Below are 288,358 nucleotides of genomic sequence, written 5' to 3' on the forward strand. Positions count from 1 at the left end.
GTATTAGCAAATCAAAGTAAGCGAAGCAGAGAAAATGATTTAGTAATAGGTTACTAAATTTTTTTTCTTTTTTTAAAAAAAGGATTTATTTATTTATTTGAAAGAGCTACAGAGAGATGTAGAGTCAGAGAGAGAGGTCTTTCATCCTCTGGTTCACTCCCCAGATGGCCGCAATGGCCAGAGCTGCGCCGATCCGAAGCCAGGAGCCAGGAGCTTCCTCCAGGTCTCCCACGTGGGTGCAGGGCCCAAGGACTTGGGCCATCTTCTACTGCTTTCCCAGGCCATAGCAGAGAGCTGGATCGGAAGTGGAGCAGCTGGGACTCGAACTGGGGCCTATGTGGGATGCCGACGCTTCAGGCCAGGGCTTTAACCCTCTGTGCCACAGCGCCGGCCCTGGTAACTATATTTTCAAATTCAGTGTGAGAAATTTTATTAATTTTAAGTGAGAAGTACAACTACCAAGCTAAATGAAATACTTGTCACCTGGTTTGCACATTTTCTCTCCTGTAAAAACAGTTGTTTCCAGGGAAGTAAAATTGGTTGATAGAAGTGCAATTAGGACATAGTTAGGGGGTGATATTAATGGCTGCTATCATTAAATTATGGTGCCAGATGTCCCTTGAGATACTCTAAGGCTGTATTTGCCAACCAACTAGGATGCCCATTTCAGCCTGTTGAGGCACCGCTATCCCTGGGAGGTGCTGAAGCTACACAATTGGCGTGTGTCCTTGGACTTCATGCAGACCACCTGCTGAACCTTATCCTTCAGCTATATTTCAATATAGTTGGTGAGATTAGAGGCTTCTCTTAGATTGAACTGCCTTCCAAACATGTCTTCTTGATGAGTATTACATATTTTATATGAAAATCTGAAAACTCAGTTTCTGCAGGGATTAAAAATGAGTAATACATCCATATGGTTTCCAAATATTCTTGTAAGTACATAAAAAGATCCAATAATTGACTAAGATGAACTTGACTTCAGTTTGATAAGAATAACTAAAGATGATGAATCTATTGGATTAAACAAATATGGCTTCAGAAGCACGGGTGCTAGTGTCAGAATATAGAATGCACAATCTGTGATAGTCTTTATGATATTGTGTGTACGTTTAAGATACTATCAAACTCTTTTAATCACTACCCTTATGTTAGAAGCTTTGTTTCTCTTAGCTAATGAAATGTCACTTCAACAAAACCAAGAATTAAAAAAAAGTCCACATGCTTAGGAAGCAGAAAATAGCAAAATGTGGGAAAAAAGTCATCTTTGCAAGGAAAGGTTGGCAGAAACATATGGATCCCAAGTGAAATTAAAACAAGGTTTCTGTACAGACTAGATACTGTGGCAGATAACGGTGCCACAGGCCAAACAGAAGGTTCCCGAGGCCCCAGGCTGCTTTCTTATTCTGCTCGGCTGAAGACTTGATCCAACATTATATTGGTGATAACACTTGTTATGCATCCACTGGATCCTCAGATGCTAAATCATCCTGTAATAGACTTCCTCCAGAAAACCTAAAGGCCAGCCATATTTCATCATTTCTTAAGTTCCAGTCATTCTGAAACAACCATCTGTACATGTCTTGAAGCATATTTTTATTTGGGTTATTATTTGGTAATGTACAGGCAATCAAGTCTTGAATCCTGTAATGTAACTTTTTTTTTAATCCAGAGGAAATTTTTATGTGATCATTTTTTTAAAAGTCCCATTTTACTTTGATGAAATATATGTAAGTCTTCACCCAAATATCATAGGAGTCTCCAGGAACATGTTTATAAGTAGATGTTTGACTGTATTATCTTATTAACTTTTTTTAATTAAGCCACTTTCTCTTGTGCTTAGAGTCAGAGACTGTGTATAAGCATTCCATGGAGAAAGTTCAGCCCTCCTTGGGCTTTCTGTCTAAAGCACCCTCTTTTATTCTTGTTTAATACTGACATATTACCCATCAACTTGTGTCTATCAGATGCTTTTTTCACTCTTCATATTCAAGGCAGGAAGAGAGGGAGTTAGGTGCCATAAAAGTAGCTTTGAAATTTCAGTAGTTGATAATTGCTCCTTGTAACTACTGAACCCACATGGTAAAAAATATCTGACCCTAAGCTATCTGCAGCATATGCCTGGCATTCTTCCATTCGATATTTATTCTTCAGGATTAAGGCAAATATGCAAATCCTGTTGTTCAGCTTAGAGATGGAAAGGTAACAGGAGAGGCCATACATTAACCATGCCATACATATATTAGTGTGAGTGTCATTTTTATCAGATTGTTTTCTCTTATGAGCAAAGCTTGAAGATCTTGCCTGTTGTGAGCAAGAGATGCAGGACTGAGTATTTTAACGGGAGTGGGCCAGAGGATAGTGGAGAGGAGCTTGGTAGAACTAGCAAGTGGGATGGGTAGTGAATAGAGTTGGGCATTCTTGTTGCTCAAGGGTAGACTCTTCTAATCAAGTTCCCGGAGGGGAAGAGGTGGAGAACATCCAAATGGAATAAATTAATGGAAGGGTGATCATGAAGGATGGGTTAGGCATAGATCAGGAGGGAGCAGATTCTAAAAGCAGAGAGCTTTGTGGAGAAGATTGCCTGAGAGAAAGCGTACCTTTGGATGGAGGGATGTGACTGCCAGCCTGGGGAGACCCAGAAGATATGGGCCAAAGAGGACTTTGTGGAAAGAAAACTGCATGTGACATCCATGAAAAGACTGCCTTTGACCCCCTGCCCTGCAGTGTCCTGGTTAAGTCTTGTGTGAGTGATTTGATTCTTTGCACCCAGAAGAGGTAGCACAATTTTCAGAAAGTTATTTTGGGAATCAGATGCCATTGTTTACATAAAAGATCCAAAGACAGAGCCCCAGAGAGAGGAAAGTGTGAAACGATGCCAATCTGAAGAGAATGCAGAAATCCAAGGCACAGGTACAGGGAAATGAGGGTCATATTTCTTTACCTGAGGCAGGTGCTAAGGCTGGTACCTGGGAGGTGGTTCATCTGCTTAACTGTGCTGGCAGGCAGATGTTTTAGAGCTATCTGTGCATCAGTCTGCTATCAGTGAATCAGCACAGTTAATAGAGGATGGGCCAGAAAGGGAAAGAAAAAGTAACCAAAAACTAGCCCGAACTATTTCCTGGATCATTAGGATCACAAACACTAAACATAGACCATCCACCTCATATACTGTGATTGAAGTAGCTCGTACCTTTTAGTGAGAACGTGATTGCAGATGTTTGATTTCCTCAGAAATTTTATGTGTAGACATACATTTTTGGTCTCCATTGTTAAATTTCTTATTATGCCACAACAAGAAGACTTTAAAACACTATGTTTGCCTTGCTTCCCTATGGAACTAGCTTTCAGCTTAAATCCCAGTATACAGTAATGTATGAAGAATGTCAATGCACTTTATCTCCTACAAGTTACTCTTGTAAGAAAAATCACTGGTTAAAAGGGATGATACATGTCTTAAGTCGGCATCAGGGAAAAGAGAAATTGTGTGTTTGATCTCGTGAGTTTGGTATTGTGTTGCGATACCATCTAACACAAGTGCAGTTTAAAATTCTATGTGAAGTCCCTCTCTTTTGATTGTCAATTCAGGGTGGAAAACCATTTTGATAGAAGTGTCAAGGAAATGATGAGCGGTGAAGATATCAACTTGGTGAGCTTATTTTTTTTGACTGCCACAGGATTCTTCTTGTACTGTATCGTGTATGAACAAAAAAGGCATTAATTCAAAGGCCAGAAATTCAATGCGTTTTAAACTAATCACCTCAAAGTGCATTGAATTTATCTGCAATATCCTTTACATATTGATGTTTGTGCCTACTTGGCTCCCTTGGTTTATATTCAATAATTGTGCCACAGAAGGGAAATCATTAATGCATGCCTTTTAAATGCAAATTTGTCAAGGTCAGAATTTTAAAAACAGAAGCTTGTTGATGGAACTATGCACTGCATTTTATTTCTCACTTGTAGTTTGTTAGATTATCAATCAAAATGTTGACTATAATTTTTTTATGAATTATAAAAGCCATTTTTCAGCTTTTCTTTGTCTAATGGAGCTTCATGGAGAGTGGAGATGAAAATACCATCAGTATACACAGACATTGCTCCCTGTAGAACTAGATGTCCCAAAGAACTTGCATGTGGGGCCAGTGCTGTGGAGCAGTGGGTTGATGCCCTGGCCTGAAGCACCAGCATCCCATATGGGTGCCAGTTCAAGACCTGACTGCTCCACTTCCTGTCCGGCTCTCTGCTGTGGCCTGGGAAAGCAGTGGAAGATGGCCTAACTCCTTGGGCCCCTGCACCCACGTGGGAGACTGGGAGGAGGCTCCTGGCTCCTGGCCTCGGATTGGCACAGCTCTGGCCGTTGCAGCCATCTGAGGAGTGAACCATCGGATGGAAGACCTCTCTCTCTCTCTCTCTCTCTCTCTCTCTCTCTCTGCCTCTCCTCTCTCTGTGTGACTCTGACTTTCAAATAAATAAATCTTTAAAAAAAAAAAAAAAAAAAGAACTTGCCTGTAAGGATGTCTGCCAAGGGGGTCTTGCTACGCTACTGACTCTCTTTGTAAGACAGAGGCTCCGCTTCTGTGGAGTCACCTTTGAGGTACCTTCCCAGCCCACTACCTCTAGGTGATGTTCTCTCAATGACGAGGGTGACTCCTTGTCTGCCATATGGCAGTTACGTGATCACATCTCTACAGCCCAGGCTGGACACTGATCCAAAACAACAATTCTTTCCTGGAAGATGGAAATTGAGCCGGTGACTTTGAGTTTGGATTCTAGTCCCATGAGTAAGTGCCTTTAGGGCTTTCTCCCTAGTTTCCATGAGACCCTTTGTAGCTTAATAACATTGCTTCCTCTTGTCTTTACCTAGTTCGCATCGCTGTCTATTACTAGCACTAAATATCTTTAGCAGCACATAAGGGTAACTCTGTGTGTTGAGTTGAAAACTTTGGGTCCTATTTATTGTCGAGATCTCTGGGCACTGTCCCGACAGTGAGAGATCCTGGGTGCTGTTTCCTCTCAGCCGTCCCGCCCACAGTCTCACGCACACCCACCCGGCTCCGCTTTAGTCCAGGCATAGCTTTACCTCCAGACTTCACGCATTTCCCTGCAGCATAGGCAGCTCCCTGCCTTCCCACTCTTAAATGTGTCATTCTTCTGATTTTACTTTCAAATACAGTTTTGAATCAGTCTGGGCTTTTATATTTCCTTGGACACAGTATAAAAAGCAATATAATTTATACCAACTTTTATCTACTCAAAATAGTTTTAAATGCTCTCTGTGCCTTCTTGTCATTCCCTCTAATTTGTCTTGCTACAGCAACCTGACTATCCTTCTAAAAAAGATCACTCTAGTCAAACCCCTCTGATGTTTAAAATCTGCTATTGGAGACAAAAAAATGTTCATATGTGTATTTTTTTAATCTAATGCAGAATATAGCAAACTTGTTTGAAAGGAGAAAAAGAGAAGGAAAGAGAGAGATATCCTGTCTACTAGTTCACTCTCTAACTGCTTGCAATGATGGGGCTGGGGAGCTCAGTCCCAGTCTTCCACGTGGATGGCAATGACTCTACAGTTGGGCCATCGCTGCTGCCTCCCAGGGTTCACTTTAACAGGAAACTGGAGACAGAACTCGGAATTGGACCCAAGTATTCCTAAATGGGATGCAGGCTTCTTAACTGCTGGGCCATACGCCTGTTCCTGGAAAACTTTTTCATTAAAGGCCAAAGTCAATATTTAGACTTGTAAGCCATAGAGTCTCTGCCTCAACCATTCATCTCACTGTTATAGCACAAAGAAGCAGCCACTGGTAAGACAGAAACAAATGGCCATGGCTCTGCCCAGTGCAGCTTTATTTTGAAGAATATGTTGTAGAAGGGATTGACTTAAAGCTTCACCAACTCTGACAGCTTTACTTTCTGCTCTCGCCCTTCACATACTCAGGGCTGCATTGGAATAACTTTCTTACTGTGTACACATTCACAACTCTATTATGCGCTATTCCCTTGAACAGGGGCTGAGGTGGGTTTTTGGGAGACTGTTGTCTCTCCAAGCATATTTTACGTAAGAGATGCCAAGAGATCCATCTTAAGGTCATGCATTGTCATATTGCTTGTTAAGAGCATGATAAGGACATACTGGAGAAAGCATAATAAAATTATTAAAGCAACACTCCTCGGACTATGATAAAGGCAATACTGTGAACCAGCTGACAGGCTGAAAAATAGTTAAAGTGTTTGTCTTTCTGAAAACCTCGTGCCCTTCCATCCGTCCCAAGGTGATGCCATCCCTTCATCGCCCCAACCCACAGACACAAGCCCGTTATTCTTTTTGTTCCCATCAAGTTTTCCTCTACTCACTTGTGTTCATTTAAAATATTACACATGATTCAAGATGCAGATTGAATTCTCCATCCTCCATAAACTCTAATCTCTCCAACTGCGAGTAATCTGTCCTTCTTTGACATTCTTTTTGTGCTCTATCCCTTTATTTTAATCTTGGTGGTATGGTTATTCGTTTCTGTATCATAGTCAATAACTAGGATATCCATCTATACGATCTGTCTTAATAGATCTTAGAGATCCATGCTTTGAAGAAAGTAGGCATTAAATGATTATTTGATTAATAAACTTAAAATTTGCAAAAATTGCCTCCTCTAAATTAAAGTTTCCTTTGATTTAAGAAAGTATACAGGTGCTATTGTGGAATCACAACTGTTGCCTGTGACTCTGGCGTCTTGTATGAGTGCTGGTTCAAGTCCTGGCTGCTCTACATCTGATTCAGCTCCTTGTTAATGTTCCTGGGAGAGCAACGGAACACGGCCCAAGTGCTTGGGTCCCTGCCATCCATGTAGGAAAATTGGATTGAGTTCCAGGCTCCTGGCTTCATCCTGGCCCAATCCTGGCCATTGTGGCCATTTGGGGAATGAACCAGAAGATGGAAAATCTGTCTCTCCTTGTATCTGTAACTGTGCTTTTCAAATAAATGAATAAATCTTTCTTTTAAAAAAAAGTTTTACAGAGTTAATAAGTGTCAACTCTGTCTAAAGAGCAGTGAAAAGCAAACCCCTGATTCACCAATCATTAAAAATACCCTCAGGCACTCGGGGTTCCATATTATTGAACTTTATTGTTCAGCAGTATTGTTGAACAGCATTGTTGGTATTTTTGCCAGCCAAATTTGCTGCATATGAAACCCATTGGCCATTTGGGGATTGAAAACTTCCCTACTGCTCTTTGCAAAGAACTTCCCAAGAAAACTGGGATAGATAATCTATGTGCCATATGTGCTGTTAAAATAAAGTTGGATATGCACTAATCAAGTGGTTTCCATGAGAAACACAAGGCCTCCAAAATATAAAAAATCTTTTTAATTGTAGTACTTATGGTAGTCACTCCAAAGAGCAAAATTACATTTCAAACTTTTTTTGTCTTGAAAAAGGAGTTAAATATCCAAAACTTAAATATCTTGGAGCAGAAACACTGTGACTGTTAAAAATGTTATATAAACAAGTTGGGAAAAAAGCAAAAAAAAAAAGTTTTATCTCTTTCATATCGCCTACAAAGTCTTTAAGTTGACGCTTAGGCTCAGGGATTTTTTTTTCCTTTTTGAATATGGTGGAGACATGGTGATAGTGCCCTGCTTCTGCTCTGCAGGCGGGGAACCTTCAGTTTTCCTCAATGAAGGTATTGGCTAAGGTCATCTTCTTTTAGGTACCATTCCAGGGTAACCCAGCATTTTTTTATTTGTTTGCTTTTTTTGAGAAAGGTGATGGATGAGGAGGAATTACAATTGAGTACTGTTAATTTTTAATGCGCATAGAACCAAAAGCCAGGAAATTGAAAACTCAAAATGTGTTTATCAAAAAGACAATGTACAAAGTAGAATTTTAAAATTATAAGTTATTATCCAAATTTCTTTCTATTATTTCCTAAATTTTATATTGTTATAGTATATCAATATAACATCAATATTACTATCATATTTTAATTCTTTGGAGTTATTCTGTATTATAACCTCTGAGAAGTAGGTTAATATGCAATCTATTTATGTATTAGAGAGACAGATAGATAGATACATTGATAGAGAGAGCAAACAAGTGAGCTCACACTGATTGGTTCATTCCCTAAATGCTTGCAACAGTCAGAGCTATGTCAGGGGCTGGGAAGTCCATCTGGATCTCTCACATGGATGGCAGGAATCCAAGTACTTGAGCCACCACCTGCTGCTTCCCGGGGAGTGCATTGTCAGGAAGCTGGAATTGGGCAGCAGAATTGTAACTTGAACCCAGGCTCTCTGATATGGGATGCCACTGTCCCAAATGGCATCTTAACCACTAGGCCAAGTGTCTGCCCCTGAAATTTTTACTTAATTTTAGAGTAGCAGTAGGAATGTTTGCTATTTTAATCATTCCTAGGTGTAATTTGTTTTGTCTCTTTTCTGAGATATTAGTTTCTATCTACAATCAATCTCATTCTTTTAATTATTTTTTTAATTTGAAATCTATGTCTATATTCTGAAGTTAGGTAACCAAAAAGATTTTTTAATTTGTTTTGTAAAGTTCTCAAGGAAATATATTGAATTTCCTTCTCTTCTACCCCCTCCTCCTTTTTGAATTTAATTTTGCTTTTTCTTCCAGGATATGTGAGTTTAACAAGGAAAGGAATTTAAAATGCAAGCAATAGGCAATTTACAAACTTTTGTAATTTGTTACCTCTTTTCTTTCACTTTTGATTTTTATTTATATACAAATGCCAACATAAAGAACCAACTTCATGTACGTGGTGTTCATAGGACCTCCCTGTAGGAGACTAGGCATGGTCCACTTTCAACCTTCGCTCGCATTCAGACAGATGTGCTAGAGGGAAGTTGGAGCAGTGATGGACGGCTTCCTCAATGGTGTCTACCATCTCTGTCATCTTCTCTATTTTCTTTGATATCTTCCATGTAACCTAACCCAACCCCCTCTCACTTCTCCGCAGGGATCCTGATGCTCAACAAAATGAATCACATTGTGTCAAAGATGCATCAATGAGGGACTGACAATGTGTATAGCAGGTAAAGCCGCTGCCTGCAATGCCAGCATCCCATACAGGCACCAGTTCCTATGCCAGCTACTCCACTTCCAACCCAGGTCCCTGCTAACGGCCTAGGAAAGTAGTGGAAGATGGTCCATGTGCTTGGGCCTCTGCTATCCATGTGGGAGACTTGGAAGAAGCTCCTGGCTCTGTTACAGCCATTTGGGGAATAAACCAGTGGATGGAAGTTATCTCTGCCTCTCCTTCTCTGTAACTCTGAATTTCAAATAAATAAACAAATCTTAAAAAATGCATCAGGGATCTATGAGAAGAATGACAGTAATATACATTAGGATGTCAAGGAGACACTGATGTGAACTGAAGCCATTAAGTAAAGCTTCAAGAAGATTTTTTAAAAAGATTTATTTTATTTACTTGAAAGGCAGAGTGACAGAGAGAGAGCAAGAGCTCTTTCATCTGCTGGTTCACTCTCTAAATGGCCACACAGTCAGGACTGGGCCAGGTTGAGCCAGGAGCCAGGAGCTCTGTATAGTCTCTCACATGGGTGTCAGAGGCCCAGGTACTGGGGCCATCTTCCACTGCTTTTTCAGGTGCATCAGCATGGAGCTGGATTAGAAGGGGGGCAGCCTACACTCAAATCAATGCTCCAATATGGGATGCTCCATTGCAGACAGCAGCTTAACCCACTGCCCCACAGTGCTGGCCTCTCATTAAGGATTTTGACCTTACTATAACCTTCAGCTAGAATCTGAATACTCAAAAATATTCCAGCCTTGTGTGATAACACAACTCAGCAAATGTTTATTAAAGTCTGTATTGATGTGTTCACAGTAAATCACAGTTCAGGTAGATTCCTGTGTGTATAGGACATATACGTTTTCTCTATTGGTTTTTAGTGAGTTGCATATTTTGATATTTAAATATGTATGTGCTAATATTCTGCTAAATATATTCACCTATTGTTACATGTAATCTATATTTGTTTATATATCAATATAAATATTCTAAGAGGTTAATATTAATATAAAAATACTGATATAAATTAAACAAAAACTGCTTTGGCTGAAATTTGGGCTGTTAAAGGTGAAATAAACCGACCAGCAGTGATGGTGAGTTGAACATGTTTTATAAAGGGGAAAATATATGAAATATGTCCCTATGGTGAATGCTATTTTAACTACACTGAACAGACCTTGAAGCATGAATAGTATTTATGTTAAAAAATTTTGTTTTAGGATAAATTTAGACTTAAAAGTTTACAAATAAGCTACCCTGTACCCATTAGCACGTGACATAACCATGGCACATTTGTCAAAACTAAGAAATTAACACTGGCACAGAACTGTTAATCCTTAGTGTCAGTGTCAGCTAGCACACATACTACTAATGAAACTGCTTTATTACGGCTTCAGTGATCTTGGATTTCCTGGCTTCCAGAGCTATGAGTAGCAAATTTCTCCACTTAGGAGGCACACACTTTATGATATGATGCTGCGGCCGCCCCAGTGGACACGGACACTCCCTAAACTGAGCAATCTCTGGTCACCACTACTGCCCCATCCAGCTTGAGTTCTGCCATAACCACCACTGTTCACGCTGACCCTGGTGCCGGGCGCCCTCTCCCATCCTCCTCCTCTGGCTTGATCCCCACAGACTGCATCCTGATCCCTCCATGTGGAAGCCATTCACCTCTCAGGCTTCCATACTGTGCACCAGACCTGCACACTCGGTGCAGTTCCCTGGGGCGATGACCCCTGCGCTGGCTGATACTCCCAGGACAGAGTCCTCCCTGTTCTGAGAGCTTCCTCACCCTGCTTGGGTTCCCATGCCCCACACTGGGCTGCCTTTCCTGCTCAGAATTCCTCTTCAGTGCCTGGGCTCTTATACCCTGCTCTCTGCTGGTCCACCCCTGCTCCCTCCCCTCATGCTCTGAGATTCTGAGATTGCTTGCTGTCTTTCAGTATAGCTTCTTTCTTCCCTGTTGATGCTCTGGACTCTGTGTTGGGATGACCCCCTGAAGGGGGAAGTTCGTGCTTGGGCTCCAAGTTCTCCAAAGCCCCCACTTCTAAAACCTCAATGTCCCCCTCACCCTCCTTAGGTAACCTCCCCACCTAGCTCATTCTTGGATTCCACATGCTGGGCCATTGCCTTCCCCGGTGGACACCTTGCTCAGCCCTCTCAGACTTTGATACCCCATGCCAGACTGCCCCTCCCTGAACCAGAGGGACACTCTCCTCACTGTTTGGTTTCTGACACCTGCTGTGGACCGTTACAGCTCCTCTCCATCCTGACACTCATTTGCTAGTCCTACCTAATGGCTTTTGACCTGGATTTTCCTGGAAGGGAATGGAAAGAAAGAGAATGAGAAGAAAGCATTTGACACCTGGAACAAGATGGCAGGGAAATGGGGGTACAAAATGAGGTAAGATCCAAAGGTACAATAATGTATATGGAAGAAACAATGACTACCATGGTTACTCTGGAGCACATGGTACATGAGGGGACCACAGTAGTGCTCTTTACCCTTATTTTAAGTCAATCATAATATGAAAAATTAAATGAAAAAGCCTAGAAGCAAACCCTCTAAGTTTTACATTGCATGCCATTCTGGACAGCGTGGCAAAATCTCTTGCCAGATCAGTCTGTTTCTCCTGGGATGAGAATCATCTTTCTCCAGCCATATCCAACCATCAACACTACCTGTGCCTTAGTCCCTTGATAGTCTTCGTGGTTATCAGGTCGACTGTCACATTAACACAGTGCTGTATTCAGGTTCCCCTTACTTCCATTCACTTAATAACAATGGCCCCAGAGTTCAGGTGTAGTGATGTAAATGAGGTGCCAGTCCATGAAACACTGAAGGATTGATTAAGACTGGTACTGTGCGGCAACAATGCAAGGCGTTTAGAAGAGAAACAGGGCCGGCGCCATGGCTCACTAGGCTAATCCTCCGCCTTGCGGCGCCGGAACACTGGGTTCTAGTCCCGGTCGGTGCACCGGATTCTGTCCCGGTTGCCCCTCTTCCAGGCCAGCTCTCTGCTGTGGCCAGGGAGTGCAGTGGAGGATGGCCCAAGTGCTTGGGCCCTGCACCCCATGGGAGACCAGGAGAAGCACCTGGTTCCTGCCATTGGATCAGCGCAGTGCGCCGGCCACAGCGGCCATTGGAGGGTGAACCAACAGCAAAAGGAAGACCTTTCTCTCTGTCTCTCTCTCACTGTCCACTCTGCCTGTCAAAAATAAAATAAAATAAAAATTTAAAAAAAAGAAGAGAAACAGGAAATATATGGGATTTGCTACTATTTGTGATTTCAGCCAGCTTCCACTGGGGTGCTTGGAACATATCTGACATGAATGAGAAGGGGCTACTATGGACTTAGGAGAGGGGGAGAGAGAGAACCGTGTGATGGTGCTACTGTGGAGGGCCTTGCATTGTCAGGACACGATCTGCCACTGGCAGTAATTTTGTAGGTGTTGACTACTGTAAACTTTTTTTTTTTTTTGCCATCTTTTAACATTACTTTATTTTTTTTATTTTTTTTTTATCTTTTATTTAATGAATATAAATTTCCAAAGTACGACTCATGTGTTACAATGGCTTCCCCCCCAATACCGTCCCTCCCACCCACAACCCTCCCCTTTCCCACTCCCTCTCCCCTTCCATTCACATCAAGATTCATTTTCGATTATCTTAATATACAGAAGATCAGCTTGACTACTGTAAACTTTACACCTCAGAAAATGAATCACACTGAAGGGTATAGGAGGGGTGGGAAGACAGAACACTTAAGAGTAATTCCATTAAATAGTGAGAAACAGACATAGACCAGGACTACCATATAGGGCATGAGAGAATGGAGCAAATACATGACAGCATTCTGGCATGGCAGGCCAAACCTGACCTGTTTGGGAAGACCTGGGTTTGTGTGCTTTCACCAAAGTGCCTTTCAGGACTTCCAGCTTCCCGTGGATGTTGTGGCTGCGGACTGCTCTCAGCTGAGTCGATGCTCACACCTATCCCAAAGGAAGCTGCCGTGCCAGAGGTTATGTTCCCTGTCAAGAAGTTTTCAAAATTAATAAATTAATTTTACTTGAGAGAGAGAGAGAGATAGAGACAGAGAGATCTCCCATCTGCTGGTTAACTCCCCAAATACTCACAACAGTTGAGGCTGGGCCAGGCTGAAGTCAGGAGACTAGAACTCAATCTGGATCCCCCACGTGGGTGCCTGGGACCCAAATACTTGAACCTGCTGCCTCCCAGGGTGCACACAAGCAGGAAGCTGGAATCCAGAGCAGAGCCAGGACTGAACCCAGGCGCTCTGAAATGGGATGTGGATATTCCAAGCACTGCCAAACACCTACGTCATGATGTTTTTACCATGACAGTCATGTTGGGACTCTCTGTAGCTTTCAATTTTAATCAAGAATAGGAGATGGAATGCAATTTTGTTGGAGAAACTTTGGCCTGAAATTTCATAAAGTCCTAGGTTCTTTGTCTCATTATGTTCAGGAAAAGTATGAAAGGCCCCTGCAGCTCCAGAGATACCCCAGGGCTACAGAGGTCGCCTTTGCCACTGTGTCATGGTTCAACTTTGCTTGGACCATTCCTGCTTCTCTCACGTTTAATGTGCACCTCAGTGTACCTCCTGCAAGCAAATCTGATTCCCAATCTGTCTTGAGAAACTAGACTTAAAACACATCTGGCTCCAGAGTCAGACCCTGGGAATCATTCTCTGACACTGGCTAACACCCTTGGTTGTCACGCGTGGAGATATTAATTTAGAAGTAGTTGCGCTTTCCCAAAACATTTTATTCACTCTCAGGAACTAGTTCAGACATTGGAGAAATCTAGCTGTTTAATGACTCTACCCGATAAAGGTTGAAGTCAGCTTTGTCACCTATACATAGTGAAGATTGATTTTCCTCCTCTGAATCACCGTAGATATCATATAATGAATCACTTCCTATGTGATGTGAATATGAATCACTTCCAGAGTCATTGTGGATGCTCTACATAGAGGTCTACTAGCAAATCCTATAGAGCAGTGGATAATTTTTATACGTTATTTTCCTATGCTTACTGTTAATTACCTTTTTGTTTGTTAGGGCAAGGAATATAGAAATAAACTAGTTAGTAAGAGAATGGAATGGCAGATGGCTTGAAAGCAAGGAGTCTAATGTTAGTGCTTAGAACACTGCTAGATACACAGTAGGTATCAAGAAATACTAGTTAAATAAAAACTGATAAATAAAATTTTATGTGAATCTCACAGTGTCTCTTCAGGTAGAAAAAATAGCCAGTGATAGTCAAGTGCTGGCCTTAAATTATCAGGTGTCAACCTCAAGCTGGTCTAACTGCATTAAACTGAATTTAAAATATTTTGGGGTTCATTGGCCTTGTTGTGTAATGTTGACCATTGTAACCTTGACTTAGAAGTTGGGTTTGATACACAGAATACGTTTCAAACTGAGACCATAGATCTGGAAGCAAATGCAGTCTAAAGCTTCTCTCCTGGAAGTCAGCTTTCCAGGACAGGTGTTGTGGAGCAACAGGTTAAGCCACCACTCTGCTTACACCTGGGAAGGAGTGCCTGGTTTGAGTTCCAGCTCCACTTCTGATTCATCCTAGGAGGCAGCAGGTGATGGCTTAAGTGCTTGGGCACCTGCCACTCACAAAGCAGACCTGGATGGGGCCCTGGGCTCCTGGCTTCAGCCTGGCCCATTCTCACTGTAGTGGGCATTTGGGGAAGTGAACCATCAGGTGGAAGATCTCTCTCTCTCTCTCTCTCTCTGTCTCTCTGTGTGTGTGTCTCTGTGTTTCTGTGTCTCTCTGTCTCTCTCTCCACCCCCTACCCCATTGTTTTGCCCTCTAAGAAGATGAAAAAAAAAAAAAAGCTCTCCTCCCACTGTTGACTTAAAATCTAAAGCTAAACAGTCCAGGCATGATTATCATGGTACAAAAGTCACTTTGAAACTTTAGCTGGCAAGTATCCAGCAGATAAAGGGCAGATTTCTCTCACTGATCCAGAGGGGAAGTAGTTGCTGTTGCTACCACTCCTTCTACATGGCTTGGAGAGATTTGAAAGTCTGCTCTTGCTTCCACCTTCCTGGCTTGGGAAACTGGCAAACACCAGTCTTCATAACCAGGAACCAGTCCAGGCACTGTTGCAGTTTTAGCACTGAAAGTCTTACAACCCTGGATATCCTGCAGGCTGGGAAAATTTGGGACAGTTGATTGCCCCAGTAATTAATGACCTTCCCATGTATTTTCACTAGATGAAAGTGATTCAGTTAATTGTCATTCTGTGCTAGGTGAGATTATTTCTTCCTTGGCTGTTGATGTTGTATGAACAAGTGAATTATATGTAAAAAAGCTCCAAAAGTGGGCTGAATTCATTATCCCCAAACAAGCAAGAAAACAAACAAAACAGTGCTAATATGCTTTCATATGCCTGTCACCTCAGTTGGCCTTATTGAAAGACTGATTGAAAGAAGAACTGAAAATTCTATGAAGGCACAGGGAATTTTAGTAAAGATAAGTCTTAACTTCAAGTTATTTTGCTGTAGTTTGAGCCTAGGACAAGAACTCTTAGGCTAGTTTGTGGGGTCCCAGAAGGGGAACAGACACTACGTCAGGAAGCCAGGGACAAAAGAAACCAATAAATGTGAGTTTGTAACACTTCATCAAGAGGACAGAGTCCAATGTTAGTGTCTCAAACTTCTTTATTTCTGTCCCCTTCTAATTTGAATCCAACCTTTCCATGCAGATTTTATCCAGTAATAGACTGTTGGGTGGGATTGTTAAAAATGTGCAGTGTCTTTGGTTCTGTCGAAGACTAACTTTGAAAATGTAAACCAGTGGCAGCCAGAGCAAATAATACACACTTTGGAAAGAAACTTGAATAAGTTGTTGATGCAAATTTTCTGAAAGTGTCAGCCTGTTTCAGTTCTGCTAAGGGAAATCAAAGAGATGAATGTATTTGCAGTTGGACCCAAATGTGAAAGGAGAAGTAACATGCTCAGGCCACAGAGGAATCAGGATGGCAGGACCCTAGGGAAATTTGAGGCCAAGGAAGATGGAATTAAGGTGCTTACAGTAGAGCTACCCCTCCCTTTGACTTTTATGCTAGTGCTCATTTCTCTGAAACAATGGAAATTTATTTTTATTTCCAACAAAAATGAAAATCAGCTTCCAGCCAGCCAGCCCCAAGGTCTATTTGTACCTTCCCCACCTCTTAAGAAGTGGTGGATCTGGGGGGAATGGTGGTGGTGGAATTTCCATCTGCAAGAGGCCAATTGTTAAAGAGTCAGAAGCGATCGAAGGCATTCTCCATTCAATCTTTGAGATTTTTTAATGCACAGATTTTCAAACTAGAGGTCTGTTGGTACTTACTGAAGTTTTCATTCATTAACTTTGTTTAGCTGTTAGAGGGATGATCACCCAGGATACCATTTTGTTTTGCTTTAACACCAAAATAATCTCTAACTGCTCTTCCTGCTGTCACTCTTGTTACCTCCAAATTCATCGTCTCACAGCAACTAGAATGATCTCTGAAATGATCATATCAACTCATCCGCCACCCTTCCCCTGGACTCCTATCATTCTCAGTAGAAAATAGTTCATAAAGCCCCACACAATCTGGCTCCTGCCTGTGTTTCTTCATCGGTGTAACCTTAGAGTTGCAGCCATACTACTTTTCTTTCTCTTTCTTGAATATGCTAAGCAAATGCAGTTTCCTCTCTTAGCTCATGAAGTGATTGGGTCCTTTTTGTTGGCCATCTAGTAAGTCATTCTTTCTCGTATCACCATATTTTACATTTCATGTTTTATTTATTTGAGAAAAAGGAGGAGAAGGAGGGAAGGAATAGGGAAAGGAAGACAGAAGAGGGCAGAGAAGGGGAAGACGAAGGGGCGGGGAGGGAAAGTGGAAGGTAAAGAGGAAGAGGAAGAGGAGGGAGACAACTCGCATTGGCTGGTTCATTCCCCAAGTTCCTCAAAGGAGCTGGGATCCCAATTCAGGCCTCTCATACAGTGGCAGGGACTCAAGGACTTGAGCGATCACCTGTTGCCCCAGGATGTGCAGGCTGCTGGAACCTGGCGCTGTCAGGCCTTACCCAGGCACTTTGATATAGGATGGAGGCGTCCCAACCTGTATCTTAACCACCAAGCCAAAATGGGCCCCACATCACCATGTTTTTAAGTCTCTGCAAACCAACTTGCGATATAGACACATTTCTCTCGTTTATGGATTTTAAATCGCTTGCCCACCCTCACTTCCTCACCAACAGACTGCGAGCTCTAGGGAACCGGGCTTTATCATTATGTTCTAGTCATTAATGGTAACTCCTGGAACAGCGCCCAGCACGTCGTAGGCTCTCAGTAAAGCTTGTTAACGTGAATAGTGTCTTGATAAAAGCTGACAGATCTGACCAGTACGACCAGAAGGAAGCTAAAAGGCAATATACGAGCGCTCTAGGTGCTTTTTATGGTAAAGCATTGATTTTGTTAAAATGAAAAGGAGGGCGTGGCCCCTCCTACGACCCGGCGGCAGTTGCTACAGCAGTGGGCTTAATTCTAAAAGTCATTTTTGGTAAAGGGAGGCTGGCAGTCACAGGTGGGGTAGTGGGGTAGTGGGGCGGAAGAGGGTTGGGATGGTGCGCCCCAGCTCCTGCGCAGGTGTGGCGAGCGCAGCCCACTCGTCCCGAGGTGGGATTCTTGCTGACCCGGCCCTGGGCTGAGGGACAGCGGGACGGAGTACTCCGAGGCTCAGCAAGCCCCTCTGAAGTCCGCCCTCCGCCTCTCGCTCTCTCCTCCCACTTTTTCTCGGCCAGGAGACGTGGAGCCCCTTAGTAGGTTTCTTTAAAAGGAAGGAAGAAAGAAAAAAAAGAAGTGCGCTTCTTGAAGTCAGCGGGTGCGTCCGTGGCAGCACCGGCGCCGGGAATCGCCAGGCTCCGGCAAGCGGAGTTCGCGGGGCGCCACTGCCGGCGGAGGCCGGGCCTGCAGCCTCGGCGGGTGGGTGTCGTTTCCCGCGGACGCTTGTTTGCCTCCACTCCCTCTCCCCCTTTCCGGCTGGCGTTCGCGGTCTCGAACCGTTGCGTGCGCCGCTCGCCCGCCCCCGGCGCCAGCGGACCGTCCCAGCCTCGCCCCGGCGCTCGAGCCGCACGCCCCGGGCCCGCTCCGCCTCCTGCCCTCGGCGGGACCGCCCCGCCCCGCCGCGCCGCGCTGCTCCGCTCCGGGGTCCGGCGCACAACAAAGTTTCTGCGCGCGGAGCGGACTCGGGCGGCGGGGCAGGGATCCCTGGAGGAGGCGTCGCCGTGTCCAGGGCCGCGCTCAGCCGGGGGACTTCGGCCTGTGGGAACCTCGGTGCGGGGGACAGTTCGTGTGCGCCCTTGGCCGTGGGCCTTGGTGGTCCGCTCGCGCGCCCGCTGCGATCTGTCTGGAGTTGGGGCGACAGCTGCGGCGCGCGTGGAGCCTCCCTTTGTCCTCTTGGACCTCCCTCCCCCGCGCTCGCCCGCCCTAGCTGCGCGGCTGGGTCTCTGGGTCCTGCGACCCCGCCGGCTCCCGCCACCCTCGCGTGCCGGCTAAGCCGAGCCCAGGGGACTGCGAGCGGGAGGCAGTCGCAGGCCCCCGGCCGCAGGATGGTGGCGGGGCGGTCCCCGGCCCGCAGTCCCGGGAGCTGGCTGCTGCCCGGGCTGTGGCTGCTGGCGCTAGGTGGGCCCGGGGCGCTGCTGCACGCCCAGGAGCAGCCCTCCTGCAGAACAGCCTTTGATCTCTACTTCGTCTTGGACAAGTGAGTGCCGGAGCGGGGCCGGGGGCTGCGGGAGCGGGCGGCGCGGGATCAGCTGGGCTGGGGAGGCTGCGGGGTGCGCGCGCGCCCGCGCAGGGGTGCTGGATGCCCTGTTGCTCTCCCCTTCCCAAGGGCGTCCGTTCTCGGATCTGGGTGGGCTGGGGGGCAATAAAGGGCCCGGCTACTTGGTCTTCCTTGGAGGGATCCAGACGGGCTCTTTCTCGGCCCCTCCGTCCTCTCTCACGCTGGCTAAAGTTTGCCTGCTTTTCCCCCTGATGTCAGCGCCTTCAGCAAAGCCAGGAAAAGCCCTGGGCTACCGAATCCAGCGCGGTTTGCATTTCCTGCGGAGAGAGGAGGTTTTTGTGTTTATTTTGAAGAGCCCGGGCGGGCTGACTTCCCTTGAAGAGCCCAGGGCCCCCCAGCTTTGGGATCGAGAAGGAGGAACTGGTTTGAAATGTCTGCTGTCTTTGCAGCCCCTTGTTTGTTTTTTTCTGATCAGTTCAGTTTTGTTTTTCAGGTCTGGGAGTGTGGCAAACAACTGGATTGAAATTTACGATTTCGTGCAGAAACTTACAGAAAGATTTGTAAGGTATTTTACCCACTTTTTAGTTTTCTAGGCTGCGGGGAGGAAGTGGAACGAAGTGTAGGGTTTCCCTTTTCTGAAACCTTTGGCAGGAAAACCCTTTCCTGAAATGGTGATTTTTAAGTGCCTCAAGGTTGTCATCGCATCCATGCTGGCATTAGGACGGCCCCTAAGTCCTTGCGGGTTTGTTTCATCTGCATCCCAGAAACTTGGCTCAGACTGTGCGGAAGCATCTTCAAATGCTATTACAAATGGCTTTTCCTTTCTGAATTTTCATCTGTTTCAAATTTCAGTTATGCCTTCTCATAATTTATCACATTAAAAAAAATAAACGTCGCGCTAATAGTACCCCTGATCCATTTTCCATTCCATGCAATTCTTGGTGTTGTGGAGGTCCTCATCTGAGAAAACAGTGTTGGGAAACTTCAAATGAGCATGTGCTAATGGCCCACTACCAGAAAGGCACTTGTGCCTGTGTTTAAAGAAAGGAGTTGTGTTTACACAATGTGTGGGTGTGTGGCTGGTTTAAAATGTAACTGTTCTATATATGCAATAAGTGTCACTACCAAAGAATGGATTTCTCTCCTATAAAAAACATTGCTGCTATGAAATCCAGCTTACTCTCTTATTTAGTGGCAACCAGGAATTAGTGGCGTTTTCTACTTAAAAATAACCCCAAGATACCACGCTTCTGAGGCTTTTAGTTGACTCCCTTTTTTAAAAAGAAAAAAAAAAATGCATCGAGTCAGTGTAAGTTTATCAAGATAATGGGAAGGACATGAATAGGAAGTGTATCATTAAATATTGCTTCTTTCAGTCTTGCTAGCCCAAATGTTTTCTGTAAAACAGGCTTGGATGATCAAAACATTTTGAAAGTCATGTTGCAAGTAACTTCAAACAATCTGTAGAGGCCTAGGCAATCCTTGCTTTCAGTTATTGGCAGCAGTAAAGTTATCCCCATAAAAATGTATGCCTGTCCATGTTCAATCATCAGGCCCCCTGCTTAAGAAGCCAAGTGTAACACTCATTTCTGGACAGGGCCTGAGATAAAACTGTCCAGGAAAGCGAAATAAACAAGACCTTATATCTTTAAACATCAAAGGCAGAAGAGACAGTTGCTTACAGGTTTTCTGATTTCATACTGGAGTGTGCAGGGTCATGTCCATTTTAACCAAAAACAATGGGTCATTTCACTGCAACAGCTTTAGGAAGCAAGGTTTTTAATCAAGTTGGAATTCTATAATACCTAGTTTGCTCACTCATTGCTCAGTTACTAACAACACATTTCAGGAAAAGAAGAAGGGGGCGGCTGCCGAAGAGAGTGACGTAAGCCTTTGAGTTAGCTCTGATCTTGAGTTTATCACTTAGTTTCCCGACTTCAGTTTTGAATCTTATTAATAGCTGCATGGAGCGCCCCAGAAACGAGAACCCTCCCGTGTCTAAAGCCTGAAAAGTACAGCTTCCTGGGCGTTGGTTGCTGATTGGGAATGTGAAGTCTGAGACATGGAATGCTGAAAATACCTAGCAAAAAGTGACTTGTTAGTGCCTTTCACATTTTCCCTCATCCGTTTAAAGTATGCTTAGCTAACGATAACTTTCGTAGGAACTCATGTTGTTGTGCTTGTGGTCATTACATCAGATGGGCTGCCCTCCAGCCCTAAGTACCAGTGCAGCTGCTGCTGCTCACGATGGAGCCTGGCCTCCTTCCAGGAGATGGAATAGCTTACCAGGGAAAGAGCAGAGCATAGTGCATTGACTTAGAATTTATGTTTCTAGTTAGTCTTATTTCTAAATGCAAGTCCCTTAGTTGCAGAGGAGTGTGATTGCTGGAAAGCATTGCCTAAATCCAGAGTGACTTAGGCAGTAATGTTAAGCAGAGTTTGTGCATCAACTCAGGGACTTCATTTGAGAGGAGCCTGGACCATTCAGAGAGACCAATTTTAAATGAGACTTCCTAGCTTTGCATCTGTATTGTATCAATATTTCTTTTTAAAATGTTTTAACTGCCTCTTTTCTTATTTTGCAGCCCTGAAATGAGATTATCTTTCATTGTGTTTTCTTCTCAAGCAACCATTATTTTGCCATTAACTGGAGACAGGTTAGTGCATTATCATTTCAGTGCAGGCTTTTAGTAGAGATGAATCTTCAAGGAATGATTGATACTTCCGTGTGGTGATTCAGGCCTCTCAGTGGAGTCAAGCGAATGCTCAGACTATTTGGTTCTCCACGCTAATAGAAGGGAAGGGAGGAATGAGTAATACAAAATAGCAGATTATCTCCAAATCAATAGCATTTGTATTGGCTTGGAATGAATAGTGAAACCCAGATCCCTGCCTTAGTGGTGTGTTCACTAAGTCCCAGTGTTCCCCGCTCTGTTACTGCAAGGAGTTCTACATTTTTCTTGTTTAGATGTGATACACTAATCAGCCAGGAATTGGAAGAACACTGGGGAGGGCAAACTTGTGGATCTGTTTAGGTAACTTACTGGATTCAGCAGACAGCCTGGGTTTCTAAGTTTTCTCTGAGGTCCACTGATGCTATTTAAATACAGTCATGCTGATAAAGGAACTTGAAATACCTGTCTCCTTAGTGCTTTAAAAAGGTACAGCCTTTGAAAAGCCAGTGTCATGGTATTTCATTTAATCATTTCTGTGCCTGTTATTTGAACACAGTGTGGCAAATTAGAAGTCACTGACATGTTTTGAAGAACCACTACTTTGCATGGGGTCAGTTTTGCTTCTTAGACTATGAAATCCATAGTGGGAGGCGAGCTTTCCTTCATTCTTCTATTTCCTGTAACACAAACTATGTAAGGTATCTTGTGCCCAATAAATTCGTGTTGAATACATAAGAGGAAGAATGAATGCGTGAATATTTTGAAATCAAATATCTCCAAGATGTAATTTTAGCGTGTAATTTTAGGCTAGTGTTTTGGATGACGTGTGGATATTTGAAAAGTTGTGTGACTAGCTTTCTTTTTTGTAAGTTAATTTTCTCTTAAGAAGGTCAAAGAAGTATACTATTTAAAGGAGATCAAGGAAAGAACTTGTTGTAACTTATTGATTTTAAAAATTATAATTTCTTTGTGCTTAAAGTTTTCCTTTTTCTGGACAATAAATATCTCTGCAGTTTGTGAATCTGGCCTTGGATCTCTCTCTTGTTGATATTTCCCCAATATTTTCGCTCCTTCCTTTCTTGTGTATACATGGGTGTCATCAGGGCCAGAGTAACACAACATGTACAGCAGCTTTCTGTAGTTCTTGCTTTGGTAAAATTTGTTTTCTTAATTGTCCAGCTTAAATTTCCATAAAAAAACTGGCTTTGGACCCAAGCCATCCCCTATGGCCCCCCAAAAGAACAATTTTAATGCTTGTGGTGTGCATATATACAGAAGAGCTCTTAGCATAGCGGTAGAAGATGTGCAAGACTGTTAGTAATTGGCAGATGCATACGTTGTGCCAGGGTCTCTGCTTAGCACTTGCATATAGGTCCTCCGGCACTTTGAAGGTGAAGCGTAGTGTTTGGTAGAACAGACTGGTACTGCTTCCACAGGCACGGAGCGAGTTTGAATCTTTAAGTTAAAGATTCTTCCTTTAGCAGTTGTTGAGTGTCATAGGAGGGAGACTGCAAGGGGTTGGAGGAGAAAGGTTTCTCTTTGACAGGCCGAGTAATGTTGCAGTGAAGTCACTGGAGCCAGTCTACTGACGAGCTAAATGGTCAAGGGCAAATTGCTGAACTTCTTGATGTCTCAATTGTTCCCTGTGTAATGACAATGATGATGATGATGGCGATGACAGTAATACATAAATTATAAGGGTATTGAAATAAGAATCGAAGTTGATGAATGTGAGTATATAGGACAGTGTTTGGGATGTGTATAAATATCATCCTCATCCTCATCTGGAGCTAGGGAATATGTAGTATTTTAATGATCATGGAAGAATTATGCTCATATAAAGGGAATGTTGCCCTAGTTGGAATGATTTATAATACTCCAGGAGGAATTTTAATAAAGTTCCTTGCAACTTATTCCAAAATGAAGCTGGCTTCTCTACCTCTTTCAAAATAGAAATACTTTTGGTTTTAATGAATTTCAATACTGTGGTATGTTGAATTAGTTTGGGGTTGCAGGCAATACACTGAGAAAGCTTGATGAGTGTTCTGGTTTTGCCACTTACTGATTTGGAACCTGGGGCAGATTATCAAATCAGTGTGTCAATTTTTATGTCTATAAAATGCAGACATAAAATCTGCCACATTTCATTGGAGAGCTGTGACGATCAGAGCAAGAGAATGCATAGAAAGGTACTTTGCATATCAGAAAATCTCCAAGAAAGGATATTATTTTCTTCTATTTTATTGCCCTTTTTTATTTAAGTAAACTATAACTTCACAAATTTCTTTGGTCCTCCATATTTGAACATGGAATTGCTTTTCTTCCAGTACACTTTTTTTTTTAAAAAAAGATTTATTTATTTATTTGAAAGGCAGAGTTACAGAGAGGCAGAGAGGCGGGGGTGGGGAGGAGATAGAGAGAGAGAGGGAGAGAGAGAAAGAGAGAGATGTCTTCCATCCACTGGTTCACTCCCCAGGTGGTCACAACGGCTGGAGCTGTACCAGTCCAAAGCTAGGAGTTTCTTCCAGGTCTCCCACGCAGTTGCAAGGGCCAAGGACTTGGGCCATCTTCTACTGCTTTCCCAGGCCATAGCAGAGAGCTGGATCGCAAGTGGAGCAGTCAGGACTCGAACTAGCACCCATATGGGATGCCGGCACTGCAGGCGGCGGCTTTCCCTGCTACACCACAGTGCTGGCACCAATTACACATGTTTTTAAAATTTTATTTAAGATATACAAGTTTCATGTATTTCATACATACACATTTGGGAATACAGAGATACTTCTCACCCTAGCCGCCCCCCACCCCCCGGCCCATGCTCCAGCCCTTCTTCCTCCTCCCTCTCCTATTCCCACTCTTAATTTTTACAAAGATCAATTTTCAGTTTACTTTATACTCAAAAGGTTTACCCTACACTAAGAGTTCAACAAATAGTATGAAGAAAAAAACACTGTTCCTCAACAGTAGAGACAAGGGCTGTAAACAATCATCACATCTTAGAATGTCCATTTGGGGCCGGCGCCGCGGCTCAATAGGCTAATCCTCCGCCTGTGGCGCTGGCACCCCAGGTTCTAGTCCCGGTCCGGGTGCTGGATTCTGTCCTGGTTGCCCCCCTTCCAGTCCAGCTCTCTGCTGTGGCCCCGGGAGTGCAGTGGAGGATGGCCCAAGTGCTTGGGTCCTGAACCCGCACCTGGCTCCTGGCTTCAGATCAGCATGGTGCGCTGGCTGCAGTGTGCTAGCCGCGGCGGCCATTGGAGGGTGAACCAACGGCAAAGGAAGACCTTTCTCTCTGTCTCTCTCTCTCTCACTGTCCACTCTGCCTGTCAAAAAAAAAAAAAAAAAAAGAATGTCTATTTGTAGTAACAGTTTGCATATTTAGATGGAAGACCACTGAGCACATGTTCCCACACCTTTTGCAGATCTTTGTTTCAAAGCTAGAAACAGGAATTTTACATAGCTGCTTTCCTGATAGCATGTGTCACACTCACATGTAGATCTGGGTGCGTGAGACAAGCCAAAGTTAAGCAAAAAGAAAAAAGCAAATGTCAAGTACAGCAGGTTTCACAATTTTGGCTCCGTTACTCATAGTGCTTTAGTACCTTGGTAAATATGAGAAGTCGTGCTTTCGTGTTTCTCTGAGTGTTGCTAAAGATTTTCAGCAGCGATGAGGCAAGACTGGCAGGCAGTAATTACTTATGACCGAACTGTGTCTTGTTATGATTTCAGCATGGTGCCTGGCAGTACGGAACTGCATGAACAGAGTAAGCATGCAAGAAACTATCAGTTATACAATCTATGTTCTCATCATTTAAAAACTTCTGATCAATAGCTCAATTTAACATACTCCGTTTCTTTTTCTTAGCCTCATGATTTTTATCTTCCAAATGTCTGTTCATTCATTCACCTACCTACCTACTTGGTTATCTCCTTAAGATAGGCTGTGAGCTGTGAGCCTTAGGGATTATGCAAAGGTGAATAATCTACTGCGTGAGTGAGCAGGGGGTGTGCCCATCCACACGGGCATTCCAGGGTTGCATTATAGGGTCAAGGAAGAGGAAACCGCCTGGTGTTGATTAAGTAAGGAAATATCCAGCCTCTGGATGTCACAAAATTTGGAATAAGTGCTAATTTGAAAAGATACTTTTAGTTATTCTGTTACATAATTGGGAGTAGTGAGTTATGGTCAATTCTGTTGGATAGTGTCTTAATGTTGTTTGTAGGGATGTAGTTGAAAACATTTACTGAGCAATTACTATGTGCTAGGCAGTGTGTAAAGTACTTTTCACGCATTGTTTCAGTTAATCCTTCTAAGCATTTCATGTAAGAGAACATGTTATTATCTCTCTACAGATGAGGAAACTGGAGCTGAGAAAGGCCATGTAGCTTGTCCAAGCACCCACAATTAACAAGTGTCAAGCAGTGCATTAACCAGAATCATATTTTAAAGCAGATCTTGCCACTCTCATACTTAGAACAGCATTGGCTTAGAATAAAAAGCAAGTGCATCCTGGTGCCCTCAGAGCTCTGCTTGATTTCCTCCACCCAGTCCTCTCCTTCAACATCATCCAGCCCGACCCACCTTCTTCCCATTCCTGGGACAGGTCACGTGTCTGTCCCCATTAGTGCCTTCACTCTTCCCCTGCCCTGGCTCTTCCCTGGCTGGCCTTGCATGTGTCACCTCTCTGAGGAGCCTTGCCTGGCCAATACCTCTAAAGGAACCCCTCCTTTCCTCCCCAGTAATCTCTTAGAATGTTCTGTTTGACTGTCACGTTTTGAAATTAAAATTGTAAATTAAATAACTTATTTTTATTTCCATGACCTTAATGTAAACATAAAAGCAAGGAGATCTTATTTGTCTTGTCATTCATTTTTTTCCAGCACCTCAAATAGAATCTGGTGCACAGTAGATGCTAGTAAATGTTTGTTAAATGAATAATTGAGTTGGTCTGACTGTACAACCTGAGTTACTAACTGCTAGCATAGAATGTCTCTTAAAAATCATGCCAATGATATATGATGGCTTATATTTGCTATTTTTCTCATCCATATTCTCATAAGTTATTTATAAGTATTTCCAACTTCCTTTTCAATACTCTTGCCCCTAAATTGAAAAAAAACATATGATTGTTTGACACGAGCACAATAATCAATTACTTATGAAAAAATACTCCTTAAGCAAACTTGTAAGAAATTATAGAGAAGCCATTTAATTAAGTTTAGACAATATATACATTTCTAATATTTGAAAGAGTTTCCTCTAACTCCTTAAGAGGTGAATTAAAATTTATTTAGGAAAATAGGCTTTTGTCTACAATTGGTAACTTATATACATCCATTTTGGAGGGAAATTTGGCAGTATCTAGAAGGTTCCTAATAGCAATTGTACTTTTTAGGATTATGTCCCACTGAAATACTGGCATTAACATGCAAATATAAGTATATGTGCAAAATTAACTACTTCATTGTTTATAATAGTGAAAAACTGTATTCAGTCTGAATGCTCATCCATTGATGATACTATAATTAAATTATCATAGATACATAAAATAGGATACTATGGAGTTATCAAAAATTGGAAAATTCATATGTATTGACATAATATATACAAGATATATTAAATCAATCAAACAAGTTACAGAACATTGTTAGTATGACTTTGTTTTTGTAAAAACAAAGCAAAATCCTTAACTGTATATATGTGAGGGGTGTGTGTGTGTGTGTGCATGCATGCATGTGCGTGTGAGTGTGTGATCACAAATGCACAGAAAGTCTGGAAGCTAAGCAACAACTGATAGAAATAAACACTGTCTTAGGTGTGAGATTGAAGGTGTGAGAACCTCACAGTTCTAGGTTGCTTGGTTTTATTTCAATAAGAATTTATTTGTTAAAATTTTACGGATGCTGAAATTAAAAAGAAAAAAGTTACTGATTTCTTCTGTGGCCACAGATAGCTAACTTGGAATCAGGATGGAATTCAGGGATTAGAAAGAAAAAGCATTCCAGAATAGAGTGAATCCAACTGTTCCCTTGGAGGATCCTGATTGGCTCCCTGTGAACGATGGAAAGACCAGGATTGGACCTTGCATCAAGTAGATGCAGGAGTTGCATACCAGCTGAGTAATCTTGGACAAGTTACTTAACCCCTGGCTCCACAATTCTAGGCCTCTTAAAAGGAGCTAACTGTTCCTACCATATGACAATGTTAACACAATTAGATGCATATAACGCACGCAAGACCTTCGAGTTTGATGCATGCAGGGTACATAACAAATGTTATAGCTATGTTCATTTTTCTTTCTTTTCCTCTGTCACCTATTTGCAACTGCATACCTTTAATATTTCTCTGAATTTTTCCAGTTCTTCCTTCTTTTTCTTTCTTTGTTGTCTTATTGAGTGGGTGGGAAGGAGGCTGAGGCTCAAGTGGAACTTGGAGGTTGTCAGTGTACCCATTGCAGTCATTGTGCTTGGATGTTAACAGCTCGTGGTGTGCATGTGCTGGGATGCTGATTTGTGCTTAAGGAGTCAAGGGTCTATGCTCACAGTGACCCAGCCCAGCAATTGAAGCTAGGATTCACACCCAAGTCTGTGTTGAGTGTGAGCACCTAACCAGTGCACGGTACTGACTCACACTTCCTGAGTTCCCCTTCTGCAGCCCTCACATTACTCAGAATTCTGTCATAATTCAAAAGCGTAGTCATCCGTTTATATTTCCTCTATTCTTTCAGACTGGTTAGGTGGTAAGAGGAAGTGCCCTAAGTTGAGTTGGTAAAAGCAAGCAAGAAAAAAAAAAGCAATTTTATTAGGGAATAAGGTACTCTTATTTAGAAAAGTCTGTTTCGGCCACAATGCATGCTAACCCTAGGGGTTCTGATTATGGCAGTACCTCAGATTCCAGTGATGGAAATGTTAATAATTCCTTCCAGTCAAGTCCTCCATCTGATTTTGAGTATGCCCTGGAAGATTCTGTATACTGTTACTTATGCCTGCAAGACACCTGGTGCACAGCAGTGGTAAAATGCTGGGGTTGATTTCTCCTGGCTCAACAAGGCAGTGAGCAGGAAAATGGAGTAAAAATATGCAAAATGCATCAGGCATGAACTTCAGGTGTGAGTTGAATACCACAATTTGGTATGTGCAGACGAAACTGGAGAAAATTTTCCACAAAACTCAGATTGTGCAGGTTACTTTGTGAGTAGCTATTTTTGGATCTTGGACTGACACCTTGTATTTATTGATCTGAATTATGGACCCCAAAGACCTATGTGAGTGTTAGTTGTGGAGTGACATGTGAGCTGAACAATAGTGGGTTGTTATGTAAAGTAAAGTATAACAAAAACCTGTTAGTTCTCAAGATGATAGAATATATATATATTATGATATACATATATAAGATTTATTTATTTATTTGAAAGAGTTACAGAGAGACAGAGGCAGAGAGGGAGGGAGGGAGGGAGAGAGAGAGAGAAAGAGAAAGAGATATGTCTTGTATCCACTGGTTCACTCCCCCATACTGCCCCAATGATCAGACCTGGGCAGACCAAAGCCAGGAGCCAGGAGCTTCCTCTGGGTCTCCCACCTGGGTGCAGGTGCCCAAGCACCTGGACCATCTTCTGCTGCTTTCCCAGGCACATTAGCAGGGAGCTGGAACAGAAGTGGAGCAGCCGGGACTCGAAACCAGCACCCGGGCAGAGGCTTTGCCTGCTGCACTACAGTGCTGGCCCCTAGAATATATTTTATATACATACATACACACATACATTTAAGAATCTGGGCCAGGTGTTTACTGACTTCAGTTAATAGAATGCAGCAGATGTGAAGATGAAATCGTGCCAGTTCCAATTCCAAGCCTGCCACTGAGTAACACATGCCAGTTTCCTCTGAAGGGCTCTTAATGAGGAAACCAACTACCATATAAAAACCTGGACTACCTTGGAACAACCATTCTAGGAGGACTTCCAGCCTAGCTCTGTGGGGAGACTCTGTGGAGAGGAATCAAGACCCTGGCCAGTGGTTCTAGCCGAGCTCTCAGGCTACAGCCAGCACCAGCCCCAGTACCAACTTGCCAGCTATGTGAATGAGGACATTGAAGGTCTTCTAGCCTTTTCAGCATCCCACCTGGCCACATGGGAAGCCCAAGAACCACTCATTGAATGCACAGTACCGTGAGAAGCAATCCTTCTTATTTATAACTGTTAACTTTGGGGTAACTTTTAATGCAGCAATAGGGAATCAAAACATATTGTATCTCTCTCTGTCTCTCCCCCTCTCTCTAGCTCTGACTTTCAAATAAATAAATCTTATAAAACAACAACAAACAAATGATAGACATTGTGGCTAGGATGGACGCAGAAAGACCTCGAGGAGATTGGTAGTGAAAATTGGAAAGGCAGCAGCGCGTCAGTGGTTACTGCAGACAGAAGCACAGAGGCCAATTCTGTAATCGTGGAAAGTTTGGTGAGAATGTGGGAAATACAGAATGTATGCAATCAACTTATGGGAATAGCTAAGGAGACTTCGAGACAGACCTCTGAAGGTGCAAGTTGGCTTCCTTATTTCCCGTAGTGACACACAAAAGAAGTGATACAAGCCAAAGAAGGATCTTTTTAGTTTTAAATCAGGCTGTAGAGGAAGTATAGAGAGGCAGGAAGTGATAGATTTGAAATTAAAACTTTCACTTGTAGTCTCCCTTGGCAGAGCATTCTTCCAGTTTAAGAACTAGTCATGGGTGTGGTGGTGTGGCACAGTGGGTTAAGCTGCCACCTGCGATGCCAGCATCCCATGTCAGAGCTGGGGTTTGAGTCCTAGCTGCTCTGCTTCTGATCCAGCCCCCTGCTGATGTGCCTGGGAGAACAGTGGAAGCATGGTCCTACTTCATGGGCTCCTGCCACCCATGTAGGAAACCCAAATAAGAGTTCCTGGCTCCTGGCTTCAACCTGGCTCAGCCCTGGCTATCAGAGCCATTTAGGGAGTAAACCAGTGGATGGAAGAGCTCTCTGTCTCTCTCTCTCTCTGCCCCTTCTCTCTCATGTCACTTTGCCTTTCAAATAAATAAAATAAATACATCTTTAAAAAAATGGTTTTACATCAGTCAGGTCTAAATTGTTACCTGTAAAATGTGGCAACACTGGGCAATTAAGGGTGCAGCTGAAAGAGACTTGTAGGACCTCAGAAAGGGTTGAGAGTATGACTTATTGATCCTCTCTCCTCTAGACAAAGAGACTTATAAGAATCTTAAAGGTGCGCCTCTGGCAAACAGCAGAACTTCTAAGCATCCTTTGGGTTTGGGTTTCATCGCACTTACTGCCTAAAGTGGAAAGAAACCTCTTGAAGAAATTTTGTGCATGTGGCTTTTGTCTGATAGACGAATCACAATTTGATATTCAGCCATCTCACAAGAATTTTAAAGGACTTTCATCAGCTTGGGTTAAAGAAACAGCTATTTCAAAATGTAAGAGACTTCTGGACCCCATCTTCCTATGGGCAGGAAGGTGTTACAAATGTGAACTATTTCTTATGAAAAAGGAAAGATGACTAAGAAAGTAGAACTAAAGTGTAGAGGGTAGAGTTAGGGGCCATAAAGCTATTTCTTTTTTGTTAGGCAGAGTTACAGAGAGAGAAGGAGAGATGCAGAGAGAGAGAGAGAGAGATAATGATATTTCTGGGAGATGGGACTTAGCCCTAATCAAAGAACTGGGACTAAATGTGATGATGGCCTATCTTGACAACTCCCTCTCCCTCTTCCCTTTCTCCCTCTCCTCCTCCTCCCTTCTCCAGAGGACTGTAGAATTTGGTCCTCTGATTCTCAGCTTCTTAAAAAACCAGAGGTTAAACATATCATTTCATTTGTTTAAATCTTACTTCTTTGCAAAAAGTATTTGAGACTGAATACAAAAGAATAATTATTAAATTTTGGAAATTTAAGATCTTAGAAAAGAGGATGAAGCAGTGGGATAATCATAGGGACTTGAAAGAATTTTTCTTAATGAGTCAGAAGTTTTACCATGGGCTTCCCTTATTTGCATAGTTCTGAGTAGCTGAAAGGAGGAAATGTGTAGCAACAGTTAGTTACTCAGGGGTGATAAAGAAACTTCTGCTATGAGACCTCATAGGGGCTGTCCTGCTCAGGATAGCAACATCCTTGACAACAGGTTCATAACAAATACTGAAACAGTTTCAATAATACCATTGCTGGTAGCTGAAGACTTAACCTTAAAGGCAAAGTCAGTGAAGCTGACCTTTAAGATGATGTTGGATTTGAGTTTATCTGTATAACAAATCTTTTTATCTTTCTAAAATCGCTCACCCGCCCCCTACCCTGCTTTCCTTTAGAGTTTGGTTTAACATCACAGGGTGGGTGGATGAGTTCTGTGCTACATAATTTTGCTTTTCTTTAGTTAATTGTTTGCTTTTCTTTATTCATTGAGAACCTTAGAACATTTTAAAAATATTTATTTATTTACTTATTTTAAAAATATTTATTTATTTGAAAGGCAGAGTTACAGAGAGGCAGAATCAGAGAGAGAGAGAGAGAGAGAGAGAGAGAGGTCTTTCATCTGGTGGTTCACTCCCCAAATGGCTGCAACAGCCAGAACTGAGCCAATCCAAAGCCAGGAACCTGGAGCTTCTTCCAGGTCTCCTGTATGCATGCAAGGGCCCAAGACTTGGGCCATCTCCTACTGCTTTCCCAGGCCATAGCAGAGAGCTGGATTGGAAGTGGAGCAGCTGGGACTCAAACCTGCACCCATATGGGATGCCAGCACTGCACACAGCTGCTTTACCCGCTACACTACAGCACCGGCTCCCTTAAAACTTTTTTTTTTAAGATTTATTTATTTATTTGAAAGTCACAGTTATATATGGAGAGGGAGAGAAAGAAAGAGAGCTCTTCCATCTGCTGGTTCAATCCCCAAATGGCTGCAGTGTCCAGTGCTGAGCCAGGCGGAAGCCAGGAGCTAAGAGCTTCATCTGGCTCTCCCATATGGGTGTTAGGGGCTTGGGTACTTAGACCATCTTTTGCTTCTTTTCCCAGGCCATCAGTAGGAAGCTAGATTGGAAGTGGAACAGCTGGGACACGACTATACACTCATATAGGATGCCAGCATGGCAGGTGGTGTCTTTACCTGCTATGTCACAACACTGACCCAAAGAACTTAGGATTTATTTTGAGTTCCTTGGCATCCTTTGGAAGCCCAAGATCTGCCCTCCCTTATTGTGGCTTCTGTTTTCTCTAAAGTGACGTCCTGTTGGTTAATAACAGGTCTACCCATTGGGCAGTTACCCTGGAAGAAGTGTAAGACCAAGACTTGTGTGTTGATATCATTGATTGTGGCCAAGGTGTTATGGGCTAAATTAGACAAAATTTAATATTTCAGATTCTTGATGTTTACCTAGAGGAGAGTTCTGAGCACCAGCTCACATAAGGCATGTGGCGTGATAAGGTTTAGAATTTATTTAGAGGGTAGGAAGAATACACAGGAATGTGAGGGCTTTATTAAGGGAGAGTGGGCCAAGAAGGGTAAAGCGGGAACTCCATACCCTTAGACGGAGAGCACAGGTAAGAGTTCATGGGAGCAAGAGCAGGGAAGGCAAGAGAGGCCTAGTGTTCTCCTCTTACTTCCAAAGGATAGTGGTGACATAATCTGATTCACAGGTGGGTAGATACAGGTGAGCGTACATGGGGGTAAGGGGGGGTGTGTGGCTTCCAGCTCATGACCCTAATCTAACTCCTTGACCAGTCCCATGTCAAAGGGGCTCTTGCGATTGTGCAGTGGCAGAAGTAGTCATGGGAGTCAGTGTAGCCTGGCCTGTTATGGGGGCAGGTGTGGGTACAGACAGAATACCACAAAGTGCTCTGTCTCTTCTACCGAATAGGCCAGCAGAGGCTCACCTTTCCAAAAGACTGCAAATCCTACACATGCCTTCAGGTTTGAGTCTTGTGGGGTCATTTGATTCTTAGAAGTAATGGTGAGGGCTGTCACTGTGGTGTAGTGGATAAACATGCCACCTGCAGTGCCGGCATCCCACATGAGCACTGGTTTGAGTCCCGGCTACTCCACTTCCACTCAGCTCTCTGCTATGGCCTGGGGAAGTAGTAGAAGATGGTCCAAGTCCTTGGGCCCTTGTACCCACATGGGAGACCTGGAAGAAACTCCAGGCTCCTGGCTTTGGATCAGCTCAGCTCTGGCTGTTGCATTTGGGGAGTGAACCAGCGGATGGGAGACCTCTCTCTTTCTCTCTCTGCCTCTGTCTCTGTAACTCCATCTTTCGAAAGAAAGAAAGAAAGAAAGAAAGGAAGGAAGGAAGGGAGGGAGGGAGGGAGGGAGAGAAAGAGAGAGAGAAAGAAAGAGAGAGAGAGAGAGAGAGAAAGAAAGAAAGAAAGAAATCAATCTTAAAAAAAGAGTAATGGTGAGCTGATCTGAACTGAGTGAAGAAGGATATTTTTACCAAGCAAAATCTGTTTGTGTAAACTCGCATTTCAGTTGTCTTTCTCATTTCCCTTTTGGCAGCCAGCATTACTGCTTGAGGACACGCTGCCACTCATCTCTGGGAAGCCCCAAATATTTGGTTTGTATCTGCATTCAGACAGAATCAGTTTCAAATTGTTTCTGTAGATACTAAACATAAATATTTGGATAAAACAAGTTATAAATCATGTAATTTACTCCATCATCTGGGGAATTATGAATATTTTCTTTGATGCATTTAAAAAATTATTGAACACTTACTTTGCAAAAAGTATTGTAGAATAAATAATAAGTGAAGTATAAGGGGAGACATCATAAACAAAAGACATGGTAATAGCCTTTTGTAACCTTCCAGATTAGTTGAGAGGTGAAAATATGAATGAAAATAATCAAACTTGTTAAGCATTTTTAAAGGAGAATGTTTTAAAGAAACAAAACTTTTCATCGTAGTAGAAGTTGAATATAAGTATGAATAGAAAACTTGGGGCATCTTAGGAGAGAGTGTAATGAAGTTAGGGAAAAGTATAGAATACTTAGATATTAAACCAAGTATGCAGTGAGACAACCGATGTGTGTTGGTAGAAAGGACTGGACCAGGAAGAAGGAAGGTTAGGTTCATACCTTGAAAGTTGTCTGTTTTCTAGAACTTTCCGGAGATGGAGAGCTTACATGATAATAATTTTCACAAATATGTGTGCATCTCTGATGAGTGGCTCAGTTGTTTCCAGTATTTGAGCACTGTATTTCAGTGACAACTTTTTTTTTTTTTTTTTTTTTTTTTTTTTTACTATTTTTGGCATGTGTTATAATGGCATCTGATGTATACATGCACATACTTATAAATTTTGAGTTTAACACCAGTAGTAAACTCCTTGTTGTTGAGATAATGCTTTTTAGAATTCATCTCCTTCTTCTCTCACCTTTGGATGCTCTCCATGTTTTATTTAAAAGCTTGTCGTTCTGTTTACCATTTCAAGAACTTTAAAAAGACACTTTTTCTTGCTGCTTCTGTTGAAAAACTAAAATTCTGGAACGAGTGTCTTAAGAAGGAGTCTTCTGATCTGTTTTGAATATTTTTTGCAACAATATTTGATTTATCTCTTAATATTTTTGTAGTTTTATTTATTTTTAAAGGGGTTTGCAATCTAAAAAAATTTCTAAACATATTAGGTCTTTCCTTATCCATACACAGTGAAGAGCTCTTGGTAGTATATTTAGACATAATCCATTGGGACAATTAATTAGTCATGATGAAAAGGATTATTCTATGGTTTTGCATCTTTTTCATTCATATTGCCTCTTCCATGAGTTTAGTACCCACTTGTCCATTTATCCATCCTTCTGTTCTTTCGTTTACCCATTAAATATGCGTTAAGGATCTACCTTATTTAAGAGAAGGTGCTGGTGTCTGGACGGGGGAGAAGGGCCACAAAACTGAATAAATTGTGAGACTGAGGACTCTGAGAGGCTAGAGTGGAAAAAGGTTGCTCTCTGTAAGTGAGCGTTAAGTAATGTGCTTTAGGAAGTCACAGATAATAAAGAAAATTTTTCTACTTTTAAAGAGGTGGGAGAGTGTTTTGAGAATAATTTTGCAATGAAGCTGAGCTACTCAATCCTTGTAGTTTTGTGCTATTCCTTAGAATTTAGTAAAAAAAAATGAAGATATTTGTTCTTAGTTCAGAATGCCTAGAATATACTTAGATTTTTTCCAGACATTTTTAGTACTTTTGTTTGTAGTTAATCTTGTAGACATTATTAAGTACATATTAAAATGACAAGAAGTATTGTGGAGCCATCTGCCCACAAATCCACTCCTTTACTCTGGTTCTTACTAAGGAAAATGTGCTTGTGTTTCTGCGGGGTCTTTCGAGAGGTGTTTATTGTGATGTTTGCTCACTTTTCTTTCATTGAATATTGTACATTATTTTCAGGGGCAAAATCACCAAAGGCTTGGAGGATTTAAAGAGTGTTAGTCCTGTAGGAGAGACGTATATCCATGAAGGACTGAAACTAGTAAGTTCTTTTTCATTTCTAAGTGTGGGAGAGAACTGTTTCCTCTGTAGTGAAATGCAGTTCCCTAGCAAAGTGTAAAAGCCCATCACCTAGTTTTCTGTAGGCAAGTTTTTTTTTTTTTAAAGATGCTTTTCATTGTGCTAAAGATGAGACTAGTGCAAAACAAGTTACTGTGGTGATTCGAATTTGGATGGCGTTTTCATTTTTAAGGAATTTTCAATTTTTTTTCAGTGGTTATGTTCAGATGAGGCCCAAAATCTATTATCATTAAAACACAATAGTAACTACTTTATCATGTGACTAAATGCATATTTCAGATAAAATAGCCAACACAAAATACCCTGTTTCAAAATCTAGTCAGTAGTATTTTGATTTTGTCCGACTTAAAAATTCAGCTTGATGGAACATGCTGGTTAAAAGTTAAAATTAAATTGTGAGTTGGATAATTATTCTTCATTTTCAGGCGAATGAACAAATTCAGAAAGCAGGAGGCTTAAAAACCTCCAGTATCATAATTGCTCTGACAGATGGTAAGTTGGACGGTCTGGTGCCATCATATGCAGAGAAGGAGGTGAGTATTGAACTGAAACTGTTCTCTCCACCCCACTGTACATGGATATGTGTCTCTGCATACATAGCTGGATATTTGAATAATTCGCTTCCGCTTTTTCTCAACAGGCAAAAATATCCAGATCCCTTGGGGCTAGTGTGTATTGTGTGGGTGTCCTTGACTTTGAACAAGCTCAGGTGAGCTACAACAGATAGGAACGCTTTAATTTAAATCACACACTTGTCTTTTCAGGATAGTTTCACCTGTTCACAATAATCACTTGTTAAAGGTTTTCTATAAAATGATATCAGTTTTTCTATAAAGTGGCCGTTTAATGAGCTCTACCTTACTAATATGAGAATTTTGATAGGCTTCGTGACCAAAAGTAAAACTGCATTTCTTGAACACTCTATTTGTTTTGAGGAATTAAAGTACACATTTGGATTCATTTGGATGAATTTGGATTGTTATGAATACTCCTTTAATCCAACAAACAAAATTATTATGTCAATTTAATTTAGAGTTTTTACTTTGATTTAATACCTGACTTGTAGGTGTAGAGGATTTGAGAAGTCCATTTAAGAGAAATCTTTAATAATTTTCTTTTGGAGAATTGAGTTTTCATGAAGTTTTGAGAGTTCTGCTTTTTTTTTTTTTCACTCGCAAAATCACCTTATGTCTAAATTTTTGCTTGAGCCTGGGTTTGCCTCCTGAGTCTTGTGCCATTAGCAGCTATCAGAACTCTGTATTGTCCTGAAATTGCAGCTTGGGGCCCCATAAAGGGGTTTCACTGATCTCAGTGATTCATTTAAAGTAACACTGGCATCACCGCCCTCTCTCATTTCCTGACCTTGACCCCAGATCACACTGGCAAATGTATGCTGTGGAGTGATGTGTCAGATGGACCAAACTGAAACACAGTGGCTACGTTTGGGAAGTTTTATGTCTCTGCTGCATCCTAATTAAATTTTCTTCCTTTTTCCAAAGCTTGAAAAAATTGCTGATTCCAAGGAACAAGTTTTCCCTGTCAAAGGTGGATTTCAAGCCCTTAAAGGAATAATTAATTCTGTGAGTATATCCCAGGGGGACAGGAAAGGTGGATCATTTTATACATATTTTAACCATAAAAAGTAATCTTTATATGCAGCACAAATGGTCAGTTTCTAGAATAAAGAGATTAAGAAAGAAAGTGATTGGGTATCGCAAATGCAGCGTAATTTTGAAGATCTGGATTTTACTTGTAAATGATTTGGTGCTAATTCTTGCCTCTTGGGCTGTATTGAGCCTGAGTTTGTGATTTCATATTCATAACATTCTCAAACACTTCCTCCTTTGGAGCACAGAGTTAACTGTCTGGATACCTTGAAAGTGTTATAAACTTTTTAGAAGAAATGTACAATAAAAGCTGGGATTGAATACATGTTCCCTCCCTCCTCCAAAGATGGTTGTTCTGAGCTGCCGGGTGGGCAGCTTGAGCCAGTGGCTGAGTTTTCCACTGCCATTGTTGTTCTTTACATTGAAATGATAAATCGTTTCACTGGGGCCCATAACATTTCTGTTTGGAATTCAGTTGAGCTGTCTCTGGTGATCATTAGAATCTGGGCTCCCTGGAGCAGGAGATGGGGAAGGAGAGTGATGAAATGCAAAGCAAAACTCCTGGGCTTTCACAGCTGAGGTTTATGTTTCGTTTCACTGCCTTTTGCTAGAAGCACTATGAACAGTTGCTATTAAGTATTTATGATATTTTTGTAAACATCATCCTAAAATGGAGGTGAATAATGTGTATTCTCCAAGCCAAAGCATTTCCTTTCATCTTTAGGTGTTTATTAAAGGGGGAAAAATCTCAGTTTCTTCTAACATTTGGTTCTGGCATTTAAAATTTCCCTTTAAAGATTATGTCTTGCAGAAACAGAGTGAGATTTATTGAATTTGTTTTTAGTAGCATGTAGGTCTCTTAAAAAATAATGGAGCTTTTCAGAGAAGACATAATTTTGTTCCATTACATGTCAGTACTTCTAGTGGACAAACCAAATATAAATGCAGAATGGAAGAGAGATGCAAATATTCTAGGAGTTCATGTATATTATAGTGTTCAGTTTTTAGGAAGAAATTACAGTGTGAAAAATGATAGTTTTATAGTTGGGTTCAGGAAAATTGTTCTATAACTGTGATTTAAGTTTTGAAACACAGGACAAAGAATGGGTAATGCAAAAGTGTGGATAATTTGAACTACTAAGTAAACAAGTCAGCAGACTTTTTTTTTTTTTTAAGATTTTATTTATTTATTTGAAAGGTAGAGTTACAGACAGTGAGAGGGAGAGACAGAGAGAAAGGTCTTCCTTCTGTTGGTTCACTCCCCAAATGGCTGCAATGGCTGGAGCTATGCTGATCCGAAGCCAGGAGCCAGGAGCTTCTTCCTGGTTTCCTTTGCTGGTGCAGGGGCCCAAGCACCCGGGTCATCCTCCACTGCTTTCCCAGGCCACTGCAGAGAGCTGGACTGGAAGAGGAGCAGCCAGGACTAGAACCGGTGCCCAAATGGGATAAAGGTGCTGCAGGTGGAGGATTAACCTTGCCTTTCCTGAAAGATGTTATGTAAATACATCTTATCTCATTGTTTGTCAGCATATTAATTTCCTTGAAGTTAATCTTTGAGAAAAATGGATAACATGGATTTCTTTGTTACCCCTCTTTGCCCCCACAGTGCAGTGACTTGTCCCCTTTATGTTTAAGATATCCTGTGTTCTTAAAATGTTGTTTGTCTACAATCAGTTTCTTAATCAGCAGAGGTCAGGGTTTCATTTTGGAGACTCTTTGTTGTGGTTGGAAAAAAGAAGCAGCACTGTAGTAGTTCTGTCTTTTTTATTACTTAAAAATCAAGTGACTGGGTTCAGCATTGTGACATAGGATAAGCTGGCACAGTGCCAGTTCAAGTCTTGCTCGGCTTCTGATCCAGCTCCCTGCTGTGCTTGGAAAGGCAGCAGAGGATGGCCCAAGTACTTGGACTCTGTCACCCACGTGGCAGACTCTGACGGAGCTCCTAGCTCCTGGCTTCAGCCTGGCCTAGCTCCAGCCCTTTTAGTCATTTGGGAACTGAACTAACTGATGGAAGATCTCTTTCACTCTCCTCTCGCTCCCTGTCTCTGTAACTCTGCCTTTCAAATAAATAAATACTTAATAAATAAATAAATGGTTTTCTAAATCAAGTAAATTTTTTTTTTTTTGACAGGCAGAGTTAGACAGTGAGAGAGACACAGAGAGAAATGTCTTCCTTTTCCGTTGGTTCACCCCCAAATGGCTGCTATGGCCGGTGCTGATCCAAAGCCAGGAGCCAGGTGCTTCCTCCTGGTCTCCCATGCGGGTGCAGGGCCCAAGCACTTGGGCCATCCTCCACTGCCTTCCCGGGCCACAGCAGATAGCTGGACTGGAAGAGGAGCAACCAAGACAGAATCCGGCACCCCAACCGGGACTAGAACCCGGGGTGCCGGCACTGCAGGCAGAAGATTAGCCTAGTGAGCTGCAGCACCGGCCTAAATCAAGTAAATTTTTTACATAGTATTAAATTGTTAGCATGCAGGATATTCATAACAAAGACTTTTTTCAGTCACTTGATTTTTAAAAAAGATTTATTTATGTATTTGAAATTCAGAGAGAGAGCGAGAGCGAGAGAGAGAGAGAGAGAAGAGATCTTCCATCTGTTGGTTCACTCCTCAAATGGTTGAAATATCTGAGATTGGGCCAGGCATAAGCCAGGAGCCTGGAACTCCATCTTGGTGTCCCATGTTGGTGCATGGACCCAGGAACCTGGGCTATCTTCTACTGCTTTCCCGGCACAATAGCAGGGAGCTGTATTGGAAATGGAGCAGCTGGGACTTGAACCAGCACCCATATGGCACCACAGGCGGGTAACCCTGCACCACAGCGCCAGCCCCTAGAAAATCATTTAAGCATTCTGTTTTAACTTTGGGGAAAAGATATTGTTTCAACATTTTTAGATTTTTATCCAGGCAAACATGATAAGTAACACTTTTTGGAATGTTGGTGTAATTTCCAATCTTCACAGCACATATGGAGGTTTATAATTCATTATTATCTCAAGGAGATACTTGTGAAGAAACATTTTCTCTTTTTCTCCCTTCTTTCCTCAATTAACTTATTCTTTCATTCACTTAACACAACACTCAAATATGACAAATTCTGTCTTCAAAAGGTTCTTAAAAGGATTGCTGATTCCAGGTTTGGAGTCTGTAAGGTTTGCTGTGGGGACTTGAAGGAATTTTTGTGAGTCACCTTCTGGGATAAAAAAGGACTTTGTGACAGAATTGGTGGTGAATGCCATGTGACTGGAGTGGAGGTTGGCCTGGCCAGAGGATAGGTTTGGTTTTATAAAGTTATAGCAGACTTTTCATTGTAGGATTTGAACTGAGCTCTGCCTCTAGGAGTAGGTTTAAACAGAAGCAAGAATACAGAACTTCAAGAACAACCTGGACCGAGTGGCTGAGTCACAGGAAGAAATGTGGTTGGGCTAGGATTATGGAGAGTGGAGGAGGTAAATTGACACATAGTTGGATTCCAGATTATAGAGACCTTTACATACTTGGATAGGGGATTGACACTTAGTTCATAAACAATCGGCTAATCACAGAAGGTTGATTTAGAGTATGGGATTTCTCTGGTAGCATGAATGTTTAGGAGGAGTGTTCTCTTAACTTACAGGAGGATGTGGAAGTTGGGGAGGTATACGTATCTGGCAGTTGTCTTGTGAGATATACTAAAGGGAAACCTTGTATAATTGGAGACAGTATGAGTTTGGGAGTAGGAAGACCTGCGTGTGAGTTTCAGCTGCTGTTGCCTAGGCACGAGACCTGCCTTATGTCCTGTAAAGTGGTTTCTCTCAAGGTTAAAATTAAACTAAATGGGATGATGATTTTCATTTTACTGAGCTGTGTTTTGAATTAAATGAGGTTAATTATTACCAGTGATCTAAGTCAAGAGCAGGCCTTGAAGAGGTTTGGTGGGAAACTAGGAGTGGTGGGCAGCTGTGAGTGGCAGAGCTAGGATGGGCTCTCGGATGTGTCTCCAGGGCAGTCCACAGAAGAGGTGGCCAGCAAGCCACCCGATCAAAGTCTTAGTTATACAAGGACATGGCACTGAGATGTTAGAAGATCAGATTCAGCAGGGAGTTCAACAAGGACTTCTGGGTGGTGTTGCTACCCGAAGGCGAGCATTTGGGGTTTCCTAGTTCCAGACTCTCAGGCCATGAAATCAGGATCCAGGCAACAACTGGGAGACAACACTGAGTGTTCCCATGACAAAAGCAAAGTAGAATTTCAGGACCCCACATTCAGAAGAGAGCCATGATGCTTGCAGTGGGGAGGGTGGGGAACTTCCAGGACTAAGGAGGGATTCAGAGTAGAAAGCCAGTTGTTAAAGAGGGAACAGCAGTCCTTATTTCAGCACTGGGACTCTGAGTCTTTCAGAATAAAACTAGGTCAAGGGCCATGAGGAGAGCATCTGATAAACTCTCTGCCCTATCAGAATTAGGTCAGAAGCAGGAAGGGGCTGAACCTCTAGGTATAAACTCCTGGTTTCTTGCTGAGCTCCGAGGGATATGGCAAACGCTGGCTGGCACATACTAGGTGTTGTTATTATCATGATGGAAGGGAGACCGGAAATGGAAAGGTAAATTTGGTGAGCACTACAGAACCAAGAGAGCCTCAGAGCTCACCATAGATAGGATTAACGGGACGGGAGGGCGGTGTGTCAAATGGAACTTGGCTGTTCTGACTGGTATGAAGAAGCGGGCGTCGACAGTGTGTTGATGCAGAAGGGGAGAGTGTTAACTGTTCCAGGTGGAGGAGGGCAGAGAGAGAGAAGCTGAGCTTGCCAAAAGAAAATCCCAGTGGGGGATGTCCCTTAGGGAGCTGCAAGTCTGGTGACAGCAACACACTTAGAAAACTGCAGAACTGAGTCATTGTTTCTCCTCTTACTCCTCCTCCCCTCCCACTGCCCACAAACCCAAGCATATACTTCTGTTTTTCACTTCAAATTATCTTTAAAACCATGGACTGTTAAAAAAAACTTTTTGTGTTGGTTTCTTGGAAGGTGATTATGGGACTTATTTTTGAAAATAAATTTTATTTGAACTATTAAAGACCAGACTGACATAAGAGTGTCTTATGTTATGGGTTCTTAGTGTTTCATAATACAGTGTTGAGGATGAAAGCATTACAAATAAAACAAAACCACAGATTGGCGAATGATATGGAAAGAATAAACATCAAACTATTCTGTTTGAATAGAACAGAATAGTTCTTATTTCCAAAAAAGGGGGAGCATGTGATGTATTACTATTTGGAATTATTTCCACATTTTTTAAAAACAAAAATGTCTCAGAAAGTATTAAGCTGAAACAGACGAATCAGTTGTGAAGCTTGTTTTATAAATAATTCTGGTCTAAAAGAATTGGGAATGTTATATCCTAAGTGATGGCAGTTCATGCCTGAGCTTCTAAGTCCCTAATAGGAAATACAGGAGTGTAAATGGGAGGAGAATGGCTACCTATACACGTAGGATATTTAAATAAAACTGGAGTGGATGACTTTGAAAGAGAAAAATGCAATATACTTTTCAAAAAGTAACTTCATCCATGCTGCTGGAAATACAAGCTTCATTTGACGTTGGGAGCTAAATTGTTTTTCTCAGTAGTGTCTGTTGTTGTTTTGTTTGAAAAGTATCTCAGAGGGATGTCTAAAACTATATTATTGTGGAGTAAGAAGATGGTACAAACACACCTTTTCTCTAGGTAAATCATTTTCATGGGAGAATTGGGTACCTAATAAACTTTCTGATAAGACCTTAGCTTAAGTGGTTTCAGCAGGCTGTGCTGTGAATGTTGACTGTGTAGTTGTGGAAGCCTCTGTTTGTAAAATCATGGTTTGATGAAAAATCTGATGTCTGAGCAACAATAAAAATACATTCGGGATTCCTGTTATAGAGTGCTGGCTATAATGTGAGGATCACTATTAATTAGAAGAGTTGGGGCTTCTTTTTATCTAAAGGTATTTAATACTGAATACAGATGAGATGCCTCATTAGAACATTCTTCCCGTTAATAGTATGAAGTAGTATGAAGCTTTTTTTTTTTTTTTTTGACAGGCAGAGTTAGAGACAGAGAAAGGTATTCCTTCTGTTGGTTCACCCCCCCAAATGGCTGCTACGGCCGGCGCGCTGTGCCGATCTGAAGCCAGCAGCCAGGTGCTTCCTCCTCGTCTCCTTTGCGGGTGCAGGGCCCAAGCACTTTCCAGGCCACACACAAAAAAAAAAAAAAAAAAAAAGAGCTGGACTGGAAGAGGAGCAACCAGGACAGAATCCGGCACCCCAACTGGGACTAGAACCCGGTGTGCCGGTGTGCCGGCTCCACAGGTGGAGGATTAGCCTAGTGAACCGAGGGGCCGGCCCCAAAGTATGAGGCTTGTGACTGTATTCTGCCAACGCCTGTTTTCAATCTAATGTATGATATGTGTTGGGAAGTAATCATTGCTTAATTTGTCAATGGATACATAAAATTCTTGCAAGTTTTTGAAAATATATTTTATATTTCTATAATATAGTATATGTGAATAATAAAAACATTTCTGAATTCTTATAACTTTGATTTTTAAAAAAAGATTTATTTATTTATTTGAAAGTCAGAGTTACATAGAGAGAGAGATCTTCTATCCCCTGGTTGACTCCCCAGATGGCCACAAGTGGCCAAGAGCTTCATCTAAATCTCCCATGTGGGTAGAAGGGGCCTAAACACTTGGGCCATCTTCTCTGCTGCTTTCCCCAGGCTATTAGCAGGGAGTGGGATTGGGAGTGGAGCAGCTTGGGACATGAACTGGCGCCCATGTGGGTGGCTGGCATTACAGGCTGTGGCTTTACCCAGCATGTCACAACACTGACCCTATAACTTTGATTTTACTGCCTTACTGTGTACCTCTGTGTTAAACTTCTTGATCACATGTGACAATAATGCAGTTAATACTAGTTTAAGGGAGAGAAACAAAAGAAGTGTTATTGGCCTACATAAGCAAGCCCACTAAAAAAAAGTTCATGCCATTGTCTTTCTGCATCAGTGTATGTGGTCCCAGGTAAAGGCTCTGATTCCATTATTCATTTCTGTGTGTTATGCTGTATGTTGTGCTGTTTGTCATTCTTGTACCAGTTATCATGTCAGTGTTACTTAAACTAGTCTAGTAATATGCCCACCCATGACAAGGGATTAGGGGCCAGGCAGAGAAGGAGAACAAGGTAACCTCACTAGGGCCAGGTGGAGTGGAGAACAGTTTCCCCAGTAGGAACCGGGTGCTGTTCATAGAACTGTGAAGGTGAAGTACAGGCAGGTGAGCTTTCGTTTTAAATCACAATCCATTTTTGACATTTTTCTATGTTGTGGTAAAAAAAAGACCTGGTAATATGATTCATTATAAAAACTACAGTTGTGAAGTACAGAGTAATTTAAGTGTCATTTGGCCTCTTTTTTGTTTTGTGTATTGTGGGCATATTTTCACCAAAATTGGAGTTAGAGCAGTGTTTTTGCTTTGTTTTGAGATAGGAAGAGTAAAAGGCAATGATTGTGACTTACACTCTTCCTGAGCTTTCTTTTTCTAAGAGTTTGCTTAGGAATTTGTCACGTGTACCTTTATGACCTTCTGCTTGCAGAAGAGAGAATCCATATTGAGAAATAGGTCACAGTGGTGCCTGCTATTGAGCAACTGATAATATTTTGAAGTTCCAAACATTTTTAAAGAATGAATTCAACTAAAACATGTGATTACATATGACCATTATTTTTAATTAAAGTATGACTTATTTGAGAAAAATATATTTAGGATGTTTGGTAGACAGCAAATAAAATTTTCATATCTGAATATTGAAAAGAAACAAGAGTAGGAGAAATGTCTTTGTGATTGTTTTGGCTATTCATTCCACACACAAGAGGGTTAATTACTAAGGCTTCATTTTATTGGGAACTTTAGAACTAATGCTCTTCGGGGATTTTTCCTTATAAGAATCAAAGTTAGGAATCTATGTATGTGTAGTGCTTAAAGCAGCTCTTTGAGTCAGAAAAAAATGCTTTCTTTTTTAGAATTTGTTCTTTTACTGATGTTTTTTGGCATGCTGGAAATCATGGCAGCTAGCAGCCTCTCTGTGCTGAGGACCACCTGGGGTGTTTGTGAATTATCTGCAGTGAGTGGTGGTGGGCGATATTATACACCCAAAATTGTGTGAGAAAGTTATTGCTAGGATGAATACTTAGAATTCTTTAATAGAGTTAGAGCAGTGTTGCAGAAGTTTGGGTAGCATATGTGAATTTAAATGTAATGAAATATGACCATTTTAAGGGAAAATAGCCCTATTATTTAGAATTGTCCTTAAAAAATCACAGAAAAAAAACCATTTGGTAGAATTTAATATCCCTTTTCTACATATCCTATTTAAAATCAGCTTATCTAATATAATGTATATCTTATATTTGTTCCTTTTCATATTGTTCATATTGTTTTTATTGTTTATTTTATTTTTTGCTTCAGGTCCAAAGTTTTCTGAGTTCCATTGATTACCCAAATTTAGATTTATCTGAACAAATATTCTTTCATTGCGTGTGACTGAAAATGTGATCATGTTAAGTCAGATAACTCCTTGTTACGCTCTGTAGTTTTTCTTTACGTGCTTAATGGTTCATGAAGTGTCACACACCCCATTGTGCTTTTCTTAATTGAGAAAGTATTACATTTATTTTCAACTAAAAGCAGTAAACATTAACTGAGCAATTATTGTTTGATAACATTGTACTGTATACTTTTTATATTAGATTGAGTTTTGAATATGTAGTATTACTATTCATTAAAAATGTTATTTTTGGTCTTGAATGGTCAGTTATTTTGCAAATATAGTCTCCTTCCCAGTACCATTTAGAAACTAAAAAAATATGGATATTTAAATCTGTCTTGGCTTATGTTAGCTGTAAGAAGTGCCCTTTTTGTTTTTCAAATTAGATGTTTGATCTTCAGAGCCTAATTTCTAGATACTTCCAAATTCAACATAAACCTCAAAAACACCACAGGTCCTAAATTATGACTTTATTTCCCAGTCATAATTATTTCTATGCTAGATTTTTATATTGGGTACATCTTAATTATAACTCTCCACTAAGTCATTCCATGTTCCCTTGAATGCCAGAAGTAGAAGGCTGTAACTATAATCATTGTGGCATTTTTCAGGCCATAATATGCCTGTAGCTCTGTCTTGCATGTCCCTTAATTTGCTATGGTAACACGTGTCCATTATGTAAACGTGTCAGTGACTTGCAGGTTCTCAAAATATGGTTCCATATGTTTCTTAAAATCTCTGAGAAAGGAGAAATCAAGTGAAGACGCTCAAAAAACTCAGACCTTCTGTATTCTCTCTGGTTATTTCTGCCTTGGATAGTTCCTTGACAGTCCTGTCCCTTTATCTGGTGAATATGAAGTAATTATAAGGACGTGGATGTGAGCCTGTAAGTGAGTGAGGTAGGAACCCTCCTTGTAACCAGTGTGATCTGGGGACACCTGTGCCTCTGACCTCCTGATGGTTCTCTACCTCCCACAATCCTTGGCAGGCCCGGATGCTGAGTGCGGGTGTGCTGCTTGTTATCTAGTATGGAGATCTGGCCTGTGGTGCAATCCTGCAGCCTGACCACATTGCACTAGACGTAGATGGAATGCTAATTAATTTGGAACACGCCTGGGTACCCAGGGTGAAACACCGCTCTGCTGCTTCATTCAAGTCGGGCTGCAGAGAACGGACGGCAGGGAGATCTGCTTTCATCTCCCGCCAAGCGTCTGCAGTCCTAGGAGGCCAGTAGGCAGCGAAGGCACAGCTGACTCAGGCCGCATCCGGGACTAAGAGCTGCTGACGTAAACAACCTTATCTTTTTTTTCCCCGACCCTTCTCTTTTGCCAGACGGAGAAGTTTCATGCAATCAGTGTTTGCAGAGTTCCCTGAGCTATGCAGAGAGTCTTCTGATGATGTGAACCGCACAAACAATGCATCAGAATTCCATACAACTAGTTAGAAGCAGCAGAAAATAAGTACTTATACTTTGTATGGTATGGATGTCATTATTCCATTAGTGGTTTAATTCCAAACAGCTCAGAAAAGGGGAAATCCTCGGATTTTTACTTCCTTATATTAATATAAGACAGTCCTTTTACTATACAATTTAAAGGAGATATTCAAGAAAAATATATCTTAAATAAGAGAATGCTTCAAGAAAGGACAGGATTTTTGTTAGAAATATTAAATATAAAAAAGGCTTTTTACTATGTATTTCACAATTTGGTACAAAATGCCAGAATGTAGAATTATATAAAATACGAGAACTTAAAATTTCATGTTAACCTCCCTTCTCAGTTTTCATCAGTTTATGAAAATAAGCAGTGGTATTGTGTTTACTCTGAGTTCTCTGCGGGACTTTCCTCCTGGAAGTTCACACCACTGTCTTTTCTTCCAGTCTGTGCCCTGTGAAAGCAGCTGTAGGTTAAAAGGCTCCTAGAGACCCTGTGGCTCACTAATGTGAGTATAAAGGGACAGAAGCTAAGATGAAGAACAGTAGAGAAATAGACTTGAGGAGGACACACAGGCAGACCTGATTTTCTGATGTTGGGGTCCCATCTTAGAAACGTTTTCCTTCCTCTGCATTGCTTGTTTTGCAAGTGACACACTGCCTGAATTTCCATGCATAGGGATTTTCATGGCTTAATAAGCATCATCTTGAGGTTACAGTACTATCTCGGTTGTCTGAAAGGTCACAGACTCACATCCACATGTCACAGGTTGAGTATCCATTATTGCTAGTGCCTGGAACCAGAGTGATTTGGATTCTTTTAAGATTTTAGAATATTTGCATATTCATAATGAGATAACTGGGCATCTGACTCGAGTCTATATTTGAAATTCGTTTATGTCTCATATATACACCGTAGGTCCATGATCTGATGGTAATTTTGTATAATCTCATATCTCTGTCTGCCTCTCAAATTTAAAACAATATCTGAGAGGCAGAAAGAGAGAGAGAGAGAGAGAAAGAGAGAGAAAGCTCCCATCTGCTGGTTCGCTCCTCAGATGCCTTCTGTGACTGACACTGGGCCAGGCTCAAGCCAGGAGCTAGTCCAAGTCTTGCATCTGGGTGACAAGAACTTAATTACTTGAGCCGTCACCTGGTCCCTCTGAGGATCTGCATTAGCAGGAAGTAGAATTGTGAGCTGGGGCTAAAATACAAACCCAGGTATTTGAATCCCTGTGGTGTGCAGATGTCTCAGCTGGCTTCTTAGCTGCTGGGCCATCCAGCTGCTCCTGTGTGATGTCACACGTGAAACAAAGTTTCACAGTATGGAATTTTCCACTTGCAGTATCATGCCAGCATTCAAAAAGTTTTGGATTTTTAAAATTTAGATTTGTGATGTCTGAATTAGGGATGCTCAGCCAGCAATATGCATGAGTTCATGAAATAATAATAGGTACACTGACATGGGATATTTGGGAGGTAAGACAAACCTAGATAGTGATTGTATTCAGAAAAAGAGCCTCTGTGTCCAGCAATCTGGGTGAGACAGTTGAGGGGGAGAGATTCAAAGATTAATCTGTATAAAAAATTTGCCCAAATTTGGCTCCCTTTTCTGAAAAATAGGAGGAGGGAGGGAGAGACAGGGGGATGCGAGGGTAGGAGAGAGGAGGAGAAGAGAGTAGAGATAGAGGAGAGATGGAGGAGAGAGAGAGCCAGGGAGAGAGAGAGAGAAGATCCAAAAACCTAGGTATCCCATGCCAAATGCCTTTGCTGTATTTAAGACTCAGGCTAGTTCTAGAATTTTAGAACCATGAAACCTAAGTGTTGTTGGCACAGTTAATTTAATAAAACAAGTGTTCTAAGGTCAAATAAAAAATGTAATTTTTTGTAAACACATTTTGTTTGTAGTTTTCTAGGTACTTGCTGTGTCCCTAAACCAGAGAGAGCTAGGGCTTCTGGGAGCTTGGTGTTGCAGTGTGGCCTCTGTTGTCTTCACGGTTCTGGATGATGCTGAGAAGTGGGAAGGGCAGTATTTTACCTGAAAAAAATAAATGTGAGGTGGAGGGCAGTAATTAAGTGAGACACCCAAGAAACAAGAAGAAGGGGCCCTAAGGATCTGGATTATCTGCTAAGTTACTAATTTACAGGATGGTTTAAAATTTTAATTTATCCAAAGCCAGTGGTGCTGGAAATTTTACAACAAACGTAAAAACCACAAAGATTAAAAATGAACGTTTAGTGACATACTTGTGAAGATAAGAGAGAATCCAGATTTTAGATTGTTTGGGTAGTACTAAAGGAGTTCAGTAAAAACAGGCTGATAAATTTTGCTGGTTGTTAATAGGTTTCATAATGGTGAGTCAGTCCATTACAAACCTGGGTTCCCTGGTAGGAAGAACAGGTGTTGGCCTCAACCAAACCTGAGAACATCTGGCTTACTATTTCTTGAAAGCTAATTTTTCTTGGGAATTTAAAGAATCTCTTGGTTTAGATTCCTCATGCATAAAATACTGATAAAAGTAATAACTGTTCATAAGACTTGTGAGAATTAACTGAAGAAATTCAGATAAAGTGCTTGGTACAGTTCCTGGAATAAGTACACAACAAATGATAATTGCGTTAGAAATTCTTTTGAGTTTTTGACTGTTGATATTAGTACTTTATTTACAAAGTTTGACTCTTTGTCATCCATATTAATGTTTGGGGATCTAAAGGTAGGGATTATATAATAATGCACATATTATTTTTCATTTGTAAGTACTCATCTTTCATACTAGTATTAATTTTTGAGTGAATAGATACTTCAGTGGTATGCTTTTTTCATGTGAGCATCAAGTTTCTTGTCTATTTTGTATTTTTATGTGTATGTGTGTGTTTATGTCCCAATATTTCAAATGATAAGATTTTGAACTTAGTATATATGGCTTAAAGTCCCAATTTTATTAATAGCATTTGATTTATCTGCAAATTTGGTTCAGGGTGCTCTCTCTGGTGTCACCTAGGGCTGATCTTTGTTCAAAAAGACTTTGTTTCTGTTGGGATATATTGAAGACACATGGAAACACCTAATTGTTGAAACTTGCTTGCCAGTTCCTCTGTTGTACAGATGATGGAAGTATAGAGAATGAGAGAGAGAATGTCTCAGTTATCATAGATGGAACATCTGATCCAATGCCCAGCCAATTAGTAACAGTATTTAATTTGGTATGAATGAACCAGAGGGTTTAGTAGAAGACTTGTCTTTCTTGTCCATTGTTTGGTGATGATATTTTAATATGTAATAGTCACATTTTGATATCTTTAATATTTTAACTTATACAGCTACTTCATGAAGCTAGATTGTGAACTATTTTTAATGGAATTGAGTTTTAAAAATTGATGGTGTAAGCTATTTCTTCAAACATCAAATTAATTTGATTTGCTAGTTGTTGCTTTATGTAGAATAGTAGATAATATATGGGAAAGCAAAATTTAGACAAATACTTATTTCTCTTTAAATGTTTATTTTCATCTAATTGAAAGGCATAGAGAGAAAGGGAGGGAAGCAGGGAGAGAGGGAGAAAGTGGGAGGGAGAGAGAGCGAGCGAGCGAGTGGGTTAGCCATCCATCTTTCATCTGCTAGTTCACTCCCCAAATGCCCACAGTAGCTGGGGCTGGGCCAGGCTGAAGCTAGGAGCCTGGAACTCCATCTTCATCTCCAATGGCAGGATCCCAAGCACTTGAGCCATCATTAGGTGCCACCCAGGCACATTAGGAGGAAGCTGAATCAGAATTAGAGGAGCTGGGACTCAAATCAGGCTCTCCGATATGGGATGTGGGCTCCCAAGTAGCAGCTTCACCCGTTGCATCACAGTGCTCACCCCTGTTTTCTGAAAGTACATAAACTCTCCTCTTGCTCTTCTCTCTCATCCTTCTCTTATTGTTTTTTTCATTTATAAATGGTTTTTGTGAGCTTGTTTCAAATTACAGGTTTCTGGATTTCCAATAATAATAATGATAATAAAATTTATTCAAAGACTTGATGCTTTTTTCACATAAACACACTTTAAATGACTTCTCTTAGTCCTAATGATTGTTGGTTTGCTGGTTAGATAGGCATTTTTAATATTTTATTCATTTATGCATTTGATTTAATTTTCTAAGACTTTTTGAGTTGTACTGCATGTACGAAACAATATATCAGGTACTGAAAGGCTTGTCTGATATTATAGATCCTATTTCTGTCCTTATAGAGTTTCTCTTTTACTGGATGAGGTAAGTTATGCACTCTAATAAGGCCCAAAGAGATTTAAGGTGGTGAACTTCTGAGGGGAGCAGGTAATGTTGTGGACGGCGTCAGATGGGGATGCCAGTTTTCTGGCTCATGGTTTCCACTGCTTGCCTTTCAACAGATCTGTTACTGGAGGCACCTTTTCATTCAAGTATATAGTTTCTTTGAAAAGCTACTGTATTAAAATAAATGCAAATATTAAACTCATGTAAGTGTTGTACAGTTTACTGGAGAATGTAATGAAGTTTAGTTATTCCTAATGTCTGCTTGATGTAACTTGATGCATTTAGTCTCAGACTCTGTTACAACAGCGTTGTAAATGGCTTCATCACCCAGAGCCTTATGTTTAAAGTCCTTACTTTACGTCCTTACAGGGGACGGAGAGGGTCTGGCTTCAGAACTGCAGGCCATCCACAGTTCTTGAAGGTGTTTCTTTAGCAACTAGGAGAGCTCCATAGCCGAATTGCTCATTCATCCTGCTACTGAAGCGTTTGTTCCTTTAGAAGTGTTTTGATGGATTAGACCACGTGAGAGGAGAAAGGCAACATATGAATACTGTCTGAAGTTTTCCTGAGGTCTGATTAAGTTATGGTCAACACTGGCAGGCTAGAGAAAACAGTTTACGAATTTCACAGAAGTCATTCTGGGATATATTCCCTGACACGAGCTTAAGAGCAACCTTCTGATTTAACCTTATTGTGAGAGATTCTTAAAAACTAATTCATTTAATAAATGAAGCCATCTTTAAAACTCTTAATTTTCCCTGTTACTTGAAACATGTTACAGTATGCTAATAAAGGTGTGACTAAAATAATAAAGAGATTGTAAACTGGAAGGTGCAGTCAGCTTCTGTAGTAGTCTCTGTTTTTATATTTTATTTAAAAAATTATTTCAGGGAGAATTGTGCACTGAGTTAGTTCCCACTTTGGGAACCCCACATCCCAAAGTGCCCTGGATGGAATCCTGCCTGGGGTGTGGTCCTGTCTGGGGTGGGGTCCTGCCTGGGGTGGGGTCCTGTCTGGGTGGGGCCCTGCCTGGGGTGGGGCCCTGCCTGGGGTGGGATCCTGCCTGGGGTGGGGTCCTGTCTGGGTGGGGCCCTGCCTGGGGTGGGGTCCTGCCTGGGTGGGGTCCTGCCTGGAGTGGGGTCCTGCTTTCATTCCTAGCTCTCTGCTAATGCCTGGGGGAGACAGCAGATGATGGCCCAAGTGCTTGGACCCTGCCACCCATGTGGGAGGTCCAGCTGGAGTTCCAAGCTGCTGACTTTGGCCTGGCCCAGCCCCAGCTGTTGCATGCATTTAGGGGGTGAAAGTCTGGGTAGAAGGTTCCTGCCACCCTCTTTCTCATCCTTTTCCCCTCTTGTCACTGTGGTTTTCAAGTAAATAAATAAAAATCAATCTTTAAAAAAATTTCCTTCATAACTGGTAGTAGGCAAAATACATTTGGGGCTTTTGTGTTTTCCATTGGCCTTTTGTTTTCATGGCTCATCCTCACTTTTATCCCAGAGGGGCCAAAGCTACAGTTATCTTGTGGTTAGTTGGAACCTTTGTGGCTCCCTGTGTTCTTAAAAACTCTTCTTTCCTTTTTTGTTCAGAGTGTTCTCAGCTGAATTATGTCAAAAATACTTAAAGGTGTTAGTAAGGTGTTAGTGATTAGAGAGATAACCCCTTCAAGAGGCCACACTGAGCTTTTTCTTTTTTTAAAATTATTTTACTTATTTGAATGAGTTACAGAGAGAGAAGTAGAGAGAGAGAGAGAGAGAGAGAGAGAGAGAGAGAGAGACTGAGATGTCTTCCATCCACTGTTTCACTGGCCAAATGGCTGCAATGGCTGGTGCTGAGCTGATCTGAAGCCAGGAGCCAGGAGCTTTTGCCGGATCTCCCATGTGGATGCAGGAGCCCAAGGACTTGGGCTTTCCTCTGCTGCGTTCCCAGGTGCATTAGCAGGGAGCTAGATTTGAAGTGGAGCAGCTGGGACTCGAACCAGCACCTATATGGGATGCTGGCATTGCAGGCCAGGGCTTTAAACCACTGCGCCAGAGCACCAGCCCTGAGGGCACATTGAGCTTTAACAGTGCTGTTCATTTGCTGGAAATGGGGTGAGTGTGGTTACAGTCGATAAAGTCACAGACCAAGAGGCTCTGTTTATGCTCAAAAAGGTCTTTGAGTGCCTATGGAATGTCTTTGGTAATTTCTGAGTTTAGATAGGTTTCATGCATATTTTTCACCCGTGAAATCCTACTGGATTTGTTTTCTAATCCCTGAAGCCTCAATCACAAAGTGAAACTTTGGTTTCATGGGAAGTAATCTAAAAAAGTGCAAATGATGGCCCCTTGGCAGAGCTGCGTATTTTGCAACCAGCGGGTTCATGATTCGACACTGTTGATTTTAGATGCTAAGAATTCACATTTCCACTGTGAGTAGGGAGAGCATTTCTACTTCCTGTAAACAGTTCTTCTTCCTGTTCTAGTTAGGGGCAGGGGATACTAGAAACCACTGTACATCATCTGCATTCAGCTTCTGTCCAGAAAGGAACATTGTGCAGAGATCATCTGGAACTTGTCTGACTCTGATAATGTGGTGCAGAGCAGTTCCAAAAATAAAGGCAGGATTGTTGTGTCCGTCAGGAGCAGCTTATTTCGTCATTGTTATTTTTCAGTTGTAGCCTCGTGCCTTGTATGGTGGTTTCTGTTTCTTGGAACGAGCTAAGAAGAGCCGATCTATTCTTGGGCTCTGGGAATGCTTCACTGCAGAGTCTGTGTTTTCGAGAATAATGTTTGGCTCATACAAGGAGTCTGTGTTCTGGAAGTGCAATGTTGGATGCATGTGAGGGGGATTAGCACCCATGGGAACTGCGCCTGAGAATCGGAATAGAAAACGCCAGTGTCAGATGAAGAAACGCTTCTTTATTGAGACTGTATTCAACTACAGAAAACACAATAATGCAGCATTATTAAACGGGAGGCCTTCTTTGCTCTCTTTCTGCCTGATGGGGAGGCTCGACTTGGACTTTATGGTTATCAGGAAATTTTAGTTTCATCCATACCCCAGGCAGCACTCCCTTTGCTTGTGTTTCCTTGGATCTGCTCTAATAAATAAGGATCCCACAGGACATCCTTAGAATAACCAGAGAGGCAGTGTGGATGTTCCCGAGAGCCTGGTAGCTGTATATGTAATAGTTCATAGATTTTTCTTGCCATGTGTTGAAGAAAGGAGAGGACTTCGGGATTATTAGTTATCTTACACTTAACATGTTATAATTTAGTTGTTTAGATTGATCTTCTGTATTTTTTTCTTTTTTAGATACTGGCTCAGTCATGTACCGAAATCCTGGAATTGCGTCCCTCAAGTGTCTGTGTAGGGGGTGAGTGTTTAGAATTTAAAAATATCATGTAAGAAATTGTATTTTTCCATAGCTAAAATATATGATTTGAAACTCATGTTGGAAGAAGAGTAGCAAAATTAACTTTTTTGGCATCTTTTTTTGTGTAAGAATTTTTAAATAATTCCTTGAAATATTTCTATTTTAAATTCAAATTTTTAAGATGGGAGTGTTATTTTAAATAATTGAGCATATTGTGTGACAGGCTTTTAGAATCTTCTGTACCCTTAGTTCACATGTGAGACCTTTCCTGTGACAAATACAATAAGAAATCCTTTTATCTGATTAGATAGTCAAGTATCTCTAGACTGTGAGCGCCCTGCTTTAATGCCCTGGCCGAGGCACAGCATCGCCCACGTCAGGCACTGAAGGAAGTGACTCCCTGGTGCGTGGCAGGAAGGAAGCAGGTGGCCAAACAGCTGTGCTAGAGCAGACTCAGGAGTTGGCACCTCTCAGCCTTCTTTGCCCAGAGAGAGTAGACTTCTTTCTGGACCATTTATATCTTCCTCAATCTGACCGAGAGTTCACTGTAACATGGTTTTCTTTGTAGAAATACGGAGGGGTGAGGGTTGGGCCCAACAGTTAAGTTGCCATTTGGGATGCACGGATCCCATATCAGAGTGCCTGGGTTAGAGTCTTGGCTCTGCTCCTGATTCCAGATTCTTGCCAATGTGCACTCCTGGAGGCAGCATGTGGTGGCTCAAGGACTTGGGCCCTGCCATCCACATGGGAGATCCAGACTGAATTCCTGGCCTAACTCCAGCCATTGTAGGCGTTTGGGGAGTGAACCAAGAGATGGGAAATTTCTTTCTGTTTATCTGTGTTTCTGTCTCTGCCTTCAATTAGAATGAAAGTAAGTAAATAAAAAAATTTTAGATGGTAATTCATTGTAGTTGGGGAGGAAATGAAATATGTTGTATTGTTGACCACAGAGCTTCCTACTCTGCTGGACCTAGACCTGGCCTTACATTTCCTTATTTATTTATTTTTTTAAAAGATTTGTTTGTGGCCAGTGCCGCGGCTCACTAGGCTAATCCTCTGCCTTGCGGTGCCGGCACACCGGGTTCTAGTCCCAGTCGGGGCACCGGATTCTGTCCCGGTTGCCTCTCTTCCAGGCCAGCTCTCTGCTATGGCCCAGGAGTGCAGTGGAGGATGGCCCAAGTCCTTGGGCCCTGCACCCGCATGGGAGACCAGGAGAAGCACCTGGCTCCTGGCTTCGGATCAGCGCGGTGCGCCGGCCGCAACGCGCCGGATATGGTGGCCATTGGAGGGTGAACCAACAGCAAAAAGGAAGACCTTTCTCTCTGTCTCTCTCTCACTGTCCACTCTGCCTGTCCAAAAAAAAAAAAAAAAAAAAAAAAAATTTGTTTGTTTATTTGAAAGGCAGAGTTATAGAGGGAGGAGAGAGAGGGAAATCTTCTACCTGCTGGTTCATTCCTCAGATGACTGAATGGCCAGGGTTTGGCCAGGCCAAAACCAGGAGCCAAGAGCGTCTTCCAGGTCTCCCATGTGGCTGTCAGTGGCCCAAGGACTTTGACCATCTTTTACTGCTTTCCCAGGTCATTAGTAGGATCTGGATTAAAACTGGAGCAGCCCGGACATGAACCAGTACCCAAATGGGGATGCCCGCATTGCAGGCAGTGGCTTAATCAGCTATATCACAATGCTGGCCCCTGGAGCAGATCTTTTTTTTTTTTTTTAATGATTTATTTATTTATTTGAAAGGCAGAGTTACAGATGGGCAGAGGGTAGAGATAGAGATAGAGATAGAGGGAGAAAGTCTTCCATCTGTTGGTTCACTCCCCAAACAACTATAACGGCTGGAGCGAGGCCAATCGTTGCCGAGAACTTCTTCCAGGTCTCCAGTGCTGGTGCAGGGACTCAAGGACTTGGGCTGTCTTACACTGTTTTCCCAGGCCATAGCGAAGAACTGGATTGGAAGTGGAGCAGCTGGGACTGAACCGGTGCTCATGTGGAATGCGGTGCCGCAGGCAGTGGCTTTATCCACTATGCTACGGTGCCGGTCCTGAAGCTGGTCTTAAACTCTGCATTTTACAGACCTCTTAGTAATTAATCATTGATCTGTTTAACAGAAACAGTGTATCCAGACATCCCAGAGCATGGATGAACACATTTCTAAAGATAGTAAGGAAAGACAAATGGGAAAATAATATGAAAATGATAGTATTTATTGTTCCTATTATGTTCTGGCTTCATATTGGGCCCTTTGCATTTGTCATTTGTTTTAAATTAAAAAATTATTTTGGGGGCCAGGATTGTGGTATAGTGGCTATAACTGCTGCTTGCAATGCTGATATACCATGTGGGTGCTAGTTCATGTCCAGGGTGTTCTATTTCCAATCCAGCTCCCTGCCAATGGCCTGGGAAAAAAATACTTGGCCTCTGCTACCCCTGTGGGAGACCTGGCAGAGCCTAAGGCCCTAGCTTCAGCCTGGCCCAACACTGGCTGTTGTGGCCATCTGGGGAGTGACCCAGCGGATGAAGATCTATCTGCCTCTGTCTTTCCTTCTCTCTCTTTGAAGCTTTGTCTTTCAAATAAAATGAGTAATCCAAAAAACATAAAAGAGAGAGAAAGAAAAAGAGAAAAAAAACCCTTCCATTTGCTGGTTCACTGTCCAGATGCCCACAATAGCTGGATATGTGGAACTAGTGCAAAGCTTGGAGTTCATTCTGGGTCTGCCTCATGGATGTCAGGGACATGTGTGCTTGAAGCCATCATCTGCTGCCTCCTGGGATGCACATTAATAAGAGGGTAGAGATGGGAGTGGACCGGACTCCAGCCAGGCACTGCAGCTGCAATATCTGAGAGTGGAAAACAACAACGTGGTTTCTTTCCTGTTGATATTTTTCTAAGGAGAGAATTTGGGGACATTTGATGGGACTCTCTGGAAATTACTGTGAGCCTTCAGTTCTAATACCCTGAGTCCTGTTGGAAAACGCTTGGTCTAGAAAATAAAATAATGCATCTCTATGTGACAGTGGGGAGTCCCTTCACTGCATTTACGTAGATGTCTAAGAAAGGAAGCACAGTTGGAAATACAGAACTAGATCCTCCTGTTGTTAATGGATTGAACAGGATGAAGGAATTCATTTTGTGTACTGTGATTTATTCCTTTCAAGTTGTCTTTTTTCTATAAAGCAGTGACTAAAATGTCTCTTTTCTCTTTACTTCTAGAGGAATTTCAGATTGTTTTGAATGGGAGAGGATTCTCGTTGGGCAGTCGGAATGGCAGTGTGCTCTGTACCTACTCTGTGAATGAGACATATACAAAGAGTGAGTCCCAGTGATCTCAGTGTTTGCTTCAGTGCCTGCACAGTGTTTGGCACCAACTGCTTTTTTCTCCAGCTAAAACCAGCTGTGTTGTATTTTTTATTCAAAGAAGAAAGAAATGAAGTCTCAATAACATAACTATTTGTGGTTATTTTATAATTATTAAAATGGCAACATTTATTCATAAATATTGTTTTAAGTAAGCCTCATTATTCAGATAATATTTTGAGACTGAAAGGATAAAATGACTTGCTGTGGTGCCACCATTAACAGTAATATTAGGCAGAGCTCATATTGAAACTCAATTTTCCTGACTGTTTTTTATATATGGTACCATTGACTGATTTAACTACCTCTTTCTCCAGACTTTTTTCTTCCTACTCTTGCCTTGAAATCTAATTATCTTGAGTAGTTCCTACTGCTTGATCTCTTTCATCGTTGCTTTTAAAAAACTCAATTTCCCAGTAATTTGTGAGTCAGTTTCTTGAAGGACAGGGTTTTTTTTGCCTTACAGATTTTTTTTTTTTGTATCACCAATGACCACCCAGTACATTGTCTGTTGAAAATAATCGTATTTGGGCTGGCGCCGTGGCTCACTAGGCTAATCCTCTGCCTGCGGCGCCAGTACCCTGGGTTCTAGTCCTGGTTGGGGTACTGGATTCTGTCCTGGTTGCTCCTCTTTCAGTCCAGCTCTCTGCTGTGGCCCAGGAAGGCAGTGGAGGATGGCCCAAGTGCTTGGGCCCTGCACCCACGTGGGAGACAAGGAGGAAGCACCTGGCTCCTGGTTTCAGATCGGCAGCGTGCTGGCCATGGTGGTCATTTGAGGGGTGAACCACTGGAAGGAAGACCTTTCTCTCTGTCTCTCTCTCTCTCACTGTCCACTCTGTCTGTCAAAAAAAAAAAAAAAATTATATTTATAGAATTGGAGTTTATTTTCCCTGGTCTCAACTTTCAGAAAAGCTTAAATGAATCTAAGTTTTCCGAGTATTTTGGGTCTCTATAAAGTTCCTCATTAATGATTGTGTTGGTTTATAATTCTATAAATGCTAGTAGAGTTCTTTTATTGAAAAATTCAACTATGATTTTACTGATTATCTAATGGTGTGAAACAGTCTAATTAGCACAGCTCTGGCCACACAGAAACTGTTCAATATGTGTTTGTTCAATTAAAGTGATGAAGATCTCAGTATGGTCAGTGTCACAATTAGTTACTGTCTTTCCTATTAAGATCACCATTTCAATAAGGCAAAACAATAATATTTGTAACAAATGCTCTTCATAGTAGGTTTTACTGTTATGTAGGACAAAATAAATTTATTTTTATTTAGTATTTGTATTCTAAATGTTGATTTTTCAGAACTCTTTCTGGTTACATATTTGAGTTAAATATATGAATATTTTATGCTTAGCTACATAAGATTAAGCTTATTAAATCCTCAAATAGAGTCAGAGTTGTATTTTCATTTCTTACATTCTGGGATGATACATTTTATGATAGTACTTTTTTGAATATTTCTAGTCTTGTTCACTTTTCTCATAGGTTATTAAAATTCCAAGGACAATTTTAGTACTTTGCTGTATGAAATATACTTATTTATTGTAGACACAACTGTTTTATAAATTCATGAGCTAAGTTTGTTTTCCTTTAGAAATTCATCTTCCTTTCTCCATCTTTTCTAAATTCTACCTACAAAATAAACATATATGCAAATATATATATCCCATCACTTTTCTTCTCCTCCTTCTTCAGATTTTTTTGTGCTAAGATACCCAACATTCAACCCTTGAAATCTGACTGAGGGATGCTCTTCATAGTGCCAGTGAAACTATGTGAGTTACCTAAAACTCTTATTAACCCAGTGGCATTTTATCTTGCAGGTGTAAAGCCAGTAAGTGTGCAGCTCAATTCTATGCTTTGTCCTGCACCCGTCCTGACTAAAGCTGGAGAGTAAGTACCTCCCTGCTGTTCAGGTCAGCAGCCTTGAATCACCGATTGTGCCCCCCCCCCCCCCCCCCCCCCGTTTTCTCGGCTGCAGATCTCCTCGGCTGTCCTTTCCAAGTATGTCCAGAGTTCACTCTCGTGCTGCTGCCATCCTGAGCCCCGCTGCTGTCACTGCTCGCTGGGCCTGTCTGTCTTGCCCTTGGCAAGAGTCATTTTGGGAAAGCAGAGCAGCCCCTTTGCTCCGTTCAGAGTCCAAGTGCAGCCTCTGCGAGGGTCTGCAGGACGTGGCCCCGCCCTGCCTCCCAGACCTCCTCTGCTGTTTGTTCTCCGTTGACTCAGTCACTCTGGCCTCCTTGCATTCCTTTCCCTGGTCAGCAGCTTACTCGCACTTCAGCTCTTCTACCTCTGCTCTCTCCGCTTTGAATCCTCTTTCCTTCTTGGCTTGCTCCCTTGCCTTCTCTGTAAGCCCTTTTGTAGGTACTCTGTTTTTTTATTTACTTGAAAAGCAGAGTTATAGAAAGAGAGAGAGCGAGTGAGCCTGGAGTTTCTTCATGGTCTCCTACATAAATGCAGGGTTCCAAACACTTGGACCATCTTCTGCTACTTTCCCAGGTGCGTTAGCAGGGAGCTAGATTGGAAGCAGAGCAGCTGGGACTAGAACTGGCACCCATATAGGATGCCGACACCATAGGCAGAGGCCTAGCCTGCTGTGTCACAATGCTGGCCTCATGTTATTCTATCTAATCAAACAGTCTTCTCTCCATTTTGGGTCTGTAACTCCTGTTCCCTTTGCAGGTTTTAATTTTTCTCATCAGCACTTCCTTCTTTATTATTGTTTATCTCCTTTCTGCCAGGATGCATTTTGTCTATCTTATTTCTTGTGTCTCTAACACCTAACAATGCCTCAAGCTTAGTAGATTCAATGAATATTTTAGATGAAAGCAAGTTAATTTTTCTCAAATATTTTGGCTTATCAATTATTATAAAGAGATAATAGGGCCATTTAATTGCTGGAGGTGGGAGTCTATGTTGGGTAGGGGAAAATAGGTCAGAATTCTGTTTTGGGGGTAGGCATGCCATTTAAAAGAGCAGAATACATCATTGGATTTTAAATAATGGTGACTGGCTAAGGAAGGCAGCTTGCTTCTTTCCCAAGGTAGTTACAAAACTCGGTGTGCCTGTTCTGTTCCAGGCATTGAATTTGTTGCCTCTAGAATTTGCCTTTGGGCATAGTCTCCTTTTGCGTAGAACACCATAGAGATTGCTATAGTGTTTAAAATCTCAATAACAGAATAAATATTGGACATGAGAAGTAACCATTTGTTTGGCTTTTGACATTCATATTTTGCCTATGAGCAAACAGAGTGTTTCCGGATTGATATCTGCCAAACAGGGTTACTCTTTTGCGTTCTCTCCCCGACTTTGTCTTTTGGATCAAGCACATGCAGCCACCGACTGAAATCGGTTGAAGGTTTCCTTTGTGAATGGATTGGGTATTTGGGGACATCATTATTTGTTCTGCCTAGCTTGTTGCAGGCAGTTTGGGCCTTTCCTTTGCCTTGGATTTTCTTCAGATACTTTTGTAGGTAACAAGCTCTCTTATGAGATTGAATTAAAATCAATATAAGTGGAACAGTGTAGCCTCCTAAGGTGACTGATGCTTAATATGTTTGCCTAATTAGCTTTTGGCTAAGGATTCAAGCCCGTTAAGTAGCTAGTTAGTCTATGTTTCAAATAAACACATCTGGCCCAACAATGAAGGAAGGCTTTTCCTGTGTGAGGGTGACAGATGTGGTGATGGTTCCCCCTATTCTCTCACTTAAATAATTAACAAGGCGCTGGTGAAGTAACCCTACACAGACAGCCTCAAAGCCAGATGCGTGGTCTCAGAGCTGACTCCATGGGCATGTGCCTCATCTCATTAGCCTGCTCTGCCGTTCCGTTTCCATCATTACGTATATTCTGAATTCATTTTGCTTGAGGATTATTCTTTCAAACACTTAAGGCTTTTGGATTTTGGTTTAAAAGAGGGTTCACATGAAGATATTTACTTACTGGTGAGGACTAAGAAGGTAGGGAAGTAGCTAACACATGGGCATGCATTTAGAAATTGATGTTATGAAGTAAACAGATATATGTGGCAAATCCCATCCAGGGATGGCATTGTTGAGGATGGTAGGAAGTCTTTTAAGGAATTTCTTTGAGAAAATTCTGTTTAGGTAAATTCTTTATTTGAAGTTTAAGGCTTTCAGGCTCTGAGGAACAAATTCTTAGTATTTACACAGAAACAAATGAGTGGTAGTAGTGAGGTTGTTCTTTTCTACTTTCATTGGACACAATTTACTGTTAAAATGCCATATGACTAAACACATTGTGCTACCAAGAAAAATCTGTAGATTACTTAGGAGTTTATTTCTGCCAGTGGTTCGTTTGTACCAAAATGCCTCACTTACTCATGGGATGATCTCTTTAAAGTTCTGTGGGTGCTACCTCACGGTTTAATGTGCAGGTGTCACAAATCCTTACAATATAGGCTGATTCTCTGACTCCTGTTTTGTGAGACAGCAACAATAGCACAGCTGCTCTGTAATAGTTGAGATCTCAAACCTGTAATTTGGCAAGAAGAACGGAACGAATTGGGTAAATATACATAAACACATTGTGAAGAAAGAAAAACAGAACAGAATGAACCAGAGCCTTATCCTACAGCTTGTTTGATAGCGATGATTTAAGGAGGCATATGGTATAGCTAAATGTGCTTTCAAAAACATTGGCCACAGTCTTCTGGCAAATATGAAATAAATATCTAAATCAGATGAAAGTGATAGTATTAGTTCTCCTAGAAGGCAGTGTGGGAAGACACTGACAGAGTGTTTTGAGTCAGAACTCTGGGACATTCAGTGCACGTGGAGGATTTCAGACATCAGATGCAGAAGGATCATGGAGCTAAACAACACGGGCAGCGGTGGGGTTAGGGGCTGGCCTGCTGATGCAATCTCTTTATTTTCCTCAACACTGTGGCTTTTTCAGTGTGAAGCCTAATCTATTTTGGCTGGAATAGAATCAATTAATTCCATTTCTCTTTCTTGGTTGAGTAATTTCTGCCTTGATGACAGCCTGTCTTTCCCAAAGGACACCTACGGGTGTGCACGGATGTACGTCTATGCAGTCTGTAATTGGCATTTTGTTAGTTCCTTACTTATTGATTCTTCTGACTCGTGTCTTCTGCAGATGACATAACCACAGCTATATTATTTCTTTCGTTTCTTGTGAAAAATGAGAATTTTTAAAAATATAATGGCTATGAAGATGTTAGTTACGCTTTTATTTTGAATATGAATATAGGAATTTTGGTGAGTTGGGGAAAGGCTGAGAATCCTCTATGTTCTTCTACGTTTGTTTCAGTTAGATGCATATATTGAGTTGTCCTATAAAGAAATTATTTAATTCATGAATCTTTTAACCACTTTAAAGAAAGTATCCTTGACGAAACAGTAATTTATATATATACCATAACCAGAAATAGAATCTTTACAAAACTGTTCACTAATGTGAAATGCTATTTTTAACTTAACATCTTTATTGCGAGTAAAGTTTTAACAAATTCTGCAGAATATTTAATAGTAGCGCTTGATTTCAAAATATCTTAAGTCACCATGATTTTAATAACTTCTTGAGTAGTTGCCAATTTAATTTTCAGTATGTGCAAATTGGAGGTAAATTATTTATCCCTTTCAGCAAATGTCTTTTACAATTTTATTTAACTTCTTCATTCTTTTTAATGGATCATAAAATGGCAGCCTTTTATTGGATATACATAAAGTCTGAAGTAAATGAATACTTAGCAAATAGGTTACTGTGGATCGAAAAGTCAACCATGTTTCAAGGAGTTTGAAATTTCTCAGATCAGAGTAACTCTGACATATGGCTGCTCTCCTGTTTTGGAACAGTCATGCATCTTCAAACATTAAATTAAAGTATTGTGACTGTTAGTACTGATTGAATTTTACTACTCAATTATACATCACAATATAATTTAATACTTTCTCTTGTGGAATCAATTTAGTACACTTGTACTTAGCTCTATCACTACTAATTGAGTACCAGTGGATGTAAAAATGCACTTCAAAGAGCTTTTCTATATTTAAAGATTTCTTTTATTCATCTACTTTGAAAAAACATTCTAAAGTTGGAATAAAGAGTGGATTAAGATATTTTCAGGAAATATTGAACAGTGAAGAACTAACTTATAGAGTGGGAGATTAAAAGCATTGTCAGTTCTCAGCTCTGTCTTTTTGACCTCCGTACACCATCAGCGCTGGGGCCTTACTTTCTGTCTCAGAAAAAGGCCTTCCCTTGTATTCTGTGATTTTGTATTTTCACCTTGGCTGTTGTTTTTCCCGCAGGTATCACTTAAAGCTCTTCATCTTCTTGCAGTTCCTTAGTTATGAATTTTCACTGAGGTTGGATTCCTGATCCATAAACTCATCTTCTACAAAGGTTTCCTTTTCTAGTTGATGAGCTTCACATTTTTCCTTAGCTTAATCCTCTGTCCAAATGTCTTCTATACTAATGTCTGCTCAGTCACTAGGCTTTCCCACAGGCACCTTAAACTTGGAGGTCACAAATTAAATTGATGTTCTTCTGTTCAGGCTTGCTTCTTCTCCTGCATTTCCTGGGAACTGGGTGATATGTGAATGTAGTGAAAAAACAGGAGGAATGATACCAAGCTCATATCAATAAAAAGAAATTTAAATATGAGGCCATAAAATAAGTGTAAAAGAGTAAAGTAGAGAAAGTGTTTTTGCTTGCAGAGGGGTTCAATAATTGGACAAGCTGCATTTTTTTAAGATTGATTTATTTACATGAAAGAATTACAGAGAAAGAAGGAGAGACAGAGAGAGCCCGTCTGTCTGCTGATTCACTTTCCAAGTGGCCAAAATGGCTAGGGCTGAGCCAGGCTGAAGTCAGGAGCCAGGAGCTTGGAGCTTCACGGGGTCTCCCATGTGGGTAGTAGGGGCCCAAGCACTTGAACCAGCTTCCACTACTTTCCCAGATATGTTAGGGACTGGATTGGAAGTGGAGCAGCCAGGACTTGAACCAACACCCATATGAGATGCTGGTGTTGCAGGTGGCTGCTTTACCTGCTACAGCAGAATGCTGGCCCCAACAAGTTACCTTTTTTAAGATGAAGGTTTTTTTTTTTTTTTTTTTTTTGAAATGGAGATAATACTAGTGCCTACCTCCATGGGCTGTTGTGAGAATTAAATGAGAATATGAGATAATTTGTCTCCTAGTAAGAAATCAGTAAGTGCCTGTAATTATTAGTGTCATGGATAGTAATGTTTTGATTTTGCTGCTATCACTTTCAGGGAGGGCGAGTTTTGTTTAATTGAGTCCATATGTCAAAAGAACCATCCAGTGGCTTTCCATATCTGTGGAGACTTAGGTATATTTGACAGTAGCCACATTATATTAGACTGAAATCTGAGGATAACAGTTATTTTGGTTGGCTATAAGATCTTGTTAGCATGCATTTTTATTTCAGGAAGGAGTGAACTTTGTTTTAAAATTGTATCTTGTGTTTTTATTCCATTTTAGTGAGCGCTAGAAATTGTGAATATTTCTTGCATTATAGAACTGTTTGTTTCGAGTAAATTCAAAATACCAGATTATGAATGTCGGTCAGTATCTACTGATCTCTTAAAGTTGCATGTGATTACCTGTGACAGTCATATGTCATCAGGAATCAAAATAATATTATCCCCAAATGAAAATAGTCTGTGTCATATGATTCCTGGAACATCATAAAGTAGGGAAATTAGGAACTAGGGAAGATTATTTTTGGATTCAGTTATGCTTAGTCATTAAAACAAAACAAAACAAAACAAGTCCTGCAGAGTTAGCAGTTATGTTTAAATTTCTTTCTTAAGTAGGCCACTTGACATTCTGTGTTGGGATAGTGGCAGAATTTCAGTTAATTTCATGTAAACACCCCAAATTCTTGTTGTTTACTGAACCCAGCTAAACTTTTGTTAAACAACATGCCTTGAAGTGAATATTTTTCATGAAATATTTATAATAGGAGTATTTCTGGGTTTTGAAAAGAAGGTAGACTTGAACTTCCCCAGTATTATCTTTTCCTGGTCCCTATATTAATCCACAATAAAAGCCACATTGAGAAAAGAAGCACATTATGGCCTTTCACCATTTCATCACATGGTCTGATGGAAAGAGTTCAAAATTAGAATCATAGCTTTACTACTTTGGGCAAGGCAGTTAACATTTGTGGGCCTCCGCATCTGTAAGGTTGAAGAACCACTATTTCAAGGGCTGATGTGAAGATTAAATGACAAAATGATGATAAATTGCCTAGGACTGCATCTAGTACATCACAAGGACTAAATACTACTTCTCATCTCCCCTCTGTGGCCTCATTATTGAAAATTCATTGACTTGCGATTGCTTCTGTCTTATCTTGTTCATAACTAATAGCATTTAGCATTGAAAGGCATTGAGAAGAAATCTTCTAAATATAATAAAATTCTACTAATTTAGCATGAAGTTTCTGGCTTGGAGTTTAAAATATTTTATGATAATTGGAGCTTGATGCTTTAAGAGGCATACTATTGAATATAAACCATATTAAAAAAATGATGTCTACTACTCTCTGTTTTTATTGAATGGACAGCTTTGGTTTGTTGGCAAGCTGATAATTGTATGCACTAAACTTGGTGAACTATTTTAGAAAAGAGCTGTTTCCTTATATACTTTAAAACTCACTTATCATTTTTCCCTTTGATATCATGTTATAGCTTTTATTTTATTTTTCATTTTTTAAAAGACTTATTTTATTTATTGGAAAGAAAGAGTTACAGAAAAGATAGGGAAAGAGTGAGTGAGTGAGTGAGAGAGAGAGAGATCTTTCATCTGTTGGTTCACTCCCCAGATGGATGCAAAGGCCAGTGCTGGGCCAGACTAGAGCCAGAAGCCAGGATCTACTTTTTTTTTATTTTTATTTTTTGGACAGGCAGAGTGGAAAGTGAGAGAGAGAGAGAGAGACAGAGAGAAAGGTCTTCCTTTTGCCGCTGGTTCACCCTCCAGTGGCTACCACGGCCAGCGCGCTGCGCGGATCCGAAGCCAGGAGCCAGGATGTTCTTCTGGGTCTCCCACGTGGGTTCAGGGGCCCAAGAACTTGGGCCATCTTCTGCTGCTTTCCCGGGCCATAGCAGAGAGCTAGACAGGAAGTAGAGCAGCCAGGTCTCAAACCGGCGATTGGACCATCTTCTACTGCTTTCCCAGGCCATAGCAGAGAGCTGGATCTGAAGAGTAACAGCCGGGACTATAACTGGCGCCATTGGGGATGCTGGCATTTCAGGCCAGGGCTTTAACCTGCTGTGCCACAGCACCAGCCCCATGTTAGAGCTTTTAAAAACAAAAGACTTACCAATTCTGTTTTGATTCCAAATAATTAATTGCTCGAATCTGAATTAATGAAATTTTAATTATTGTAACTTGTTTACAGTATGTTTTAAAAATGATAGCTGTATTTTAACCATGATATTTCTTACCTAGGGACAAAAATGATCCTCTCTTTTTTCTATTGTTTATCAGGATATTTTATTATCTTGGGACTGTCGGCAACAATGCTTGTGCACACATCTCTTTTTCTTTCATTCATTTTCTCTTTCATTTGCAGTTTCCATATGTTTCATTCATCCTTGAATGATTCATTACTTCCAATTTATTTTGTTCTTAAACAATAATCTTGTGATAATAATATCTATAAACAGGGAAAAATAAGGTAAACAGGTCCAAGGATTTCCCCCCTTAACACTTTTTGTGGAACCTGAAACAATCTCACCATTTCTGTGAATTAAGGAATTTCTTAGTATTCCTATTAATGTAATGATTGTAAAGGGAACAGTTAGGTCACTTAGGGAGTTACCTTTAGCTAATGAGCAGGGAAAAGAAGTGAGGAACCCAAGAGCTGGGGTAGCTGATCAAAAGCTGTGACCTTTATGCAATATGTTTTCTGGCTGGTTTTGAATTATACAAGGAAATAAAAATCACCCACAGTCCTTTAGTTTGTTAATTATTGTTTCTTCATTTTCTTTCAGAACTCTTGATGTGTCAGTGAGCTTTAATGGAGGAAAATCTGTCATCTCAAGCTCATTAGTAATCACAGCCACAGAATGTGTAAGTAAAAAATTTGTGTAAAGTTAATTTTTGAAAATAATCCTATCCAGAAATCATCTATGGAGTCTTTGTGTTGTTCCATATCACAATAAAGAAGCTATAATCAATAACTTTTGAGACCATTACAAGGGAAAATTTATATGGAGTTTATTTAAAGTTGTATTTTGAATATGTGTTTCCTCTGTAATGTGTGTTGCAATTTTTTGGCTTTGTGGGTGTTGCAATTTTTGTAGGTTTTCTGGTCCCTGAGGATGTGGTTGGTTGAGGTTGCAACTTTCTGGTATGTTGTTTGTCAGTGGTTAGCTCACTGAAATTGCTTTCTTTCTTGTTCCTTAATCTTATTTTGCACCTCCGGCTATGTTTATCACTTCTTTCCTGCAGGCAAGGAGCAGACGTTTGCTCCTGTTCTACAGCCATGCACTGCCTCCTTGCATACAGCTGCTGGGTTAAAAGGCACAGCTGTAAATTAGAAGCTGGATGCTTTAAGGAAGTCCTCCTAGGTCTCACTAGTTGTCTGGAGAGCTCTTTCTGTGACTCCAGGTAGTTTAACAATAAGGTGATTTTTGGAAACAGTAACATTGGTTGTAGGAGATAAGGTAGAATGATGGGGCAAGTTATAATAGGAAATCAGGGACTTGAGAAGCCTGACGGAGTGAGCCCTGAACTACCCCCTCGCAGAGAGGGCAGATGGAGGAAAGCCTGCAGAGGGAGGCAGCCAGTGTGCTAGAAAGGTGGTAGTCAGGAGAGAATGAGAGAGAGCTGTGTAAGCTCTGATGAGAGCTTGATGTTTTCCTCTGAATGAAACTGGGACGCCCCAGGGGGTGACATTATTTGACTTAACCTTTTAAACGATGAGTCTAGCTGCCTTGTGACAATTGGTCTTACATATGGGGATGACAGTGGGAAGTTTGAGAAAAATTCTTGCTTTTCACTGGTCCAGGAGAAGGTGAGGGTAGTCCTGTCACTAGAGAAAAGAGCTGTGGAAACTGTGGGGTTCTTGTCGTCAAGCAAGAAAGAATGTAGGCAGGAGACAGAGAGTGAAGTAATAAGGTTTTACTGGGGATAGGGTATCCGTTAGAACAGAAGGGATAGATAGAAGGTGTCCAGTCACTTGGACTGGGTGAGAGCAAGGTTACATGGTTGTTTGGAGAGAATATACCTGGGCAGGCCAGGTGGGCTGCTCAGCAGAGAGCAGAGGGCTGAGTGCACAGTCTTTGGACTCCTAATTTTTTTCTAGAAAACTTTTATTTAATAAATATAAATTTCCAAAGTACAACTTTTGGATTATAGGTTTCTTCCCCCCATAACCACCCTCCCACCTGCATACCATCCCATTTCCTATTCCCTCTCCCATCCCATTCTTCATTAAGATTCATTTTTAATTATGTTTATATACAGAAGATCAACTCTATACTAAGTAAAGATTTCAACAGTTTGCACCCACACAGACACACAAGTATAAAGTACTGTTTGAAGACTAGTTTTACTGTTAATTCTAATAGTACAACACATTAAGGACAGAGGTCCTACATGAGGAGCAAGTGGACAGTGACTCCTGTTGTTGATTTAACAATTAACACTCTTATTTATGACGTCAGTAATCACCTGAGGCTCTTGTCATGAGCTGCCAAGGCTATGGAAGCCTCCAGAGTTCGCCAACTCCGATCTTATTTAGACAAGGCCATAGTCAAAGTGGAAGTTCTCTCCTCCCTTCAGAGCAAGGTACCTCCTTTGGTGGCCCGTTCTTTCCACTGGGATCTCACTCACAGAGATCTTTCATTTAGGTTTTTTTTTTTTTTTTTTTCCACAATGTCTTGGCTTTCCATGCCTGCGAAACTCTCATGGGCTTTTTTAGCCAGATCCAAATGCCTTAAGGGCTGATTCCAAGGCCAGAGTGCTGTTTAGGGCATTTGTCATTCTCTGTGGACTACTGATTTTTAAGGGAGTCTCTTTACCCTCCACCTCCTTCTCCTCCAGGACAAAGGATGGGGAGCCCTGGCAGAAGGGTTTGTTAGGTGAAAATATGAAAAATTCCTTTCCAGGTTTACCGCTGAGGTTGTCAGACAGGGGAAGCCTTGCTGGCATCAGCCAAGGCACTTCTCTCTAGGGTGCCCACCTTAGAGGAAAGATGTTTATCAGGCCAGGCAAAAGGGGCGGGGCTTCCTGGAAGGTTATCAGGGTCTGGGCAGGACTTTGAAATGCAGATGCTGGAGTGCCGTAGATGTCATTCTCCTTAGGCCCTTCTTACACACATAGGCTGATTTCTAACTTCCTGACTAACAGTCCCCTTGGGATGAGAGCAGTGGAGATGTGGAGAAATGATTGAATACATACGTATTTTAAATCAGAACCCAAAGGATGCCTAGACAGATTAGGTGTGGCATGTGAGGGAGAGAAAGAAACAGTAGCTTCAAGCTTTTTCACCTGAGCAACCTCCCTCCCTCCCTCCCTCTTCCTTCCTTCCTTCCTTCCTTCCTTCCTTCCTTCTTTGTTTCTCTTCCACTTTTCCTTTCTCACTTCTCTTCCTTTATACATTTCTGTCTTCTTTTTGTCCACTTCCTCATCTTCCTCCCATTTCTCTTCCTCCTTTTTCTCCTGCTTCTTATTTATTGTTAACTTGGAGAAATGATTAGCTAGTAAACATATATGAAAAGCTCCACTGTTTTGTTTCATTGGCTTGAGAAAATGCTCGAGTCTGACTGCATACATAATAGTGGGTTTCCAAAGGGCTTTGGGCCTGACTGTGATGGTACAACCTGCTGTTTTGGGAAGATTAGGTTACGGGTGCCATGTAAGAGAATTAGGACAGAGAAAGAAAAACAAGACACAGAAGAAAGCTTTTTGGTGGCAAATACTAGGATTTAGGCATAAAACTTTAGGTTCTGAATTGACTGAAGGTGTTAGAACCATTACTAGAATTTGTAGTAGAGACTGTGTTAATGAAGAAACATATGCCCCAATTCCCCCAATTTTAGAGGGAATGATTAATTCCAAAGTATGAATATTATGTTTTGGAAGCTGATGGGACCTTTGGAAATATCTATAGACAGAGTGAAATCTGGAGATGAAGAGAATTTTCACTGGAAAAGTACTGAGATAGAAGATAGAAGTTGGCAATACCAGATGAACAGTTGTAGGCACAGCCTCAAATCTCAGGGATCAGGACTAGAGATACAGATCTGTTTCACTTGTGCTGAGTTTGTAGCAGAGAGAAGGAAAATTTGGAGTTAATGGCATTTTTTTTTAAAAGATTTCTTTACATTGAAGTCAAAGTTACAGAAAGAGGGTGACACACACACACACAGAGAGAGAGACAGAGAGAGGGAGAGAGAGATTCCATCCATTGGTTTACTCCCCAGATGGCCAGAATGGCCAGGAATGGGCCAGGCTGAAGCCAGGAGTCAGGCGCTTCATCTGAGTTTCTCACGTGGGTGGCAGGGCTGAAACACTTGGGCCATCTTCTGCCGCGTTTTCCAGGCTGTTAGCAGGGAGCCGGATCAGAAGTGGAGCAGCCAGGACGTGAACCAGTGCCCGTATGAAATGCCGGGATTGTAGGTGGTAGTGTTTGCTGCTGAGCCACAACACCGGCTCCAGTTAATGGCATTTTTGACATAGAAGAAATATATAGAGTCAAAAAAAATTGTTCTGGCCAAAATTACACAGATGAGGAAGACCTCATTTAATTCATTTAATTCAAAACACCAGGAAAGCAAGAGTGAACGCTGCTGCAAAAGCGGCTGAGGATGTTTTCTTCAAAGCTTTACTTATTTCTACAAAAGGTAGAGTGACAGAGTGGGAGAGAGGACTTCTGTGTGCTGGCACAGCCTCCAAGTATTGGCATTAGCCAGGGTTAGGCTAGGTCAAAACCAGGAGCTGGGCATGCCACTTGCATCCCCCACCTGGATGGCAAGAAACCAAGTAATTGGGCCATTATTTCTTGCCTCCCATGTGCCTTAGCAGGAAGCAGGATCACAAGTGTGAAGTAGGTAGGATGTGCATCACACACTCTCTTATAGGAAATGGGTGTCCCACTCCTCTGTGTCACATCACCTGCCTCAGCGGTGGTGATGGGAATTGGAGATCACTTGTATATGCTGATTTGTCTTACCTAAAGGAAAAGCAGACTTTTCTCTCACCTTCCTGACAGGAGGTTGTGCTAAATAAAGCTTGGAGCAAGGGACCCAGTGAGGCTGGGCACCTCCCCAGCTGAGAGAGGGGTGCTGTCTTCTTTGATCCTATTTCAAAGGGTTTGTCCTCAGGCTCTTAATAATAACCTTTTCTAAGTAAAACTGACTTCAGAAATGCTTTTAAGGAAATTTAAATAAATTGCAAAAGCTAGAAAGATTTTGCAATTACAAGTTTTCTACTATAGCCTCTTTAGGACAGTGGAGATTAGTGACCCACAGTCCAGAATAAATCTCATTGGAATAAAGTTTAAAATTAAGTCAAACTGAAGGAAAAGGTCATCAGGTTATCTTGATCAATAGAATAGGAAAAGAAGTGAGAGAAGGAACAGCCCAAGATATGGTAAAACCAGGACGCTTACCAAAGACAAAGGAAGATGGAATTCCCACATGCCTCAGCCCAGGCTGGTGACTTGAAGACTTCTTTTCATGTGACTTTTCTTTTTTTTTTTAAATTATTTTTTGATGATTGATTTATTTGAAATGCATAGTTAGAGAGCGAGATAGGTAAAGAAAGGTCTCCCATCCACTAGTTCATTCCCCAGATGGGTACAATGGATGGGGCTGGGCCAGGCTGAAGCCAGGAGCCTGGAACTCCATCTGGGTCTCATGATGGGGAAGGGGCCCAAGTACCTGAGCCAACTTCCCCTGTTTCCTCAGGCGCATTAGTAGGCAGCTGCATTGGAAGTGGAGCAGCCAGCACTGCAGGGTGCGGATTAACCTGCTGGGCCACGGCGTTGACCTCCTCCCCATAACTTTTATTATTGCACTAATTATTCTGGCTAATAAGTTTTATGATTGGTCATAGTCATGGGGAATTTTTTCTCACGAGATTTAACTATTATTTTGTATTTAATCTCAAATATCTCTATCAGGTGGTAGTAATATTACTATTTTATAAACATGAAAAGGGAGACTTGAGTTGATCAGATACTTCTGCTGACTTGGGCATTAAATGTATTCAAAATACAAGAGGACTCTGGGTAATACTTGTATTAGGAAAACTATCTGAGCTTTGAGTCTAAGAGATATTTAGTCCTTCAGGCATGTTCAGATAAGGGACTGGGTGAAATATGGTTAGTGGTATTGCTCATTGCATAGATGATGCTTTGGACTTTCACGGACATTTGAAAGTCAAGCTAAATAAAGCACCATTATCCTAGTAATTGGCTAGTCCTTGTGAACATTGTGCAAATAAAGAAACCCTCTCTGTGCTCCAAGAGCATCCAGGACCACGTCACATTAAGGCACTTAGGACACTGACCTGCAACTTCCTGTTTACTTCTGGGTTTTTCTTACCAGCCTTGAGACATCCATGTGATGGCAGGGCCCTGCCTACCCTTTTTCATGCTCTTCTCCCAGTGCCTGGTTACATAGTACAGGTGCTTCAAAGTTATTTGCTTAATAAAGGTTGGTGTATATTTAATTTAAAAGTGGAGAAATGAAGATTTAGATTTAATAGACTTAAGGGACAGGCATTTTGGCAGTTGGTTAAGGCACTGCCTGGGACACCCATATGCCATGTTGGAGTGCCTGGGATTGAATCCTACCTCTTCTTCCAATCCCATTTCCTGGTATTGCACACACTGAGGGCCAGCAGATGCTGACTCATATAATCGAGTCCCTGCCATTGATGTGAGAGACCTGGATTGTGGGCATCTGGGGAATGACCCAGCAAATGAAGATAGCTGTCTGTCTCTGTATGTCTTATCTCTTTCTATTTCTCTCTCTCTCTCTCTCTCTCTCTCTGCATGCCTCTGTGTGTGTGTGTGTGTGTGTGTGTATCATTCTGCCTTTACTTAAATAAAAATAAGCATTTAAAAAGATTTAAGATGAGCATCTGAGATATTTGTATTTAGGCAGTCCCTTTTCTTCATATCTTCTCAAAATCTTTTACATGTATCTCAACTTAAAAAGTATAGTGAAAAGATATGCTTTTTTTTTGTCTTGGAACTTTTGCTCTTATTCTACCTTTTTGAAATAATAATACCAAGACCATGTTTTCTGAGCATGCATTCTATGCTGGACATTGTGCTAAGCTCTATTAGACAATTCATAGCTTCATTGGATACAGTCCGAGAAGAGGCTGCTACTGTTAGGTTTAGTTTCCAAATGAGAAAACTGAGGAACAGAGTCACTGCCAGTCTTTATGGGAGCACTTTAGAAGGTGCTTATTCTGTTGACGTTCCCAAGGCTTAAAGGGGTGCACGACTTGATGAGCAGAAAATTGGCTGATTTTAGTCCTTCTTGTTCCTGAGAGGGGAGTTACCTGGAGCCTGGGTGCTCTAAAAGTTAACTTACTTACGCAGTTTCACAGTCTAGTAAATGCTAGAATTGAACCCATCTGTCTCCCCACCTAGACTGAACACTTGCCCAATCTACCATCTTTAACTCAATCCTTAACTGATTTATGTAGGAGAGAGGTTAGAAAATTTTCCCTGTAAAGGCCAGATAGTAAATGTTTCAGGTTTTGTGTCTCTGTCACAATTACTGCAATATGCAATTGTAGTGCAGATGCTGGATTCATGAAAACCATGTATGTTGAAATTTGAATTTCATATAATTTTTTTTCAACGATGTAATAGTGTAACAACGATTCTTAACTCACAAGGACCTTACAAAATAGATGGGCCTTATTTGGCCTGTGTTAATTCCTGAAATAGCGTAATCCAAATCACTTTAGTAAATGAAATTAGCATTTATTCTGTGACTGTTTTTTTCTTTCTTACTCTAAATTCCCAGGAACAAAATTGTGGAAACCCATTTCCCCTTCTCTGTGGCTGCTTTGTCTATGAGATTGCTGTGATTATTTTCTAGGTAGATTACAACACATCATTCATGCAGTTGTGAAACTTCTGAACGATTCATCTCTTGTTGATAGTTATTTTACAAGTACAGTATGACCCTGATTCGTTGTTATACTTCTGTGATTCTCTTAGCTAGAAGTTCAGGTCTATTTTGCAGAGTGAAGCTCTTTTATTGTATAACTTGCTTTTAATGAAGGAAAGAAATTTATATGAAGATGAAATCCAAAACTTAACATGTCCAGGATGAATGGAAAATGTGTTTCTTCTACACTACCAAGCTCCAGGTTCTGGCATGTCCCCAGTAAACCATTGAAAGAATTTTGACTTCATAGCCTTGACCAACATCTGGGTCTTGAACCTAAGATTGGAGTCCTCATTTAACTTTCACCCCAAGTCTCATAGCTGTCTGAGAATACTGTTGTTCAGAACTGCCATTAGGAAGAATTGATGCAACAAATGGGCAGTTGAAAGGTCAGCTAACAAATGGCCATTCATCCAACAAATGGCCAGTTCTCTCTGTCATAAACTACAGCTTTTCAGAAATTTGAGTTTATTTTCTCCGGCTTCTGCAGGTGTCTGTCAGTCCCTTCAGACTCTGTGCTCTGTCTATAGTGGTCCTCAGATTTTTCTAAGAAAATGCTAATCTGGCCACCCCTGCAGCTTTGTTTTCTCATCCTTCTTTGAGGTCATCTCAGAACCCTACACTAGGTTAGTCCTTACTTTACATGTTTCTATTGTATTTCCCTTCCACATTCCTCATAGTTATACTTATTTGTCTGAGGTTTGTCTCACTAACTAAACTGTGAACTTTATGAATACTTGTTTAAAATTCTAACCCTAGTACCTGTTTAACTGCTTAGCAAGTAGTGGGTGCTCCTCAGATATGTTTTGGATGAATGAAAAGCTATATTTAGCTTCCAGTCATGTGTTTTTACTATTCCATTTAGTTCAAGCAGAATGACACCCAAATGTTGAATATTTATTAAGATTTTTTTGACTTGAGATCTGCTTAAAATGGGCTTGCATAAGTAGAAGTGAGAAGCTTTTAGTTGCCGTCCACAACACAGATCTATGTGTAATCATATCTACTTTCAACTTTTCTTTGTCTGACTCAGGTCATTAAATAGCCTATGTGTTTGACCTTTCCTTAATGTGTTTGTGAAGTTATATGAACAATGAAATTATTTCCCTTTCATGACTGAAATCTTGCATGCTCTGATAATGTCTCTGGCAGTCAAAACAAAGGAAATGGGAAAGCCTGAATTTTTATACAGCTAATTGAACCAGTGTCTGGGAACTTTGCAGCCAGGGGCTGTGTCTCATACAGATATATCAAGGTTTTGTTGCATTAAATTCTTTACTTCCTGTGACTTCCCCCTTTCTGTTGTGATTGGTTTAAGTATGAGAAAGATGAAGTCTGTCGATCTTTAGGAAGTAATGATTTTATTTTAGAATTTTTTAGGAAAGTCTTTGGAATCAGTTGAGATAATATTGTCATAATAAATGTATATTTGCATCTGGAGGTCCCTGGTATTTTTTCAGTTCTACTAACAGAGACATTTCTTTTAGAGAAGAATCAGGATTTCTAGTACGTATCAGGGCCAGCCCCCTACTTTATAATGTGTCAGCAAGATTATCTGAGTATCCTGTTTATGGCACATGCATATAAAGAACAAAGTAATTACTAAATTGTTGCAAACATATGACCTGTGGTTGTACATCCTTTTTCTGAACATAGAATGTGAATGAATTCTAAGAAAAAGGGGAACTAGAAGTTTATAGAAGTCTTTTGAAAGTGGCATAGCCTAGGCAAATGGTGAGCCACTTTCATGAGATCCTCATGTGTGGAAGATCTGGTAGGGAGTGCCGCTTTCATTTCATTCATGGGCAGTCTCAGACTGGGGTGTCTTACCTATGCCTTTCTATTTGAAGGTGAGAGTAAGAGTGTAGCCATTTGGCCACATTTCTCCCATGGGGTCCCACCATTTTCCATGTATTTCTGTGCCATAATTTTCTTGTTCTGTTCCTGTGTGCCTAGATTTTAGAGCTTAACCCCACGGAGAGTAGCAGGATTTCTTTATGAACATTTGAAATTCTGTGTGGAGAGGTGCACAGTCTTTCCCTGAGTAGCCCGATGCATGCTCTGCATTGTTTTCTTTAAGAACAGAATGCATAGATATTTTCCTGGAAACTTAGACGTTTATTATGAAGTTTCCTCTCTGTCTTTCTTTCATTCTCCCCATTTCTCTTTTTTCTTTCCTGAATTCTTTTCCTTTAAAAACAAAACATTCACACTGAGGAACCAACCCAGCAGGTAAGAGTTTGGGAGAGACACCTTGTTTCCATAGAAATTATCTTTACACTGAAATTTCAGAAAAATGCTCTTCTTTATATTGATGAAGTTTGCAGTCTTCTTTGTTTGGAGTTCATCCTCTCAGTAAATAGTTTTTAAATGCCAGGCATGTTCAGTGGTATGTAGGTTGGGTTTAGCCCCTGACTTCCTGCGGCTCTCAGAGAATTATGGCAGAAAAGATAAATAAATAACTAGAAACTCATATGGATTAATTGCATTGTGTTGCATACTAAAGGTTAACATGTAGAGATCTTTAAGATATCATCGGGAGAGGCCGTTTCTGGCTGTTACCAGAGACGGCTGCTTGGAGGTCCTTGTCTTTGTGCAAGAAAGAACTCGAATGTGAGACGGCGAGTAGTAGTAAGCGAGGTGGCAAGGTTTAATGAAGAGAAATACAGAAGAGAGCAGCCTGAAAGAGCTAAGTGCCCAGCCTGCTGTAGGTTGGTAATGAAGACAGTACCTCGACAGAGCAGATGGGCGTCTCAACAGAGGACTGACGGCCCCGTTTGCATTCAGACAGGAGTTTCTCTGGATATGGGTGTGGGTCCTCTGCTTCTCCTCCCTGCCCTCTCCTAGGGTAATGCTGGGCAGAGGGCTTTCTGGGAGTGGAGTCCCTGAAATTCCTCCTAGGACTTCATCAGCACAGTGATTGAACCTGCTAGTTCCCTTGGAGTAGGGTGGGGAAAATACCCCTAAGCTGCACCCCCAGGAGAGGGCTGGAACCCACCCAACAAGTTCATTGAACAAGAGCAACGTTGCTTTTACATTTTTCCTTATCCTTCTACACAGAAATTAATATTTTCTTAAAAATAAAAATTCACATTCTTGTACTGATTTTACACACACTGTGCCAACAAGAATGGTTGTTATTGGTTTGTCATCTACTGATTTTGTATATTTATTTGTTTTTACCATTTAAATATATAAGTAGTGTTACATCATTGAAAAGTCTATGTGGATTTGTCTAAAATCTACTTTTGGGGTCATGATATTTGGAATTGAAATAATCCTTACCCAGATGCAAAAAATAGGGTCCACAGGGCTGATGCTGTGGCAGAGTGGGTTAAGCTGCCTACGATGCTGACATTATATATGGTCACCAGTTTGAATCCTGGCTGCTCTCCTTCCGATCCAGCTTCCTGTTATTGTGCCTGGGAGAGCAGTGGAATGTTGGCCCAAGTCTTTGGGCCCCTGTACCCATTTGGGAGACCCAGATGAAGCTCCTGGTTCCTGGCTTTGGCCTGCTCAGTCCTGGCTGTTGGGGCCATTTGGGAGATGAGCCAACAAGAAAGAAGTTCTTTCCTTTTCTCTGCCTTTTAAATAAATAAATAAATAAATTTTTTAAAAGGATCTATTAACCCCAAATGGTGATTTTTTCCCTACATTCCTTTAGAGTGTATTTTAAATAGTCTGCAGCATTTTGGAAGATTTTGTGTTTATTGTTGCATTTTTTAAAAGATTTTTTTATTTATTTGAAAGTTAGAGTTACACAGAGAGAAAAGGAGAGGCAGAGAGAGAGAGAGAGAGAGGTCTCTATCCACTGATTCACTCCCTAATTGGCTGCAACGGCCAGAGCTGCGCTGATCTGAAGTCAACAGCCAGGAGCTTCTAACGGGTTTCATACATGGGTGCAGGGGCCTAAGGACTTGGGCCACCTTCTACTGCTTTGCCAGGCCATAGAAGAGAGCTGGATTGAAAGTAGAGCAGCAGGGACTCGAACTGGTGCCCATATGGGATGCCAGCACTGCAGGCGGAGGCTTTACCTGCTATGCCACGGCCTCGTATTGCATGTCTTAACATAAAATAAGTTAAACAGAATATAAAGTAATTTATTGAATTTAAAGGGCATAAAGAACAATAGCAGAAATCTGGTTTGGTATATTTTTGTTTTCTGTATTATTTTCTAGTGTTTCATTTAAAAAATATGCATGTGGTTACAGAGGCTGGGAAGGCTGGGTAGAAGTGAGGTAGGGTGAGGTTGGATAAAGGCCAACACGGTACAGTCAGAAGTAGCAGGTTCTGTGGATAGTACTGTGGGGTACGAGTTCATAATAATCTAATATATTCTGTATAAAGAACTGGAGAAGAGTTTATCAGTTCCTGGAGGAAGGGCTGGAAGGTGGTGATGACTGAGTTGTTCAGATTACACTGTATGCATGTGTTGAAATATTGCACTGTGCTATAAGGGTTTACAAGAATTACATGTTAAGCAAAGATTTTAAAAAAAAGAAGGCCCGTGGGATTTGACTCTGAGCATTGCTGACTGCTTTGTTTTTGTCTTTTGCCAACTTTAGTCTAATGGGATTGCAGCCCTCATCGCTGTTTTGGTGTTGTTGCTGCTCCTGGGCATTGGTTTGATGTGGTGGTTTTGGCCTCTCTGCTGCAAAGTGGTGAGTAAGAAGGATTGGCTATGCTACCTTTTTCTAAATAGTAGGATATCAAATAAGGCTCAAAATATGAATGAATCATGCCATGTTGTTCGACGATAGAAAAGCTTCAGTTAGCAAATTGGATTTTAAGCATTTTCATTACCATAATAAATTCTAAAAACATGCGTATCAATAAATGTTTATTTAAAAACTTCTGCAGAATGCTTCAAAGTCAAGTTTGTGGGGAGAAGAGGATAGGTAGGGAGATAGCCTAACAAGTGTTTCCATTCAAGCATAAGAGAAATTCAATCTAATTGAACATTTCTTTTGTATTCATTTTTTTAAAAGTGTTTGTTGAATCTTTTCTCTTTGAATGATCTACTATTTCAGGACCTCTTTTGTCTTTGAAAAACATTTTAGAAATTAGCCATGTGCAAATGTTAGTGTATCTGTTAAACAGTGCCTTTTGGAGGAACAGCAGGTGGTTTCTGTTTGTGTCATTTCTTGTGTTTTCATAAACCTTGTGAAGGAATATGACTCTGCATTGTGGCTGCTGTAACAAATTGTCACACACTTACTGGCTTACGTCTGCACAGGTTGGTTAGATCTCACCAGTTCTGTAAACAGAGCTTCCACCCCAGTCTCCCTGGACTTACCTAGGCTCCCAGGTGTCAGCAGGGATGCAGTCCTCTCTCAGTGCTCTAGGGCAGAATCCATCCGCTTCTGGTCATAGCTCCAAGGTACCGCCCGCATGCCCTGCCTGCCTCCTGGCCTCCTTTTGCTGTGTTCAGAGCCAGCAACAACGCATCCCTTTGACCATTCTTTCATAGTCGCAGCTCCCTCTCCCTCTGAACCCAGCTGGGAAAGGCCCTCCAGATTTAAGGAACTGAGTGGTCAGGTTGGATCCAGCTGGATGCTCACCACTCTCAGGGTCCTCAGCTCTACACCTACAAAGTCCCTCTTGCCCATAAGGTAACTTATTCACCGGAGGTCTCAGTTACGGACATCTCTGTAGGGGCATTATTCTGCCCACCACAGGATAAAAGGTTGAGTAATAAACTTCAACACATTTCAAGCGATCTCACTTTAGATTGTTCACATTTTAGAGAAAAGATTATCCCGAGGAAGCCCTCTTTCAGAGCATGCTTGTTGCTTACTTTGAGAGCATCCTTCAGGTATAGGCACATTGTTTAGAACTTTCTCTCGGCCGGCGCCGCGGCTCACTAGGCTAATCCTCCGCCTAGCGGCGCCGGCACACCGGGTTCTAGTCCCGGTTGGGGCGCTGGATTCTGTCCCGGTTGCCCCTCTTCCAGGCCAGCTCTCTGCTGTGGCCCGGGAGTGCAGTGGAGGATGGCCCAGGTGCTTGGGCCCTGCACCCCATGGGAGACCAGGAGAAGCACCTGGCTCCTGGCTCCTGCCATCGGATCAGCGCGGTGCGCCGGCCGCGGCAGCCATTGGAGGGTGAACCAACGGCAAAGGAAGACCTTTCTCTCTGTCTCTCTCTCTCTCACTGTCCACTCTGCCTGTAAAAAAAAAAAAAAAACAACAAAAAAACAACAACAACAAAAAAAACTTTCTCTCCTATAGATCACAGTGGGGTTTTCCATAATAGTACTAGACTCCCTCCTGCTCTTACTTTTGCTCACTGATTGCAGCTTCCTTGCAATTCAGGGAGTGCTTTGTATATCATCCTTGCATTTATTATTAATTGTACTTCAGTATGCTTTCATGAGGCAACTTTATAATCCTTTATCTCAGAGCAGTTGGCCCACGGAGGAGGCATAGAATTAACTCAGACAACAGTAGAGACAAGAAGCATCCTGTCTCTTTGCTGAACTAATCAGTTTCCTGCCATAGCAATTTATGCTCAGCCGGCTTCCTGTTGTAATCTTGATTATCCTAGATATGGCTATTTTAGGGCAGCTAGCGTTCTTGAGTCTCAAATTAAAAAGCAAAAAGGTGGCCTAATATGATTTGTGCTCCTTGGGTTTTTAATTTAAATTTTGCAGGCATGGATTTCCTTCCCCCATTACTTTACAATTTCATTTAAAATTGGCCAGAAGGTTGCAAAGTGTCAAAGTATGTGATTTTTTTTTTAAAAGATGCATGTAAAAACTGAAACATGATTCTTTGAGGGGGGGTGCTAGATGTCCTCAAACACAGGTTTTAAGGATTGTTTCTGATATTATAGAGCAGATTTAATCATCCGGTAGTGGGACTGGATCCTTTCCAGCCCTGGGATACAGAGTTATCTTTATGCAAGGAATAGAGGAGCCCATTTCATGTGCTATCATCATGTTAAATAGGCTTCCTGTCCCCAGAAACATCACGAAGGCTTATTCATTTGTAGAACATTTTAGTAGAGAAAACCATGTTTATCTTGCCCTTAGAAACATATAGAACAAAAAGTAGCTACTCCTGAGTGTGAACTTACATTTTACTTATGTGTAAATAAATCATAGACAATGTTTTCCAAAGTAGACTTAAAAGCAAGGAGAAGGTAGCGACAAAATTCTGTTTTTGGTCCTTGGCAAATAAAAACATCTTTGTCATCTAGCAGGTGTCAGTGGTGGGTTAGAAACTGGGGACGTGGAAATGCCTGTGATAGGACATTGTATGGAAATTCACATTTTAATATGCAGACACAGAAGTGTGGCTTAGAAAGTGTAAATGGAAGGTCATGAGCACCCTCACAGTAACATGTGTCGGGAACATTAAGAACATATGGAAGGATTGGCCAGCGTCTAGACGGGGTGTTTCAGAGAAACCTGACCAAGTGGATGACCCCAAAGTGAGTTGTGAGTGATGAATAAGATGTTGTCAGAGGAAGTGTGTGTGTGCAGCTATGAGTTATCCTGGCATGCTTTGGGAAGTGCTAGGCTGACACCCATTGTGAAAGATGGTTTAGGTTTCAGAAGAACCCCAAAAGGGAGGGTCTCCTCTGTCTTGTAGGAAGTCAGAACCCCTTCCAGGGACAATGAGAAACTAGTGGAGGGATATGGGCAGCATAACCAACTGGGAGAAGCTTTGCTTGTGCCAAAGTCTGCTCCTGCTGGGGAGTAATTGATCTTATATCCAGCTGAGCTCCTTCCACAACTGAAACGGAAAAGCAGTGACAGATGCCAGAGCCAGTGCACATAGTGCACATAGTGGAGTCTTCAGATGGAAGCAGAGTGACAAGAAGAGAACATTAGAGGCAGTGTGAGCAGAGAGAAGTGAGGCCGTGTGCTCCGTGGAAGTGCTTCTGAGAGCACGTTGAAGAGCAGCTGCCTGGTGTTCATTTCATTTGGATCCTGCTAGAGGATAGATGTGGGCAATGCTGAAATTAGGATGTGGCCAATCAAGTAATTCTTAACAGTAATAAGTTATTAAAGATCAGTTTGACTGTGTCTATCATTACTAGTAATACATCTTCTTAATGGAAAAATGAAACATTTATTTTAGCTTGGGTTGTACAAATTTCCTTTTGTTTGAATGTATTTTAAGTCCTAGTGGCAAATATTTAAATCTAACCTTCCAACCGAAACATGGAAACACAGCTTAAAATGTCTGTGCTGAGGCGTATTGGTATTGTATCAGCTGTCTACCTCTCTGGGCATCATATGCTCAGGACCTACTATCAAGACAAAGGGCCTGGAAGGAAGCCCTGAACAGAGTCCTCAGTATCTGCCACATATTCTTCATGCAGTCATTTCATGTTTTATGAAATAGTAAAGTAGGAAACATTGAATCATATGTTATGAAATGATAACACCATTGTTCTAATTGATGACTTGGTGATGACCGTGTTACTTCAGTGTAGACCATGGTTGTCAGTTCGTTTTCATTTTTTTTTTCCTGCCTCTCATAATGGGAAGGCTGTCAGAACAGTGGTTCTCAGGATTCCAGCAGTGGTGGTGCTCCTTGGGACGATGGGGATGGCAGAAGGAGACACCTGCAGAGATCAGTGCAGGGTGCCGTAGCCTCTCTGGTAGGCTGAAGGAAGATCCCTGAAGACATCCAGGTCTTACTTAGTCCCTGGAGCATGTGACTGTTGTCTCATACAGCCAAAGGCCTTTGCAGAGGTGATCAAATTCAGGATCTTGAGAAAAGGGGGTTATCTAGGATAATCTGGGGGGCCAGGAATGCAGTCAAAAGGCTATGAGAGGAAGTAGATTTGACTACAGAAGGTGAGAAGGCCATGTGAGCCTGGAGGCAGATTTGAGTGATGCAGTCACAAACCAGGGAATGCTGGCAATCAATAAAAACTGCAAAGACACCAAAGAACTTGAACACTTGACTAAATCCTGGGACTATGAAAATGTAACACATACCTGGTTAACTGGAACAGTTTGGTATCAGGAAGCAAGAAACATGGAAAGTGAGAAAAATGTCTGGGTTATTGTATATTAAATTTTTTTTACCTTTTTTGGTAAAATTCAGCTAAAATTATCATGAGCTGGCACCACGGCTCAATAGGCTAATCCTCCGCCTTGCGGCGCCGGCACACCGGGTTCTAGTCCCGGTCGGGGCGCTGGATTCTGTCCCGGTTGCCCCTCTTCCAGGCCAGCTCTCTGCTCTGGCCAGGGAGTGCAGTGGAGGATGGCCCAAGTCCTTGGGCCCTGCACCCCATGGGAGACCAGGAGGAAACACCTGGCTCCTGGCTTCGGATCAGCATGGTGCGCTGGCCACAGCGGCCATTGGAGGGTGAACCAACGGCAAAAGGAAGACCTTTCTCTCTGTCTCTCTCTCTCACTGTCCACTCTGCCTGTAAAAAAAAAAAAATTATCATGAAAGACTTACATCATTAATTATAATCTTTGTCCTTTTATAGATTAATAATTTCATTATGGCAGATACTGAGTATGTTTTACCCAAATTTTGTTTGTTGCAAACGTAAATACTTACTATTAAGTGCAGCTCCTTGACCTATTCCCAATTCCCAAAACTGAGAAACTTGGTGTCTTTTTCAGAGTACTGATACTCAAGTAGAATATCTTCTTGTGAGTTACAATAAACATTCTGTTAACTGTGTGTGAGAGAGTTTACAGATCAGTTATGGTTCTTTATTTGATTTTCATTGACTTCATTTAACATTTTATTGCCTTGGCAATGTTGTTCTGTAATAACTAAGATACAACTACATAAGAGTTTCATAATTTTAGTAAAACTAAAGTGAAAACAGTTTAATTACCTAGTTACAGCTACATATACTTCGTAGGCCTTTCTCATCTGAGGAGTGTGGATTTCTATGAAAAAAATGTGCATTTTTACTTGTAACTGAAATTTGTCATTTCTCTCATTTATGAATATAGGCCACTTTCTACAAAAGTATTAGCATTTCTAATACTTCATTATCACATTTACACCAAATCACATTTATAGTTGAGGTATTTTATTTTCATTGTAAGTTGAGATATTTAAAAATTATATTTTACATGTTTGATTCCTTAAACATCATGCTCGCTACGAGGCCTTGTACTATATTTCATTATTTAATGAATTATAAACAAGCACACTTTTTTCAAAATTTATTTTGTATTTTTTTGAGACACACACACACACACACACACACACACGGAGGGAGACAGAGAGCGAGCACAAGCACTCTTCTTTCCACTGCATTGCTCCCTAAGTTCCTGAAATGGCTAGGGTGAAGTGGAGAGGTGGAAACTGAATCCAGGTCTCCAGCATGACTGGCAGGAACACAGTTGCAGTGGCCACCATAGTCTGCTCGGCTGTGCACTAGCATGAAGCTGCAGTCTGGGGCCAGAGCCCGTCATTGAGCCCAGGTTCTCCATGTGGGACACAGGCATCTTAATTAGCTGGGCTAAATGTGCAACCGCAACACTCAGATTTGTATATAACTATACCTAAATACAGTGGCGATTCTTTAAATTATACTTGTTTTAATTTAACTTTCTCAGGAGAAGAGTTCAGAGGTTCACCAGGTTGCCAAAGAGGGGGTATAGAATAAAGTGATAGATGCTTTTCAAATGATACTGTTTTACAAATTCAAACCTTGTAGTTCATTTTAATGAATGCTTTCGATGATGATAGGAAATATCTTTTTTAGTGTTGATGAAAGTTTCTTCTGTGGGGCTGGGTTTTCCATGCAAAAGTAGAAATCTCTTAAACCATTGCTATTTGGAGAGCTTTATCTAGTCATCCTTGTAAAAAAAAAAAAAAAAGCTCCTGTGAAGGTGATTTTTTAGGCACTGTCATTAGTGAAATTATAGATGGTGTTGAGTTTGCTGTTCCCCAAAGGGAAAAGTTTGGGTGAAGCGTCTTAGCTTCTATTTAAAAAATTATATCCTGCTCATTGGATATCCTCACACATCCTCTAAAACAGCTTCTCTTTAACAGAGACTTAGTAACAGCTTCATTGCTTTATCTTTAGACTTAAAAAAGGGATAGAGTGAGATGTTAGCAAATTAGGGTCTTTCCATCACCATAGCTTAGAGGATATATTGAGTTTATGGCAAATTTGTTTTGCCCAATAGGATGGCAGAAATGATAGTCCTATAGTTGTATCATTTGGGATAACCATACACTCCGTAAAATTATACATGGAAGGTTAATGAGGTGGCAAACAAAGGCTTTCTGGAGTGTTGTCAATTAGAGAGTGTTATACAGCTGCAAATCAGTATCAGAATATGCTCGAAATGATAAATGTTCACTTTGCTCTGGTGTCCTTGGCTAAACTTCTCTATCCTCAAGAGAAGATTGCAAGTTCATTTTTCCTTAGTGCATTTAAGACATTACATAAAGATCTCATAAATCTTAATTTAGAAAACCATTTCCAAAAGTTATCTTTTTAAAGCTTAATTTGCTTATAAGTAAGCTGAGCTTTCATGATGAGGATATATCCGACTGACGCTCTATAGAGTCTTTTTCTTAGCCAGCAACAGCTGTGCTGTACTTTCTAAATAGTAATAATACTTATACATTGCACTTGTTTTTTATTGTTGAGGAGGGCTCCTGGTGTCTTTATTGAGTTACTTTGAGAGCTGCCTGATTTCTTTTTTGGAATGCACAATAAAACAGAAGTAATTTAAATTTTAATATGCCTTCCTTGCACCATTAATTAAAATGATTTATGTTTGGTTGCCTCCTTGAAATAGTGTGATGTTAGGTCTTATTGCTTCCATGGTGATGTTTTCCAACTGAACATCATTTATGAAGCAGGATATCAAATTCTTCCTGGTCTTCATTTATTTGCTTTGACAGAACACCTTTATTACTTAAATCCTGCAGAATACACTCTCACAGCGTTCCTCCGAGACCCCATTAGGCATTTTAAGCTACATTTTTGTCTGGATTTCTGGCCACTTATCTCTTTGTTCTAAGTAAGATTCTTTGAACACTGACGAGTTTTCCAAAGAGGAAAGGGGTAAGATGAGATAATCTGGACCCTATTTTGGTCTGGATGTTGAAAGCATTTCATTTTGTGTAATTCAGGAAAGGACTTCCCAAGTATGAATATGAGAGCTTTGTGTTTATGTACTTCAGAAGAAAGGCACGTTCTTGCTTTCAGATCTTATCAGAGAGAAAAGGGAGAATGAAAGGAAGACCCTTGTATATTTTAAACAAATTTCTGTAAACACTGAGAGTGTTTCTTGTATTGTCTGTGGGCTCTTAGGCACTGAGATGACATTGCTGATGAAATGGGCATTTATTCTGTCATTAGCAAGAGTCAATTCTGAAATACTACTTGATTTACAGTCATTGTACAGTATCTTTTTTTTTTTTTTATCCAAGGCAGTTCAATGTTGACAGTTCTTTTCAGTTTTTTCTGAATATCGGAACATATGATTGCATCAAGCTGGCTGCAGGCTCCGGTGCTGACATTTTCTAGTGCAAAGAATGCCCACATCACTCGAACATTTGAAAAGTGTTAATGAGCGGATCAAAAGGACTGTTGCCTGAAGCAGCTAACTTATTTTGTTTTTTTTTTTTTAAATAAGTCGGCTCTCCTCCAAACTGAAATCTTCATTCTAGCAGCTGAGTAGATGAGATGTATTCCTCCCTCGTGATGATAATAACAAATGAAAAAAACTGGAGAAGAATCAAACTCTGCATATGGTTCATAAAGTGGTGAAAGTGTTTTCCAGAATCTTCAATACAGAACTGAAGGATGCTAAGTGGAAAAAATCCTGGCAACTAGGCAATATTATGCCTTTTAAAATCTGCAAATTCTCATAAAATATGGTGCAGATGAATACATCCTCTTCTGAAATGTGTTCTTGCACTATTTAATATAAGAGTGCGATTCTCATGACTGTTATTTTTAATGTATTTGGACTAACAGTAAATTTTCTTTTTGTTCCTGAATGGGGTGTCAGTTGGACACAGATATTTGTCAGTTTTGACTTTTGGGTCAAATGGCGTCAGATTTTTTTTCTTTCCCTTTTGTTGCTTGTGAGGCCATGTTGTAGAGCATAGAGAGTGAGCATTTCGAATTTTAACAGGGTGCCCCTTTTATTTCCTGCTACAGAATTTCTGGTTAGGGAATATAGGGCATGTTGATTACTTCTACATCACTATAAAATGAAGATCAATTGTTTTACACAATTATCATACGTTTTAGAATCATAGCTGCCTAATTATCAGTCATCCGTATATCCTTCTGTCCATCCATGCATCTATCCATCCGACTATCCGAGTAAGTAGCAGTTTCTCAACAGAGCTTAGGCCTTTTCTTCTGCATGCTTTCCTTTTATAGTCCAAACCTTATTTTTAAAAGCTTTATTTTATGTATTTGACAGAGTTACACAGAGTGGTGGCCGGGGGAAGGGAAAGGGAGGTCTTCCATCTGCTTGTTCACTACCCAAATGGTTGCAATGGCCAGAGCCGAGCCAATCTGAATCCAGGAGCCAGGAGCTTCCTCAGGGTCTCCCACGTGGGTGCAGGGGCCCAAGGACTTGGGTTTTCTTCTACTGTTTTTCCAGGCCATTGCAGAGAGCTGGATCAGAGGTGGAGCAACTGGGACTTGAACCAGCGCCCATATGGGATGTGGGCATGCAGGCCGGGGCTTTAACCTGCTGCACCACAGCACTGGCCCCCAAACCTATTGTTAATAGTAATAAGAACATAGATGGGGTTGGTGCCATGGCTCACTTGGTTAATCCTCTGCCTGCGGCACCAGCATCCCATATGGGCGCCGGGTTCTTGTCCGGGTTGCTCCTCTTCCATTCTAGCTCTCTGCTGTGGCCCGGGAGGGCAGTGGAGGATGGCCCAAGTGCTTGGGCCTTGCACCCGCATGGGAGACCAGGAAGAAGCACCTGGCTCCTGGCTTTGGATCGGCACAGCTTTGGCTGTAGCGGCCATTTCGGGGGTGAACCAACGGAAGGAAGACCTTTCTCTCTGTCTCTCTCTCACTGTCTATCTGTCAAATGAAAAAAAAAAAAAAAAAAAGAAAAAAGAAAACATTCTAATGTTCCTTTCTGGAATGCAGTGAATACAAGTGCAAATAGACATAAGGTCATAATTATGGAAAGGCATAGAAGCAAAAGACCTGGTGGAAATATGGTGAAAAGTATTTTATAATTTTATTAGAATTTTTCTATTGGAAAGGACCTAAAATTAATTCAATTTATTTTCAAAATGAAGAAACGTTAGTGATCTTATGACTTCCCTTCTGCCATTGAGTTTATTGATTCTCCGTTGTTTGAGAGAGAAATCTGATGCCTGGGTTCATGGAAATTTGTCTCTATCATTTGTTTTTATATTTGTTCCTCAAAATTTCACTTATCAATTTGAAGATCTATGATCCTTTGTGAACCTTATCGTTCCTTTACTTTCACTTTAATTATATTTTTAGTATCTGATGTTTGCCGAGCACTTTATTAGTCACTGATGCCATTGATAAAGAAGGACAAATAATTATTGCCCTCTAGAAAACTGAACTTTCCAAGGATAATTTTAAAATTCCACAATAAACATATAAACCCCAGGTAATGAATCCCGAATGGTTCACCCAGGAAGAAATGTGTGTTTTTAGAAGTTTTACAGCTTTTAGATGAAGCTGTAGAAAGGTGATGGATGGAAGGGTGAATGGAGCCTAGCATGGACACAGTGTATTGGGGGAAGAGGAGAGGTACTCAGGCTGGTTGCAGTACATGTGGGTGCAGATAAATGCTTATCAATGTTAGTGCTGAACCGTGGAGGGACTGGTACACCACACTGAGCCTTTTCAACAATGAGAATATGAAAGCTGGCTCACGAAGCTGTACTGAGAAAGGGGCTTTCGTTTTCCAGCCTGTAGCTCATTTTAGGTAAAGGATCTCCGGTAAAGAGAAAAAATACAGTGATACCTCTTATGATCCTCTTGTGAGTTTGATAGCAGTGGCCATATGAGGATTTAAAATTGAAACTTAATTTTCCCATATCAATGCTAAGCTGGATACCATACAAGATAGAGTATTACATAAAAAGGAAGAGTTATGGAAGATGATTAGAAAAGAAGTTAGGGAAACTATTTATGTCTTCAGAAATTTATATACCAGTGCAACATGTACAGGTAATAAGCAGAGTAAATTTGAAACCCTCACAATGCAGTGAAAATGAGTTCATATATATTATGCTCAGACTTGGTAGAGCAGAGGGACCTTGATTTTAATCCTAGTCACAGAACTCCAGAGAGCACTGTGTGGGAATTTGCCAAACTGATAGTGGAGGCTATCAATTTGGAAGGTCCTTTGAATGAAATTCAATAATGCATTGATTTAAACTGTGGGCATTGTAACCATTAATTCATTTTGATCGGGAAATGATTTATTAAGTTTCTATTAGAGGAGTATTGACCTGGCTACGTAGGTTAGAATGAAGCATGAGGTAGAGATAAAGAAATGAGCTGAGTGTCTAACTTAACTGCGAGTGGAGCATGTAGCCACAGAGTCTATGGTAATTATATACTGCAAATCAATTTATCTATGTATCATCATTTGAAGTGCTTAGAATTGGGGTTGAATAGTGAAGCGGGTACATCTGTTTTGTCTGAGCACTGCTCATTTACTGAAAATAGCTCGAGCATACTTAAAATGCCATTTTCAGTTCTGGAAGGCACACTTTGAAATTATAACCAAGTGAATATCTTATACCAAAGAAACTGACCAAGATGACTAAATAACTCAGAACCATCCCATGAGTAATGGTTGATGTATTTAGCTTCCAAAGGGTAGACTCAAAAGTAGTTATATGGTAATTATCCTAGTATTAAAAATAGAAATTATTCTCTTCTGGAAGATAAATTGTGTATATGTGTGTCAGTGTGTGTGTTTGTGTGTGTATGCATGTGCGTGTGTGCATGTGTCTGTGTTTCCAGACTCTAGGATTAGGACTAAAGAGTGGAAGATACAGAGAAGGAAGCTTTGGCTTCATTTGAGGGAAAAATTTTCAAATGATGTGAGTCCCTTGCCAGTGGAATGAATTGCTTTGTGAGGTAGTGAATTTCCTTTATTGCAGCAATTCAAACACAGTTGGACTACAACGTGGTGAGAATATTTCAGAATATTGAAATTTGGGTTGTGTTTGCATTCTGAGAGATGAAAATTGTTGAACTAGATACTTTTATGTATCCTGAGTTTATGATTTTAAATAGTAACAGTGAGGATGGCAGGAAAAAAATCCTTTCTAAAGTTATCCTTTCTTGTTTTTTCCTCCCTCTCTCCCTTCCTCTTTTCCTTCTTCTCATTCTGTTTCCTTCCTTCATCCCCCTCTTCCCTCCCCTCTCTTCTCCCTTTGTTCCTGCCTCCTTTTACTCCTTTCCCACCTCCTTTTCCTGTCTTCCTAACTTCCTTCCTTCCTCTGCCTTTCTTCCTTGAATGTCTTGTTTGTTCCAGACACTCTACTAGGTGCAGGGCTTCAGTGAGGAACAAAGCAAATATAAAACTTGTTCTTGTGGAAATTATGGTTTTTGGAGCTATAGTAAATGTATCAACCTGACAAATGCTGAGGAAGAATAAAGACATATCTAAGCATAGAAAGAGAATCTTGCTTTGGGAAGATTGGAGAGGAAGGGAGGGAGAGGCAGAGATCTGTTGGGCATGGACATTATTTGGTAAAGTCTTTTAGCAGTGGTAAAGAAATTGTGAATTAGAAGAGTGATTTACTTAAAAAAAAATAAAAAGACTAGGGAAGATAAGATGGAAATTTTACTTTTAAGTGAAGACAGCTGGGTTGGTTTTGACCTTGTTGAGTGACACGGTGACAGATCTAGTTTTCATTCATTGATTTGAGCATTCAGGTGGATAATGATATGAGGTGTTTCCTTTTTTAAAATAAAGGAAGGGCTAGAGCCGTGGCTCACTTGGTTAATCTTCCACCTGTGGCGCCGGCATCCCATATGGCGCCGGGTTCTAGTCCCGGTTGCCCCTCTTCCACTCCAGCTCTCTGCTGTGGCCCAGGAGTGCAGTGGAGGATGGCCCAAGTGCTTGGGCCACTGCACCCACGTGGGAGACCAGGAGGAAGCACCTGGCTCCTGGCTTCAGATCAGCACAGCGCCAGCCATAGCGGCCATTTGGAGATAGAACCAATGGAAGAAAGGCCTTTCTGTCTCTTTCTCTCACTGTCTCACTCTGTCAAGTAAAAAAAAATTAAATAAAATAAAGGAAATATAACTATATTGGTAACCCTAGTTTATTATGTTTTACCACAGCACTATTTTAGATTTTAATCTTCCATTGGCATTCATTCTAAACTAACTATAAAAATTACAGATTTTTATTCTTCAATGTGACCTGAAAGTACTAGGATTTTATGTTAATTGATAAAGTTGAATTAAATCAAAGAGTTAATAGAAATGATGACATTTCTTGTAGCATTCAGATAGAGAATCAATCCATTTATATTACTGCTCAGTTGTATCTGTGGTGTTATAGTTACTGTGTATATTTTTTCCTGAAGTTTAGATTTAAACTAAAATTTGAATGATGAAAATGTTATATATACCTACAGGAAATTATTGGTCAGTTCTCTAAACATTAACAATATTATTGAAACTTAACATCCTTTCATTGTGAAAAATTTAAAACACTTACAAAAAGAAAGACTAACATAATGAATCCTCGTGTCTGATCATTTAGCTTCAATGATTCTGAACTGATTTTTAATTTTATTTCATCTATAACTCCTTTCAGTTCCTCTACCCCAAATTGTGTTATGAAAATATCAGTCATATAATTTTACTTGGAAATATTTGTGTAGACTTTTAACAGATTAGCTGCTTTTAATCCATTGTAAGAGTAATACACTAAACAGTCATAATAGTTCCTTGATGAGGTAGAAACTACTTCATTTTGAGTCATTATTGTTTAAACCTTTGAAGTAACATAATCAAAATATTTCACAATAGATAAATTGAAACAATTACATTTTCAAGTAGTTTTGCCTCTTAGCATAGAGACTTGGTTGCACACCTGAAGTATCCCAAGATGTTGGCACTTGGGAAAGACTTTCTATTATGATGGAGTGAAAGACTTATATCCTAGTATCAGGAAAGGCCATTTCAGATTGGGCCTTAGGTCCCTTTCCTCTCACATGAAGATTTAACCCATGTGCTATTTAATGAGAAATGAAAGGAGCATTGGCTAAAATTGACTTTTTACAAATAGCTTCAACCAACAATTGAATATCATTATACTTCTGTGGATAAGACCTGCTCAGCCAGGAGATTCTCCATCAGAACCTCAGCCGACGGCAGTCAGGTGTCAGACTGGCCGAGCCATGTGAAAGCTCCGTGTCACTGGATGTCCAGAAGCTTGGATTCTTCCCTCACGTGTCTGGCTTTTCAGCTGGGCCAGCAGAGGGCTAGCAAGTGTCTGTTACCGCACCAGCCTTCTGTGAGATTGTGCTGGGCTTCCTCACAGCGTGGGTTTCTGAGCAGACTTCTGCCAGGCATCAGGATCCCCCCAGCATGCGTGTTCCAGGAGTCTCGGGGGAAACTGAAGAGCTGCTTGTGACCTAGCCTCAGCAGGCAGTGATAGCGTTTCTACCTCGTTCTGTTGGTCAAAGCTGGTTACAGGCAAGTGCGTATCAAAGAAAGAAGCATACGTTTTTGCAAGGTGAAGTTTCATTGGGGGGCATTTTTGGAGCCTCCCTGGTATTTATCTAGTTGATTATTTTTATAAACCCTTATTTTCTTCTCCCTATGCCATGAAAGCCTTTACAATTGTTTTTTTTTTTTTTTGACAGGTTATCAAGGATCCTCCTCCACCACCACCGCCTGCACCAAAAGAGGTAAATGAGTGCCTAATAAACTAGAATGGGTATTTTCCCCATGCATACATACATGTCATCTGCACATTTGATCAATTCCATTTGTTGTCACAGAACTATTAACCATGGGTTGTGTGGGTCCCTAATTTGTAAAAATGAGTTATTTTTCGTCTTCTTGTGATTTCTTTCATGGGCTAGATCAATGGGGCCTTCGTACTTTGGTGAATATAAAATGACCCTTGGGATCACTACTGCATAGAGATTTCATATAATTTTATAGCTGTATAGCAGTAGTTCTTATGTCATTTATTTTATTTACAAAGACTTAGAAGGTCCAAGCTTTCAAAGTTATTACTTTTCTCAAAAATATTTTTGACTTTATGTAACTCTGTTAGCTGACGTTGTGTTATCAGCATGAAGTAAGGAATATACTGATTCTGTGTGTGTTCAAAGCTGTTGCACTCTTATCTTCTCAGGCAGTTGGGATTTTACAGTTCATACATACATCGATGCTAAAATGATTGTTAAAAAGCCATCCTAATTTTAATGTTTTGTCTTTGAAGTATAAGTGATGTGGAATAAACAAATAACGTTTATATTAAAAGAGCAATTTCTAGTCACTTATGGGTGATATAAGGGAGATCCCTGCCGGCACCGCGGCGCAATAGGCTAATCCTCCGCCTGCAGCGCTGGCACACCGGTCACGGTGCCGCGGCGCTGGCACACCGGGTTCTAGTCCTGGTCACAGTGCCGGATTCTGTCCCAGTTGACCCTCTTCCAGGCCAGCTCTCTGCTGTGGCCTGGGAAGGCAGTGGAGGATGGCCCAAGTCCTTGGGCCCTGCACCCCATGGGAGACCAGGAAAAGCACCTGGCTCCTGGCTTTGGATCAGCGCGGTGTGCCGGCCACAGTGCGCCGGCCTCAGCGGCCATTGGAGGGTGAACCAATGGTAAAGGAAGACCTTTCTCTCTGTCTCTCTCTGTCTTACTGTCCAATCTGCCTGTCAAAAATAAATAAATAAATAAATAAATAAATAATTTAAAAAAAAGGGAGATCCCTCTCCCTAAAACGGGGGGAAAGGAAAGACTGCTCTTATCTTGTGTATCTCCACTTGAAATTCATGTTTGTAAGCATAAAGACATCCCATGTCCTATGTCTCATTTCTATTTTTCTTCCATAACATTACAATGACATTTTTCAGAAAAATATTAAATGTGAGACAGATACAACTTTTATTTTAATAAACTAATTAAGTCCTTTTAAAAAATTGCACCTTTGTAGGAGGAACAGGAGCCTCTACCTACCAAGAAATGGCCAACAGTGGATGCCTCTTATTATGGTGGTCGAGGGGTTGGAGGAATTAAAAGAATGGAGGTTGGTATCTTAAAAAATAGAAGCTGCTGATCTGGATTGTGCATTTCTGGCACTGCTAAACTGAGGAAACTGTACTGCTCACAATTCAGTATCCTAATATCATTCATTTTTACTTAACACTGGGTCTTTTTTTTTAATGGAATCATCTTAGCCATTTCTGAACTGTTCAAAAGGACTGGTTTTATTTGTCAAAGCATTGCATTGATGAGATTTCTGAATTTTAAAGGATAAGACAAAACCAGGATTTTTCTCACTATTTTGGAAAAAATTACTACATAGAACATCACTTTTGAATAAGTCAGCTATTTAAACTTGCAACAGTGTTCTTCTATGAAGTGATCCAGAAGTTATGTACCATTTGAGGAGAAAATGTTAAAATGCTCAATAGCGTAGAAATGACCTTATCACAAATATAGAGGAATATATTTAAGGCTTTATAATAGCCTTTAGTTACCATTTATGAACTATCATAATTAATATTACATGTCATTTATAGAATGCATTGAACTTTCATAATGGCTCAAAGTGTGGATTAAATTTGAACTTTAATATTATATCTTAAAAGTCAAATGAAATGTTCTTGTCGCCATGAAATATTTTTCAAAGTGATGGATTAATTAGTAATAAGTAATTATCGCCAGTTCTGAGCACTTAACAGCAGTGTTGACAGACCAGTCTCCCATCCCTGGAGCAATTCAAACATTTTTCTCATTTATACATTGACTTTATTGTGAAACAGAGATCCTGGTGTGTCTCTTTGTTAGTTATCCTTTAATATTATTTTTTGGTAAAAAGATTTATTTTTATGTTTTGTCATCATTATATGTCTTCTATTGTCATAACTACTTGTCTCCTTGCTGCCAGAAAAAAGTCAAAAAGCTAATTAACAACCTACAAGTTGCAATTTTCTTTTTTTTATACGTTTCAGTAAAATTCAGACTCCCAAGGAGAGTGTCCCCTTTTCAGAATAAATTTCAGCATGCTGCAAAAAAAGGCCCAGGCGTCCTTAACATAGTTGTCATCACCAAAGTGTTTCCTCCAGGAATTTGACAGTGATTTTCACTCTGTCATGCTAGATCTTGACACAGTGTACATTTTTCTCCAAGAACTTACCACTCCGTTGCTGAAATACCTTCTGCGTAGGTGCTTCCTTGCCTGTGAACCGTGGGTAAAGGCGAATGCTAGAAGCTGTTGGTCCTTTGGAGAAGTATTGCACACGTCTTTGCATGTGGGTAGTTGGAAATCTCCTTGGTTCAAGAGAAGATGATTAGGCTGCTTATTGTGTGGAACACAAGCTGGGTTATTTTCCTCCCTCTTGCCTTTGTTGTGGATCCTAGACTTGGAAGAGTGAGAAAGGAAAGAATTGAATGTTTGTATGTGTATATTTAAAAAAAAAAAAAGCTTGTAAATAAAATTATAACATATAAATAGCCAAATGTGATCCATCACAACCTATTTTTAGTATATTTAGCCTCATTCCAAAATGTGTATGTTAAAAGACATATGTAAGAGGGAAAAGGTTTAATGGAACATACCAAAATTTGTTAATGGCTGGTGCCACGGCTCAATAGGCTAATTCTCCGCCTGTGGCGCTGGCACACCGGGTTCTAGTCCCGGTCGGGGAGCCGGATTCTGTCCCGGTTGCCCCCCTTCCAGGCCAGCTCTCTGCTGTGGCCCGGGAGTGCAGTGGAGGATGGCCCAAGTCCTTGGGCCCTGCACCCCATGGGAGACCAGGAGAAGCACCTGGCTCCTGGCTTCGGATCAGCGCGGTGCGCGGGCCGCAGTGGCCATTGGAGGGTGAACCAACAGCAAAAGGAAGACCTTTCTCTCTCTCTCTCTCTCTCTCTCTCTCTCTCTGTCCACTCTGCCTGTCAAAAAAAAAAAGTTGTTAATAAGTTTTACGGATGAAGTAACTTTCAATGTGTGATATGTATTTTCTTATTATTTTCTGATTTATTGGACATTGAGCATGTACTGCTTTATATGCAGAATAATAAACAATTTCATTTTGAAATTCACATATGTAAAACATCACATGACAAAAAGGTTAGGATATATTAGTAGGTGAGCCTTACTTTGAATCAACAGTGCTCTTGCTGAAGCCAGTAGGACTAATGCCCTGTTTTTGTTATTCTGATATTCCGGGATTCCCAACATTGAGGTCTCTTTCTAAAGAAAAGAATGTGTGTGAATCACTGAATGGAACGTTATTGGTTTATGCTCGCAAGAGCCAAGGGCATGAAGAATTGTTGACTCTTACTGTGTGAGACTATATCACCCACTTATCTGTTTCAGTTAAGGAAACTTTGTGAAAAGAATGTGGCTTACATTTTAGTAAACATGGGTCCGTTTTACCTTTGAATAATTTTGGCTATATCATGTGGAGTATTCTGTTAATGACATGGAACGACTGAGAATAAAGTGAGAGAAAAACGGAAAGCAAATGAGGACATTGCAAAGGAGAAACTCAATACATGGCAGTATACAATAAAATTGAACTGAGAATAAGCATTATTAACTTTCTTAAGTAGGAACTTAAAATTTGAAGAGGGAAAATAGAAAATAATCTGTTTTAAAAGCATAGCTATTTAAACCAGGAAAATACTTCCCATTTAAAAAATACCTTAGGGGCAGGTGTTAGTCACAGTGTTTACAATGCCACTTGGGACAGTTGTCTGCCTTATCAAAGTGCTGGGGTTCAAGTCCCAGATCCATTCCTGATTCCATTTTCTGCTAAGCTTAGCCCTAGGAAGCAGCAGGTGATGGCCCGAGACCTTGTGTCCCTGCCATCACAACTGACCCAGATGGAGTTCTTGGTTTCAGGCTTCAGATTGCCCCAATGTGGGCTTGTGGTAGGCATTTGCGTAGTGAACCAGGGGCTGGAAAATCTCTCTCTGCTTTCAAAATAAAATGAAGTAAAAATTAAAAGTATCTTAAACTGTAGAAAGTTAAAATTATAGAAATTATGATCACATCCAGATTACAGAAAATATCTTCATAAATAGGTCTGTTTGAATCCAATGTAAGGATTTCACTTAGGTTTTTAAAAAACTTACTTTTCATTTAAGTTAAATATTTAAATACTGAGGCAATGGGAATTTGCAGAAAGCTGAAATGGAGCTAATGTTAATAACAGCTGTTAGCACAGCTGATCCACAGTACCTAGAGTTTAACTGTGTTTCTGCCAGTTCTTCTTAAACATGTTTTTGTTTCTTTTCTCAAATCTGAAATTGCTCCTCTGTGATGTGACCTTCTAGTCCTCCAAACGTGCTCTGGAAATTATGGAGTTTCATTGTTGATAATGAAATCCAAGCAGATTTCAAATAATTTAGCTATCAAGTTTGAACTATATTTTTTATAGTGGAAAAGCTAGATATGTTAATAGGTTGCTTTAAGCAATCTATTCTTGTTACCCATTGATTCTTTCAATTATCTCAATGTGATCAAACTAAAAAATTAAAATTTGCCTTTACATGTGTATATGTATTGAATTGCTTCTAAGAGTTTTCGGGAATTTCTGCAAAGTATTTCCTAGTATAAGACTTTGAGATTGAGAATTGTTTGTGGTGGTGGTGATGATGGTGCAACAGTTTCTTTGTGAACACTAATGATTGTGTTTAATTACTCTCCTTTAGACACCAACAACTATATTTCCTAAGTATAGTCCCTTCATCGCAGAGGCCCTTGAAATGCCACACTGGGTCAGAACTGTAGTTCAACTAGCTTCATATTCTTTATCTGAGAACAATGCCGGTGAAACTTGAGGAAAATACGATTACCTTATACTGTGGTGTGAAGTGTACAGGATAGACTAGAGAGCTGTATATGTTAAAATGTGTCATTTTGTCATGGGGTGCCTGGGGTCAGGTTATTGTCTCTGATGCAGGAACAGATTTGAGGATAAGATGTAGGTAAAGATCAGCAGAGAAACAAGATGGATTTGTATGCAAAGTCCAAATACAGGCCAAAGAGGGAGTCCAGGCATATTCAAGAGCAAGCATTCAGTCAGTTTCGGAGTTACCCGCTATATGATTTGGAAGCATAGAGGGCGGTGTTTGGGGCAGGGTTTAATTGAATATTTATGGGGGGGAGGCAGAGGTTGGGGCAAGGTTTGAGTACCACCCACTTCCTTGCCCTTTCCTGGAAATGTTGAAATTGTCGTGGTGACTGGTGTATCAGGGGAATAGAAATATCAGCCATAGTAATTTTATTACAATCACATTGTAATGAGCTAAATGCCAATGTGGGGACAAAGTGGGCAGTCAGGTTGGTTATTTTGGCCAGCACAGCTTCCTGGAAGCTGTGGTTTCTGCTGTATGGAAAGGGGATTGGGGTGGTACAGGTGAGGCTGCAGCCCAGGCTGGGCAGTAGGGGGAGGTTGACAGTTGCAGCTCCTCTTTGCTAGCCACCACCTTGCCTACATCAATTTTTGAATGGCTCTAAATTTTATCTATTTCTATTTGTATCCTGAATTTCTTCTCTGAGTTGTGGGATTCATATGTGTACTTAATTGTGTTTGTCTTTTTATTTTTTTGTTGCTCTTTCCCATAAAATTGAGACTTTACCACTACAAGGGTATGTATCCTGATTTTACAGTTTTCAGTTCAATTTAGCTATATCTAAAGATGTTGGAAGTGTTAGTTTATCTAGTGAAGATACCATGATTTGAAGGAGAAGGTCATTTTTCTGGAAAGAAAGCCTGCTATCTAGTTCTAAAGGTTTAATGGTGTTTAAAACAATTTTAAGAACCTCATAAAGAACATTCTAGTACCATTGATCACACGGAAAGATACAGATACATTTTAATGACTCAACAGGGTCCACTTGAAATTGAAAGCCCATTCTAAAATTGTAGTAAAAAAAGGTAAAAACATCTAAGTAAGCCTTATCAAAAAGCTGTGAATAGTTCTTTCAATGAACAGTAATCATCTCTTTCCCTTCCCACTAATTCAGATCATTAAAATGCTTTAAAAAGTCTTTAAATTTTTTTTCCTTTGGAAATTACTGAACTGTGATGTGTTGGAGTGTGGTTTGAATAGGCCTTCGTATTTCTTTTTAGAGCTTCACTTGTCTTAGCTCTGTCCTCTTTGGTAGTGTCCTTGGATTTTACAGACTTCCCCTGTGCTACTGGGTATGCAAAGCCCTTATCTGGGGGCCACACACATAGTTGGGCCAGATTTAGACCTTAATTTCTGCTAATTGAAAAACACAAAAAGTAATAATTTGATCTTGTAGTTTCTTAATGTCAAGAGTTTTCTGAGAAGGAAATTCCCTAAAATTTGTGCAGTTCCCTGGTGTTCCTGGATTTTCTCTTTTCTAGTTTGTCTTCCTCAATGAAAAAATTCAGACATCAAATTGTCATACTCAAATGAGCATAGGAGCCAGTGATCAAAAACTGCTTCCCCAAGTAAACCTTTTAAAAGTAAATTCATATATAATTGTTTTGCTTCCAAAGGATAATGCTTAAACCCTACTTTTTACCTTAATCAAAATTTATAAGAAATTTGGAAGTAGCCACTTGTTTATAACTTACAAAATTCAAATTGACATGAAATTTATTAACCCATTTCAGATCACCTGTGTTCAAATTCCTACCAAAGCATTTCCTAGCTATGTGGCTTTGGGACAAAGTTTCCTTAGCTAAAATGAAAATACTTGGTATCTGTTTCATTGCAGTTTTGTATTGATTAGATCAGAGTGACACATAGTAATCACTAAATCAATACCAATTATCTGAGTGGGCATTGTGGTGAAGCAACTTAAACCCCTACTTGTGATGCCTGCATCCCACATCAGAACTTCATTTCAAGTCCCTGCTGCTCTACTTCTAATCCAGTTTCTTGCTCATGTATCTTGGAAGGTAGCCAATGGCAGCTCAAGTGCTTGGACCCCTGCCATTCATGTGTGAAATTCAGATGGAGTCCAGACCTCCTGGCTTCAGCCTGGCCAGCCCTGGCTGTTGGGGACATTTCAGGAATAAATGGAAAATCTCTCTCACTCCCTCTCTCTCTGTCACTCATATTTCAAGTAGATGAAAATAAATCAATAAATATTTTAAAAATGGCAATTATCATCTATTTTCCCCAAAGGCGTCAATACATATAATTATGGTTAATTAGCAGGGGAAAGTACCCAATATGAGATAATCAAATTACATGCTGTAATGCTTTTCTTATGTAAACCACAGATCACTACCTTATTTAAAAAAAAAAAAAGATTTATTTATTTGAAGGTGGAGTTACTAAGAGGCAGAGGCAGTGAGAGAGAGGTCTTCCACCTGCTGGTTCAGATAGCCGCAATGGCCGGAGCTGGGCCATTCCAAAGCCAGGAGCCAGATGCTTCTTCCAGGTCTCCCATGTGGGTGCAGGGGCCCAATTGCTTGGAACATCTGCTGCTGCTTTCCCATACACATTAGTAGGGAGCTGAATCAGAAAGGGAGCAGCAGAGAATCTAACCAGCACTCACATGGGATGTGGGCGTTGCAGGCGGCAGCTTAAGTCGCTGGGCCACAACAGCAGCCCCAGGCTCTTGACAGCAAATGCAGGAAGAATTGGTGAGAAACCTGTTAGATAGCAGAGGAAGAGGAATTAGCAGTTGATATGCCGCCTCATTTTCTTTGTACTCTGACGGGGTGAACCAGTGAGAGCTTGTTCCCGCAGGACCCTCTGACATTAGTGTTGCTGCTTTGTTTCCAGGTACGGTGGGGTGACAAGGGATCTACGGAGGAAGGTGCAAGGCTAGAGAAAGCCAAAAATGCCGTGGTGACAATTCCTGAAGAATCAGAGGAACCCGTGCGGCCTAGACCACCCCGACCCAAACCCACATACCAGCCCCCTCAGACCAAGTGGTACACGCCGATTAAGGTATTTCCTCAATTTGTGAGCTAAGCCTCTTTGAGAAACTGTAACTTTTAGTGTTCCCTTGCCTCAGCTTTTGGAAGGAGCATGAAGGTAGATGAAGTGGCAGATGTCCAGTTTTTTTAAGTTTTTATTTAATGAATGCAAATTTCATAGGTACAACTTCAGGAATACAGCAGTTCTTGCCCCCATACCCGCCTCCCACCCCCAGTCCCATCCCACTTACTCCCTCTCCCATCCCATTCTTCATTATGGTTCATTTTTAATTAACCTTGCATACAGAAGACCAACTTATAGTAAGTAAAGATTTTAATAGTTTGTACCTCCCCTCACACACAACATGTAAAGTATTGTTAGTGAACAAGTTTTGTGGTTAATTCTCATAGTACAACTCACTAAGGACAAAGGTTCTACATGAGGAGTAAGTGTACAATAATTCCTGTTGTTGATTTAACAATTGACACTCTTAGTTATGACATCAGTGATTACCCGAGGCTCTTGCCATGAGCTGCTAAGGCTATGGAAGCATTTTGTGACCACGAACTCTGTCAGTATTTAGACAAGGCCATAAGTAAAGTGGAAGTTCTCTCTTCCCTTCAGAGAAAGGTACATCCTTTATAGATGGCCCCTTCTTTCCACTGAGGTCTCACTCACAGAGATCCTTTATATAGGATTTTTTTTTTGCCACGGTGTCTTGGCTTTCGATGCCTGAAATCATGTCATAGGCTTTTCAGCCACATCCGAATGCCTAAGGGCTGATTCTGAGGTCAGAGTGTTACTTAAAGCGATTGTCTTTCTGTGAGTCTGCTGTGTGGCCCATGTCCGTTTTGTATGGCAACAACAGAATACTTTCTCAGTCATAAGAACCACCCAAGTTTTCATTGGTTAATTTATGATGGAAATGAAAACAGTTACATTTTACCTTCTTCCTTTTGCCACTTCATTTATTCAGCAAACAGAGGGTGACTATTTGGGAATTTACCCTCTTTCTTCCCTCTAGGGCCGTCTCGATGCACTCTGGGCTTTGTTGCGGCGACAGTACGACCGGGTTTCCTTGATGCGACCTCAAGAAGGAGATGAGGTTTGTACATTTCTCGAGCTGGGAAAGAGCTGACGGCTTGGGTCATGTAATGCAAGAAATGAAATAGTAGTCACAAATAATTTTAAAACCCTTATTATTCTTAAGTAAGGGATTATTATTGTCTAGGACACATTCTTAATCCGTAGGGTGCCTAAGCCATCATTATCTGGTTTTATAATGTATCTTCAAGGTACAGTTTCACTCAAGTCTAGTTTCCAGCGATTCATAAAGCGTACGACAATTTTGATCCATGCTTTGGTAAGCACACACATTGCTTTAGTCTTTGACTTTGGAGAAACTGCATTCTGAGGACTTACCTGGCTGGAGCTACAGACGGGCATTTATAGCTAGTTTTTCTCTAACATTTAATAGCCATGAGATCTAGGGACAATGCCTTAGAATCTCAGTGACTTTAGGCATAATTATGTTCCCTGCTTTTAACAGTGATATGATCTAATTTCTTGAATGCATAAAAGTATCTTTAAAAGCATAAAACATTCTAGAACCCTGTGATAGTGATGTCTGTCTGTCTGTCCATTCACTCACACAGGTGGATATGCATGTATTTTTCTCCTCACTGAGGAAGCCTGAATCATGTTTTTTTATTTTGGGAATTTGATGATATTACTCTAGTTTTATCACTTAATTAACATACTTCTATAATCATTTCCTACAAACAATTGTTTAAAATATTTTCTGATGCAATAATGGGTGGTGTTTGTTCAACAGCCTAATACTATTCACAGTATGGGATTGTCTGTCACTGGGTGTCAATGTGGTCGTTATTCTGCTTTTACAAACAAGTAAACTTCATGCACTTCCACTTCAGAAGACTTTAGATTCATTCAGGTCTGAGACATGAATTTTTGAGGATGAAATAGTTGATGAAGTTAGTGTTTATCTTACATTGCTAACCTAAGTTATATTTAGTATTATATAGTTTTAGCTTGATGTGTAAACCACAGAAAATCTCAAGCTTAACATTTTATTTCTGTGAATTGGGGATAATTTAAGAAATGTCTTAAGTTCAACTGTTTAGGAAATCTGATTTGAGATAATATTTCTGGAATTTGCAGTAGATCATTTGCCATTTGTTAGGACCATGGGGAGCGAGAACCACCTAATTTATATATAAAGAAGCCTGTTTTGTTTTCAGATCACTGTGGTTTTTTTTTTTTTTTTTAAGATTTATTAATCTACCTGAGAGTCAGAGTTACACAGAGAAAGGAGAGGCAGAGAGAGAGAGAGAGAGAGAGAGAGAGAGAGAGAGGTCTTCCATCTGATGGTTCACTCCCCAATTGGCTGCAATGGCTGGAGCCGTGCCGATCTAAAGCCAGAAGCCAGGAGCCTCCTCCAGGTCTCCCATGCAGGTGCAGGGGCCCAAGGACTTGGGCCATCTTCTGCTGCTTTCCCAGGCCATAGCCAAGAGCTGGATAGGAAGTAGAGCAGCTGGGACATGAACTGGTGCCCATATGGGCTGCTGGCACTGCAGGCCAGGGCATTAACCTGCTGTGCCACAGTGCCAGCCCCCACTGTGGTTCTTAATAGAAAGTTCTAATATAATGAAATTCATACATCTGCTTATTTTTTAAAGATTTATTTATTTATTTGAAAGAGTTACACGGAGAGAGAGGGAGAGGCAGAGAGAGAGGTCTCCATCCACTGGTTCAACTCCCAATTGGCTGCAATGACAGGAGCTGCACTGATCCAAAACCAGGAGCCAGGAGCTTCTTCTGGGTCTCCCTTGTGGGTTCAGGGGCCCAAGGTCTTGGGCCATCTTGTACTGCTTTCGAGGCCATAGCAGAGAACTGGATCGGAAGTGGAACAGCCAGGACTCAAATCAGTGCCCATTTGGGATGCTGGCATTGCAGACGATGGCTTTTCCCGCTACGCCACAGCACCACCCCCACGTCTCTGTTTAAATTCCTATTTTATGTGGTATTGTTTCTCAGACATGTGACAGCTCTTCCTCTTACAATGCTGCACTTTTACCTCATACGTTTTAAAATTAGTTTTCTCTCCCTGAGGTTAGACACTAACCAGTTTGTTCAGTAATTTTAACCTGATTAAGTGCAGGGTTTTGAGCTAATAATGAGGATATAGTAGGCAGCAAATGCAGTTATTGCTTTCTTGCTGATACCTTGTATCCTCCTTTATCATGATTCAAATTTAGCATTCAGTCTTTCAATCATTTCTACTAATTTTGATTCAATTCAGTAATTTTCAGATTATAAATATGCACAAATGATTGCATCAGGTAATATGGAGTGGTTGGAATAAACTAGTCTTTGTTCTTAGATCTAAAAATTGTTCGGGGGGCTAGAATTGTGGCATAGTAGGTTAAGCTTCCTTCTGCAATGCCAACATCCCTTATGGGCGCTGGTTCGTGTCCCGGCTGCTTCAGTTCTGATCCAGCTCCTGCTAATGGTCTGGGAAATCAGTGGAAGTTGTCCAAGTACTTAGGGCCCCTGCACCCACATGAAAGACCTGGAAGAAGCTCTGGATGTCTGGGTTTGGCCTGGCCCAATGGCTGTTGTGGCCATTTTGGGGAGTGAACCAGCAGATGGAAGATTTCTCTCTCCATCTCTCCTCCTCTCTCTGTAACTCTGCCTTTCAAATAAAACAATAAAAAATATTTAAAAAATAAAATTTGGGAAATAGCATGGCAAAATATTTATTCTGTGTTGTGATCTGAGCACTTGTGAGTGGACAGAGAAAGACTAACTCACTCTGAAGGAATTAAAGAAAGCTTCTTAAAAAACATAGTCCTTCTATTTTCAAAGAAATGGGTGGGATTTCAACATGTGGAAATTAGCAAAATGAGTGTTTGTATAGGTGAGGTATCATGAGCAAAGTCACTGAGACAGCCAGGTGCACATTAATTCAGGAACTTCTACAAAATCTGGGGGTTTGAGATTAAAACTACAAAGATCGTTTGAGAATAGAAGAGATCTTTGAGATTGGATTAATTGACATATTTGTTTTTTTTAAAGTGATGCTTTATCATCATTCATTCAACAGCAATTTATTGACTAACTTATACCAGGCAGATAAATTTACCATCCTGCTTAATTATAGTGCTAGATTATTCTACATATGCTCCAGTAACTTAATTTTCATTTGATTCAAGAATATGCTTCCATTTGCATTACCTTGACCAAGATTTCCTTTGTCATTTTTTTAAAAAGCAATTTATTCATATTTTTGTTGAAGATAATTCAAAGCCTTTTTGCTTCCCCTAACTCTTGAAGTCAGATGGTTTCAAAATCGGGAATTTCTCTGATTTTAGGAATTTGATAGAATCTTTATGCCCCATATTATGTAAAGCAGCATGCCTGTCACATTGTTCAGATATATTACTAAATTAGTCCTGTTCAAATTTTGCTTCCAAATGAATTTTGGTGAGAAACTTAGGACAAAACTTTACATTTCAACGATTTTGGATTTCAGATAAAAGGGAATAGATCTTTATTGTGTGAAGTTGACTAAAACTTCATTTTTTCCACTTTAAATTCATGCTACTTTTCTGTTTATTTTTGGCTCATTTTTACTTAAATGCAAGACTTGAAACTTATTAAACATTAATTGTTGGTTTATTGAATTGTTATTCTTTATCAAATATCTAATATAATTCTATATGTTCCTGATGAAGTGTGAGTTAATCTTTTTTTAAAAGATTTATTCATTATTTATTTTGAAAGTCAGAGAGAGAGGGAGAGACAGAAAGAAATCTCCAAGCCAATGGTTCACACTCCAGATAGTCTAAATGGCCAGTGCCAAGGAGGCTGAAGCCAGGAGCCAGGTGCTTCATCCGGGTCTCCCATGTGAATGGCAGAGATCCATACACTCAGGCCATCTTCCACTGCTTTTCCCAGGCCATTAACAGGGAGCTGCATCAGAATTGGAGCAGTTGGAACACGAAAGAATCAGCACCCATATAGTATGTTGGCATGGGAGGGGTTGGTTTACCTGCTATACCACAATGCTGGCCTACCTGACTTAATCTTACATCATCATACTTATCCATTTCAGCTATACCACGTCTAATATTTTGTCACCTGCAAACGTTTGTCACTTATTTCAAGCTACCGTTACCACCTCAGCGTGGCAAACCATGAGCCTCTTTCCCCACAGGTGACATCTGTAGTTAGTTGGCATTACTCTAGGAAAGCTAGGAACCCAACCAATTGGACAACCTCAGTTAACCTTATACTTCACAAGGATATTTAATAATTTTGTTAAATTATTTGCTGAATTTAAGATATGTTGTATATCTGTCCATACAACCAAACCAGCTTCACAAAGTTATTTGTTTACAGAAATCAGGTAAGGTTGGCATAATTTGCTCTTTTGTTGCTATGTTTCTTGCTAATGTCCCTTTATGTTTAACATTTTTTGATTGAGATTTTTTGTCTTCCATTATTATCAGCATATAGCCTTTTCCTTTTAGACAACTTGAGAAATCTTAGCTGTCCTTTTTCCCCATTTCTCCATTTTCCATGTCTCACAAAGATTATTAAGAACATATAAATTTATGACAACTTCACATCATCTACTGGGTCTTTATTTAATAGAATTAATTCTAATATCAACTCCTTAACCCATACACATACATAACTATAGTCCATATTTTTACAAAGATTAAATCACAGAATTACACAATGAGTCATTAATACTTCGGTGAATTAGCTTTCTGTACACTATTAAGACAATGAAAGGTCCCAACATTGTTTATATTGTTGACATCATGTTTTAGGAAGCCATTATCTTCCTTTGGTTTCATGCTCTCTAGAATGCTTCCTCCCCTCTCTCCTTTCCTTTCTTCCTATTGTCTTCTTTTTCTTACTCCCTTATCTCTTCTTAAATATAGTTATATGTACTATGCTTTCGTTTTTCCGCTTTGCCAACTTCTTACACCATTTACACAGTCCTTACATATTTCAGTCGACTACTTTTGAATGAATGAAGCCTCCAGTTGCTTTATTCATATTCTTATGAACACAGTAAATATGTTTTTTGATGAAGGCAACCATGGGATTCTGTGATAATACTTGCACCCAAAATAATCTGCACCCATCATGGGACATTTAGCCATAACTATTTTGGTGGATTTCAATTAAAAGTTTCCAGAGTAACTTAAATATACCAGATGTTATTATCCAAAAAACAAATAGTATTTGGCATGATGCAGTTATATAATCTGTACTAACATCCTACATATTTTATTTCTATTTTATAAAAAAATAAGAATTTTTTTCAAAAATTTAATGTCTTAAATTCCAGGAGTATTTTTGTTTTGTTTTTTTGCCCGAGAGTATTTTCATTTAGGGAACATACAGTAATTTACATAGTATGAAATGAAGAGAAAAAGATTTTCAGAGAATTAAGAGTACATTTGAAGCAAAGCTAATTTTGAGGCATGATATTAAAATGTGATGATTTACTTTGGTAATGTTTTATCTGTGCTCAAGATGAAGACCATGGATCACCATTGCTTTTGGGATATTATATCCAGTTAATTAAGTCCTCAAAAATTAAACCTATTGAACCTTATGGTTTTTATCAATTTAGTTTACTTAGGATAAGGATTATCTCTTAGGATTACAGGGAGTAGAGAAGATTTAAATTTAGGGAACTAAAGAAGCCAGAGGGGTAGTTTCTTCAACCTATCTGGTTGCTCTTTCAGAATATCTTGTTCTAGCTGTCCATCCATGTATCAATCGTCTAGCTTTTCTTAGAGAAATGGGAAGATTACTTCAACGTGTGTGGCTATGTCTGAGCACTCTAGGTAAGGCAGGGCATACTCGCTGCATGGGAACAGTTAAAGTTCCTTTGTGAGCTTTAGGTAACCACATTCTACTTACACGGGTTCCTAAAATCCTGTTCACCTAAATTAAATGTAACTGAATTAAACATTGACCTGAGGCTACCTCATGAGAGATTTCACACATTTGTACATATATTTGAGGTGTTCATTGTTCTTTATGCTTATCATTTTTATATCAACAAATTATTTTCCCAGTAAATTATCCCATTAAATATTAGGCAGTTTGTAAATAGTAATATTATCAGCCTAGATTAGATACACTGATTCCCTGTAGAAAGATTTGTTTATACACAGCAAATAATTCATTGGAACAAATGTCATTAGCTATGAAGGCCAATTCTTTTTAAAATAAACTTTTTTATCGGCATATAAATTAGTGAGTATAATTTGCAAGTGTTTTTTGGATTCCTAACGAGGGGTGTGTGTGTGTGTGTGTGAGAGAGAGAGAGAGAGAATGCATAGTAGAAATTAGGAAGACTGGGAAGTTTTTTTTGGTTGTTAGAAATGGGTGTGGAATGTCCTGTAACATCAATCGATATAGATGAGAAGGGATTCTTATGTCACAATTTTAAAGGAAATAATAGTATAAGAGTCAACATTCTTTAAAAAAAAAAAAACAGGTAAAACAAACTTTATGCCACCTGCAATAATAAAAAGGATGAGAGTAAGGGTTCCCAGGCACACCACCTCGGTGTGGTCAGCAGCCTGTTTTCTACCTTGGAAACCCATCTTGTCATTTATTTATAAATTGTTTACTGCAGAATCTGCCTCTCGAGAGTTTAGTTTAATAAACAAATCGGCGTACACAGAACTAAACCCAGAGTCACGCACAGTTGCTCTGCGAGTCCCGTCACGGTGGATTTGCAGCCAAATGCTTGCCTTTCATGGCTCCGAGGCCGCACCGGGCTCGTTCGGGGAAGAATTCACCACTGAATTGAAGTCCTTGATCAAGAACTGAAGTGGAGGCATAAAGTATCAAAGCCGCGCCGGGCTGCCTCCCGCCACCTCTCCGCGCGCCGGCTCCCGCCGAGGTGGCCGGGCCGGCCGGCGCTTTGATGCCGGCGCGCGGTCCTCCGAGTCATGAATGTTTCAGCGCGCGGCGCGCGAGGCCAGGGCGGCGCGGCCAGGTGCGCGCCGGGCAGGTTGTCGCCCACATCTGCTGGCGGCGGCGGCAGCGGCCCCCGGATTGTCAGTGGAGGTAGTTGAGAGCGGCAGGACCGTTTTGGTCTCTCACTCGCTGCCTGGAGGCCCGAAACACCAAAGGTAGGAGCGGGGGTGGACACAGCTGCGCTCCCAAACTTGCCTTAGGCGCAAATACGAGATCTAATGTAGTTTGACTCGGTGGCGGTGGGGAGACGAGGACAGAAAGCCACTTCAGAGACAACTTAACGCAGCAACATCTGCCGCCAAGTTTCCAGGGAGTGACAGGGGACAGCAGGTACAGATCCAAGTCTCCACACAAACAACCTCCATTAAGCCCTGGACTCTTTTGAAGCGCCTCCATCAAACATGCCCCAGTCCGCAGCAGGAGTTTGTTTGGTTTTCAAAGCAGTGTTTTGTTTTTTTGCAATAACAAGGTAATTTATAAATGATGCATTACCATGCGTTGTCCTTTTTTTTTTAATTTTTATTGGAAAAGAGAGTTAGAGGAGCAGAAAGGCAAAGAAGAAAGCAGAGCACTAGTTTTGGAGTTGTTCCACAAACCAATTAAGTCTCCGAGGAGACTCTTGGCTGTAGTGGAAGCCGTGTTAACCCTCACGCTGCTCCTCAGGCACCACTGGCAGACATCAGTTTGTAGACTGCAGTCGCCCAGCTCCAGAAACACCCGTGAGGCACATCCACTGTTTGTTTTAGACTTAAAGAGTTTCCTTCCTATAACACAGAGGTGAAATTGAATTAATTTTTTCAGGTTTTTTTTTTTTTAGCAAAATAAAATTAGAATATTGCATTGATTTTAATTTGTTCCCTTTTTTAAGGGTTTCATGCCTATAATTCACGGTGTTAAATAATTAAAGCTAAATGTTAAGTAAAATGTAAGCAGAATCTTTGTTTTTTTTCTGCCTTCAGCCAGAAAATAAGAAAAAAGACAAGAATTTGTTTAATTTTCAGGGAGCACACTGGAAAAATTCAACATTGTACACCCATCTCTGTGGCATACTAGGATTGTTTAAAATATTAGCCTCGTAAGAGCTCCAGGGTATGATAAGATAATAAAGGTTCTATGGTGATGTAAATTATGATCATTCATAAAACTTAGACTCCCTCACAGATGAAATAGCTGCGTGACCACTATGCAGTGAAGGAAGACTGCTGACTCAAAGGTCTCCTCTGGCGCGGGGCGTAGCCGGGGAGCAGAGGCCTGGGGATAGATGCTAGTGTGCCGCCTGGGTTTCGCCGGTGCTGAAAGCAAGCAACATACGTACATGGCGGGTTTTCAATTAAGCTGAATGTATTATGTTGAGAGGACTTTTAAAAATGGTACACATGCACTTTGCATATTTTGGAAACATTGATGGCGGCTGCTTTTTACAAAAAATGTCGTAGTTGGCAGAACGCAGTCTCAGATGTCAATTTTTAAAGGTTTACAACAAAACAAAGCAAGTCTGAGGGCGTAGGTAGCACGTTCATCTAGAGGGCACCAGAGAAGTCAGGTAATGGGCAAGGCAGGTGATTTAGACTCCACCTGTGCTGTCTGTACGATTCCTTGATTTATGTTCATACCTGTCAGTCCTGCTTCTGAATTCTCCTTTGCAAACCAGCTGGCCACACCCTTTTTAATGGCAGCATTTTCATGCCTATCCCTTCCGAGCAACACTGAATCCCGTTATACTCAGGAAGCACTGCTTCGCGCTGTGAAACCCCTTCAGCTTCCCATTTGTAAGACTCTTGATAGCAGACATGTTGTGTGATGCTGCCTTTCTGTCCCCCATCTCATCTGCAAAGTGTAGACCACTGTGGGTCTTTCAGAGAAAATGGAAAATTTTCTCTGCTCCAATGACTTTGGTATTCTGATATTTCACATCTGCCTGGAATTATGCTAATAACAGCATTTCTTTTAGAAACAGTTTTTAAAATGCGATTTTTATTGATAATCCAGGTGGGTCAGTCTCATTTTTCCAAAAGTCTCCGTTGTAGAAATGACTACGTTCTTTGGGTGGGTGCTTCAGGGCAGCAAGTTAAGCCCCCACTCGGCTTGTTGTGCCAGAGGGCTAGTTCCAATCCCGCCTGCTCTGCTTCCAGGGCAGCTTCCTGCTAATGCACCTGGGAGACAATGGGTAATGATGGCTCAAGTACTTGAGTTCCTGCTACACAATTGGGAGACCTGGATAGAGTCCCTGGCCCCTGGCTTCAGTCTGGTCCAGCCCTGGCTCTTGTGGCCATTTGAGGGAGTGAACTAGTGGATGGAAGATTCTCTTTCTCATTTTCTCTTTCTCCTCCCTTTCAAACAAATAAATAAACCCTTTAAAATGTTAGTATATTCTTAAACTTAGCTTTTAGATTCCTTCTAATTTTTTGTCATACAGCTGAATTCTGATAAATTTTAGGGACTCTAAGAATAAACATTTTCAATTGAAATAGTCATATTGTACCCCAAATTCCCTTTGTACTTTCACACATTTTCCTTCTTAAAAATTCTAAAATGAAACAGTAAAGAAAATCCAAATGTTTTAAAACTAACTTTTTTTTCCTATAACATTTGACATATATTACAGTCTTCTAGGCCATTTATTGTGGGACATTGCTGGGAAAGTACATCACCAGGATTTTTTCCCTTTGTATTCCTGCTAGTGTCTTTTATTTTTATTATCTCTGGACTTTGCATCCTGTGGTATCCTGAAGATACCGTAAGATCCCGTTTACATTAGTAGGAGTGTAGTCATATTGTTCTGAGACATGTTGCTGGGAGATTGGTTAGTTGTTTTGAACCCATGGAGTGTGCTTACTCAAAACCACATGGTGCAGGTCAGTCATTCCATGTGGCATTTTTTTTTTTTTTTTTTTTGACAGTGAGAGAGAGAGAGACAGAAAAGTCTTCCTTTTTCCGTTGATTCACCCTCCAATGGCTGCCGCGGCCGGTGCGCCACGGCTGGCGCATTGCACTAATCTGAAGCCAGGAGCAAGGTGCCTCTCCTGGTCTCCCATACGGGGTGCAGGACCCAAAGACTTGGGCCATCCTCCACTGCACTCCCAGGCCACAGCACAGCAGAGAGCTGCACTGGAAGAGGAGGGACTAGAACTTGGTGGGCTGGCGCTGCAGGCGGAGGATTAGCCTATTGAGCCGAGACGCCGGCCATCCATGTGGCATCTTAATGCAGTCAAGAAACAGAAGTAGGAAGCTCTTGCCCCAGTAGCTGTTGTACAGTAAACTTAAAGTATAGGAATATATTATTAAATAGTGGCGAAAATACCATAGTAAATATATAAACCAATAACAGTCATCGGTTATCATGATAAAGTATTATATACTATACATAATTATATGTATTGTACTTTTTATATGATTGGCAAAACAGTGAGTAGTAGACCAGCATTAAAATAGATATGTGAGTAATTTGGTTTTGACATTGTAATGGCTGTAATATCACTAGGTGTCAGGAATTTTTCAACTCCATGGTAATCTTGTGAGATAACCATTATATATGTGACCTGTTGTTGACAGAAATGTCATTATACAGCATAATTAATTAACTTAGATTTACATATGTGTGAAAGATACATTTTTACTAGACTAGTCCATGTCATGAAAATGTCATTATTAATATAATCCACAGATTTAGGAGTTTACACATGTATATGTATGTATATGTGTGTATGATATGTTTAATAGAAGTATATCTATTTCTACAGAACACATTTTCTCAATATCCATGTTATCAATGTCTATTTCAGTGAAAAATAAATTCATGAAATAGTGTGGTTTTTGCTATTATATCTATTTTTAAAAAAGATTTATTTATTTAAAAGGCACAGTTACAGAGATAAGGGGAGGAATAAGAGAAGGAGAGAGATTGATTTTCCATCTACTTTTTCACTGCCCAAATGGCTACAATGGCCAGGGCTGAACAGACCAAAGCCAGAGGCCAGGAGCTTCATCTGGGGCTCCCATGTGGGTGCTAGGGCCCAAACACTTGGGCCATCCTCTACTGCTTTCCCAGGCACATTAGCAGGGAGCTGAATCAGAAGTGGAGCAGCTGAGACTGGCATCACAGGCGGCTGCTTTACCGCTGTGCCACAAGGCTGGCCCCTGATATCATTCCTTAGGTGAAAAAAAAAATCTCTTAATTATATATAAGTGACTGAACTAAAATGCAAAATGTGTGATATTTAATCATTTAAATTATCAAAAGAGATTTTTTTTTCAAAAAAATATTAAACAAGCTTGAGGACTTACTTGGCATTTCCTGTGGGGTCCAGACATTGTCTTGTGTTTAGGAGAATCCTATGTGTGTGAAAGATTAACTTGCTGAGACAGAGGCATATCTAGGTTAAAACTGATGAGCAACCTTTCAGTAATCAAGAAACAAATGTTACTGTAAATGTTACTATTCTCAAATGATTGCCTTGATTTTAGAATTACAACATTTTTTCATCATCAGTGAGCTGTGGCACCTTGAAAGCATACTTTTTTTTTCTTTTAAGATTTATATATTTATTTGAAAGGTAAAGTTACAGAGAGGCACAGGGGGAGAAAGAGGTCTTCCATTTGCTGGTTTACTCCCCAGATGGCTGCAACAGCCCGAGCTGTGCCGATTCGAAGCCAGGAGCCAGGTGCTTCTTCTTGGTCTCCCATGCGGGTGCAGGGCCCAAGGACTTGGGCCATCCTCCACTGCACTCCCGGGCCACAGCAGAGAGCTGGACTGGAAGAGGAGCAGTTGGGACTAGAACCCTGCACCCATATGGGATGCTGACGCGCAGGCAGAGGATTAAGCAAAGTGAGCCACAGCGCCGGCCACTGGAGAATCTTGAAACACATAATTTTGAGGTGAAAAATAAAAGCAATTTACTTTTCCAAACTTTGAAAATAGAAAGAAATACAGGGGCCAGCGCTGTGGCAGTGGATTAAAGCCCCAGCCTGCAGCACCAGCATCCCAAACGGGCACAGGTTCAAATCCTGGCTGCTCCTCTTTCAGTCCAGCTCTCTGCAGTGGCCTGGGAGAGCAGTAGAAGATGGCCCAAGTTCTTGGGCCCCTGCACCCGCATGGTAGACCCAGAAGAAGCTCCTTGCTCCTAGCTTCAGATCAGCACAGCTCTGGCCGTTGCGGCCATTTGGGGAGTGAACCAGTGGGTAGAAGACTTCTCTCTCTCTCTCTGCCTCTGCCTCTCTGTAACTCTGCCTTTCAAATAAATAAAGTAAATCTTTAAAAAAAAAGAAATACAAGTGAACATTGTATACTATTTCCTTCTTGATGATTGTGAATTAAATATTAACTCTTCTATAATTTCAAAAGATTACAAAAAATTTTCTTTCTTCTCCTTATGCTTTTTAAATCATAGTGGAGTTAAGATACTCTTTAAGAACTCATTTCAAAATCATTTTATCCTCTGATATAAATGCCTATCTGCTCAGAGCTTTTACCACTTGGAAACAGTGGGAAAAACGATGCTTCTAATTTCCTAACCTGAGATACTCATAATCCATCCATCCATCCTTCCATCCTTCTATCCTTCCTTCCTTTCTTCCTCTCTCTCTCTCTCTCTCTCTCCCCCTCCCTCCCTCTCCCTCTCTCCCCCTCCTCCTTCTCTCCTTCTCCTCTCCTCTCCTCTCCTCTCCTCTCCTCTCCTCTCCTCTCCTCTCCTCTCCTCTCCTCTCCTCTCCTCTCCTCTCCTTCTCTCTCTCTTTCTCTCTCTCTTTCTCTCTCTTTCACTTTTTATTCATTTGAAAGAGTGACAGAGAGAGGGAGAGACAGAGAAAGAGGTCTTCCACCTGCTGATTTACTCCCCAGGTGGCCGCAAGGGCTGAGTAAGTCTAGGCCAAAGCAAGGAGCCAGGAGTTTCTTCCAGGTCTCCTATGTGGTGGCAGGGCCCAAACACGTGGCCCATGTTCTGCTGCTTTTCCAGGGCCACTAGAAGGGAGCTGGATCCAAAGTAGAGCGGCTGGGATTTGAACTGGTGCCCATGTGGGACATTGGTCTCGGAGGTGGCAGCTTTACGCACCACAGCACAGCTCTGGCCTCATAATGCTTCTTAGCAAGCAAGTTAGTGTACTGAAAATTATATACTACTAGTATATTATAAGTACGTATTTCATATGATTATCTAGTACAGTTTTTGGAGTCATAATTAGTGTTTTCTGTTAAAGTAAACACTATTTCCTTATTAAAATAATTTTTCTACTATTACCAATTCCTGTCACTTAATGATTTCTTAGCAAATATTTTGTGATGAATTCAGTGTATTTTATACATGTAAGGTCTCCCCTCATGGTGTCTGAATGCACACATACCACATATCTCGTGTCTTAGTTGCTTGACAAAGTTGATATGTCTGTGATACATGTTTCAGTAAAAATTAAAATGATCTGTTTATGTATATAGCATGCAGATAAAAGCTCTAGAGAGAGGTCGCTCTCCAGTTATCTTAGGCTAACTCTTTCCTTTCTCTCCCCTTTCCTGTCTTTCAGTATTGGTTGATTGCTAAGGTTGGACTGTTGTTCTGGTTCTCTTACCTCTCATTTTTCTATGGAGAGAAGAGAGACTTTCACTGCTTTGTTAGCATCATCAGGTACCTACTCTTGGCCATCATTCTAGCCTCTCTCCTGAATTCCATTTGCATTTCTTGAGAGCTTATATGAATTCTCCACTTGGATGCCCTGTTGTCTCTACATTATGCGTGTTTAACTTGACTCAGCTACATTCCTCATGGGCAGCTTTCAAGTTTTAGTGATGTCACTCCTCTCTCAGTCATTGGCTCTTTTCTTGTTGGGTATATTTAAGCTGAGAACTACTGTCCTTTAGCAACCACCATGATTCCCACAACTCATTGAGCAGGGTCAAGATTTTAATGTTTTGAGGACAATATCCTTTGCCAACAGATAACGTTATCACCGTATAACATGATACACAGGAGATACTGTTTTGAAGCTCCTCTTAGTTTTATTATAATTAAGAATAAAAATGAGTTATTGAATATATGCATTAGGTCTTAGTGATTTATAATTAGACATATCATTTAACCTTGTAGAATTTAAAAGTTTCTCTCATTACTGCTTTTTATTTTACCTTCATTGCTCTTCCTGGGAAGTAAGCTACTGAGAAAATGATAAAATAACTCTGAAATTTGACAAGTTTAAATTATTGTCTAGAGATGTGGCTCGGGATGCTGACACATAAACATAGTTTTTATATGTAGCTAAATTTGTCATTTCTGGATGATTATTTTAAGTTACAATTACATCTATTAAACATGTTCTCAACTATAAAAATATGACAATAATTTTCCTTTAAGCTGAATTCTGAATAGATGAGGGCTTATGATTTTTATTAATTATATTTATTAGGATAGGTTTATTATTTTTTGTTGCATTGCATTTTTCATATCTTTTTTCCTAAAACAGATTTGATGTTTGATCCAAGCGGAGTTGTCAGTGATTGGAATTCTTGGGAGATCTGTATCTGTCCCAGGCAAATCATATATTTCTACATCAATTTATGTATTATGTAGCTATCTATTGTGCAAGTCTGTGAGACTTCTGTAACCTCTGAGGGTCTTGTTAGTCCAGTTTGCTGAAGTGCTGGCTTTTCTCACTCAACAAACAGTGAGAAGAAGCCTGATAATTTAATTTGATTCCTACTCTCCAGAAGAGGTATGACAGCTTTAACTGTCCTCAAAAGCCAAATTTATGAACTAGTCCCCTGCTCTTAACTAGATTAGTTCCTTTTCCATTACATGCTTAAAGTAGGGCAGCTGTCTGAGCTGTTGGTTGTAAATTTGCTAATGTCTATTTTGTTAATCTCAGATACAAAAGCAGCAGATAACAGGATCAGCGTTTCAGGACCTAGGGTTTTCACAGGCTGAGAGGAGCAGGGAAGGGCAGGTGGGGTGAGGGATTTAAGAGATGGCAGGGAGTGTTACATTGGAGAACAGGGGATGACTTCCGCCATTAATCTTAGTTAATTGCCAAGAGTTTTAATCTGAGTTATTAATACTGAAGTCAAGCCCTTAATACAGTGTTTATGCTTTGGCATTGGCTGCTGTGTTAGGAGAGAAATTTAGGAGGGAGAAAAATTTGTGTGTGTGTGAATGATATAAATATATTTCCATTGATGCCTTCCAAACATTTCCCTAGGTTAATGTTCAGGTCTTCACCTTTTGCTGTGGGGTGGTTAGGAATGATAGACAAATAACAATAAATCCGAATGATATGCCTAGGTATGGCAACAGCAGTAAATCTGGATAATATTACTCCAGCATAAAAAATACTTCACAAAAGGAAATACTAGATTATGGGATAAAGTATGAAATAAAAGAAGGGGAAATCAGGAGGTAGGAAATGGAAGAGGAAAGAAGAAAAAAGAGAGATGAAAGAGAAAGATACCTTTTCTCTGAAAAACTTCTAGGCAATAGGAAAATGAACTGTTTATACAAATAATAAGGTACAAAAGATGATTTAAGATTGTATATTCCATTATTGTAGCTCTAATCACTGGAAGTAAACAGATGGAAAATAGAAATGACTAAGAAGTATTTTATTTTATTTTCCCTCTGCCTTTGGCTGTTCCACTCATGTTAGTCTCTCTTTATATATTAAGTCTATTTACTATTCTGTGATACTTTTCAATGTGAAATTGCAGCTAACTATACTAATTATGAGTATTTTAGCTATCAAAACATTGCTTGCAATTCCTTAAGGGGAAATCTTTAATACACAGATAAGATTCAAAACAAAAAAAATGTCATTTTGGGCTGGTGCCGCGGCTCACTAGGCTAATCCTCCGTCTTGCGGCGCCGGCACACCGGGTGCTAGTCCCGGTCGGGGCACCGGATTCTGTCCCGGTTGCCCCTCTTCCAGGCCAGCTCTCTGCTGTGGCCAGGGAGTGCAGTGGAGGATGACCCAAGTGCTTGGGCGCTGTACCCCATGGGAGACCAGGAGAAGTACCTGGCTCCTGCCATCAGATCAGCACGGTGCGCCAGTTGCAGCGCGCAGGCTGCGGCGGCCATTGGAGGGTGAACCAATGGCAAAGGAAGACCTTTCTCTCTGTCTTTCTCTCTCACTGTCCACTCTGCTGTCAAAAAAAAAAAATGTCATTTCAAGGTTGTATGTTGTATTCTCCATATATTTGGAAAAAATTAGAAAAAGTTTTATATTAAGAACATATAGCACTCAAAATTATGTTAGCTTTTACATGCATATCTTAATGTCTGATGACAGTGCATACTCAACGAGTTGGATATTACTCATTTGTCTACACATATAAATTGCAAATTTGTCTTTGAGATATCTTTCTTCTTTGTAACAGTATGTTCTTTTTGTCATTGACTTTAAATGTAAACATAAAAAACATAAAAATTAAATAGTATTTATTTGTTTCATTTATCCACTACTTTTTACACATAGTAGCTGGTTACTGAAGGTTCAAAAAATCTACAGGTATCAAAAGTTTTTATTTTAGTTTGTAGGCTGAGCAGAGCCAGTGAACATTTTGAAGAGGGCACTGATGTGATCCAAAGGATGTTAGCACTGGGCCCTTGAAAGGTGTTGATATAGAGTTGTGATGGGAGTGCAGATGCACCTTTACTCTGTAGCTGAGCCATGCATCAGTTTTCATCTTTGTATACAGTCTTTCATCATGGGTCACAAAAGGAATCATTTGAAATGTATGATACTGCATATCCAGTAAAACGTTAAGTAGTCAAATGGGTTCTTGAAGAAAAGACACCTTTTTTCTAAAAAAAAAAAAAAAAAAATCTTTTTTTAAGAATTCTAATTTAGGTTCATGGCCTCAGATATTTTTCTTAATTTTCCAAGGTTTTTCTTCAGATGAATCATGGAAACTTGGGCTTCTAACCCTTCCAGTGGTTGTAGGTGTGTGTGTGTGTGTGTATGTGTGTATGTGTGTATGTGTACATGCATGTTTGCACACATGACTCTGTGAGGGGGGTATTTTTGTGTCTACCAGGGGTGGCAGGGCATTGTAACTATTGAAGAAGTTCATAATGCCAGGTTACACTGTGAAAAGTCACAGAGCCTAGATTCAAACTCAGGGTTTTATTTGTTTTTGTTTATTTTTATCATTTCTATCCCAGTGAATATTCCATTATTTCATGCCATCATTTTTACAGTACAACACTGTATCATTCTCCCTATTCAGTCATTAACTGATCAGGTTAGGGCAAGTGTACAGGTACAGAGGTACTATTAAAATTTTAACTTTGAACTTAATTCTCTGCTGCCTAAATCATCAATTTTATATTTGTAGCTCTATTAATAAATTGTTTTGGCATGTATTCAGAAGCATGTTATTTCTGTATAGTATGGTATATATGTATAATGTGCATTTAATTTTTGCATGTTTATAAATAAAATTTAATGTTTATTCATTCATTCATTTTTAAAGATACAGAGAGACATCTCCCATCTGACAGCTAGACTGAGCTGTCACAACAGCCAGAGTGAGCCAGGTGGTGGGAACTCAGTCTAGGTTTCCCATGTGAGTGGCTTGAACCCAAGTACTTGACCTTCACTGCTTCTTCTCAGGATATGTGGTAACAGGAAACTGGAATTGGGAGAAAAACCAAGACCTGAACTCAGGCACCCAATATGGACTGTGACCATTCCAAGTAGTGTTTTAACCACTGTGTCAAACACTAGTCCCAAATTTAATATTTAGAAGTGGTTATGAGTTCCATAGAAAGTTCATGGGATGCATGGGTTAAGATTTTTTTTGCATCACAAGAGACCTTGGAAGTTGTGGGCTATCTTCCACTACTTTTCCAGGCCATAGCAGAGAACTGGATTGGAAGAAGAACAGCTGGGATTTGAACTGGCTGCCATATGGGATGCTGGCACTGCAGATGGCAGCTTTACCCTGTACGCCACAGTGCCTGCCCCTCGTATGTATTCTGATTCTAAGACAGCGCATTACTAAGTGTTGTTATCACCATTTTAAAGATAAGAAAACTGAGAAAGGGCAGGGAAATTGCCAGTCATGTAAGTAAGGAGATAGTAAATGGTATTAACCATAAACTTTTAAACAGTTATTGAGAAATTTAATTTACATATCAGTTCTGCTTTAATTATGATTCAAATTACAGAAAATGCATATCAGTTTAGAATTCAGAGTTGTAATTTATAGGCTCAGATGTTAAGTTGAGAAATTTATGGCAATGGAATTAAATTGAAAACAGCAACACATAAATGTGAAGTTCTAGTAAACTTTATTTTTAAAGAATTTATTTATTTGAGAGGTAGAGAGACAGAGAGACAGAGAGACAGAGAGAAAGGTCTTCCATCTGCTGATTCACTCCCCAAATGGCCGCAACTGCCACAGTTGAGCAGATCCAGAGCCAGGAGCCTTCTCCGGGTCTCTTACGTGGGTGCAGGAGCCCAAGCACTTGGGCCATCTTCCACTGGTTTCCCAGGCCTTAGCAGAGAGCTGGATCTGAAGAGCTGCAACCAGGACTAGAACTGGTGCTCATATGGGACTGTGGTGCTGCAGGCGGAGGCTTAGCCTACTATACCACAGTGCTGGCGCCTCTAGTAAACTTTAAATAACATCTGGGCTTCTAGTGACTAAGTATAACATATAATTATTATGTTTTATATAATAATATAATTATTCTATCTGAAATATAAATATTAAGAACTTTAATCCATCTCATTGTTTTAAATATTGGGCTCCGAAAATTATTTGTGGGTTGATTTTTGGACATATAGATACTATGCAGGGGCCTGTGCTTAGGAACAGTTATGAAGCTTACATATTTTCCTTAAACAAAGGAATGAAGTAAAACCAGTGGTAGAAAATGAGTCAGCAGATTACTCAATATTAAACTATTAAAATTGCTTGTAGTACCTAATCTGTGAAACCAAACCAGAAAGAAGGGTTCCATCTGGAGGCTAGGATTATGACACAGTCTCCAATTACATTTCCCAAGTACCAGAGCTCTCAGATTCACTATAGAGAAGTTGTAATTTTTAGTTTAGGATACTGTTGGCATAGCCATGTAATTTACTGTCTATAATTCCCCCTTAAAACCCAGTTTTTGGAATATTTCATCATCGTTTTAGACTTCAGTGAAATTTATCTGGAATTCACTGTTTATTTCCCAGGCCAGCCTCTCCCAGAGCCTGAGTTTTCAGTTTGATCTATGGTGCAACTTATTCTACTTGTCAGCTTTATCTCTTGATCTGTTGGAAAATAGTGTGTTCAAAATTATCCTACAAAATACAACCCTGCAATGGTTTCTAAAGTCCCTTTCAGGTATGTTAGTGAAAACGGAGTTAAACAACCATCCTTTTTTAGACAAATCCCTAGTGCATGAGTGGTGGGGGTTGAAGGGCCACCTCTAAGTGTACCCCTCACTCTTGCGCCCCTTTCCTGTCCTGTAGGAGGCCAGGCTTACTCAAGATGTACCCGAGAACCTCCCGTGTTACTGGGATATCTTGAAATGCTGTCGTGTCATGGCACACTAACATTATTGTTGCTGCTGTTCTGTGGCTGGGCAAAACCTCTTTACCCAGTTATAAGAAACAGTAGTGCTCTCTTACCCCAGAGGTTCTTCTGTGTACTCCCTGATTGATGTATGAAAATCACAGTGCTCCTTTCAACTGTTGTTTGTATCCACTGTCTATATTCCTGCTAAACTAGGCTCTTTTTGCCTTTTACTTGTTCAGCCTCTTATTTGGTGAGGTATTAAGTCCTTTTACTGTAATATCAAATACATTGTTCCAAAAACTAAAAAAAAAAAAAAAATAGTACTGCTAATAGTAATGACACTGAAGATGAAAATCTAATGGTAGTTCCCAGAGCTGGGGAGAGGACTGTGGGGAGAGGCAGAGAAAGTTGATTGACGGGCTCTGGGTTTTAGCTAAATTGGAATAAGCTGTTCTGAGGTTCTGCTGCAAGCAATGGTACTAGAGATAAAGTTGATGATACTGTCTAGTTCTCTTTCAAAAAGCTAGAAGCTAGGATTTTGGATGTTTTCACTCTGAAGAAATGTTAAGTGGAAGAAAGGATAAATCTAGTTCCTCTGATTGGACATTACACAATATATAAAAATAACAAAACATCATATAGTACCCCATAAATATCATTTTTATGTCAAAATTTTCTTAGAAAAAATAAAAAATAGTAAGTTTATATAATTGAAGGCATAGAAAAATATTCATGAAAACTGTGTTTTAAAGCTTAAAATATTTATAGTAGTTTTTCTATTTTTTTTGAAAATATTTATTTGTTTGAAAGTCAGAGAGTTAGAGAGAGACAGCTTCCATCTACCAGTTCACTCCCCAGATTGCCACAATGGCTGGACCAGGCTGAAGCCAGGAGCCAGGAGCTTTATCCGGGTCTCCCATGTAGGTGCATGGACTGAAGGACTTGGGCCATCTTCTGCTGCTTTCCCAGGCACATTAACAGGGGGCTGAATCAGAAGTCAGGTAGCCAGGACTTGAACTGGTGTCCACGTGGGGTGCCTTTGTGGCAGGCAGCAGCTTTACCTGCTCTGCCACAACTCTGGCTCCTGTGTTTCTAATTTTTGATAAGCACTGCTTGTTTTGAAATCTTTAGAGTTTGGATTAATTAATAGTATTAATAACATATAACATTACAATATTACAGATGAGTATTTATTATAATTTGAAAATTATGAGTATTAGAATTTTCATTTTTAATGTATTGGAAAAAATAGCACTTAAACCCATTTCTCCTCTACATTTTTGCTTAAAAATGTTTTCAGGAAATTTATACACAGGAAAATGAGCAACACTTGTCAATAGACTCTTATGTCAAGAGAAATATATCCATGTTTTTAGAAAACTTCATGACTGGATATTCCCCACCTGCTAGGAATTTATTAGAATATATTTGGGAGGGGAAATAAATAAAACCTAAAAACTATAATCCAAAACAGAGTAAGCAAAATTCAATTAATTAAAAAAATAAAGCCAGAGTGGGTTCTAATTTCTAATTTGATTTTCCACTACTTTTTGGCCTTGAAATCTATGACAGCACTATACTATACTTACTATAAATACTATATCTGAAGAAATAAAGTAATTCATATTCTTAGTAATATGTGAATGTGTTACAAATAATCTCTAACATGTGTTATATATATAGCAAAGGATATTATAGAATTTATGCATGCATGTGAGAATATATACATATTTGAAAACTCCACTGTTATAATTCCGCATTAAATCATTGGTAGCTTTAAAAATGTGTTAGAATTAGGACATGACAGGCAAAAAATAAAATAAACCATTTCTTTATTGAGTGTTTTCTGGCAGTCTTTAAGACCCAAAATATTTAATACAAAGTCATCAACATGAGAAGTAAAATAAAGAAATATTTAAGTATCATTTCGAGCCAGTAGTAGAAGAATTGTCACAGAAGTGTTGCCTCATTAATTACCAGATTAATGTGCTGGACATTAATTACTATTTAAGTTATTACAGAATAATACTTCAGACCAGGTATTAAGGTTAGAATTTGAAAAGGAAGAGAGATATGAATGAAACTTGTAAGATTTATTTGGGTAGAGAAAATAGGAAAGTTTACTTTTTTAAACTTTTATTTAATAAATATAAATTTCCAAAGTACAACTTTTGGATTATAGTGGCTTTTTCCCCCATAACCTCCCTCCCACTCGCAACCGTCCCATCTCCCGCTCCCTCTCCCATCCCATTCACATCAAGATTCATTCTCAATTATCTTTATATACAGAAGATCAATTTAGTATATACGAAGTAAAGATTTCAACAGTTTGCACCCACACAGAAACGCAAAGTATAAAGTACTGTTTGAGTTCTAGTTATGCTGTTAATTCACATAGTACAACAATTAAGGACAGAGATCCTACATGGGGAGTAAGTGCACAGTGACTCCTGTTGTTGATTTAACAATTGACACTCTTATTTATGATGTCAGTAATCACCCAAGGGTCTTGTCATGAGCTGCCAAGGCTATGGAAGCCTCTTTGAGTTCGCCGACTCCGATCTTATTTAGACAAGACCATAGTCAAAGTGGAAGTTCTCTCCTCCCTTCAGAGAAAGGTACCTCCTTCTTTGATGGCCCATAGGGACAGTTTATGTTTGTTCCAGGACAGTGATGCACTTTCTTTATTTAGCAAATTTTGAGTTCTACTTAGGGGGGGAAATAAAGAATAAATCTAAATCTTAAGCAGTTCTGGAGTGTCTGGTATATTGGACTAACAATAGTGAATATTTAGCAAGGATATTTTGTTCTCTTTCTGAAGCTTAAAGTTAAAACAACCTGTGTCCCACCAGACAAAATAGTTTTACTCACTTTTGTTTTCTAATTTTGTGCTAGGACTTCATGAAAGCAGTTTGCTTTTCTCTAAGTGTTAGCTTAGTGACAGGCAGTCCTATGCTGTTGGAAAGACTGACGGCCAGATCAGCAGCAGCTGGGGCTAACTCAGGAGCCGCTCCATTGGGGCAAGACAGTGAAAAGTGGCCCCAACAGTATGTGATGACGGAGTGGAGTTGGGTGTGCAGCAGGAGAGACAGGAGGGAGCCCTTCAGGAAGATGCCACGTGCTTAAGGCTTGGAAACCTTCAGGAGGGAGTGGGAAACACCGGATGTGGCAAAAAAGGCAGGACTGGACAAGCAGGCTGGAGAGGCTTCTCAGGTCACTGACAATTTGGGACTGGTTAAAGGACTGAGGATCACTTCCGCCTTACTTTAATATCACATATTTTCTCTCCCGTGGAAAAAACCCAGTATTTATTTTGATTTTTTTTAACTCAGAAATAGCCTCTTGGCCTCTTCTTGGCAGAGCATTCTTATTTTCCAATGCTTTGCCATTTTTGTTCTCATGAAATCTACAAAAATTCAACTATGTGAATAATACACAACTAGAATGGGGGGAGGGGGAGTGGAGGGAGAAAAATAGTTAGCTGTGCTTTGGGAAATCGTAACACTGTTAACTTGCTGCAGTTATTTTCAACAGCTTCATTCTTAGAAGAGTTATAAATTAGTAGCTATTGGAGATGTCTCCCTTTCTTCTTCTTAACAGCAGGGGTTTTGTAGATGGATGAGGGTCTGGAGGGTCTTATGAGCCATTGTACTTGAGGAATGGCTGTTACAGAACACACTGAATACTTTCAGAGTAATAGTACATATAGTAACTACTGAAATTTTAAATATGCTGGGAAAGTATGCATGGAGATATGATACATTTTGGCTGTATTCTACAGCTGTCTTCAGAATCGCCGATGCAACAAGTTGTCTTATGATGACCATTTTGTTAAAAAGAATGTGAACAGATATTGAACAAAATAAGTACTGAGTGAGATGGTTTTAGGAATGGAAGTTTTGTAGACCCACTTGAAACCGTGACTATCCAGAGCACGGCCCTGGCATGATTGCTGTTCTTCTCCCTTGTTAATAATAAAATTTGACTACCATCAGCTGTGTAGCTTTTTAAACTAGAAGAAAACTCACAAATTATACTACTTGTAAATTGGTTTATTTTTCACAAAAATTTGTAACAGGGCCACAAGTTTACTAATGGAAGGCAGTTTTAGTCTAGATTTGACCAGCTTGTTCAAGAGAGAACTTGGGTTAGGAGAGAATTCAAATGGGTTGCATACCTTCTACATACCAGCTGTGTTACATTCGTTTCTTATTTAATCCTCATAAACAGTAGGTTCTCCATTATGTTCGTGGGAAATTAACAGAAGTTAAACAGCTGCTGAGTGAGAAAGTTTTAACTCGGTTTCTTGACATCAGAGCTTTTGCTTACCTTGGATTTAGTAATTTATAATCTGCCAAGAAGTAAGCTCTGGAGGTGCTGAAGAGGTTGAGATTTTATGTATTTGTTTCTGTTTGTAATGTTTATCATTTATGCTCTTTTAATCTGCTGTGTTAGCCTGCACTTTCCCAGGAAGCCCTCCATCGAGAGGGATTATGGCAGTATGGTCACCCACCTGGGACAGTGACAGCTGCTGCAGCTGAATCCAGCCCTTGTCATCATTAATGACCTGCACTTGACACTTTATTCCAGCATCCTTGTTTGGTGTACAATGTATTGCATTAGAATAATTACTACCTGTCACCCTCTATTTAACAGACAGCTTTTTGTCATCCCTGACATACAAGCATCATGTGATAATGTGCCCAGCCCTTGTGATCTCTTGGATGCTCATTCTGTTTGTGGGTGATTCCTTCTTTTGTCATTTATTCAAATGCATTTCAGACCTGAACTGATGAATTTTCATTCTGTCACTCATATTCAACAGATTCTTCTTGGTTTTGAAGTAATAGCTGCACATTTCTGGAGGAGTAATCTTTTTTTTTTTTTTTTTTAATATACAGCCTGGTCTGTAGACTTAAGAGTCTCTTTTCATCTTGCTAAAAAATACTGGAGAGCGAAAGGAGAAATCAGAGAAAGGAGCAGTAGCGGTGATTCAAGGAAATGATGATGTTGATGAAATTAAAAGGTTATCAGTCATGCATGGAGAGTATTATAAAGTCTGTATTAAAACTTTGCTTCAATTCCAGGATCTGGGTTACTTTACAAGACTTTTGTTTTCTTCTCCCCTCTCCCTTCCCTTTCTCCTTTGCATTTACTTGAAAAAGGAAGGAGGAGAGAGACGAGGAATTCACTACATTACTGAAAGGGAAAAGGAAGTAACCTACATCACTGTAATCCTGAGTTGAAGTCATCGTAGTGTTTTCGTGTTCCTGATGGGTTTAGAAATCCCTTTGTTGCAGAGGTTGAGGATGGAGAGTGATTTTAGATTTACATTGTCTTTGTTTTGTTTGCGAATACATTCATAGGCATCTGTTAGGGTTCGCTTTACTTAGGAGTGAATCCAAAATTGTGCTTCTGAATTTCTGTGTATCTTAATTTGACATGTTAGGAAAACAAAATAAATCATGACTAAAATTTACAGTAACATATACTTTGTGTTTATTATGTGACACACCCCAGCTTTATTGACGAAAGTCCAAATTGAAATATCAGCTTTTACATTTACCAGCTGATTAGCATTGAGCAAGGTGTGTAACCTCTCTGAGCCTTTTTCTTAAACAGAATTTTGTAAGCAAGTCTTCTTATCTGAACTACAGGATAGAGAAAATAACTTGAGGGACTATTTTCTCAATTCTCCAAATGATGCTACAAAATTGACTTAAGTCTTGGGTGAGAAGTTAGTTGTTCATACACGGTAGATGCCTTTGAGCATTAGGGTTTAAAGCACTTCCGGAACTCTGATTAAGAAAGGCTAATGAGAAAAATAAAATATTTCTATGTTGTTTGCCACTATTTCCCCATTAGTTGAAAAAGATTTGGGCATTGCAAGCTAGAAATGAGTTCAGTCAGCTGACAATTGCCTTAGTCTTAAACTATTACTCAATAAAAAGGAGATTTCTCTAGAGCTAAAATTAGTTTCTCGACTATGTACCTTCAGTATAAAGTGTAATTTTATAGCAATAATGAACAAAGGTGACAGAAATCTATTTTGACATAGGCTTATTCAAATCTCTATTTGTGAAATTGAGTTACATGTTACGGGAAGTAGTATTTTTTTGCTTTATGATATTTGTATGTAGGGTACCTTAAAGTAGATACTAATTATCATGCATACCTATACAGTTATTTCAATAAATTGTGTCATCACTCAGAAGTGACCTTGTTAGGTGAGGGGGAAGGCAAGAGAGACATACAGGGCCTCCTGAGAGCAAGTGGAGTGATGCGTATCAGGAGAAGACACTAAAGATTTATTGTCTGTGGCAAAGGAAACACAGATCTCTGCAGGAGCGGTAAGTGTTTTTGACATCACCCACGGTAAAGGGTGATTGGAAGCCATAGGTTGGAAAATGTTCTGCTGGTGCAAAATAATAAACGTTTTAATGTTGTTTATATTATGAGTTGGCCTTGCTGTTTAGTCTTTGTAGCTCTTAAAACGAATGATGGTCATGCCAAAGCAATCCTTATAAATAGGACCTTGCTTCCCAAATAATCATATTACCTAATTAATATGTAAGAACAGATTTAGTTATAAGAGAATAAGGTAATGTAGAGAGCAACGTGACTACTGTTTACTTCCAGTTTCATATTTTGCTTGTGAGAACTTTCTTCTCTGTTTCCGTGGGTTAGTTTAAAAGAGGATAAGTGTGGATGATTCGTCTAGCCAGAAATTTGAAGATGGGGCACTGTTTTAATCGGAAAAACTGCAGAATTAGCGACTCTAGATAACTTTTTGACGGATAAGTGAGGATTTTGATTCCATTAATTTAGTTGGGTTCTTGTTTGCTTCTGGCCCGAAGAAATAAACAACTTTTCTATAGGAGAGTTTCATAACCATTTGTAATATTACCTACATGGTATATAAATCTTTTTTTCTAAGATAATTATTATAGAAAATATTGATTTGAAAGACGAGATGTAGAGCCAGAGCCTGAGCCAGCGCCCTGGTTGCCAAGCATGTTGCTTTTAGTTATCAGCCTCTTTGCCCAGTATATGATAGCTCTGCTGATGTATTGTTTATTGATGAACATAGTTTTCATTGAGAGTTTTTGGGAAATTCATCAAATTCACTGAGTATGTTTTCTTCATAACCCATTTGGAATTATTCCTAATAAAATGATAAAATAGAAAAAAAAAGGAAACACATGGTGCAGAAAGAAAGGAAGAGAGAGAGAAAAAAAAAGAGCAACAGAAAAAGACAATCTTCCCTCTGCTGGTTCACTCCCCAAAGCCAGGAGCAGGGAACTCTTTCTGAGTCTCCCACATGGGTTCCAGGGGCCCAAGTACTTCAGCCATCACCTTCTGCCTCCCGAAGTGTACATTAGCAGGAAGCTGAAATCAGAGTGGAATTGAGACTCAAATTCAGGCCTTGTGTTAAGAGATGTGGACATTTCCAAACAATATCTTTACCAGTGTACCAGATGCTCACCCCTAAATCTTTATTTTAGTAAGAAAAAATGTGACACATTATACTTCTTTTGGTTTTGTATGGTATCTAGATTCTGAGGTTTTAGGATTAGTACCCTTAGTTTGTAGGGCATAAACTTTACAAAAGTGTGTTTGTTTCTCTGACTTTAAGTGGCGGTAACTCTTAAACACACAGATGTTCCAGTACAAAAACCAAAGCAGAGAGGCTTTTGTGATTCACTAACTATTCCATTTATTTATTTAAGTTGGGAAGTTCATAAGAGCTATAGGAAAACTACTTCCTCAGATGTTTGAAATTATATAGGAAAATAGATTTGGGATACACACACACACACACACACACACACACACACACACTATTTTCCCACAGTGGCGTTGATATTCTCCTAAGATATTAAGGATCCAAGTTTTGATTTTCCCAAACTGATGCAATGTAATTGTAGTGGTTGCTATGATGTGCTACCACATCCACCTTCAGGATGGACATACTGATTTTATCATCTGCCAAAAGGCTTGGCCACCGACAGCTTACAGTTGAAACCCTCTCGGAAATTTCTCCTCAATACCAGCGTACACCACTCCCTCTGGAGCTGTCTACCTTAAGTGATTAATTGATGTGTTGCAACAATTAGTTGATGCAAAGATTTGGCCCCTGCCTTAATCAAGCACAACTTGAAGTGCCCCTCTTGCTTCAGAACTCCCCACGGGTCTTGCTGAGACCTCATATTAATAAATGCACCACAAAACAAATTCTCCCTTTGCTTTGTCTTACTTTTTTAGAAGAAAGAAGAGTTGTTTCTAAAAGCACTCCCAATTAACTTCTTACACAGAAATCTTCATCTTAGAGTCTGTTTACAGAGGCACATGACCTCTGGCAACTTGTCTTACTATCTTTCTGTATCTGAGTTACATTCCTGATTGTACTGTTTACTAACTCTGTGTATCCTTGAGCAAATTCTTAAACTCTCTGAAGTTCATTTCTCTTTCTAAATATTTTAAACACCACTTGTCTTACAAAATTGTTTAAAGATTAAATGATAGAATGAAGGACATAGCTTAGTGATGGGAAATCACAAAGTTCTTAATAAATATTTGGTATGAGTTTGAGCCTACTTATCATTGTATTTCCAAAACTCTGTCCCTGTTTTTCAAGTTCGTGCCCAACCTGCATTTTGTCATTTTATATATTCTAATTTGGAAGAGTTTGCTCTCTCATTTCAGTTTTTTTTCTTCTTCCTAATTTTTAGGGTATTATGTTGGGGACATATCATGTATATATATATATGTACAAGAACAGGAATGTTCAAGCAAGACATACTTATGATGGCCAAAATGAATTTAACTTATGTGTTGTAGTTGATTTAGTTCAGACATTTTTAACTACAAGGGGATCCTTTAGCCATTCTCATCACATCACAGGGATGACTATGTCTTTTGGGCAGAGATGCCAAAGGAATCCTACAAAAAGAGTTGGAAAGGCTGGGATACAAAGGTGTCTGACAGCAACTGAGCATTTTGGTCTCATCTGGTTTGTATTGGTGATCTCAAGTACATAGTAGGCTTAGTGAAATTGCTTTTGCAGCTTTATTTTATATCATATAAACACATACCCTGTTCCATTTTTGTGATAATTAAATGGGTTAATGAATGTGAAACCCTTGACTGGAATAGAGTAAATGCTGAATATTATCAGCTATTTTAATCATGCAGAGCAATGCATAGGTGATCTGGCATTTCCTCCAATAAAATGATGTAATTTGGATGGTAGTTGACCTGAAAGTCTAGAAGCTGAAATTGCAATTCTAATTCAAGGCATAGGATTATTCCATAGTTAGATTAACTTCTGCTGTATCCAGAAACTTAGTGGCATATTCCTGTGAAGTAGATTACCACACTAGACTCTTCTGTTCACATTGCTTAACCTACTGAGTGGTCTTCCGCTGGGGCAAGAAAGCTCTGCTTATTTGCTTTCTTACTGTTGCCTTCAGTGGGCAATTTTTAGAAGAAGGAATGTGGCAGAACAGCAAAGGATCCCCAGTGCGTATGACTTGGGTGGCTCTAGTGTGGAATAATCTCTCTCGAATAAAACTTCTTGACATTAATCCCAGATTCACAAGTTAAAAGCAGTGTTTTAAAAACCAAAAAATAGGGCCTGGTATTGTGGTACAGTGGGTTAAGCTGCAGCCTGTGGTGTCCACATCCCATATGTGTGGTGGCTCAGGTCCTAGCTGCTCAACTTCTGATGCAGCTCTCTGCCAATGTACCTGGGAAAGCAGAGGAAGATGGCCCAAGGGCTTGGTGCCCCTGCACCCACCTGGGAGACCTGGAGGAAGCTCCTGCTTCTGACTTTAGCTTGGCCTAAGCCCAGGTAGTTGTGGCCATTTGTCAAGTGAACCAACAGATGGAAGATCTCTCTCTGTTCTCCCTCCCTCCCTTCCTCCTTCCCTCTCCCTCTCTCCGTCTCCCTCTTCCTCTCTCCCTCTCTTATGTTCCCTCTCTCCCTCCAACACTGGCTTTAAAAAAACTAAATCTTAAAACTGCAACCTTGAAATTTTTTTTAAAGTTTCTAAGAAAAAAAACCCAAAAGTATGTTTCAAAGAAAATTTAAGAATAGAAAGTAGTGATGTCATTAGGTAATTAAGAAACAACACTGAGGTTTCAGTGTATTTCTCTAATTTCCTATTGGCAGGAGACACAGTGTAAGCTGAAACTCAGACTCTGGGGAAGAAACAGTGGGCTTGAAATGAGACTGAAAGGGGTGGAAGAGCATCAACAGTGGTGGGCACGCTTAATGTAGGTCAAGGTTAGTGGACTACTGAAATTAAAATGGCCAACACAAAGCATGTTACACCAAACTTGAACCTGACGTTTATCCACCATGTGGGCCACAGCTTAGGTCAGTGACTATTTCTATATTGTGTAGGGTACTTTTTGTTTCATTGTGAAGGCTGCTTAAAATACCTTTTATTTGTCACACAAATTAGAAATACACAGTACAGAACTCTTGTCCAGAACCCTCCTCAGCCCACCAGCAGAACAGTGCCTTATTTTTTGGTGTGGTGCCAGAATCTGATACTGTAAAAATATGAACATTTTCCTCCTACTGCAGCAGTTTAAAATGGTCTTGTGATTTAACGGCTTTTAATGAGTATAACATTAGTAATTATTCTTATATATAATACAATATATTAACTACCATGGATAACAGAGTAGCAATACTTAAAGTAATGTGCCTCTTTTTCAGCATTATTTAAATTATTCTGTAGGGACTGAATTGGTTATAGAGAGCTTGGCATGAAAATGAAAAAGTATTTTGGGTTCATCTACTGGGTTTGAATTCTAGAGCTCTCCTGTTTTCCTATGATTCTGTTTCTATTCTGTGGTTCACAAAGATACCCTCTAGAGTAAAATATTTTGTAATTTGTATGGGCAGCACTATCAGTGGCATTAGACTTTACAAAGCTTCTGGCAGATTTTAATTAGCTTGATTCAGACTCAGAAATGATTGACACTTTGCCTTCAGACTTAGCAAGAGAACTTGCCTTTTGTTTAGTGTTCTTTCCTTTTGACCATCCTTCTCTGTGTGTTCAATAATAATGTTTATAATCAACCTCCTATGTTCAGTAGTAGTGTTTATAATCAACCTCATGCTAATTTTGACAGTTAAAATATCAGATTTGTAGAAATAAGAAATGGGTAGGTTCATCACTTATAAGTGAAAACAAGATAAAATATTAACCTGGCATCAAAATGTTATTGTTTTTTACTTAAAAGCAATGCATTATTTTTCACTATTAGAGGGGTTTCAGAACACTGGCTTAGGGCTAGGTACACATGGATGCTCAATAATTGTATATACTTAATTGTTCAAGTTGTTACGTTGTTAGTGAATAACACATGACATTTAATTTATTTTTAGTGAAACATCCATATTGTTTAAGAAAAGCCCAGCAAGCAGTATCTCTGTCAGGGTGGATACAAGTTGAAGAGTTAGGGAAAAAAGGCGGCCAAGTACGTGGCATAAAAAATTGCTCCCAGATAGACAATTTTCTGTGGCTGCACTACAGTGACATTGAATGCAGATGTGTCCAAATGCAGTTGATCAGAAAGCAGCCAGGGCAGGTGTTGTGGTTAAGCTGCCACTTGGCCAACCACATCCCATTTCAGAGTTCCTGGTTGAGTCCTGGCATTGAGTCCTGGCACCTCTTCTTCCTATCCAACGTCCTGCTAATGCACCTGGGAGGCAGAAGATGATGGCCCAAGTGGTTGGATTCCTGCCACCTACAGGGGAGCTCTAGATGGAATTCTTGGCTCCTGGCTTCCATTTGGCCTAGTCCTGGCTGTTGCTGCCATTTGGGAGTGACCCAGTATATGGAAGATCTCTCTGTCACTTTGCCTTTCAAAAGTAAATAATAAATCTTTAAAAAGAGAGAAAGAAAGGAAAGAAGGAAACCAGTAACACTAGCCTGTAGATACTGCATGCAGTCTTCTGAAGACTTTCTGCATTTCTGAGTGTTTTACAGAATTGCATGGGATTGAGTTTCAAAGAACTTAATTGAGCCAAATGTGAATCTTCTGAGGTTTTCCTGTTACTGGTAATTACCTCATTAAGAATGTGAAATGGGCACCTTGTTTTCTTAATGTTACTGTGGAGACACACTGATTGATTTCTAGTCCTCATAACTAAATTAAAAGCTTAATTAAATTTGAGGGTGTTTTTAAACTACATAAAATTAGGGCTAATTTATTTATTAATTTTCTTAAGAGTAAAGCAAGAACACTAATACATTTTTCTTTCTTTGTAACATAAACTGAGAAAAGCAAGGCTTTCAAATGACTGAATAAATGCACCGTCAAATTATTCACTGCTTAGTAATTTTGTGCCCAGCATTGGGCAAGAGATAGAAAAAATACAGTTCTTGTCTAGGTAGGAATGATTATAAGTACAAAAAGGTCATTATAATCCACATGCAATAAATAACCAGAGCTTAACATGAATTAGTTTAAATAGTATACAATTATTTTTAAATTAATTGCTTGCTAATTATTTTTTGTGTTAATTTTTTCTTTCCAATTTTTTAGGTTATTATATGATTTTTATTCCTTTTGCCTTATTTCTCAGTCTCTGAGACCAACTTGAATACTTTTGAAATATTCCACTAATTCTTTCCATTGGCAATTATATATGAGTTTTTATGAAGAAATAGATTATTTTAAAGAGAGAACGTTTTATAGAATTAGAAAAAATGTGAGAACATTTTGGTTGTTCACTTGGGTTTTGGACATGAGATTAAAGGGAATACTTCTTGTATGAAAAACACATAAGCTAAGTTCTATAGTAGTTTAACCAATTTTAGCATTGAATTATGAACGAGAACAGTAATGATTTTGAAGAAATTGGTGAAATTTTGCTGACAGAAGGTCTGAAAATAAAACAGGTAAATGCCATTGTATCATTTGAACATTTATGGGGAGTGGGAGGGATCGGCATTGTGGAATAGCCGGTACAACCACCACCTGCAGTGCTGGCATCCCACATGGGTACTGGTTCTGGTCCTGGCTGCTCCACCTCCCATCCAGCTCCTGTCTAATGCACCTAGGAAAAGTGCTTGATGCCCTGCACCCATGTGGGAGACCTGGAAGAAGCTCCTGGCTTTGGCCTGGTCCAGCCCTGGCTGTTGCTGCCAGCTGGGGAGAGAACCAGTGGATGTACTGGGGCCAGATATTTGGCAGTGGTTATGGGCCCACCTGAGATGCCCACATCCTACATCACAGTTCCTCTGTTCACGTCCCTGCTCTGCTTCTAGTTCCAGCTTCCTGCTGGAGTGTCCCATGGGAGGCAGCAGGAGATGGCTCATGAGGGTCCCTGCCAACCATGTGGGAGACTCAGATTGAGTTCCTGGCTCCTGGCTTAGGCCTAGCCAAACCTGGGTGCTACTGACATTTGGGGAGTGAACCAGTGGCTAGAACATATGTCTGTCTGTCTGTCTGCCTTTCAAATAAATAAGTAAATAAAAAAGATTTTATTTTTCTGAATAGAGATTAATTAAAATCCAGCAAAAAAAAAAAGTCCCTGTGACTAAATAATCATTTGTTGTACTTGTTTAAGAGTGATGATTGAAACATCTGACCCCCTTTCAACAGTAGGATTATCATAGTAGCAGGAGTGACGTGTAGTTACTTCCTGAATTTAGAACTCTGAATAGTATCTGAAAGTTAGAACATGTGATCTCTAACTAGGTTGTACACATCAAATCCTAATTAGTTCCACTTTGTTACAACTTCGAAATGGGATCATAGCCCTGTTGCTTTTCTGTTTGTTGTTGTTGTTGTTGTTGTTTGTTTGGAAAAGGCATTTGTAGCTTAAGAACGTGAGTTCTTTTGGGATGTGTGGTATCTAATGAGAGTACATTAACTAGGGTGTTTCCATTTAAAATGGCCGTACAACAGCTGGACTGGAATGGAAATATACTGCAGATTATTACAGTGAATGTGTGATATCAAGCATCACTTCTACAAAAAGGTAGCCTGCTTACATATAAATGGGCGCAGCATACCCAAAGAAATTTATCTTAAATTTCCAAGTCCTTTAATTTTAAACTTGCTTTAAAATTTCAACACATTGCAGTATCTGCAGCCAAAAGAAATGAGACTTCCTCCCCCCTCTATCCCCCATACCTTAGCCACATAGTTGTACACAGAAATCTGCCGCCTTGCACTTTGGTTTTTACTGTGTTTCCTCATATTAATATTGTGACCCTGCTTTCAGCTTAGCCACTGCTGCTTCCCCCCAGTTTTAGGTTCCCCCTTTGCTGGCCCATTTGGCCTTGATCTTCTTTCACGTTCAGTATTGCTCCCTAGATACTGTGTCCCTAACTCCGCCACTACCTGGTTTTCACATCTATGCCCACCCCTCTCCTCCGCCCCAGGTTTCCTGTATAGTTTCAGGAACACAGCTGATAGATGAACAGTTCAGGTCCCTTGTAAAGGTGGAAACTTAGGACATTGTGGGGTAAGTGGGCAGGTCACTGAATCCAAGACCTCTTTGTGTGGCTGCACCGCCTTGGCCAGCCTGCAGGACATGGTGCTGTTTCAAATGGTCAGGGTGCTGCTTTAAAAGAAGGGAGGAGGGGAGGAGAGCAGAGAATTGTTGAGCTCACGACACTGTTAGAGAGTGTGCGCTCTAATTTGAGGAGCATGTTATGCACCTATCTAAAATGTCTTGGTGGTGGCCAAGGCTGTTCAGTTGTTTTCTGAAGCAGATAAGCTCACATGGTCTGCACTAAGAACTGCCAAATACAAAGATATTTTTGGCTTGAAACTGACTAATGGAGGGTTTCTGTTATAGTTGTTTTGTTTTGCTCTAATTTCTACTTAAAAGTTTAATTTAGAACAACTTTGTGCATTGAACTGTTTTCCCACCTAGAGGTGTTGGACAGCGTAGTTGTTCTACATGGCATTGATTTAGTTTTTTTTTTTTTTTTTTAAATAGATTTTTTTTTGACAGGCCTAGTGGACAGTGAGAGAGAGAGACAGAAAGAAAGGTCTTCCTTTTGCTGTTGGTTCACCCTCCAATGGCCACCACGGCTGGCGCGCTGCGGCTGGCACATCGCGCTGATCTGAAGCCAGGAGCCAGGTGCTTCTCCTGGTCTCCCATGCGGGTGCAGGGCCCCAAGGACCTGGGCCATCCTCCACTGCACTCCCGGGTCATAACAGAGAGCTGGCCTGTGATTTAGTTTTTATAATGGGTAAAGACCTGAGCTTCTGTGCCTTCTCACAGTTATTCCAGTAACCCTGTGAAGCAGGTACAGTAATTTTCCAGATGACGCGTTTCCTCACGTGTGTAAGGGAGGATGGTAAGATGAAAAAGATGCATTGCTCCTATTCAATGCCTCTGAAATGGTAGTTGTTTTTTTTGTTTTTTTTTTTGTTTTTTTTTTTTTTAGATCTAGTTTCTTTATTTGAAAGGCAGAATTAGAGAGAGGCAGAGGTAGAGAGAGAGAGGTCTTCTATCTGCTGGTTCACTCCCCAGATGGCCACAATGGCTGGAGCTGTGCTGATCGGAAGGCAGAAGCCAGGAGCTTCTTCCAGGTCTCCCACGTGGGTGCAGGGGCCCAAGGACTTGGGGCATCTTGTACTGCTTTCCCAGGCCATAGCAGAGAGCTGGATCGGAAGAGGAGCAGCCAGGACTAGAACTGGCGCCCATATGGGATGCCGGCGCTTCAGGCCAGGGCTTTAACCCACTGTGCCACAGCGCCTGTCCTTAGATTTGATTTTTAAAGGCAGAAAGAGCCTAATCTTGGACACTGCTATCATCTTATTCAAGAACATTCACCGTCATTGACTAATCACAAAAATACTGTTCTATTAATTGTTCTACATTTTTTATATTGCGGCGTACATCTGTGAGAAAACTCAACATGAATAATGGCTATGTAGTATCTCCCAAAAGCTTGATTCATGATCACATTGCAGTTGAGAAAAAGTAATTTCAAATTTTTTTGTGTAAATTGAGATGGGATAATATTAAAAAATAATTAAGGCAATAATTTTTTCTTTAGAATGTGGGTAAGCAGAGATCATTATACCTTTATTATTCCAAGTTGGATTTCTTTTCAAGATTTTTTTTTTATTTAGTTGAAAGAGTTACAGAGAAACTGAGGAAGAGAAAGACCGAGGAGATCCTCCACCTGCTGTTTTACTCTCCCAGTGGGCACAAGGGCCAGAGTTAGGCCAGGCTGAAGCCAGGAGCCAGGAGCTTCTTCCAGGTCCCCCATGTGGTTGCAGGGGCTCAAGCACTTGGGCCATTTTCTGCTGGTTTCTCAGGCACATTAGCAGGGAGCTGGATTGTAAGTGGAGCAGCCAAATTCCAGCTGTCTCCCATATTGTATGCAGGCGCCTCTGGTGGCAGCCTTACCTGCTGTGCCACAATGCTGGCCCCCTAGGTTGGATATTTTTGAGGAGAATTAGAATTGGATTTTTTTTTCCAAAAAAATCATCATTTCTTTATGGCAATAAGAGTTGTTGTGAGCCATTTAAATAATTATACAATGTTATCTCAAAATAAACGGAGGAAGGGAACTATCATTATATCTTAGAATTGTTTCTATGAACTACATGAAATCTGGTCTGTTGGTATTAATATCACATTAACATGAAAATTGATGAGAATTGTGTTGTAGTAATTATTATAAACTTATTGTGACCCTGAGAATGTAACATTAATAAATTCCTTTAAAAATAAAGGTAGTATTGCCAAATAAGTAAGTAAGCAAGTAATTGTACAAGGCAATGCTTTCTGCATTGCTGTTGCCTCCCTCCTGGAATGTCTCTGTGGCCAGTCTCCCTTCTCTCTTCAGACTCAATCTTAAATTTATAAATTTCATATAAATATGAATATTAAATTCCCAACCCCTTTCTCTTCATTCTGGCACTTTTCAGGAAAAAAACACACAACTATGTGATAGACATGAACAGCATTACTAAACAAAGTAGATTTTATTAACATTTTGCTTATACTTAAAATTGAACAATATATAGATCTTGAAGGCCTTAGTTGGACTTACATATGTAATCTATATTTACTGTGTGGTAGTGTAAATTGATCAAAAAAGAGAAAAAATCTACTGTCTTCAAGATAACAGTCAGAAGCTTACAATAAATTCAAATGTGTATCAGAATATAGCCTATGTTACATATGCATGCTTTTATTCATTCCTTTTTAATATTCATTCAATTGACAGCTTTTTTGCTAGGCACTGGTAGAAATCAGTGAACAAGATAGATCAAGTGTCTTTTCTTTCAGACCTTACCTGTAGTTCAAGAAAAAGACAGTAAATAGATATTCAGAATAACTGTGGAATATGAAATTATATGAAGAGTGATATGAACAAGAATAGTGGGAGAAGCATCCTATGGTATATTAATAGCAAAATGATAACTTGAAATAGCAAGTTTTATAAAAAAAACAAAATAAGGAAATAGCAGCTGAGAAGAGTTTACAGGTATTCAGATATACATGAACACTTGAATGTGTTCAGACAGTTGCACACATTAGATTGTCTTCATTTATTATTATTTCTAAGGATACATCATTTATCCAAATACTATCTGAATTAATGCACTTGTGGCAGATAAATTAAATATGCTCATTTGCTTGAGGATTTCTATTGTTGATCTGGGAACAAACAGTGAGCTCTCACAGTCGCAGCTTCAACCTTGCCAATCACAGACTTCCTGTAAGTGCACTGCAGTTATTTGGACCCTTTTCTGGGTTGGCGTTGGCATTCTTTTGCTAGATTACATTTATGCATTAGTGCCATCTGTGCCTGCTGCACCTTCTGTGAGTTAGCCCAGGCCAAATGACTGGCATTTATCTGGAAGAGAAAGAGAAAGAGAGAGGGAGAGAGAGAGATCCTAGAGCATAGAGCATTCTACACATTTTACTCACTGTTGGCACAAGTGAATAATTTAGGGAAGGAGACACATCAGTAAGCATAAAATATTTGCAGCTGGTGTCCCTGACTTCAACCCTTCTAAAGCTAACTATTCATTTGCTTTCTCTGAAAAATAAAATGTAATAACTATTTATTTTTAGCCTGTGATATGCAACAGAAGTTAAAACTAAGTATTTAAATAAGAAAATACAACAAAGCACATTTGCAAAATTTCCAAATTGAGAAAATTTTGAACAATTTGAATACATGTGCACTTATATTACAGTGAATATAGATAATATGAAATTTGGTTTAGTTGGTTAGATTTGGTATAGATCACTTGAATTAGGCCCTATTTTGATAAATATGTCAAAATGTAGAATTTATAATTGTATTTAGGAAAATTATCACTCTATATTCAGTATATTACTGATTTTACAGAATTTTTATGAGATTCTATAATATTAAACCATATTCTATTGCAAAATAGATAGCTACCGTTAAACTTACAACACACTCTGGAGCTGTCAATGGAAATAGATAAATGGTTCTCTGATCAGTAAACCTAAATTTCAGCTCAATTGCACTGTATTTATTTTCTGGTTATGTCTACTTTTAGTATGCTAGATTATCTGATTTCCACAGTAGAAGCAGATTGGAAGCAGTGAAATAAAACAAAGGCAGAGTCTCCTGAAGATGGGTCCAGCATAGTAGTGAGGGAATAGCTGTAAGGAATGGTAGGAGAGAATGGGAGAACGGTCAGGTTGTTTAATGAAAGAAGACAGAGTTTCCTGTCCCCCATTGTGCTCTGCAGATTGCTGGAATACATTGTAGTATAATAACATTCACAACTACAAAGCTTTAACTTCAATTTGAGGGTATTTTCAGACAACTCGTTATAGGAAAATGGAAATGTGAATACTTTCTTGAGAAAATTGCAAAATGGCAAATATGTGAGGTTTTAGGGCTTAATGTATTGAATCCACAGCTATCCTAGTGTACTACCTTTATTTTATGCACTGGAAATCCTAGAGGTAGGATTTTACTTTCTCTGGTTTCAAACTGGTGAGATCTCCCTCATTGAAATACCCTTAATGTATTTTATATTTATTTTCATAATATTCCACAGATTTAATGTATAATGTATCTAATTGCTATGATTCCCCCTGGATTTCAGTTTCATAAAGGTAGGCACTTTTTCCTGTGTTCCCATCCAGTAATACTTATTATCGCTAGTGTAATATAGTTTGTAATGTAGCTTTAAAAGATCTATGCAGTTTTAGTGGTTATGGTTGTAGATGTCAGAGGTTGACTCTTACGGGTCTAAATCCTGGACCAGCAATTTAGTTACTATGGAGATTTGAGTGTATGACTTACTCTCTCTGAGTATCAGTTCCTTCATATGTAAACTTGTGTTAAACCTCCCACAAGACCCCTGTGGTGATTAAATGATCCTGGTACTTGTAAGGCCCCTAGAAAAGCACTTGGAATATAACAAGGACTAAATTTTATGTTGGTTAATTATTATTGCTATGGCCATTGTCAGAAAACTATTGATTATATCCATGTGAAATATACTTGGTTATGGTCCAAATTATACTTGAAAGATTCAACTTGCTTTTCTGCTTCATTATTTTATGTCTATTTAGATATATAAGGCCACTTCAAAAAAGGTAACGAAGAAATGGAATTTAAAGAGATTTTTTGGTACAAAAATATTTGAAATCTATATATATGTTTTTCATAACATACATTTTCCATGAGTTTTTTTAAAAGATTTATTTATTTATTTGAAAGAGTAACAGAGAGAGGAGGAGAAGCAAGAGAGGGAGGTCTTCCTTCCGCTGGTTCACTTCCTCATTGGCTGCAACGGCCGGAGCTGTGCTAATCTGAAGCCAGCAGCCAGGAGCTTCTTCCACGTCTCCCATTTAGGTGCAGGGGCCCAAGGACTTGGGCCATCTTCTACTGCTATCTCAGGCCATAGCAGAGAGCTGGATTGGAAGTGGAGCAGCCGGGACCTGAACTGGCACCCATATGGGATGCCAGCACTGCAGGCGGTGGCTTTACCTGCTATGCCACAGCTCTGCCCCCCACCCCCCATGAACTTTTTTGAAGAACTCTCCTGGCCTGGATTTCAACATTATTTTGCATCAAAATAAGCTCGTCTTATAATTGCACTTCTCATGAATGTTTTGAAATACTCATTTATCTGTTTGGGAAGTTTCTCAGTGTCAGAGGTAATGCCATGTAAGTCTAGGGGGAAAATACCATAGTAATGTCCCTGGGCCTTGAAGTTCATGGTGGTGGTAATATTAACTACAGCTAACCACTCCTTCCTTTACTAGCAATGGATGCTTTTTACATTTGTCTCTCCAATGGCCAAGTCGGTGAGCCCAGTTGTGGTCACCAATACTCATCAGATGGTAGGCAATAGAAAGGAAGACCCCTACGAAGGCCAACTCAAATGACTGAGGAAACAGATCTGGTGAAAAACCAGTACCTCTCAGTCATTAAGATAATTGTTTCACTCTGAATTACTTCTTTCCAACTATACAGTTAAGATTTTCTCTGACTCCATTGAATATTCTGTTGAGATTATGATGGCAATATTTCTAAAATAAAATTTTGAGTTAATATTTGAAGTGTCCAATATTTTCTTGGCTCTATATCTTGCAAAAATACATATTAGGTGGTATTTTTATTTGCTGTCAACTTTGTCACATTAAAATGAACTGACTGCATGGTAAATAAAATAATCATGATAAATGTATTTATGGATAACCATGTGTTCATTATCTGTAATAAAAGCTATCATATCTTTTTAAATAAATTAATACATTTCCCAGTTAATTATAAATCTTTCAAAATATTCCTACCATAATTATTATTATGTAAGGATATTTTGATATTTTAAGTTTCAAATTTACCTGTTCACTGAATTCTATGAATTGCAATATTTCAGTTGCTTTTAAATTTCTATAAATAGAGGTGGATATTTGAACTAATGCTTAAGACACTGCTTGGGACAGCCACATCCCAGATTGTAGTGCCTGGTTCAAGTCACTTCCGATTCCAGTTTGCTACTAATGCACACCCTGGGAGGCAGCAGGTTATGAATTAAATATTTGGGTCCCTGCCACCCGCGTGGAAGCCCTGGATTGAATTACTGATTCCTGGCTTCCACCTGCATTAGCCCTGGCTGCTGTAGGCATCTGGGGAGTAAACCAGCAGATAGGAGGCCTCCCTCTCTCCCCCTCTCAAATAAACACACACCAAAACTAAAATACTCTCGATATTGATAGTATTTTATTATAAAATGGTAAAACATATACAACATAGAATTTTCCAATTATAACCGGTTTTCTGTACAATCCGGTAACACTGAGAGTATTCACAAAGTTGTGCAATCCAGTAACACTGAGTATATTCACAAGGTTCTGTAATCATCACCACTCTCCATTTCTAGAATGTTTTCATAATCGTAAATTGAAACTTATTAATCAATAATTCCCTAACTTCCCATCCACTTAATCTCTGGTAAATACTTTATTTTCTGTCTCTATGAATTTGTGCCATATGTAAGTGTATTCATGGAGAATTTGTTCTTTTGTCTGTTTTACTTCACCTTCTGTAGCATTTTTAAGCTTCATTTATGTTGTAACATGAATTTCATTTCATTTTAATGTATGTCTAAATCTCATGTTGTCTATCCATTCATCCATGGATAGATATTTGGATTATTTCCACCTTTTGGCTATTGTGAATAATGCTGCTATGAATTTTGTTGTACAAATATCTGTTTGACATTCTACTTTCAGTTCTTTTGGGTATATATACAGAAGTAGACTTGACGGATATTATGATAATTCTTTGTTTAATTTTTTAATGGACTGGCATACTGTCTTCCATAGTAGCTACATCATTTTACATTTTTTAAAAGATTTTATTTATTCATTTGAGAGGTAGAGTTACAGAGAAAGGCAGAGAGAGAAGTCTTCTAGGTGCTGGTTCACTTCCTAGATGGCCCCAATGGCCAGAGCCGAGCCAATCTGAAGTCAGAAGCCAGGAGCCTCTTCTGGGTCTCACACATGGGTGCAGGGGCCCAAGCATTTGGGCCATTTTCTACTGCTTTCCCAGGGCATAGCAGAGGAGTAGCCAGGACATAAACCAGTGCCCATATGGGATTCTGGTGCCGCAGGTGGAAGCCTAGCCCCACTACACCACAGTGCTGGCCCCATCGTTTCACATTTCTACCAGCAATGTATAAGAATTTCAGGTTTTCTTTTCCTCTCAAGCAGTTTTTTTCTTTTTTTCATATATCAGCCATCCGAATGGGTGTGAAGTGGGACAATGACAGGGCTTTATTTAAAAAAAAAATTAAAGATTTATTTATTTATTTCAAAGACAGAGTTAGAGAGGCAGAGATAGAGAAAGAGAGGTCTTCCATCCTCGGTTTCACTCCCCAAATGGATGCGACAGCTGGAGCTGAGTTGATCTGAAGCCAGGGGCCACGAGCTTCTTCTGGATCTCCCACGTGGGTGAAGGGGCCCAAGCACTAGGGCCATCTTCTGCTGCTTTCCTAGGTGCATTAGCAGGGAGTGGGGTTAGAAGTAGGGCAGCTGGGATTTGATGCTGGTGCTGCAGGCCTGGACTTTAACCTGCTGTGCCACAGCACTGACCCCAGCGTTTTTTTTGTTTGTTTGTTTGTTTTTTGTTTTGTTTTTTTTTTCTTCCAATTTTCTACTTACGTTTTCCATTCTTAAATAAGTAACGTGCATTTGTTCTTAAAATTTGTTTTTATTTATGTACTTAGGGTCTACAACATGTTGCTTTGAAATCCATATATATGCTGAAATGATTAATACAAATACACAAACATATTCTTTACCTTCCACAGTTACTGTTCAATGTGGGTATGTGAGTGGCAAGAGTACTTCAGATCTATTCTCGTAGGTAATTTCCTTCATACAACAGAATATTATTAATTAGAATCCTCATGCTGTACATTACATCTTGAGACTTATTCTTCATATCTAACTGCAAATCTGTACCCTTTGATCTACTTCTCCATGTCTCCTCTTTCCTTGCCTATAGCAACTACTCTTCTACTCTCTGTTTCTGTTTATGCAACTTAAAAGAAAGAACCTGGGTATATAAGGAAATGTAGTCATCCAGTATTTTTCTTTTGTCTGGTTTATTTCACTGATTATGATGTCCTGCAGGTTCATCCATGTTGTTGTAGATGGTGCGGTCTCCTTTTAAAGGATGAACTGTATTCCATTGGGTGTGTGTGACTTTTCCCCCCATTCATCCATTGATGAACACTTACCCAACTTGGCCATTGTGAGTAATGCTGCAGGGAACATGGGAGTGCAGCTATCTCTACAGGTACTAGGCATTTCCAGTTTAGGCATTCTGCTTGGCATGGGAATACAAAGATAAATGGCCTATATGATAAGTGTTGATTATCTAAGTGCATATTTCCTAAGAAATATAGTTGATTTTTTTGTGTGGTTATATGTTTTTATTTCTATTAGGAAAATACATAGTTGTAGAATTGCTGTGTCATAAAGTAAGTATTTAACTTTCTTTAAGAAACTCTTAAGTCATTTTCCCAGGGAGATGATACCATTTTATACTTCTACCAGGTGTGTATCAGCGTTAGAAAGGTTCTTACTGATTGGTAGACATTACTTGATTAGGTTGCCAGAAATTATTTTTTCATTACTTTTTTTTCTAAGTTCATCTAAAAAATCTAGACGTGTTGTTTAGCTGTCTCTATATTTGATTAAATTGATTTATTTTTACAATAAAAAGATACTTAACATTCAAGTCATTACAGATCTTTGTGAAATGAAATCTCTCTCTCTGCTTCAACATGTCAACCTGTCTTATTCCCACTGTGCGAATTAACACAGTCCTCTGGAAAGGAGGTTGGCGTGTGGTTTGCAAGATCGTGAAGTTACAGTGATGACCTTTGGACACCAAATTGACTGTTTTCTGTCTCTTTGATCCATGGCATAATAGACTTGTTCTATATGAATGGTTAGGAGTGCTGTGTGTTGGTAAATTGAAAACCATGGTTAAGTAAATATCCTTCAAAAATATATACAAAAATGTATGAACTATAGAAGGATTATTAATCCTTAAAAATATTGTATACAAATTCTCATTCAGAAGAATTTATTGATTGAACATAGATGAATCGCTGTTAATTAAACAAGCTTTTGATAATCCTGAAGTTTGCTACAATTTTTATTTTTAATATCCATTTTCATACACAATTCTCCCAAGGTAAAGCACATAGGACATTGAAGTTATTGTTTAAGAACATGCTGACTAATGATATTTTCCAAGTTCATTTGGGTATAGATATAACTTCATTTCCTCATAAAAGTGAAAATCAATAAAGGATAAATGCTTTAAAAATTCTTCTTGAGTGGGGGATGATTGAACAATACTAGATTTCTGTTTGTCAGACTTCGGTTGCTCAAAACTTGCTTGTTTATGAAGTGATAATGTGGTTAGGAGGGTAGATAAAAGTGGTTAAACTGATAGAACTCAATGGTTCCTGCTAATGAATTTGTTCATTATGTAGGCTGTAAGGGTATTATTCTAAATATAAAAAGAAGGAATCTTGATGTAATCCTTTTAAATCTGGGAATAAATTTTGTAAATCCTGAACAATGATATATCAACTGTGGAATTTTAAATCTTAAAGGTTGTTATGATTATAGGAAAAAGATTCTGTTAATTTTGAGTCTTAGTAGCCTACATGATTTGAGTCTATTATAAAGTAATAAATTTATGTAGTGTTAGCTTTTGAACCAATATTTGTGCCTGGAATTTAGATTTGCTTTTTCTTATTTCCATATGCTCTGTTTGAAACATATGTTAAGTTGTATATTTAAAACTAGAAGTACCAAAAAATCCACATAAAAATATGTTTTCTTCATTATCAAAGGCTTCAATGCCATCATACTTTGGGAAAAGAAAGAAAGTGAATATAAGTCAAATATGTAGAATGGACTTTTCTTAGCACCAAATGAACAGCTGGCCCTCTTTTTGCAAGGTGCATTGATGTTGTCAGAACAAACTCAATAAAAATTCAGATACAATTGTCCCTGTTTGGGTTTGCCAGCACAAGAATATTTTATTCATTCAAGCTTCTCCAAGTTCCAAAGATTGATGTTGACTTTGATGGAAAAATACAATGATGCATATTTAGAATGACCGATCTTTCATGTTTAAATCTAAAAACTGTGCTGCTGCAGTTGGATTTTTCTCAGGTCTGGCATTGAAGTAAAGCCCTGCACTGTCAGAGTATGTTAGGTCAGAGTATGACAGTTTAACACAGCCTTGGTTATGGCATTGCACTGATGTCTGACTGCCATGATTGTTTTAGGTTTGTTTGTTTCACTTACCAAAGAGATACTTTCAATCATGACATTTTAAAATTGAATTTTCATTGTTTAGCTCAAACAAGTGAGCCAGGGATTGAATTTAAAGAAAGCAAGCTTTATAAACATGAGAGTTTTCACATTTATAGTTTTCTGTCTTTTCATGTTCGTAACTCTAAAAATGGACTCTATTCTAATCCTGCCATAGAAGTACTAATTTTTCTAATAAAATCACACCAAAGGAAGAACAACTCTCAAAATTCACTGTAGATATTTCATTAATTATAAATAGGATGTAGTCATTGAAGCTTATTTATCAAGTTACGTTTCACTACTTTTGTTTTGAAGAGTTGTTATTTGAAAGAGTTACAGGCCAGCGCCGCGGCTCACTAGGCTAATCCTCTGCCTAGCGGCGCCGGCACACCGGGTTCTAGTCCTGGTCGGGGCGTCGGATTCTGTCCCAGTTGCCCCTCTTCCAGGCCAGCTCTCTGCTGTGGCCAGGGAGTGCTGTGGAGGATGGCCCAAATCCTTGGGCCCTGCACCCCATGGGAGACCAGGATAAGTACCTGGCTCCTGCCATCGGATCAGCGTGGTGTGCCGGCCCCAGTGTGCCAGCTGTGGCAGCCATTGGAGGGTGAACCAACAGAGATAGAGATAGAGAGAGAGAGAGAAAGAGAGAGAGGGGGGTCTTCCATCCACAACAGCTGGGGCTGGGCCAGACTGGAGCCAGGAGCCTCTTCTGGTTCTCCCACATGGGTGCAGGAGTCCAAGCACTTGGGTCATCTTCCACTGCTTCCCCAAATGCATTAACAGGGAGCTGGATCAGAAATGGAGCAGATGGGACTCAAACCAGTGCTCATATGGACGCTGACATTGCATGCATTGGGTTAATCCGCTGTCCACAAACTGACCCCATGACACTATTTTTAATAATATCCTCATTACTTTTTAAAAGCCAACATCTTTTCTTGTTAATGAGAAATCCAGTACTTAAACTTTTATCTTTAGTAGCGAATTCAATTTGAGAGCATTTAAAAATATGTTCCAGAAAATCTGCATGAATTATGCTGTTTTGTATTTTCAAATTTAATGATGTTCACAATAAGTATGAGATTATTTCTCCTTGAGCATAAGTTGACTTCTAGAATTTTATGAATACATAGAAACAGTATTATTCAGCTATGTTGAGAACAATCATGTTTCCTCAACTATTGTTTTTGTTGACAGGGAGTAACACAGGCATAGAGGAAAGTAAATACCAATGGGGTCAGTTAACCAGGCCCTGATTCAGCATTTTCACTACTTCATGATATGTGTACATGTGGTTAGCTTGCACATTATGACTACTTCCTGCATGTTGAAAACGTGTTGTATTTAGTCAAAAGTATCACAGTGGACTCAGAATATAAACTTTCTGTCTTCACTGTTTGTTGGTGGCTTAAACCATGAAACAGGCTCCACTTCCGCCATTTGCTCCCTGTTTAAGATGGCATCAAGTTCCACTCCTCTCTAATGCCTGCTTGTTTCCCAGTTTGGAACACTTCTATCCTGCAGTTTAGCCACTTCCTTAATGTGCCCAGTCCTGGAACACAAAACAGGAAATAGGGCATTTAGGCCTGCTTGAATGTTCAATGTGACAGCATAAGCCAGGAAGACTTGCCATAGAACAGTGGCCACAATTATTTAATTACAAGTCAGTTAGCAAAATAAAGTGTAGTTTTATAGTTTTATATTTGTATTTTAGAGAAGTTAATCATTGTATTTTACTTTGTAGCTTGCTAAAATCAGTGTGTTGTTAAGATACTTTCAGTGGTTACACAAATCTGAATATCAGATAGATACAGATATAATTTATTACTTCAAGCCCAATAGTTCTTATTCATTCAGTAAATATTTTTTAAATGGTTTATTTATTTATTTATTTGAAAGTCAGAGTTAGGGAGAGAGAGAGGGAGAGATAGAAATCTTCCAACTGCTGGTTTACTCCCCGAATGGGCACAACAGCCAGGGCTGGATCAGGCCGAATCTAGGATCCAGGAGCTTCTTCTGGGTCTCCCACATGAGTACAGGAGCCCAAGTAGTTAGTTGGGCCATCTTCTGCTGCTTTCCCAGGCACATTAACAGAGAGTTGGATCAGAAGTAGAGCGACTGGGACTTGAACTGGCTCTCATATGGGATGCTGGCACTGCAGATGGCGACTTAATCTGCTGTGCCACAGTGCCGGCCCCTCAGTAAATATTTTTAAGCACTTATACTACAAGGTGGGAACTGACTCAGATATTTGCAAAATAGTAAGAAAAACCATCATGGAGCTTGCATGGACTTTAACAAATATTCAAGTTGTTTGTTTAAAAAGTTGTTATAATGCTGAAACAACTTTACATTCATCCAGTGTCTATTTTTTTGTATTAGGATAATATTATAGGCTATATTATAATTACTATATTATATATATAATATATTATATATTATTATTCTTGATTTAGACAACCATTTTGGCTTAGAATATCAAAATTTATTTCTCTGAGTTAACTTTATATCCTTACCTATCTATCTTCTATCTTGCACTAGCACTAGACTCAACACTTGATTTGTAGATAGATCTAAATTCCAATTTCTGGTTCTGGAATAATTTTGAGTACTTACACAGAACATTAGGACATGACCAAATGGGAATTAAATAATAAAAGCCAATAACTTTTGTTATTTGACTCTAAAATGTATGTATCTTCATCATAATTTTTTTTCTCTGTACCAAGTGAAATGTTCTTTATACCGAGAAATAAGTGAGTATACATTAGATTTTAGTCAACTTGTTTTTTGATATGCTGTCACAATTATGCTGTTTCCTTAATTTGAAATTCTGTATACTTATATGTATATAAATGTTTAAACTTTGTGAAACTGTATACTTTTTTTTTTTTTAAGATTTCCTTATTTATTTGAGAGATAGAATTACAGAGAGTAAGAGAGAGAGACAGAGAGAGAGAGAGAGGTCTTCCATCTGCTGGTTCATTCCCCAAATGGCCACAACTACTAGAGCTTGGCTGATCTGAAGCCAGGGGCCAGGAGCTTCATCTGGGTCTCCCACATGGGTGCAGGAGCCCAAGAACTTGGCCTGTCTTCCAGTGCTTTCCCAGGCCATCAGCAGAAATCTGGATTGGAAGTGGTGCTGGCGGCATTGGAACCAGAACATTTAGGATTCTGGCACTGCAGGCAGAGGATTAACCTGCTATACCACAGTGCTGGCCCCTAGTTTTCTTTTTTATTGAAATTAAATACATCGCTAAAGATGATTTAATTTCTCCATAATATATTTTAAGACTCACTCTTGTTAGTTGGTATAAGTTATTTAGACTAGGAATGCTGGCTGGTGCTGTGGCTCACTTGGCTAATCCTCCACCTGACGCGTCAGCACCCTGGGTTCTAGTCCTGGTTAGGGTGCCAGGTACTAGTCCCGGTTGCTCCTCTTCCAATCCAGCTCTCTGCTGGGCCTGGGAGGGCAGCGGAGGATGGCCCAAGTGCTTGAGTCCCTGCACCCTCATGGGAGACTGGGAGGAAGTACCCGGCTCCTGGCTTCTGATCAGTGCAGCGCCAGCCGTAGTGGCCATTTGGGGAGTGAACCAGTGGAAAAAGGACCTTTCTCTCTGTCTCTCTCTCACTGTCTCTGTCTCTCTGTCTCTCTCTCTCTCTCTCACTGTTTAGCTCTTCCTGGCACCCCCCTCCAAAAAAAAAGACTAGGAATGCCTTCAGAGATTAAAAGATAAAATTAATGCACATTTCATTTCTTTTCTAATTGTGAGCAAGGGATCCCCATTAAACACCACTTGTATACTTACTGATTAGTAAAATGACAGTGGATTCTGTCTGTGCAGTGTAGATTCTGGTGGCTGTGTTTGGGCGGCTTGTTCAGACTTACATTTGCACATAAGACCAGGGATGGCTTCCTTCTGTTACTGGCCTAATTTTAGTATCTGTATATGATTTAAGGTGTTGCTTGAACTTTTGTTCTTCATGGTAAATTTAGCAATAAATGTAGCCATTTGGATGATGCTCTTGCAGTTTAGAAGGTAGAGGTATAATGTGGAGACTTTTAATTCACATTACTTATGTGTGATCAAAGCATATATCATTTTATATCATACACCTAAGTATTAGTCTGTAATACATATTCAGAATTGAATCCTGATAGTAGAGATTTGGATGTGTATTTTATATATTAAGAATGACCTCAGCAGTTGTTTTAAATTGGTTTTCCTAATGAGATAAAATATTGAAAGCATAAGTTTGATGCTGGAAAGTGAATATAGGGGTCGGTATTGGGTACAGTGGTTAAGTTGTATCACATATCAGGAGAGTCCCTGAGTTCAAGTCCTGCTCTGCTTCCAATCCAGCTTCCTGATGATGTGCACCCTTGGAAGCAGCAGGTAATGGCTCAAGTAGCTGGGCCCTGTCACCCATGTGGGAACCCAGACTGAAGTCCAGGCTCTTAGATTTGGCTGGCCCATCACTAGCTATCCTTCTCTCTCTCTCTCTCTCTCTCTGTCTTTCTCTCTCTTCCCCTCTCTGCTTTTCAAATAACTTTTTTTTTTTTAAAAAAAGATGTTGAATATGTATATATGTCTTCCAGCTGGAATAAATATCTAGAATGTATTCGGTAACTGTTTGCTGTGCTGAAGGAAAGCAACATTAAAAAATTTATTTTACAGTTAAAGCTTTACAGAATTTTTCTAAGAATTGTTTATCATTTTTCAGAAACTCATCCAATGTTCTCCAGTGTGAAACTTTAAAAATCATACATTTCTGAAAATAATTTTAGTTGATATTATCCACAGAGAATCAATTTTAAAACTTGAAGTTTTTAATATTGGCTGTTCTTTGAAAAATCCTGCTAAACAATCATTCTTTGTCTCAAATTGGCTGCAAGTTTTACCATCTGACAAATGGATTAAAGAGCACTGAATATTTAACTTAATCAAACATGTACAAGTACAGGCTGAGTTAGACAATATATTTTAGTTATTAGTTTTTGACTGGGATGACAAAGTACATTATTTTAGGGCCCCCATAATGATATTTTAACTCAAAACACCAGATTATCTAATGCTAAATTATTACATTGCCAAGACTATAGACATACACTAGGAAAATCTCTCAACAAATATTTTTCAATGTTAATTATGTGTAAGCTTCAAAATTTCTATCATAATGTACCAGTAGCAGTTTGATAAACCAAATGAATTTTCTCAATGCCTAATTTTCTAGAAAAATACATGCATTGTATGTAATATTTTTACTGTGTGACCTTAACAACTGACACGGATTTTTAAGTCTAGAAATACTATAGCTAAAATTAGTAACTTCATACCAGAATTCCTCCACACTGAGTAAATTAATTTGTCCTATTTCCCACATGACTAAATGGTGGTGAGGTAATGTGCCTTTTATTTGATCTTCTAATATTTGTCTAAGTGCATACTCCAAATATTGATTATGTTTTCCATTAGCAACTTCTGGCCATAATGGTTAGAGTTTGGGTTCTTTAGTCTAACATTGTGTGTTATTATTTTTGGACTGGGACAACAAACATTATGTTAGGGACCCAAAAGTAAGTATTTAGCTCAGAGTGTTTTTGTTTACTTTGTTTTGTCTTTTGTCCTAGTAAATCTCAAAAATTTGAAATATAAGTCACTTAATATTTTAGTGCAATCTGCTGTAGAGAAGAGACCCAGATGTTTACTATTTGTAATTAGTGACTTTTTAAAAAGATTTCTTAAGTTTTTTTTTAAAATTCTTTTTATTTATTTCTTTTAGAGAGAGTTATAGACAGAGAGGGAGAGGCAGAGAAAGGTTTTCCATCTACTGTTTCACTCTGCAAATGGCCACAACATTTCTGCAAGCACTTGGGACACTTTCTACTGCTTTCCCAGGCCACAGAAGAGAGCTGTTTTGGAAGAGGAACAGCTGGGACATGAACCAACCCCCCATATGGGATGCTGGCACTGCGGACAGAGGCTTAGTCCACTACACCACAACGCCAGCCCCTGTAATTAATTATTTTTTTTTTTAACTTTTATTTGATATAAATTTCCAAAGTACAGCTTATGGATTACAGTGGCTTTTTCCCTCCCATAACTTCCCTCCCACCCGCAACCCTCCCATCTCCCGCTCTCTCTCCATCCCATTCAGATCAAGATTCATTTTCAATTATCTTTATATACAGAAGATCAATTTAGTATACATTAAGTAAAAGTAAAGATTTCAACAGTTTGCACCCACACAGAAACACAAAGTGTAAGGTACTGTTTGATTACTAGTTATACCATTGATTCACATAGTACAACACATTAAGGACAGAGATCCTACATGGGGAGTAAGTGCAAAGTGACTCCTGTTGTTGAGTTAACAATTGACACTCCTGTTTATGGTGTCAGTAATCATCCGAGGCTCTTGTCAAGAGTTGCCAGGGCTATGGAAGCCTGTTGAGTTCCCCAACTCTGATCTTACTTAGGCAAGGCCATAGTCAAAGTGGAAGTTCTCTCCTCCCTTCAGAGAAAGGTACCTCCTTCTTTGATGGCCTGTTCTTTCCGCTGGGATCTCACTCATAGATAGATAGATAGATAGATATTTTTTTTTTGCCACAGTGTCTTGGCTTTCCATGCCTGAAATACTCTCATAGGCTTTTTAGCCGGATCCACATGCCTTAAGGGCTGATTCTGAGGCCAGAGTGCTGTTTAGGACATCCGCCATTCTTTGAGTCTGCTGTGTATCCCACTTCCCATGTTGGGTCGTTCTCTCCTTTTTAATTCTATCAGTTAGTATTAGCAGACACTAGTCTTGTTTATGTGATCCCTTTGACTCTTAATCCTATCATTATGATCAGTACTTTATTTTTAACAGAGACAATATATGACAGTTACCACTACAAGACTTTGCATGATAGGTTCTCAGCTTCTTTGCATCCTAGAGTTTCTGGTCTCTCATTGTCCATCACTCACTCTGTTCCTGCCACCTTTCTGTACTGTTATCCACAGACATGGTACAGTTGTTTTTACTCTAGGGCATTCACATTTGCTGGTTTCTCTACTAGAATTATTCTTCCCCAGATAGTCACAGTATCATTGATTTCCTTTGAATGTCTAATCCAGTGCCACCTCTATGGTACTACAACATTGCAACCCATCCAACACACGACTGCTAAATATTTTTGACATGACTCCAGTTGTCCTTGATAAAATTCTTTCATTGTGGCATGTCTTTTACATTCCTGCCCCCAAAACTGTAATTAACCACCTTGCTCCAAGGAACCCTGGATGTTATGTTATTTAGAGAACACATTTTGGATACCAGAGGTACTAATTGTTACTGTGTTAGGTTTGCTCCTAAGCCTTTCAGCAGACAGAGCTAAAAAATGTAATGATTTTGAAAAATAATCCTGATTTCATGGCACAGTTTCAGTTCCAAATTAACATTATAAGGTTTTCCTGAATGTCTTTGAATTTATGGTATCTCTTCACTTTAATGTGAAAATTCTTGATCTTAACAAATTAATGTAATTACTTACATGGTTCTGTCCTATTATACATATAAACTAATGCTAAAATAATATGAGTAATTTAAAACTGATGGATAACATAAAACATTTCTTTGCTAGTCTACTTATCTTTTGAACATTTTCTGTTGTAAGTGCACAGTCAAGATACTGTGTGAAATCACTTAAAATAGCTTTGTTCTGAATATGGTTTAGTATTATTTGTGTCAGTATATTTCCAGTACTTAACTCTTCTGTATCTGATTTCAGTTTGCTTTACTCTTTGTTCTCCCTTGCTCTCTTTTGGATTAATGTGGTATCTTTTTGGTTATATATTGCATATATTACCTTTTAAAGATATAATCTTTGTGTTCTTTTTCAGTGATTGTACTAAAGATAATAATATGTTTAGTTTTTCTACCATCAAATAACCGTAGGTCAGTAACAATATATAAATAGCACAGTAGCATGATTTCCATTTTGCTCTTTCCTGCATTGTGTGATTTTCTTGTCATATATTTTGTTCTTCATATGCTATGAATTCAGTAATAATGTTACTTTTTTGGCTTTAAATGATAGTGTCATAAAATTTTTATTTCTTTTATATGTTTATATTTTTGTCTATTTACTCATGTTTACTGTCCTGTCTCTGTTTAAATCTTTCTGTGGATCTGGACATCCATTTACTCTCTTGTCCTTTAGTTCCCAGAACTTTCAGCACATGTTATTATGAAAGTCTACTGTGGATAAATTATCTCCACAGGTATTTATCTGTAAATATCTTTATTTCGCCTAGATTTCTTTAGGGTATTTTTCTCTGAATATGGAAATCTTGGCTGACTTTTTTTCCCACTTAGCAATTGAGAGAGTTCTATTGTCTTATGACCTCCATTGTTTTTGATATAAAGTCAGCTGTCATGCTTCTCATTATTCTGTCTATTCTCGTTTGTTTTTTGTTGGTGGGCAAGCAGGCAAGGTATGTTCTGACATACTTAGGCTATCAGAGTTTCACCCTATGTTTTTGTGTTTTCTGTGTATTTATACCGCCTCAGGTTCACTGAGTTTCTTCAATCTGGATGTCTTGTCTTCCATCAATTTCATGAAGTTCTTGGAAATTATTTTTCAAGTATTTCTTCCGTTGTGTTTTCTTTCAACTCCTATGAGATACGAATTGCTCATATTAAAAACTGCTAAATATTGTCCAACATCTCAGATTTGCTTTAGTTTTTTTCCCCTTTGTAATTTAGTTTGGTCTATTTCTTTTCTCTTACCTTCAAGTTCAGTAAGTCTCTTCCAGAAGCTATGTCCTGTCTAATTTTACACAAATCCAATACATTCTTTATGTTGAATACTGCATTTTTCCTCTCTAGTTTTTCTATTTCATTCACACTTGGAGTATTTTCAGTTTCCATATTTCTGCCAAAATTCCCCATATCTTTATGCAAGTCAGCCAGCTTTATTACTAAATCTTTTGATTTTTTTTTCATAGCTACTTTAAAGCACTTGTAAACTGCAATATCTTGGCCTTCTGTGTTGGTTGTTGAAGGGTATTTTTTGGTGTTTGTTCTGTGATTATAGGTCATATTTTTCTTTGTGTATACAGCAATGTCTGAATTTATGCTGGATATTTTTAATTAAAAATAGAGACCAATTTAGAAAATTCTACACCTAGAAAAGTATATAACACTTCTTCTGTTATTTTGCTAGTATTTATTGTTGGGCTGGGTCTGAGTTGTGGTCTTAGTTTTAGTTAACTACTAACTTCAACAATTTTGAGGGCAAGATCAAGAATTTCCCTTCAACACAGTTCTCTCTCTGCTGGACAGATGTGAACGTGAGTTGTGGAGGAGGTCTCTTGCTCTCACTGTCATGTTTCACTACTATTCCAAATTTTCTGTGTCTTGGAAGTCCTGTCTCCATATTGATTCCCTGTCCACATCCTTTGGCCAGTGCCATGCGCTCTATCTATGAGTTTTGGATGTGTTTTCCTTTGTTCTGCTTTAACCTCTCAGCAGCCCTCAGTCCCACAGGGCTATTTTTCTCGTTGCTCTTGCCATGTCCAGAGCCATCAGTATGGTGCTTCTTTTCCCTTGGAGAAGGCCCATGGGTGTTTGTGGAAAGAATATTCTCCTGCCTTTCACAGACTTCAGTTGACTGCTTTCAAGGAAAGCCTCATCTACTGTGGCAAGATATCTCTCCAAAATTTGCTTTCCTGCCATATTCTTTGCTTTTTCAAGGCTTCTGCCTTGCATATAGTGAAAGCTATTATGGTTGTAAGGATTTCTTTTAATTAGACAATTTTTTTCAAGTGCAGAATATTTATGTTTGCATTTGGTAGTATTCAAAAAGATATATTGGAAGTTGCCTCATTTACGTTCTTATTCAGTATTACCTGTGCCGCTTCTCTACCTGTCAATAACTAGTTTTGTTTTCAAAGCAATTATTATTCTCTTTCTTTTAAACATAAGCATATATTAATGCTAGTGTATTTTTCTTTTAATAATATGAGGATAGTATATGGTGTATGCTATATACACCCATTTTTCCCCTTTAATAAATTCTATACACTACAATATACTTAATAGTCTATAGAGATCTTCCTCATGCTTTGTAACAGCTGTATATTATTTGTAGTATCCCATTATCTATTTGATTCTTATTTTATTTGGCATGTCTCTTACAGATAGAAATTCAGGTTTTCAATTTTTTGTTAATATTTGTATCGCTAACGTGCATAATTTATTTCATGCTTTTCTCTAATTTTTTATTTTTTTATTTTTATTTTTTTTTCTTTTTTTGACAGGCAGAGTGGACAGTGAGAGAGAGAGAGAGAAAGGTCTTCCTTTGCCGTTGGTTCACCCTCCAATGGCCGCCGCGGCAGGCGCGCTGCGGCCGGCGCACCGCGCTGATCCGATGGCAGGAGCCAGGAGCCAGGTGCTTTTCCTGGTCTCCCATGGGGTGCAGGGCCCAAACACCTGGGCCATCCTCCACTGCACTCCCTGGCCACAGCAGAGAGCTGGCCTGGAAGGGGGGCAACCGGGACAGAATCCGGCGCCCCAACCGGGACTAGAACCCGGTGTGCCGGCGCCGCTAGGCGGAGGATTAGCCTAGTGAGCCGCGGCGCCGGCGCTTTTCTCTAATTTTAAAGTTGTATTTCTAAGTTTTTTTTTAACAACTGGTTTAAGATCTAGGACATCGAGCCGGCGCCGCGGCTCACTAGGCTAATCCTCTGTAGGCTAATCCTCTGCCTAGCGGCGCCGGCACACCGGGTTCTAGTCCCGGTTGGGGCGCCGGATTCTGTCCCGGTTGCCCCCCTTCCAGGCCAGCTCTCTGCTGTGGCCAGGGAGTGCAGTGGAGGATGGCCCAGGTGCTTGGGCCCTGCACCCCATGGGAGACCAGGAGAAGCACCTGGCTCCTGGCTCCTGCCATCGGATCAGCGCGGTGCGCCGGCCGCAGCGCGCCTGCCGCGGCGGCCATTGGAGGGTGAACCAACGGCAAAGGAAGACCTTTCTCTCTGTCTCTCTCTCTCTCTCACTGTCCACTCTGCCTGTCAAAAAATTAAAAAAAAAAAAAAAAGATCTAGGACATAATATGTACTATAATTGAATTTGGAAAGTAAAGTCATTTCTGCACTACATATGAAGAATTCAATGAAATAATATTGACCAGCTAAAAAGATATGCAGAATTCCATTCTGATTTTATCTATATCTGTATCTATGTGTGTATCTTTTGGGGGATTACTTTCCAGTCTGACTTATGAAGCCAAACAGAAGCTATTGCTAACAATGATTTCCAGGGGATTGTCAAGATTGTATCTATATCTACATATATCTCTGTATCTCACAACTAATAACTTAAAAGGATCATTTTCAAATATTATTATTAAGATATGTTAGATACTTCATTAATTTGCAACTATATGCCTGAGATAAGACAGAATAAGAAGTACACATATTTTAAAAATAAATACTAACAGTATGTGTGGAGTCATTAAAATTTTGCAGGTACAAAATGAAGAATGAAGAGACTTTAAAAAATACTTGCAAGTAAAATTTTCAAGCAACTCAGAGCTTTCCCTCATAATATTGACAGAATATCCACATGGGACATGGTCTGTATTGTAAAGTGGGATATTTATAGATTGAGTTCCCATTAGAAAAGAGTTTATGGAATTTACATTTCAGCTCAAAACCTTGCAGTTTTATGTAGAGCAAGAGAAACAGCGAGAGAGAGAGAATGAGAATAGTGTGTACCTTTTCTTCAGTCCATAGTTGCTACAGAAAATCTCCATCCGAGAACCCTATTGTGTTCTCAAGTTTCTCCTTATTTGAGTGATTTCTTAGGCTTGTTTGATTTGTCTTTGTGTCTGTGTGTATCTGTGCTTTGTATATCTGTGCTTTGTATACAATTTTAACTTTGAAGCACTATTCACTGTTGCTCAGAGTATGCAGCTTTAGTAACTTCTTAGAAGTGGAGATATAAATAAATCAACTATCTGTGTTTGAAAAGTCTAAACGAAAGTGCAGTTGTTTGCTTCAGCTTGTCAATGGATATTTATGAGGTGTGTATAATACTGTAACAGTTATAGCAGTGAAATACATCCTGTGCAGATAGCTAGTAAAGGAGCTCACAAGTGTTAATGCCAGTGGAATTTTAATGCCCAAGATATGGGGAACATGGCACTTGCTCTGGTTAATGCTGATCCGACTGGCCACAATAAAAATGAGGGGGTGATATCAATATTTGAATACTGTGATGGAGTTGAGTTCTATATACTTAACCAATGGCAAATATGTCAGTTTCTACCATTGTCTTGTTTTATCCCTCGGTTTAGTTAACTGCAGACTAATAATACACTATCAGGCATTTTTCTTGGAGGTGTCTCTTTCTCCTCCATACTCACTGTGAAACCTAAGAGAAGAGGTTGCCAACAATGATTTCTAGGATAATATCCATAATTTTCTCACTCTAATAGAAACTTGTTATTATCTGGAATAAGGTAAATGAAATTAAAGCTCCCAGATTCTGAGTATGAGTTACCCTTGGTTACGACCACGGTTATATTTGTGATGCATCCTCAGTGCATTCTATTCCTTTTTTAGAGAGAATGTTTATAGTAGAACAGAATCCTCACAGAGAGTTATTCTCTGATAGGTTGAGAATATTAATACATTTGCAGTCTGTAAAGAATTATATTATGTGCCAGCGCCGCGGCTCATTAGGCTAATCCTCCGCCTTGCGGCACCAGCACACCAGGTTCTAGTCCCGGTCGGGGTGCCGGATTCTGTCCCGGTTGCCCCTCTTCCAGGCCAGCTCTCTGCTGTGGTCAGGGAGTGCAGTGGAGGATGGCCCAAGTGCTTGGGCCCTGCACCCCATGGGAAACCAGGAGAAGCACCTAGCTCCTGCCATTGGGTCAGCGCAGTGCGCTGGCCGCAGCGTGCTGGCCGCGGCGGCCATTGGAGGATGAACCAACGGCAAAGGAAGACCTTTCTCTCTGTCTCTCTCTCTCACTGTCCATTCTGCCTGTCAAAAAATAAAAAAAAAATTAAAAAAAAGAATTATATTATGCTTACTTTCTCATAACAGGCAAAGAAAACAAGGTTATGTTTTTTGTGTTTTGATGCAGGCAATTTCTTCTTGTGGAAGAACGTTTTGGGTTCCATGAACAATAGTACAGTTTTAACCAGTTTTCATGTTTAAACTAAAAGTTTGTGTTAATTATCTGTGCTGTCTTAGTTCAGTTTCAGTTCAAATGAATCATTGTTTGGCATCAACTGCCTTATTTTTATTTTTTTTAAGGTTTTATTTATTTACTTGAGAGATAGAGTTACAGACAGAGAAAGGGAGAGACAGAAAGGTCTTCCATCTGCAGGTTCACTCCCTGAATGACCACAGTGGCTGGAGGTGGGCCAATCTGAAGCCAGGAGACAGGAGGTTCTTCCAGGTATCCTGTGTGGGTGCAGGGGCACAAGCATTTGAGCCATCTTTTACTGCTCTTCCAGGCTATAGTGGAGAGCTGGATTGGAAGAGGAGCAGCTGGCTCTTGAACTGGTGCCCATATGGGATGCCAGCTTGCAGATGCTTAACCTACAACACCACAGTGCAGATCCCGACATTAGCGGTCTTCATTAAGTTCTACCACAAGAAAATGGAGAATAGATATGATATGGCCTTTTTGTATAAGGTAGAGATTAAGGTAATACATTTGTTGGGGGTGTTTTTGGAGTTTGAGATGAATTTGGATATTCTTTATGACTGGGAAAGTTGAGAGTTAAGAAAGCATTCTGAACAAGTTTAAATTTACTTATCATTTACTCGCTTCTAAAGAAGTATTGAGAGAGAGAAAAAAAAATAAAAGCTCAGAAGAATAAAAACATAAAAATAACCATGGACCAAAGTTAAGGTATAGCTAGCTATAAGAGAACATGCATACCAGAAGTAGCAAAAGATTTTAGAATTTTCTGTAAATCTGAGTTTCCTGAGAGCCAAGGTGTAAAGAGAAACAGGTTGAGTTCTATCATTGGCATTTTATAGGAACAAACGGAAGCACGTGTGCTTAGCAGAGCATGCTTTTTCCCAGCTTTAACCTCCAAGGAAACCTCCAAGGAAAATTGATCCCTGAATACCAGTGTCATCAATTGTGGTTTTCCAAAATGCAGATTTCTCATATGTAACAAAAAGTCACGTGAGACCTTCATATGACCAAAAGTTAAAAGGAATAAAATATTGTCATAGATCTGTGAAGGTATTTCCAAGGAAATAAAACCAAGTCTAGATATATGGATGGTTTAATGGTGATCTGGCTTAGGGTAGGCATGAAGATATCTGGAATAATAGTTACCACACTACAGCTTTACTGAAAACAAAATATTGTACAGTACTAAATTTCAATTTTAAATGTTTGATGAATTTGAAGCTTTTTGGGTAGAATCAGGTTTGAAAGCCTACTTTCTCTCTTCTTGTGCATCACCCTGGCTACAGTGGCCTCACATGCACTTGTACAACTCACAGACACAGTATATAAAAGTCACTGGTCTCGGGCCGGCGCCGCGGCTCACTAGGCTAATCCTCCGCCTAGCGGCGCCGGCACACCGGGTTCTAGTCCCGGTTGGGGCGCCGGATTCTGTCCCGGTTGCCCCTCTTCCAGGCCAGCCCTCTGCTGTGGCCAGGGAGTGCAGTGGAGGATGGCCCAGGTGCTTGGGCCCTGCACCCCATGGGAGACCAGGAAAAGCACCTGGCTCCTGGCTCCTGCCATCGGATCAGCGCGGTGCGCCGGCCGCAGCGCGCCGGCCGCGGCGGCCATTGGAGGGTGAACCAACGGCAAAGGAAGACCTTTCTCTCTGTCTCTCTCTCACTGTCCACTCTGCCTGTCAAAAAAAATAAAAAAAAATAAAAAAAAATAATAAAAAATAAAAAAATAAAATAAAAAAAAAGTCACTGGTCTTGATATATAGAAAGTTAACATTTTACTCAGAACCTCTTTCTCAATTGATCTGGAAAAATAGGATTCAAAGTTGTCATTGATAAGTACTTGAGATATGAATATTCTAAATTGTTATTTGGATAGAGAAATGTATGCCCAAGATACTGAATGTAAGATGAGAAGATTTGATGTGGGATGAAAATTGAAGAGCCTCCCTTATATTTATTTGTATTTAAATATAATGAACTCCAGCGGGCATAGGGCATGGGGTAGGCTATACATGTATACTGCCATTTACCTACATGCAGATAGATAAAGAACACACACTTCACTGAAACTCCAAGAATTTTGTACCATAAAAATGAAATTTTTGACTGTAGAGTATAAATTTTAATGTTGACTATAGATTGTGTTTATAAGACTATATTAAGTATAGATTATGATTTATTAATATGTCTTCCTTTGCCATGCACATGCACTTTGGAGTTCAACCACACTCAGATGGGTTCACAATGGAATTGTTCATTAAATAAAACCCGAAGACAAGTAAATGAGTTGACCCATGGGAACACTAAGTACTGAAAAGCTTTGCTGTAGTTAGCAGTTGGTGGCGATTCCTGAGAATGAGTAACTGACAAGTTCCTGTGTTGACTTTTAAAACATAAACATCAGTGTTTAGAAAGGATTTCAAGTTTGTTCATTGTCTTTATTCTCTGAAAATTAATCTTTCTTTTAAAATTAGCAAATATATGAATATACAGAGAAGGTATTAAACTAGAATGCAGGAAATCATTTGCAATCCCACCCCCATAGCATGTTGGTGTATTGTCTGTGAGTGTTTTTGTTTTTGGATGTATGTTGCATAATTGTAATCATGTATGTATGCAGTTTGGCATTTTCTTTACACTTAAAATTTCCTTACATCTTCACAAAGTTTTCTATTTTGATGGGTACATAATATTGAATTAGATGGATGAATCATGATTTAACTATTCTCTGATTATTGGTGAGAAATAAATATAAGTTGACAGGTTATATTTTCCAGTATTATAAAAATACATGATAATATTTTAGAATCTCTTTCTAGCTATTTTATTGGGTTAGATACCCGAAATGAAATTACTGAACCAAAGGATATAAGCTTTTTAAGAGCATTTTTGTATACTTGTACTCTGCTTACCCTATAGACTTTGTCAATTTATGCTTCACTGGCAACGTGTTAGAGTTCTTTTTTTGACATAGAAACTCACTAATTAGCAATCTATTCAGTATAAGGTATCATAAAACAATATCCTTTAAAAGCAAACGAATTTGTTACTTTTAAGCCACAATTTTTATCAGGCAAAGAAAATGTTGCCATTCCTAGGTCATAGTACAACGATGTCAGTCATTAGCACATAAATGCATTTCATATGTGCTGTAAAACATTTTATTTTAGGTTGGGAAACATGCCAATAATATTCTGGTTTATAATTTCCCAGTTTTTTAATATATTGAGAAAGATCAGCTATAACCTAGTCAATTAATATCTAAATCATCACAATTTATGAATTAATGTATTTTAAATGTATTCACCTGTAATCTAAAGTCAGGTGTTAAAAATCTGTCCTTTCTGCCTACTCTTAATTTCTTTAAATATTGAAGAAATTCTACTTCTAATAATTTTGCTAAATGAATTAAGTTTCAGAATGATTTCATTTCATCGAACTAATACTATATTCCTAAGGCAAATGATGAAATATATTTATCCAAAATTTTAAAATTATTATAGGCTTGAAACACTAATTTAATTCCATGTTATATTTGCTAAATGGTGTTACTGTTAAGGTTTATGACTTAGCGATTGTAAGTCATGATACTGAATTGGTTGCATTGATTGCCTGATTGCATGAATGCTCCTGAAAACAACCTAAGAATATTCTTGGCCTTTTCCATATCTCGATGCCTGAATAGAGCCCAATTTAATATCAAGAAAATTGAGAAATAATATGAAAATAAATATTTGGAAATAGGTAAAATTATAATTATTTCTTCATATTAATAATTATAATTAATAATACTACATGTTATAGTATTCCTTCAACATTTAAGCCACCTGAGTTTAAATTTCTTGAATTATTTTGTGAACTATAATGTGAGCATAATATACACTCATCTTAACTCTTACTAGCAGAAATCTTGTGTTTCTCTATTTTAGTATATTACTTCCATTTTTACAATGGTTATAATCCTGTCACTTGAATTAGTATTAACTTCTATATAGAGAATAAAGGTTAAAATTATGTAAATTCAGGGAGCTTCAAAATATCCATGGGTGAAATGTAATCAAAAGATAATGGGCATTTCTGTGAGCTTCCTCAGGCCCCCTCATTATTTTGCTTTTATATGTGTCTATAAATGTGGCCTTTGTTGAATAGTTTCTGATTAAACCATTCAGGTAACTTTTAAAAAATTTTTAGCACTTGTATTATTTGTCATAAAAGTGAGAGATTCTCAGAAAAAATAATATTAACCAATAATACTTTATATGCCATACTGTTCTCTGATAAGTTGTGTTTTCAAGCTATCTTATATTGCTTTGCTTGATACCTTGATAAGATCTCTTTTGTGGAAAGCATTTTAAGCATGTGCTATAACAGAACTGCAAGTTTAGCATGTCCCATTTCTTGCAAAACATTTGTTCTGTAATGTTCTAGAATAATCTTCTTGCTGTGATGCCAGTGGTAGTCCAAACATCCCTGCTTGTAAGCATAGTTGACATTATCACTAATATGTTTTGAAGGACAGTATTGGGCATATGACAAGGGCCACAGCTACCTCATCATGGTCTCTTCCATCCAGGATGTGTTGCCATGAATTTATAATTTTCTGGGGTAGAGGATTATAGCTGCCAAATGAAACAATTCCCTGGAAGTAAGATGCCTAATGGAATACTGAATTAAAATTCCTTGCTTGTCCAAAGTTGCTTTTTTATTTGATAATCTTTCCTCTTTAGGGCTACCCTCATCCACTTTCTTTATATTTTCCTCTCTGTTCCCTCTACTGCATTTCTGTCCTTTGCAATCTCTTCTTCAAATTAATCATTATTCATTATTTGCATTTTGATCTGAATCCACAACTAGTGGAGATTTTAAACAACTTTTTGTTTATATGAGGTGGAGGGGAGGGAGAGAGAGAAAGCAAGAGAGAGAGAGCAAGCACATGCTCCCATCTGGTTCACTCTCTAGATGACCACAATGTCTGAGACTGGGCCAGGGCCAAAGCCAGGAGCCAGGAACACAATCCAGATTTCCTTCTTGGGTGACAGGAGCCTTATTATTTGAGCTATCACATTTGCCTCCCAGATTTAATGTGGTGTAGCTTTAGAGGAGATACAATGGTCTCTGTAGGAGAAGGGGTCAATGATTGGAAGAACTGCGGAATGCTTAACAATAACTCCTAAGCAGTTCTCCTGCAAGTTGTCAAGTTTTAAATTTTTTCTGGAAAAAAAAAATCACATCTAGACTTTAACAGGTATTGGTAAAAGTCCATGATCACAAGAAGATAAAAAACATTTGATGGTTTCTGTTAATGGATATGGGTATGTGTTAAAACATATGAGAGCATTTGTTTTTTAATAGTCTTTCTTTTCCTTTCTGGTACTTAAATCAATAGACAGTTGCAGTTGATAATGATACTTAATTGCAGCGTTGGGAGAGTTATAACATGGACCTCAAAGTCAAAACCCATAGGATTTTCTTCATTCACATTTCTGTGTTTTTAATAAAAATACATCAAAGGAAATAGGAAATAATTTAGGACTGGAATAATTTAGCCACTGAAGTGATTTTAGAATTTGAATAAGCTATAAATCCCACTTGTTACACTATCCAGTTGCTTAAAGTAAACTAATTATAGTGGCCAAGACTACTCCAGTATGTAGAATAGAATTAGTCAAAGAAAGGCCATTATTTCTATACCCAGTTCATTAGTGATAGAACTCAGATTCATGATCGATTCTTCCCATAATTAGAAGAAAAAAAGCTTTTACTTTTGTTCTATAAATACACAAAAGATGCTGTATTCCTCATATATTTGTTTGATTCTGGAAAATTGCCATAAGGTAATAGCTATTAATGTTCCTCATTGTTTAATGTGCATTGTTCAGAACTATATTTTATTGCAGAAAAGGATACTTTTAAAAGTTCATGGAAAATAGAATTAGAAGATATGTTTAGTGCAAAAGTTTTTGAGATTCATGCATATAGTTGATCTGCATACAGTTCATGAATATGCATATTATGAAAAAACTGCATGGATTTTAAATTTTTACATGAAAATGAACTTTTTATTCAATTTTTCTATGAACTTCTTGAACTTTCTTCATATACAGTTATATTATTATCATATAATTCATATATAGATACATTATTATTCTTTAGGATTGATTTATTATTTTGCTGAAATACTCCTACATGATGTCACTTTCCCCACATGCCTCCCTTAAGAAAAGTGTGCACAAAAAGGGATTTGTTGTGGAAATAACAGTTTGAATGTTTTCCTATCTTTGAAGGATATACTCTTCCCTTAGCTAGTGTGAACAATCTTCACTTAATCTTCATTCTAAAATCTTTTTTTAATTTTTAAATTGTTTTCTTTTTTAGCTTTAAAATGTAACTTTTTTGCCATAATCACTTCATATATAGATACTATATACATACACATATTTACTAGTTTTTCTTAAAAATACATTAATATCACAAAGAGAGGAATTCATGATAATAAGATAGTATATGTTAATGATTGTAACAAGGTATATTGTCATGTATGTGGCATGATTCAGTAAAGGAATATTTATAACCATATACCAAATGACATGAATCACACAATTTTTATACTCTCTCTGTATTAACTTCCACACATAAGAGAAAAAACAGGATATTTGTCGTTCTAAAAATCTTACTTCAAAGTTCTTGATAATACCAGAGTCCATGACCAGCGATCATGTGCGTTACCATGCACATTCGACCTCATTCTGGTGTGACTTCTCTGCTTTTCTTCCACTTCCCTTTGCACTGGTATTTTTTGTAGACATTAGGCACAAAGTCAGTAATGAAATTGGCAATTATAGTAGTAATGTTCCCTGTAAACTTACTTAGAAGACAGATAATTTGATGAATGTTTGCTTTTATGCAAAAGTTAATGGAAAGTCTTACATCTATTTCACTTTTATATTTTTGTTTCTTCATTAATTTCTGAAATTCCCAAATGTATTGAGCAATCATTTTTGAAAGGAAAATAGACAAGCAATTCTGCTTTTATGTTTCAAGCTTTCTTCTTCAGCAATATTTATTGTTCCTTTCGAATTTTACCATGTTGTGATATTGAAAATAAACTTGCTCTTCACAGTTAGAGGGGGAAAAAGATAAGCTTTAAAGTCTGCAATACTTTGAGAGAAGATGTAAGAAATAGAAAAACCTCAATTAGGATGGTCAACCTGACCCTAAAGTAGAAGGTGAAATGCTAATTTTTTGCCAGTTGAGGAATATGCATGTGATTTATGTAGAAAAAGATAAATAGTAGCAAACCAAGGAAAATATTATACCAAAGAGTATCATACCACTAATTGGAAACTTTGTTCTCCAGTAGGTTTTGCATTATTTAAACTATGTTTAGACCAATGTGTCCACACAAGTTGCATTGAAATATTAAGATATTGGAATGGTAAATCTCTTTGGAAATGTGCAATGCCAAAAAGTAGACACTACTTAGAAAACATCTTGGTGGTTACAGTTGCGCAGAATGGTCAAAAAGAGTGGGCGTGTTCAAGTCTCTGGCGAAATCCTTTCATGAAATAGAATCACAAAGAGATGGCATCTCTTCCTTGTCTCCTAATTCCTTATCTTTGGTCTTGTTATCTCTTGAATGTACTTGTAGACATGTTTTTAAGGCAGCAGCTTGTGTAAGCACATATCTTCATTTTAATGCGTTACAGAAATAAGTATGGAAGGTTATGGCTTTGGTATTCTTATCGCTGTGATACTAGTGCCGTGGTTTCAATGGTAGTAACAAAGTTCTATTTCTATACTGTTTCCTACCGTACTGTCACATAGGTCAGTTTATTGTGGAAAAGATCTGAATGGACCACCACGCTTTAACCCAAAGGGGGGAAAAAGCAGTATAATTTCATGTCTTATCAGAACATTGTCCAGGAAAAGGACAGTGGGTAATCAGATCATAGGAGCACTGGGTATGCTGAGGCTTTTTCATTCACGATTGCTGTACTATTTCAATATGGCTCTTTCTTTCCGCAGGGCCGGTGCATAAACTTTTCTCGAGTTCCATCTCAGTAAAAGGGAAACGACGACCTAGAGGGTACGAAGACAGCACACGTCCACACTGCTGATTTCCAGCCAAATGAAACAAATCAAGTGCATTTCAGAGGCTTTTGGAAGAGCACCTTAATTCCTTCCAGTCAAGACGTGTTTTCTCTGCCTTCTGCTTTGCTTGCACTGAACATTTTCAAACACTTGTTTTGCCGTCTACACAGGAGGTGATGAAACCCAGTTGTATCTTGTGATTCGTGACCTTGAAAGTAAAGAGGGACATTTATGCAAGGAAGTTTGTATGTGTAGAAGAAGCCAAAGCAACAACGGCAATGGCAACACAGAGAGGACATCAAAGCCAGGAGCACCGAGCAAGTAGCCATGGTGGGTCGTTAATGGAGACAGGAGTTTTTTACACGGCGCTTGTGTCTGTATACTGCAAGAGCTTTAGCCAGAGGCAGAGGATGAAATTTCCAACCAGGCTCAGCAAATTATGGAGTCCACTGCCTTATAGCTATGTCAGATCACGAACTCCTTCCGAGTCCCCTATCACAGTGTGCCTTACGGGAAGTTTCTGACTGGAAAATCTTGTCACTCTAACACTGAAAAGTGCACACGCATGACAAAATGTAGACACAATGCCTCAAGGTATTGGTAGCAAGCAAGATTTTGCCCTTTTGTTTCTGAAGACACCTTTCTTTCATTATGCACTGGGGACAAGAAAATTAATAGAGTGTTATTCCACAGGAAGACAGTCTCTAACCAGAGATCTGAAATGGAGACTAAGGGACTCGTGGTTTGAGCCCTTGTGCCTGTGACTGGTAGATTCCCCCTTTTCCTGTGTTTTGGATTTAGTAGTGCATAAAGCATTAGTATCTGTAAACATACCTAGGAGTTTGTTTGGCTTTTAATTTAAAGGAAGCAGTAACCACAAAGCTTCCGCTCAGGGTTTTTTCTTCCTTCAGGTCTCCAAGGGCTCTTCAGCGTCACAAGCCAGCAACTCTCTTTGCATGAAAATTTCAAAGTTTAATTAATATAATTAAAGGCAACAGCAAGCAGCAGCCTGTGAAGATTTTGCTCATCTTTTTTATGCCTTTTGACATTGAATGACCTATTACTGTATGCGCATTACTTGGATGTTGAGGAGCACTCTACCTTGGTTACGATTCAGTAGAGAGAAAAGGGCCCCTTTCTTCAATCCGTAAATTACAGTTTCAGCAGGGTCGCCATCACATACCATTGGCGATGTATGTATTCTAATGTTTTAGAAAAACCACCATCGTGTCACGTCGGCGATGCCAAGTTATGTTAGCGTGAGCAAAAACACTGTGGGGGCGGAAGAAGGCAGCAGCTGAAGAAAAAAGCTCAAATGATCTAGTCACTTTCGATACTGTACTTCAGATGCGAAATGGATATTCGACTCGAAACCTGACAAAGTGCGCCTGCTTTGATGTGAACTGGTATAGACAATGACCAGTGGCCGGGTCAGTGGGATGTCTCTCTGCGAGCACAAAGGCTTATCAAATGACACTAAAAATAAGTTCAACAACCATCACGTTGGAAGGGAGAAGGCGAACATTTCATGTTTGGCGGGCATGTGAGTGCACAAGATGGAAAGAGCGATTTGGAGCATCCTGGTGTAATTACCCCCATTGTGCACTTAATGGAAATTTCAATGGATGGGAGTGATTGTTGGTTTGGTGTCCAGGTTTGTGGCACTGCTCCAAGAAGCCTATGCACACACACAAATATATGTATGTATGTATGTATATATTTGTATCCTCTAGCTTGAATCTTTTGCTCAAATTTATTTATGTCACTGGCTGGCTGGATCCAAAGTCATGTGTCCACATATTCATAAATAAAATTTTTAATCTGTGTCTGTGTTACCGTTTCCTTTAAGCACTCATGAAGCTCATGTCTTCTTTGATTGAATATAGCATTGTCCTGGTTAGTTTCAGGGGAAAAAATGTGTTTATTTCCAAGATGCCCCTCTATTGGTAGTATTTGTACATGCAAGTGTAATGTTGAAGCCTAATACAGTACACCCAACCCTTTTTGCAGTGAGTTCTCATAGCTCTTTGTTCTGCGTTTGCATTTGGAACAAGACTTTGTTGCTACTTTCTCAAGTGGATACTTCATTTCTGATCGGTGTACTCCAATGGATGGTATTTTAAAAGCATTAAGAGAATTAAGTATAAAAGTTTAAGTTACATTTATTATTAGCTGCTTAAACTCTCCGTAGTATCCTATAGCGTATTTCCATGTTGCTGAACTTCTCTGCTTTAAGTGATTAGTTTTTAGGAGATTGTGACCCAAATGCCATGAAGATCTCTCATTGGAGAAGGAGAGTCATTGGTCTATATGTAGGCTTGGAAAATACCATTCATAAAGTTCAGAGACAGATGCAATTTCATTGCCCTTAAAGATACAAACCAGTTGTGTGATAAGCTTTCTTCTGACTATTCTAACTAGCGAATGAGAAGAACACATTTTAAGGAGTAGTTTCCTTACCAAACGACTACATTTAAAATAGCTCTACATTTGCAGTCAGTATCACAGGTTAGAATAAAGCCTCTTCTATAAATTTCATTTAAAGAAATAGCTCCCGTTTAACTTCCTGGACATGATGTCAGTCAAGATTTTTCTGTGTATAAAGGAAGAAGTCTTATCCATAATCCATTTGTGTTGCATAAGGTTGCAAAAACAATTAAGTGGGAAATGACTCCTAACTTATGTGCCTACTCTGCCTAGAAAGAAAGTTTTGAAGGCATCTATATATATTTCATAACAATGTCTGTTCTTTATGGATTTGATCCATAAATATTTATCTATCTGAAAACTTTGATACTTGGAATGTTTTCCTTAAAGCATTTGGTGCTCCAAGAAAAAACATTTGGTGCTAAGAGTTGCAGCAATGATGCCTTTCCCCAAGCTAATTCTATTTTAAAAATTTGTATTTCCTTCCCAATGATATGCACAGTAAAATTTGAGACCTTCCATTCACTAGGGAGCAGCATCTGTCATCTATAATTACTATTTTGACAAAAATATATAAGGTCTGAAACCCTATATTTCAGGTTGTTAGAGAAAGAAGTGATTTGCTTATATTTCCCTTGAACTTTATTCCAACTATTTGAATAGTAAATTATTCTCTCTGTTTTATAATAAGTTCTTACCGGATATAAGATCTGAATGTATCTGTGCCTTTAACTTTATCATTTAAATATTAGTGATCATTATGCTCAGAGATGTATTTTTTATTCATTTTAAGATATAAACAGAATTGTGACTGACTAGATGTGAAAGGTACTTTTGATTAATCACATTACATACATTACTTTTGAAATTTAAGGAAGAAAAATATAATTAGGTCATAAATACAAACATTCAACGTCTTCCCCCATGCATATGTTGTATTTTGGCTAACTTTCACTGGATTTTGTACAGCATCACATCACTTTCTGAAGTTTTTTAGTGTTTTCTTACTACTGGAAAATTCTGGTGGATGGGTATGCATAGGAGAGAAATCTACACATTATATATATTTTATATTTTAGTATGAAAGGAGATACATAACTTGAAATGTAGATGAACTCTGGCATCTGTTCCATAGTTAATATGAGGAACAGGTGAGGCTAGAGAATGTTGTCTATTTATAGGAAAGGAAGACTGTGGAACCACATATTCTGGTTCCAGGGTTAGATTAATATTAACACTTAGTAAATTTCTATGACATAGTTCTGAGAACACTTTAATTTAGAATGCTTCTACACTTACTAGGATGTAATTTAGTTAGTTGGATAAAAGAAAAAAAAAAAACTTTGAGCACCCATAATGTATCAGGCCCTATGCAGCTTTTAAAATGTACATTATTTTTGTGCTCTTCTGTCAAAGGAAAACGCTGTTAAGAAAGTACCCGATGTAACATGTAGATTGATATAACAATGTGGTCAGTCACCTTGTTTTATAGTAACTACATCAAGGGAGAGACAGAGATTGACTCAGTGTGGTGTGCTACAAAGTGTCTTAGAGAACAAGCCAGATGAGGAGGTCCTAGACCACAGACCCAGCCACCAGCCAGCTTGGTGATCGTGAACACATCAGCTGCTGAACTGTAGACTGGAGGTGGACTGAAGATATCCGGAGTTCTTTCCAGCTCTGACAACATTTTTATTAATATGGTCACATGGGAAGTTTTGATATTTATGTATGTATGCTTGTGTTTCCCATAGCAAATAGTCAATGGAAAATATTTTATTGAATAATTGAAACACAGCCCAGAATACATTGGATGTTGGAATTGCTAACCTTTCACAAAGCTACCATCATCTTAACATAGGGCATTGTTAAAGCTAGAATTCAGAATTTTTGAAAGTGGACCCTAAACATTATCTTGTAATTACTCTAAAGTTATTTGTTCTTAAATGAATTACATTTGTAAGGTTCTAAACATTGATTAAAAGTTGTGATCCAAGATAATTTCTTAAACTTATTAAAATACACATTTAAGTAGAATTAAATTTGTTAGAAACACTGGGTAAGAATTGAGAATGCAGATTATTAAAAAAAACAGCCATTGCCTTCATGAATTAAAAGGCAAAGTGATTCGAGACAATTTAGATGCAAAACCAAGGAAAGCAGTGCTTCCAAAGCCATAGGTGATGGAGAAAGGAAATTGTTACAGCGTGTGCTGAATTAGAAGCAGATCTAAACCTCTGGGCATGCTTATGTACTCCTCCATCTGATACAAGTAATGGGGGGAAGAAGATATAAAACAAGATTGACTAGTTCTAGCAAATGACACCTATAAATAGAACTTGTACTAGTTGAGATTCTGGTGTGAAGTGAAACTATTATTACTATCACTCTAAAGGAGTTTTTTTAGTTCTTTTTAAAAATCATCATCTGATTCTAAAATCCTGTAATTAAACAGAGTAATGACAGACCTTCATCTTCTTTAAATACTTTGTGAGACTGTCACACAGAAAGGAAGATTATATTTTAAATAATATGTTCAAGTGTAAAATCTTCAATAAATTCTTAATATTTAAGAAAACAGAGCAAAAATTCCATGACTTGTGTAATTAACCTCTTGGGGTTCTTCTTGAGAGTTTGAATGGGTTCTTAGTACCTTTACAAAGGATATAAAAACTAAATTATGATCTGGACTGCTCAATATACATTTTCTCATTTTGAGCAATAGTGATAGGATCTGAGTTACAGCACAGTGCTAAACAAAAAGGAAAAGCACAGTGGCATTACAGTTGTCATCGTCTCTATACCTGTCACCACTCAGCACTGAAGTGATGTACTTATTGGGCTCAATCAGTGATTTTAAAATTTCCGATTCAAAGTGATAGAAAAACGCCAATTTGTAAGTGACACTGATTGAGCTGGTAGAATAAAAGAGTATATTAAGTATACTCCCTTAATGTTCTTTTAAAATAAAATGGTAGGCCGGCGCTGCGGCTCACTAGGCTAATCCTCCGCCTAGCGGCGCCGGCACACCGGGTTCTAGTCCCGGTCGGGGCGCCGGATTCTGTCCCAGTTGCCCCTCTTCCAGGCCAGCTCTCTGCTGTGGCCAGGGAGTGCAGTGGAGGATGGCCCAGGTGCTTGGGCCCTGCACCCCATGGGAGACCAGGAAAAGCACCTGGCTCCTGCCATCGGATCAGCGCGGTGCGCCGGCCGCAGCGCGCCGGCCGCAGCGCGCCGGCCGCGGCGGCCATTGGAGGGTGAACCAACAGCAAAAGGAAGACCTTTCTCTCTGTCTCTCTCTCTCACTGTCCACTCTGCCTGTCAAAAAAAAAAAAAAAATGGTAAGTATCACTTAGCTTTAAAAAAATCTTCTTTTAACTCTTCAATAGTCTGGTAAATGGCAATCCAAAGTAATTACTGTAAATATTTATAAGTTCTCATTTTGAAAAAACACTCTTAATAGCAATTACATTGAGAAGATGGGCTTGTTTTAATTTTCTATTGCTGTGCTAGCAATTTATCACAAATTTGGTGGCTTAAACAACACAAATGGGCTCTCTTATAGTTCTGGAGGTCCAAAGTCCACAGTCAGTTTCAATGAGCAAAAGTTAAGCTTTGAACAGGGTTCGCGCCTTCTGTAGTTTCAGGAGAGTATTCACTCCTTTGTCTTTTCCAGTTTCTGGCGACTGCCTGTATTCCTTGGCTTGTGGCCCCTTCCTCCATTTCGAGAATGTGTCACTCCAACCTCTGCTTTAGTCCTGACTTCACCTGTTGTTTCTTATGTGCTCCTTGTTATAAGGACCACTGTGACTCTGACCTGACTTGGGTACCTTCTTGTCAGAATCTTTACCCTGATTACACCTGCAGAGTCTCTTTTGCCATATAAGGTAAGAAGCAGAAGTTCTGGGGGTACAGACCCGGACATCTTGGGAGGCCCACTACAAAGCTTGTAAGAAATTTCTTTCATTAAATATTTCTTTCTTTCTAATACTGGAAGAAAGTATGTATGATGAGTTTAGCTTTCTATATTAGATCCTCACCTGTCCAAATTCTTTGAAACTTGTCAATCAGAAATTTAAAAAAGCATTGTTGGAGAAACTCCACTGTCCCTATCCTACTGCTTTATATTTCACTTGAGATTTCTCAAAAGGAAAAATGCCAGAGGGTAAAGTATTAGACAATTTTTGCCACAAGAGAAATTTCATTCATGTGGGCAGCTCTTGTTGCCTCTGACGCATTGTTACAGAAGCTCAGATGTTGACCTCGAGTGATGCCCTTTCTACTGTCATTCTATCAGGAATGTATTGACATCACCATAGACGAAGGGTAAAAAAAGTTAATATGTCAGTGCTGGTAGCAATAGATGCCATGGGGATTTTTTTTGACAGCTTATTTATTTATTTGAAAGGCTGAGAGAGTGAGTGAGAGTGAGCTTCCATCCACTGGTTTACTCCCCAAATGGCTGTAACAGCCAGGGTTGGCAGACCAAAGCCAGGAGCTGGGAGCTTCATCCAGGACTTTCTCAGCTACAGGGCCTCACAGACTTGGATCATCCTCCGCTGCTTTCCCAGGCAGGTTAGCAGGAAGTTGGATCAGAAGTGGAGCAGCCAGGACTGGAGTCAGTGATCATATAGGATGCTGGCATGGCACCAGCCCCTGCCTATGGATCTTAAGCATAAAATGGACCCCATCTATTAACTGTTTTTCCCAGAATTTTTTAAAAAGGATTTTGAAAGAATAACTTTAAATTCCATGAAACTAACACTTACACAAAACATTGTTCAAGCAGTGCTCTTGAACAAGACAATATAAACTCAAATGGTTGAAATAAAAGGAATAAAATTCTCTAATTTTTTCTCTAAAATAGAACCAAATGTGCTATGTACCTTGAATTCTTAGGAACAAATTGAATTCTATACATGTAATAGGAATAGCTTTTATAGCTCTCCTTTTTTCTTAATATTTGATACATTCCCTCCTTTCTAAGCAGCCTTATTTATATTTAAAAATGCTATTAATGACTCACAATATGAACTTCTATGTATTTTGGAATCCTAAGGCTATCTTGGACTATTCATTTGAAGCAATTTGTCATTTGCAAACAATGAGTTCTTAACATGTCTAAAGAAACCAGGCAAAGTACCTGATAATATTAATAACTTGTATTCCTATATAATGTTGCCATTTTCCAAAGTGCTTCTACATGTATTATTCATAGTTTTTCTTTAATAATTATACACTAGATACACACTATGTATACCATGCCAATTTGTCTAAAACCGAGGCAAATTTAGTTTATGCTCTGAGGGTGTATATGGAGGGTTGTAGGACCTTCTGATGATACTCAGTAAAGAAGTCTTAAAGCATGAATCCTGAGTGGCCCATTTAAAAATAAACCCTGATCGCATAAAATGAGATTTAATGCTAAATGAGGCCTGTTTTATATGGGCAAGCCTAGATAAACTCTGTACTGCTGAGAGTATCTCATTTTGCTGCTACGCAATTTTCAGTGTGTATTAACAGCCTTCCTGAGAAATCAAAATGCTTTTAAATCATCCTATTTGTTGTGAAACACTTCTTTGGACTAACTCACAGATAAGTTAAGCCACATAAAAATTTAATATCCTCTAAGGGTAAACAAAACAAAACAAACAAATGCCATAAAAATGAGTAGGTTAGAAAGGTTGACACCATTTCCGAAAAGAAGGGACATTCCTGTAGGAAATTGCTTTCAGGGCTGGCTGAAGGGCAGTGTGATAGAGATCACTGCTGCAGCATATTTCAGAAGCAGTTATGCTGAATAAGAAAGGAAAGAAAACCCCGGACACTGGAAAGGATAATTCAGAGTCTTGAATTTCCAGGGGTTACAGAGCGAAGCAACCCTCTCAGGATAGAAAACTGAATAGCCAGTTTTATACTCTTTGCCTTGTGATAATCACCTGTTCGAGGTGTTTATTCTGTTCTGACGTCAACGTTCTCCTCTCTGTGTTTTCAGCTGAACCATCAATGCACATACAGCCAATGCTGCTATGGGTGAAATAACTCTGACTTTCTATTAGCCCTGTGGGACGGCAGGGGTGATGCGTCTTGGTGGAGTCCTGTGGGTATGCGAGGTTGGTTGGACTTTATAGCCACAGTGAAAAGACTTCCTTAAATGAGAAACAGGTGAGCACATATGGAGTTTGTTTCTGTTGCCAAGAGGAAGGACTTAAAAACTGACTTGAAATCAGATGTCTTACAGCAACTGCACCAGAGATGAAGAGCAACAGTGAGAAAGAAGCCAGAGAGGAGGGAAGCTGCCTTGAATTTGACCATTCATCCTCCTAATGAGTATTGGCAGGTGCCTGTCTTGTGCCAATCTTTGCACCACATGATGGGATATTGCAGTGAGAAAGATAAACAGGTCTCAGTTTGGACAAATGATGGACACTGAACAAGGAGATGCCAGTGTTGTGAGCTCTGTAAAGGGGGGTTTCAAAGGGCAATGAGAGCAGGGAATGAGAAGAGGCTAAGTAGTCTGGGTCCCTAGAAAAGCAGGAAGGTAATAGTTCCTTCTTTCTTCTTTTGCCCCCTCCTTTCTTTTCTCATTCAGTCTAACCTATTTAGCAACATACTTAGCAGAGTGCCTGGCACACAGTAGGCTCGCAATGAAAATTTGGGAATGAGTTAAAAGCTGACTATTCAGACTTGCAACTCCTCCAGGATTGAGTAGGCTCATTCCTCCTAAGTCCCACCACATACATCTAAAAAATTTTGTATGTAACACAAGAAAAAACGCATGCGACAGCTCTGGGAGGAGCTCTCAGACTTGAGGAACCACATGGAATAAGTCCCAGGGGATCCAGTGTTGTATCCCGCATATCCCAGGTGCCACAGAACCCTCTGAGTGAAAGAGACCCCCACTAAGACAGATACCTTGCACCCCTCTTAAGACAGGGCCTATCCTGATAACTAGGTGGACCCTGTCACCTGTGGTTCCCTTTGAAACAAATTAAACCACATAAATTGGCAGAGCATGTTATAAAAATATTCTCCAAAAGTATGCTATCCACAAGTAACTTCATATAGAATGGCATACATAGATTACAAATAAAAGAATAGATAGAGATAGACTATATTTTTTTTTTAAAAAAAAGCAAGAGTGACTCAATACTACATTTTAGAAATTAAAAGAAAATTACTGTTGGCAAAAAGACACCCTACATGAGTTTAATGATAAAAAGATCAATCTTTCAAAAAGATTCAACACCATAAATTTGTACATGCCCCCCAAAATACAAAAAGCTTAGAGCCTCAAAATACATGAAGAAAAAAAAACTGATAGAGCTAACAGAAGACAAATGCACTAATGGACAGTTATAGCTGCAAACTCACATAGCCTACTTTCATCAACTGGGATAACTACCAGGTATGAAATCATAAAGGATATGTAAGAATTAGCACAGTCAGCCAATAGGATTTAATTGACATATGGAGAGCAGCAATTTCCTAACAACAATAGAATATACAGCTTTTCACATATTCCTGGAACATTCTGTGTGTGTGCCATATCATATCCAGATCATTAATTAAAAACCTCAACAAGTTTGAAAGCATCAAAATCTTGTGGGCTATGTTATTTGATCACATGAAACCAAACTAGAAATCATTTTTGGAAATATAAGATCAAATTCTCTGAATACTTCAAAGTTAAGCAACATACTAATAAACAGGGGATTAAATAGAAGTATCAAGTGGAAATAAAAATATATAGAAATAACTGAAAATGCGAACACATAATATCAAAATATGTAGGATGATACAGCTAAAATAGAAGAAAATGTGTATGACTAAATTCTTACATTAGAGAGAATTGCTCTCAAGTCAATGATCTAAATTTCTACCTCCAGAAACTAGAAAAAGAGCAAAATAAACTCAAAATAAGCAGGTGAAAAAAAATAGTAAAGATAAAAGTAATCAATGGGATTGAAAACAGAAAAACAGTGAACAACTACTGATGCAAGGAGATGTTTCTTCAAAAATATCAATACAAATGATAAGCCTCTAATAGGACTGATAATTATAAAAATAAAATAGTCACCAATATCAAAATACACGGAGAGATGTCACTATAGATCCTTCAGGCACTGAAAGAACCACAAAGTGTGTGTTGTCTTTGTATTACCACAATGAACCACCTGAGGCAACTCACGTAAAGACAAAGGTTTGAGGAGTTTTGGAAGTTTGATGTCCAAGTGGCATGGTGCAGGCTTTGGCTCTGTTATTGGCCTATGGCAATTGATATACAGCAGAGTGTATGCAGAGGAAGGAGCACGTGGTGAGCCAGGAAGCCAGAGCCTGGGGCCAAACTCAGATTTCATAAGAAATTCTCTCCTAAGAACCACTAGGGAGTCCTTCTCAGGGCATGCCTCCAAAACCTAAGAATCCCCACCTCCTAAAAGGTTCTGTCACCTCTCAGTAGCACCACCGTGAGGACAAGTCTTAAACACATAGACCTTTGGAGAACACAAACTAATTCCAAACCACGTGGGACCATCATAAACAGCTTTATAAATTTTTAAAAATTTTTTATGTAGTGATGTATTTGAGAGACTGACGTTTGGGTTCACTCCCCGAACATCCACAACACCTGAGACTGGGCCTGGCCGAAACTGGGAACTGGAAACTCGATCCAGGCTTCCCATGTGGTGGTATGGAACCAACTGTATGAATCACCACCCACTGCTCCCCGGGGTGCATGTTAGCAGGAGGCTAGAAGCAGGAGGGCCATGATGCGAACCCAGCACTACAACATGATGCCATCCTAAGCAGCGTCCTGAAGACTGAGCCAAATACCCACCCCATTTCTAAATTTTAAAATGGCAAGAAGTGGAACAATTCTTCAAAAATCAGAAGTGACCCATCTGAAAATAAGTATTAAATTGTACATCAACAGTCAGGACAAGGGCTGATCAAGTCACTGTTTCTCATAGTATCCATTTCACTTCAACAGGTTTCCCCTTTGGTGCTCAGTTGTCCCCGATCAGGGAGAACATATGATATTTGTCCCTTTGGGACTGGCTTACTTCACTCTGCATAATGCTTTCCAGATTCCTCCATCTTGTTACAAATGACTGGATTTCGTTGTTTTTGACTGCTGTATAGTATTCTATAGAGTACATATCCCATAATTTCTTTATCCGGTCTACTGTTGATGCGCATTTGGGTTGGTTCCAGGTCTTAGCTATTGTGAATTGAACTGCAATAAACATTAAGGTGCAGACAGCTTGTTTGTTTGCCAATTTAATTTCCTTTGGGTAAATTCCAAGGAGTGGGATGGCTGGGTTGTATGGTAGGGTTATATTCAGGTTTCTGAGGAATCTCCAGACTGACTTCCATAGTGGCTTAACCAGTTTGCATTCCCACCAACAGTGGGTTAGTGTCCCTTTTTCCCCACATCCTCTCCAGCATCTATTGTTGGTAGATTTCTGAATGTGAGCCGTTCTAACCGGGGTAAGGTGAAACCTCATTGTGGTTTTGATTTGCATTTCCCTGATTGCTAGTGATCTTGAACATTTTTTCATGTGCCTGTTGGCCATTTGGATTTCCTCTTTTGAAAAATGTCTATTGAGGTCCTTGGTCCATCTCTTAAGTGGGTTGTTTGTTTGATGTTGATGTTTGTTTTTTTGTTCTAGTACTATTGGTTGAACTCTGTAATTAACACACAATTATTCTTAGGTGTTTAAATTTAACTGAAAAGTGATTGATCCCTATTAAATATAAGAGTGGGAATAAGAGAGAGAGGAGATGTACAATTTGGGACATGCAATCGGACTTGCCCCAAATGGTGGAGTTAGAAATGTGCCAGGGGATTCCAATACAATCCCATCAGGGTTGCATGTACCAATCTCACTAGTCAAAGTGATCAATTTCAGTTCACAATTGATCACACTGATAGGTCTAAGAGTCAAAGGGATCACACAAACAAGACTAGTGTCTGCTAATACGAACTGATAGAATCAAAAAGGGAGAGAACGATCCAACATGGGAAGCGGGATACACAGCAGACTCATAGAATGGCAGATGTCCTAAACGGTACTCTGGCCTCAGAATCAGCCCTTAAGGCATTCGGATCTGGCTGAAGAGCCCATGAGAGTATTTCAGGCATGGAAAGCCAAGACACTCTGGGGAAAAAAAAAAGACCTAAATGAAAGATCTCCGTGAGTGAGATCCCAGTGGAAAGAATGGGCCCTCAAAGAAGGAGGTACCTTTCTCTGAAGGGAGGAGAGAACTTCCACTTTGACTATGACCCTGTCTGAATAAGATCGAAGTCGGCAAACCCAAGAGACTTCCATAACCTTGGCAACTCATGACTAGAGCCTAGGAAGATTACTGACGCCATAAACAAGAGTGTCAAATTGTTAAGTCAACAACAGGAGTCACTGTGTACTTACTTCTCATGTGGGATCTGTCCTTAATGTGTTGTTCAATGTGAATTAATGCTATAACTAGTACTGAAACAGTATTTTACACTTTGTGTTTCTGTGTGGGTACAAATTGATGAAATCTTTACTTAATATATACTAAGTCGATCATCTGCATATAAAGATAATTGAAAATGAATCTTGATGTGAATTGAATGGGAGAGGGAGCGGGAGATGGGAGGAGTGCGAGTGGGAAGGAAGTTATGGGGGGGAAGCCATTGTAATCCATAAACTGTACTTTGGAAATTTATATTTACTAAATAAAAGTTTAAAAAAAAATAGAAATAGGGCCAGTGCCGTGGCTCACTTGTCTAATGCTCCGCCTGCGGCGCCAGCACCTTGGGTTCTAGTCCCAGTTGGGGTGCCGGATTCTGTCCCAGTTGCTCCTCTTCCAGCCCAGCTCTCTGCTGTGGCTCGGAAGTGCAGTAGAGGATGGCCCAAGTCATTGGGCCCTGCACTGCATGGGAGATCAGGAGGAAGTACCTGGTTCCTGGCTTTGTATCAGCACAGTGTGCCGGCCGTAGCAGCCACTTCGGGTGTGAACCAACTGAAAGGAAGATCTTTCTGTCTCTCTCTCTCTCTGACTGTCTAACTCTGCCTGTCAAAACAAAAACAAAAACAAAAACAAAACTAGAAATAGTACTGCTATGAGATCCAGCAATCCCATTACTGGTTATATACCCAAAAGACACAAACACATTGTACCAAAGAGACACCTAATCTTCCACGGTTACCTGAACACAGCCAATATTGGAAATCATCCAAGGTGTCCATCATCAGATGAACGGGTAGAGCTAATGTGTGATATATACACAATGGACTACTATTCAGCTATAAAAATGAATTAAATCTTGTTATTTGCAGGAAAATGGAAGGAACTGGAGTACATCATGTTAAATGAGGTAAGTCTGACACAGAAAGACAAATATTGCATGTTTTCTCTTATTTGTGGGAGCCAAAAAAGATCTGAACACAGACTGCTGGTTACCAGAGGCTTGGAGTGGTAGAGGGGATAAAAAGAGTCTGGATAAAAAAAATATGGAAGTTGAGTATGGCTAATTAACTGTGAGAATTATATGATACTAACATGAGATGTTAATAATAGGGGAAGGTGAGTTTAGCATAGTTGGGAATATTTTGTGCTACAGTATTTTTGGTTTGTAAATTTAAGGCTATTCTGAAATACTTTTTTTCAAAGATTTGTTTTATTTATTTGAAAGACAGAGTTACAGAGAGAGGTAGAGACAGAGAGAGAGGTCTTCCATCTGCTGGTTCATCCCCAGATGCTCAACAGCTGGAGTTGTGCTGATCCAAAGCCAGGAGCCAGGAGCTTCTTCTGTGTCTCCCACATGGGTTCAGGGGCCCAAGGACTTGGGCCATCTTCCACTGCTTTCCCAGGCCATAGCAGAGAGCTGGATTGAAAGAGGAGCAGCCGGGACTAGAACCAGAGCCCATATGGGATGCCGGCGCTTCAGGCCAGGACTGTAACCCACTGTGCCACAACACTGGTCCCCTGAAGTACTTTTAAAATGATTGAAAAAATAAAGTAAGCAAATAAAATTTGAATGCTTTAGCATGGCAAGTATATCAGTTAAGTTCTTAGTGAAGCAGCAGAAACAGATGACTTGCATTTGAAAATTGGATATGAATATTGCACAACACATTGCTTCCTGAGACCGATTTTCTGACTTGGACATCTCAGGACACGAAAGGGACAGATACCATGGAAAGGCCATGGTGTAAAGTTCCAGGCTATAGAAGCCGACATTTATGTAGGGAAGATTTGAAGCCAGAAGCACAACCAAGCATTTTATTAGACAATGTCTCTTAAGTGGAAACTGCCGATGCTACAATCAAAGTATAGGCTGTGCTGTCCACTTAGACTTATGAGGATGAGAAATTCCTAAACTTATAACTGGAGTGTAGATGTTGTGCAACCCAAAGTGTGATGAAATATTTGTGGAAGCTTATAATGGATTTTGCAGTCTAAAATCTAGCCCACTGCAACCCTTGTCACTTAACCATCTACATCCAAATCACATAATTAAGCATCATTGGAGTTTCTGCAACATTCAAGTGGCGTGAATACTTTTATCACTTTTACAATCAACCCATGTACTGTTTCCTTTTACTTTCATGCTTGTAGCACAAGGGTTAGGCTTTCCTATGCAAAAGAGTATACTTAGCAAATGCTATGTGTGTCAACCTTCTTTAGAACTATTTTAACTTGTTTGATTCAACATTAAAAGGACTCAAGGCCACAGCTATAAAATGATTCACATTTTGGAGGCTACATTGGTAGGTAATGCATTTCATGATGCTGTTCCATAATTTGCCTGCTCAAATAAAATGAGATCAAGCTTACATTGGAAGGGTCCGACCTCTCCATTCTTTCAAAGTTAGCTTAACTAATCACAAAGGAACTAATGTTTTCCTACGGTTTTGTTTGCAGTTCTGAACAAGTTAGAAGTCAAATTAATCAGTGTGTTTCATCCCTCTACTAATGTCTAGTGAGACTATTTTCCCTATCAAGTAAAACTAAAACAATGAGACTAATGTACGTTAATTAAACAATTTAAAGAATAGACATTTATTGTTTTCTGGTTATGTATAGATATTTTAATGGCCCCTTATTCACAAACAGAATTCAAAGACAGAAACATAATCCCTGCCTTTACTGGACTTCTTATCTCCATTTAACAAATATATGTGTATATATATACATATATTTATTTATTTAATTGAGAGAGGGAGAGGATCCCATTCCTCATTCACTCCCCAAATGCCCACACAGCCTGGGTTTGGCTGGGGTTCAAAATGGGAGATGGAAACAGTGCAGGTCCCTGACAAGTGTGGCAGGTACACGAATATGAGCCATCACCTGCTGCTGTGCAGTGGCTACATTAGCAGGAAGCTGGAATTGGGAGCAGAGCCGGACCCAAGCCCAGGCACTCCAAAATGGAATGCAGTTTTCCACTCTGTCTTAACTGATATGCCAAGTGCTTGTCCCTTACCCCTGGTTTTCAATTGCCAGTGTAACAAGTTATTGTTAACCCAATGTCTTAAAAGAACACAAATTGTTATCTTACTTGTCCGTAGGTTAGGAATCAGGCTGCATTCCTAATGGAGGCTCCTGGGAAAAGTCTGTTACCTGGAAGTTATAGAATGGATTCTGTTTGCTTGCTGGCTATCAGTGGGGGACCATTCCCAGTTACAAGAGGCAACCACATACTTTGGTTCATGGCTCCCCTTCTCTGTCTTCAAAACTAGCAATAGCAACTCAGGTCTTTCTCACTCTGCATCTCTTTGACCCTCTACTTTTCAGAACTTATATAACTGGACTGGGCTCATGCACTCAAAACAAATAATCCTATTTTCAGGACTTTGATATTGGCTGGCGCCGCGGCTCACTAGGCTAATCCTCCGCCTGTGGCGCCGGCACACCGGGTTCTAGTCCCAGTCGGGGCACCAGATTCTGTCCCGGTTGCCCCTCTTCCAGGCCAGCTCTCTGCTGTGGCCCGGAAGTGCAGTGGAGGATGACCCAAGTGCTTGGGCCCTGCACCCATGGGAGACCAGGATAAGTACCTGGCTCCTTGCTTTGGATCAGTGTGGTGCGGGGGCTGCAGTGGCCATTGTGGGGTGAACCAATGGAAAAGGAAGACCTTTCTGTCTGTCTCTCACTGTCCACTCTGCCTGTTAAAAAAAAAAAAAAAAAGGGACTTTGATGTTAATCACACCCACAAAGTCTTTGATGACATGCAGGATAATATATTCAAGGTTATGGAGATTCAGAGATTCGTTTTCAGACATCTTTGGGGAAAGGTAGAGCATTAGTCTTTCAACCAAACTAACAGTAAGAGGGCATATCTGGTCCCACATTCATGGGTCCAACTAATGGCAGATTGAAGGTATTTGGAAAAAGAATTGCATCTGTACTAAACACGTACATACTTTTTTTCTGTCATCATTCCCTAAACAATATGGTATAATGACAACTTAAAGAGGATTCACATTGTATTAGGTGTTAAAAGTCACGTGACGCTGATTTAAAGTGTACAGGAAGATGTACACAAGTTAAATGCAAATATCAGGGACTTGAGCATCCTCAGATTTAGGTACTCACGGAAGTTCTGGGACTAATTCTCCACAGATACCAGGACAATAGGATATAGAATGAATTTAAGAATTAGTTTTGTAAAAATAGCTTCTTGAAATAAATCTGTTTCAATTAATTTGTTTAAATTCATATCATATGTTTTGAGAATGAAGCTAAATTAAAAATTACTCCAATTTTCATACTGACATTTGAAATTCTTCATTAATTTTGATTTCAGGTAAATCCAGTTTATTAAAACCAGGTGGAAAACACTGTTTTTCTTATAACTGGAGTCTTTTCTCTAACATTTTTAAAAGGTTAAACATTTCCAGCTTTTTTTAAAAAAATAACCAATTGATCATACCAACTTAGAAATTCCTAATTCTAAATACTGCTTTTTCCTTTTTGTATACAAAGCTATTAAACACTGCTAGAAGACATTGAATCAAACAGCCAACTAATATCATTAAAACAGTAATGAATGCAAAAACTATAGTTTTCCAATATTATACCTAGGTTTTCTGAAATTGATAACAAGTAATTCTTCCAAAGGACAATTTTGAAATATAAAATATAATCCTTAACAAGCACTTTTTCTGGAATCCAATATATATATTTTATGTTTCCTAAAAAGGAAAGAGAAATAGATATGAAAAAATATAGCTGTATTATTGAATATTGCAGCATCATCAACAATAAAATAAACACTTGTCCACATGGGAAATGTGCATAACACATGCACACACACACACACATATGTGAATTGTACAAAACACCAGTTTATAAAACATAAGCACATTATGGTTTTGATTATATAACCAATTAAAGTAACATAATAATAAAAATATATGCAGGCAAATATATAAAAATAGAATTTAAGTACAGCAATATATATATCAGTTTTGATTTTTATATCTCTTTTATATGTTATCACAGTGCATTTTACTTTTCCAACCATAGATCTACTTGTGTATTGCATTTTTGGGGGGGGCTTCCTATCTAGTCCCCTTATGCTTAGTGAAATAAGCCAGACCCAAAGAGACAAATATTATGGGATTTTTCTGTGGCAGCTAATATATAGATTACTAAAAAATGTAGTGTATATGAGTGAAATTGATGTCTTGAGATTTGATTATTGCCTATAGTCCTTGTCTATATTCCTGTGGAACAATGGTTTTCTTTAAAAAAAAAAAATGCTCTCAGAATTTGTGTCAGTGTTGATTGTCTACATATAGCATAATCTCCCAATTAATATTTGTTTGATGTATGAAAGACATGAAAATAGTGGATGAGATCATGTATGGAAAAGAGAAATACACAGGGACAAATAAAATGAGAACTAATGCAAAGCATATTTGAAGACAATTTTTTTTGCTTCAAAATAAGACCTGAGTTTAAAACGAATCTAAACAACAACAAAAATAAAAAGTAGGGATGATATAAACATGATAAAAAAAAAGTAGGGATGATATAAATGCAAGTAAAGATAAAAACACAAAAACTACAATATCTAAATAAAAGAAGACCAAATATATCACTTATGATCACAAATTAAAAATTTGAAACAGTTTGTAAAATTCAGTGTTTCACATTTTATCAGAAAACAATTAATATAGAAGTAAAAGTAAAAGCTAACAAATTGAATATGATGATAAAATATAACAAAATTTGTACATAGCAAAAATTTAACAAATCTAAAACAAGTATACAACAGTTTTTTAGTTAATGAAATATAAAATATAGATCACAGTCAAAATATAGATCACAGTCAAAATGTCTCAGTTGATGCCAATGTTATACATTACAACTATAAATCGAACTGGTTTAAATTTCACAATAGCCAAGTTATAAAAACAACTGCAATGTTCATTGACAATAAATAGATAAATAAAATGTATCATATACATATAATAGAGCATTACTCATCTCTGAAAAAGAAGGAAGTCTTGATATTTGAAACAATTTTTTAGGACACTTCAAAAAGTTCCTGAAATAACTGGCTTGAAATGTAAGCTTTTGATGCAAAAAGAATTTAAATCAATGTATAGTTTTTCACAATATAAAATTTTTTGTTAGTTCATATTCTTTTTTTTTCAAACTTTTATTTAATGAATATAAATTTCCAAAGTACAGCTTATGGATTACAATGGCTTCCCCCCCATAATGTCCCTCCCACCCACAACCCTCCCCTTTCCCGCTCCCTCCCCCCTTCCATTCACATCAAGATACATTTTCATTTCTCTTTATATACAGAAGATCAGTTTAGCATACATTAAGTAAAGATTTCAACAGTTTGCTCCCACACAGAAACATAAAGTGAAAAATACTGTTTGAGTACTAGTTATAGCATTAAATCTCAATGTACAGCACACTAAGGACAAAATTCCTACATGAGGAGTAAGTGCATAGTGACTCCTGTTGTTGACTTAACAAATTGACACTCTTGTTTATGGCATCAGTAATCACCCTAGGCTCTTGTCATGAGCTGCCAAGGCTATGGAAGCCCCCTGAGTTCACTGACTCTGATCATATTTAGACAAGGCCATGGTCAGAGTGGAAGTTCTCTCCTCCCTTCAGAGAAAGGTACCTCCTTCTTTGATGACCCATTCTTTCCACTGGGATCTCACTCGCAGAGATCTTTCGTTTAGGTTTTTTTTTTTTTTTTTTTTTTTCCCCAGAGTGTTTTCGCTTTCCATGCCTGAAATAGTTTCATGGGCTTTTCAGCCGGATCCGAATGCCTTTAGGGAGGATTCTGAGGCCAGAGTGCTGTTTAGGACATCTGCCATTCTATGGGTCTGCTGTGTATCTCACTTCCCATGTTGGATCATTCTCTCCCTTTTTTATTCTATCAGCTAGTATTTGCAGACACTAGTCTTGTTTATGTCCTCCCTTTGGCTCTTAGTCCTATCATTATGATCAATTGTGAACAGAAATTGATCACTGGGACTAGTGAGATGGCATTGGTACATGCCACCTTGATGGGATTGAATTCAAATCCCCTGGTATGTTTCTAACTCTACCATTTGAGGTAAGTCAGCTGGAGCATGTCCCGAATTGCACATCTCTTCCCTTTCTTATTCCCACTCTTATATTTAACAGCGATCACTTTTCAGTTAAGTTTCAGCACTTAAGAAGAATTGTGTATTGATTACAGTATTCAACCAAAAGTATTACATAGAACAAACAAAAAAATACTAAGAGGGATAACATATCAAGTTGCTCATCAACAATCAGGGTGAGGGCTGATCAAGTCACCATTTCTCATAGTGTTCATTTCACTTTAACAGGTTTCCTTTTTGGTGCTCAGTTAGTTGTCACCTATGAAGGAGAACAAGTGGTATTTGTCCCTTTGGGATTGGCTTATTTCACTCAGCATAATGTTTTCCAAATTCCTAACAGGGATCACTTTTCAGTTAAAATTTAAACACCTAAGAATAATTGTGTGTTAATTACAGAGTTCAACCAATGGTACTAGAACATAAAAAAATACAAAAATGGATAAAGTATTACATTGTACATCAACCGTCAGGACAAGAGCTGATCAAGTCACAATATAAATTTATACATACATTTATTTATTTGTTGAGGGGAGGAGAGAGAGAATGATGGACAGAGGGTATCCTTTTGCTTGTTTACTTCCCCAGTTCCCACAATGGCCAGGTTGAACTCAATCCAAGTCTCCCATGTGGGTCACAAGGATCAACCATTTTCTTAAAAAGATTTATTTATTTATTTGAAAGTCAGAGTTACACAAAGAGGAGAGGCAGAGATAGACAGAGAGAGAGAGAGAGGTCTTCCATCTGATGGTCCACACCCCAGTTGGCTACAACGCTGGAGCTACGCCCATCTGAAGCCAGGAGGCTCCTCCCTGTCTCCCAGGCAGGTGCAGGGGTCCAAGGACTTGGGCCATCCTCCACTGCTTGCCCAGGCCATATCAGAGAACTGGATTGGAAGAGGAGCAGCCGGACCTCGAACTAGTGCCCATATGGGATGCCAGCGCCTCAGGCCAGGGCGTTAACCCGCTGCGCCACAGCGCCAGCCTGGATCCAATCATTTGAGCCATCACCTGCTGCCACCCAGATCTGCATTGGTAGGGAGTTGGAATCAGGAACTAGAGCCAGAAATTAAAACTAGGCATTCTGATATGGGGTGTGGGTATCTTAGCTTCTTAAATCCTAGACTGAATGTCGACACCAATGAACATTTTTCATGAACTCTTTGAAGACCCCTTATATGCATGAGTTTGAAAAACTTAGAATGGAAAATAAATTTATCTTTTAGTTTAATTTTCCATGAACTTTTTGAAACACTTTCATGGGTGAACCTTGAAGAAATTGCAATTGCAGAAGAGCAAATACTGAATGATTCCACTTATATGAGGTATCTAAAATACTCAAATATATAGAAGCAGGGGATACACTAGGAGTTACCAGGTGCTGGGGGATATGGGGAATTTTTTTTAATGTGCATAGTTTATTTTGTTATGCAACATGATTAAGTCCTAGAGATCTGCTATAGTATTTATAGTTAACAATATGGTTTTGTGCAATTTAAAATACGTTATCAAGATCTCATATTGTGTTCTTACCACATGAACAAAGTATACACAAAAGATCACAATGACAATTTTTGAAATGATGGATATGTTTAGTACCTTGGTTGTGGTGATTGTGCCAGGGGTGTGTGCATGTGTCCAAACTCATCAAGATGTATACATTAAACATGTAGGACTTTTTCTATCAGTTTTGTTATCTCTATAATGCAAAAAATGAATAAATTAAAACAATACACACAGATCTTTTAGCTTATATTGAGTGAAAGCACACACAAATAATAATTGCTTTTGTATCATATCCAAGAATAGGTGGAACTAAGCCTGAGCAATAGAAATCAGGAAGTGGTTGGAGAACGAAGAGTTGTGTGGGGTGTTCACTTCCTGGAGAAGAGAATACATGATCTGTTGTAGTGATTAAAATGACCTCTATTTGGTGGTTCTTGAAAACTGATCCCTGACCATCTGGATAAGCATTTCCTGGAGACTTGTTGAACATGCATATTTTAGGAACGCACTCCAAGTCTTCAAAAGCAGAAGTAGAAATTCTAAAGGTGTTGTCCAGCAAGACTTACCAGTGACTGATAATTTTTTTTTATGTTTTTTTATTTATTTTTATTTTTATTTTTTTTAACTTTTATTTAATGAATACGAATTTCCAAAGTACGACTTATGGATTACAAGGCTTCCCCCCCATACCGTCCCTCCCACCCACAACCCTCCCCTTTCCCACTCCCTCTCCCCTTCTGTTCACATCAAGATTCATTTTCGATTATCTTAATATACAGAAGATCAGCTTAGTATGCATTAAGTAAGGATTTCAACAGTTTGCTCCCACACAGAAACATAAAGTGAAAAATAATAGGTGATTTTTTTAAATGATGATGAAATCAGATCAGACCTATTGAGTGACTGATAAATTCTAACATTTAAGAATCAGTATCTTGTTTTGGGTGCTAGTTACATACATATAATAAATTGTCAGTAGACCAAAATATTCGCAAAATATATGGCTTTATTTAAATTATGTTCAGCATTAAAAAAGAGCTAAAAACAGACTCATTATTTAAAAATATCAGTGGCCTACATTTTTTACTACAAATAAAATTGACATAAGAATAAAGCAACCAAATAATATTTTAACATGTCACAAAAGTGTAAAAAATAACAAATTTATAAGTACAGTTTTATAAGGAAAGCATAAATGAAAACAGAGGAGTAGATCACCATTAGACAGCTGAAGCTAAAAGAATATATTGTCCTATGACTAGTTAAAATAGTCAAACCTGAAGAAAAATTAAATGGTTTATTTCAGAAAAATCTGGTATGTGGAAGATGTTGTTAATATATAAAAAGGAAAAATAAGTGAGTTCTAGTTAATTACAATTATCTATGATAGTTAACACTCTTTAGACAATATGAGATATCAAAGACAATATCCCCTCCTTGTTTTCTGCATTTGGATTTTTAAAAATTTTTTTAAATTAAAAAAAATTTTTTTTAAATTTTGATTTAAAGCAAGGCTTGGTTTTATGGAACAATGGAAGTCTATATATGCAAATAACCAGTCAATTATGGGGCAAGTGCTGACAGCTGCACTCTATTACAAACAAAATCTGCACTACATATTTATATATGTCCCCAAATGCCTCTTTATAGGATAAATCACAGTAGTCTCAAAAGAATGTTGTGGGATTTAAAAAACAGAGTGTGAGTGCCGTTCAAGTAGGAATTACTGCCATGTCATTCTAGGAGCAAGTATGGTGTCTTTGGGGCAATTTAAAAAAATCCAAATGCAGATAACTTTCTATATATTTCTCTGTTTCATGAGACCATATTTTTTAATGGTAGATTTAATCCAAGGGAAAAAGTACTTTTAAATGCAGGAAAACAAAACAAAATAACTGGTGTCTTCACAAAACCTTTTTTTTTTTATTGTAGATGTAGTATAGCGCAAAGACAATGAGAATCCCGAATGGTTTAAGAGTAGCTGTCCAAAATAAACAGTTGGACAAATATGAGCACTTTTTGAAGAAAAGTCTCCTGATAAAAAGGTAAAGAATGCACAGAGGTTTTGAATTTAATTGCAAGTAGTGATTTAGGAAATATTCACTAGGATGTACAAGTGTCATCTCACCCTCCACAACAACATCTATGAATAACTTCTCATCTAAATACCTTGGCATTTCCAGTGTCCACCAATTTATAATAATCAATCATGGTATGTGGGAATCACAATCAACTTCCTCCTCTCATTATTCTTGTATTTCTTACTAGTTTTACTTTTTCCTCTTTCTTTTTTTTGTTTTTCTACTCTAGCAACTTAATTTAGGGTAGTACTATCAAGTAGAATTTCATGAGATAGTCAATAACTTCCATGTACCTTACTATCCAATAAGGTAGCCATTCACCACCTGTGAGCATTGATATACAATTTTAAATTTTGTTTACTATTAATTAACTTAATAAATATTCACATGCTGTTAAGCCGGCGCCGTGGCTCAATAGGCTAATCCTCCACCTTGCGGCGCCGGCACACCGGGTTCTAGTCCCGGTTGGGGCGCCGGATTCTGTCCCGGTTGCCCCTCTTCCAGGCCAGCTCTCTGCTATGGCCAGGGAGTGCAGTGGAGGATGGCCCAGGTGCTTGGGCCCTGCACCCCATGGGAGACCAGGAAAAGCACCTGGCTCCTGGCTCCTGCCAGGATCAGCGCGGTGCGCCGGCTGCAGCGGCGGCCATTGGAGGGTGAACCAACGGCAAAAGGAAGACCTTTCTCTCTCTGTCTCTCTCTCTCTCACTGTCCACTCTGCCTGTCAAAAAAAAAAAAAAAAATATTCACATGCTGCAACTAGTATCTACTATACTGGGCAGCATACATCTAGGGCTCCATAAATCCATTTCATTTATAAACATTTAGTCCTTTAGAAATATATTTGGGGAAAACCTATTATGTAACTAAGCACAGTAGAGATCCAAATTCCCAAAGATTTTTATGACCAAAAAGAGCAGTACAGATGTGCGCATGGTATTATAGAAGAAAGGACACATCCCCCACAGGTGCAGAGAAAAGACTTCTTGAGGAAGGTAGTGCTTAAAATGAGGTATACAGAATGAAGAAGAGAGAGACGAGCAGAAACGGTGTGCAGAATGGTCATGAGGCAAAGGAGGAGGTGCCCATCTGGGAGGAAATTATAGAAATTTAGAGTGAAATCTGAAATTTGAGGGAAAAGTTAATCAAAGATTCTAATATCATATTTAGTACCTTTTCCCATTCTAAGGTATTAGTACATATTTAATAGGTAATGCACTAACCAAGGTTGCTGGGTTTTTATTTACTTTTTAGGCAGAAGAGATGTATTACATATGCATGTTAGAAATGTCATAAGACACAGTATGTGGAACGAGTTGAAGAGTGAAAATTTGAGAAGTCAGTTGGGAGATTATTGCCATGATCTTAGCCCTTAAATGAAGTACAGATAGAAAATTAATTGGGCTGAAAAATATGTTTTGGAGCTGGAACCAACAAGCTTTGGTGACTAATTCCCTGTATAAGGAGATGGGAGTCAGGGAATCAATACAATTCATAAGTTTCTGGCTGTGGCAAATCTGGCTTGTGAGAGACTGGGAATGCCATGCACAAATATGGAAAAGCTAGTACTTAGAAAATTGCTCATCTCATTTTCATAGTATGGAATTGTCGGTAGAATTAAAAGCTGTTACACTTCAACTTGTACTGTGCTAAGTCCCTTCTGTTGGGGGCTTATTTATTGCAGCAGCAATTGTTTCCTAACTTATTTTTGAGTGCTTTACTGATAAAATGTTAATTGTCTCAATTAACATGTACCTAATTAACAATTACCCTAAAAATTAGAGAACTAAAGCAATTAATAAGTGTATGACATTTATGAATCAGAATCCAGAAGTAGCTTAGTTGGGTGTTTCAGAATTAGGATTTCTCATATTGTTTCAGTCAAGATGTCAGTTGTGGCTACAGCCATCTGAGGAGTTTCCTGGGCTATAACATTGCTTCCAGTACACCTCCCTTCATGTGGCTGTTGGCAGGAGACCTCATTTCCCTGATTTGTGAAACCTGATAGAGTTCCTTGAATATCCTTAAGATATAGAAGGTTTCTTCCACCAAAATAAGGGGGGAAGGAGTGAAAGTGGGAGAATAAGCCGGCGCCGTGGCTCAATAGGCTAATCCTCCACCTTGCGGCGCCGGCACACCGGGTTCTAGTCCCGGTTGGGGCGCCGGATTCTGTCCCGGTTGCCCCTCTTCCAGGCCAGCTCTCTGCTATGGCCAGGGAGTGCAGTGGAGGATGGCCCAGGTGCTTGGGCCCTGCACCCCATGGGAGACCAGGAAAAGCACCTGGATCCTGGCTCCTGCCATCGGATCAGCGCGGTGCGCCGGCTGCAGCGGCGGCCATTGGAGGGTGAACCAATGGCAAAGGAAGACCTTTGTCTCTCTCTCTCACTGTCCACTCTGCCTGTCAAAAATTAAAAAAAAAAAAAAAGTGGGAGAATATGTTTTGTGACTTAGTTTTGGATGTCATGAACCATCACTTCCATTCTATTTTACGAGTTGGAGTCACTAAGTCAGTTTACATTCTGCAGGAGGGAATTAGGCTCTACCTTTGAAGAGGAGTCTGTCAAGGAATTTATGGACAAAGTTGAAAACTAGGGCACTAATATAGAAGAGCCACAAGCTTCTCTATTCAACAGGTAACTTTGTTCTAATACAGGGAAAGTATGAGCTTTGTTCTGGTCTCACTTGTTTACCTAAGAAATATATAAAGGGCATCTCTCAGTGAGCTGTGATGCACATAGTTTCATCCCTTATTGGAGATGTCAGCTGAAGCCATAGGAGTGGTTGAAATCACTTGAAAGTTTGAGGATGAAGCAGAAGAGGGCAAAAGACAGAACCCAGGCAGTATCTATAAGCATGGCTACCCTAAGAAGATATTTATGGAATTTTCACATAAAAATGAGTCTGCAAGCCAAATAGTTAAAATATGTAAGGAGAATGAAGAGAGTGATGCAAATAAGTCAAATATTAGAGTGTTTTGAGAAGGAAGGAGTAGACATAATACATATTGACTGGGGTTAAAAGTTACCCCTGCAGTGGAAGAAATGGAGGAAGAGTGAGGATTTTCAGATATCTGTTATGTTTTGTTTTTCAGTTGGATAATGTTCAAGCAAATGATGCAAAATGTCTCTATTTGTCTCTTCTGAATGGTAGGTAATGAACATCTGCTGTATCTGTTATATGTATTTGCATATTTGAAGCAATTATATGTGTGAAATACTTAAAATATTAATAGAATTCAAAGGAACTGTTCAACTTTGCTGAATCCTGCAGAAGGTCAAGTAGGGTAAAGGCTGAAAAATCTCTTTGGATTTAGCAATAGCGTGCTCTCTAGAGACTTTGACAGAAACAATTTTAAGGAACTGGTGGTGGTGGCAGCCAGATTCCAATGGGCTGAGAAATTAAAAGGAAGCTTGGCTAGAAAGTTCAGAAGTAGGACTTTGTAGGATCACAATAAGTTACTCTGATTTTGTTACTACTTTCTTTTAAATCATTGTGACTTAAAAGGAGAAAATCAAGTACAGAAGCAGGACATGCAATACCAGGAGTTAGAACTTCCAAAGGAGCAGGGCAAGATTCAGAGAGCAGATAGATGCCTTGTTAGGGAAAGGACGTGAAACTTTGCCTTTCTTTTTGTATGGTGAGGGCGAAATAGAGGGTAAAATGGCCTGTTTTAGGATGAATGAATGGTACTTTTACAACCTTTGTTTTTAGTAAGAAAATACAGGTTCTTTTCGTAGAAGGAAAGCAAGGAAGGAGGTCATTTTCTGAGCTGGAGAGCCATGAGAATGGGAGGGGTGGATGAGAGAGCTGAAGTGTTGGGTATCTGTTTCAGAACCAGAAATGAACCTGCCAGAAATAAAACTATTTCCAAGTTTCACAGGCTGACTTCTCCAGAAGCAGAGCGTGAGAAGGAATTTGTAGAACCAAGCTTTCTTGGTGATCAGTACCTGTGGAAGAGTAGAAATCATCCAATGATTTCAGATGGGTTGTTGGATGAATAAGCCATGGATCATTCATGTGGTTAAAAACACATGCATTCATTTGGAGAAATTTGTGAGCAACAATGAGTTAAAGAAAGTAACTTGTCAAAAGCTACCTGCTGTATGATAAAATTGACCCAGCTCTGGTTGTTGTGGGTATTTGGGAAGTGAACCAGTGAATGGAAGACATCTTTCTCTTTCTCTCTCTCTTTCCAATGAGATGAAAATAAACAATTTAAAAATCTAGTTGTATTTTTTATGTTATGCATAGATCATTAGAATAAATGTAAAAAATTCAATGGGGATGGTAGACCTGAAATGAGAAGGGGTGGGAGGTTCTGTGAAGCATCAATGTCACAGTTCATGCTGGACCTGTGGTAAAACTGTAGGTGTTGGCTTCCTTAATAATAAGGCATATTCACAAGTTTGTTCTGTTACTGCATATAGAGGCGTCTGCTATGTTATTTTCCTGTCTTATCTTTGAAAGCATTTATACTTGATGATTAAAAAAATAAAATCATTAGAGACTTTTCCCTAATTATGTGAGTCCAAAAATCTTAATTTCCAACCTGACTTGATAATTTATTTCAACTTCCTAGGAAGCAAAAACTATGAATTTGTTACCAAGTGAAATAGTCAAGCTAGCCACAGGGTATTTGATTGACCACACACACACACACACACACACACACACACACAGGTCTCATCTCAGTGTAACATAAACACCAATGACCTCCTCTTAAAGTGAAGACCTGGTGCACCTGTCTTTCTTCCTTCTCTGGTGAGTTCTTCAAGGGCAAGGACTGTGTCTCTTTATGCTCTGCCAGTCGTCCCTAGCATATTGTGAGCACTCAATAAATAATAATTAGTTCCATCCCTTAATAAATAATCATCCATTTACTCAATGAATAATAATGAATGATAATGAAATGACTGAAAAGGGTGGCAAGACTTGAAAAAAGTTATAAATGAGATATATTTGTACCTAATTAAATGCAATTTTGTGGAAAACATAGTTAGAATTTAAGCACTATGAATTCAATAAAGCTCTTTTATGTCTTAGATTTTAGGATGACCTTGGACTTTAATATTGTCACAGCATCTTAATTACTCTTACATATATTTATGTAAACTTGTACTATGCATGTGTGTACATGTATGCACCAGTATCTCAATTAGAGTCATATATTTGTGAAAACCTGTGTTATGCATATGTATACATGTATGCCTTTAGAAAAGTTTATGAAAAAATGAAACCAAAGATTATTTTGGTTCCCCAAATTTTGAAATTAATTTGTAGTTTTTCCATAGTACACACTTGTCATTCACTTTTGGATGAGCCCTCATTCATATGTATTTTATACAAAGACACATATTTTCCCATCTAGATGCAAGTATATATATCAAACACTGCTTCTGCGCAAGTCTGGGAGGTACTCCATGTTTTGTGTGTGTGCATGTGTGGGAAGTATCCCTTCCACATTTTACCATGATGGACACGGTGGTGGCTTATCCCTGCCCCAGTCTGGCTATGCTCTGCTTCCTCAGGAATCATATTGGTGCCCCATACTCTTCCTGTGGGACCTTATCACAGTGATTACGTGTGTGGACTGCAGATCCACACCCAATATTCGAATTTCAATTCCCTGATTTCCCTGATAATCTGTTTCTGTCTCAGTATCCTCATCTGTGACATGAAGATGGTATCAATGGGTACCCTCTGGCTACCATCCCCACGGGACTGTTGGGAAGATGATTTAAGTTTATTATATACAGTTTTAGGTCCATGACTTATGGGTGATCCTTTGAGACTGCCTGCCCATCCCATGCAGTCAGCCTGACTGCTGGCAGGCAGCAGGACCCCCAGCAATCCCCCCCACAATCAGACAATCTGAGAACCTGCTCCTGGGTGTGGCGCAGGCCCACCTGGAAAGCTACCCTAGCTACATGATCTTCAAGCTGATTGGAGACGCATATTGGCGCCAGTGTCGGTTCTGTCCTCTAGTTAGTGTTGCCCTGAATTAGTTATGCCCCTTCTGCCTGCCCTTTAAAAGTACACATGGCTGTGAATTAAGATGGACGTGTTCCCCGAAGCCTGTCCCCGGTGCTTGTGGAAGAACACTGTCGCCCCGCTCTCCCCAACAGTGCGGGCTTCGCAGGACAAGACTGCAATGACTGATGTATAGTGAATGTCATAGGTGTTAGTTGACATTATTGCTACTAGATAATTATTTAGCTAATCTTGTAAAATAATTTGTAGCTTGGTGAATTACTTTTTTACCTTAGTGAGTCTCTGTGGTGCTTTCCTCTGAAAAAGTGTTTGCCAGTGTAGATCCCATACATCCTTCCGTGGGGATTATCATGAAGCAGGAATGATTTTGATGCTGTTTAAATTGTAGCATATTTATATCCTCTCGCTGCTCATTTCAGGTGGAAAGTGAAAAATGAGTCACCCAGTCATTTTTTTCACATATCTACTTTTCCCATCTAACAGAAAAAACAGCATCCAATACTGATTTCATACTTATTACCTCACTTTTAGGTAGTACAGACATAAGCATTGAAAAATAAAAAAGGCCAGCGCGGTGGCACACTTGGCTAATCCTCTGCCTGCGGCACCGGCACCCTGGGTTCTACTCCCAGTTGGGGCACTGGATTCTGTCCTGGTTGCTCCTCTTCCAGTCCAGCTCTCTGCTGTGGCCCAGGACAGCTGTGGAGGATGGCCCAAGTGCTTGGGCCATGCCCCCACATGGGAGACCAGGAGGAAGCACCTGGCTCCTGTTCGGATTGGTGCAGCATGCCGGCTGTGGCAGCCATTTCAGGGATGAACCAATGGAAGGATGACCTTTCTCTCTGTCTCTCTCTCTCACTGTCTAAATCTGCCTGTCAAAAAAAGAAAAAAAAAAAAAGGAGTGAACCCCTGTAGCTGACAATGTGAGGATAATAAGTACCCGAAGGTACACTTAGGAGTTGCTTTGTGATTTTAGCCTAATGGTCTGGAAGAAGGGTCCTTTCCATGGGTTAGGTGAATATGTATGCTACAGGGGAAAGTAGTGCAAATGGCAGTTTCCACTTACTTTAAAGATAATCTTCAAAGTCAGATAACTCTCTGTACCAAGTTAGATAGCTGAATTATATACTTTTGGAATGCATGTTTTTCATACATTACTTTCCCAAAATGTAAAAATAATTCTGTTACTCAAAATACACAAAAATAAATGCCTTAATTCATACAGAGGAATTGGTTGACGGGTTGTCTAATGGAAGGGCATGTCAACTCTGCCCCTGGAAAATTCACCTTTGTTTCTAATACGTGAGCTATCACTGAAGATTAAAGGCGGTATCCAAGGAGAGCTATTTCTCATACTTTATCTGCTCATTAAATGCCAAGATAGTTTTTTATCCAATTACACAGCTGCCAATGAAAATAGTGAGCAAAGACAACATCAAGGCCATGTTTTCTTTTCGATCATTGTTCCCCAGTGAATTACAAGGTTGTCTCTTATAGCAATTTATATTGACCCAGGCTTCATAAATCTGGTACAGTAGATTGAGTTGCTGGGCTCTATGTTGTGATCATGTCTTTCAACTAACAACATCAATCACCTCCTCAAGAGGAAGGAGCAGTTGAAGAGTGTTCTAAGTTGTGCTCCCATCAGAGAGGATATCTTAACAGGAGGCTTACAAATTACCCTGTCCCCTCCGGAGCGTCTGTGCTCAGCCCTCTCTGGAGGTTTTCAAACTCTGCCCTATCTGATACTGCTTATTAGGCAATGTCAAATCGAACCAAAAAATTCCTACAATTATGTAAGCCATGAAAAAAATATTCTGTTTGTAAACCACAGTTTCTAAGGATGGAGATAAAGTTAAAGACAATAGGTGCAGCTGCACATGCATCTATTCCAGATTCATTTGAAGTTGGAAATGTATTTGAGGTAAAAAGAATATTATGTTTGTCCTGATGATGGACTGCTTCCAACTCATTTTTTTAAATGAATAATTTTCTCCTTAAGGAAATGCTAAAGTGAACCAGAAACCATCCAACACATCTGTCTATGAAGTGTTCCAAGGCAAAGATATTAACGTGTTAATATTAGGTTATGCATCTGACCACCAATATTTTATGTGGAAAAAAGGAGACTATGACTAATAGACAGGAAATTGTTATGTGACACTGTATTGCATTAGAGAATAAAACAAAACAAAAATTAGGCTAGCAAGAATGAGATGAAATAAGTGAGATCATTTTAGGCATCGCATACTGTAATCACATCATTTCTTCCCATTGTTTTAGTGCATAAACAAAAGCAAAGATAAATATTTTTCACCAAAAAGACTACTAAAAGTAAATACATATGTCCTTTGCCAAAATGATGTTTCATTCGCCCTCTTGCAACAGTTAGTAACTAACTCTTATGGGAGATTTAATTTATGTGTGGAGTAATTTGTAATCAAATGGTTGATTCTGTTTAATAATAAGATTCATCTTGGGGCCAGAGCCATGGCACACTATGTTAATCCTCCGCCTGTGGCACCAACATCCCATATCGGCGCCGGTTCTAGTCCTGGCTGCTCCTCTTCCAGTCCAGCTCTCTGCTGTGGCCCAGGAAAACAGTAGAAGATGGCCCAACTGGTTGGGCCCCTGCACCCACGTGGGAGACCTGGAAGAAGTTCTTGGCTCCTGGCTTTGGATCGGCACAACTCCCGCTGTTTCGGCCATTTGGGGAGTGAACCAACGGAAGGAAGACATTTCTCTCTGTCTCTCCCTCTCACTGTCTGTAACTCTACCTCTCAAATGAATAAATAAAATCTTTAAAAAGAAAAAAGATTCATCTTGAAGATCATTGTCCTCTATAACACTACTGGTTAGGGCCTAGAACATTTCCTTTCATACTTTTTCCTCTTTCTTTTCCTTTATCTTGAACTTTCTTCTAGTACAAAGTGTGTAGGGAGAAATTAGTCTTATTTCTTTTTTTAATGGCAAACAGGATGGCATTTTAATGGGGAGAGACAAAGAATTCTCAGAATTTATTTTTATTCTTACCAGTGTAGAGCATATGTTACACTTTCAGAAAATGTTTTTCTTCTTCTTATCATTTGTGAAAATTTTAGAAAGCCATTTAAATAGAGTTTAATTGATACGGTTTGTCAGAATTCACCTTGCTGGCAGTTTAATTACTGTTCGTAATATTTGCTTGCCTGAAAGTAGGAATGCCAACTGAATTGACGTATTAAAATACATAAAATGGTGATGTTTCTTCAGTCCTCAAAGCAAAAGACTAAAGTTTTAATCCCATTTCTGCCACTAACTGGAGGCTGCTGAAGCCATGAATTCTCTTATCATGCCCTGTACAGTACAGACCATTTCTAACACTACAATCTCATAATGGATGTAGGGACCAGATTGCTGAAATATTTGTTCATTGCTTATTAAATAATCTTTAAACCATCTGTACCTGGACCACAGTTTTTCTTACAGCAAAATTTAAATGAATCTCTGGATAATAAAGACATTTCAAGGACTGTTGGATAATATAATTCAAAGGTACCAAAAATAACACCATGCTGATATTATTTTGTAGAAACATAATGAAACATGATGATAAAACCACTGCATTAATAATATTTACTCTTGCTATAAATTAATGCTCAAAATCATAGAAGCGGCTGGTGCCGCGGCTCACTAGGCTAATCCTCCGCCTGTGGTGCAGGTACCTCGGATTCTAGTGCTGGTTGGGGTGCTGGTTCTGTCCTGGTTGCTCCTCTTCTAGTCCAGCCCTCTGCTGTGCCCGGGAGGGCAGTGGAGGATGGCCCAGATCCTTGGGCCCTGCACCTGCATGGGAGACCAGGAGGAAACACCTGGCTCCTGGCTTCGGATCGGCGCAGCACGCCGGCCGTAGCAGCCATTTGGGGGGTTAACCAATGGAAGGAAGACCTTTCTCTCTGTCTCTCTCTCTCACTGTCTAACTCTGCCTGTCCAAAAAAAAAAAAAAATCATAAAAGCACAAAAAATAAAGAGCAAAAAAAAGTCCTTCATGATTTGAGAGGCATTACTATTATTATTTTGGAGTGTTTACTCATGTTGAGTGGAAATTTACAACATGATAGATTGTGGGATTCTAATGGATGTCGAAGCATGAATAAGAAACTCTTCTTGAACATGTGAAAAAAATTTAAATCCCACAAAAATTTTAAACATTATTTCATAGAGCAGGACTTTCACAACATCCTTCCATTGAGAAAAGATTAACAGGTTATTCACAAAACAAGATCTTTCAACACTGAACACCAGGAAGACTGTGGGAACATCCAGAAACTTAAAATTTAGAAGGAAGGATGGAGGTTGCAGAAGGACTTCCATGTAGAAGATTACTTCAGATCTTTTTTCTGTACATAGGACTTAGATAGCAAAGAATGAAAGTAAACCCTCCAGCAATGGCATGGTAATTACTACAATATCAAATACTTGGATTAATCCACCATTAACATGCTAATCCAATTAGAAGGTACAGAAAAATCTTAGAAAAGTACTTGAATTTTATTCTTCTTGGATACTTGTGAATCACCCACGTGCTAAAGAGTTTTAAATCTTTACCTCCAGTGTTGTCTCCCTTCTCACCCCAGGCTGGCGCATGCAGCTGTCCCTAAAACAACCATTGGGAAAGTTCATGGTCAGCTCACACCCAAAGTGTCCAAAACTACCTAGAAGATTTTGCCCATTGGCTGGCGCCGTGGCTCAATTGGCTAATCCTCCACCTAGTGGTGCCGGCACACCGGGCTCTAGTCCCGGTCGAGGCGCCGGATTCTGTCCCAGTTGCCCCTCTTCCAGGCCAGCTCTCTGCTGTGGCCCAGGAAGGCAGTGGAGGATGGCCCAAGTGCTTGGACCCTGCACCCCATGGGAGACCAGGAGAAGCACCTGGCTCCTGGCTTCAGATCAGCTTGGTGCGCCGGCTGCAGTGCACCAGCCGTGGCGGCCATTGGAGGGTGAACCAACAGCAAGAGGAAGACCTTTCTCTCTCTCTCACTGTCCACTCTGCCTGTAAAAAAAAAAAAAAAAAAAAAAAAAGATTTTGCCCACACTGAAAAACAAAGGGAAACCCGGCCAGCGCCGTGGCTCAACAGGCTAATCCTCCGCCTTGCAGCGCTGGCACACCGGGTTCTAGTCATGGTCGGGGTGCCGGATTCTGTCCCGGTTGCCCCTCTTCCAGGCCAGCTCTGCTGTGGCCCGGGAGTGCAGTGGAGGATGGCCCAAGTGCTTGGGTCCCTGCACCTGCATGGGAGACCAGGAGAAGCACCTGGCTTCTGCCTTCAGATCACCGCGATATGCCGGCCACGGCGACCATTGGAGGGTGAACCAACGGCAAAAGGAAGACCTTTCTCTTTCTCTCTCTCACTGTCCACTCTGCCTGTCCAAAAAAAAAAAAAAAAAAAGGGAAACCTTCCTTTTCAAAATCTATATTTAGTCAACAACCACATCCTGTCAATCCACTATCTGAAACTCTCTTATGAGCTTGGTGTCACTTCTTTCTATCCCATGAAGACTTCTGGCATTCATACCAGTGTCACCTCCCATCCAAACAAGCCACAGTAACTTCCTCACTGTCCACCTGGTTCTCTTTCCTCCCAATCCACATTGCAGTAAGGGAGTGGGATGGGAGGATTAAATGAAACTCTGATTTAGACTCACCCTTAATAAACACTTTAAAATATTTTTTTCTGAGGTTAAACAGTAGAAAATGGGTTACAATTGTTCTCATGAACAATTCTTTCCTCTCCAGCATTATTTCTCAAGTCATCCTGTCTTAAACTCAAAGCCCCAAACTCACTGAAATTCTACACTTCAATACAACAAGCCTCTTTCTTTTTGAATCTCTGCATATATTTTTGCCCTCCTTGCAATATTATGCTCCTCTTCATCTTGATTTCCTTTCATATTCCAATAACATCCCTCAGGTGACCTCCTCATTGCTTTCCATGTCTTGGCTGGATATGCTTTCCTAGATACTTCCAAACACCTGAGATTTCTTTATTAGAGTTCTGTCTTACTTCATTGAAATTCCTGCCTATTTTCTAGACCAAGGGTTGGTGTTGTGTCTTTTTAGAGGTTTTATCCAGCTTAAGTTTTCCAGGGGTCTCCTAGTTCTCCTATCCATCACTTCTGTCTCCATCAAGCAGGACCATCCATTACTCTGTGAACGTGCCCTTCCATCCTTCCTGTCTCTGTTACTCTCCTTTGAAATCACCCAAATTCATTATAATTATGTGGCATTTACTGGTCTTGTTCATCAGTGCTTTTTTGCCTATCTTTCTTCTCATTCCTTGGAACATAGGTAATGAGTATATGTTATATATTATATTATATTATATTATATTATATTATAGCCATCAGATGGCCTCAGCAAGTATCTGGAAATTAGGCTTTGGTATATAGATAAATTCTCAAAATCTGCAGGTTGAGAAACTCATATACCAGTTGTACCATCCCTATGTTGGTGTCCCTCTTGGTGGCATCCCTCCTCTCTCTGTCCCTTCTGAAATACATTCACCCTTTCCCTAACCTCTTTAAATAGACATATCAGACATCTCATCTTCCAGGAAAACTCCCCTGTTACACTGTTTCCTCCTCTACGCATCTTTCCTGGGTGTCTCTTCAGTATTTTATTTTTTACACCATTTCTTTGTGATTACTAATGTGTCATTTTGTCATCTAAAAAGTCTAGAAGGCACTCTACAGTAGGACTCTGTGAAAGAAATATTACATGCTGTACCACAGAATGCTCATACAGCTACTGAGCACTTGAAAAGGGGCTACAAGCTGAGGGATGAAAATTTAAATTTTAAAGTTTTTTTTTTACTTTCCATAGATATTTATTTTTTCCCAGATACTTTTTATATAAGGAATACAAACTTCATGCATTTCATAAATACAACTTTAGGAATATAGTGATTCTTCCCACTGTACCTGCCCTGCCACCTGCTCTCCCACCCTTCTTCCTCCTCCCTCTCCTATTCTCATTCTTATTTTTTACTAAAATTTATTTTCAATTAACTTTGTACACAGAAGATTAACTCAATAATAAGTAAAGAGGTCAACAAATAGCATGAAAAGAAAACTGTTCCTCAACAGTTTTTTGATTTCTCTTTTGATTTATTCTATGACCCCACTGTTCATTCAGGAACATATTGTTCAGTCTCTATGTGTTTGCATATGTTCTAGATATTCTTGAGTTGTTGATCTTCAGCTTTATTCTATTATGAACCAAGAAGATGCATGGTATGATTTCAATTTTTTTTTTGAATTTTCTGAGACTTACTTTATGGCCTAGCATGTAGTCTACCTTTGAGAAAGTTCCATGCACTGATGAGAAGAATGTTTATTCTGCAACTGTAGGATGAAAAATTCGATAGATATCCATTTGGTCCATTTGGTCTACAGTGTTTATTAACTGTTGTTTCCTTGCTGATTTTCTGTCTAGTGGATCTGTCCATTGCTGAAAGTGGAGTATTGAAGTCACCCATTACTATTGTATTGGCATCTATGTCTCCCTTTAGATCCTTTAACATTTCTTTTAAATAGCCCAGTGCCCTGTAATTAGGTGCATCTACATTTATAATAGTCACATTTTCCTGTTGAATTGATCCATTAATCATTACATAGTGCCCTTCTTTGTCTCTTTCAACAGTTTTTTTTGTTAAAGTATATTATTTCTGATATTAGGATGGCTACACCAGCTCTTTTTTGGTTTCTGTTAGCATGGAATATCTTTTTCTATCCTTTTACTTTAAGCCTGCATGTATTTTTATTAGTAAGATGTGTTTCTTGTAGGCAGCAAATAGGTGGGTTTTGTTTTTTAATCCATTTAGCCCATCTTTATTTTTTAACTAGAGAGTTGAGGCCATTTACATTCAAGGTGACTGGTGATAAGTAACGACTTGGCCCTGCCATTTTTCCACAAATATTCCTATTGTTTACTTTGGACTTACTTTATATTTTTACTGGGAGATTTTCTATCTTCATGATGACCGTGTTTCTGTGTTTCTGTGTGAAGCTCATCCTTAAGCATCTTTTCTAAGGCTGGATGAGTGATGACAAATTCTTTCAATTTCTGTTTATTATGGAAGGACTTTATTTCACCTTCATTCATCAATGTGAGTTTTGCAGGGTATAGTATTCTGGGTTGACAGTTTTTTCTCTTAAGACTTGGGATATATCTTGCTGTTCTAACCTGTAGGGTTTCTGATGAGAAGTCAGCTGTAAGTCTAATTGGAGAGCCTCTGAAAGTAATCTGGCATTTCTGTTGTACATGTTTTATAATCTTTTCTTTATATTTTAGTGTGGAGAGTTTTACTACAATGTGTTGTGGTGAGGATCTTTTCTGGTCATGTCTGTTAGGAGTTCTATGTGCTTCCTGTACTTGGATGCCCCATTTTTTTCTCCAAATTAGGGAAGTTTTCTGCAATTATTTTACTAAAAAGGCCCTCTAATCCAGTCTCTCTTTCCATGTCTCCAGGAACTCCTAAGACCCATATGTTGGGTCATTTGACAGTAACACATAAATCTCCAATGCTGTTTTTTAGTTTTCTAACTACTTTTTTTTTTGGTCTGACTATAAAATTTCCAGAGATTTGTCTTTTAACTCAGATATTCTTTCTTCTGCATCACTGAGTCTGTTGCTAAGGCTTTCCAACTGCATTTTTGAATGATCTATTGAATTCTTCATTTCCAATATTTTGTTTTGATTTCTCTTTAAAATCTCAATTTCACAGGAGAAATTTTAATTCATGTCATGTATGGATTTCTTTAATTCATGAATTTGCTTCTGGATTGCTTCTAAATAATCTTACAATCAATTTTAAAAATTCCATTTCTGGCATTTCTTCAATCACTTCCATTTTCAGCTTCTCATGTTGGAGTGTTGTCTTCCTTTGCAGGCATCATGTTGTTTTCCTTGTTCTTGTTTCTTGAATTGCTGCATTTATTTTTAGGCATTTATGGAGATACTTTTTTGTGTGTGTGATGGATTTTATCTTTAGACTATGCCTCCGTGGATTAGTGGAGTTTCTGCTCCTTCACTGAATACCCTGAGGCATGTGCTGGGTGTGGCCAGGGAATTCTGTTCAGTGTTCCAGGGTGAGGGGAATGTCCAAGGTGACACCCAAATTGTGCGTGGTAAATCTTTTTTCTTTTATCAGAGGTGAGGTTTAACCTGCTCTGTTGGCTTAGTCTCATGCTCACCCCCTCTTCTTCAAGTAGACCAATGCTTGGGGTTGCTAGCCCCAGTGGACATAATATTCATTTGTGTTACCACAAGAACCACACAGGGAATCTGTGCAGTCCTCAGTGTACACATGGATCCTGCAGCAATGACCCTCACCAGGGAATCAGGGAGCCCTGAGCATGTGGAGCCGCCCACAGTGACTGCCCAAAGTCCTAGCCACACCCTGTACCCTCACACACAGCCACAGTGTTTTCATAGTCCCAGCACACAGTGCTCCCACAGCCATGAGCACCCAGCCCCTTGTCGAATTCTCCCAGCCAGACTCAGGTGTCTCCTCTCAGCTGGGTGCTGGATGTGCAAACATGAACTGGCACAGCTGTTATGTTTGTCTGAAATGGTGCCTGTCCCCTCTTGGCTAGTTACAGGTGCCAGGTGGTTGGTAGAGAGAGAAACATACCCCCTTTTTCCCTCTAGGCTGGTAGGTACACTGTCCCCCCACAGAGCTCCTAGCAAGACTCACACCAGGCTCTTCCTGCAGCTTTATTGCCAGTGGCTTGGGCTGCTGAGTCTAGTCTCACCTTTCTCTCCACAGCTGGTTCTGAGGCTCTCAGCTGCTGGGGTCCTGAGTTGTGTGCGTCCACACCCTCCACATAGATCCACGGTGTCCCTCTGATTTGCATGGGGTTTCCTCTGCCATTTTCTCCCTAACTCTTCCCTGAGATTATACTTTCTCCATTTTTTTTAAACTATTTTCCCCTAGATGCTAAAAGTTATAATTATTTAAAACCACATCATGGCCAGAGGTTATCATATTGGACAGTGTACTGATCAGTACCAGAGAAATACATAAATATGAGGCAGAGGGAGAGGGAGGGAGGAAGAAAGAGAGAGAGAGAGAGAGAGAGAGAGACTCTTATCTGTTAGTCCACACCCTTCCAAACATGCCTGCAGTGCTCCTTGGCTGGAGATGAAGTAGAAAGCTGAGAACTCAATCTGGGTCTTCTATGTAGGTGGCAGGAACTCAATGACTTGAGCTACCATAGCTGCTCCCTGGAGTCTGCTTTAGCAGGAAGCTAGAGCCAGGAGCTGGAGGTGGGTATCAAACCCAGGCACTCAGATATGGGGTGTGGGCATCCTAACTACTAGGCCAAAAGCCTGCCCCCAGAGACAGACAGTAGATATTAAATAATTACTCTTCTGGAACATGTCTGGCACTTTACCGGAAACAATAGCTCAGAATGAGAAGGTATTATCAACTACAGAACCCTACTCAAGTTCTGAAATTACTCTCATATGGCAACCACTGGCAGATTAGTATCCATTTCTCCCTCCCATTGTTTGCTATCCTGACCCTTATGCTGTGATCTTTCCTATTAAATGTTACATTCACCCTAATAAAATTTATTAATAAACTGAAATCTTAAAGAATCTTATTGAGACTATGGAATATTTATGAGTTGATTATCTATTTGCTCAACAACCACGTAGTGAACTTTGGTCATGAGCAGGTGCTAACAATAAAGTGATGAGTGTATGGATACCTGCTCTGAGGGGTCTGACTATGTTCATGGGTCCGAGAGGGTACAGTGACAGACAGTAAATAACTAACTAGGTGCAAAAATATCAGATCAAGTGGCTAGAGTTGGTGAGAAGTGCTGTGAAGAATATAAACTGAGTGTAGAGGAAGAGAGCAACCAGGGGGCCTCTTGCAGGTGAGTTATTGGAGACAGTCACAGTCAACAGAGGTTTAAAGACAAGTCTTAAAGGGTGAGAAGAGCTGGAAGAGAATTCTGGGCCGAGCAAACTGCACATTCTGAGGCTGGCAGGGAGTTGATGAGCTTCGGAACAAAGAGAGGCTCATGTGGCTGCAGCATGGTAAACAGGGCTGTCTTCATCTACGCAGGCTGCCACAGCAAAACACGATGGAATGCATGGCTTAAACACCAGGAAGTCATTCTCTCACAGCCTGCCAGCCTGGGGTTCTGGCGAGGGCTACAGACTGCTGACTTCTTTCGTCTTCTCACAGGGCTGCTCATGCAGACATGAAAGGAAGGCATGGAGACAGAAAGGAAGAGATATCCCTTTCTCTTTTCATAAGGCCACCAATTCTGTTGAAAAAAGTCACGTTTTGTGACCCACTTAACTTTTTTTTTTTTTTTTTTGACAGGCAGAGTGGACAGTGAGAGAGTGAGAGACAGAGAGAAAGGTCTTCCTTCTGTTGGTTCACCCTCCAATGGCCGCCGCGGCTAGCAGGCGGTGCACCGCGCTGATCCGAAGGCAGGAACCAGGTGCTTCTCCTGGTCTCCCGTGGGGTGCAGGGCCCAAGCACTTGGGCCATCCTCCACTGCACTCCCGGGCCACAGCAGAGAGCTGGCCTGGAAGAGGGGCAACCGGGACAGAATCCGGCACCCCAACCAGGACTAGAATCCGGTGTGCCAGCGCCACAAGGCGGAGGATCAGCCTACTGAGCCACGGCACTGGCCCCCATTTAACTTTAACTCCTAAAACCCCTGTCTAGTAATATAGCAACATTGGCGATTGCGTTTCAATATATAAATTTAGGAGGACACAATTTAGTTCATAGTGTGTCATAAAATGATGTTAGAAAGAACACTAGGTTGGCTACATAATGTAGTATCTGGAAAGGCACTTGGATTCTACTTTGAGAGAAAAGGTAAACATATGTAAATGGAAAAATCTTACGTATTAACTCACCTTCCTTTCAGCATCTAGAGAATTTATTCATTCAATGTTCACTTACTAAGATCCTGTATAGAGAGCTGTTAGATCAGGCTCTATGATTATAAGGATGAATCAATCATGGACTACCACAGAGAGGTTCACAACTGAGGAAGCACACAGACAAAAAATAAACTGGAAAAAACAAATCCTTTCAACAAAGTGGATTGGAACAACTTTGACTCCTAGACTATAACATACTCAAAAGTGAATTGGCGACTCACAGTGGACTTCAATGTAAAATCTAAAACTACAAAGCTAGTAGAAATAAACATAGAGAATATATATTCGTGACCTGAGGTAGATAGAAGGTTTTTAGACAGAACAAATATAAAATATAATGTAGCAATTTAATATAAAACAGTGTAATGTATAATGTGACACGATGTACATTATGATTATGATGCAATATGATAAAGCATTATTATAATACATACAATATAATACAATATTTAGTAATTGGTCTTCATCAAAACTAATGAAAACTTAAGCTCATTGAAAGACACTTAAAAATTAAAAAACTACCTACAAACTGTGAAGAAATATTCACAATGCATATTAATCTAACAAAGGACTTGTGTCCAACAAACATGAAAACATTGCAACTGAATAATAAAGAGACAATCAATCCCCCAAAACGTGGGCAGACACTTCATGAAGAAGAATGGTCAATGAGCTCATGAGAAGATTCTCCACATCATCAGTCACCATTGAAATGTAATGTAAAATCAGAAAGAGGTACAACTATATGAGCATTAGAACATGAAAATAAAAATAGGCTGGCTGATGCAGAATATCTAAAATAGTCAAGTTCATAGAAACTGAAGGTGGTGTCTTTGCCAGGGGCTGGGGTAAATTGAAAATGGGAGCTGTTAATCAGTGATATAAAATTCCAGTTAAGCAAGATGATAAGTTCTAGAGATCTGCTGTACAACATTGTACTTATAATTCAATACTGTATTTCACAGTTTAGAATCTGTCAGTAGGGAAATCTCATGTTAAATGTTCTTACCACAATAAAACAAAAGCTGGCAAAGTCAGGTCTTGGTGATAATGTGGAGCAAGTCAGCTCTCACATTTCTAATGGAATTGGAAAAAGGCTTAACACTTTTGAAAAACAATCTACTTGATCATAACAAAGATAAACATACACCTATCCTATCGCCTGGTGATTCCACTCCTAGTAATTTACCCAAGATGTACTAAAACATGTGTCCACCAGTAGCTTTATTCCTAATAGCCAATAACTAAACAATCAACTGTCCAGCAACAGAACAGATGCCATTATGTAATGCTCATTTGGTGGAAAAATATTCAGTAGTAAAACCAAAGATATATCTAATATTAAGATTGAATAAAAAAATATTGTATGTGTTTGACCTAGAAGTTAAGCTAAAAGTTGGGACACCTGCATCCCACATGGGAGTGCTTGGGTTTGAGTCCTGGCTCTGTTTCTGATTCCAGCTTTCAGGCACAAGTGATGAATCAAGTGCTTGGGTCCCTGGCACTCACATGGGAGATCCAGACTTAGTTTCTATCTCCCAACTTCAGCTTGGCCCAGCCCTAGTTGTTGTGGACATTTGGGGAATGGACAAGAAGATAGGAGCTCTGTCTTTCTCTGGCTCTCAAATAAATAATTAAAACAAATAGAAAAGGATGTTATGCCGTGCAAAAGGAAATGGGGAGAAAATAGTGCATATGTATAATTATATTACAGGAGTTCAAGTAGAAGCAAAATTCAAAGTTCCAGAGAGTGATGAGGGTTGGAAGATCAGTATTGACTCAGAAAGAACTTTCAGGGATAAAAAAAACCTTCGTCTTGTTTAAGTGATGTTTACACACTTCATTGATTCATTTGTCAAAATTCATGAAACTCCACGTGTTAGCTCTATGTACAATTTAAAATTTAAAACCTACATATACAATAAAACCAAAATCGTACTAGAAAATGTGATAAATAAAAGAGGGAAATGCAAAAACTGAGTAATTGTTCCTTAGATTCTGAGTGAAATAGAAAGATGAGGAATGAAATCTGAGATTTAATCTGACTCATTTGTGACGGGGATTGGCCTCTCTCGACTGTGGACCACGAGCATACAACCAGAGCAATGGCTGGATACTTTCTCTCTACTTCCCACTTTTTAAGGCCAAACGAATACCCAGTATCTACGAGGAGATTCTGACCTTTAGAAGCAAGTAGACTGAAATTTGTGATGAGCCATGAATTTTCCCTTGGGGAGATTCCATCCACTAAACACCCGAAGTTTGCAGTCTGCTGGAAGGGCGGGGACTTCTCAGTGTTGGAACTCATTTCTGTTGTTTTTCTGTTGCAGCCCGGTAGTGCTAACCTCCAGGCCTCAGGGCAAGCCTCATCTGCTTAGCCTAATTATTAAGGGAAGGGCGGTTCAGCTGTAGTCTCTCTGGGAAGGGTGTGGATGCAATTCTTTTATGTTTTTACTTGTTGATTTTAAGTACATGCAGAAGGCCAGTGGTTAATACTATCTCCAATTTCAAAATCAGATGAAACGAATTAAAATTAGTAAGTCCAAGACTGCAGAGAAAAAGAAAAAGCCTTTGTAGAGAGATGCAGGAAAATAAAGGTTTAGACCTGCACAGACCTGGATAAATATTGGAATGATCATTTTCTTTAAGCTTTTTTTTAAAGATTCATTCATTTATTTGAAAGGTATTGTTAGAGAGAGAGAGAGAGAGAGAGAGAGAGAGAGAGAGAATCTTTCATCTGCTGGTTAACTCCCTAAATGGCTGCAATGGCCAATGCTAGGCCAAGTAAAAGCCAGGAGCCAGGAGCTTCACCCAGGTCTCCCACGTGGGTGCAGGGCCCAGATGCTTGGTTTGTCTTTTGCTGCTTTTCCCAGGCCATAAGAAGGAAACTGGATCCAAATTGAAGCAGCTGGGGCTGGCACGGTGGCGTAGCGGGTAAAGCCACTGCCTGCAGTGCTGGCAACCCATGTGGGTACCGGTTCAAGTTCCGGCTGCTCCACTTCCTTCCATCTCTGTGCTATGGCCTGGGAAAGCAGTCTTTGGGCCCCTGCACCCCACGTGGGAGACCCGGAGGAAGCTCCTGGCTCCTGGCTTCGGATCAGCCCAGCTCTGGCCTTAGCAGCCAACTGGGGAGTGAACCAGTGGATGAAAGACCTCTCTCTCTCTCTCTCTCTCTCTCTCTCTCTTGCCTCTCCTTCTCTCTGTATAACTCTGACTTTGAAATAATAAAAAAAAAAAAGTGAAGCAGCTGGGACATGAACTGGCACCCACGTGGGAGGCTGGTGTTGTAGGTGGCGGTTTACCTGCTACACCACACCTGCAGCCCTGATAATTTTCTTTTTGATCTCCACTTACATTCCTTTTAAAGGTTCCTTTTGTCACCACGTTTTCCTGACGTGCTCCCTCTTCACTTTACTATCTCCTGAAGCACTGAGAGCTGTGAAGCACCCCAAATCCTGCAAATTACCTCCATGATACCACTTTTCTGTCCAGTAAACTACGATGTATGTAATATTATTACTATTTCTTATTTACAGATGAAGAAACAAAAGCACAGAGGAAGTAGGTGGCTTGCTTAAAATTATGCAGCCTGGAGGAGTGTTAAGAACTGACTTGCCCATGGTATTAGACCTGGGATGCATAACCATTAAGCTAACTTACTCACCATCTCCTTCCTGCTCCTTTCTCTCTTCCTCAGCTCCGATTGTGTGACAGCAGCCCTAGTAAGCCTTTACAGATAGTATTTAATATAGCCCTTGCAAAAACTTTGAGAGCTAGTATCTTGAATTTTTAGTTACAGATCAAAAGAACCCAGAACACTAAGGCTGAGCAGTTTGACTGGCTTGTTTAAGATTGTGCATGGAGAAAGGGATGCATTTGAACCCTAACTCTATGGACTTCCTCAGCTGTGGGTCATGCTGCCCACAAGACAAACATTTAACACAGGAATTCTTTCCGAGAAAGTTATGTTTAGATAAATTAGGAATCACCAAATGCTGACTTTTTTGGCATCTGAGGAAGTTAACGGCCTGGGTGAAGGTCCCTCATGTAACACTACATAGCAGCCTTTTTTTTTTTTTAAAGGAAAATTTACTTGTTTATTTGAAAGAGCAACAGAGAGAGATGGAGAGACAGACACAGAGAGAGCTGTTTCATCCAGTGGTTCGCTATCCAAGCCACAACAGCCAGAACTGGGCCAGGCCAAAGCCAGGAGGCAGGAACTCTAACCAGCTCTCCCACATGTCATAGGCCCAAGTACTCGGGGCATCTCCTGCTGCCTCTCCAGGCGCATTAGCAGGGAGCTGGAACACGAGCAGAGCAGCTGGGAATCAGATCAGCATTCTGATGTGAGATGCCAGGGTCCCAGGTGGCAGCGTGACTGGCTGAGCCCCAATACCAGCCCCAGTGATACCCCTCTTCTTGTAAAGCTGGTGCTGTGCACATGACGTCTAAGCAAGAGAGAATAGGGGCTACTGCTTCTGCTGCTTTCTCCTACATATGATGGGAGGTGAACGGTGTCTACGGCGCATGTGGTGATTGACAGCTAGACTTAGCCTTTTACACTTGATTCCCTTGTTAATTTATAACATTGTCATTCAAGGCATTTGGAAATCCTCTGAAACTGGTTCTTCCTTCATATGACCTCAGCAGTTCAAGCAAAAGGGTCCATCAGCTACAATATGCTCAATCTTCAAAGATTTCCTTAGAGAGGAAAGGTTTAATATATCTCTGAAATTCATTCCAATACATGATTTTACCCAATTATGTTTTAACTTAAGCTATTTTTTGAGTAGTTTCCATTCTTTGGGTAAATATGTGAGTGTATAACAAAAAGTTCTTGGAAATGGACTTAAAAGATGTTATTCTGAAATTCCACTTTGACTATGACCTTGTCTAAATAAGATCAATGTCGGCGAACTCAAAAGGCTTCCATAGCCTTGGCAACTCATGACAAGAGCCTAGAGAGATTACTGACGCCATAAACAAGAGTGTCAATTTGTTAGGTCAAGAACAGGAGTCACTGTGCACTTACTCTCATGTAGGATCTCTGTCCTTAATGTGTTGTTCAATGTGAATTAATGCTATAACTAGTACTGAAACAGTATTTTACACTTTATGTTCTGTGTGGGGGCAAACTGATGAAATCTTTACTTAATATATACTAAATTGATCTTCTGTATATAAAGATAATTGAAAATGAATCTTAATGTGAATGGAATGGGAGAGGGAGCAGGAGTTGGGGGGGTTGCGGGTGGGAGGGAAGTTATGGGGGGGAAAAGCCATTGTAATCCATAAGCTGTACTTTGGAAATCTATATTTACTAAATAAAAGTTAAAAAAAGATGTTATTCTGGTGCAAAAAATTTTCAAATCCATGATTATGTGGATCATGAAAAATATAAATTATGAAGTCTATGTATTTCAAATTTTTGCACCTAAATAAAAAAATTTATACTTTAGTTGTATCTTCCACTAATTTTTTAATTGAAGTTTTGATGCAATTAAATGAAGTACCCTCATTCATGAAGGGAACTGAGAAATGAGTTGGAGGTCAACAGAGCAGGACATACAGATATACCTGAAACTTGTATAATATGTGTGTGTGTGGGGGGGGGGAAGAGGGGTGATATGTCCTGAGGTCTCATTGCTTTTCTCCTAGTCAATGTTTAAAATTTCCCTGGGCCTCATTTTCTTTCTTTTCAATTAAGGCATTCAATCTTTTGATTTCTAAGTTCTTTTTCTGGAAAACATATTTTTAGTTTTTGAAAAATTTAGAAGCGCTGCAAACTGTTTTATCAAACTTTATATCTTTGTCAAACAAATTGTTAACAATGATATGCTACTATATTTTTAATGATCTGTGATTATTTTAAAATTTACTGTACATGTGTGAAATTAGCATCTTTTCATTTGATTATCATTTATAGCCCTTACCTATATTCTGCCTAACTATGGTCTTTTTTGATTTTTTAAAATAATTTTTTATTTATATAAGGTGGACAAATTTCACATATACAGATTTAGGAGCATAATCACATTTCCCACCCTACCCTCCTTCCGACCCATGCTCCCACCCTCTCTCTTCCCTCCTTACTTATTCTTTTAATTTTTACAATGAAATACTTTCAGTTTATTTTATAATAATAAGCTCAATCCCCCACGAAGTAAAGAATTCAACAAGTAGTAAGAATAAGAAGAAAAAAAACACTGTTCCTTATAAGTAGAAACAAGGGCTGTAAACAACAATCAACTCCCAAAATGTCACTTTCACTCACATACATTACACTTTTTGCTTTTTACTTGTTGAACTCTTTAGTTGGTGGAGCATTAAGCCTTTGACTATAATGTAAATTAAAATTATGTTATCTCACAAGGGAAGAAAAACAGACAGACAGAAAGAAAGAGAGAGAGAAAGAAAGAGAAGGAAGAGAAAGACAGAAGAAAGAAATAGGGAGAGAGAGAGGGAGGAAGGGAAATATCGTTATATTCTTAGAACTGTATCTATGAACTACATGAAATCTGTTCTTTTTATATTAATATCACAATAAAAAAGTTTAAAGCATAGAAGTATAACAAGGATAGATTTTTTTTGTCTTATTTATTCATCTGGTTTTTTTCCATCCTGCAAATTATTGAGAACCTCCTAAGTGTTAGATTCTGTGTTGGCTTTCAGGATGAACAAGATGCAGTCTGTGTCCTCAAAGGGATCTATACATAGAACTAAATGAAGCTATAAAGAAAGCTAATGAAATTCTCATAGATGACAAAGTTCCTAAGACAGCAGATTACAGTGATTCTTCATTTCACTGCAAAATGTACCAAATATTCATTTACCTTACAAGTCAACAGGCACCTGTTTCCCCCCAGCAGTGCTCTTATCTTTTGTGTAACTGCCTCAGAACTGGGGTGGTCTCTGTTTTTCTTCCTCTTTTTGGTACATAAATGAAGAATACAGGGGAAAACCAATAGCCAGTGTCTCTTCCCTGCTGTCCTTCCAATGCTTCATAGCCCAAAATAAAGGTGCTGCGTAGGTGGAAAACCCAATTTCCATTCTAAGTTTCACACGGTGGGTTTCAGTCAATTAAAATTTCCGTTTCTAAGATACAGTTGCTTATGGAGGCAAGTAGCACCCACATTTTTTGGAAACAATGATTTCAGTCTAGAGGGGTTTTCTTCTAATAGAAGTTGAGACCTCAGGGGTTCTGTTCACTTGCTGAACAAGGTGTCATAGAGCCAATTTCATCCCTTTCCCCCAGCATCCACCTCTCCTGATGACTTAGTTTTTGACTTCTCTGTGTCCCAACAAACACCTTGGCATGGGGGTAGGGTGGGGTGGGAAGCAACATATTTTTTGTTCTCTTTATCCTCACTAATGCTTTGGAGCTAGGCCATCTGGCTGCCTTCTGGATAAATCCATTTTATAACCAGATTTTTGTGTGTGTGATTCAGTAATTAAACCCTTTTGGATAGGGTTCAAGATGGACCTACCTTATGCTGAATTTTGTTTCGTAGCAAACAGTCATAGGTGCTAGTGAATTTGTAATGCAGGATGAGAAGTATCTTACAGATTTCAGAGATGTGGCCATCTCTTTGTTTCTTTGACCTTAAAATTCACTCTTCTTCAGAGGTGAGTAAGGTGAGAATGTGCTTAGAATTGCCCCTGGACTAGTGCTGTTAAGATTATTAGCTGTCATCTTTATCCTAAATTTGACTTCATTGCATCCAAATGCTGAAATCAAGATTCCAACACCACGTAATTTCTTCACTCATTCATTGAGCAAAGATGTGCTAGGTTGCTAGGTTGGGAGTTCAGAGATGTGAGCTAGGCATCATTGTAACACATTTCATTAGTGACCCAGAATTCTTTTCTTGTCATTCTTATGCTGTGACTTCAAACATAAAAATGTGGAATATTTTCTTAAAGGTATTCTTTTGTGTACTTTTACATATCTTAATTCAAAAAAATATAAATCAATAAAAATGTGATTAAAATTGAGTGATCAGTCATGTTTTTTTCCCGATATCTTATGGGAAAAATTGCAGCTTCCAAGCTGGTCATGCTTTAAATTATTTTTTCCATGAATCAGAAAATTCATAGTCAGTGTGAAAATTTTCTTGTGGCCATTGGCCCATATGAAAATCTCTGTAAAACATCAATTTGGACTCTGTTTCCAAAAGATTCTTAATGACTTTGTATTTTTAGAATATTTGATGTCTACAGCAACATCAAGAAGATCCGATAAGTGAATCAACTTCTGCTTATCAATATGCCCCAGTAAAGCGGTATATTTGAAACAGTTGGTGAACCTACTTTAGCACATCAAAAGCATCCAAAGTTTATAATTTACAGAGGTGCTCATATCCTGTGAATTTTGGCAAATGTTTAATTGTGTATATTGATCATTAAAGTGTAATGGTATCTATAGTGATATATATCCACATTATAATATCATACAGAGTATTTTCACTGATAAAAACATTATCTATACTTTGCCTATTACTCTTCATGTCCCATCCCTGGGAAACCACTTATATTTTTACTGTTTCCATAGTTTTGCCTTTTCCAGAATGCCATATGGTTGGAATTAGTAGGTAGCTTTAGATTGTTTTCTTTCACTTGGTAACATGCATTTAAATTTTCTCCATGTATTTTCATAGTTTGATAGCTCATTTCTTTTTAGCACTGAATAATATTCTATTATTGAAATATTCCAATATAATTCCAATGAATAATATTCCATTGTATAGAGCCACAATTTATTTATACACTCACCTACTGAAGGAGTCTTATTTTCTTCCAAGTTTTGGAAATTATGGAAAGTTGTTATAGACATTCTTGTGCAGGTTTTTGTGTAGACATATATCTTCAACTTCTCTGGGTGAATGCCAAGGAGTATGGTTGCTGGGACATATGTTAAATATATTTTAATTTTTAAGAAACCACCAAAATGATATCTGAAGTGGCTATACCATCTTTCATTGCTATCACCAATGAACAAGAGTTCTTGTTGCTCCACATTCTCACCAGTACTGCTGTCAATATTCTGAATTTTGTCCACTCTAATAGATATGTAGTAATATGATATCATTACTTTAATTTGCATTTAGATGATGACCTATGGTGTGGAGCACCTGTTCAGATATTTATTTGCCATCTTCTTTGGTGAGATATCTGTTAAGGCTTGGTTCCTTTTGAAATCAGATTGCTTGTTACTGTAGAGTTTTAGGAGTTCTTTGTATAGTTTGTGTAACAATCCTTTATCAGACGTGTCTTTGTAAATATTTTCTCTTCACCTGTGTATTGTCTTTTCAGTCTTTTGATGATGCTTTTTACTGGAGCAGAAGTTTTTAAATTTAGTGGAGTACAGGTTAACAATTATTTTTTCATGAATCATGGCTTTGTTGTTGTACCCAAAATGTTACTGCTGTAGCCAAGGTCAACTAAGTTTTCTTCTGCTACTTTCTGGGAGTTTTATAGCTTTGCTTGTCATATTGAGGTCTATGGTCCATTTTGAGTTAGTTTTCACAGAGAGCATATGTCTGTATCTAGATCACTTTCTTGATTATGGATGTTCACTTGTTTCAGCACCATTTATTGAAAACACTATCTTTGCTCCATTGTGTTGCCTTTGCTCACTTGTGAAAGATCAGTCGACTATATTTATGTGAGTCTATTTCTGGAACTTTTATTCTGTTCCATTGATCACTTTGCCTTTTCTTTCAAAAATATCAAGTTGTCTTGATTATTGTGGCTCTATAGTATGTGGCTTGAAGTTGGTTAGTGTTAGTCCTCCAACTTTGCTCTTTTTTTTCCCCTCTCTGTATAAACTCTAGAGATTGTTGATCTCCACAGTGACTTGCAGAGATTTTGATTGGGATTGCATTGACTCTATAGATCAATTTGAGAACACTCATTCTTTTCTTTTCTGCTTGTTCTAAAACACAACAGATTTGGGAAACGAACCATCTCTCAACATGCCTATTTTTTTTAGCCATGGTCTAGTTACATTGTCACTTATATCAGTCATTCTGAAGGCTTATTTGACAAGGAAAGCACCCCTTATTGTCAGTTAATTGAGTAGCAGTTCATTTTTATTTCAAATTAAGTTTTTTGAATCTTTGAAATAGATAATGAGCTTGCAATCTCTTCTTAGTCTTAAGAATTGCTTTGGAAGTAACAGGCTGTTTGATCCTGGCATTGTTCTTGACTGGGTATACCTTTGCTTTTGTTTTAGAGTCCACGGATAGTTCCTATGCTCTACTCTACTTTACTGAAGATGGGATGGTCATGAATTCCTGGGGATTTACCAGATACTACCAGATTGCAGAAAACAAGTGGTGATGTTGACCTTGTGACTTCTGTGTTGACTGACATAAACCACACCTCCATGATTAAACAACTGATGTTTATAATTAGAGAAGAACATGCCATATGGCTTAGCTTTCGTCTCAGCAGACTAAAGGGCCAGATTAATGGATTTGGCACATAAGACCCATTGTTTGAGTTATATCTGGGTCATACTTGGTTTCTTTGTGTGTACTGAAATTCTTTGAAAAAATTTTAAAATTTATTTACTTGAAAAGCAGAAGGGGGAAGAGAGGGAAAAAAGAGAAAGAGAGAGAGATCCTTTCTGATGGTTCACGTCCCAAATGTCCACAATGACCAGACTGGGCTGGGCTAAAACCAGGAGCTGGCAACTCAATCCAGATCTCCCACTTATTCAAGGAACCCAATTACTTGAGATATCATTGCAGCCTCCTAGGGTCTGTATTAGCAGGAAATTGGAGTCAGGAGTTGGAGCTTTGTATTAAACCCAGGTGCCTCAGTAAACCCTACCCTTCACTGAGATTCTGAAAATCTGTTTATGTAATTAAATTTTGAAATCCCTGAAATTTCCTTGAAAATAAATATTGTCATGTGATTTTTAAGGAATTTTAGATATAGCCTTGAAAATAGTTCATCTCAATTGACACTATTAATAATTTGATTTGATAATATACAATGTTTCCTTCCAAATTGTTCTAGTGTGTAAAGCTTTTGAGAAGCATATAGATGGGATGAAGGTTATGGAAGAGGGGCAAACTGTGGGGAGCAACTGGGAGCAACTCGGACTAGACTAAGTTACTGGAATTAAGACTTATTCTATGCATCTGCTCTCCCACAATATGGCGCTGGGAGAGGAGAAAACAGCTTCTACACAGCTGCCTCCAGTTCAACCAATAAACAGCAGGACCTGCTCCTGATTGGAGGAGAGCAGCGTACTCGGCGTTGTGGGTAGCAGAGTTGGGATTGGTGGAAGAGGACTATAAAGGAGGAGAGAGACAACATGCACCAGGAACATCTGAAGGAACACCTGAGGAACATCTGAGCAGCCCCCGAGAGAGCCGGCCCGCGGTGTGCCGCTCCCCCGCGGAAGTGGGGAAAGTGGCAGGGGGAACCGCCCTTCCACGGAGGTGGAAGGGTCGGTAGCCAACCCGGGAAGAACCAGCAGCAAACCCGGGAGGGCCGAGCAGACAAAAGAACAGCGCAGGGTCCTGTGTCATTCCTCCACGAAGAGGGGGAGCGACAGCAAACATCAGATAATTATAGGCAGATAGAATTTGGGAAATTCTCTTAGTCTGTTGGGAGAAAAGAAATCTTCCTGCCATTTATCAACACAACTTTTTTTGTGGGTAAATTGACTTAGGTTTTCCATAAAAATATTAGCCAACTTGGACTATCAAGACACAATGATATGGAATGGGTGGCTTATACAATGAAAAACTATTTCTTGTTGACTTGGACACTGTAAGTCTGAGATCAGGGCACCAGCATGGATGGGTTCTGGTGAGGCTCCCTTTCTGGCTTCAGATGGCTGTCTTCCTGCTGCCATTTCCTAACATGGTGAGAGAAGAGCGAGCCCTTTGTTCTAGTTTTCTTCTTGTGGGGACACTATTCTCATCATGGGAGTCCCACCATCATGGCCTCATCTAAACCTGATCAATATATAAAGGCCCACTTCCAAATACCAGTACATTGGGGATTAGGACTTCAACATGTTAATTTGGGTGTCAGGGAATAACACAGTTTGTAACAATAGTGAGAGTTTCTCTCATTTTCCAACTGGGTAGGTCATGTCTTATGGTGTGTATTTTGTTGTTGTAAAGTAATAATCATGAGATATTCTTTTATTCAAATTTCCTCTTTGATGTTATTCCCACTTTCTATTAGTAACTGACCATTTCTTGCTTTTCAATCAGGATGACATGACTAAATCCAGAAGGCTTTCTTTTCCTCATCATAATCATAGATTCCCTACTGAATGGATTTTTTAATACTTTTCTTTTAAGCAAAACAAAGTATTTTATTTAACAAATAAGCTTACAAAAGAAATTAATTTTTATCATCCTTTGAGTATAAAACAACATTAATGATATAATAGAGTATATATGACAGTTGCTAGCTCAAAAGTATTTGAGAAGCACAAGTGTTAGGAGAGAGAGAAAGATATGTCTTAGCAAGCAGGAAGGGGACTATATAAGAAAGCCAGCTGTATACCGGTTGGTAGGAATTCATGAAGGCTTGAATTACTGAGCAAACACATCCTTAATATGGGCATAACGGACAGCATGTTGTGACTTAGTGATCAAATAATAAACAACAAGGAAAAACTTAAACTTCAAGCACTATATAGTGAAGCATGAAATGGAAGCTCTGAACCATGGAACATAAGTTAACCAAATAACTGGAGTACTTCTGTAGGACTTTTAAATCCCTGAACTGGACACAAATCTCTGAAAGAGATGCTGGTTCTGCTTCAAAGCAATGTTCATTCAGATGTATTTTACATGCTTTGTTAGAAATAATTTCTAATTATGATAATCATCAATTAGGTTTTTTTACTTAATACATTTTAATGTTCATGCCTATTCTATGCCAGGCTCTATGCTTGGCACAATGGACACAATGATGTCCCATAGTTCATAGTCTATCAGTAGAAATGGACAGTGACTTAAAACTATACTACAGGGTGACAAATTCAGTTAGAGAAGGGAGCCAAGAGTGCTGTGTTAGAAGAGCCACTAAATCCAACCTGGAAGACACTCAGAGAAAGCCAATCATTAGGACAAGTACGATTGATTTGGAAGAGGAAGTTGATAGGAGGGTCCTTCTTGGAAGACATGTGAGTACACTCAAAAGCATGCAAGACTTGGCTCAAGACAGTAGTTTTTAAGGGGCTATAATTGGTATATAGGGTGGCAGGACTGGGAAGACAGACTTAGATAACTTTTTGCAGGGTCTTTACTGAAATCACTGTGATGCTACCCTAGGTTTTAGATATATCATATGGTATTACAAGTGAAGGCAAAAAGACCTAAAAGGCTGTTTTATAGTAATCAAAACAAGAACTAATAACATTTCAAAACAAGGTAATCGGAGTTGTCATAGGCAAGTGTCAAAAACTTAAGAAATATTTTTAAAGTAGAATCGATGACAAATTTCTTTTTTTTTTTTTGTTTGACAAATTTCATATAGGATGGGGAGTAAGGGAAGGTGATGGGCCAAAGATGATCTTCAGTCTCAGATAAAGCACATGTGTGGGTGCATCCATTCACCTAGATATGGTGGACTGGGAACAGAAATAAAATAGGAAGGGGCATCCATGAGTTCAGTTTTGAGGTGGGTTTCATTTTCAGCGTATTTTTGAACCTTCAAGTAAAAATTTCCAAAGGTAGCTTGTCTAACGGCATAGACATCAGGTGAGAGATTTGGGCTAGAGATGTAAAATTGGGAGTTATTGTATAGTGATAGAACTGATGCCATTGGCATACATATAGTATCCAGGTATTGATCATTGGATAAGTCTGTAGCAATATTGTATTTTAAGAAGTAGACAGCTAAATAAGAGACTAAACCAGAGACTAGGAGGAATTGCTGGTAAAACATGAAGATATTTTCCTGGACTCAAGGGAGTTCAAAGAAACAGCCTGGGTTACAGATGCTATTGTAGTACATAAAGCAAGGTAGGGACTGAAAAAGTGGAAGGGGTGATTATATAAATTATTGTCTTAAATGGAAAATATTTGAGAATGAAAATGGTTACTGGTAATAATTATAATAGGACAACATGTATAGGCCAGGAGTACTGTAGGCAAAGCAGGATATATGGTTATCCTACATTTGAAAGAATTATTTCAGTGATGAGGGAGGGGTGGTAGCTATAGGTAGAAGAATCAAGGAGTGAAGTGAATGACAAAAAATTTGAGTCATTGGGTATACACCACTTCTTGAATTAATTTTTTTTAGGGAAGAGAATCAGTGGTAGTTGGACATAGATAGAGGGCTATAGCAGAATGTTTTGCCTGGTGGAGGCTTTAGCAACTTGTTTGTAAAACAGAAAATGTCAATGGAGAAACAGAGGTCAGAACAGTTTTTATATGAGAGAATAAATGATTGAACAATTTCTGGAGATGATGAAAGATTAGCTTTAAAAAGGAGAATGAAATAACTTTTCTAGAGAGATAAGAAAAAGATAAATAACAAAAATAGAAAATGTGTGGGTGGGTATGCATGAAAGTGGACAAGTTTTTATCTGATTGTCTCTGTGTTCTCAGTTTCTCAGTTAAAAACGAGAAGAGGATTTTTGCAGAGAGCAACTGATGAGATTACGGGGTAGGGTGCTTATGAGAAACAGGTAGAATAGTAATGGTTCATCTGGAGGGTGAGAGACTGATGACTAGGAACACAACAGGATTTTTAGGCAATATTAAGATCCAAGTGGACCTTGTTGACTTGCAGTGGCATAGATCTACAGTTTTACTTTATTCCCACTCCACCTGTTTTAGGTAGTAGAGATGGTGGTAGTGGCCAGATTAAGGTTATGGTAGGCAGATGAAAGAGCAGGAGGCAAATGAGTGGAGGAATAAAGCAGTGATTCAAGTACTGAATAATTATTCAATGAGGAATGAGGACAAGAGGAGAATGATGTATGAAAAGGGAATAGTCAACAAATTTCAAGTCCTATTGAAGTCAGGGAAAAAAGATGTTAATAGTACAAATGAGCTAGATAGAAATATGGAAAACTGTTTACAGAGTGGTTGTAAGACTTTAAGATTCCAGAATTGTGTTATCTGAGCATGCTATCAGCAAACCCATATATCTTCCCTAAATATGATATTTGTTTTTCCTTCTCTGAGTTTGTTTCAGGATCTTGTTTTTAGTGACCGCTTGGCTTTCTTGCCTCTAATTCCTCCTCTGTCAGACTTGGAATCATCTTTGTTTGGGGATAAGTAACCAACTCCTTCTCCAAGACTCACTCTAATACCCTTAGAATGTACATGACTCAGCCAGAAAGCTGAAAAAAGATCACTTCCAAACCTTTTAACACTAAATCTGGCCCAGCCTAGAGTTTCCTTATGCTGTGGTCGTTTTGCTTTCTGGACTTAAAAAAAGAGACTGCCAAATAACTTTTGTCCATATAAACAACATGCCGTGTGAGTCATCAAAATCTACTCTTGATGTTGTCAGATGGAGGAGGTGACTTGAATCCTTCCTTGCACTGTTAGAAACCACCTTGATATCTCTAGTTCTCTCATTTTCCCTCAACCATCAGTGAACTTTGGAGTCTTCTCAAGGCTTTGCTCCAATGCAAATGATTTATGGTTGATTCATGGCTGTTGAATTTTCCAAATAATATAAATATCCAAAATGAATATTTTCAGTTAAAACTTGTCACATTTTGTCTAAAAGTCACGGTCGTGAATATGTCACATCTCCTCATCTCTGTCAGTCTATAGCACTGGATGTGATAACCCTCATAAAAGCACAGGTAGTGCAAGGTCCTGATGGGATGAGGTGACCATGTTACTATGGTGACTCTGCAGCTTGCCAAGAAGTCAATGGTTGATTTTCTCAGCAAGGGTTTTTGCAAAAATTATTTTGGTGAAACTGAAATGAGACTGCTATATTTTCACTAATGAAAGATGTAGTAAAGATGAACAATAAGTAATTTTTGATTAATTATCCCTGAATAGCAAGTGGTGGAAAAGTGGGAAACATTTTTGGTAGAAGAATTTGCTGAAATCCTATAGAAGGGTGTACTGATGTTGCTTGCAAGGTCACCACTAGAAGACAGAGGTTAATCTTGCCCTAGCTGTCATATGGTAGGTGTTGAGAGAACAGGCTCAGAGAAATTTTATCTCTATATATCTATGTTGAATTGTGTGGTCACAGATATTTTAGTATTAACCACCTTTCATCCAATGAGAAATAGCTGTATAGAGTAAGACTATAATGCTTAGAACAACCAGAAAACCTGAAAAATCATTGGTGTTATGCTGTGGCTCTTAAGACCACTGTAATGTCAACAAGTGAGATAAAACCGCTTACCAATTTTATTTCTGCTACTTGATTTGTTTCTGAGGATCCTCGCAAACATAAAATAATCTGTGAGGGAACTGGAATCTAAGCCAGGTTTGTGGTGACCGCATCTGTAACTGCTGTACTTGTTGAAATACAGAGACCATCTAGCATTAGCGATCCTTCCAAACACATTTTCACTGGTTAGAAGATAAACTCACATGCATGAGCACACACAGTTTTTTTTTTTTTCTAAATTGATAAGTAGATAAATATTGAGTAGATATCTAGTAGATTGATGTAAATCAACGGGAGAAAATTGAAGTAGTTTCAATGAGAGCATAAAGCCTTATCGATATTAGCTCTTCAAGAATGTCTGATGAATGAAGGAGAAGCTGAATGGACAAATGTATCCCTCTTAAGGTATTTGGGATGCATTTTGGCCTGAAAACCTCATGTGAATTTTGTATATTACCATATATTTATATACATATCTTGGATTTATTATAAGTGTAATATTTTTCACTTTCAGTAATCTCTTAAATGGAACAAAAAATAATGAAGCAGTTTCACCCAAATTTTTGAGCAAAATGGATTTTCTGGAAAGATGTGTTCCATTTGTATCATACATTTTTTGTGTACCACCTGGCACACCAGAGCCTTTCCCAAATTCAGTGGGTTATATCTGTGGCTGAACATTGGAAACATGAAGGCATCTTTTACAAAATGCCAATGCTGGGTTTCACTGAAGACCAATTAAATTTGAATCTCTGGAGGGGATAGATTCTTACCAGTGTCATTTTTAATAATCTCCCTAGGTGATTTTTGACAGTCACCTGGGCCTGAAAAACATTGTTGTAGCTATATGTTTTCTCCAGTTTGAGAAACAAGGTTAAGGTTATACTAGACACTGTTATTCTACTTGTCTATATCATACGTCTCATTGAAACGCCCTGTTGTTTCTTTCATTCCTGAGACCTTACATTAGCTCTATGCACAATGGTAATATGATTATGGGGAAGTGGAAATGTGGTCCTCAGTGAAACACAGGCCTAGGATGTAGGCACCTGGGATCCTGAAGCTCAGCATTTGAGCTATTGATTCTAAAGCTAAGGAGCCAAACTCCTACTACTCCTACTTTTTAGCACCTTAGGATAGGCCCTGACTTTTTCTTTCTTTTCATGGTAAATTCCTACATCAGAAGAAAAATTCACAAAATTTAAATGGTTGATTTGGGGAAATTAAAAAAAAACAATTATGATTTTATCAGTTTGACTTTTAAAAACCACACCAAGTTCTTTCACGGTATTTTCAGTATTTGCTGAAGGATGACATCCCCCTTCCCTTAATCATGTGCCAGATTACTCGTAAACCTGGACCATATGCCACTGCAATTTGCTGATGGGCCCAAGCTGTTTTGGTAGATAAAAAATCCAAGGGGATTAGAATGACTCAATCCTCACCATGAACAGAGCAACGGCGATAGGGCAGCTAAATGCTAGCTTCTCTTTCCTTGTCCACATAGCAGCTCTGTTCTCTTAATGTAGGTCATCGATTACCCAAAGTCTGAAAATCACATAGATGATCACAAAAATATATTTCGCTTTATATAAAGTCTTCGCTTAGACACTTAGGTAGAAACTAAGTTACAGAAACACACAAATCATGCCAGGGATGGAATAGAGACTTTAGTGTTGAAGTAGGAAATGTTTCCCCAGTCTTCTTTCAGGGTACTCTGGTGGGGCGTTGTTGAATTCGTGAGTAACACAAAGAATCTCGCTCCCTTACTAGGTTCCTGTCTTCTGCTCAACATAGTTAACGAGGCCGTTCTTTGTCATCAATGTTAGAGTGACTGCACATTTTTGTTCATAGTAAAATGAATCCCTGTAACTCCTGACTTGAAATCAGAGTCAGATAGTTGATTACATTCTTATAATTCATGATGACCTTTGGGAAAGTGTAATTTTCTGGGAGAAACTTTCCTCCACTCTTACTTTTCCTTTTAGTACAAGTCAAGCTTTCTCAAAGAAGAAAACCATTATTGTTCTAAATGCCTGACACATTTGTCTCTTTACAGACAAAGCAATAAAGTACTTTGCCATGAACTGTACTGGTTTAGTAGTTATGCGTACTAGTGGATCAAATGCTCACTATCCACATCCTCCTGCTCCTGTTAAAGCATGTGCACACGTCGCTGTTTTTTTTTTTTTTTTTTTTTTTTTTTTTTTTTTTTTTTGACAGGCCGAGTGGGCAGTGAGAGAGAGAGACAGAGAGGAAGGTCTTCCTTTGCCGTTGGTTCACCCTCCAATGGCTGCTGCGGCCCGGGCACTGCGGCCGGCGCACCGCGCTGATCCGATGGCAGGAGCCAGGTGCTTCTCCTGGTCTCCCATGGGGTGCAGGACCCAAGCACTTGGGCCATCCTCCACTGCACTCCCGGGCCACAGCAGAGAGCTGGCCTGGAAGAGGGGCAACCGGGACAGAATCCAGCGCCCGGACCAGGACTAGAACCAGGTGTGCCGGCGCCGCTAGGCAGAGGATTAGCCTAGTGAGCCGCGGCGACGGCCAACGCTTCAACAGGAGTGTTGCTCCTGTAGGACTGGAGAAGTAATGCTTACCGTTGCGTCGTATAAAAGGTCACTGAGCTGCATTTGAATCATCTCTGTGCTACCCTACTGCCAACTGAAGAATCCGCTCTAAATTTTCCTAAAACTCTTATCTGAAGCTTGCAGTGATGAAGGATGCTAGAGAGACATTGTTGTTGTTGATTTTCAATCTTATTCCCTATGACTTTTACTCATAGTTCTGGTTTTGAGTGCTCATCGAAATAATTGTAATTGAGCTTTCCCCCCGTAACGACCCCTCAGCTGCTTGTCTGGGAGGCATGCCTCCACCTTGGGAACTTGACTGTCGTGATGACTCACCTTCGAGAGGCATTTGCCGTTCACCGCGGACCCCGATGCTTAGATACAGGGAATGATGCTGTCACTTCCGTGCCCAACAGCATTGTCATAATACTACAACCAGCCAACACCATTGTGTGTGTCCAAAATCAGTCACACGCAGTGAGAAGAGTGGTTCAGTCAGTCTTTACTGACTGAGGGTTTCTTCACAGCATTCGAAAAGAATGGGCTCTCTTGTGAATCCTCCCTTTTGTCTTTTTTGTTGAACATAAGTAAGGTTTATTTAAAGATCTGGCATCACATTGTAAAAAGGGAGTTATACCTCTTTCACTTTCCCGGTGGTGGAGAATTCTGTCTTAATTTACCTGTTAATTCTTATATTATCTCTTGGTTAGGCTTTATTTATTTATTTATTTATTTAAAAGGCATAGTGACACACAGAGAGAAATAGAGATAGACATCTTTCATCCACTGATTCAGCCCCCAGATGTCCCAATAGTTGGGCCTGGACCAGGCATAGTCTAGCAGCCAGGGACTCCATCTAGGTCTCTCACGTGGGTGGCAGAGATCCAAGTACTTGATCTATCTATCACCTGCTGCTTCCCAAAGTGCTCATTAGCAGGAAGCTGAATCAGAAGGGAAGGCAGGAATCAGGCCCAGAAACTCTGAAATAGGAAGTGGATGTTCCAAGCAGTAGCTTAACCTGCTGTGCCACAGTACCTGGCCCTCAAGTTTCTTTTAATTGAATATGACACAAACAAAATCAAAATTTCATAAGAAGCAAGGAATTACTACTATTACTATTTTGCACATGCAGGACTCCATTGCAGGATCAATAGGATTCAATCAATATCAGTGATTTCCTTTCAATTTCTTGATTGTGTTGTACTCACAACTCTTTTTGTAGACATACTTTCTCCAGGCTCTCAATGCTATGCTAATAAATAATCTTGGGTTCATGTATTCCAATCAATGAACCAACAGGAATAGAAGAGTTTTTGTAAATCTCTGCATGAAAAAGCTAGGTTACACACACACACACACACACACACATTTGCACACAGAGGCCATAGGAAATAATCTCACAGTTGATCAATGCTGACTCTCGTGGCTAAGTTTGTACTCTGGTTCCAGTAACTTAGTTCTTACCTAGTGTCTCCATCCCACTTTTTCTCTAGTGCCTACAGGCAGATGCCAGAGATGCTGTCCTGACTTCTGGCCCATTTCTTATGAAAGTGAGAGTTTAGCTTACAGTATGGTTCTTACCTAAAGTGAGTGATTGTGCTCTAACTCTTCTGGAAATTAAATCAACACCTATCAAGGGGAAAATAACATCTGTCCCTTGGAGTTATTTGGGAGATTAAATACTGTTACATAGTAGATTGGTTAGCAAGTGTGAGTTCATTCATGTTTGTATTAGAGAACATTTCTGAAGAAGGTGAACATATTGATATGGAAGGCAAAGTGCTATGGTTAAATGTGCACATAATTAATGTGGGTTCCAGGACCTTGGGGTTGGAACTTTTCCAGTGATTTTGGAAATTTGAATGTTGGAGAAATAAATTTTTGAAACTTTGAGGCTTCTGCTGCTGAATTCTGTTCCTGAAATGGACTAAAAATATAAATCCATTTAAAAGCTCATCTTTAAGTCCAAAGATCAGTACTATCATTAAACTCCAGAAAACTGTCACTTGGAAAAATGTGAGATGGTTTTACTTACTGTGATTACAAACCACAACAGAATTTATGATACACACTCTGAGTCATGAACAATGTCTTTCAGCCACCAACTTAAAGATTACGAAGACCCTTTTTGTTACATGAAAGCTTAGCAATTCCAAACTGGGTAGAGATATTTAGTCAGGTTTGCTAGTTAAAATATCTTTTAATCTTGTGATTATAAAATAAACTGAAAGCATGTTGTTGTAAAAATTAAAAGACAGAATAAGAAAGGAAGGGAGGGAGACAGGAGTGTGGGCGGGAGTGAAGTACCACTATGCTCCTAAATCTGTATATATGAAATACATAAAGTTTTTCACCTTATATAAACAAAAAAACTTTAATTAAAAAATTTTAAATGTTTAAATGTCTTCAAAATTCTTATAAACAGAGTGAAAGATGTAGGAAGTGTGAAATCAAAAATGTTTTCACTCATTAGAGATGACCTTATATAGTTTCACTACTTATGAGTTATCAGGGCATCTGTAATTTGTGAAAATGATTTTCATATCATATTCCTAAATACTATGTATTTTCTAATTTTGAAAACATGTAAATATGCAAATGCACATATTGGAAGATATATTTTTGTGTTTACTTTTTTTTAACAAATTGTCTAAAATAAAAGTTTAAAAACTCATTTGTTAGACATCTGAACAAAGGCATAACTAAACATACTACCCAAATTATTTATGTCCTATTCCTTCACAAAAAAAGGTCACCTTTCCAGAGGCATAACAAACTGGCACATTGGGTAAAGAGAAACATCAATAATGTCAAATACTTTTTTTAGCTTGTGTACTGAATGTACAGCAAGGTGAACATAAATTTAAAAAGAACAGAAAATGATGAATAGAAGATCAATGTGTTGAGTACAAGGGTTAAGCACAGATACAGAAATGGAAATCTGTTTCAAATCTATTTCCAAAAAAAAAATCACTTCAAAGATGTGCACATGAGACATGTTTTAAATAGGCAGGTAGTAAAAATCAGACTGAGTTGGTGTGATTATGTCAGTTGGCATCTGCATTATGTGTGCCCTACATCGCATCTTCTTGGGTCACTGTTTTACTCTAGCAATTGGTGCAGGCACTAGTGGTATGCAGTTGTCCACCCCTGCTGTGTCTTCACCTCAGCTGCGTGGAGGGCACTGAGATACAAATGCTGTCAGCTGAGGCAAAGTGCTTTGGAGGAATGTTAAGCTAAGAGGAAAACTGAGGGTCCATGTGGACAGAGGGGCTGGTTTGCGATTTTTAAAAAAGTGCCCAGTGAAGACCTCACTGGAAATATGTGATTGCAACAAAGAGGGTAAAAGTGGAAACATCTCTGAGGGGAGAGCCTTCCTAAGGCAGAGTGTGGCTGGAATATGTGCAAGCAAGCATCCCACAGAAGCCAGGGTTCCTGGAAGAGACAGAAAAACAGGAACAAAAGTACAATGTAAGGAGGCCTGTAGGTCTTTCATTATGATGGCTGAGCGGTGAGCATTTGACTTGCTGATTAAGGTACTGGTTAGGATGCCAGCCCCCAGGTGACAGCACTTGGGTTCTTTTCCCAGCTTTGGCTCCAGACTCAAGTTTCCTGCTAATGAGGACACAAGTTAAGAAGCTATTACTGGGCCGGCGCCGTGGCTCATTAGGCTAATCCTCCGCCTTGCGGCACCGGCACACTGGGTTCTAGTCCCAGTCGGGGCACCAGATTCTGTCCTGGTTGCCTCTCTTCCAGGCCAGCTTTCTGCTATGGCCCAGGAGTGCAGTGGAGGATGGCCCAAGTCCTTCGGCCCTGCACCCCATGGGAGACCAGGATAAGCACCTGGCTCCTAGCTTTGGATCAGCTCGATGCACCGGCCGCGGCGGCCATTGGAGGGTGAACCAACGACATAAAGGAAGACCTTGCTCTCTGTCTCTTTCTCTCTCACTGTCCACTCTGCCTGTCAAAAAAAAAAAAAAAAGCTATTACTAAACTTTAAGAGGTGATAGTGGCTTTGTGAAGAGTGGAAGCAATAGATGTGGGTGGGTAAGATGAGATTCTAGATGTTTCTAGAAGTTGGAAGCATCATGATTTACTAGATGTGAAATAACTCTGGGAAAGAGCAATGGAGGATACTTTATGTTTTAATTAAAGACTGGGAAGGAAGAATTACTATTAACTGAGACTGGGAAGACTTTGACAGTTGGTAGATTTGAGATTACAAGTTAAAGATGTACCAAAGTGGAAATCTACGTTAGTCATGGGCCCAGTATACGTGTCTGGAATTCAGGAGAGTTCCTGGAAGGAGTTGTAAGTTTGGGAGTCATAATAATCTGAATGGTGTTTAAAGTCACAAACTGGATCAATCACAGAGGTAGTGTTATAAAATTTGATATAAAAAACAAATACAAGGGACTGGCACTGTGGCGGAGTGGGTAAAGCCGCTGCCTGCAGTGCCAGCATCCCATGTGGGCTCTGGTTCAAGTCCTGGCTGCTCCACTTCCATTCCGGCTCTCTGCTATTGTCTGGGAAAGCAGTGGAGGATGGCCCAAGTGCTTGGGCCCCTGCACCCACGTGGGAGACCTGGAGGCAGCTCCTGGCTCCTGGCTTCGGATGGGAGCAGCTCTGGCCATGGTGGCTAATTGGGGAGTGAACCAGTGGATGGAAGACCTATCTCTCTCTCTCTCTCTCTCTCTGCCTCTCCTTCTCTCTCCGTGTAACTCTGACTTTCAAGTAAATAAATATTAAAAAATAAAAAACAAATACAAAAATATGTCTTTCAATATGTGCATTGGGCTATTTGCATATTTTCAAAAATAACAAGAAAATACCTAATATTTGGGAATAAGATGAAAGTCTTTTTTACAAGTTAGATATGTTTCTTGATAATTTGTAAATAGTGCTACTATGTAAAATCACCTACAATTAATTAAGACATATTTAATTTTAGGATTCTTACTTGTGGATTCTTACTTGCAGTGTTTGAAGTCAGAAATCATGGAGGTAGTGTGTGTGGGAGAGAAGAAAGAATTTGAGGACTGAGCTCTGGGTTACTCCATTGTGCACAGGTTGAGAAACTAAGGAGAAATTTGCGGAAGATTTGGAGAAGGAGTGTACATGGAGGTTAGGGACAACCAGGAGAATTAAATGCTGGCAGCCATATGAAAAATGTTTCAACACAGTAAGCGCTGAAGAAAGAGATGTGATGAAGATTGAGAACTCACCGCTGGGTTTAGCAAATGTGGAGATTATCCATGTCCCTGGGCAGTAGTCTCAGTAGGGTAGCAGAGGAAAAAGTCTGAAGGAAATGCAGAGTAGGAACAAGAAAAGTAAAAAGAGTGACTACAGACAACTGTAAAGAGAAGACCAGAGTAGAGAATTAGTGGGAGGAGAGTCTGTGAAGTTAAGAGAAGGATCTTTTTGTTACCATGGGAAAGATGATGTCATGCATGTAAACTATTAGAAAACACGGAATTTGGTAGAGAGAGAAAGTTGATGGTGATGATGCAAGAGCAGAGAATAAGACCTTGAGTGGGAAGGATGCCATGGGCCCATAGTGTAAGTCAACTTTGATAATAATAGTTTGTGTGAAATGTCAGGATGACAGGAAACTTCAAAGAAAACATGGGCAGGGATGCACAAAGAGTTTAGATATGGTGGTGAAGGTTTGTGGGAATTTTTTTTATTACATTTATTTCCCCTGTAAAATAGTAAGTAAGGTCAACAGCCAATGTGAAAATAGGAGAACAGGTGTAGAGTGTGTGAGGATAGAAAAGAGGTTTGAAATAGTCTGTAAGAAATGTGGAGAGAGAATAGATCAAGTGAGTGTATTTTTCTTTCTGAGTAGATATTAGGGCCCATCTGACAGTGGAGCACCTACACCTAAAGTTGTGTGCTTTCTTTAGTCATGTTCATCTGGGTATAGGTGAATAATAATCAAGGATTTGAATATAACCAGGATGAAGTTTCTGCTGGTAAGATGTGATAAAATGAGGGAGATCAAGAGAACTAAGGCTGTATACAGGGCAGTGATTTCCACGATACTAGTGATTTTACACCATAATATATATATCCATGTTATATATCCATGTTTTCTTTCCAATTAACCTTTAACTCCTCATCTGATTTTAGTGTTTCTATTAATGGTACTATTTCTTATTCACTGCACTTTAGAATATTGAGGGATTTTCTTGTATCTTCTCCCCTTCATTATCCAAACATAACCAATCACCAAGTAGTATCCCTCAAATAATTTTCTTTTTTACCAAACTCACTTCTAACGGAAGTGAGTATCAGTAGAGGAGATGACAATGCATGGAAGGAAGAGTGAAGGGTAAGGAGAGAAAAGCAGTCTGAGGATCAGAATGTGGAGGTTCCAGAAGTCTGGGTTAAAGAGCAGTATTCTTAACTCCATGGGGACCCATGGACTTCTGTAGGGACACGCTTCCCCAGTGCTGGCATCTCTGCAGAGCCGTAAGAAGATACTCCAGGCCGGCTCTGCGGCTCACTAGGCTAATCCTCTGCCTGTGGTGCCAGCAGCCCGGGTTCTAGTCCCGGTTGGGGCATCGGATTCTATCCCGGTTGCTCCTCTTCCAGTCCAGCTCTCTGCTGTGGCCCAGGAAGTCAGTGGAGGCTGGCCCAGGTCCTTGGGCCCTGCACCCACATGGGAGACCAGGAGGTAGCACCTGGCTCCTGGCTTCGGATCGGAGCAGCACCGGTCGCAGTGTGCCGGCAGTAGCGGCCATTTGGGGGTGAACTAGTGGAAAAAGGAAGACATTTCTCTCTGTCTTTCTCTCTAACTCTGCCTGTCAAAAAAAAAAAAAAAAAAAAAAAAAAAAAAAAAAAAGATACTCCGTATGCTCTAACTGAAAAACTCTGGGTTAAAGAGCAATATTCTCAATTACACATGACACCATTTCTCCTTTTCCATTAAAGTTAGAGCCTACAAATTAAATGATATTGTGAAGAGATTAGAAGAGATTAGAGGTATAAGAAAAATAAAAAGATTTTACTTTTTTTTTTTCCAAAATAGAAGCTAATACTAGATGGAACTAGAGTAGTAGCAGTAAAAATGTAGACCTTGTAGAGATAAAAGGAGAAATTTGACAGCTGATTGAGGTATAGGTATCAGGAAGATTAAGAAAGTCAAAAATATCTCTCTAGGCCAAGGAATTTGGCCTAGCAGTTAAGATCTTGGTGAGGGTGTGCACTCCCCAGCCCCCACCCTCAGTTAGTGGGTTCAATCCTGCTGAATGGTGGTTCAAACTGTTGGGTTCCCCATCGACTGGGCTTTGGCTCCTCAGCTGCAGCGGGCCTTTGAGGACAGAACCGGTGGAAGGGAACTCTTGCCTATCTGTCTCTACCTCCCAAATAAACAAGATCTCTGTATATCACTGGTGGAGTTGGTTTATGGGTTCATGGTCAAGGGTGCTGTGATTCTTTTCACCGATGAAACAGCATGTTCTATTAAGTATTGACTCTTCAATACATGTCTCTAAATACGCTGTATGACTAAATGGGAAATACAAAGACATTCAGCTTCATATCAAAGTAGGATGGTTGTCTTCAGGAAAACATTTGTGCAATTGTTTGAGTTGTGCCTGGGCTAGCCTTTTTGTTTGTTGGTTTCTCATTTCTCATTTCTCATTTCACTTGGAAGATTAAGAGAGTATGTGACAGGCATTTTCTCAACTATGGGTGAAGTGAGTCTCACTCTTGCAAGAGCATAACTGACAGTTTATGTTGCCAAGGGTAAAATTTGAACTCTCATAACAAATTTACAACTTTGGGAAAACTTTCGTCCTCCAGCACAAAGTTCATAGCTTACCAGTAGGTAAAGACTTATTATGTAATTTGTGGTCTTCTTAACAAATGTAAGTTTCTTATATCATACAGTAATTCCCCCTTATCTAGCGTTTTACTTTCCACTGTTTTAGTTGTTTGAGGTCAACCATGATCTGAAAATATTAAATAGAAAATTCCAGAAGCAAAAATTCGTAAGTCTTAAGTGACTTTTATTACACTGTATTGGTATATTTTGTTACTAATTTTTGGTGTTAAGTTTTTACTGTGCCTAATTAATAAATCAAATTCAATCATGGGTATGTCTTTTTAGGAAAAATATAAGATAAGGGTACTTGAAAAATTGTCTTATAAATTTATAACTATTCTGAAACAAAGTGCTAGGAAGAAGTAGGAGGAGGAGAAAGGAGAAAAGAGTTTTAAAAATAAGATTATTTTGCTGGCTGGTGCAGCGACACACTAGGCTAATCATCTGCCTGTGGCACCAGTACCCTGGGTTCTAGTCCCAGTTGGGGCACCGGATTCTGTCCCGGTTGCTCCTCTTCCAGTCCAGCTCTCTGCTGTGGCCCAGGAAGGCAGTAGAGTGCTTGGGCCCTGCACCTGCATGGGAGACCAGGAGGAAGCACCTGGCTCCTGGCTTCAGATCGGCACAGTGAGCAGGCCATAGCGGCCATTTTGGGGGGTGAACCAATGGAAAAAGGAAGATCTTTCTCTCTGTTTCTCTCTCTCACTGTCTAACTCTGCCTGTAAAAAAAAAAAAAAAAAAAAAAAAAAACATTGAAACCCATGACTAAAAAAATCTTCAAAAAGTTTTTGGGAAATGTGTATAATTACAATTTCTTTGTCTCAAGAAAAACTTATCTTTTAATTTCATTTTTCCATAACTGGTCAGGGACTTTGGAAAGGCTCAGCTGGGCAGGTTGCTTGACGTTTCACACGCAGCTTCAGTCATATGAGGACGGAAGTTTCAATCTCCTGAAGACCAAATTGAATCTGACATGACAAATGGTTCACTCACATGCTGGTTGGTGTCTCAACGAAGGCTGCTGATGACAGTACCTTCAAACCATGTCTCTTTGGTAGTTAGACTTCTTCCTTCGCAGCAGGTTTTCCTGAAGTGACCACTCCAAAAGGACCAGGAAGAAGCCCAGCACCTTTTTTGACCAAGCATCACATGTCATACAGTCTCACTTCCATTATACCTTCTAAGTTAAATCAGTTGTCAGCCCTTCCTGATTGAAGGGGAGGAGACACTTCTTCTATTCTTGGAACTTTCGAACCTTGTTTTGGCTATTTTTAAAGCAATGTTCCTTCCACAGTAAAATAAGAATAGTGTTTTACAGCTGTCCATTTTGGTATCTTTCCCCCAAGTGGCTTTCAATTAATTATCTATAATTAATATTTATATTATTAATTCATATACTTAAATTTATTTATACTTAATAAATTTACACACTTAATTATAAATTATGTTTTATGATTTATACATATTATAAATACATATATTATATCCTGAAAACTTCATTTTTCAATATTTTTATTTGATTATTTGAGAAAAAGAGAGGGATAGGGACAGAGAATGAAAGAGAATGAGCTTCCATTTACTAGTTCATTCTTCAAATTCCCACAATGGCCTGGGTTTAGCCAGGGTCCAACACTGGAAACCAAAGTCTCCCATGTAGGTGGCAGGAACTCAACTACTTGAACCATCACTTCTGCCTCCAAGATTCTCCATTAGTTGGAAGTTGGCATCAAGAGGTGGATGCAAGTATTGAACTCAGGCATTCTGATGTGATTGTGGACAGCCTAACTGACATCTTAATTGCTAGGCCAAACACATGCACCTATGTCCTGAGAACACTAGATCCAGGCTCTGCAAATGATTAGCTCTGTGACCTTAGAAAGGCTTCAGTTTCCATAAAATGGGGATATATTGCTGCCTACCTCTTAGGGTTGTTGTGAGGATTGAAAAAAAAAGTCTTTTGGTCTGGCACCTGTGGCATAGCGTGTAAAGCTCCTGCCTGCATTCAGCATCCCATATGGGAGCCAGTTCCAGTCCCAGCTGCTCTATTTCTGGTCCAGTTCTCTGCTATGGCCTGTTAAAGCAGTAGAAGATGGCCCAAGTCCTTGGGCTCCTCTACCCATGTGGGAGACGTGGAAGAAGCTCCTGGTTCCTGGCTTTGTATCAACGCAGCTCTGGCCTTTGCGGCCATCTGGGGAGTGAAACAGTGGATGGAAGACCTCTCTCTTTCTGCCTCTCCTTCTCTCTCTGTGTAACTCTGACTTTCAAATAAATAAATAAATCTTTAATCAAAAAAGAAAAAAATAGTCTTTTTTTTTTTTACCGCAGTTTTTTGTATTCATTTGAAAGGCAGATCAACTGAGGAGGGGTGGGTAGAGAGGGAGAGTGCTCTTCCATCCTCTGGTTCACTCTCCAAATGGCAGCCAATAGACAATTCTAAGCCAGGCTGAAGCCATGAGCCAGGAACTCCATCTGGGTCTCCCACGTGGGTGGCAGGGCCCCCAGTACTTGGTTCATCATCTGCACATTCCCAGGTGCATTAAAAGGGAGCTGGGTCACAGGCGGAGTAACGGGGACTCAAACCAGCACTCTAGCATCGGATGCCGGTGTCTCAAGCTGCGACTTAAGCTGCTGGGCCACAACACCAGCCCCTGCAGATTTTTATAAACTTTTATCAGAGCACAGCCATGTCCATTTGTGTACATATTGTCTATGGCTGCTTTTTTTTTTAAAAGATTTTATTTATTTATTTGACAGGTAGAGTTACAGACAGTGAGAGAGAGAGAGACAGAAAGAAAGGTCTTCCCTCCGTTGGTTCACCCCCCAAATGCCCCCGAAGCCAGGAGCCAGGTGCTTTTTTCTGGTCTCCCACATGGGTGCAGGCGCCCAAGGACTTGTGCCATCCTTCACTGTTATCACAGGCCACAGCAGAGAGCTGGACTGGAAGAGGAGCAACCAGGACTAGAACCCGGCGCCCATATGGGATGCTGGCGTCACAGGCGAAGGATTAACCAAGTGAGCCACGGCACCAGGCCTTGTCTATGGCTGCTTTTACAGTGTAATAGAAGCATTGAACTCCCGCAAAAGAAACTATGGTATGCAAAGCCTGCATTATATACTCTCTGACCCTATATGGGAAAATGTTTAGTAACCTTACCCTAAACCGGAAAAGAAAGCGTCCCAAGTGAAATGTTTCCAGGTGACCAGTTATGGCCTTTGCTGTGTAGCTGAGCAGAGTAACACCTAATGGAAACCTATGGTATTCATATTGATCAGGTTGACTTATCAATAAGTAGACTAACACCTACTAAGTCACACATAGGAGGGAGAAGTTCTGGGGTTCTGTTTCACACTAGGACAACTAAAAATAATACATTATATATATATACATATATATATATATTTGAAAAAAGAGCTAGAAAGGGTTTTTAATGTTTTCAGCATAAGAAATGATAAATGTTTGAGGGAATAGTTAGTTTTACCTTGGGTGGAACCTTAGGCAATGTATGCATCAAAATGTCACATGGCTCCTATAAATATCTATAATTTTTATACACTAGTGAAACATTTTTTAAAAATTTAAAAATTAAAAAAGATCAAATTTCTCAGAGAGAATAGACGGCAATTCCTGCCTCAAAAGATGTTCCATAAGACAAGACAAAATACATGCACTGCACCCAGATTTAAACATTAACTTTGGGATGCTTGCCAGACCAGATGGTTAGAAAAGCTAAATACCATTGATTTATTTCTTACCCTTTATGAAGCAACATTAGAGACAACGGACCTTATCAGAACAAATGAGAATAAACAACAGAATGCAGATCAGAGGAGAATTAAGAACAAATGCTACTGGATTTTATTGTGCTATAATTAATTTTGTATGTAGAAAGAGCACTAATTATTAGCAAATTGTGAACGGAACCAACCAAGCTTTATCTAATAGCAGCTGGACAAGGATGGACTTTTGTGTTTCATGGATGTCATTTTTCCTTAAGTAGCACTGTGACCATAATCTCCACTACCCTGAGAATGCTCTCTTGCAAATGCAATTAATCACCCATCAAATGCCTTCTGAGTATGTAGTAAATGTTAGAGGCTGAAAAAAACAGAGATTAGTAACACCTGACCCCTGCAAACACTATTGCTAAATAGTGTTGATTTCCACCCCAGAGGTTCAGCAATGCTTCTGAAATTCTTTTGGATCACGGGCCCTAATGAGAATATGACGAAACACGCAAATTGTACTTAAAAATAAATATGCAAAGGCACACATGAAGAAAACATCACTTAGAATTTCAAGAAATTTTCAATTTCCTGAAGTTCATTCATATCAGTTCATGCAATGCGTCATCCCAGTTTGGGAATCTTGTGGTACAGCATGGGTACAAGCGAAGGAGAGAGCTGGTATATGCATACTTGTGTGTGTATATGTATGTGTGTGTGTGTGTTGCAGAGGAAGGTCGGTGTTCATAAAGAAGTTGTGCCTTAGGAGGGCATTTGGCCTGGCGGTTAAGATGCTGATTCAGTTGCTTGTATGTTGTTTTAGAGTGCTTGAGTTCAATGCCTGGATCTGGTTCCTGACTCCTACTTCCTGCTAATGCAGACCCTGGGAGGCATTGGTGGTGTATTAAAAGGATTGGGCACCTGTCACTCCTGTAACAGCTGGATTGAGTTCTCCACACTCAGCTTTGGATCTTGGCAAAACCCTGGCCATTGTGAATATCTGAGGCATAAACTAACGGATGAGAGTTCTCTTTATTTGTCCTTCTCCCTGCATCTAAAAAAAAAAAATCAACAAAATAAGGTTGCATCTCAGTTTCTTCAGGAATTAAGGTGGAAAATATTTTCTAGGTGGGAAGAATGGTTTATGCAAAAGTAGTGAGACAGCACAGGAAACCTGGCACTGATATGAATGAGCCAACACTAGAGTGGAAGATTAATGCCTTGAAGAATAGGCTGGAAAAAGACTGTCTCCTGAACCACAGAAGCTTTTGTGTGTTGTATCAGAGTAGACTGTTTTTCTAGAGGTATTACACAGCTACAAAAGAGCTGCCTCTATGGGATATGCCATTCACCATAGTATTTGAGGACAGTTTTTTTGTGTGTCAGCTGGCTGTTTATTGCTTATTTTATTTTTTTCCTGATTTTTCTTACCTTCCTTTTTTTCTTAAATTCAGTATACACAGGGGCTAGAATTGAGGCATAGTGGCTAAAGCCACCACCTGCAATGCTAGAATCAAATATGGGCACCGGTTCTTGTCCCAACTGCTCCACTTCTGATCCAACTTCCTGCTAATGACCTGGGAGAAACAGTGGAAGATGACCTAAGTGCTTAGGACCCTGCTACCCATGTGGGAGACCTGGAAGAAACTCCTGGCCCTTGACTTCAGCCTGGCCCAGCCCTGACTGTTTTGGTCATCTGGGAAGTGAACCAGTGGATGGAAGATTTTTCTATCTGTCTCTCCCTCTCTTTTTCTCTGTAATTCTGAATTTCAAATGAATAAATAAATTTTTAAAAAAGAAATTAAGTATATACTACTTATAAGATATTTATATACAGTATGTTATAGAAATTAATTTTGCAGCCATCCTGATTGGTAAGTTTTATTTTATCTGTTTTATCTGCAGGAAAACAGACACAGAAAGTCACTAACTTGATCAAGTCCCACAGCTAAAAGGGTAGAAGTGAGAATGGAGCATCATATTTTTCCAACTCCAGATTCCAGGTTCCCTACAATTCTCCCTGGGCATAAGATACTAGACAAATAATAATTGATCATTTCTGCCTGATGCAGAATACTCCCTTAGAGTAATGTCAGATTATTAAACAAAATCATAGAATTTTGGAGGGACTAGGACTTACCTCCCTCTTTTAGAGACCCTGCACTCTTATCTAGCCTTACTTTGACTTTTATCTTGGAAAAGATAACGTTTGAGGAAGGCGTTTAGCTGGGGTTGAACTGAACAAACTGGACAGCCTGGGAAAGGACCGAAAGTCTAAGATCTGCATTATGAGGTGCGGAGAATTCCTCCAAAATGCAAATTCGGAGCAGTGGACAAAAATGCTTTCTGTCTTCTCTAAGGGGGATGAAAATGTATAATTAATAATTACATGTGGAGAAGGCAATGATGGTTTACAGATAGCAGAAACTCAACAAATTTTCAAATATTGCTCTTTCCCGTGTCAAAGGCTATTTGAAATTCTTTAGTTCAGCTCTATTTGGGGGCATAACAAATGATATCTAGAAGACCTTTCCAAAATTCAAACCTGATTGGAGTATTAAATCCTATTGCAAACTCCATGTCAATAAAATACCACAGGGTCTGTGGTGATGCAACAGGGGGAGGGGGCAGCTCACAAGTGAACATTCCTGGGGATAAGACCTAGAACAGCGACCCATGGGGGAGCTCAGGCTAAGGCATGGCACAAGCATGACACTTTCACATCAGATGAGTGCAAAACTGGATAGAGAAGGGAAACACAGCAGTGCTTGAAGATGACACGAGAGCAGGCTTTAGTAGAAGATGTAGCCGGCTTGGTTCTTCATCATACTCAGGGCCTGCCCTGATCATAATACAATACGATCCGTCACCGGGTGAAGTAATTTATAATGAGGCTCATGGAGCCACATTAGCAGGAAAGGGAAAAAAATGTGAGGCACCACCCGATGTCCCATAAATGGTGGGAGGGACATCTGGGATGGAACATGCTGAGCGCAGTTGGTCTGTTTGTCCTTGTGGATGGAGGACAACCTCTAACCCCGTGACCCCAGGCCTGGCAAGTGGCGGTTCTGTTGACTTGCGGATAGCTGCGACCTTCCGGCACGCTCTCCCCTCAGCTGGATCCCACGCGCAGTCCCATTTCACAGTCTTGCATCATCTCCTCGGAACACAGCCAGGTGCAGAGAGAACAGCTGGGAAAGGATTACAGAAATCCCCAAGGACTCTACGGAGAGTCCAGAAATCCCCTCTGCACTAAATAAACTTAAGCAGCCTGAAGGCACTTTTATTGAACACAATGGCAATGCGAGGCGAGAGAAACAAAACGCAAGCATGCATGGCATGACCGTTGCAGGGAAAAAATACATTCATCACAAGGCTGGAAGTTTTGTGTGTTTTTTAGCATTTGGCAATATAATGACAGACATGTTTATTAAAGCCTAAGAACAGATGCTCTAGATACAACAATAGAAGTCCAGTAGAAAAATAGTTAAAGCCCCACTGAAATTTAATAACTGAAACACATATTTCAAGGGTTCTTTTAATTTTTCAGTGTCGCTGCTCACATTATAGCTCATTTAAAATAAAAGAAAACCTATTTCTAAAATGACTCTTAGAACTACTGGTTGATCCATAACAGGAGCTGGAATTATTTGAAGAGACTATTAGCTATTATTGTTTGATCATCTCATTTCTCTAAATTGAAAGACATAATTAGTAATACACATCTTTGAGAAATATAAAGCATTTTTTCACTCTATTTTGGTTCTTTGAATGAATTTCATTGCTACTTGGTGATTTACAAGCTGAGTTTAAGTGTGGAAGTTTTAATCTCTCTGTGCCTGAGTAACAGCAGCTACAAAATGGAGATAATATCAGTATCCATCGATATGGTTCTTTGAGAATTAATTAGAATCATATGTGCAAAGTGCTTAACAAAATACTTGTGACATAAGAAGTGCTCAGTAAGTGCTAGCTATAATAATTTATGATCAGCATCATTATTCACTTAAATTCAAGTCTTTTCTGATGGGTCAAGAATAGACTAATTTTAAAGTGATAAATCTTATATTTGAAGATAGTATATAAATTATGACTATTAACTTTATATAAGTTATCATCACCATCTAATTTGAAATTGTATAAAGAACTTCTAGACTCTCTAAATTTTCTTGTTGAGGGCCAGCACTGTGGTATAGCAGGTAAAGCCTGCATTGCCAGCATCCCATATGGGAGCCAGTTCCAGTCCTGGCTGTTCTATTTCTGGTCCAGTTCTCTGCTATGGCCTGGGAAAGCAGTAGAAGATGGTGCAAGTCCTTGGGCCCCTGCAACCACGTGGAAGACCCAGAAGAAGCTCCTGGCTCCTGGCTTCAGATCAGCACAGCTCCGGCTGTTGCGGCTAATTGGGGAGTGAACCAGTGGATGGAAGACCTCTCTCTCTCTCTCCTCTCTTTTCTCTCTGTGTATCTCTGACTTTCAAATAAATAAATAAGTCTTAAAAAATTTGCTTGGGAGTCATAAACATATGGGGAGTTTCTTAAAATTATCTCAAACACTAATAAAGTCCAAGTTTAATTTTCAGGAATATAATGTTTGAATTGTGACAAATCTGAAAATCTCAATGACTAAAATTTGTCGACAATCATATTTACATGATACTTTTTGTCTAATCTTTAAATCCCATGTGCCAACAGTGAATCTTGGAGATTTTGAAATTTGTTTATTCAAAACAAACTCTGAAGTCATTTGCATACTAATAGAGAATGTTTAAGAAATGCACTAAGCAGAGGAAGATGGAAATAATGTTTGTGAACACCAAACTCATCTTGTTGGAGGACACCAGCTTCTCCAGATTTATTGAGAAATGTTCAGAGATGAGTGGAAAGTATTTTGAAATCATGAAAGAAGACATGCGTCAGTGTCTTCTGCCACAGCGTGGAGAACGCTCTTCGTGTAAAGGCCAGCCAAACATTGTCTTTGGATTTTCACATGTGCAACCCAATGACATAAATGGGAGGGTCAGGCTGAAATATTTCCAAACTTGGATATGTCATGTGCTAGATTCTTTAGATCAAAATATTGTGATAGTTTCCAGGCTTAGAAGCAGAAATAATTAAAATTAAATGCTCCCATAAGTTATTTTCTAAAAACTCTATACACCACTTAATTGATTTAAGTCTTATTCTAATAAACAAGGAAAGCTTGCCAGGTTCCTTTGTAAAATGTAAGGTCCCAAGCAGTGACATTTTCAGGTTCCTGAAGTTCTTCCATCTGGATTACCATGATCTTAGTCGTTTGCCTTAGACATCATCTAAAAGAAGTTTTTTTTTTTTCCAAGATTTATTTTATATATTTGAAAGTAAGAGAGAGAGAAAGAGAGAGAGAGAAATCTATCTGCTGATTCACTCCTCAAGTGGTTGCAACAGCCAGGGCTGGGCCAGCCTGAAGCCAGGAGCCTGGAACTCTATCAGGGTCTCCCATGTGGTTCAGAGATCCAAGCACTTGGGGCAACTTCCACTGCTTTCCCAGGTGCATTAACAGGGAGCTGGATCAGAAGTGGAGCAGCTGGAATTTGAACTGGGACTCATACAGGATGCCAACATCCCAGGCAGCTGCTTAACCCACTGCACCACAATGTCGGCCCATGAAGACAGAGTCTAAGAGAAAGTCTTATGTATGGGTAGTTTATTCATGAAAACTCCCTGGAAAGCAAGTGGTGGTGGGTTGAACAGAAAGGAAGAAGAGCAAGCATGATTGCATTAGAGTTGATCACACCAGTCATGCTCAATTCTGTGGTTCCCTCTAAACAGTCTTACTGATATATTTCAGAATTGACCAATAGTATATTGATAGGCATGAACATTTATCCTTTAGCATCTGTCTCCCACTGGTGAAGGAAAACCACATGTATTTACTTCCTTGAATTTCTGAATGATGTAGTTTCTTGCAGACGCCGCCGGTCAGAGCACCAAAACCAAAACCAAACAAGGAAATGAACAAAATGCCCAGGCAGGAACTGAGAGATGCTATCTCAAGTCTGAGTCAAGCAGTGCCTTCCCTTTTGCATATTATTCATCCCTATTACATCTTAGTTTCTCTCATGCCCTCCAATATACCATAGAGCTATTTCATTACAGCGGCCAGCCTTGTAAGGATTTAATACAAGAGTGTTGGATGAACCACAAGTCTTATTGCTATAGCTGGTCCTAAAGCCACAATTAATATTTTCTTTCCTCTACCACCTATTTTGAATTTCTCTTCTATTTGGCCAGTAGCTGGTCTAGTTATGTGTCTAGTGCAGTGATCCCAGGCTTTATCCTTAGGGGTCCAAGTTCCTAGTTGCTTTGCCCTTGTTGTGCTATGGTTGCTGTAACTGCTGATTCTGTTGTCACTGAGCAGGGAGGCACCAAAAGACATCGCAGTGTGTCTCCTCCTTTCCGGGTGTATTCTTGTCTGGCTCCACTGTGTAACAATGCTTACACCCCAGAGTAATTAAGGTCAATTGCCATCCCCAGTATGGTGAACTCTTTTCTAGCTGATCCCCTAGCACAAGCCCAACATAGCCAGGAAAAAGTTGTAGCTTCAAATGTGGTAGAGCCCTTGCTGTGTGCCCTGATAAGAGCATTCCATCATTGCAAATAGGATTTTTAAAATGATCTGTGAGTGAGGAGGCACACATTCTGAGAGCAGGTCATTGGGAGTGAGGATAAGAAGTACTAATCCCATTTCTACCTCTGATCCCCAGAGCTGTACGTTACATCTCTTGCGGACATGAGCTGGGAACAGGCTACTGGCCCAGAGTGTGAACCACATTCTAGAGGATTATGTTCCAAACTCATAGGATGCCATTCCTAAACTGATACTTCTGCAAAGCTGTTAGTGAGCTATTTTACTGTTTCATCAGGCTAACTACTTCTGTGTGATGAGTCCAATGGATTCTGTGTGTGTGTGTGCCTATTCTTAAATCTCCTTTAACGTGAAACTGGTCTGTGTGAGGTAATGCTGCACATGATACTATGGTTCAGGCAATAGATAAATAGTAGGAAAATAGGTAAGTAGCTGGAAAAAGCTCAACTGGTATAAAAAGAGAATCCAGATTTCAATTTTGGTAAGGATGATACTGGGTAGAAGAGTTCCAATGTAACAAAATTGAAATCAGATGATTGGCTAATCACCTTACTATTGGTTTCACGTTGCTGCTAGTGGTAAGGCACTTCCTAATGCCAATAACTAGATCATTCTTGGTGAGAAAAAAAAAAAAAAAAAAAAACCTATGCTGGTTACTCCATTTATAGTCCCTGTTCCTTAACCAAAGGTCACTTCATACATAGTGCATTGTTAAAACATCACTGTTACTCAGTAAATACGATAGCTAACACTATGAGATAGTCAGTGGGTTGTTGATGCCTCCTCAGTTGTGGATGTTCTTCAGGAGGCATTTGTGTGATACTTGCATACTCTGTTCCACTTCTGTTGCTCCATTCACTTGCCTCTTCTCCAAACTTTTGTGCTTCCGATCTTAGAGCAGACTTTTATACCCCTTCAGCTGGCAGTGTTTAGATGAACCATCTTTGACGTGGGGTCATTTGAGCTTTCAGAAAACTGTAGCCCCCATCAACATCTGGGAGCAACCATATCAGGACCCTTTGAATGAAAGGTCTAGCCACAGCTTTCCCAAATTCCTAACCTGATAAAAGAGAAGCAAAATGAAGTGTTTCCCCCTTTGTTTTGGAGTAATTTGCTAGGCAGCGATAACAACTGGAACAAGTTACTATGTGCCAAGCACTCTGCTGCACCTGTTATCTCATTAACTCCTTTACTGCTGACAACACTGCAAAGGAAATATTATTTTGTTTTATAGATGAGGAATGTGAATGTCAAAGAGATCAACACTCTCCCAATCTCATGCAACTAAGAAGAGAAAATTGAAGTTCAAACTCAAGTAGATTGGCTTACTGGAACCTGGAAAATAGAATCAAAAGAAACATTCACAGAGTGACAGCCACGCTTCAAGTTGGGGGTGAGAAGAAGCTGGCAACATATAGGATATTAATTGATTTCTAAATACTCATATTCAAATAAAATAATTAAATCATGTTTTAGAGTTCAGCATGTGCAGGCTGAAAATGAAAAAAATTGGCTGAGAGGGCCCTAGTGAAAAACAAATATAACTATTACCATATGAATGTTGTTGTCTCAAGATTGCTGATGCCAAATTGCCTAGGAAAAGGTATTGGAAATAATCTGTAACAAGTTTTGTAAAGATGTTTTGGCATGGAAATGAAGAGCAATTTCATTTTGAAATACTGAAATTTGAGTGAAAATATAATTAGTATTTGTAAAAAGTGAATATAGTGCTTTGTTTTAAATGACCTTTGGTGAAATTCTAGCTCTTTAATATGCCTTTATCCATTTACACTAGAATAAAAGGAGGATAAATCAATTTCTTTGCTTTTCATACCCTTTATGGTTTGACTGTCAAAACAGAAACATCAAACTTCGACTAATGTATCCCATGCCAAGACTGATTGAGTTGTATGATTATGCCCATTCACACATGACTAAAAATATTTTTTATTTGTTCTGATTGTGTATGTGTTTCGTAATTTATTTATAGTAACTTTTTCATTTTTATTCTGTTTGAGTTTTATAGTTATTTTTACATATTAAAGCTAAATTCTAGCAAACAAACTTGACTTCGCTGTTCCTGTACCATCTTCAAGAGTTCTTTGCTTTATCTCACAATGATTTTTGATATTTAAGAAACAGGTTGTATGTTTAGGGTACATTTATTATTACTTGGTTTTTTGATCCATGGTTTTCAAATATTAGTGTGCACAAAAGTTATCTGAGGACATAATAGCTACTGTAAATTTATGGGCCACATTGTAGGAGATTCTGACTGGAAGGCTATGGGTGGGTCTTCATGGAAAGAAAGCTCTTAAAACTTCTTTTGCATATGATTTACCATATTTGGACACTGTCCTAGGTGCCAGTAATTTCATTAACTGCTTTCAGTTTGTAGATATAATTTGCCATATGTTATCAAATATGTAGCCTCATCCATATAAATGTATATAGTTTCTTAAAATAAAAAATCTTTTATACCTGAGAAATGCTTTTGAAAGTATATTGCCCTTGTAAAATACATAAAATATTTATTAAAGCTATTTGAAATTATTACTTACATATAGTTTTGTAGAGATTTAAATATATGTAATAGGCACAAAATGTACAGTTTGTAAAGCCGTAAAGCCAATCATACATATATAATTATGTATTTTATCATACAAAATGTTATATGCTATTTTTAATAGTCACAATTATATGGAAAATATATATTAGGAATAATAAAGGTCATATTTAATCTTGCAATCCATCTTAATACAGAACTGTGTGAACATTTGAAAATAATTTAAAAATAGGCAAGATCAAGTAATTACATAGCGTTTATAAGATGATTGCTTATTTATTTGTGTGTTTGTCATCTTGAAGTATCAGAAGTCAAAATAAAATCTGTAGGCCAGAGCCGTGGCTCACTAGGCTAATCCTCTGCCTGAGGCACTGGCACACCAGGTTCTAGTCCCGGTCGGGGCGCCGGATTCTATCCAGATTGCTCGTCTTCCTGTCCAGCTCTCTGCTGTGGCCCCAGAGTGCAGTGGAGGATGGCCCACGTCCTTGGGTCCTGCACCCACATGGAAGACCAGGAGAAGCATCTGGCTCCTGGCTTTGGATCAGCAGCTACAGCAGCCATTGGGGGGTGAACCAACGGCAAAGGAAGACCTTTGTCTCTCTCTCTCTCTCTCACTGTCCACTCTGCCTGTCAAAAAAAAAAAAAATTCTGTGTGTACTATTGGTGATTTAGTTGCTTTTAGACTTGATTTATCTTCCTATGATAGAGATGTTAGAGAATCTCTGAAGAACAGAGAAAAGAACTGAGAAAAATTTTGAGAAAGAATAGCTGAAAAGTTATCAAATTTACTGGGAAACATTATTCTGTCCATCCAGAGGCTCAGCACACGCCAAGTGGTATAAATACAGAGAAATCCACAGACACATCATGGTGAAAATATTGAACACCAAAGGCAAGGAAAAATATTGAAGCAGCAGAAGAAAAATGATTCACGATTTACAAGGAAACTTCAATAAGATTGAAGATAAGTTCCCAATAAAATAATGGAGGCCAGAAGGCAGAGAAGTGGGGGCACAACACAACCAATGTGCTCAAAAGAAAAAAGCAAAAAGGAAAAAAAGAAACAACCAAGGATTCTATATCTAGCAGATCTATCTTTCAAAATGAAGACAAAAGATATCAAGAGGTAAACAAACAGCGAGGTAATTTGTTGTTAACAGACCCAAAGAGCAGCACAAAGGAGTTAGGTGGGAGCATAGCTCAGTTGGGCTAAATAAATGACACCAGTTCAATCTGGCTAAGTAAACGACTCCAGGTTATACCTCAAATCCATGTGAATAGATCTGGAAATGATAAATAAGACAATTAATAAAACAAAACCTATAAATATATACTTGCTCTTTGTTGACTTATTTCAAAGGTCTCCATTATCCAATAATGGATAATAATCATCATATTGGGAGTGAGGGAGGAAGGAGGGTAGAGTGAGAAGTATCATTACACTCTTAAAACTGTATACATGATGAAAGCCTTCTGTGGGTGAGACCCCAACAGAAAGAAGTGGTCATCAAGGAAAGATGTACTTTGAAGGGAGGAGAGGACTTCTAGTGGGCCTATGGACTTGTATAAATATGGAAGGAGTCAGTGGATTCAAAAGGCTTCCACAGCCTAGGCAGCTCAAGTCAAGAGCCTTGTGTGGTCACTGACATCATTTATAGGAGTGTTAATTGTTAAATTAACAACAGGAGTCACTGTGCACTAACGTCCCATGCAGGACCTCTGTCCTAAAAGAGTTGGATTATGAGAGTTAATAAGAAAACTTGATCACAAAGTCTACATCGTTTCAATGTGTTAAGTGGAGGGCATTATCTATGTCTCACAAGCTATAGTAATGCCTAAGTGCTCACAAAAGATGCACCATTCTTGGATTCTTCTCCAAAGTTAACCACCTCTCTCTCTCTCTCTCAAAAAAAAAATATAGATAGATAAATCAAACCTCATAAAGCTTTACTTTTATTTAATTAAAAAGTACTTTCTTTCTTTATTGTAAAAACAATCCTGTTGGTGTTCTATTGCACAGTAGGGTAATAATAGTTAACAATAACATACTGTACTTTTATAAATAGTTAGAAAAAAGACTTCTGAATGTTCACACTACAAAGAAACCTTGAATATATGAAGCAATGGATGCTAATTATCCTAATGTGGTCATTAAAATGTAAGTATATATTAGAATATTATATTGTACCCCATAAATATGTATAATTACTGTTGTCAATAAATAAATAAAAAAGAAATAAATCAGATTTAGAAAAACCAAAAACACTGTATATGAGAAATCTGTTCCCTTTATACAAATAAAAAAGTAAAGTAGTGGGGCCGGCGCCGTGGCTCAATAGGCTAATCCTCCACCTTGCGGCGCCGGCACACCGGGTTCTAGTCCCGGTCAGGGCGCCGGATTCTGTCCCGGTTGCCCCTCTTCCAGGCCAGCTCTCTGCTATGGCCAGGGAGTGCAGTGGAGGATGGCCCAGGTGCTTGGGCCCTGCACCCCATGGGAGACCAGGAAAAGCACCTGGATCCTGGCTCCTGCCATAGGATCAGCGCGGTGCGCCGGCTGCAGCGGCGGCCATTGGAGGGTGAACCAACGGCAAAGGAAGACCTTTCTCTCTGTCTCTCTCTCACTGTCCACTCTGCCTGTCAAAAATAAAAAAAAAAAAAAAAAAAAAAAAGTAAAGTAGTAATCATAACCATGATATATTGACGTTGTTGTATTTATAGAGTATATAAGTAAATAAATAATATGAAGAGGGAAAAGAGAAGGAAGTTGTAGGAGTAATAAATAAAATAAGTTAATATAAATAGGAAACGGTAAACCCTAGAACAATAACTAAGGAAATGTTTCAAAAACTAATTAAAGAGCCGGCGCCGTGGCTCAATAGGCTAATCCTCCACCTTGCGGCGCCGGCACACCGGGTTCTAGTCCCAGTCGGGGCGCCGGATTCTGTCCCGGTTGCCCCTCTTCCAGGCCAGCTCTCTGCTATGGCCAGGGAGTGCAGTGGAGGATGGCTCAGGTGCTTGGGCCCTGCACCCCATGGGAGACCAGGAAAAAGCACCTGGCTCCTGGCTCCTGCCATCGGATCAGTGCGGTGCGCCGGCTGCAGCGGCGGCCATTGGAGGGTGAACCAACGGCAAGGGAAGACCTTTCTCTCTCTGTCTCTCTCTCTCACTGTCCACTCTGCCTATCAAAAAAAAAAAAAAAAAACTAATTAAAAAAACCTTAAATAAATATTTCATTAGAAAATAGTCACGAATGCAGAGACTCCAGTAAAAGAGGAATAGAGAAGCAAAAAGAGAATGAAATAGAAAATGGAAATTAAAGTAATAGTTGTATATTTAATAATACCATTAAATGTGAATTAACTGAACAATTTTACTGAAAGACAAATCTCATCAGGCTGGTTAAAATAAAATCTAACTATGTGCTGCCTACAGGAAATCCACTTTAGAATCACAGATTAAAATATATAGAAAATAAAAGGATGGAAAAGCATAGCATGCAAAGAGAAATCATAAAAAAGCTGAAGTTGCTATAGTAACATCATACAGAATAGATTTTAAAACAAAAAATGTTACTGGCAATCAAGAGTAAGTTTTAAATTTCTGTTCCTTTTCTTTTTTACTTATTGTTATATCATATTGTTATTTTATTACTATTACTTTTTACTTTCTGTTACTCTAAAATAATAAAAGGGTCAATCAAGAGACATAAGTAACTTGTATACAATTAGCAACAAAGCACCAAAACATGATGGAAAATTGATGGAAATAAAGGGCAAAATAGAAAATCGAAGAGTATAGTTCAAAAGAAGATTAACAAAGAAACAGGATAGTTGGAGGACAATATGAGTAAAGTAGACCTAACAGACATAAATAGAACATTTTCCTCAACAACAGGAAATACATCCTTTACAAGCATACAAAAAAGTTTGCTTGCGTAGACCATATACTAAGCCATAAAACAAAACTGAATAAATTTTAAAAAGGTAGAAACAATACAAAAATACTTTCTGACTATAAAAAATGTTAAACAAGTGCACATTATATAAGGCGATGAAAAAAACGATTTTCTTAATAGCCAATATGTCAACAAAGAATCGTAAGAGGACTTACAAAGTCTTTGAATTTAATGAAAATGAAGAACAACCTACTGAAATTTATGGAATGCTTGAAAGCAAGGTTTGGATGTAAATTTATAGCTGTAACTGCCATCTATAAAATAGAAGAAAGATCTCAAATCCATAACCTAAACTTTCTCCTCTGACACTTGTGACACCTGCATCCCACTGCTGAGTGCCCAGGTTCAAGTCCCAGCTTCATGTCTGATCCATTTTCCTTCCTGTTAATGGTGCACTCTTGGTGGCAGCAAGTACTTGGTACTTGCTGAAGTAGTTGGGTCTCTGCCACCCACATGGGAGATCAGAATGGAGTGCTGGGCTCCTGGTTTCAGCCTCGTCCAGTCCCAGCTGCTGTGGGCATTTGGGGAGTGAGCCAGTGGGTGGAAGAGCTCTCCTTCTCTCTTTTCCTTTCAAATAAGTAAAAATTATTAGAGACTTAAGAAACATAGGCACTTTTATATATTAAGAGATATGAAAATTTATCATATTCGAGACTGGAGATGAATATATAATTTATGGTATTATATAACTTTATAAGTAAGACACCTTGGAATAGTTAGTCCAGATCTTTTTACTCCTTGGAAGTCTTGCATTTTGCAGATAAGGAAACAATAAAACTGACCATTTCACTGCCGTGCTTCTAGTCCTGGGCTTCCCTGGGGTTGCTACTTGTTAATCCTCTCTTTTTTGATCTGCTTACAGCTCTGCATTGCTTTCTGCTGAGAATTTACAGCTTTGTTTCATACTCAGAGAGCCATTAATTACAGTGACAAGCAGAAAAAGGAAAAGACAGTAGAAATATGATTATGTGATTCAGACAGCTGTGGAGTGATGTGAAAAAGAAGATTCGCTTAAAAAGCAGTCACATTGGTATACATACGTTGTTTCCTGTCTGATTAAGTGGGTAAAATAATTTAAATGAAACATCTTTACTAACACTTGAAAATAAAGACTGCGGCTTTTGTCACCATTTAACTATAATTCTGATCTGTTGTATCTTTTTTAATTTACAGATTTATTTATTTATTTGTTTGAAAGGCAGAGGCAGGGGCAGAGTCAGAGAGAGAGGTCCTCCATCTGCCTGTTCACTCCCCAGATAGGTGAAATGCCTGGAGCTGTGCCGATTCGAAGCCATGAGCCAGGAGCTTCCTCTGGGTCTCCCATGTGGGTGCTGGGCCCATGGGTTTGGACCATCTTCTACTGCTTTCCTAGGCCACAGCAGAAAGCTGGATTGGAAGTAGAGCAGCTGGGACCCGGCCTGGCACCCACATAGGATGCTGGCACTGCAGGCGGCAGCTTTACCTGCTCCGCCACCACATCAGCCCGGATCTGTTGTAGCTTACACTTTCTACAGATACTCAGTACACAAGGAGGGAAACTAGAAAACTTACTTTTTATGTTTATGTGAAATGCAGAGAACATACTTTCATTTTCTTTGATGTCTATGGCTTAATCAAAATGACTCTTGTCTGAAGAACATTAGTTTTTACTTCAATTAGTATTTATCTCAGGAAAAAATCTAGTCAGTTTGGGTGAGCTTTCAGGAAAACTAAACCACATTTCTCCGATGAGAGATTTTGGGGAAATATACTGTTTGCACCTTGTTCATAGGGAACAAGGGAATGTCTTCTAGGTGATTGGTTCTGATATATACTTGAAGAGATCATGAAAAGAATAATTAATATACATATGCAACTTTTACAAGACCAGGTGTGGAGGGATACAGGAAAATGTAAAATGCATACTGCTTTGAGTTTAACGAGGCATTTCAGCCAGTATCTTGCCAGAAAAAGTCTGTAAAGGAAACAAACAGGATGATGTCAAACAGAATAATGTTCAGTAATAAGAGATCGATCAGGCTTTGACCCTTCATGCAAAAAATGGAATATTTTGGGCATATTTCCTATGTTGTGAAAAGCGATTCATTTTGGAATTTAGCCAAGGAAGTGATGTGGGGAAAACGCTTTTAGTTTTTCTATAAGCTACCTTGGGCTCAATATGTTAGGCTGTGACAGCAATATAAAACAAAATTGAATTTGTGTCAGAAGTTGCAGACACAGGTAAAAACAGAGAGGAGATTATCTCAGAGCAGTGGCACACTTGACACTGGGTTTAAGGATAAGAAGTCAAAATCTAATAAATTTAACTTGGAAGGCAGAATGTTCATGATGCTGTTAATCAAGGAAGAGCAGTCAGGAAAAGAACTGATTTACTGGGGAAAAATAATCAGTCTAAACATATAATCTTAAAGATGATGTTCATTCAGGACCACTTGAGATAAGACAAGTGATGCAGGTAATTCTGATGTGGTGGATTGTTTTACAGACAGTTAATGTAGAGAGGCTGAGTATGGTCAGAGTAGTTTGGGTCATGTAACAAGTTTTCAAGCAATGACAGATTGAAAATCAGGTTACTTTATTATTTTTCACTTCTGTAACCATATGACAACTTCCACTGAAGTCTGAGAAGTGAATTCTGCACCCTGGATTCTCAGATTGTTTCTAGAACAACGACAGTTACTCCAACTGTTTATTGATGATTAGATTTTATTAGAATTGTACAAGTCTCTGAGAATGTGAGAAGACTTTTCAGGAACATTTGGTCCTCGGTCTGCTTTCTTTTCCTGGATTGTATTGTCTATATCCTTTCAGTAGCTGAATTTCATATAGAAACAAAGAAAAATCTACTTTGTGTTAATAATCATTGAGATGGAAGTGCTTTTATTCTCCGAAAAATTCCTCTGGTGCAAGCAGCATTAGCAGACACTGTTAGTAGTTAACCCACCTCTACTCAGGTCTCTTTACCATTTTCTTTTTCTTTTCTTTCTTTTTTTTTTCTTTCTTTTTTTTTTTTTTTTGACAGCCAGAGTGGACAGTGAGAGAGAGACAGGGAGAAAGGTCTTCCTTTGCCGTTGGTTCACCCTCCAATGGCTGCCGTGGCCGGTGCGCTGCGGCCAGCATACCACGCTGATCTGAAGGCAGGAGCCAGGTACTTCTCCTGGTCTCCCATGTGGGTGCAGGGCCCAAGCACTTGGGCCATCCTCCACTGCACTCCCTGGCCACAGCAGAGAGCTGGCCTGGAAGAGGGCAACCGGGACAGAATCCTGTGCCCTGACCAGGACTAGAGCCCAACCAGGACTAGAACCAGGACTAGAACTTGCCGGCGCTGCAAGGCGGAGGATTAGCCTAGTGAGCTGCGGCGCCGGCCTTCTTTACCATTTTCATATGTGTGAGCTCCTAGGCGGCTTTCATCACAGTAGTTGACACTGCTGCCTATGGAGAGGTAGATGCCCTCAGACCTTCAGATTGATCAATCCTAGATGTGTGGAGATCTCATCTCAAAACGCCCAGGAATTTACCCCTCTGTCCTCACCTCCCTGGCAGTGTGTAAACAAGGTCTGGCCAGAGTCAGATTAATAACGTGTTCCCCGGCCTTTTGACTTAGGATGACCCACGCTTGTTTGCAAAGCTTCCCTGTGGAATTTTTCCAGCAGGTTTACTTCATTGTGATAAGAACACCTAACGTGAAATCCACCTTCTTAACAACAGTAAGTGTAAATACATTACTGTTGCTCCGCATGGGATTGAACCAAAGATCCCCCCGGGACTTAGCATAACTGGTTTCTCTTGCTTGGCCTCCTTTTCATCCTAGTTACATTCGTCTACTTCTGGTTTTTCCTGGGAATGCATTCTGATAGAACACTTGGACATGAAGCATCATTGTAGAGTCTAAAACCAACCTATGTCAGAACGTGTGCTTGTTTTCTATTTGCATCTACAATAAACAACCACAACCTTGGTGTCTTAAAACAACACAGACTTATTATCTTACACATTTTTAGGTCAGAGTTTCAAGATGGAATCAAAACTGAGAGTTACTTTAAATTAATCTCTGGACTAAAACCAAGGGTTTCGGGGATGCATTTCCCAGTGAGAATTTTGTTTCCTTGACCTTCCCAGGTTCTTGAGGTCACCTGTACTCCCTATTTCATGCCATCTCCAAAGCCAGCAAAAGCCAATATGTTTATTTTCACAACACATCCCTCTGACTTTTCCTTCTGCCTTCCTTTTCCACCGTAAAAGACCCTTGTGATTACAATGAGCCCGCCTGGATAAACCAGGACAATCTCCTCACCTAAAGTCAGCTGATTAGCAAACTTAACTCCCCACTGCCATAAAACTTAACATATACACAGTTCTTAGGATTAGGACATGGACATCCTGGGCATATGTATCAAGATTCTGACTATAGCAGATGGTAAATCCCAAATATAAAAGGCTTGTGGCAACAAAAGTTAAGACTATTTTCTCACATTAGGCCTTATTCCATTATTTTATTCTGTGTAAAGTGTTATTTTGTCTTTTTGGAAAATTAGAGCCCTGGGAACAGTTACATCTGTTTCTAACATGCATGGTACATTCTGCTTTTGTTAAGTATTTATGTCCTTGGCTCATTTAATCAGTTAAGTCTAATTTGTGAATGTCAAAGAGGATGGTGGAATCTCTTCTTACCAACCCACAACCAACATTGAAGACCAGAAGCTCAGCAATGCTGATGACCCTGTGATGCACTACTTTTCTACTTGGGAAATTCAGCATGAAAAGTATGACCAAAACTCTTCTAGCAAATTTCCTTTCAATTCCAATGTTCAAGAGACTGAATATCAACTGCTTAGGGATTATGCAATAAGAATTGAAAATATGATAGATTAGACTAGATTGCACCTAAGGTATTCTCTATGGTATGTTCTATTATGGCTATTATATCAACACAATAATTTTTTTAACTTTTATTTAATAAATATAAATTTCCAAAGTACAGCTTATAGATTACAATGGCTTTTTCTCCCCATAACTTCCCTCCAACCTGCAACCCTCCCATCTCCCATTCCCTCTCCCATTCCATTCAAACCAAGATTCATTTCAATTATCTTTATATACAGAAGATCAATTTAGTATATATTAAGTAAAGATTTCAACAGTTTGCACCCACACAGAAACACAAAGTGTAAAGTACTATTTGAGTACTAGTTATACCGTTAATTCACATTGTACAACACATTAAGGACAGAGATCCCACAAGAGGAGTAAGTGCACAGTGACTCCTGTTGTTGACTTAACAAATTGACACTCTTCTTTATGGCGTCAGTAATCACCCTAGGCTCTTGTCAGGAGTTGCCAAGGCTTTGGAAGCCTTTTGAGTTCACCGACTCTGATCTTATTTAGACAAGGTCATAGTCAAAGTGGAAGTTCTCTCCTCCCTTCAGAGAAAGGTACCTCCTTCTTTGATGATCTGTTCTTTCCTCTGGGATCTCACTCGCGGAGATCTTTCATTTAGGTCATTTTTTTGTTGTTGTTGCCACGGTGTCTTGGCTTTCCATGTCTGAAATACTCTCATGGGCTTTCAGCCGGATCCAAATGCCTTAAGGGCTGATTATGAGGCCAGAGTGCTGTTTAAGACATCTGCCATTCTATGGGTCTGCTGTGTATCTCGCTTCCCACGTTGGATCATTCTCTCCTTTTTAATTCTATCAGTTAGTATTAGCAGACAGTAGTCTTGTTTGTGTGATCTCTTTGACTCTTAGACCTATCATTATGATCAATTGTGAAATGAAATTGATCACTTTGGTGAGATGGCATTGGTACATGCCACCCTGATGGGATTGAATTGGAATCCCCTGGCATGTTTCTAACTCTGTCAACACAATAAAATTATCATTGGCTTGGGAACTGTCTTCCTATTATAGCAGAAATCAACCATATAGTAATTTGCAGAATAGATTGTCTGCAACAGGAACTGTCCACATTCTGATCAGTGAAAAAATGAAAACATTGGTGGATGCATTCTTAGTCATATCACAAATAATGCTTTTAAAGTGGCAGAGCAGTTCGAGACTCTTTCGTGAGAGACTCTGGGAAGGTGTGCAGAACGATGGATTAACAGCTCATGTGAAAGGAGACTTTAGAAGCCAGAAGAAGAGAAATGCTTAAATATGCTTAAGCTAATTTTTGATGCCAAAAAAGGAGACACTAGAATTGTTTGTCATATCTGAACTGTTGCTGAGAAACCAAGAAAGGTATTTCCAAAGTAGGGTGCCAGCTAGTGCTGAAAAACCTTGGAGGCTACTTGCCAAGACTATAAACTCCATTTGTCACAGAGCCTGTGTAGTACAGAGTTTCTTCTAAATTTATCTTCTCCATTTGTTTTTGTCATAGAGTTATAAACAATGTGAGGTTAGACACATGAAATTGCTATATGTGTTGCTTCTTTTAGCTCTGTCAGGAGAAGCTTTGTTTAATATCAACTACACTGTTAAAATCTAGGGTGACTTAGATTCCACTAGAACCTACAGTTTGGAGGCTCAGGGATGAAGTCTTGTTCTAAATGACCCCACTCAGTAACTAGGACGTAAAGGTATTACATACCTGAAGTTGGTTAAAATATTAAGAAAAAGGGTTTATTTAGCTCATAGCTTTGGAAGCAGGACCACCATGATCAGTTGGTTCCACCAATTCAGCCTCTGTGTGGCCTCCTGGTGGCTGCTATTAGGATAGGAGAGCAGGCAAGAAGCAGAAACCACATGGCAAAACAGAAAGCCAGAGACGGAGTCATAGGTCAAGGACAGTCTCTTGTAGTAGCTCATTATTTGGGGGAACTAGTTGGTGTCCATGAGAACTACATTAATCTCTGCAGGAGACAGTACCCTCAATGATGTAATCACCTTTGGCTAGGCATGACTTCTGGATAGCACCACATTGGAGATTAACTCTCCAGCAATTGAACTCTTGAGAGGCAAACCACTTCCAATGCACAGTAAACCTTAAATTTCTGGTATATATTACAAAGCTGTGGTACAAACAACTGAAGCTCTTTCACTACACTTTATGAAAATGAGGCTCAATACTAATAACTAATTTTCTCAAAAATAAGCAGAAAAGATTTTAATGCAAGATATTTGACTTCAATTCATATTTTTTTCTGATGTAGTATTCTATTTGTAAATCAGCAGTATAAAGAGGAAGTGAGACTAGGAGTATTAGATTTGCCTGAAATCATGCATATAATTTCTTGTTAAGGTGAGAAGTCATAATAATAAAAATCCATTTTCCTTTCACTCTATTAAGCTTCTTACATTTGTGTTGTTTTAATGAGAACAGAAAGATCCATTGTAAACTCAATTTGGGTATGATCAAGGGATATTTTCAAGAAAGAATTATGTATGTCATGCCTGTTTTTCAAATACAGAAAGATTAGCTGAACTGAGAGATGCATCTCTCTTTTGAGGCAATTTCCAGAGTTCATATGTTTCTGCCTTATTGTTTTGGTGAGAAAACCATACTCCATGCCCAATATTTGATGAACCAATTTTTCCATAAAATATTGTGATATTTCATTTTAGATAGCTATTTTTCCTATTCATGTCTAAGACTCAAAAATCACTCTCACCCAACCTACTCCTTCCTCTCCCATTCCCATCCCATTTTCCAATAAGCGAAAAAAAAAAAAAAAAGAAACAAACAACCTGTTACTCTACGGTCAAGACAAGGGCTATTCAAGTTGTTGCTCCTCAAGGTGTCAATTCCACATCTACAGATTTTCTTTCAGGTTCTCTACTAGTTATTACAGATCAGGGAGAACATATGGTATTTGTCCCTTTGGGACTGGCTTTTTTCACTAAGTATGATGTCTTCCATATTCAGCCATTTTGTTGCATATGATTGGATTTCATTTTTTTAACTGCTGTGTGGATTCCATAGAGTACATATCCCATAATTTATCCAGTCTTCAGTTGACGGGCATTTAGGTTGATTCCATGTTTTAGCTATTGTGAATTCAGCTGCAATAAACATGGGGGTGCAGATAACTTTTATTTGCTTATTTCATTTCCCTTGGGTAAATTCGCAGGAGTGGGATGGCTGAGTCATATGGTATATCTATTTTTTCAGTGTTCTGAGCTATCTCCATACTGTCTTCTACAATGGCTGTACTAGCTTACAATCCCAACAACAGTGAATTAAGCTACCTTTTCCCCCACATCTTCGCCAGCATTTGTTGTTTGTTTATTTCTATATGAAAGCCATTAAAACTGGGGTGAGGTGAAACCTCATTGTGGATTTGATTTGCATTTCCTTGATGGCTAATGATCCTGAACATTTGTTCATGTGTCTGTTGGCCGTTTGGATTTCCTATTTTGAAAAATGCCTGTTTAAGTCCTTTGCCCATTTCTTAACGGGATTGTTTGTTTTGTTATGGTGGAGTTTTTTGATCTCTTCATATATTCTGGTTATTAATCCTTTAACAGTACCAAAGTTTGCAAATAATTTCTCCCATTCTGTCAGTTGTCTATTCACTTTGCTGAGTTTTTCTTTTGCAGTAATGAAGCTTCTCATTTGATGTAATCCCAGTTGTTAATATTGGCTTTGATTGCCCGTGCCTCTGGGATCTTTTTCAAGAACTCTTTGCCTGTGCCAATATCTTGCAAGATTTCCCCAATATTCTCTCATAATTTGATGGTATCAGGTTGTAGATTTAGGTCTTTAATCCATTTTGAATGGATTTTTATGTAATATGTAAGGTAGGGGTCTTACTTCATACTTCTGCATGTGAAAATCCAGTTTTCCCAGCACTATTTTTTGAAGAGACTATCAATGTTCCAAGGATTGGTTTCGGCTACTTGGGTAAAAAAGTTAAGTTGATTGTAGAGGGATGGATTGATTTCTGGCATTTCTATTCAGTTCCGTTGGTCTATCCATCTGTTTTTGTACAGTACCAGGCTGTTTTGATTATAACTGCCTTGTAGTATGTCTTGAAATCTGGTATTGTGATGCCTCTGGCTTTGTTTTTGCTGTATAAGATTGCTTTAGCTATTCGTGGTCTTCTGTGTTTCCATATAAATTTTAGTACCATTTTTTTCTAGATATGAGAAGAGCATCTTTGATATTTTGGTTGGTATTGCATTGAGTCTGTAAATTGCTTTTGGAAGAATGGGTATTTTGATGATATTGATTCTTCCAATCCATGAACATGGAAGATTTTTTTCCATTTTTTCTTATCTTCTTCTATTTCTTTCTTAATGTATTGTAATTCTCATTATAGAGATCTTTGACATCCTTGGTTAAGTTTATTCCAAGGTATTTGATTGTTTTTGTAGCTATTGTGATTGGGATTGATCTTAGAAGTTCTTTCTCAGCCGTGGCATTGTCTGTGTATACAAAGGCTGTTGATCTTCGTGCATTGATTTTATATCCTGCTACTTTGCCAAATTCTTCTATGAGTTCTGGTAGTCTCTTAGTAGAGTTCTTTGGATCCCCTAAATAAAGAATCATGTCGTCTGCAAATAGGGATAGTTTGACTTCCTCCTTCTCAATTCATATCTATTTGATTTATTTATTTATTTTTTTTGCCTAATGGCTCTGACTAAAACATATAGGACTATACTGAATAGCAATGGTGAAATTGGGCATCCTTGTCTGGTTCTGGAATTCAGTGGGAATGCTTCCAACTTTTCCCCCATTCAATAGGATGCCGACCATGGTTTGTCATAAATTGCCTTGATTGTGTTGAGCAATGTTCCTTCTATACCCAACTTGTTTAGAGTTTTCATCATGAAAGAGCATTGCATTTTAGCAAATGCTTTCTCTGCATCTGTTGAGATAATCATATGGTTTTCATTCTGCAGTTTGTTAATGTGATGTATCACATTGATTGATTTGCGAATGTTGAACCATCCCTGCATACCAGGGATAACCACTTGGTCTGGGTGGATGATCTTTCTGATCTGTTGTTGGATTCAGTTGGCTAGAATTTTGTTGAGGATTTTTGCATCTATGTTGATCAGGGAAATTGGTCTGTAATTCTCTTTCTCTGTTGTGTCTTTTTTTACAGTTTAGGAATTAAGGTGATGCTGTCTTCCTAGAAAGAGTTTTGGAGGATTACTTCTCTTTCAATTGTTTTAATAACTTGAGAAGAAGTGGAGTTAGTTCTTTAAATGTTTGGTAGAATTCAGCAGTGAAGCCATTCAGTCCTGGGCTTTTCTTTGTTGAAAGGGTCTTTATTACTGAGTCAGTTTTCATCTTACTAATGGGTCTGTTTAGGTTTTTCTGTGTCTTCAAGGTTCAAATTAGGTAGGTCCAGCAATCTATCCATTTCTTCGACTTTTCCTATTTTGTTGGTATATAGCTCTTTGTAGTAATTTCTGATGATTCTTTTTATTTCTGTAGTGTCTGTTATTGATTGTGTCTTCTCTCTCCTTTTTTGGCTAGTTGGGCCAATGGTATGTCAATTTTGTTTATTTTTTCAAAAAATCAGCTCTTCATTTTGCTAATTTTTTATTGTTTTTTTAAATTCAATTTTGTTGATTTTTTTCTCTAATTTTAATTATTTCTTTTCTCCCACTAGTTTTGGGTTTGGTTTGCTGCAGTTTTTCTAGATCCTTGAGATGCATTGATAGCTCATTTATTTGGTGTCTTTCCAATTTGTTGATCTAGGCACCAGTTGCTTTAAACTTTCCTCTTAGTAGTGATTTGGCTGTATCCCATAAGTTTTGAAATGTTGTATTGTCATCTTCATTCATTTCCAGATATTTCTCTTTTGATTTTTTTTATGACCCATGGATCATTCAGGAGCATGTTGTTCAGTCTCCATGTGTTTGCATATGTTCTAGAGATTCCTGAGTTGCTGATATCTAGCTTCATTTCATTTTGATTTCTGTTATCATGGAATAACTTTCCATCCTTTCACTTTCAGTCTGTGTGCATATTTGTTGCTGAGATGTGTTTCTTGTAGGCAGTAAATAGATGGGCTTTGTTTTTTAATCCTTTCAGTCAGTCTGTGTCTTTTAACTGGAGTTTTGAGGCCATTTACATTAAAGATGACTATTGATAAGTAATGACTTAGCCCCACCGTTTCTCAAAAAATGTTCTCATTGTTTATTTTGGATTTATTTTGTGCTTTTACCCTGAAGTTTTCTTCCTTTACTCTCTTTCATAGTGATGGCCATACTTCTGTGATTCTGTATGCAGCACATCCTTAAGTATCTTTTGTAGGACTAGATAGGTAGTGACAAATTCTTTCAATTTCTGTTTTTCATGGAAGATCTTTATTTCACCTTCATTCATGAATGTGTACTCTGCAGAGTATAGTATTCTTGGCTGACAATTCTTTTCTCTCTCTCTCTTTTTTTTTTTTTTTTGACAGGCAGATTTAGACAGTGAGAAAGAGAGAGAGAGAGAGAGAGAGAGAGAGAGAGAGAGAAAGGCCTTCCTTTCCGTTGGTTCACCCTCCAAATAGCCACTACGGCCGGTGCGCTGTGCTGATCCGAAGCCAGGAGTCAGGTGCTTCCTGCTGATCTCCCATGCGGGTGCAGGACCCAAGCACTTGGGCCATCCTCCACTGCCTTCCTGGGCCACAGCAGAGAGCTGGACTGGAAGAGGAGCAACCGGGACAGAATCCAGCACCCTAACTGGGATTAAACCGGGGGGCCAGCGCCACAGGCAGAGAATTAGCCAAGTGAGCCGTGGCGCTCGCCAATGCTTTTCTCTTAAGACTTGGAATGTATCTCACCATTCTCTCCTAGCCTGTGGGATTTCTGATGAGAAATCTGCTGTGAGTCTAATTAGAGATCCTCTGTAGATAATCTGGTATTTCTGTGTTAGAATCTTTTCTTTATGTTTTTTTTTGTTTGTTTGTTTGTTTTTGTTTTTTTTTTTTTTTTTTTTTTTTTGACAGGCAGAGTGGACAGTGAGAGAGAGAGAAACAGAGAGAAAGGTCTTCCTTTGCCATTGGTTCACCCTCCAATGGCCGGCGCGCTGCGGCCGGTGCATCGCACTGATCCAAAGCCAGGAGCTAGGTGCTTCTCCTTGTCTCCCATGCGGGTGCAAGGCCCAAGCACTTGGGCCATCCTCCACTGCACTCCTGGGCCATAGCAGAGAGCTGTCCTGGAAGAGGGGCAACCTGGACAGAATCCGGTGCCCCGACCAGGACTAGAACCCAGTGTGCCGGCGCCGCAAGGTGGAGGATTAGCCTATTGAGCCACAGCGCCGGCCGAGAATCTTTTCTTTATGTTCTATTGTGGATAGTTTGATTACAATGTGTTGTGCTGAAGATCTTTTCTGTTCATATGTATTAGGAGTTCTATATGCTTCATGCACTTGGATGTCCTTTTCTTTTTCCAAATTAGGGAAATTTTCTCTTTCTATTTCACTAAAAAGTCCTTCTAATCCTTCCTCTTCACAGCTCCAGGAACTCCTAGGACCTGTATGTTGGGTCTTTTGATAGTATCCTGTACATTACCAACAGTGTTTTTTAGTTTTCTAATTTCTTTTTCTTGTGTTTGATCTGACTGTATAATTTTCTCTGCTTTGTCTTCTAAGTCATACTCTTTCTTCTGCTTCACTGATTCTGTTGCTATGGCTTTCCACTGCATTTTTTATTTGTTCTATTGAATTATTCATTTTTAGATTTCATTTTGGTTTCTCTTTAAGACCTCAATTTCATGGAAGAAATTTTCTTTTATGTCATGTACGTATTTCAGTAGTTTGTGCATTTGCTTCTGATTACTTCTAAGTAATCTTATGATCAATATTTTGAATTCCACTTATGGCATTTCTTCTGTCTCCTCATCTTCACAATCTAGTATTAAAGTGTTGTGTTCGTTTGAGGGCATCATGTTGTCTTCCTTATTCTTTTTTTAATTTTTATTTATTTATTTGACAGGCAGAGTGGACAGTGAGAGAGAGAGAGACAAAGGTCTTCCTTTTGCCGTTGGTTCACCCTGCAATGGGCGCCGTGGCCAGCGCATCACGCTGATCCGATGGCAGGAGCCAGGTACTTCTCCTGGTCTCCCATGGGGTGCAGGGCCCAAGCACTTGGGCCATCCTCCACTGTACTTCCTGGCCACAGCAGAGAGCTGGCCTGGAAGAGGGGCAACTGGGATAGAATCTGGCGGCCCGACCGGGACTAGAACCTGGTGTGCCGGCGCCACAAGGCGGAGGATTAGCCTAGTGAGCCGTGGCGCTGGCCCTTCCTTATTCTTGTTTCTTGAATTGGCTCATTTGTTATTCAGCACTTATGGAGATACTTATTGGTTTCTTCTTTGTTTTTTCACTGTGGTGTATTTTTTTCTTTGGTTTCTTCTTTGTTTTTTCACTCTGCTGGATTTTTTATTTGCACTATGCCTCTGTCTCATCAGTTATTTAGAAGTGTGTCCTTTATAAGTAATTGAACTTCTCTAGGATTACTACTATTCTTAATTTCTTACTTAATCCTATTGTGATAAGAGAACTTACACTGAAAGAAGTTCCTTGACATTTATTGAGAAAATTTTTCTTGGCCAAATTTATGATTTATCTTGGTGAACATACCTTATGCACTGGAAAAGAGAAAATACTCTCACTCCATGGTTTAAATGTTTATGTTAAGTAAAGTAATGTATTTTAATAGTGATATTAAAATTTGAGGAAAAGGGGTAAAATTTCATCTGTGTCTTGAATTCTGGTCCAGAATTTATGGCATTTTGCAAGTGTGCTTTGAATTTAATGTTTTCTGTATTTTTAATATATGAAGATCTTCACATTCCATAGACAATACACAGTATTAAAAATACATGTGCTTCAAAATTTTTTACACCAAAATAAATTTGTATTTTAATTTCATTTACACAAATTTTTTCAAATGCCCTGACATATAATTCTACAAGTTTCAGAGAAAAGAGAAAATCTTTATCATCCTATGTTCATTAGGTGGTGGTGGGGTCCAGCCTGTGCTTTTGGAAGCTTTCGGTTTATATTGCAGCTTTTAAACAAGGATTATAAAGTGATGTTAAAGATTTATGACAGTTCCTTTGTTGTTCAAGTGTTGTGTTTAAGTAGTTCTTGAATCAACAGTACATTTCAACTTTAATTAATGATAACTTTAATGCATTTTAAATGGAATCTTCTGCTCCTGCAGTACTTATTAAAGGAGATAGACAAGTATTCATGCCGACATTAATATGATGGTTTTGAAATTGGAGAAAACTAGGTTAAGGAGTGATCTGATGCCTGTTGAATGATAATTCAAAAAATTCTTTAACTTCCCTAAATCCAAATTCCTTTTTCTTATCTCACAAAGACGTGGTAAGGATTATATATAATAACATAGGAGTAACAATTTCTACATAGTTATTGTTGAGTAAACAATAGCAATTATGATTAATCTAGATAAAGATTTTGGTAGAAATAAATTGTGATGTTAATTGTCATAACATTTTATTCCAGAATTCACTGCTCCCTTATCCTTAGGTGGAAATACTTGTGTAATTGTCCCCCAACAGATAAAACCACTCATCTGGAGAAACAGAAAAATGGCTGACAATGTTCCTGTGTGCTGGGACCTTGATATATGAGGGTTTGCATACTGGGAGGAAAGTTTTGTTCGCAGAAGTTTGTGCCAGCTGGTGGTATGTTATCTTTTGTCCTGCCTACACCCTGACCTTTCAGCTTTATAACTTCCAAATGTTTATGTAATGAGAACTGCCCTTTTAAAATTGACACAGTGATTAAAATTGAAAATGAGAGCTGAGGCTGTTCTCTAATAAATAGGCTGGATCTGAGCATACATCTGTCCAGCAAAAATCTTCTAAGCAAGCAGGCACACATTTCTTTGCTTGTATCAAAAAAGTGAAGGTGACATTTATAACGTTCAATAATTTTTCTCTCCATCTGTTTATTCAATGGTGAGATTTCAGTTGGCAAATGCTATGATCACATTGATACTAGTCCTAGGCTATCTTTCAAATATTCAGCATTTAGATAGATGCATCCAAAGTCTTGTTGACAAATAGTTATTTCAATTTCTTAGAAACATCCCTTCAAGAACAGAACAATGCTCAAAATAGAAACTGTTCTACTCCAGCAGTTCATCTGGTTAACCAGCCTACCAGTTCTATCAAAGTTTCCCAGATCTTGTAACCGGCATTTCTCCCAAAACCATGCAACAGTTGACAACCAAGATATGGTCTGAGAAATGGAGTTAGATGATTTCATCACTGTATGAACATAATTTGGAACATGCAGAGCTTGATCCTTAGGATTAGTTTTTAGGCCCTTTTTCATTAGATAATACCTGCCCTTGGAATACTTACTCTGTAAATTTTTGTGACTTCATCACACTTAAAAATTCATCACTTCCAGAGGCCTTTCGTTACCATTATTTTTTTAGCCAAAGGCCTTGCTTTATTTTCTTCATAGCTATTATTTATTTTTACTTTAAAATGTTTTCTTAACTACAGTATGGTCTCCAAGACACTAGGGCCTTCTGTTTTTCACTATTTTCCTGTGTATAGAAAAGTGCTGGGAATATACTAGCTGCTCAAGAAAGAGCTGTTGAGTAATAAATGAATGCATTAAAAATATTTGATAACCAGATTTTCGTATGTATTTTTACTGGTGGCATAAACCTCAATCACATGAATAAGGTAGTTTTTGCTAGGTCTTTTAAGTGTAAATTCACTGTTTTGTTTTTTTGGTGATTGAGAAATGTCTTTGGGGAGATATTTTGAAGCTCCTTAATTTTTACTTGTTGCAGTTTTTAATCTACTAGTGGGGTTTATTTCCACAAGAACTAGCATGTAGGATCTCCCTAATGACAATTTGTATTTCCCTTGTTCTCTCTGTATGTATTAATTAGAATTCCTCTAATTCTAATAAATACTGTTATTTCTCCTCTTGTTTACTTACTCAGTTATTCATATAAATATAAGCCCATGGACACTTCCTTTATTCTATGAGATACAATTAAATGTTACCACTAATCATGTTGTTGCTCATGTTCCAAATATCGCTACTGGGAATTTCCTTCCCTTTGGTTTCTACATATTCTTGACGTGATTCCACCCCAGCATGTCACTGTCAGTCCCTGCCTCATGTTTCTGGTGATATCAAATGTTTCTGCTCCGGTCCTGGAATCATCACTTATCCAAGAAGCCCTGGTTTCTTTTGTTAGAGAATGCTACTTAGAAACCAAGATTGGGTGCCAGGTTTGTTCATTTCTGTAGGAGTCTCATAACCTCTACATCCTCTTAGTGGACAAAAAAGGGAAATTTAGGTAAATTAACCCACATAATAAATTCACATGTAGACGACTTTCTCTCTCCATCAGAGTAACAAGAGCAATGAGTTAATGCTGATATTCCCTATCTCAACTAAACTACAAAGTTAGTAATAGTTTTCTTCTTTTCCTTATGGGAGAACTATTTGTCCAAAAGGAAAACTATTTCCTATAGTTATATACAAAAGCACTCATTTTAAATTGAATCTTGGTAACAATATACTTATGTATTTGTTCACTTATACACCATGTATATTTATGTGTTACTCTTCGTGTTCTCTTTTAGGCTCAATTTTAATTTAATTAAAACTTCACCAAAGAAGAGGCACTAATTTATAGTCTCCCAGTGTTAGTGGAGGATTTATTTTCACCCCCATAACACACAAATCCTGTGTACTAGTTATTTTAAGCTTTGGTAATCTGTGTAAAAATTAGAATCTTGTTGTAATTTCTACTGCTTTTATTCATGAGAAGTACTAAATTTTTTCATGAATTTGTGACAATTTTAAAGTGTTTTTCTGCGAACTTATTGGTTATAACATTTGATGATATTTTATTGAGGAGTTGGGATTTTTATTTGCTTTTTAACAATAAACATACTCTTCTCTCTCAAATATTGTAAAATTTTTTCTCAATTATTCATTTGTTTCTTCATTATTGAAATTCATAGGTCATATGTGTTCATTTTGATAAGCTGATATCAAAATCAACATATAGAGCATTTTAATTGCCCTGCTACTATTATTTGAATTTGGAGTTTTATGAAAGTGTTTAATTGATCACTCTGGTTTTGGATAAGAGATAGGCTTAGATCTTGTTTACTAAATTTTTTTTGCAATGAAGTTATTTTTAAAAATTTCTTCTGTAATTTTATGATAATTTTTGTGTTAAAGTCACTATGTTTAAAAATGTATACCTATGTGCTGCATAAGATACGGCTTTTGATGAGTTGAATAAAGTAGGAATCCAGCATCATTTTCTTTCTTTGTTTCTTTCTTTCTTTCTTTATTTATTTTGACAGGCAGAGTGGACAGTGAGAGAGAAAGAGACAGAGAGAGAAAGGTCTTCCTTTAACGTTGGTTCACCCTCCAATGGCCGCTACAGCTGGCACACCGCGCTGATCTGAAGCCAGGAGCCAGGTGCTTCTCCTGGTCTCCCATGCGGGTGCAGGGCCCAAGGACTTGTGCCATCCTCCACTGCACTCCTGGGCCACAGCAGAGAGCTGGACTGGAAGAGGGGCAACCGGGACAGAATCCGGCACCCCGACCGGGACTAGAACCCGGTGTGCCGGTGCCACAGGAGGAGGATTAGCCTATTGAGCCATGGTGCCGGCCTGTTTCTCTTTTTAAAAATGACTATCTACTACTTGTTCTGACATCATTGGGGAATGATTTATCTTTTTTTCACATTTGAGTCTAGTTCTAATGATCTCCTGTGTTCCAGTTCCAAAATAATAGCATTAGAATATATTTTCTCATCAGCTGCTTTGGTTTTTCATTTTCATACCCACTCCTTTGGATTCTTTGTTTTCCAGAATTTTCTTGGCCATCTTTCAAATCTATTTTTTATTAGAAACTATAAAATTAGTTTTTAAGTTTTTTATGTTCATATTTTTATCAGAATAATATCAACTTTCTAGATTAATGTAGAGAAGCTTGGTATCTTTATATTTTGAGACTTTGTGCTTAAGATCAAGGTGTATATTTCAGTTTATTCTACTTTACTTTTAGGTTCCTCAATATTTTTTCTCCGTTTGATTACAGTGGAAAGTTTAAAACATGCAAGTCAGTATGACTGATATAAAGTACCCATCATCTAGATTCATGAACAAATGTTATTCTTCTGGCAATTTGCTTCACTTGTACTTTTCCACTCTGTTCATACCTGGAAGAAAACAGATGAGATTATAACATTTCTATACTGAATAATTGGACTATATCTCTAAAAGAAAGATTTCTAACTATGAAAATATTATTTTGGTTCCTAAAATTAAAATTCTTAATTATTATTTATTGTTGAGATTTCCCTAGTTATCTCACAATTTTTATTACAGCTTATCTGTTCAAAGTAACATTAAAACGAAGTCCACATGTTGCATTTGATTCTTGTCATCTTTTCTAAGTGTCACAAAAAGGAACTCCATAACCATTTCTCTTCATTCCCTGCTCCCCAAGCTCCTGGCAACAACTAATCTATCTTTTAAGTACCTTTGAACTGTTAGTTGTTTTCTCCCTTTATTATCTGTCTCTCTAATAAACTGAGTTATTTATCCGATGGATTTCCCACATTCTTGACTTTCCTGTTTTCATCCTCGTAGGGTTATTAATGCATTCTCTGTCTGTATGTTTTCCATGAATTTATAGTCAGGGCTAGAAGTTTAATCAGTTTCAGCTATTTCTTTTTGACAAGAACGCTTCATAGGTGATGCCTTGTACTTCCTATTACATTCCATCAATAGGCCCCAAATGTCTGATAGTCTCTAATTTTTGATGTTAAAATTAATCAGTGGGTTTGGTTGTTGTCAGCCTGATTTATGCATTCTATGATTACCCATCACCATTCACCTAATGGTGACAATTTTCTAGTTAAGTTACTTCATTTAGAATTTTGACATGGTAGCACTACATAAGTCTGCCATTTCCTATTAATTTAGTAGCTGGAAGTTTCCTACATTGAAATTGCCCTCATTAACTACATGATTAAACAAAGGTAGAGTTCACACAGGAAGGGCATGATAAATTCCCGATTCTGCCATTTTATTTATGACTTTTCAGAATAACGACCATATTTCTTAGGACAAACCAAAAGTTTTATATCTCTCTTGGTTCCATATTATCAGGATCTTATGAGAGTTAATGCTATATATTGACATACTTTGTTTCATCATAGATAGGATGCTCTTCCAGGATCACTTGTCCCTCTGAGGAACATCATTGACCAGTTGTCCTTCTGAGGGAGCTACTTTAAGTTCAAATTTTAATTCTTTTTATATAAGTCAGGTAGGTTTTGATAGCTTTCCTGCTGTTTGATATAGATTTTTTTCGACAGTTAATATGATTATGTTCATTTGTTGTTACTCAATTATTAATTCAACTATGTATTCTTCTATAAATTGTATTTGATAACAGTGTATATTATCCTACTGACATGTTACTGGATTTTATATGTTGCAATTTTGATGAGATTTTTGTATCTTTGCTCAAAGGAGAATTGATTTGGTTTTTTGCCCTTATAATGTCATTGTCATATTGTTCAACATCAGTAAAATTGTGGTCTCATATAATGAGTTTAGGAGTGTTATTTAACAGTCTCTTTTGTGAAAGTTTGTATTGAATTGATATCAGTTCTTCTGAAATCCAGTAGATTTCCAACAACAGTTTGAGTCTTATACCCTTTTATAAGAAAGTTTTATGTACACACTCAACTTTTAATCTAGATATAGGTCTAGTCAGGTCATTGATTTCTTTTTGAATGATTTTTGGGAGTTTTCTCTTCAGGCAATGTGGTATAAATGTAGTTTATCATGACATGAATTATAATAGTAGCAACTGTGTTGATGTTTCTTTTCACTCACAATAATGGTACTTTGTATTTCATTATTTCTTGAACAGTTGATCCCAAGTTTATAAACTTAAGTAAACTTTACAGTGAACTAAATTTTGATGTCATTGATTTCTCTGTTTGCCAGTTTTCCATTATATTGGTTTCTGTTCTCTGTTAGTTTATTCTTTTTCTTCACTCGGAATTTACCTTTCTTTCTCTGATTTCTTTGTTGGAACATACATATTTGTGTTTTCTTTTTTTTACTTTTATTTAATGAATATAAATTTCCAAAGTACAGAATATGGATTACAATGGCTCCCCCCACCCATAACTTCTCTCCCACCCGCAACCCTCCCCTTTCCCACTCCCTCTCCCCTTCCATTGACATCAAGATTCATTTTCTTTCTTTTTTTTTTTTTAACTTTTATTTAATGAATATACGTTTCCAAAGTACGAATAATGGATTACTATGGCTTCCCCCCCATACCGTCCCTCCCACCCACAACCCTCCCCTTTCCCACTCCCTCTCCCCTTCCATTCACATCAAGATTCATTTTCGATTATCTTAATATACAGAAGATCAGCTTAGTATACATTAAGTAAGGATTTCAACAGTTTGCTCCCACACAGAAACATAAAGTGAAAAATAATAGATGATTTTTTTTAATGATGATGAAATCAGATCAGACCTATTGTCATGTTTAATCCCAGTGAGAGTCAAGTTGGGAGTTGATAGTTTCTTTTCTTTTTTTTTTTTTTTTTTTTTTTTTTTTACAGAGGATCAGTTTAGTATGCATTAAGTAAAGATTTCAACAGTTTGCACCCCCATAGAAACACAAAGTGAAATATATTATTTGAGTACTCGTTATAGCATTAAATCTCAATGCACAGCACATTAAGGACAGAGATCCTACATGAGGAGTAAGTGCACAGTGACTCCTGTTGTTGACTTTACCAATTGACACTCCTGTCTATGGCATCAGTAATCTCCCTATGCTCCAGTCATGAGTTTCCAAGGCTATGGAAGCCCCTTGAGTTCTCCGACTCTTATCTTGTTTAGACAAGGTCATAGTCAAAGTGGAGGTTCTCTCCTCCCTTCAGAGAAAGGTACCTCCTTCTTTGAAGACCTGTTCTTTCCACTGAGATCTCACTCACAGAGATCTTTTGCCAGAGTGTCTTGGCTTTCCATGCCTGAAATACTCTCATGGGCTTTTCAGCCAGATCTGAATGCCTTTAGGGCTGATTCTGAGGCCAGAGTGCCATTTAGGGCATCTGCCATTCTGTGAGTCTGCTGAGTATCTCACTTCCCATGTTGGATCACTCTCCCCTTTATTTATTCTATCGGTTAGTGTTAGCAGGTACTAGACTTGCTTATGTGCTCCCTTTGACTCTTAGTCCTTTCATTATGATCAATTGCGAACTGAAATTGATCACTTGGACTAGTGAGATGGCATTGGTACATGCCACCTTGATGGGATTAAATTGGAGTCCCCTGGTATGTTTCTAACTCTACCATTTGGGGCAAGTCAGCTTGAGCATGTCCCAAATTATATATCTCTTCCCTCTCTTATTCCTACTCTTATGTTTAACAGGGATCACATTTCAGTTAAATTTCAACACTTAAGAATAACTGTGTATTAATTACAGAATTAAATCAGTCATATTAAGTAGAACAGACAAAAAAACTACTAAGAGGGATAATGTATTAAGTTGTTCATTAACAGTCAGGGCTATGCTGATCAAGTCACCGTTTCCCATAGTGTCCCTTTCACTTCAACAAGTTTCCTTTTTGGTGTTCAGTCAGTTGTCACCGATCAGGGAGAACATATGGTATTTGTCCCTTTGGGACTGGCTTATTTCACTCAGCATGATGTGTTCCAGATTCCTCCATTTTGTTGCAAATGACTGGATTTCGTTGTTTCTTACTGCAGTATAGTATTCTAAAGAGTACATATCCCATAATTTCTTTATCCAGTCTACTGTTGATGGGCATTTAGGTTGGTTCCAGGTCTTAGCTATTGTGAATTGAGCTGCAATAAACATTAGGGTGCAGACCGCTTTTTTGTTTGCCAATTTAAATTCCTTTGGGTAAATTCCAAGGAGTGGGATGGCTGGGTCGAACAGTAGGGTTATCTTCAGGTTTCTGAGGAATCTCCAGACTGATTTCCATAGTGGCTTGACCAGTTTGCATTCCCACCAACAGTGGGTTAGTGTCCCTTTTCCCCCACATCCTCGCCAGCATCTGTTGTTGGTAGATTTCTGAATGTGAGCCATTCTAACCGGGGTGAGGTGGAACCTCATTGTGGTTTTGATTTGCATTTCTCTGATTGCTAATGACCTTGAACATTTTTTCATGTGCCTGTTGGCCATTTGGATTTCCTCTTTTGAAAAATGTCTATTGAGGTCCTTGGCCCATCTCTTAATTGGGTTGTTGGTTTTGTTTTTGTGGAGTTTCTTGATCTCTTTGTAGATTCTGGTTATTAACCCTTTATCTGTTGCATAGTTTGCAAATATTTTTTCCCATTCTGACGGTTGTCTCTTCACTCTCCTGACTGTTTCTTTTGCAGTACTGAAACTTATCAATTTGATGCAATCCCAATAGTTAATTTTGGCTTTGACTGCCTGTGCCTCCCGGGTCTTTTCCAGAAACTCTTTGCCTGTGCCAATATCTTGAAGGGTTTCTCCAATGTTCTCTAGTAACTTGATGGTGTCAGGTCGTAGATTTAGGTCTTTAATCCATGTTGAGTGGATTTTTGTGTAAGGTGTAAGGTAGGGGTCTTGCTTCATGATTCTGCACGTGGAAATCCAATTTTCCCAGCACCATTTATTGAATAGACTGTCCTTGCTCAAGGAATTAGTTTTAGATCCTTGATCAAATATAAGTTGGCTGTAGATGTTTGGGTTGATTTCTGGTATTTCAATTCTGTTCCATTGGTCTATCCTTCTGTTTCTGTACCAGCACCATGCTGTTTTGATTACAACTGCCCTGTAGTATGTCCTGAAATCTGGTATTGTGATGCCTCCGGCTTTGTTTTTGTTGTACAAGATTGCTTTAGCTATTCGAGGTCTCTTGTGCCTCCATATAAATTTCAGCACCAATTTTTCCAGATCTGAGAAGAAGGTCTTCGGTATCTTGATTGGTATTGCATTGAATCTATAAATTGCTTTTGGGAGAATGGACATTTTGATGATATTGATTCTTCCAATCCATGAGCATGGAAGATTTTTCCATTTCTTGGTATCCTCTTCTATTTCTTTCTTTAAGGTTTTGTAATTTTCATCGTAGAGATCTTTAACGTCTTTGGTTAAGTTTATTCCAAGGTATTTGATTGTTTTTGTAGTTATTGTGAATGGGATTGATCTTAGAAGTTCTTCCTCAGCCATGGCATTGTCTGTGTATACAAAGGCTGTTGATTTTTGTGCATTGATTTTATACCCTGCTACTTTGCCAAACTCTTCTATGAGTTCCAATAGTCTCTTGGTAGAGTTCTTTGGGTCCCCTAAATAAAGAATCATGTCATCTGCAAAGAGGGATAGTTTGAGTTCTTCCTTCCCAATTTGTATCCCTTTAATTTCTTTTTCTTGCCTAATAGCTCTGGCTAGAACCTCCAGAACTATATTGAATAGCAGTGGTGAGAGTGGACATCCCTGTCTGGTCCCAGATCTCAGTGGAAATGCTTCCAACTTTTCCCCATTCAATAGGATGTTGGCTGTGGGTTTTTCATAGATTGCTTTGATTGTATTGAGGAATGTTCCTTCCAAACCCAGTTTGCTTAGAGTTTTCATCATGAACGGGTGTTGTATTTTATCAAATGCTTTCTCGGCATCTATTGAGAGAATCATATGGTTTTTCTTCTGCAGTCTGTTAATGTGGTGTATCACATTGATTGTCTTGCGCACATTAAACCATCCCTGCATACCAGGGATAAATCCCACTTGGTCTGGGTGGATGATCTTTCTGATGTGTTGTTGCATTCTATTGGCGAGAATTTTATTGAGGATTTTTGCATCTATGTTCATCAGGGATATTGGTCTGTAATTCTCTTTCAGTGCTGCATCTTTTCCCGGCTTAGGAATTAAGGTGATGCTGGCTTCATAGAAAGAATTTGGGAGGATTCCCTCTTCTTCAATTGTTCTGAATAGTTTGAGAAGAATTGGAGTTAGTTCTTCTTTAAATGTCTGGTAGAATTCAGCAGTGAATCCATCTGGTCCTGGGCTTTTCTTTGTTGGGAGGGCCTTTATTACTGTTTCAATTTCTGTCTCAGTTATGGGTCTGTTTAGGTTTTCGATGTCTTCCTGGTTCAATTTAGGTAGGTTGCATGTGTCCAGGAATCTATCCATTTCTGATAGGTTTCCCTGTTTGCTGGCATACAAGTCCTTGTAGTAATTTCTGATGATTCTTTTTATTTCTGTGGTGTCTGTTGTTACATTTCCTTTTTCATCTCTGATTTTATTGATTTGGGTCTTTTCTCTTCTTTTTTTAGTTAGTTGGGCCAATGGGGTGTCAATTTTGTTTATTTTTTCAAAAAACCAGCTCCTCGTTTGGCTGATTTTTTGTAATGTTTTTCTTGATTCAATCCTGTTGATTTCTTCTCTGATTTTAATTATTTCTCTTCTCCTACTAGATTTGGGTCTGGTTTGCTGTAGGTTTTCTAGATCCTTGAGGTGAATAGAAAGCTCATCTATTTGGTGCCTTTCCAATTTCTTGATGTAGGCACCTATTGATATAAACTTTCCTCTTAACACTGCTTTTGCTGCGTCCCATAAGTTTTGGTATGTTGTGCTGTTATCCTCATTTACTTCCAGAAAGTTTTTGATTTCTCTTTTGATTTCTTCTATGACCCATTGTTCATTCAGGAGCATGTTGTTCAATCTCCATGTGTTTGCGTATGCTCTAGGGATTCCTGAGTTGTTCATTTCCAACTTCATTCCTTTATGGTCTGAGAAGCTGCATGGTATGATTCTAATTCTTTTGAATTTGCTGAGACTTGCTTTATGGCCTAGTATGTGGTCAATCCTAGAGAAGGTTCCATGTACTGCTGAGAAGAATGTATAATCTTTAGCTGTAGGATTGAAAGTTCTGTATATATATGTTAGATCCATTTGGGCTATAGTGTCGTTTAAATCTACTGTATCCTTGTTGATCTTCTGTCCTATTGATCTGTCTATTTCTGAGAGTGGAGTATTGAAGTCCCCCAGTACTATTGTATTGGGGTCTAAGTCTCCCTTTAAGTCCGTTAACAAATCTTTTAGATAAACCGGTGCCCTGTAGTTAGGTGCATATACATTGATAATTGTTATATCTTCCTGTTGAATTGATCCCTTAATCATTATGTAGTGTCCCTCTTTGTCTCTCTTAATGGTTTTTGTGGTAAAGTTTATGGTGTCTGATATTAAGATGGCTACGCCTGCTCTTTTTTCATTTCTGTTGGCATGGTATATCTTTTTCCAGCCTTTCACTTTCAGTCTGTATGGATCTTTGTTGGAAAGATGTGTTTCTTGTAAGCAGCAAATAGATGGGTTTTGTTTTTTAACCCAATCAGCCAAACGGTGTCTTTTAACTGGACAGTTCAGGCCATTCACGTTCAATGTGACTAATGATAAGTGGTAACTTTGCCCTGCCATTTGCCAAAGATAAGTTCTAATATATGCTTTGAATTCCCTGTGATCTTTTGCTGTGAGCTTTCCTTCCTTGGTTTCCTTCCTTTACCTTCTTTCATATTGATGACCGTGTTTCTTTGTTTCTGTGTGTAACACATCTTTAAGCATCTTTTGCAGGGCTGGACGAGTGGCAACAAATTCTTTCAATTTCTGTTTGCTATGAAAAGTCTTTATTTCACCTTCATTCACAAATGATAGCTTTGCAGGATATAATATTCTGGGCTGGCAGTTGTTCTCTCTTAGTACCTGGGCTATATCTCGCCATTCCCTCCTAGCTTGTAGAGTTTCTGATGAGAAGTCAGCTGTGAGTCTGATTGGAGATCCTCTGAGAGTAATCTGACGTTTCTCTCTTGCACATTTTAGGATCTTTTCTTTATGTTTCACTGTGGAGAGTTTAATTACAACGTGCCGTGGTCGTGTTTATTAGGGGTTCTGTGAGCTTCCTGTACTAGGATTTCTCTGTCCTTCTCCAAACCTGGGAAATTTTCTGCTAATATCTCACTAAAAAGGCCTTCTAATCCTTTCTCCCTCTCCATGCCTTCAGGAACTCCTAGAACCCGAATGTTGGGTTTTTTAATAGTATCCTGAAGATTCCCGACAATACGTTTTAGATTCCTAATTTCCTCTTCTTTTCTTTGGTCTGACTGTATCCTTTCCTGTTCTCTGTCTTCTAAGTCCGATATTCTCTCTTCTGCTTCTCCCATTCTGTTTGTAAGGCTCTCTATTGTGTTTTTCATTTGATCTATTGAATTCTTCACTTCAGTCACTATCCCAGTTTCCTGTTGTACTAGTTGTTTCGTTTCATTTTGATTCCTCCTTAATATTTCATTTTCACGAGAGAGATTTTCTATCTTGTCCATTAAGGATTTCTGTAGTTCAAGAATTTGTTTTTGAGAACTTCTTAATGTTCTTATCAATTTTTTGAGATCTGCTTCTTGCATTTCTTCTATGTCATCATCCTCATAATCTTGAATTGGGGTGTCTTTTTCATTTGAGGGCTTCATGGTGACTTCCTTGTTTTTATTACCTTGGTTTTTGCGTTTGTTATTTGTCATATTGGAGATATTTGGTTTCTTCACTGTGGTGCTTTTTCTTGTTATACTATGACTCTAGATTAAGTGGACTATCTGTTTTTGATGGAGCCTTAGGGCTTGAGATGGGTGTGGCCTGAGAGCTCTGTTTGGTGTGCCAAAGGTGACACTCCCAGGTTAGGCGTGGTAAACCTCTCTCTCTCTCTCTCTCTCTCTCTTTTTTTTTTTGATTCAACAGGGAAGTTATTCTGCACAGCTGAACAAAGTTGGAGGTAGTTAGCAGGCAAATGATATACCCACAGGAGCCAGAGATCAGAAGCTCTTTCCCAAGGACCACACAGGGAATCTGTTCGGCCCTTAGAGTGGGCTCAAATTCTCCTTCAGTCTCCCACTGGGTTGCCAAAGTTACGGAATTGTAGCGTCTCTGGAGAGTGCTCACGTGAATTCCGTGAGTTCTCTCCCCCACCGTCTCTTTTTTCACAGTCTCAGTTCAGTAGCACCATAAATTTACTAAGTCCTAATCTCCTGTTAATTCGCCCCACCCAGAGTCAGGTTTTACTGCTAGGCTCAGGGCCGGTGCAGACCTGAGGTCGCTCTGCTTATGACGTATGTCCAAGATGGCGCCTGCTCTTTGTCTTGCTCGCCCTTGAGAGGTGAGCGGAGAGGGAGAAACCCGTGTCCATACCAGTCACCTTTTTTTTTTTTCCCTCTCTCTCTCTTCCAGTTAGCTTGGTGAAGTCCCCCCCGCCCCGGGGGTCGTTCCCTCTAGTCTCCTCTCTCCGCTTGCCTGCCGGTGTCTCGGGTTATTGAGGTTCGGCTCACCTCGCGTTCCAGCGCTGGTGTGTTGAGTCTGCCGCTGATGTCCCGAACTGTGGGCTCCCACGCTCTCCACGCAGGTCTGCTCCCCTTCCAGCGCCGATGTGTGGACTCGGAGCCCTGGACTTCCCAAGTCTCCCCGCTGTTGCACTCCCCTTCGAGCACTTGCGCGCAGACCCTGCAGCTTGCGCAGCTCAGTCCCGCGGCTCGGCTTCCGCGGCTCAGTCCCGCGGCTCGGTCCTGCGGTTCGGCTTTCGCGCGCGGTGGGCGACCTTGTTCTCCCAGTAGGTCCTCCGATTCACGCCCACTGGATCCAGAAGAGTTTTGTCTGCAATATTTTCCTGGTTCTTTTTTCTGAGGCTACCGTAACTCCCCTTTTATTAAACTAAATTTTCCCGGACTATCGGTGCACGCCCTCACTATTCCGCCATCTTGGCTCCGCCCCCAAGATTCATTTTCAATTCTCTTTATATACAGAATATCAGTTGAGCATATATTAAGTAAAGATTTCAACAGTTTGCACCCCCATAGAAACACAAAGTGAAAAATACTGTTTGAGTACTAGTTATAGCATTAAATCACAATGTACAGCACATTAAGGACAGAGATCCTACATGAGGAGTAAGTGCACAGTGACTCCTGTTGTTGACTTAGCAAATTGACACTCTTGTTTATGGCATCAGTAATCACCCTAGGCTCTTGTCATGAGCTTCCAAGGCTATGGAAGCCTTTTGAGTTCACTGACTGATCATATTTAGACAAGCTCATAGTCAAAGTCGAAGTTCTCTCCCTCTCCTCCCTTCAGAGAAAGGTACCTCCTCCTTTGAGGGCCCGTTCTTTCCACTGGGATCTCACTCACGGAGATCTTTCATTTAGGTGGTGGTGGTGGTGGTGTTTTTTTTTTTTTTTTTCTCCCAGAGTATCTTGGCTTTCCATGCCTGAAATACTCTCATGGGCTTTTCAGCTGGATCCACATGCCTTAAGGGCTGATTCTGAGGCCAGAGTGCTATTTAGGACATCTGCCATTCTATGAGTCTGCTGTGCATGTCGCTTCCCAGGTTAGATCGTTCTCTCCCTTTTTGATTCTATCAGTTAGTATTTGCAGACACTAGTCTTGTTTATGTGCTCCCTTTGACTCTTAGTCCTTTCATTATGATCAATTGTGAACAGAAATTGATCACTTGGACTAGTAAGATGGCATTGGTACATGCCACCTTGATGGGATTGAATTGGAATCCCCTGGTACGTTTCTAACTCTACCGTTTGGGGCAAGTCAGCTTGAGCATGTCCCAAACTGTACATCTCTTCCCTCTCTTATTCCCACCCTTATATTTAACAGCGATCACTTTTCAGTTAAGTTTCAAAACTTAAAAATAACTGTGTATTGATTACAGAATTCAACCAAAAGTATTAAGTAGAACAAACTGTCGCTCCCCCTCTTCGTGGAGGAACAACACACACTCTGCTCTGCTTGCTAGAGTTGCCCACAGGTGCTTACAAGCCCTACCAATCAGGCAAACCGAATCTGGGTCCTCTCTTTGCCATGTTGTGAGGAGGTTTTTAGGCACTGATGCGTGCCTGTGTTCGGTGCCCTGCAGCGCATGCTCTGCTCTGCTAGAACTGCCTGCAGGTGCTTACAAGCCCTACCAATCAGGCAAACCGAATCCAAGCCTTCTCATTGCCGTATTGTGGGGAGACTTATTGGTGTTGATAACGTGCCTGTCTTCGGTGACCTGCAGCTGCCCACAGGTGCTTATCATCTTACTAATCAGGCAGACCGAATCCAAGCTCTATCATTGCTATGTTGTGGGGAGGCCTTATTTTTCTCTATTTCTCTATCTCCGGGCATTCCTATCTCTCCTATTTTACTTCTATACTTCTGTTTCTCTTATCCCCGTGGCTTCCCAGTGCCCGCCCCGAGGCGGCTTCTCGGTGCCTCACTCCGTGGCAGCCTCCTGGCTCTGCGCGGCTTCAGCCCGCGCTTCTCTTATCTGCGCGGCTTCCCGGTTTGGCGCGCGCTCCGAAGTCTCCGCGCCTTCTCGCGCCCGCCCCACGGCCTCCACGCTAGCCCCGCACTCCCTATCCACTCATGCCCCGTGCGCTCTCTCCGCTTGTGCCCTGCGCGCTCCCTCTGTGCTCCGCAGCTTCCGCGAATCACGGCCTAGGCTCACGTTTCCGCTTCTCGGTTGGTTTAGTTTTCAGTCTAAGTTCCCCAGGCTAACCTGACGAAATCCAACCTAGCTTACGTCTCGGCCTTTCGGTTTGGCTTCCCGTCTTTTGCTCCCCGGGCTAATCTGACGGATTCCAACCTAGCTTACATCTCCGCCTCTGGTTTTAGATTTTCACCTTTTGCTCCCCGGGCTGACTTGACGAATCCCAACCTAGCTTACGTCTCCGCTTCGGCCTGCCCCTGCGGCTTCATTTTCCCTAACATATTTTTCTCTACCCAGTATGTTTCCTAACTTTTCTTCCAACAATATTCCCCTCTCATTTCTCCTGGCTTCTCCCCACAGTCCGTATCTGAGTCTAAGTTTCTTCTAGCTTTCACTTTTGCTTTCAACCATAAATTTCTCCTAGCTTCCCCGCCATAGTCCGTATCCGAGTCTATGTTTCTTCCAGCTTTCACTTTCGCTTTCAATCCTAACTTCTTCTGGCACTTTTTCCGTCCGGCTTTTCCCTAGGCTCTTCCCTAGTCTCTCTCCGATATTTTCCCGCTTCTTCCCGCTTCTTCCCTCCTAGGTTTCCTATCCGAGTCACGGCACCATTATGTAGCTCCCCGTCTTTGTGGAGGAACGACACAGGACCCTGCGCTGTTCTTTTGTCTGCTTGGCCCTTCCCGGGTTTGCTGCTGGTTCTTCCCGGGTTGGCTGCCGTCCTTCCACCTCTGTGAAAGGGCGGCTCCCCTGCCACTTTCCCCACTTCCGCAGGGGAGAGGCACACCGCAGGCTTGCTCTCTCGGGGGCTGCTCAGATGTTCCTTCAGATAGATGTTCCTTGTACATGTTGTCTCTCTCCTCCTTTATAGTCCTCTTCCACCAATCCCAACTCTGCTACCCACATGCTGAGCACGCCGCTCTCCTCCAATCAGGAGCAGGATCAGCTCCTGCAGGTTATTGGTCGAACTGGAGGCAGCTGTGTAAAAGTTGTTTACTCCTCTCCCAGCACCATATTGTGGGAGAGCAGATGCATAGAATAAGTCTTAATTCCAGTAACTTAGTCTAGTCCGAGTTGCTCCCCACACAAACAAAAAAAATACTAAAAGGGATAACGTATTAAGTTGTTCATCAACAGTCAGGGCAAGGGCTGATCAAGTCACTGTTTCTCATAGTGTTCATTTCACTTTAACAGGTTTCCTTTTTGGTGCTCGGTTAGCTGTCACCGATCAGGGAGAATATATGGTATTTGTCCCTTTGGGACTGGCTTATTTCACTCAGCATAATGTTTTCCAAATTCCTAACAGGGATCACTTTTCAGTTAAAATTTAAACACCTAAGAATAATTGTATGTTACAGAGTTCAACCAATAGTACTAGAACAAAAAATATTAAAATGGATAAAGTATTACATTGTACATCAACAGTCAGGACAAGAGCTGATCAAGTCACTGTTTCTCATAGTGTCCATTTCACTTCAACAGGTTTCCTCTTTGGTGCTCAGTTAGTTGTCGCCGATCAGGGAGAACATATGATATTTGTCCCTCTGGGACTGGCTTAATTCACTCAGCATAATGTTTTCCAGATTTCTCCATCTTGTTGCATATGACTGGGTTTCATTGTTTTTGACTGCTGTATAGTATTCTATAGAGTACATGTCCCATAATTTCTTTATCCAGTCTACTGTTGATGGGCATTTGGGTTGGTTCCAGGTCTTAGCTATTGTGAATTGAGCTGTAATAAACATTAAGGTGTAGACTGCTTGTTTGTTTGCCAATTTCATTTCCTTTGGGTAAATTCCAAGGAGTGGGATGGCTGGGTTGTATGGTAGGGTTATATTCAGGTTTCTGAGTGATCTCCAGACTGACTTCCATAGTGGCTTAACCAGTTTGCATTCCCACCAACAGTGGGTTAGTGTCCCTTTTTCCCCACATCCTCTCCAGCATCTGTTGTTGGTAGATTTCTGAATGTGAGCCCTTCTAACTGGGTGAGGTGAAACCTCATTGTGGTTTTGATTTGCATTTCCTTGATTGCTAGCGACCTTGAACATTTTTTCATGTGCCTGTTGGCCATTTGGATTTCCTCTTTTGAAAAATGTCTATTGAGGTCCTTGGCCCATCTCTGAAGTGGGTTGTTTGTTTTGTTGTTGTGGAGTTTCTTGATTTCTTTGTAGATTCTGGTTATCAACCCTTTATCTGTTGCATAGTTTGCAAATATATTTTCCCATTCTGTCGGTTGTCTCTTCACTTTCCTGACTGTATCTTTTGAAGTACAGAAACTTCTCAGTTTGATGCATATTTGTGTTTTATAATCTGGGATCCCTTTAGTAACCTGAAAACATTTGCATCTTTTTGCTTTTATGCTTAAGTAGAAACAGACCTGCCTTTATTTCCCAGTCCTGAGACAGAAGTCTTCTGAATACTCCACCAGATACTTACAAATTAGGAGGATTTTCATTGTGGGGTAGGAATGGAACTCTTGCTGATTCTCTATGATGAGTGGAGATTTCTCTCTTGAATCCTTTCTTGTGATTCTTGGCCTTTTTCCTCCATCACAGGCATAACCAGAGATGTTTTGAAAACGCTATGGAGACCCTCTGCAGATTCCAGGGTTCTTTCTGGTTGTAACTCTAGCAAAGGACTTTCTAGGTAACTTGATTATCATGGGACCCTCAGGCAGTCTTCTTATCTCAAGTAATTTATCACTTTCTACCTGTATTGTGCAAACCCATCTTCCCTGTGGAAACTCCCTGCAGGCAGTAAGCTGTGGCAATTATGGTGGCTGGAACAAAAATATGTCTGACTTTATTAGAGTCTGCTTAAAGAAAATTTGCAAAATTACTTTCTTCATGATTTGTAACAGTTTAAAGAATGTTAATATTCTATTAATTGAGATTTTATAAGATTTGATACAGCTTTGGTCACTCTCTCTTGGAAAATAACTTTGATCACTTTCTCAGTGTCTCCAGTAGAAAGTACCTGTTTTCTTTGGTGCTAACTTTTAAAATTTAGAGGGTCATAGATTTCTTTAAGAATTTTAAATTTAATTGCACAGAATTAAGCAAAATATTTTCTTAGCCATATTCAACTTTTCTCTGTGGTTGCATTCATTTCATTCTTCTCATGAACAAATGTGTGATTTCATGCTTTCTTTTTTTATATCTCACTTTTCTCAAGAACAATGTATTTTATATTGGTCTAATTGTTTAGTGGTTAAGGACAAGGATTTTGGGGCAATATGCCTGTATTCAAATATAAGATCTACTGCCTTTTGTCTTTAGGTAAGTTATTAAAATTCCATGTGTCTTAATTTTGTATTTATTTTAAGGAGATAATAATGTCTACCATATGCAATAACTAGTCAAGATCAAGTTCTTTGATGATTAGTACATATGCTTAAAAGAGCACCTGAAAAGATATTTTCTGTTATTTTCATTCTGTTTCACAATTATCTGTCTTCTTTTGTTTATAGTGTCCTTCTACATTTTGTTTGTTTAGGATTTAATATTCTTGCCCTTTTTCAAACTCAAATGTTTAGTTCATTTATTCCTTCCATTTAAAACTTGTTATGTTATTTTTAGTGTTTTTAATATGATAAAGCCTCCAATGAGAACAGTGTTCACTTTGATCATACAGGTTGTGCTATGTGTGTTTTAGTTAATATTTTTTCATGTTGTATTTGTTCTTTGAGCTTATACTAGTTTAAGCATTTTTATTTATAAATTTTTAAAAATT

General features: G+C 39.4%; 1 protein-coding gene across 2 annotated transcripts; it reads left to right on the forward strand.

Annotated features, from left to right (window-relative positions):
- The first annotated feature begins 17,895 nt into the window (after positions 1–17,895).
- ANTXR2 (ANTXR cell adhesion molecule 2) lies at positions 17,896–171,820 on the forward strand. 2 transcript variants are annotated; one of them, XM_017347476.3, is made up of 17 exons: positions 17,896–18,046; positions 19,339–19,410; positions 21,431–21,502; positions 35,916–35,997; positions 36,461–36,568; positions 36,676–36,744; positions 37,535–37,615; positions 55,206–55,266; positions 58,481–58,579; positions 60,455–60,524; positions 68,639–68,717; positions 80,356–80,451; positions 94,603–94,647; positions 95,906–95,998; positions 102,694–102,861; positions 103,856–103,936; positions 169,929–171,820. In XM_017347476.3, the coding sequence occupies exons 3-17, from the start codon at positions 21,438–21,440 to the stop codon at positions 169,965–169,967; spliced, it is 1,236 nt and encodes a 411-aa protein (XP_017202965.2). In that variant the 5' UTR covers positions 17,896–18,046; positions 19,339–19,410; positions 21,431–21,437; the 3' UTR covers positions 169,968–171,820. The 2 variants fall into 2 exon arrangements, with proteins under 2 accessions (XP_017202965.2, XP_002717040.3); XM_002716994.5 differs by lacking the exon at positions 17,896–18,046 and adding an exon at positions 18,570–18,824.
- Positions 171,821–288,358: the final 116,538 nt, after the last annotated feature.

The sequence above is a fragment of the Oryctolagus cuniculus genome, chromosome 8 (genome assembly GCF_964237555.1).
Source record: "Oryctolagus cuniculus chromosome 8, mOryCun1.1, whole genome shotgun sequence".
NCBI classification, from domain to species: domain Eukaryota; kingdom Metazoa; phylum Chordata; class Mammalia; order Lagomorpha; family Leporidae; genus Oryctolagus; species Oryctolagus cuniculus.

What these genes read in the sequence shown, in the direction of transcription:
- ANTXR2 (XM_002716994.5), top strand. Translation starts at nt 18,673, where the DNA reads ATGGTGGCGGGGCGGTCCCCGGCCCGCAGTCCCGGGAGCTGGCTGCTG. An exon ending in CTCTACTTCGTCTTGGACAA is followed by an intron (nt 18,825 to 19,338) that starts GTGAGTGCCGGA and finishes TTTGTTTTTCAG; the next exon opens with GTCTGGGAGTGTGGCAAACA. An exon ending in CATCATATGCAGAGAAGGAG is followed by an intron (nt 36,569 to 36,675) that starts GTGAGTATTGAA and finishes TTTTCTCAACAG; the next exon opens with GCAAAAATATCCAGATCCCT.